Source organism: Lactuca serriola, chromosome 4 (genome assembly GCF_051521515.1).
Source record: "Lactuca serriola cultivar US96UC23 chromosome 4, Lser_US96UC23_V15, whole genome shotgun sequence".
In the NCBI taxonomy this organism is placed as follows: domain Eukaryota; kingdom Viridiplantae; phylum Streptophyta; class Magnoliopsida; order Asterales; family Asteraceae; genus Lactuca; species Lactuca serriola.
The window spans coordinates 242,176,170-242,464,527 of record NC_136411.1 but is presented as its reverse complement, the minus strand read 5'-3'; the positions used below and the strand labels follow the sequence as shown (position 1 = coordinate 242,464,527).

General features: G+C 39.2%; 1 long non-coding RNA gene across 1 annotated transcript; it reads left to right on the top strand.

The window, feature by feature from the left end:
* The first annotated feature begins 88,229 nt into the window (after positions 1-88,229).
* Positions 88,230-90,757, top strand: LOC145100572 (uncharacterized). Its single transcript, XR_013705134.1, has 3 exons — positions 88,230-88,626; positions 89,187-89,280; positions 90,581-90,757. It is a non-coding gene; the product is annotated as an uncharacterized LOC145100572 (long non-coding RNA).
* The last annotated feature ends 197,601 nt before the right edge of the window (positions 90,758-288,358 follow it).

The window sequence follows — 288,358 nt, the reverse complement described above, 5'->3', positions numbered from 1 at the left end:
CCTAACAGTAGGTCTCACATCATACCATACAAAAAAGTTTGACAGTTGCTAGATTCCTAGTTAGAGTACTGAAAGTTAGGAATATTTTAAAAACAAGTGCTACTTAGAGCATAATTACTAAAGGTTATTCCTTAATCAAAAGACAAATATGTACTAGACATCTTCTAACGGCGATGAAAATTCCTCGGGCGAACCCTGAGGTCTGCCACTTGACGAACCACCTCTTGAAGGTGTCGTTCATGAGCCCTCTGGCGAACTCGAAGTTCTAAGACTTTGGCTTGGTAGGAAGCCAGTTGTTGTTGTAGGGTCTCATTGGTTCTCCTGGTCCTTTCCATATCTTCCTCAAGACGTCAGATGCGGACTGTGTTGACACCAGAGTTGGCATCAATCTCCATGACCCGGTCGAGGGCTGCTCGACCTTGCTCGACATTACGAGAAATTCTACGGACCATGACGGGCAGATCTCGATCCGCAGAGCCACCTTCTCTAACGTGGTAAAAGGTTCAGTCTCCAAAGTAAGGTAAGGGTTGACCCTGTTCGTCACTCCAGCGATTCAGGTTGTTTACCCACAAGGTTGTGGGAACTAGAAAAGCTGGTCGGGGGTTGTTGTTTGGGGCTTGACCTACTGGAGGTAGGTTGTTGACTTCGGGCTCAGACTCAGATCCATCCGAGAAGCCTTCTGCTTGATGATCATCCAACGGGATTTGGTGCTCATCATCGGACTCTGCTTCGAGCCATCCTGCGTTGCCTTCATTTGGAAAGTACGGGTCGCCATGATGAAATCCAGCCATGATATCTACGCGAGAAAGGGGATACAACAATCTTATAAAATTAGACGTACTACTAAGATAATTATAAGATGATCTATATCAATTATGTCAATACTTGTGTACTGCACACCAATTATATGAAAGTAGAGTAGGATAGGCCTTCGAATAAGTAGCCCTAACTCCAAAACCACAACCAAACAAGGACAGGAGGTGAAGCAAAGGTCACAGATTCTCAGACTATAATACCTAATTTCATACAACCTTGGAGTATCCACTTAACGACTATTGACCTATTTGATAACAACCTTTTTAGTTCTCAGATAATTGATTGAAGTAACACGAAATACTCCTATGGTATTTTAACTTATGTTCTGATCTAATGTTCTTATTGTAGTAGTGTTGGTATGTTTTAGACTTGTTACCATATCACAACCATTCTAGGGCATATGCTAATCACTCCTCGAATCAGCATAGTTGATGAGACTATTCCATTCCCAGGACTTACAATACATCTTCGAGCTCACTTGTGATATCTAACAATCGTAATACTTTTGTTCTTGTCATTATGACACTGATTTTTGCATGAATGCAGACTTGTATACTTACTTAAATATTTTAGTATTTAAAGTATAGAATCTTGGTCAGAGTGTTTTAATCCCAATGGGTTTATAGTTAGTATATCTTTTATGGGTTGATATACTCAATTCACTATAAACAATGCTCTGATACCAATCTGTCACACCCCAAAACCGAGAACGGCGGAAATGTTCTGGGGCAGAGGACGTCATGTAAAGTATCACAACACAGTATAATAGCAAACAAGCAAACAACATCATCAACTGCATTAAATATATAATTTTAATACAAGCGGGTTTTGTACAGTTATAGACACCAAAAATGTAAATCAAAATAAAGAGATGAGTCTTGAATACGCTCCATCTTCTCAAAAGCAGGCCTCAATACCTGTCTACTGATGACCTGAGAATACAAGTTATTTTGAAAGAGTTTATCAGCATTAAAGCTGGAGAGTTCATAAGTATTTAGTGTCGGTGTTTGCATCAAACTGTTTGAACGTGTTTTGAAGTACAAGTTTGTAAACATTTGTAATAAAAGTATATGAATGTTTGTAAGTGTTTGTCAAAGTTTGTAACTCCTAGAAAATCCTATATTTCCTACTAAAAGTAGCCTTCTATTAAGGCATAACTTTTTTTGTAAGTTCGTTTCTTGTAAAAGTGTGTAATTTTCCCAAGTGTAACTATTATTATCAAAATATAGTTTGTACATTAATGTTTAAGTGAAATGATCTCTAAATATATGTAAAGGGTAAATTAATGTAGTACTGTAGTGTTGTATTATAGGAACTATTGATGTACTATCTACCTTAAACCGGATTTATATCAAGGTATTATGTGATTAATTGTACCATACTATCGACTATGAAACACGACAATGTAAGTCGTAAAAAGGTATGAGGTTTGGCACCCACAGACCTGCAGGTCAGGCTGTAGCTAGCATCAAGGTGTAGGATAGTCAATCCAGTATAGATCTACATGCAAACTCACGATCTCCCTCCAAGAGACTCTGGCTACAACTCGGGCCATGATGTCACACCCCGTTAAAGCGGAAACGCAAGATATGATAGCGATAACGGTTTCATCGCAAAAGATAAAGATACATCACCATAGCAGTATTTAAAAGTTTACAACCCATAGTTTAAAAGAAACAAGTACACGTTTTTCCCAAAATAACATTGTTGAAATATAACTTCATAAATAACTTCAACACGATGCAACATGCTCTATGATGATGAATCTTCATATCCACTTACTAATTATTTCCTGAAAAAGCATTTAAAACGAGCGTCAACTATGAAAATAGTTGGTGAGTTCACAAGTTTATAAAATCGAGCTTGAAATAAGGCTTTTCGTAATTACAAGTACATAGCTTTAATGAGAAACAAAGTTGATTGCTATTAATGAATACAAGTTTATTGCTATAACGACATACGAGTTTGTATGTATATGAGCAAACAATGAGTCTCAACCAAACCTATGACTGAAGCCCTATCGAGATCTATGCTTATCGTTCCATAGATGAATATGGTATCATGCACTCCAACAATAGGGCGAGTAAGGAGTTGTCAATTCCTAATTGCGCTATCCATAATGACCATTGGCTCAAAGAGTTAATGGTTAGAGATAAGGGAAGGGTCTTAGTACGATAAGTTCTCATGTTCCGTGTTGCATAGACATACATAAAGAAACATAGCAATACAATAGCAATCATGTTTGATAATAATCAATTTAAATACAACATCCAAACAGTAGTTTTTCTGGACATGCTTTTCCACCCCAAAGCATAAAAACTGAAAATAGTGGAGTGCGTGAATACTCACGATATGCAAAATATAGTAATCAAGTTCATACGAGTCAATTAAATATAACGAACATAAGTAGTTTAGGACATGCTTTTCCACCCCAAAACATTTAAAAACCGAAAATAGGGGAGTGGTGAATACTCACAATGTTTCGTGTAGGTACAAGTGGTGCCTCGGAATGCACCAATGTCTTACTACCGGGATCCTACGACATCATACACACACTACTGAGTTTCCATGTCGAAATCTAATGCTAATATACTAAATTCTACATATAGCGAAATGCCAATTTATGTTTTAGTATTGAATTTTATATTAATTGGTTACAATTTTTCTGAAATGATGAAATTCTACAAGTCGTGCGATTAATTACAACTTTGAAATATTTATTTTCCAGATTTAGTAATATAAATTAAAGGTATTTCTACACATTTAAAGGTGTTTTATATTCCTAAAAATGTAAAATATTATCAAACATTTTCCAAAAATTGCCAAACCTTGTATTTTCATTTTAAATACAATAGAGGTTTTCCAGAAAATTTTCCTTGAATTTTTGGTATGTTTAACTATTTTTCAAATTTTTAAGTTTTCATAACAACATAAATTCACGAAAAATAGCATTCAAGGGATAAAAATTCTCAAACTTTTTATTTAACTGGTAATAAACAATAATAAGCTGCAAAAAAATATAAAAGTGGGTTTCCAAGCTGTTTAATTATATTTTATGATTTTTGAGCATTTATTCCAATAAAAAATGAAATAAATAGAAAACAGTTTCCAAAATTACCCAAACTTTTTATTTAACTGTTATCATACATAACTGGCCTGGGAAAAATATAAAAGATATTTTTCAGTGGGTATTTCTATTTTTCTTTGTTTTATTCCTTTAAATAATCATTAATTGAAGAATAAATATTGAACAGTTAAAATAAATTACCAAAAAATTGTGTAACATCATTTACAGTGTAATTAATCTGGGAAAAATACCAAAAGTGGTTTTCATCTTGTATAATCCGGTTTTGGGTATTTATGTGTATTTAACTGTATTTAAGTTTATTTAACGTTAGAAAATAGGAGAAAAATAGTTTACGGTAGATACAAATCATCAAAATTTGTATGTAACCTCCTACTGTACAATATAATGTTCTGATAAATTTTCATAACTTTTGGATAATCAGAACTATTTTTCCTATTTTTAGGCCATTATAATTACCAAAAATCAGGAAAACCAGTATGGCATGATGAAAAATTCTGTAATTATTATTATGAGTCACCCACCACAGGCAAGGGCTGCGAAAATTGTTAGATATAATTTTTAGACTCTCTAAAGTGGTTTTGAGATTTATTATACCCAAACAAAAAGAAAATCGGAAATCCTACCAAACAGCAACCAAAATCGATGAAATTCAATGAGGTGTCATTATTCACCTTAAGGGTCACCCATGCATTGTTTCCGGATTTATATACCTCTGGAAGTATTTTATGTGATTTATGCCCTTGTTTTCTTGAAATAATTTTAATAAATCAAAGAAATGATAACAGCTCTTGAAATTTTCCAGATGTTCATATTTTCTTAATGGGAATATGGAAAAAATTTTCTTTGAACAGAAAATAATTTTAGATATTTTTATAGACAAAATCGTTTACATGCACTACTAACAATGTACTTTGATCATCAAGCTCATTAGCTTGGTGTTCATCACATGCATCACGGTTTGAAGACCATGCATGGACATATGTTAGTTATAGTGATGTTTTTAAAAGAAATACTTGAATACATAAGGTGTTTGAACCTTTAAAACTTGCAATGATCCGAATTTTTAGTGTTTGACATGGGTTTGGTCCTTGGATTTCACCATTAAACAACATGCATGTTGTTTTTGGGTGAAACCCTACCATCGTCATCATCAAACTCGACATTCATGAACATGTTCATGAATGTTCATAATGAATGGTGTAGAAAGAAGAGAAATACAAGAAAAACCTTTTAAAAACAAGAAGAAAAGTAAGGAAAGGTGAGTGATTTCCGTGTATACCTTGAAGAATAGCCTTAGAAGATGAAGATTTGAGTGTGGAGAGGTGTTCTTGGCTGATGATTTTCGTGAGTTAGAGAGAGAGAGTAAGAGATTTTGAGTGTTGGAAGGGTGGAGTGTGAGAGAGAGAGTGAAGAGAGAAGTGGAAGAGTGTAGGAAATGATCTTAATGATTGAGTTTTGGGAAGAGAGAGCATGGGGAGAGGGTGGCCGGATTTTTGAGTGGATTAATGGCCCTCTCTCTACAAAAATTCAAATTAAATAAATTCCCTCTTCATTTTTATAAAACCCAAGAATTTTTATAAAAATTCTTCTTTATGTAGTTCTTGATGTATTTAAAAAATTTTGTTTTTAACTAATAAATTATGATTAATGTATAATAATTTAAATTTCTATTTCATTGATATAATCCATAATTTGATTAATAAAAATTTGATATTAGGAAGTTTATAGCCAAATTTTATAAAGTTTTTAAGCTTTAAGATTTATAAATTTGGATTTTTGGCTCTTTAGGGTTTTTGGAATATTGTTTGATATTCACAATCATATTGAAATATAATTTGAATATTTTAATTTATTTTTAGGGTTATACACCCTTTTTCAATTGTAACAAAGGTTTAAGTTTCATTCTAATTATAGTATTGGCATTTCCTATTGTAGTTAAGCAACTTACTAGAATCGTAAGTGTCAAGTATACTAGTCTTAGATCTTAGTTGGATCCTAGTTTATGCAAGACTTTGACCTAATTTATACTACTAGGCCATAGCATGTTGTGCATGAATGGTTTTTATAAAGATGCATGAGTCCGAGAATGACCTGAATTTGACAGTTGTCACACATGACATTTAAGGCATGCTCTGATACAGTGGATCACATTTATGGTTAATGTATTCATGTGTGTGTAAATGTATTGTTACTCGTTCTAGTATCGTTGGATATGTTCGCTTTCTAGTATAGTTGAATATGTTCGCCTTTTAGTATAGATGTATAAGTTCTCCTTTTAGTATAGTTCTATATGCTCCCCTTCTAGTATAATGTATATGTTCTCATAGTAATAAGTACTGACTCATGAATGAACTAACTTCTTGTATGATTCGTGAAACATAAAAATAGTAAGTAGTATAACCCTAAACTATACCTATTATAGTTTATTAGTAAATCTGAGGAATGACTGAATGTACCGAACTGAGATATAAATCTTTATGTCTATACATATACACATAATATATAAGTAAGGATTCAACGACACTCGGACAAACAACAGGATACTTTAGGACCACAACCAAACGAGGACAGGAAGTAAAGTGGGTTATCTCTCCTAAGTCCTTCAAACCTTATTTATATAACTATATATGTAGTAGACATGGTAGTTAACAATATATAAGTTTGAAAACATGTAAAATAGTTTGATAACAGTTTAAAGTCATTTGCTTGATAAAACAGTTTAAAGTATGAAAAATCTATTTGCATGTTGGTTATTAATCACATATGATTGATCTAATAACTAACATGGTTCAACTTGTATTCCCCCCCATAAAACACTTAAAACATTTAAAAGTATTTCAAAGGTTAGTTAAAGGGGTATGAACTCACTTGAAGTGAGTGGATTGGATTGAAGTGTCGGATACGGTGCTAAGTGACAATTGGGGACTTGTACACACACCCGAGCCTAGTTATCATATAATAAACATATATGTAACTAATTAGCCATTTTATAACTAATAAATTATGTTGGGACACTCTAGAACATGAAAACACTTTGCTTCAAGTGTTAAAGATCACAAGGGTTGCATCCAAGTGTTTGTAGGGCAAGACTAGAGTGTTTGGGGTTTAAGGGTAAACTCCTTTGGAGTTTACGGTTTTCATGACCATCACCCAAGGAGTTTACGGCAGTAAACTCAAGGTTTTATGGTCGTGAACTCTAAACCTTATGACCATAAGTTGTTTTGAGGTTTAGCAAGTCCTTTGAAGTATTTCTACTTGGTAGTTAGGCCATTGGAAGGGATTAGGGCATCAATACACCTCTTTTGAGGAGTTTACGGCCTCATGGTCATTTCCCTTTGGGTTTACTACAGTAAACCCATATGGAAAATGGTATTGACATGTTTTCAAGTCCTTAGTTCATCAAGGTAATTTTCTAGGTTAGTTTTTAGGCCTACGGAAGGAATATGGTCCATATAAGCCCATATTAGGGTGTTTACGGTTTTGGGAGATCCCCAAACCGTAATCACATAAAAGTGGTGGAGTTTGGTGTTTTTCAAAGCTTCAACACATCAAGGGAAGGTTTAGACATCAAACTAGGGCTAGGTAAGGACTTAGGCACACTTTGGTGCCTTATTGGGTGTTTATGGCCCAAGAATCTTCTTGGACCATGAACACCTTGATCCTTGTGTTCTTCGCACATTTTCTTGTTGTGAACATGCAATACAAGCTTTATAAGACTCATGGTTGGGAGTACTTACTATAAGGAAGCTTAAAATGAGCTAAAAGTCCAAGAACACTTAGTGTGTGTTCTTGGTGTTTTTCGAAATCTAATCAAAACACAAAAATGGATGGATGAAAAGATGTACAATCACTAGATTAAGTGTTATACCAACTTAAAATGGCTAGAACGCTTACAAGTTTGAAGATCTTGAATTAAATCTTGGATGATACTTGAGAGAGTTTTTGAAGTGTTCTTGAGAGTAAATGTAAAAAGTGACTAGTTTGAGGAGTAAACTCATGCTTATGCATGAGTTCACGGTTTTTGGATGATTTTTCGACTCAAATATAAAAGTTTCGCTGTGAATTTCTAAGACACGAGGTGTTTGCGGTTTTGAAATTTCAAAACCCGAGACGGTACTTCTCTTCACCCATTCGTTTAAAGAATAGTATTAAAATAATCAAACGAACTTTATATTTGCTAAAAATAAGAAATAATGACATTGACTTATAATAAGAAGTGGTTGACTTTTAGGGTTTGACCGAATGAAAATTTCGTGTTGTCATAGTATTGTATATAGTACCTACCTTGGTTCTAATTACCTTAAACCAATTGTTTAATTAAGGTAAAATGTGAAGAGATTATAACCATGCTTGATTGACTAGTAAAACACGACAATCAAAGACGTTGAAATGGTATGACATTCGTCACCCGTAGACCTGTAGGCCCCACTGTACCTAGCAACAAGGTGTAGGATGGTCAATCCCGAATAGATCTATACACAAATTCACGCTCTCCCTCCAGCAAACTCTGGTTACAAAACGTGACGTAGTAGTATATTACCGTGCCATGAAGTAGTGGCTCACATTAATGTTATAGTATTCTTGTATTTGTATAGTAAGTTCTATCTTTTCTAGTGTATTGTATGTTCTCTTTCTATAGTATGTTCCTCCCTGTTTTTCATTGTAGTATGTTCTTTCTGTTTCTGGTTATAGTATGTCACACCCCCAAACCAGAATGGCGAAAACATTCGGGGGTGGATGACTTCACGTAGTATCACAACAATTGAATATTGTAAAGAAAGTAACACAACCATCATATATATAATGAAAACGTATATTGTTGCGTTATACATATTAGCAAAAGAATATTACAATATGATGATAAATGTTCAATAATAAAACATCCTTAGTGTTCCTCCTCCAAAAGCAGGTAGTTACCTGTACTACTGATTCCCTGAGAAATACAAGTGGTTTTGAAAAAGTGTCAACAATTAAGTTGGTGAGTTCATAAGCGTTTTGCATTGAAAAGTATATCCTTTCTTGTAGTAAATCGATGAACGAGGTTTTCAGAAAATCCAATATGTTCTATAAATGGTTTGAAAAGTTTCCAGAGTTGGAGTTCGTTAGTATATTCCATACTTGAATAAAAACGATAAACTTTGTGCCAAAATGATGTAGAAAACTGAATGCGTATATGAATCTCGTAAATCAAACTTGTTTTTATAGTTTTATGTGAGTTTTATAACCATACTATTGACAATTGACGGCCTGTAACAACATTCTTCAGGTGTTGTAGTGTTATGACATTTGTCACCCCAGACCTCCCGGTCTAACTATAGCTAATAGTTTAGGTGCGGGGTTGTCAATCCCGTATAGATCTATACACAAGTATCACGCTCTCCCTCCAAGAGATTATGGTTTATAATACAGGACTTGAAATGCATACATACGAGTACGTTGAAGTTTGAATGTCTCACATTACTTGGTATAAACAGATTTACGATAATAAAGACTTTACTTCTTTTGAAAGTATTTCATTTGTCAAGATATATATGTAAAATGCATGAATAACTTGATAACTATACTCATTATAGTTTCTCAAAAAGTATGTTTCCATTTAATAAGAACAACTTGGTGATATAATAGCCCTTTTAAACATAAAGATATTTTGTATCAAAACCCTATAAGAACGATATTATAATTATGTTTATAAAACGATACTTCGACTTGTAATGTACTTGTATTCCCCCCCTAAAACGTGAAAAGAATTGAAAAGTAGGGGTATGAACTCACTCGTTAAGTCTTGAAGAGAGAGGCTATAGTTGAGCAGAGTTTCGACCGCGGAAAGTTGCGTCTTCGGGCTCTCGGGAATCTCTGCAGCGTAGATCTTTCGTCGGGGGCTCGAGTGCGGAAACCGAGGTCATTGGGACAGCTTCTGGTGCTTGGAGGTGTGTGGGAGTAAGTGGAGATTTGATAAAGTGTGCCTAAAACTTGCAGCTTATGCCATCTATTTATAGTGCTGGAGGGGTGAGAACGCGGGGCGTACTCACGTATGCAGCGCGTACCTCGTTACGCTGGGCGTAAGAATGTGTCATGGCTTATGACTCCTGGCTAGATAAGCGTAGAGGGGGCAGCCGATGGGACTCGACTCTGGGCCTAGTACGCGGGGCGTACTCCCATATTACGCGATGCGTAATCCGGTCTGTCCTCTTCTATATTCCGTAACTTTCGCGTATGAGCTCCGTTTTTCGTGTTCTTTATATCCACGCGTAAGTGAGATTATGCTCTACAACTTTCATGTAGACTCCGTTGGCTAGTTTTGACTTTATTTTTAATGATATAATTTTAATAGGCCGGGCCTCCTGAAGTTCGTTAAAAATTTATAGTTTCATTATTCGACGTCGGTTTTCGTTTGTCTTTTTATCAATTTGCTCCTATTGTGGAGATCTTCAACTCTCATTTAGGTTGCGTTAGCTAATTAACACTCGATCTTCAATTCGAGTTTTTAGCCCTCTACTATTGTTACGAAACTTTGAAAATTCGTAACTTCTTCATACGAGGTCCAATTTGGACGATCTTTTTATGCACGCTCACCTTCCAACGAGATCAACGACTTTTGTTTAGATACTTAAGGCTAAAATGCCTTTTATTAAGATTTTACTTTTTACGTCAAATAATGTTTTAACGGCGTGTCGTAAATATACGAGTGGTTATAATTTCTTCAATATAACCCGGTTTTGAGCGTTCTTTATGTTTTTGGAAACCTTGGCATGATATCTAATATTTGATGCATCCCAACTTAGATATTTGAACACTTTATTTTCGAGGTTAATTTCGTTGTATTTGACTTTTGAGCGTTACAATGCTTTTGGAAAATTTAGGGTTGTCACATAGTATGTTTGAACTAATTCATGTATGAACTGACTCTTGTATGTTTCATTGTACTAGAAATATTGAGTAGTAGTCCTCTAAACTATACCTATTATAGTTTACTAGTAATGTTGTTTGAATGACTGGGTATGTTTGTACACGTTTACTACCGAAAGGCGTTGAAATGGTTTAAGAACTTTTATATCTATACACATATACATAATATATAACTTATATTCAAACGACTCTCGGACAAACAACCGCTACCCTAGGTCCACAACCAAACAAGGAACATGAAATAAAGTGAGTTATTATTCCTAAGACCTTTCAACCTTATTTATATAACTATATCTATATATACATGATTTCGACAATATAGAAGTTTAGAAGAGTTTGATAAAGAGTTTATCATATAAAAGAGTTTGATAAAATGTTTTAAAATAGTTTGTTTGATAACACAGTTTGAAGTATAAGAAATCCACTTGTTTGATAGTTATTAATCACATGTGATTGATACAATAACTATAATGTTTTCTACTTCTATTTCCCCTCGCCCCCCCCCCCCCCCCCATAAAAGCATTTAAAATCAATTAAAAGATAAGTCACGGATATGAACTCACCTGTAGTGAGTGATTCGAATGAAAGATCGATATAGGATGGTAAGTGTCAAGTGAAGCCTCGAGCACAAACAGATCCTATTAAGCATATAATGACACATATATGTATATAATTAGTGTATATAAGAACTAATCATTTAAGGGAACAACCTTAGGTAATAGGAAACACTTAGAATGAAGTGTTAAAATCAAAAATCATTGCACAAAAGGTGTTTACAGCCACACAAAAGTGTGTTTACGACCAAGATGGTGCTCACGTCCATGACATGAAGGGTTTACGGCCATATGAAGAGTTTATGGCCATAAACTCTTTATGATCATGCTAAAATGGGTGTTTCTTGGAAGCTAAACATGTACTTATAATGAATAACAAGTATATGAAAAGGATACTTACGATTTGGAAGCTAGAAAGGGTGTTTACGACCTAAAGAAATTAGTGTGTCTTCTTGGTGTTCTTGGTGTTCTTCTTGGTGTTCTTCGTGTTCTTGGTGTTCTTGATAATACTTGAGAGAGAATCGAGTTTTCTTGACTTAGAAGTGTGAGAAGTGAAGAAAGATTGAAGGAAAATGATACTTAAGGGAGGAGTTTACGGCCAAGCAAGAGATTGCAGCTGTAATCTCTAGTTTACGGCCATAAACTCAAGTGACGGAGGTTTCCGGCTTGAATGTTGCACATAAACTCTACTAGATACATCCTAACAGCCAATACTTGAATGTACTAGGCTTTGAACACTCAAATATACCCTTAACAAGGCTAAAAGATAGCAGAAACAAGTCTGACTTTTAATTGAATTGAATGGTTTTACAAGATAGAAATTTTGGGTTGTTACATCATCCCCTCATTAGAGAGAACTTTGTCCCAAAATTAGAGTTTAAGAAATTACAAATAACTAAGTTAAAAGATGAGGATATTTCAATTTCATTTGATCCTCGTGCTCCCAAGTGAATTTAGGTCCCCGCTTGGCATTCCAGCGAACCTTCACTATCGGGATACGACTTTGCTTCGTTTGCTTGATCTCTCGGTGCATGATCTCTACTAGTTCTTCCACGAAGTTGAGGCTCTTGTTGATCTCAATCTTGTCGAGTGGGATTACAAGAGTCTCGTCGGACAGACACTTTTTCAAGTTTGAAACGTGGAAAGTAGGGTGTACGTTACTAAGTTCGTTACGTAGTTTGAGTTTGTAAGCCACAGGGCTGATTCTAGCGAGAATGTCAAAAGGCCCTAAGTATCTTGGATTTACCTTTCCACACTTTCCGAAGCATATCAAGCCCTTCCAGGGTGAGACCTTCAAAAGCGACCAGTCACCAACCTGGAATTCCAAAGGGTTTTTTGTCTTGTCTGCGTAGCTTTTCTGTCGATCTCTCGAGGCTTTCAATCGTTCACGAATCGAAACGATCTTCACTTTCGTTTCCCGTATGATCTTCAGACCTATGAGAGTGCTGTTAGGAGCTCTTCCTTTAGCTTACTATGTGTCACCCACGTCAGCCCACCACAGAGGGGAGCTGCACTTTCGGCCATAGAGGGCTTCAAATGGAGTAGCTTTTATGCTCGTGTGATAACTATTATTGTAGGAAAATTCGACAAGGGGTAAATGAGTATCACATGCTTTCCCAAAGTCCATCACAGATGCTCACAACATATCTTCCAAAGTTTTAATAGTCCTCTCACTTTTCCCTTCGGTTTGCGGATGGTAGGTTGTACTCATGTCCAGCCTAGTTCCTAGGGAACTTTGTAGCGACTGTCAGAACCTTGAAGTGAATCTACTATCACTATCAGAGATAATGGATATAGTAACACCATATAGTCGTACGATCTCCCTAATGTAGGTTCTCGTTAGTTTCCCCATCTTCTCAGTTTCTTTGATAGGTAGGAAGTGTGCGGAGTTTGTTAACCTGTCTACGATCACCCATATGGTATCGAGACCATCCTTTGTCTTGGGCAACTTGGTTATGAACTCCATCGTAATCTGCTCTTACTTCCATTCTAGTATCTCCGGTTGTTGTAGTAATCCTGAGGGTTTCTGGTATTCGACTGTTACCTTGGTGCAACTAAGGGACTTACTCGCGAAGGTAGCAATCTCTGCTTTCATGTTAGGCCACGAGTATAGCTTTTTGAGATCCAGATACATCTTATCTGAACCTGGGTGGATGGAATATTGAGTGTTGTGCACTTTGGTCATGACCAAGTCTCTGATACCACCGTGCCTCGGTGTCCAGATCCGATCCATGAGATATAAGGATCTGCCACCCTTGACTTCCAAGTTTTTATCCATCCCTCTCAGGGATTCAACCATCACATGTTTAGGTTTCAAGGCTACAAGTTAAACCTCCTTAATTTATGTGGACAAATGTGAATGGATAGTCATAGTCAATGATTTGACTCTACGACCAGAGAATTCTTTCTGACTTAGGGCGTCAACTACTATGTTGGATTTACCGGGATGATAACGACGTTCTCATTCGTACTCATTGAGTAGCTCGACCCACTGTTGTTTTCTCATCCTGAGCTCCATTTAGTCGAATATATGTTGAAGGCTTTGTGGTCGGTAAAGATAGTGCTTTTTGTACCATACAAGTAGTGTCTCCAGATCTTCAGAGCAAATACCACTGCTCCTAGCTCAAGATCATGTGTGGTGTAGTTGACTTCATGTGTATTTACCTGTCTTGAGGCACAAGCGATGACCTTACCTCATTTCATAATAACACAGCCAAGCCCTTGGTTGGAAACATCGCAATAAACCACGAAGTCTTCTATCCTTATGTAACAACCCGAAATTTCGTTTCATTTCTTGTACCCCTTTTTGCGACTCATTTCGATCATCCAATCGCCGTTTCCGATTTCGTTTCTGATTTCATTTCCGATTTCCGTCAATTAATTAAGTCATTAATGTGGATTTTATTTTATGACTTAATGAGTGTCCTAATACCCTTAGAACTCATTCTAACGCCCAATATTAGCGATCGGAACATTTCTAGAATCAACCATAACGGGTAACAGCAACTTAATCGGGTGCGACCAAAAGCCCCGTTTAACGTCGGTATCGGGTAGAATTCCACCGTGTCCCGAACTTTGGACCTATTTAAACATGTTCAAGCTATCATTTGAAACTTTTTCTATCTCTCAATACTCTCTCTCTAACCTCTCTCCTGGATCCAAGTTTAAGGGTCAAAATCATCAACTTAAGGCTTCAAATCTTTGAGGTAACTTCCCTAACTTGCTATACAACCCCTCTAGCCTTCAAATCCGAGTTTAAACCATGGATTAGGACCATTATCATGGTTTTACGGCCCTATAACTATCCTAGGCTGTAAAATCCCTTAAAGGGGGTTTTTGAGCAACAAAACCCTTCCAAACCACAACTAGATTTTAGATATGGCTAAATGACTTCATGGATTGCACTTAGAACACTTTAGACATGGATTTTGAGGGATTTGAATGAGTTTACGGCCCAGGAAGGTGCCTAGGCCGTAAACACTAAGTTAAAAGGGTTTTAAGCCCTTAAGCCCTTCCTAGACTCAAACAAGGGTTAGATATGACATTTAGAATTTTGGTAATGGCCTTAGAACATCATAAAAATAATTTTTGAGGAGTAAATGGGAGTTTACGGCCAAGGCACATGCTTGGGCCGTAAACCCCTCAAACATGGAGAGTAAACTCCTTTTAACATGTCCAAAAGCCTTCAAACTCAACCAATAGCCTTGTGTTAAATCCTAGGACCATCTAAAAATACTTTGGGGACCTTAAACACATCAAACATCCTCTTAATAAGAGTTTACGGCCATAGATCATGCTCTTAGGCCGTAAACTCCTAAATGTGAGTTAAATGGTGCCCTAAATTCATAACAAGGCTTGGAAAATTAACTAGAATCACATGTGATTGTTCCTTGTGCCCCAAAATAATTATTCAAGACCATGGGAGAGTTTACGGCTGTAAACTCCAAGTTTACAGCCGTGAACTCCCTTAAACATGGTATAAGTCCCATAAATTTATTCCAAGGCATTTTAAAAGTCCATTCCAACAATTCCCAAGTCCAAACAAGCCATTAAGCACTCAAAATCACACCAACATGAGTTCATAGCCGTGAACTCATGTATGTATGTGTTTCATGGTTGTAAACTCCCTATAATGTTTACTCTTGGGGAGTAAACTCAAATCCCAAGTCCCTAGTACCATTACGCGTCTGTAGATATCACCCGGGTCACTCCAAACACTTCTTTTGAAGTGTTTTCGCTCATTGGAGTGTAATATCATATCTAATTAGAGTTTATAAATCTAATTAGATATATTTGTATATCATTTCGTATTACATAGGAACCTCACGTGTTATCAAACCTTGAATCGACACATAGCATCCGGAACGTCGCGTTTCTCAACCGGTGAGTTCATACCCCTACCCTTTTTCAACTGTTTTCAGGGGGGGAATACAAGCAAAAGTACAAGGAAATCTTGTACTCCAACTTATCATTTTCAATTCAATTGGTTTCTTTCTATATGTTTTAATATAAAAAATTGTGCTTATCAAATAGTTCGAATTACGAAGTTAGCTTTCAAACTAATCATAGATTACTTGATAAAATGTTACAATCTAAATTATGTTTCAGAATCTACGAATAATTCATACTAATCATCATTTAGAACAAATACGAAACTATAACTAGGAACAGAACGAATACGAAACTATAACTAGGAACAGAACGAATACGAAACTATAACTAGGAACAGAACGAATACGAAACTATAACTAGGAATAGAACGAATACAAAAGTATAATTGGACACAGAACGAATACGAAACTATAACTAGGAATAGAACGAATACGAAAGTACAATTGGAAACAGAACGAATACGAAACTATAACTAGGAACAGAAGGAATACGAAACTATAATTAGGAATACAACGAATACGAATAGTAATAGGAGTAGGATTAGGGAAATGAATACGACTACGAATACGAATACGAATACGAATACGAATAGTGTTAGGAGTAGGATTATGGATAGGAATACGACTGCGAATACGAATACGAATAAATATATGAATATGTTTAAGAATAGGAATACGAATACGAAGACATGTATCTAGGTACACTCTAGTGTAACACCATTAGGATATCAGAATACCTAGTTAATTCAATAGGTACGAATGGAAATCAATCATTACATCGAAATTTAATAACTAAACTTACTTTTAGGAAAGTATGGAACTTTCCTAGGGAACGTTACATAACTAGAAAAGTGTAATAAACCAGATAACTTTATATCTTTCACAATTGGTAACATACAATCAGGAAAGTATGGGACTTTTCTGGGATCATAGTTAAACATAACCAGAACCGTGTAACCTAACAATTAATCAAACATTACTTTTAAGAAAATATGGGATTTTCTTGGATAACGAACTTTTCGGTAAACCAAAGGAAACTTGTACATTTTCACAAAACAAATATCTTATGACCTCACCAGCTTTATGCTGATTTTCAAACTGCTTGTATTCTCAGGTCAACATTAGACAGGTACCCGACGATCACTTTTGGCGAAGACGGAGTGCATAGAAGACTCGTCTGATTTTGTTTATATATACTATGTATTACAAATGTACAACTTTACTTTTGAACAAATGTAAACTTTAATATGTAATGTAATGGTGGTTTACTTTGCTTACTATGTGCATTGGATTTGATACTCAACGTGGAGTCCGCCCCGAAAATGTTTCCGCCTTAGGTTTTCGGGGTGTGACACCTTAATTTATGGGAAGGATAGTATCAATGTGCTGCATAAGACTCGGTTCAGCGTTTGGAACACCTTCTCTTGTTTCTCTTCTGAGTCAAAGGTCACGCCTTTCTAGGTCAATGTAGTAAGTGGTTTCGCAATCCTAGAAAAGTTCGGAATGAACCTGCAATAGTAGCCAGCGAGACCTAGAAATTCATGAATTTCTGTAGGCATCTTTGGTGCTGACCAGTTCTCAATGGCCTTTATTTTGGAAGGGTCCACGTGAATCCCCTCTTCGCTAACCACATGACCCAAGAATTCAAGTCTACGAATCCAAAATTCGCACTTAGAGAACTTTGCGTAGAGCTTCTTTGATCGTAACGTTTCTAAGACCTGTCGTAGATATTGACTATGCTCCTTTTTACTTCGAGACTAGATAAGTATGTCATGAATGAATACAATGACGAACTGATCTAAGTAAGGACGACACACCCTATTCATTAAGTCCATGAATACTGCAAGTGCATTGGTCAATCCAAATGGCATCACTAGAAACTTATAGTATCCATAATGTGTTCGGAAGGCTGTCTTGGGAAAATCTTCCTTTAGCACTCGCAACTGGTGATACCCGGATGTCAGATCAATCGTCTATGCGAGGTAGAGGGTAAAAATTTTTGATGATAAACTTGTTTATTTCTCTGTAGTCGATGCACATACGAAACGATCCGTCTTTCTTCTTCACGAACAAGACCAGTGTTCCCTAGGGTGAGAAGCTTGGTCTAATAAATCCGTTGATGAGCAGTTCATTAATTTGATCGGATAGTTCATGCAAATCAGATGGTGCTAAATGATAGGACGATTTGGCTACAGGGGTAGCCCCTGGAACTAAGTCGATTCTGAACTCGACTTGACGTAGTGGTGGTAATCCTGGTAGTTCTTCTGGAAATATGTCAGGAAAATCGCGTAATTCTAGGATGTTCTTTATGTCTTTAGTCTCTTGGCTCGTATCAACAACATGAGCAAGGTATGCATGACATTGCTTTCGTAAGTACTTCTGGGCTTGTATACACGAGATGATACGAAGGTTCGTGTCAGGTTTGTCGCCATAGATAACTAGAGTTTCGTTAGACGGTAGATTAAGGTGAACGGCCTTCTCATAGCACATGATGTCAGCACGATGAAGACTCAACCAATCCATGCCGATAATGACATCGGAACTTTTAATTGAGACCGGCATGAGGTCAATAGGAGATGAATGTCTATCTAAAGTTAGGGTATAACCTATGTTTATGCAGCTAGTGCTCTCAGTCTTTCCATTAGCCATTTCCACAATGAATAGTTCTTTAAGTTCACGTCGTTTTTGTTTAAGTATGTGAGAAAAGTTCTAGTTCATGAAACTCCTCTCTGCTCCATTACCAAATAGTATGCATGCATAAGAGTTATTAAGGAGAAACTTACCATTGACCAATATAGGGTCGGCTACCGCTTCCTCATGGCTTATAGCCAAAACTCTTCCCACTCCTCCAGTGTTTCCTGCCTTCGGGCGGTTCCTCTTGTAGGTGACCCACCTCGCCACATCTATAGCAAGCCTAGCCCACACCAGCGTCGAGGACTTGGGTGATTGGCCATGCCGGAGACTTGCAGAAACGGGCAGTATGCCCCTTCCTGTTGCAGTTAGAGCACTGCAATTCCCGACAGGGTCCGTTGTGGTGGAAGCTGCACTTGTTGCACTTGGGCAAGCTTCTAGTATACTGATTCATATGTGTAGTAGTAGTACGTTGTAACATCCAAAATTTCAAAACAATTAAAACTTTTCAAAACCACTCATTTTAATAACGTTGTTACAAAAAGGTTTTCAATACATTATTTAACAGAGTATTTTCCCCAGGTTTATATCATAAAACACCAACGCGAGGAACGGTACGATCACGCCTTTGCCTTGCCACAGACTCTTGAGAACCTGAAACATAAAACCACAACTGTAAGCCCGAAAGCTTAGTGAGATACCCCCATAATACCAACCACATATACGCCTTTCCAGGCCCTGACCTTCCGGTCCATGTGCCTCAGGGGACTTCCGTCCCTGCTGGGTAAACCTTCCGGTCCTACCCACGCCGACCTTCCGGTCCATCACACAACATAATCGCCTTCCGGCCCATAACATATTGCCTTCCGGCCCATAACATATTGCCTTCCGGCCCATAAGCATAAAATGCATATACAACATAACGAATAATCATATAGCAGTTCATAGACAACAATCGATCAACAGATTACATATCATAGCATTACTCTAACAAGATACCGGTCTAGCCGGTCACTATCATAACATTACCCTATGAATCAGTCAACATACTAAATGCATACATACGCCTTTCCAGGCCATGACCTTCCGGTCCACATAGTAATGCCTTCCGGCCTGTAACATATAATGACAACTACCCGGATTTCCATCCGGTAAAAAGGGTCGGCCTTGGTGCCATAAACCCTAGCGATATAGTGAGGATAACTCACCTCGAAACTGCCGACTGAACAGATAGCTCAAGCTGCTCCGATCACTGATACGATCTCCACCTCTGGACAGTCACCAATGCACTGAACTCAAACAATAACAACAATTACCAAAATACCCCTGGAACCACTGGTAAATCCTTGGTCAAAGACAAGGTCAAAGTCAACCCCTGACTGACCCTACTCGCCGAGTCAACCCTATGACTCGCCGAGTCCCCATACTCAGAACTTCACTCAACCCGCGATCTAACTCGCCGAGTCACCCCAAGACTCGCCGAGTTCAACGACTCTGAGTCCACTCGCCCTTAACTCACCGATTCCTTAAGACACCCTTTCTACACGTCGAGTATCCCCTTTTTACTCGACGAGTTCCTCCTGGAAGAATCGCGGGGCCACCCCGACTCAACTCGCCGAGTCTGAAGAACAACTCGACGAGTCCCAGTAATCTTCAAGCTACTCGCCGAGTCTGTTCATCGGACTCGGCGAGTCCATGCCATGCAACCGCTCAAACTGCTTTCTAATGGCAGAATTGCTCCGACCATTCATAGGCCTGGCCTTCCCAGACTGGTCCATCACGTAAAGTCCTCATTTCAGTGCTCATGATACACCATATGATTCATAATTTACATTTTGACCTAAGGCATAAGGATTCCAATCCCAAGCCTTCATCAATTCCCAAAATGCACTGGCATGGGACATTCTGGACCTACAAGGGTCCCAATACAGGGTTACAATCGTTTGGGGAACTAGGGTAACATTCAATCTAGTCACAAAAGGGGTTCCATAAACCCTAATTCCATGACACATCAACATAGTAGAGCATAACTCGAATTCTTACCTGAATAATGTGCCCTCTGTGCCCCCAAATCCTCAGAACGTGACTCCCTTGCTGTTCCTTTTGCCAAGCCCTTCTCTTCCTTGCACAACAACTCTTCCAAGATCAACAATGGCCCTTAAACTTTGCTCCAGATGCACCCAATCGATTTAGGGTTCTTCTCAGAAGGCTAAAATGAACAATGACGGCCAATAAGTGCCTCTTATACGTCCCAAACTTGAACGGTTAGGGTTTTCGCCAAACAGCGCAGACTCGCCGAGTCCATATCTGGACTCGTCGAGTCCAGTCATGAACCCGCGACCCGGTCTGCGATCCTACTCGGCGAGTCTAGGCTCCAACTTGCCGAGTCCCCTCTTAAAACACCCCCAAAATCATAATTATATCAATATTTGGAATTCCGGGATGCTACAACTCTCCCCCATTAGAACTAGACTTTGCCCTCGAAGTCTCACTCTGAAAATAGTTTCGGATGCTGCTCCCGCATCTCACGTTCCGGCTCCCAAGTCGTTTCCGATCCCTTCCGATGTTGCCACTGAACCAATACCAGAGGTACCTCCTTGTTCCTCAGAACCTTGATCTTCCGATCCCTGATAGCTACTGGTCTCTCGGCGTAATTCAGGCTCGCATCCACCTGAATATCCTCTAGTGGAACCACTGCCGATTCATCGGCTATACACTTCCTCAACTGCGATACGTGAAAGGTATTGTGGATCTGTCCCAAGCCTGCTGGCAACTCCAACCGATAAGCTACCCGGCCTACCCTTGCAATCACACGAAATGGACCTATGAACCGGGGCCCCAACTTGCCCCTCTTCCTGAACCGGATCACTCCTTTCCAAGGAGATACCTTCAAGAGAACGAAGTCGCCGACCTGAAACTCAAGCTCGGACCGGCGTCTGTCTGCATAACTTTCCCTGTCGGCTCTGTCGAATCTGCTCTGTCGACTGAAGCACGATCTCTGTACTGCACATCACTCTCTGTAACCGAAAATAACCCAAGACGCAACTCTGCTCTAAATCTCAACGATCACTCGACCCATAAGGGTTAGGAAACCATGAACCACCGGATCCCCGATCCAAAGCCCACTTTGTCCATTCCGGACCGACTGAGAGATCCATTCTCACTCTCAGAGCAACTCTCACAAGTTCTCCTCTTGCCATTACATACACATGCTGAACTAGCCCCAACACCCGCAGGTTGGAAGACCTGATACACTGATGATATCCTCGAACACCTCCCAAGATGAACCACTACATCCACCCTACACTCTGATCAGAATCACACTGAGAATTTAAGATTCTCTCTCCCCCTGCATCCCTTCTGAGCCTCAGCAGACATCCCCAAACCGGATGGGTTCCTACTTCGCTGCCGCGAACACGATGCTCGAAGCCATACTCGAAATACTCTAACCATAACTCTGCTCTGCAGCTTTCATTCTCGTGAACTTGCACTCCCCTTCGGAGTTACACACCTTTCTCTTTTCCTTCCAAGGGACCCTCTTGGCCATAATGCCACTCCAACCGGTGCCATGGTGCTTGCCCCAAGCGACACCACCCTTTTTGCGTAACCACTATTCACATACTCTGGTTCTCATTGCAGGGGCTCTCAATCCCATGCACTCTCTCCACTCATCAAAATCACTGCCTCAGCTAAACAAGATCACTAACCCGGGGCCAGACCTTCCAATGCAATCACACTGCAACATACACAATCCGCAATCTCAAACTGATCCAGCAATACCAACAGAGTCTCCAGCATGACTGGACCGACTCTCATAACACATACTAGCCACTCGAGGCTATATCTCTGTGGGTCCGTACACCCAAACTCTGCGAACCCTCAGGTTCTAGCTCTGGGAACCTTCCGGTTCCAGCTCTAGAAACATGCACAACATAATCCCGGTTACTTACTCAAGCTTGATCCCGGCCTTCTCTTAGGCCTCCACAATCAAATGCCCTAGGTCTGTATCCCGCCCCGCATACCCGACACTCGCTCTCGTCGGCCTATACTCTGAGCTGACAAACACTGCTGAATCCCAACAGCTAAGCACCCTCACATACTCATCGATCTCCCGGAGAATTCTCCAATTCTCCCCCACTAAAGCACTGACTAACTGCCACCGATCGTCATTAACGACCTTTCAGAACAATCCTGCACAAAGAGAACATTTACACACTGACTGCTTCCCACAAGCATAAGCAACCCTCAGCAAAACACATCTCCTCCCTGATCAATCCACTCAAAAGAATCCGGTCTTTCAATTATCCACCCTACGACTGCAGATGCTACCCGACATTCAACCCAGTGCCGCATCTCCACTAACAACCCTCACGAACGATAACCAACGGAATTCCCAACAATAACCCGTAACCAAACCCACAACCTGCCAAAGGATGAATACCACATCGAAAACCGCACAAGGCTACCGGCACCAAAACAACAAACTATAACCATACCAAACCATCAGGGAACAACGAATGCCAAAGCGAAAACCTAAAGCACCAATCCATAACCATGCCAAACCCGCGAAACAACGAATACCGCATCGAAATCCACACAAGATACCAGCACAAACAATACGCCACAATCAATGCAAGACAATCAAGACATCAAGAAAGCATCATACCCGCAGCTGCCTCCGGCACTGCTCCGTCTCCCTCTGCCGCAAGCCGATAAGCACGACCCTGAGCCCTTGGGGCTCCGCTCCATCCTATCCTCCTCCTGAACTCCTCAAGGTGGCCGGTGCTAGAGCCTGTACCGGTCCTGCAGAAAGCTGTGGACAGTTGACCCTCAAATGTCCAACCTGCCGACACTGATAACAAATCCTCAAATCCCGAATTGGCACTGACTGCCGACAATCCTGTGCACCGTGCCCCTCCTTTCCGCACTTGCGGCATGCACCATCGGACCAGCAAGCTCCGGTGTAACCCCTCCCACACTTCCCACAAGTGTGGCCGCTCCGATCCCCCATTCTAACATCTACGGTCCTGGACCGTTTCGGCGCCGACTGCGACTGCATCGGGGCCTGCCTCAGCTCACGCAACTGCAACTCAACCTTTAACTCACGCCACATGGCGGCCTCCTGCAACTCCAACAAGGTCTCACACCTCTGCGCAGACACGGACTGTCTGATATCCCTCTTGAGCATACTCAGATATCAGGACATCTGAGCCTGCTCCGAAGCGAACGCAGGGCAAAACATCGCCCTCTCAATAACCATCCTGGTGATCTCAGTCACCGACTCCGAATCCTGCTTTAGCTCAAGGAACTCCCGAGCAATCTCTCCCTCTCATCTCGCGGAACATAGCGAGTACTGAACATCTCTCTAACTGATCCCCTGAAACCGCAGCCCTCTGCGCGTCGAAATATGACCCCGTGGTCAATCTCCACCAATCCTTCGCCCCGAGCCTCAATAGGTTCAGAGCACACCTCACCCTCTGATCAGCAGGGCATAAACTTGTGGAGAAACACCCCTCCATGTCTGATAACCATCTCATAGCAACAATCGGGTCCTGAACTCCATCGAATGTGGGAGGCTTCGTATAATAGAAGTTCCGATACTGAAACCCCGACTAGGTCTTTCCTTTGCCGCTGCTACAGCCGCTGTAACCGTCGCGGCAGCCGTCTCTGCAAGAGCCGCATATCGCTCATCAAACTACTCAACCATGGCGGTCCTGATCGACCCAAACCATTCTGGCAACTCAGCCTGTAACAATGCAACAACCTCATCACGCAGGATCTCGCGAATCCTCGCATCCCGCTCGCTCGTGCTCGTCCGATCGATAACCTCCGACGGCACCGATTCACCCGGAACTCGCTCTCCCGCTCCCGATCCTGATCCGGATCCACTATCATCATGCCTCGAAATCTCCATACTGAAGGCACCCTACCAATCTCAGACACTTCCCACAATCCTGGGATCCAACTCTCGCAACCCTACCCTAGAGATCATGGTTTCCCTGATACGCGTATGGGTCCTGTGCTTTCAGTAGTACGGGCCCATACTACCTTCCACACCTACCCATATTTGTATGAAGTACTACCACAATACCCTAGAGAACATGCATAACAACTATCAACCCTCACCACTAAAGGAACACTGAGAATATCCCATAAGGGACCCTAGGATACAGGCATCACAATCAGGCAACATTATCATGAATTCCTGAAGATCCCTAGCCTAACTCTAGCATGCTGATCTATCAAGCTCAATAAAACAAATATCATGTATGGTATCTTGGGGTTACTTACTGGCTCCGGCTGATCGTACCTCCGCGTCCTCCTTTTACTAAATTTGAAAACCATTTTAATTTCTCATTTTAATTTCTCTTTTTAAAATCCTCCTCGATTTGAGACTGGAGTCACACGAATGTTTCCCCAATTCACTCAAACCAAGGCTCTGATACCAACTTGTAACATCCAAAATTTCAAAACAATTAAAACTTTTCAAAACCACTCATTTTAATAACGTTGTTACAAAAAGGTTTTCAATACATTATTTAACAGAGTATTTTCCCCAGGTTTATATCATAAAACACCAACGCGAGGAACGGTACGATCACGCCTTTGCCTTGCCACAGACTCTTGAGAACCTGAAACATAAAACCACAACTGTAAGCCCGAAAGCTTAGTGAGATACCCCCAGAATACCAACCACATATACGCCTTTCCAGGCCCTGACCTTCCGGTCCATGTGCCTCAGGGGACTTCCGTCCCTGCTGGGTAAACCTTCCGGTCCTACCCACGCCGACCTTCCGGTCCATCACACAACATAATCGCCTTCCAGCCCATAACATATTGCCTTCCGGCCCATAACATATTGCCTTCCGGCCCATAACGTATATTGCCTTCCGGCCCATAAGCATAAAATGCATATACAACATAACGAATAATCATATAGCAGTTCATAGACAACAATCGATCAACAGATTACATATCATAGCATTACTCTAACAAGATACCAGTCTAGCCGGTCGAATCAGTCAACATACTAAATGCATACATACGCCTTTCCAGGCCATGACCTTCCGGTCCACATAGTAATGCCTTCCGGCCTGTAACATATAATGACAACTACCCGGATTTCCATCCGGTAAAAAGGGTCGGCCTTGGTGCCATAAACCCTAGCGATATAGTGAGGATAACTCACCTCGAAACTGCCGACTGAACAGATAGCTCAAGCTGCTCCGATCACTGATACGATCTCCACCTCTGGACAGTCACCAATGCACTGAACTCAAACAATAACAACAATTACCAAAATACCCCTGGAACCACTGGTAATTCCTTGGTCAAAGACAAGGTCAAAGTCAACCCCTGACTGACCCTACTCGCCGAGTCAACCCTATGACTCGCCGAGTCCCCATACTCAGAACTTCACTCAACCCGCGATCTAACTCGCCGAGTCACCCCAAGACTCGCCGAGTTCAACGACTCTGAGTCCACTCGCCCTTAACTCACCGATTCCTTAAGACACCCTTTCTACACGTCGAGTATCCCCTTTTTACTCGACGAGTTCCTCCTGGAAGAATCGCGGGGCCACCCCGACTCAACTCGCCGAGTCTGAAGAACAACTCGACGAGTCCCAGTAATCTTCAAGCTACTCTCCGAGTCTGTTCATCGGACTCGGCGAGTCCATGCCATGCAACCGCTCAAACTGCTTTCTAATGGCAGAATTGCTCCGACCATTCATAGGCCTGGCCTTCCCAGACTGGTCCATCACGTAAAGTCCTCATTTCAGTGCTCATGATACACCATATGATTCATAATTTACATTTTGACCTAAGGCATAAGGATTCCAATCCCAAGCCTTCATCAATTCCCAAAATGCACTGGCATGGGACATTCTGGACCTACAAGGGTCCCAATACAGGGTTACAATCGTTTGGGGAACTAGGGTAACATTCAATCTAGTCACAAAAGGGGTTCCATAAACCCTAATTCCATGACACATCAACATAGCAGAGCATAACTCGAATTCTTACCTGAATAATGTGCCCTCTGTGCCCCCAAATCCTCAGAACGTGACTCCCTTGCTGTTCCTTTTGCCAAGCCCTTCTCTTCCTTGCACAACAACTCTTCCAAGATCAACAATGGCCCTTAAACTTTGCTCCAGATGCACCCAATCGATTTAGGGTTCTTCTCAGAAGGCTAAAATGAACAATGACGGCCAATAAGTGCCTCTTATACGTCCCAAACTTGAACGGTTAGGGTTTTCGCCAAACAGCGCAGACTCGCCGAGTCCATATCTGGACTCGTCGATTCCAGTCGCGAACCCGCGACCCGGTCTGCGATCCTACTCGGCGAGTCTAGGCTCCAAATCGCCGAGTCCCCTCTTAAAACACCCCCAAAATCATAATTATATCAATATTTGGAATTCCGGGATGTTACATACGTGTTATCGTAGCATGAACAACCACAACCTGCTGCTTTTTGGAGGCACCAGCCCCCAAATATACCTCTCGACTTTCTTTCCCTCAGTAGGAACCATTCCCAGACGTAGTGCCACCAGATCGCTGAATCTGGCAGTGTAGGAAACTATGTCGAAGCCCTTGATGATTAGGCTCCAGAGTTCCTGTTCAACTTTCTGAACCTCACCCGTCGAGCAATACTCTTCAATCATGAGCTCCTTCAGTGCTTCCCACCCGATAGCATTAGCCACTATCAGGGTTAGTGACTTGACATGTCTATTCCACCATGTCAGGGCTCTATCCGCGAAGGTGCATGCAGAAAATTTAACTTTGTTCTCTTCCAGACAGGAACAAATCTCGAAGTTTGATTCCGTTTTCTCAAACCATTGCGAGAGGGAAATGATTCCACCAGTCCCATTAAAGGACCTGGGCTTGCAGTTGCTGAAGTCCTTATACGCGCACTCTCTAGAGCTCACTAGAGCATCACCTTGAGTGGAATGCACAGTTGTTCCACTACCACTACTACCACTAGCACTAAATTGAGCTAAGGCTGCCGAAACAGCCGCGACCACCGCAACTTGGATAGTTGCTGGATTGTATTATGGAAGAGGTGGTGGTTGAGTTGGAGTTATCGGAGGGCTATTTCTCAGAGAACGACATGGAGGCATCTTTCAAATAAAAGTTAACAAAGATGAAGATGATAGTAAGAAATTGATAGTAAGAATAATGAGATTGATCCATGAACTAACTCGCCATAGTTCAACAAATAAATGAGAGTATGATTGGAATAGACATCTAACGATAGAAGGATGAAAGCATTTGGATAAAGATTTCCCATTAGATTAGATGTCTGTCATTAACATTGGCATTAAAGATGTAACAAGTTCGGGAAAAATGACCTAGGAGTAGGTCTTACATCAAACCATAAAGAGAATGTTTTGACAACAAAGAGACTTTGTGAAACAGTACATGTAAGACAAGAATATTTACAGGGAAAACTGATACATAGAGCATTGATAAGAAGGCTATTCCTAAAACCAAACGAAAGGATGAGTAGAGCATCTTCTACCGGCAACGGATACCCCTCGGGTGAACCCTCAAACCTGCCAGCTGACGATCCATATCAAGAAGGCGTCGTTCATACACTGTCTGGCGTGCTCGGAATTCTATGTCTTCAGCTCGGGTTGCAGCTAGCTCTTGCTGCAGAGCTTCATAGCTCTCCAATGAGCAACTGCAAGGTGATGAATGTAATCCATAATTATGCTTGAATTCGCTTCATTTCCACAGTTCGCTGAATGGCTACCACACTTAGCTCAACATTACGAGCCACTCGACGAACCTGGATGGGAAGGGCCCTGTCTGCGGGGCCTATTTCATTCAGATTGTAGAAGTTGTTGTCTCCATTGTATGGGAGGTGTTGGCCTTGCTCGTGGCTCCACCTATTCAAACTCCCAACCCACATAGGCCTTGGACCATGGAATTCAAGCCGGTGGTTAAGATATGGTATTGGGGCCACTTGAGGTAGATTCTCGACTTCAGGCTCTGAGTCAGAATCCTTTGGAAAGTTTTCTGCGAAGTCATCGTCTAAAGGAATTTCATGATTTTCTTCTTACTCTGCATAGAGCCATCCATCATTTCCTTGGTTGGGAAAGTACGGGTCGTCGAGGAGATTGAATCCAACCATGTTATCTAAGCGAGAGTAGGGATAAAAGAGATAGTTATTAGACGTACTACTTAAGATAATTATAGGATGATCCTTACTAGTTACTTCAATACATGCGTAGTGTATACCAGTCATATGTAACCAAAACAGGATAGACCTTCGAATAAGTGATCCTAACTTTAAATCCATAACCAAACAAGGAACAGGAAGTACAACAAAGATCACAGATTCTAATTCTATGACAACCTAGTCACATATAACCTTAGTGTATCCACTCAGCAACTGTTGACCTACTAATAAAGACTTTTTAGTTCTCAAATAAGTAATTATAGTATCAGAAAATACTCCTATAGTATTTTAAGTTTATGTTCTGTACTAAAGTTTTCATTGTAGTGGTGTTGTTAAGTTTTTAGACTTGTTGCAACACCGCAACCATTCCTAGGAACATGTTAATCACTTCTCGGAAAGATATAGTTGATCAGGCTATATCACTCCCAGATCTGATTATATCTCCCCAAGCCTACTTGTGTTGTCCAACAACTACAATACTTTTGTTTTGTCCTAGTATGACATTGATTTTAGTATGAATGCATGTATGTATATTTTAGTTAAATCTTTTATTATTTAATAGTATAAACTCTTGGTCAGAGTATTTTAATCCTGATGTGTTTATAGTTGTATATGATTTATAGTTTGACATACTCAATTCACTATAAACAAAGCTATGATACCAATCTGTCACACCCCGAAACCGGAACGGCGGAAACGTTCGTGGGCGGAGGACGTCATGTTTAATATCATAACAATGCATAATAGTAAACAAGCAACAACATCATCCATTGCACTAATAATCTAATTTAATACAATTGTGTTCTGTGTATATTTTGAAAGACACCAACATATGAACCAAAATAAATGACGAGTCTCAAATGCGCTTTGTCTTCTCAAAACCTGGTCCAGTGTACCTGTTTATTGGTGACCTGAGAATACAAGTTATTTTGAAAAAGTAGATCAACATTTAAGCTGGTGAGTTCATAAGTATTTTAGTGTCAATGTTTGTATGAGTTTCATGAAATTGTTTGAAAATGTTTGTAAGTTATTTGATGTACTGTTTGTATCCCCTAGAAAATCCTTTATTTTCTACCTATAATGAAAAGCAGTCTTCTACCAAGACCCGACTGTTTTGTGTGTTTGTTCTATTCTAAAAGTGAGTGTTTTCCCAAATATGACTATCATTACCAAAAATATAGTTTACATTATCGTTTATGTGAGAAGATCACAATGTGAATGTAATGGGAAAATAAGGATGTACTGTAGTATTGTATATTGTAACTACAGTAGTACTTAGTACCTCAAACCAATTGTTTAATTAAGGTAAAATGTGATGAGATTATAACCATCCTTGATTGACTAGTAAAACACGACGATCAAAGACATCAAAATGGTATGACATTTGTCACCCGTAGATCTGCATGGTCCCACTATAGCTAGCAGCAAGGTGTAGGATGGTCAATCCCATATAGATCTATACACAAATTCGCACTCTCCCTCCAGGAGACTCTGGTTACAAAATGTGACACATCAGTATATTTCCATGCCATGAAGTAGTGGGTCACATTAATGTTATAGTATTCTTGTATTTATATAGTATGTTATATCTTTTCTAGTGTATTGTATGTTCTCGTTGTATAGTATATTCCACCCTGTTTCTCATTATAATACGTTCTTTCTGTTTCTCGTTATAGTATGTTTGAACTAACTCATGTATGAAGTGACTCTTGCATGTTTCATTGTACTAGAAATAGTGAGTAGTAGTCCTCTAAACTATACATATTATAGTCACTAGTAATGTTGTTTGAATGACTGAGTATGTTTGTACACCTTTACTACCCAAAGGTGTTGAACTGATGTAAGAACTTTTATATCTATAAACATATACATAATATATAACTAAGATTTAAACGACACTCGGACAAAGAACCGATACCCTAAGTCCACAACCAAACAAGGAAGAGGAAATAAAGTGAGTTATTAGTCCTAAGCCCTTTCAACCTTATTTATTTAACTATGTCTATACAGACAAGATTTTAACAATATATAAGTTTAAAAGAGTTTGATGAAGAGTTTAACATATAAAAGAGTTTGATAAAATGTTTTAAAATAGTTAGTTTGCTAACAGAGTTTGAAGTATAAGAAATCCACTTGTTTGATAGTTATTAATCACATGTGATCGATACAATAACTATAATATTTTCTACTCGTATTCCCCACCCCCCCCATAAAAGCATTTAAAATCATTTAAATGATAATTTAGGGGTTTGAACTCACCTGTAGTGAGAGATTCAACTGAAAGATCGATATAGGATGCTAAGTGTCAAGTGAAGCCTCAAGCACAAACAGATCGTATTAAGCATACAATGACACATATATGTATGTAATTAGTGTACATAACAACTAATCATTTAAGGGAACAACCTTAGGTACTAGAAAACACTTGGAATGAAGTGCTACAATCATAAATGATTGCACAAAAGGTGTTTACGGACACACAAAAGTGTGTTTGCGGCCAAGTTGGTGTTCACGGCTATGACATGAAGCGTTTACGACCATATGAAGAGTTTACGGTAGTAAAATCTTGATGATCATGCTAAAATGGGTGTTTCTTGGATGCTACAAATGTACTTCTAATGAATAACAAGCATATGGAAAGGATACCTACGATTTGGAAGCTAGAAAGGGTGTTTATAGCCCAAAGAAACTAGTGTCTATTCTTGGTGTTCTTGGTGTTCTTTTTGGTGTTCTTGGTGTTCTTCTTGGTGTTCTTGGTGTTCTTGATGATACTTGAGATAGAATCGAGTTTTCTTGACTTAGAAGTGTGAGAAGTGAAGAAAGATCGATGGATAATCATACTTAGGGGAGGAGTTCACCACCAAGCAAGAGATTACGACCGTAATCTCTAGTTTACGACCGTAAACTCCAAGTGATGGAGTTTTCCGGCTTGAATGATGCACATGAACTCAAGTAGATACTTCCTAACACCCAATACTTGAATGTATTAGGATTTGAACACCCAAATAGACCATTAACAATGCTAAAAGATAGCAGAAAGAAGTCTGACTTTTGATTGACTTGAATGACTTTACAAGATAGAAATTTCGGGTTGTCACAGCAAGTATTGAAATAATTGGTATGGATCATCCTATAATTATCTTAAGTAGTACGTCTATTAACTAACTCTTTTACCCTTATTCTCGCATAGATAACATGGTTGGATTCCATCTCCCTGGCGACCCGTACTTTCCCGACCAAGGAAATGGTGGATGGCTCGATGCAGAGCCAGAAGAGAATCATGAAATTCCCTTAGATGACGATTTTGCTGAAAATTTCATAGAGGATTCTGACTCCGAGCCAGAAGTTAATGATCTACCCTTAGTGGCTCCAAACCCTAATACTAAACCTCGTTCGGCTTTTCAAGGCCCGGCGCCTTTGTGGGCTGAGAACTTGGGTAGGTGGAGCCGTGATCAGGGTCAACCCTTACCCTACAACGAAGACCGAAGCTTCTACAACCTAAGTGATGGAGGATCTACACACAGAATTCTTCCCATCTTGGTTCGCCGAGTGGCTTGCAATGTTGAACTAGGAATGACAGCCATTCAACAAACCATGGAGCTTGATGTGGACACAAACGAAAATACAGATCGTATTCGAAATCTTGAATTTTCTCATGGGATAACTATGAGAGACAATGAGACTCTGTAGCAAGAGATAGATGCAACTCGAGCTGAAGTCATAGAGCTCCGAGCATCCCAGTTAGTGTATGAAAGACACCTTTTTAAGGTGGAGCGTCAGCTAGCCGATTTAAGGGTTCATCCGAGAGGTTCCCATTGCACTTTTCCGAGCACGCCGGTCAGTGTATGAAAGACACTTTCTTGGTTTAAGGAATAGCCTTCTTATCTATGCTTTCAGTAGCACTTTTTCCTATAAACATTCCTGTTTTGCAAGTACAGTTTCGCTAGGTCGCTTTGTTGTCAAAATTTTCTCATTTCTGGTTTAATGTAAGACCTCCTCTAAGGTCATTTTTCATGAACTTGTTACATTTAATGCCAATGTTATTCACATACATCTGAACTCATGGGAAATCTTTAACCAAATGCTTTCATCCTTCTATTGTTAGATCTCCAGTACAATCATACTCTTATCTATTTGTTTAACTATGGCGAGTTAGTTCACGGACCACTCAGATTATTCTTACTATAAAATTCTTACAATCGTGTTCATCTTTGTAAATTTTTAATTGAGCTATGCCTCCACGTAGAGTAACAAGAAGCAATCCTTCGATAAACCCAACTCAACCACCACCTCCTTCACAATATGATCCTGCAGTCTTTCAAGCTGCTGTCACTGCGGCTGTTACGATAGGCCTAACCCAAATAAATGCTAACGGTACTAGCGGAGATGGGACGGGTGTTAACTCGACTCAAGATGGCAGTTAATGAGACACCAGGGAGTGTTCATGGAAGGAATTCACCAACTGCAAACCTAGAGCCTTCAATAGCAGCCGTGGGATCATTGCTCTCTCGCAATGGTTCGAAAAGATAGAGTCGATCTTCGAGATCTGCTCCTGTCCAGAAGGAAACAAAGTAAAATTTGCTACCTGCACCTTCTCAGATAAAGCCCTAACAAGGTGGAACTGTTGGGTTTTGATCATTCTAACACTCCTATAGTGTACATGCAACCCTATAAACCTTGGATCTATATTTTCTCTATCATATATGCAGATAAGAACTTTCCAAGGCTTTAATCCTAACTAGCATATTATGAACTCCTATACTACAAAGTTCTAGTTAGATGACATACCTTTGATGTAGTTTGATGTCTTCAAGCTTTAAGAGCTTAGCCCCAATAGTGTAGAAGCCTCAAGTGGAATCACAAATCACCAAAACACCTTGGAAGACTTTGATAGAATATAATGCACACTTGAAATCGGCCCACTCTTATGTCCTCACACACTAGTGCCATTTCTTGTGCCAAAGGCCTCCTTATATAGTATGGAGGATTAGGGTTAAACCCTAATACCCATGACCTTTTATTTCCTTGGATCCATGGGTTAAAGCTCGAACTATCCATGAACACTTAGCCCAACCTAAGTGAACTTGGCCCATTCCATATATATATATATATATATATATATATATATATATATATATATATATATAAGAGTCCATATTTAATTAGTTGCTTTTAATCACTTAATTAATTCTTGATCAATACTAATTAAATAATATGATTTACATATTAATATATTAGAACTTATAATATATTAATATAAATCATAAATATACTGTTCTCAAAAGACTATCCATATAAATTGTGTCGGTGAAGTGCAACCCAAATGGACCATGCCGGGTCGGGTCAAGTACATACCAAATATAGTTATGGACTTATGTAAGGTCCTAAAACGGATCTTACCAGTGATCAAACAGCAAATACAATCGGCTACCAATAAAGATCAAGTATAATAGAGAATCAACAAGCTTGCACACGCTTTTCTATTTAGAACAACGTCAGGTACAACTTGTGGTTACAACAGCCGTGAACTCTGAGGTATCAATAACCGACAAAAGACCTAGAACACCTCTATATATACTGGACCTGGGCCGGCCTTGGGTTTACAGCCGTAAACAGGCTTACGGCCATAAACTCACTGTCGGGCCTTAAACTACATAAAGACTACCAAAAGATATAAATTGACCAAAAGAACCTATTACATAGAAAGCCTAGACCAAACCACTAATTAGACCCTTCAATCTCCCCCTTGGTTTGGTTCTAGCTTTAAGTCAATCTTTGTCAACGATCATTACATCATCCAGCCCCATCGATCCATTCCACATCCTCTTGTTGATAATTTCAACAACCATCATGGTATATTCTTGGAAGCATGAGGATCAAACGAAACTGAAATATCCTCATCTTTTTCCTTAGTCTATCTTTATTTGCTTAAACTCTAATTTCGGGACGAAATTCCCTTTAACATGGGGATGATGTGACAACCCATATGTTTCTATCTTGTGAGTCAAGCAAATCAATCAAAAGTTAGACTTGTTTTTGTTACTTTTTATCCTTCCTAAGGGTTATTCTAAGAGTTTTAAGCCTTTTACACATAGGAATTGATGCTATGAATTATGAGTAATGAACCTATGATTTTCAAATTGAGCCATGATCATCTGTCAAAGGATGTTTACGTCCCAAACTAGGTTTACGGTCGTAAACCCCTCTCTATACATGAAGATTTCCTTCACTTTTCTTCATTTCTCACATCTTCCATCCAAGAACCATCAAACTCACTCAATTATCATCAAGAATACTCTCCTTTCTCTTCAAAATCGTAAGTGATTCTTTCTTATTTACTTGATATCCTTCTTATTCATGTGAAGCTCTTTGATTTCATCCATGAATTCCACACTTTTAGTTTAGATCTTCAAATCATCATCTTTCACCAAGAATACACACTTGTTCTTGGGCCGTAAACTCCCTAAAGGATTCCAAAACATAAGTATCGCTTCTATCATCTTGTTAACCATTAGAAGCACTTGAATCTAAACATGAAACAAGAACCAAATTGCATGATCTTCAAGAGTTCACAGCTGTGAACCCTTCATGTGGCTGTGAACCCTTCATAAGATCATGATAGGGTCGTGAACCATCCTTCTTCAGCTGTAAACCGTTCATAGATGCAAGATAGGACTGTAAATGTCACACCCCTAAACCAGAACGGCGGAATCGTTCGAGGGCGGATGACTTCATGTAGTATCGTAACAATTGGATACTTAGTAAAGAAAGTAATACAACCATCATATATATAATTTAAAAGTTTACATTGTTGAAAGGTACTTGTTTCAAAACAAATTACAATATGATGTCAAAATGAAACTAAACTGACGCCACATCGTCCCTTCTTCAAAAGCTATTTGTTTACCTATTTTACTGAATGCCTAAGAAATACAAGTAGTTTTGAAAGAGTAGATCAGCATTTAAGCTGGTGAGTTCATAAGTATTTACTGACAATGTTTTTATGAAATAGAATGAAACGATTTGTACATGTTTGAATGTTCCTAGAAAATCCCATATTTTCTACTATACTAGATGGTAGTTTAATTGTTCCAAAACTGTAATGCAATAGTGCTTTTCATGCCTAAAATAATAGATTTATGTATAAATCACTAAGTCATTTGAAAAACCCCATAAATCAATGAGTTTTTAAATACTCCATGTGAGTCTTATAACCATGCTATTTGACCGGGATGCCTATAACAACGTTCTTCAGACGTTGGAAGGTTATGACGTTTGTCACCCCAGACCTGCGGGTCTAGCTGTAGCTAACAACTTAGGTGTGGGATTGTCCATCCCGTATAGATCTATACTGTACCAACCCGAAATTCATATCCCAAAATGTAACCCTTCTCGTGACTCGTTCCGTTCATCCAATCGTCGTTTCTGATTTCGTTTCCAATTCCGTCATTTTATTAAGTCATTAATGTATATTTTATTTTATGACTTAATAAGTGTCTTAATACCCTTAGAACTCATTCTAACTTCTCATATTAATGATCGGAACATTTCTAGAATCAACCATATCGGGTTACGACAAATTGGCCGGGTGCGACCAAAAGCCCCGTCTAACGCCGGTATCGGGTAGAATTCTACCGTGTCCCGAACTTGGACACTATTTAAAGTGATCCAAGTCTTCATTTTGAAGCTTTTCCTCCATTCTACAACTTTCACTCCAACCTCTCTCCTCAAACTAGAATTAAAGGTCCAAATCTCAAGTTTAAGGTCTCAAATCACCAAGGTACCTTCCCTAGCTTGTTATGTAACCTCTTTAGCTTTCAAATTCGAGATTAATCCATGGATTAGGACCATTACCATGAGTTTACAGCCCTAGAACAGTCTTAGGCCGTAAACTCATATAAATGGGGTTTTTGGAGCAACAAAACCCTTCCAAACCACAATTAGACCTTAGATATCGCTAGATGACTTTATGGAATGGGTTTAGAATGCCTTGAAACATAATTTAGAGCTTTGTTTATGAGTTTACGGCCCAGGAAGGTGCCTAGGCCATAAACACTAAATTATAAGGGTTTTAAGCCCTTAAACCCTTCCATGGCTCAAACAAGACTTAGATACGACTTTTAGAATATTGGTTATGGACCTAGAACACTTTAAACATGAATTTTGAGGGGTTTGTATGAGTTTATGGCCAAGGCATATGCTTGGGCTGTAAACTCCTCAAACATGGGTGTAAACTCACTTCTAAGGTGTTAGAAAGCCATCCAACACCACCAAAAGCCTTGGAATAAATCATAGAACCAACCAAAAATAGTTTAAGGACCTTAAACACATCAAAAATCTTCATTTGAGAGTTTACGGCCATAGAAGGTGCTCCATGGCCGTAAACTCCAAAAAGCATGTCTTATTGTGCCCAAAAATCCATATAAACTTAGGAAAAATCATTAGAATCACATGTGATTGATTTAGGACCAAAACATCAAGGATCTTGTGTGAGGGGGGAGTTTATGGCTGTAAACTCCATGTTTACAGCCGTCAACTCCAATAAATGGTACCTTTGTGAGTTTTAATCCATTCCAAAGCCAAAAACCCAAGTCTAGCAATTATTCTCGAGTGTTATGAAGCCATTTAGCATCCAAAAACACCACTTATGAGTTCACGGCCGTGAACTCATGTGGGTGTGGTGTTTAGGGCCGTAAACTCCCTAAGTAGTTTACTCTTGAAGTCCCAATTCAATATCCAAACCAAACAAGTCCTTAAACGCCACCCGGGTCACTCCAAACACCCGTTTTGAGGTGTTTTCGTTCGTTGGAGTGTAACTTGATATATAATTAGAGTTTTTGAATCTAATTAGATATATTTTTATGACATTTCATTTTACATAGGAACCTCGCGTGTTATCAGGCCTCGATCCGACGTTTAGTGTCCGAAATCATCACATTTCCGAGTCCGGTGAGTTCATACCCCTACCTTTTTTCCGTGTTTTCAATGGTTTTACCAATGTTTTCAGGGGGGGAATACAAGCAAAACTACAAGTGAATTTTGTACTTAAACTGATTTTCAACTCAATGGTTTTACTTACTAAATGTTTTGATTTCCAAAGATTTGTGATAACTGACGTTTCGAATTGCAGGTTAAACATAGATTTCTTTTAAGAGTGTTATAACTATATTCTCTTTGAATAAGAAATCATACTAATCATATTTAAGATCAACGAATGTAATCGAATACGAATACGAATACGAATACGAATACGAATACGAATACGAATACGAATATGAATACGAATACGAATACGAATACAAATACGATTATGAATACGAATACGAATATGAATACGAATACGAATACGACTACGAATGCGAATACGACTACGAATGCGAAATGATGCCTTTGGTTGACACTAAGACTTCAAATATACAGTTAGTGTACTCCTTGAGTGTCACCAGAGTTTCGAATCTAATACGAAAATACGCCTCTGGACCTCTTCTGAGTTTCAAATATATCCGCCTCAGAATGTCGATAGAGCTTCGAATACATAACTACTATACTCTTTTGGACCTCAGCAGAACTTCGAAAATACTGTAATGTACGCTTCTGTGTGATTCCAAATATTCAACAATACAACTAAGTTAGTAGATTATAGTCATCCGAATGTAGAATAATTAAAGATTTAGAACACATAACTAATACTACTCACATGGTAATTACTAGTACATTGAAATCAGACTTAAGAACCAAACACCACACATAGGAAAACATGGGATTTTCCTGGGATAACATTACAATCAGTAACGAACCTAGATACAAATAGACAACTAAAACTATAAGGAAAATATGGGATTTTCCTGGAACGACATAATCAACTATTTTCGAAATTGTAACAAAGGATAACCAAACCGTTTTCATAAGAAAATATGGGATTTTCTTGATCAACAACTTTTCCAGAAAGTAAAGGAACTCGTTCCTTTCAAAACTAAACCGCTTATAAACTCACCAGCTTTATGTTGATTTTCAAACCGCTTGTATTCTCAGGTTAGCGTTAGACAGGTACACCGCAACCTTTTGGAGAAGACGGAGCGTCCTGAAGACTTGTCTTTACTTTTGCTTATATTACATATGTAAAACACTTGTACAACTTTACTTTCAAACAGATGTAAACAATATTATGTAATGTAATGTTTTGTGTTTACTGTTTTACTATGTGCATTGGATTTGATACTCAACATGGTGTCAGCCCCAGAAATGTTTCCGCCTTCAGTTTTCGGGGTGTGACATATACACAAGTATCATGCTCCCCCTAGAAGGGATTAATGTATATAATACAGGACTTAAAATGCATACTTGAAAGTACGTGAAATGTCTAACAAAACTTAGTATAAAACAGATTTACGTATGAAAATGTCCATTTTTGTTGTGTATGAAAGTATCTCTTTGATATAGTGTTTCTAGTATGTAAATGTTCATGATTTTCTTGTAAACTATACCTATTATAGTTTTTCAAAATTTGTGTTTCATCTGTATAGTAAACCCTAGTGTAATGCTCACTTGTTATGTAAGTATAGCATTTATAGTGACATAAATGATCAAATATACTTAAAGTGTAAATAAAGTGTTTTATTCATATATATATATATATATATATATATATATATATATATATATAAACATGTTTTATTTCCAAAAGACAAGATGTTATCGGGAATATAGATTGCATACGAATGTTCCCATGTAGTAGTTATGAATCACATATGATTCACTTGATAAAAAAAAGAGTATATAATGAAACTTTATGTTACACACGATAATAATCGTGTGTTTACTTGTATCCCCCCCTTAAAAATGTATAAAAACCATTGATAAAACATTTGAAAGTGTAGTTGATAGGGGTATGAAATCACTTGATTGATTAGAGAAAGCGAGATGAAAATCGAGCAGAACTTCGACTTGGAAAGGTTGATTTTTCTCGGGATTCTTGGGAATCTCGGAAGTATCGGGAGTGTAGAACCTTCCTTTGGAACTTAAGTGTGAAAACCAGGGCTTCGGGAGCTTAACCGCAGAGTTTCAGCATGAGAGAGAGAAGAATGGAGCACCTAAACCCAACACCCCAAGAGTTCTATTTATAGGGGTAGATTTTGGGTGCCACGTCGTGGCAATGGGTGTGCCACGTCGTGGTGAGTCATTCTTATCATCTTCCATTGATTGGACGCTCTCAGTCACTTGCCGGGTCGAGGCCAACATGATAGCCTCAGATTTTGGGTCTCGAACTTGTTAAATCCATAACTTTCGTGTACAAGCTCAGGTTTCGACGTTGTTTATATGCACGAGTAGGTGAAAATATGCTCTACAACTCTCGTTTAGACTTTGTCGGCTAATTTTGAATTTATTTTTAATTAATTATTTTTAACAGGTCGGGACTGGAAAAGTCCGTTAAAAATTCATAAGTTCTTCATCTGATGTCCGTTTTTGTCAGACTTTTCACCGTTACACTACTATCATTGATGCCTTTGATTTTCATTCAGGTTGTTTTGGCCAAAAACCTCTCGATCTCTATTTCGAGTTTTTAGCTGTCTACTGCTATATCCAAATCTTGGAAAAATCATAACTTCCTCATACGAAGTCAGATTTGGTTGTTCTTTTTGTGTACGCTCATGGTTTAATGATATCTACAACTTTCATTTACATACATAATGCTAAAATCTATTGTATTGAAACTTCGCGTTTTGCGTTTAACTGAATTGCCGGTTTTGTCGGAAACCTTAGAATGGTTATTAGTTATTCATTATAACTCGGATTTTAGTGTTCTTAGTATTTCTGTAAACCTTGACTCAATATCTAGCATAGTAGGTAACCCAATAGATACTTTTGCACATTTTATTTTCGAAGTTAATTTCATTATATGAAAGTGGTTACAATACTTGACTTTTTAGGTCATTACGTAGAGTCGAAATATCAGGTTGTCACATCATTCCCCCGTTAGAGGGAATTTCGTCCCAAAATTTAATGTAAGAAAAACACTTGTGGATTAGGGAAAAAATGTGTGTACTTGTGTTTCATCTGATCTTCACGTTCCCAAGTGAATTCAGGTCCTCGCTTTGCATTCCAGCGGACCTTCATGATGGGTATGTGACTTTGTTTTGTTCTTTTAATTTCTCTATCCATGATTTCAATTGGTTCTTCTATAAAGCGGAGACTCTCGTTGATTTCGATTTCGTCTAGAGGGACGACGAGGGTCTCATCAGAAAAACATTTCTTCAAGTTTGACACATGAAATGTAGGATGTATGTTATTGAGTTCCTGCGGTAGATGAAGTTTGTAGGCTACCGGGCCCTTCCTAGCAAGGATCTCTAATGGTCCGATATACCTTGGGTTTAGTTTCCCTCATTTTCCAAAATGTATTAGTCCCTTCCAAGGTGAGACCTTTAATAGTACTCGGTCTCCAACCTGAAATTCCAAGGGCTTCTGTCTTTTGTCCGCAAAACTCTTTTGTCTGTCTCGTGAAGCCTTTAGTCGTTCTTGGATTTAAACAATCTTTTCAGTTGTTTCTCTTATGATTTCTGGGACTATGAGAGCGCTTTCGGGTACTTGTCCTTTAGCTAGTTGTGTGTCACCCACTTCAGCCCAGCACAGTGGTGATCTGCACTTGCGGCCATAGAGGGCTTTAAATGGAGCAGCTTTAATGCTGGAGTGATAGCTATTATTGTACGAGAACTCAATTAGCGGTAAATGGGTATCCCATGCTTTACCGAAATCAATTACACAAGCTCTCAGCATATCTTCCAAGGTTTGTATTGTCCTCTCACTTTGACCGTCGGTTAGTGGATGGTAAGCTGTACTCATATCGAGCCTCGTTCCTAGATATTTTTTTAGTGACTGCCAAAATCACGAGGTGAATCTACTATCTCTGTAAGAGATAATGGATATTGGTACACCATGCAGTCATACTATCTCTCGGATGTATGTTCGAGCTAGCTTCTCCATCTTGTCGGTTTCCTTTATTGGTAAGAAGTGCGCGGATTTGGCTAACCTGTCGACGATTACCCAGATGGTGTTAAGTCCACCTATTGTCTTGGGTAACTTTGTTATGAAATCCATGGTTATCCGCTCCCACTTCCACTCGGGTATTTCAGGCTGTTGTAGTAGTCCTGATGGTTTTTGGTACTCTACCTTGACTTTGGCGCAAGTCAGACACTTGCCCACATAGGTAGTGATCTCCACTTTGATGTTTGGCCACCAATACAGTTTCTTGAGGTCTAAATACATCTTGTCTGAAACTGGATGGACGGAGTATCGAGTCTTATGCGCCTCGTTCATGACAACGTCTCTGAATCCACCAAACTTCGGTGTCCAGATCCGATTCACGAAGTAACGAACCCCGTCACCCTTGACTTAAAGATTCTTGTCCATTCCTCTTAGGGCTTCACCTGCCACGTTCTCGAGTTTCAAGGCTTCCCTCTGAGCTTCCTTGATTTGTGTGGACAGATAAGAATCGATCGTCATGGTTAAGGATTTCACTCAGCGACCCGAGTATTCCTTTCGACTAAGAGCATCAGCTACTACATTCGCTTTTCCAGGGTGATAACGAATTTCGCATTCGTAGTCACTCAATAGTTCAACCCATCGTATCTGCCTCATGTTGATTTCTTTTTGGTTGCGAAAATGTGCTGAAGGCTCTTATGATCTGTGAATATCGTGCATTTCGTGCCATAAAGATAGTGTCTCCAGATCTTTACCATGAAAACGACTGCTCCTAGTTCAAGATTGTGTGTAGTGTAGTTGACTTCGTGCGTCTTGAGTTGTCTTGAGGCGTAAGCGATGACCTTTCCTCGTTGCATTAGCACGCATCCAAGACCTTGATTAGAGGCATCACAATAGACCACGAAGTATTCTGTTCCTTCTGGCAAAGACAATATAGGTGCGCTGCATAGTGCTTCCTTCAGTGTTCTGAATGCAGCGTCTTGTTTTCCTTCCCAATTGAAAGCTACACCCTTCTATGTCAGGGTGGTAAGGGTTTTAGCAATCTTCGAGAAGTTTTGTATAAATCTTCGGTAATAGCCAGCAAGGCCCAAGAATTGTTGAATTTCCGTTGGGGTTCTTGGAGCTGACCATTTATCCATTGCTTTGATTTTGGAAGGGTCCACGTGTATTCCATTTTTGCTAACCACGTGACCTGGGAAAGCTACCTTCCAAATCCAAAATTGGCACTTGGAGAATTTTGCGTATATCTTCTCTTTTCTTAGCGTTTCCAAGACTTTTCGGAGGTGTTGACTGTGATCCTCTTTAGTCTTCGAATAGATGAGTATGTCATCTATGAATAGGATCACAAACTTGTCTAGAAACGAACGACACACCCGGTTCATTAAGTCCATGAACACCGTTGGTGCGTTTGTTAATCCAAAGGGAATCACTACAAACTCGTAGTGACCATAACGAGTTTGAAAAGCTGTTTTGGGAACATCTCCTTCCAGGACTCGTAGTTGGTGATACCAGGATCTTAAGTCGATCTTTGAGAAATAACTCGCTCCCTGGAGTTGGTCGAATAATTCGTCGATGTGTGGTAGTGGGTATCGGTTCTTGATAGTAATCTTGTTAAGTTCCCGGTAATCAATGCACATGCGGAAAGATCCATCCTTCTTCTTTACGAACGAGACTGGTGCTCCCCAAGGTGAGAAGCCCGGCCTGATGAATCCTTTGTTGAGTAGTTCGTTTAATTGGCTGGAAAACTCTTGCATCTCTGCTGGTGCTAGACGGTATGGCGACTTAGCTACTGGTGTAGCTCCGGGAATTAAGTCGATTCTGAACTCAACTTGACGTTCCGGTGGAATTCCGAGAAGATCTTCAGGGAAAACATCGACAAAGTCGCAGACTTCCGGAATGTCTTTGTAACGACCCGTGTCCGGTATGGTAATTCCTTGGTATTTATTTTGAAGTTTTGCAAGAGGGACTCGGCGAGTTCATAGCCTGACTCGCCGAGTAGGGTCGCGATTTCGAGCACGTGTGAGCCGGGGACTCGGCGAGTCCATATCCCTGACTCGGCGAGTCCATCCGTCTGGGTGAAACCCTAAATCCCCGGGTTGCCCACTATTTAAGTCACATTATAGCCCCATTCTCGCCTCCCTCACGCTGAGAACACTGTGAGAAAGAACCCTAATCCTCCCTTGTGTGAGCTAAGTGTTTTGTGCCATTTTGTGAAGGTTTGAAGAAGGAGAAGAAGCAAGGAGCAAGGAGAAGAGGTGTAGTGCAAAGATCCAAGGGCAAATCTGAGTTATTTGAGGTATTTTCGGATTTTCCCTCTTGTTATATGCTTTAAACCTCCATTAGAGCCCTCCTAGGATCTAGTTGATGCTTGTTCCAAGCCTTATGTTTGCATGGATGCTTTAATAAGTCGAGATATCTATAGATTTGAATGATTGGGTGTTGTAGAGCCCAGATCTACTGCCTTTTTGGAGTTACTTTGCATATTAACCATAGATCTACCCATTTTGTGCATCTTTTAGCCTTATTTCCCTTATTCATGAGGTTGTACACGTAAAGTTGGAAACTTTACGTGGTAAATCAGCTTATTGGACTCAGATCTATCAATTGTATGTGTTGGATTCAAACAAAATCGAGTAAAAATCAGTTGCATGGCGGCAACTCGGGGAGTCGGGAAGAACGACTCGGCGAGTTGGGTCGCGAGTCCCCGATTCCTTCATTTTTATCAGTGTCGAGTGGATCCAGTGAGTTAGAGAGTGGACTCAGCGAGTTGAGAGTAGACTCAGTGATGGAGGGACTCGGCGAGTTGTTCATACAACTCGGCGAGTCCAAGGCAATCTTCTTAAGCTCAAGAACAACTCGTCGAGTTGTTCATAGGACTCGGCGAGTCGGATGAAGATTGTCTGAGTTCTTAGATCGGGAGAGTACTCGTCGAGTCGATGCCATACTCGACGAGTAGCAGCGAGTTAAGTCGAGGAGTGAGAATAGGGACTCGGCGAGTTGGCGGCCCAACTTGGCGAGTCAGGTCAACTATGGGTTGACTTTGACCGAGAGTTGACTTTGTCTGAGAGTTGACTTTGACCTGGGGTAAAAGAGTCATTTTACCCAGTGTAGTGTTTAGTATTTGATTGAGTATGTTTATGGTCTTGTAGCCGGGGAGATACCGGAGCAGCAGCAGTTAGCCCTCAGAGCTATTCACTCAGCAGCCAGTTCACGAGGTGAGTCTCCCTTCAGTAGGATCGGGTCTACGGCCACAATGTCGGCCCGTGTAATTATCAGTAGTCCGGTCTTTAGTTTGATGTAGTAGCTAGCTGGCTTGACGTCTTTGTGATTCAAGCATATTTGTGTTATGTGTTCCGGACTTCGGTCCGATGCAGTCAGTTCCGGACTTCGGTCCGATGCAGTCAGTTCCGGACTTCGGTCCGATGCAGTTAGTTCCGGACTCTGGTCCGATGCAGGGGACAAGGTCCCGGTCAGTTCCGGACTTCGGTCCGATGCAGCTAGTTCCAGACCTCGGTCTGATGTAGTGGGCAAGGCCCAGTATGTGATTTATATGTATTGTATGGTATGTGGTAGTTTGGGGGAGCTCACTAAGCTTCGTGCTTACAGTTTCAGTTTTGTTTCAGGTACTTCCGCTTGTAGAGAGAGGAGCTCGGGATGATGGCATCGCACACACCACAGCTTCAGCTTTTATCCTGGGAGTTGATTTGTTCTTGATTTTATATAACATGGATATGATACAGTTTTTCGCATAGTGTTTTATTATTATTTTGAGATACATCATGTATGGTTTATGATATGACACTCAGATTATGGTTTTGGTTATGCTGAAAAACGAAATTTTTGGGTCGTATTTTTGGGTCGTTTCAGTCTTTGATTTCTTTCATTTATTTTTCCTTATCTACCACGTGAGCTATGAAGCCATGGTACTCCTTACGCATATATATCTAGTCTTTGACAAAAGAGATGATTTGTAAATTTGTATTTGGTTTGTTACCATAAATGATAAGAGTTTCGCCATTTGGCAGATTAAGGCGAACGGCCCTTACATGACAAAGTAAATCGGCATGGTGCAGGCTTAACCAATCCATACCAATGATAACATCAAAGCTTCTTATAGTGATCGACATCAAATTGATTTTGAAAGAATGTTCATTTAGAGCTACTGTGCATCCTACGTACATATCGTTTGTGCTTTCTGTTTTACCATTTGCCATTTCTCATGTAAATATCATGTTGAGTGATTGTGGATTTTGTTTAAGTAAGTGTTTGAATTCATGGCTCACAAAACTCCCTTCCGCACCACAATCAAAGAGTATGCATGCATAAACGTTATTGAGGAGAAACGTACTTGTAACCACCGTGAGATCAGCTATTGCTTCGTTCTGCCCTATTGCCAGCACTCGTCCCGTGCCATCGTCATTCCTTGCCTTAGGGCAGTCTTTCTTGTAATGCCCAGCTTCACCGCACCCGTAACATAATTGACCCACACCGACTCCTTGGACTTGGGTGATCGGTTGCGTTGGTGCTCTACAGAATCGGGCTGTTACACCCCCAAACCGCAACGGCAGAAACGTTCGAGGGCGGATGACATCATGTAGTACCGTAACAATTGAATACATAGTAAAGAAAGCAATATAACCATCATATATATAATTGAAACTTAACATTGTTGAAAGGTACATGTTCAAAACCAATTACAATATGATGTCAAAATATGAATTTAAACTAGCGCCGCAGCGTCCCTTTTTCAAAAGTTGTTTGTTACCTGTAATTACTGATTCCCTGGGACATACAAGTAGTTTTGAAAGAGTAGATCAGCATTTAAGCTGGTGAGTTTCATAAGTATTTAATGACAATGTTTGTATGAACTAAAATGAAATGGTTTGTTTTTGTGTGTTTGTTCCTAGAAAATCCCATATTTTCTACTGGTATAGATGTAGCCTTCTACGAAGACCAATGTTTGTTTCAAAAAAGGTTGATGTTTTTCCGTATGTGGGTGGCAGTCTAGAAGTTTCAGAACTGTAATACAATAATGTTTTTCGTGACTACAGTAGTAAATTTATGTACGTATAAAAGTTCCAAGACGTCTGAAAACCCCATAAATCAATATGTTTTTAATACTCCATGTGAGTTTTATAACCATGTTATTGACTGGGACGGCCTATATACAACGTTCTTCAAGCGTTGGAATGTTCTGACGTTTGTCACCCCAAATGGTGTACTGTAGCTAACAGTCAGGGTGCGGGGTTGTCAATCTCGTATTGATCTATACACAAACATCATGCTCCCCCTCCAAGGGATTCTGGTATATAATATAGGAATTTAAATGTGTACTCGAACGTACGTGAAGTTTAATGTCTCACAAAACTTAGTATAAAACGTATTTACGTATGAAAATGTTCGTTTGTTCTTGTATATGAATGTATCTCCTTGTGATAGTGTTTATATTATGTAAAATTTCATGATGTTCTCGTAAAACTATACCTATTATAGTTTTCCAAAAGTGTTTTTCGTTTGTATAGTAAACCTAGTTGTATATGAAAAGTATAACATTTGTAGTGTCAAAGTTGGACACATATACATAAAATATAACAAAGTGCTTGATTTGTATATACATAATAACATATTTCATTTCAAAAGACAAGATGTTATCGTGATATATTTTGCATATGAAAGTTTCCATATAGTAGTCATAAATCACATATGATTCACTTGATAAAAAGTGTATAATGAAACTTTATGTAACACACGATAGTAACCGTGTGTTTACTTGTATTCCCCCCCCCCCCCAGTAAAAGCGTATAAAAGCATTTATAAAACATTTAAAAGTGTAGATTATAGGGGTATGGACTCACTTGATAAATCGAAGAAGGTGAGAGGAAACCGAGTAGAACTTTGACTAGAGAAAGCGGATTTTTTCAGGATTCTCGGGAACGTAAACTTCCTTTGGGACTTGGGTATGGAAACCGGAGCTTCGGGATATTTATTGCATGGAAAACGAGGCAAAAACGCAAGAAATGTGAGAGGAATTGAGCCATTTCCCCGGAACCCTTGCACCCCTTTTATAGGGGTGGGAACTGCCTCGGTACGCTGGGCGTACGCGGTTACGACGGGCGTACACGTGCGTCATGCGTGACTGCATCCTCGACTACCTCGGAGTTCGGATGGGACGGGGGCCTAGCCTCGCATAGGGGGCGACGTGGACGATCCGAGGCCTAGTCCTCGAGTACGCTGGGCGACAATCCGCAAATGTATTCTTGCTCTCAGGAGCAATCATATCTGGGCAAAGGATTGCCAGATCACAGAATCTCTTTGTATAAGTCGATATATCAATACCAATCATCCTAAGAGTCCAGAGTTCGTGCTCGAGCTTTTGAACCTCTCCTCGTGGACAGTACTCTCTCATTAGCATGATTTTTAGATTCTCCCAGGTTATTGAATTTGCCACTATTAGGGTAAGTGCCTTAACATGGCCATTCTACCAAGTTAAAGCCATGTCAGTAAGTGTGTAAGTGGTAAACTTGACTTTGCTGTGCTCGGGACAAGAGCAAATTTCAAAGACTGATTCGGTCCTTTCAATCCATTGTCTCAAAATCATCACACCACCAGATCCATTAAACATTCAGGGTTTGGCATTTGTAAAGTCTTTATAGGTGCACTCTCGGGAGTGCCCATGACTCTCTCCATGGTTGTACGGAATTGTGCCAGTTCCCGAACCATCAGTAATAGGAGTATTGATCTGTGACAAGGCAGCTGCCACAGCTGTTGTGACTGCTGCTTGAAATATAACAGCATCGAACCGAGGAGGTGGAGGCGGTGGTGGTGTCGGTGCTTCCCCACCGTTGTTTCGTCTCGGGTTTCTACGTGGAGGCATCCTTCAACTATAGGTTGAAAAGATAAAGATAAGAATTCTATTACATAGAAAATGAATGTGTCTCATGAACTAAATCGCCAGAGTTCAACAACAGATGATAGTATGAGTCTTAATGATAAAAGAATGAAAGTTATTCGCAAATCTGGATATATGAAACAAGCATATCGGTTCTCCTTAACATTACAAGGATTGAACAAAATACTCAATGTACTAATAATAGCATGCCAATTATATTAATATAATAGTTGATAAAACGATCAAGAAAATTTGACCCCTCTAAGGTTCTCCAGTTTATAATGTTCAAGAAAAATTAAAGCTTTTAGCCGAGGTCCTAACTTATAACAAAATTTGGGAGCCGGGGAAGTACTACTTGCGCCGTAAGTTGCGTTTGGAGTTTGACTATGTGTCCGACTGTTTCGACCCCATAAGGCGTCTATCAAAAGCGGCCTGTTGCTCCCTTATTTCTAGCATTTCTGTGATGGCTGTATTTAGTTGTACTTGAAGGGTGTTGATGCGGTCTTGGTCATCCCCTTGCAATTTGTCTAGACGGCGGATGTCGGAAGTGTGTACCTGAACTTCCACATTGACCTCGCGGATCCGGGCCGCTTGCACTCCTGATTGATAACTCTGGTTGGCTAGCTTGCCAATCATCACTGGGAGTGCTCGATCGGCTGAACATCCACCTCTAACATCGTAAAAGTCTGTACACATGCCGTAGGGAGGGCGTAGACCTTGTTGTTGGCTCCAATGGTGAAGATGGCTCCCCCACATGGGAGTTGGTCCTTGAAAGTTTCTTACGGAGACGGGAAGTTGTGCGGGCAGTGGGTTGATTATTTCCGGCTCTGACTCAGTACCGGAGTCTTCCCCTTCATCCAATTCTATGGGTTCTTCGTCTTCCTCGGGATCCTCTTCGATCCATCCCCCGTTGCCTTGGTTGGGATAGTAGGGGTCTCCGAATGGATAAAGTCTAGCCATTTGACTATACGAGAATAGGGTTATAAGAATTGAACAAAATTTGGAACATGTAAGACTAAACATGTAGGTTAACTATTGTACCAAATACTCCTATCGTATTTAAATTCGTGCGTTTGATCCTCGTGATGGTTTGGTAAGTTTCGACTTGTTGCTCACTACGACCATTCCTCGATATATATTAGTCCGATCTCGGATGAATATAGTTGATCAGGCTATATTCGTCCCAAATCCAATTACATATATCGAGGCTTAATCGTAGTATCCAACTTGTCTAAATAGTTCTTGTATAGCTATGATCATGAAAATAAGTTGTTGTACGCATGTATTTGTACTTAAATGAACTAACAATTTAAGTTAAACGAAACGCGGCTTAGGCGTAAAAAAAATGTTTTGTCAGAGAGTGTTAGTCCCTTAAGAAATTATAGTTTGTATATCTTATGTGGTTCGATATACTTAGTTCACTATAAACAATTCTCTGATACCAATCTGTCACACCCCCAAACCAGAACGGCGGAAACATTTGAGGGCAGATGACTTCATGTATGTAACACTGTAAAAATTTAAAACAATTTTTCGCATTTTCCAAAAAAAAAATTACAACTTATTCATTCATAAAATGTCATAGCATCATGTCTTTGTTCACAAAACATCTCCCAAGATCGAAATACATAAAATCCCATGTGTGTGTGCGAATCAAGCCGGCGCCTTCCCGCGGTCATCACTGGTACCTAAAACACATAACACGTAACATTGTAAGCATAAGCTTAGTGAGTTCCCCAAAATACCACTCTAACATATATTAGCCGCTCAAGGCTATAACTCTGTTGACCCTCTGGTCAATGTGTCTCAGTGGGACCCTCCAACCCCAACTCTCTGTGGGCCCTCTGGCCCTAACTCTATGGACCCGAAGGTCCTAACTCTATGGACCCACTGGTCCTACTCTGTAAACTCTGAATCATGCATATCACATACAATAAATCACAACACATAAATAACATGCAAATACACTAGCACATAACCCTAAAATACACTGTCACATAACTCTGTTACCACACTAGGTAAAGAATAATGAGAAGACTCACCTCAGGCGTCTCGGTAAATCTCTGACTCAGTAGAAATATTGCCTAGTCTCCGCCTATTCACATAAAGTAAATACTCTTATAAATATAACTCTCGAGACTAGACTCAACCTGCCATTGGCACCCTTAGAAGGGTAAAAGACTATTTTACCCCCCTCTCGACACAAGTACTCCATTGTTGACCAAACCCCTAAAGTCAATAAAAGCCAACGGTCACACTTTGACCCTACTCGCCGAGTGCACCCTGGTGACTCGGCGAGTTCACACATGTTCTCTAACACTTGTCCCGCTTGGCACGCCGAGTCCCTCCCTATGCTCGACGAGTCATACCAGGCATGAATCGCGGGGCCACCCCGAATCAACTCGGCGAGTACCGCCTTGAACTCTAGTCCTCTAACCCCTTCTGACTCACTGAGTCATTCGCCAACTCGGCAAGTCTACTCACTGTGCAATTTACGTGAAACCCTAACCCTACTCGCCAAGTCCCAAGAACAATTCGGCGAGTTCATGCCATGCACAAACTCTACTGGCCTCCTGAGGTCAAATTTGTTTCCCTAAACCATAGATCTGGCCTTCCCAAGCATGAATGTCACGTAAAGTCCGAAGCTTGATGCTTGTATAACAACAACAAGGCATCAAAAGGAGATTTTGTCCCAAAAATGGCAACCTAAGTCCAATAACCCCAAACTGATCCTAAAGCTCCCAGGGTTAAGGTCTCTGGACCTCTTTGAGTCCAGATCCAAGGCACAAACTCGAAGAGGGACCATTTGCTCCACATAATCACTCTCCAAAGGGGTTAGAAAACCCTAACTCTAATGATCAACACCAAAACTGAAGGAGGTTCGAACTATTACCTCAAAATGAAGTCTCTGAACTCTGGAACCGCTAGAATCGCACCTCCTCTTGCTCTTGGTCACCTTCTTCTTGCTAAACCAAAGGTACAAGGATCAAAAGTGACTTCTTCTTCCTCACAGCGATTTGGCTCACTTAAGGTTCTCTCAAGGGACTGGTAGCCGCAATGGGAGGCTATAAGTGCCCTTAAATAGGCTCCAAACCCAGTGGATTAGGGTTTCATTAAACAGCGTGGACTCGCCGAGTCCGGACGTGAACCCGGATTAACATCCGCGACCCTACTTGGCGAGTCTTGGCTCCAACTCGCCGAGTTCCTCCACAAACTCCAAAATAATTAAATAAAAGAATATACCTAGAAATCCGGATGTCACAATGTAGTACCGTAACAATTGAATACATAGTAAAGAAAGCAATATAACCATCATATATATAATTGAAACTTAACATTGTTGAAAGGTACATGTTCAAAACCAATTACAATATGATGTCAAAATATGAATTTAAACTAGCGCCGCAGCGTCCTTTCTTCAAAAGTTGTTTGTTACCTGTAATTACTGATTCCCTGGGACATACAAGTAGTTTTGAAAGAGTAGATCAGCATTTAAGTTGGTGAGTTTCATAAGTATTTAATGACAATGTTTGGATGAACTAAAATGTTTGTTTTTGTGTGTTTGTTCCTAGTAAATCCCATATTTTCTACTGGTATAGATGTAGCCTTCTACCAAGACCAATGTTTGTTTCAAAAAAGGTTGATGTTTTTCCGTATGTGGGTGGCAGTCTAGAAGTTTCAGAACTGTAACACAATAATGTTTTTCGTGACTTCAGTAGTAAATTTATGTACATATAAAAGTTCCGAGACGTCTGAAAACCCCGTAAATCAATGTGTTTTTAATACTCTGTGTGAGTTTTATAACCATGCTATTGACTGGGACGGCCTATATACAACGTTCTTCAAGCGTTGGAATGTTCTGACGTTTGTCACCCCAAATGGTGTACTGTAGCTAACAGTCAGGGTGCGGGGTTTTCAATCTCGTATAGATCTATACACAAACACCATGCTCCCCCTCCAAGGGATTCTAGTATATAATATAGGAATTTAAATGTGTACTCAAACGTACGTGAAGTTTAATGTCTCACAAAACTTAGTATAAAACAGATTTACGTATGAAAATCTTCGTTTGTTCTTGTATATGATAGTATCTCCTTGTGATAGTGTTTCTAGTATGTAAAATTTCGTGATGTTCTCGTAAAACTATACCTATTATAGTTTTCCAAAAGTGTTTTTCGTTTGTATAGTAAACCCTAGTTGTATATGAAAAGTATAACATTTGTAGTGTCAACGGTGGACACATATACATAAAATATTACAAAGTGTTTGATTTGTATATACATAATAACATATTTCATTTCAAAATACAAGATGTTATCGTGATATATTTTGCATACAAAAGTTTCCATATAGTAGTTATAAATCACATATGATTCACTTGATAAAAAGTGTATAATGAAACTTTATGTAACACACGATAATAACCGTGTGTTTACTTGTATCCCCCCCCCCCTTAAAGGCGTATAAAAGCATTTATAAAACATTTAAATGTGTAGATTATAGGGGTATGAACTCACTGGATAGATCGAAGAAGGTGAGACGAAAACCGAGCAGAACTTTCACTAGAGAAAGCGGATTTTCTCGGGAATCTCGGGAATGTAAACTTGCTTCGGGACTTGGGTATGGAAACCAAGGCTTCGGGATAGTTATTGCATGGAAAACGAGGCAAAAACTCAGGAAAGATGAGAGGAATTGAGCCATTTCCCTGGATCCCTCGCATCCCTTTTTATAGGGGTGGGAACTGCCTCGGTACGCTGGGCGTACGCGGTTATGCTGGGCGTACGCGTGCGTCATGTGCGACCGCATCCTTGACTGCCTCGGAGTTCAGATGGGACGGGGGCCTAGCCTCGCATAGGGGGCGACTTGGACGATCCGAGGCCTAGTCCTCGAGTACGCTGGGCATACGAGGGTACGCTGGGCGTAACTCGGACTGGCCCGGTGACTCCTCCTTCGGATAATACCGAAATTTGATTTAAATTTATATTTTTATTATTTAGTAAAGTTCAAAAATTCATATCTTCTTCATACGAACTCCGTTTTCGACGTTCTTTATATCCACGCGTAGGTGAGACTACTTTCTACAACTTTCATTTAGACTCAGTCTGCAAATTTTGAAATTATTTTTATTATTTATTTTTAAAAGGTCGGGGTAAGAAAAGTTCGTTAGAAATTCATAACTTTATTATCTGACGTCTGTTTTTGCGAGACTTTTTACCGTTGGAAAACAATTGTTGAGACCTTCGATTCTCAATTAGGTTATTCCGGCCAAAAGTCGCTCGATCTCTGCTTCGAGTTTTTAGTTGTCTATCGCTATGCCGAACTTGGAAAAATCATAACTTCCCTATACGAAGTCAGATTTGGACGTTCTTTTTATGTACGGTCACAGTTTAATGATATCTAACATAGTAGGTAACCAAATAGAGACTTTTGAACATTTTATTTTCGAAGTTAATTTCATTACATCAAAAGAGGTTACAATATTTGTCCTTTCAGGTGATTACATAGATTCGAAATATCGGGTTGTCACACGGGCTGTATGCCCTTTCTTGTTGCAATTGTTAGAGTGCATCTCCCGACAATTTCCATTGTGGTGGAAATTGCATTTGGCGCACTTCGGCAGGTTTCCAGCATATTGCTTTGCTAGTGTAGTGGTAATTTGAGCGGCAGTGGGGGTAGTAGCGGCATGGACCGCCACAATCTGTTGTTTCTTGGAAGGTTCCTGTGAAGTCTGACTCTTCCTTTTGTTCCATAACTTAATGTTGTTGTTTTTGTTGGTATTTTTTGTTGTTGTTGCTTCCTCTGGGTTGCTCCGGAGCGGTCGAAGCCTTAACAGACCCCATGGTCGACGAGGGCTTGTGGCAACTGTTTGGCACTATCGAAGGTGACTGGTTTGGAAGCTAGTGCACTTCCTTTAATCTGGGGGGACAGTCCCCAAATGCACCTCTCTATTTTCTTGCTCTCTAGAGCAACCATCCCCGTGCAAAGGATTGCCAAATCACTAAACCTGTTTGTATAGGTCGTGATGTCTGAGCCTACCATGGTAAGGCCCCAAAGTTCATGTTCGAGCTTTTGTAATTCGCCCCGCGGATAGTACTCTTGCAGTAATATTTGTTTTAGATTCTCCCAGCCCATAGAGTTAGCCACTACTAGCGTTAGTGACTTGACATGGCCATTCCACTACGTCAGATCTCTCTCAGAGAAAGTATAGGTAGCGAACTTCACTTTGTTCCCTTCCGGACAAGAACAAATCTCGAAAACTGCTTCTGTTTTCTCTATCCACTGTGATAGAGCCATTATCCCTCCGGTCCCATTAAAAGTAATGGGTTTGCTATTCATGAAATCCTTGTATGTACAATCCCATAAACGACCATGGTGTTGGCCGTTCGTAGATCTGTTTATGCCTCCTCTCGATCCATTGTTGCTCATTTTGAGCCATTGCTACCGTGACTGCAGCTGTCACAGCAGCTATTAATACATAATTGTCCGTCAATGGAGGAGGTGGTGGTGGAGGTGTTGGTGATGTTGGTGGTGCCCCTGTAGTGTTGATGCGTCGCGGGTTTCTTCTCGGTGGCATGATTTTGTCATAAATTATAAGACGAAGTCTTGGTAAGTTCCCAACAGTTATCTTGAGGTATCTTAGTTTTATATATTGTTATGTTCCGAACATTACTAAATCTTGAAAGTCATTTATGAATCGGAATATATGAAACGAGTGTATGGTTTTTCCTTAACAATTTAGGAATTGAATGAAATACTCAATGTAGTAGTAATAACGTGCCAATTATATTAATATAATACTTTATACAACGATCAAGAAAAATTGACCCCTCTAAGGGTCTTCGGTTACAAAAGTTAAGGAAAATAAAACTTTTAGCCGAGGTCCTAACATATAACAAAATTTGGGAGGCAGGTTGCGTTTGGAGCTTGACTCCGTGTCTGACTGCTTTGACTCCATAAGGCGCCTATCAAAGGCGGCTTGTTGTCCCCTCATTTCCGTTATTTCTACGATGGCTGCATTCAGTTGTTTTTGGAGAGCGTCGGTGTGGATCTGGCCATTCTCTTGCAACCTGTCTAGTCGGCGGATGTTGGAAGTGTGAACTTGCACTTCCACATTGACTTCTCAAATCCATTTTGCTTGATCTCCGGATTGATAGGACTTGTTGGCTAGCTTGCCAACCATGACTAGGAGTGCTCGATCGGATGAACCACCGTCGCTGACATCGTAGAAGTCTCGACACATGCCATAGGGAGGGCATAACCCTTGTTGCTGGCTCCAATGGTGGAGGTGACTTCCTCAAACAGGATTTGGTCCCTGAAAGTTTCTCACAAATACGGAAGGTTGGGCGGCCGGTGGGTTGATTACTTCCGGCTCTGAGTCTGTCCTAAAGTCTTCCCCTCCATCCAACTCTATGGGTTCCTTATCTTCTTCAGGATCTTCTTCGACCCATCACCTGTTACCTTGGTTGGGATAGTAGGGGTCTCCGTGTGGGTTGAATCCAACCATTTGACTATACGAGAATAGGGTTATAAGAATTGTACAAAACTTGAAACATGTAAAACTAAACATGTAGATTAAACTATTGTATGTACCAAATACTCCTATAGTATTTAAATTGGTATGTTTGATACTAGTGTTTATTTTGGTAAGTTTTGACTTGTTGCTCACTACGACCATTCCTCGACATATGTTAGTCCAATCTCGAATAAATATAGTTGATCAGGCCATATTCGTCCCAAATCTGATTACATATTTCGAGGCCTAATCATAGTGTCCAACTTGTCTTAATATTTCTTGTATAGTTCTAACCATGAAAATATATTGTTGTATGCATGTATTTATACTTTTACGACATAAAATAATCTAAGTTAAATGAAACGTGGTTTTAGGTGTAAAAACGTTTTGTAAGTGAGTTTTAGTCCCTTATGCATTTATAGTTTATATATTTTATGTGGTTCGATATACTTAGTTCACTATAAACAATGCTCTGATACCAATCTGTCACACCCCCAAACCAGAACAGCGGAATCGTTCGAGGGCGGATGACTTCATGTAGTATCGTAATAATTGGATACATAGTAAAGATAGTAATACAAACATCATATATATAATTTAAAATTTTACATTGTTGAAAGGTACTTGTTTCAAAACAAATTACAATATGATGTCAAAATGAAACAAAACTAAGTCCACAGCGTCCCTTCTTCAAAAGCTGTTTGTTTACCTGTTTTACTGAATTCCTGAGAAATACAAGTAGTTTTGAAAGAGTAGATCAGCATTTAAGCTGGTGAGTTCATAAGTATTTAGTGATAATGTTTGTATGAAATAGAATGAAATGGTTTGTACATGTTTGAATGTTCCTAGAAAATCCCATATTTTCTACTATAGTAGATGGTAGTTTAATTGTTCCAAAACTGTAATACAATAGTGCCTTTCATGCCTAAAATAGTAGATTTATGTATAAATCACTAAGGCATTTGAAAAACCCCGTAAATCAATGTGTTTGTAAATACTCCATGTGAGTCTTATAACCATGCTATTTGACCAGGATGCCTATAACAACGTTCTTCAGGTGTTGGAAGGTTATGACATTTGTCACCCCAGACCTGCGAGTCTAGCTATACCTAACAACTTAGGTGTGGGATTGTCAATCCCGTATAGATCTATACACAAGTATCATGCTCCCCCTAGAAGGGATTATGGTATATAATACAGGACTTATAATGCATACTCGAAAGTACGTGAAATGTCTCACAAAACTTAGTACAAAATAGATTTACATATGAAAATGTGCATTTGTTGTTGTGTGTCAAAGTATCTCTTTGATATAGTGTTTCTAGTATGTAAATGTTCCTGATTTTCATGTAAACTATACCTATTATAGTTTTTCAAAATTTGTGTTTCGTCTGTATAGTAAACCCTAGTGTAATGCTCACTTGTTATGTAAAGTAAACCCTAGTGTAATGCTCACTTATAGTGACATAAATGATCATATATACTTAAAGTATCAATAAAGTGTTTGATTCATATATATATATATATATATATATATATATATATATATATATATCATTATTATACATAAAAGCATTTTTAATCTCATCTCTTCTAGATCAAATTTACCCGCTTTTAACAATGACATGTATCTTACCTGCGACCGACACAACGTACCCTAACGTTCACCTTCCGAAAGTTCCCATGTAGTAGTAATGAGTCACATATGATTCACTTGATAAAAAAAAAGAGTATATAATGAAACTTTATGTTACACACGATAATAACTGTGTGTTTACTTGTATCCCCCCCCCTAAAAGTGTATAAAAAGCATTGATAAAACATTTGAAAGTGTAGTTTATAGGGGTTTGAACTCACTTGATTGATTGGAGAAAGCAAGATGAAAATCGAGCAGAACTTCGACTTGGAAAAGTTGATTTTTCTAAGGATTCTCGGGAATCTCGGGAGTCTCGGGAGTGTAGAACCTTCCTTCGGAACTTGACTGTGAAAACCGAGGCTTTAGGAGGGCTTCGGGAGCTTAACCGCAGAGTTTCGGCATGAGAGAGAGAAGAATGGAGCACCTAAACCCGGTACCCTAGGAGTTTTATTTACAGGGGTAGATTTTGGGTGCCACGTCGTGGCAAAGGGTGTGCCACGTCGTGGTGAGTGATTCTTATCATTGATTGGACGCACTCAGTCACTTGCCAGGTCGCGGCCAACTGTGCCACGTCGCGGCCAACCTGATAGCCTCGGATTTCGGGTCTCAAACTTGTAAAATCTGTAACTTTCGCGTACGAGCTCGGTTTTCGACGTTATTTATATGCACGCATAGGTGAAAATATTCTCTACAACTCTCGTCTAGACTTCGTCGGCTAATTTTGACTTTATTTTTAACAGGTCGGGACTGGAAAAGTCCGTTAAAAATTCATAAGTTCTTCATCGGATGTCCGTTTTCGTCAGACTTTTCACTGTTGCACTGTTATCATTGATGCCTTTGATTTTCATTCAGGTTGTTTTGGCCGAAAACCTCTCGATCTCAATTTCGAGTTTTTAGATGTCTACTGTTATATCCAGATCTTGGAAAAATCATAACTTCCTCATACGAGGTCAGATTTGGTCGTTCTTTTTATGTACGCTCACGGTTTAATGATATCTACAACATTCATTTAGATACTTAAGGTTAAAAACTATTGTGTTGAAACTTCGCGTTTTGCATTTAACTGTATTGTCGGTTTTGTCGGAAACCTTAGAATGGTCATAACTTCTTCGTTATAACTCATATTTTAGTGTTCTTAGTATTTCTGTAAACCTTGACTTAATATCTAGCATAGTAGGTAACCCAATAGAGACTTTTGCACATTTTATTTTTGAAGTTAATTTCATTATATCAAAAGTGGTTACAATACTTGATTTTTAGTTCGTTACATAGAGACGAAATATCAGGTTGTCACGGTAAACTCTTCATAGGATCAAGCCTTGGGTCGTAAACACTTCATTTGTGGTCGTGAACACCCTTTCATACAATCACATGTGATTGTAACAATTGATTCCAAGTGCTTTCTAGTCCCTATGGTTGTTCCCTTACATGATTAGTTGTTATATACACTAATTACATACATATATGTGTCATTATTTGCTTAATAGGATCCGTCTGTGCTCGAGACTTCACTTGACATACTTAGCATCCTATATCGATCTTTCATTCGAATCAATCACTACAGGTGAGTTCATACCCCTACAACTATGATTTTAAATACTTTTAAATAATTTTAGTGGGAGGGGAATACAAGTATAACACAATGTTATTGTGTTAATAATTTACATGTGAAAACAACATTCAAAAAGATTTCTTATAATCAAACTTGTTGAAACTCTTTTAAAACTTTTATAAACTTATTTTATATCAAATCATATTCTTCTATATATTTACGTATAAGTATGCTTTAATCGACTTAGGACTACTGCTAACCTTGACTCCTGTTCCTTGTTTGGTTGATGGCTCAGGTTAGGATCACTAGTCTGAGTGTCGGTTAAATCATAGTAATACTTATTGAATAGATATGTGAATATTAAACCCATTTTAAGCATTATACTTAACTTAGTTTCTTGGTAAGTAATTGAGCCTTTTCTATACATCAGTAACTGTCAAACAGTCACACTAGTAAACTATCATAGGTATAGTTTAGTGGATTACTACCTATCTCTAGAACAATGAAACTTACAAGAGTCAGTTCATACATGAGTCAGTTCAAACATACTATAACTAGAACAAGAAGGAACATACTATAACTAGAACAAGAATGAACATACTATAACAAGAGTAGAAGGAACATACTATACACTAGAACAGGAAGTAGCATACACACTAATACAAGAACAAGATAAGATTAATGTCAGCCACTACTTCACGGCATAGAAAAATACTTGTTATGTCGCATTTTGTAACCGTAGTCTCCCGGAGGGAGAGTATGCATTATGTGAATATATCTATACGGGACTAACAATCCCGCATCCAGAATGTTCGCTACAGTTTGGCCGGCAGGCCAAGGGGTGACAAATGTCACATATTCAGTTTCGATGCCAACAGGTCGTCGTGTTAAATACCCATCAATCAGTATGGTTATAACCACATCACATTTTAACCATAATAAACACATTGGTTTTAAGGTAATTAGTGCTTCCAAGACAGGTACAGATGGCTAGGTTTTGAGGAGATGGAGCTCTTCCAAGACTCGTCTTTTATCTTGATATATATATTTTTTGGATGATGTTATTTCTTGTTTTTAGTCAATCTCACTACAAATCTACAGAAGTCAGGGAGTTGATTGCCTTCGACCATACCGATTGAATTCCCCACTTTCTAATGCAATAGAATTGAGAACTCAAAGTACATTCCTATCCCTTAAGTTCCCTATTTGTGCATTGTTATCTCCCACTAAAAATTCCAAGGGTTTCCTATGCTTATCAACATAGCTATTCTTATGATTAGAATAACCTTCCAGTCTATCTTGTATTTTTGTGATCTTGTCAGTGCTCTCTTGATCTTTACCAAGCTCGTTAATTGCTATTTCCAATTTCCAGTCAACAAAGCGATGATCGACACCTAAGCCCCTACAGTGCTTCGTAGGGGAGCACATTTAACACAAGAATTATAGTAGTTGTTATATGAAAATTCAACTAACCATAACTTGGAGCTCTAAATATCTCCTAAACTGATCATATGGGCTCAAAGTATGTATTTCAAAGTGTAGATAGTTCATTCACTTTTTTCATACATCTGAGGATGGTAGGTAGTACTTATGTTTGATCGTGTACAAAGGCATTCTAAAGTGACTACCATATTTGTGACACAAGGAGAATCCCTATCCAAAATAATAGAAATCGGTACTCCATGATGTACTAGCATCTCGTCTATGCAAATCCAGGAATGATTTCCCATTCAATAATCTTCTCAAATGGGAAGAAAGTGTGCAGGTTATGACAATAGATCCACCTCTATCCAAATCGTATCATGCCCTTTACCAGGCCTTGTCAATCATCAATAAAATAAATTGTAGCTACCACTCAATGGTTTGAATACCTTATATATATCACAAGAGAATCAGAAGCATCGGGACCATCAAGCACTTGTAGTGCTAAAATAATTAATTGTTAAGGATGTGCATACATCCTTGTCGGTGTGGAGACAACTCACAATTTGATACGAGTGTTGTCCAGAATGCATGATACATCCTCTATTGCAAACAAGGTGCACTTGATTCGTTGGCTATAGAACATGAATGTGAAAGGATAGCTTAGTGACGATTCACTCGTGTCACACCCCAAAACCGGAACGGCGGAAACGTTCTGGGGTGGATGACGTCATGTCAAGTATCACAACACATGCATTATAGTAATCAAAGTACAACAAAACATTGCATTAATAGAATAGTTTTACATGGTTTACATTACAACATAATAAAGTGTACAAACAAATATAATAAGAACAGCATGGTACTAGGCTATCTTCATCAACAGCTCCGGGGATGTACCTGTCTAATTGCTGACCTGAGATTACAAGTTATTTGAAAAGCGAGTATCAACATTTTTACAAATGCTGGTGAGTTCATAAGCATTTAGTGACATTTCATTCAAATAACTTAATTAAGAAATAGTTTAAGAGGTTTCAGTGTATTAAAGTCCTTTCCCGAAAATCCTATATTTTCTTTAAATAAAGCAGCCTTCTACCAAGACTGGCAGTGATGTGTGGTAAAAAGTAGTTTTCCCTAAGCTGCTATCGTTATCAAAATACTGAATTTGATTATTGAGGAAAGCAAACGACATCAGGGGATATCATATGCCTCAGCAGTGAAGACTGCTAACTAAGGCAAGGAATCATAGACCACAGGAGAACGTCGAACTAACGACACACCTGGTTCAGTCTAACGAGTAGAGACTCAGACCCCAGAAGGTACCAAATGAAAGATACAGCTGGTAAGGTCTAAAACAGTGAAAGACAGACCCCAGACAGTATCAAATGAAAGATACGTCTTGTAAGGTCAAAACAAAGATAACAGACCCCAGACAGTATCAAATGAAAGATACGTCTTGTAAGGTCAAAACAACGATAACAGACCCCAGACAATATCAAATGAAAGATACGTCTTGTAAGGTTAAAACAAAGATAACAGACCCCAGACAGTATCAAATGAAAGATACGTCTTGTAAAGTCAAAACAGTGTGACTCTGAAAATGAGTTACCAGCATACAGTGTAAATTGCCGGTGAAATACCGTTACCTTAAAGCCATGAATTATAAGGTAACCCGGGATACTCGTAACCATACTATCCGACACTAGAGTACCAGACGCCCTACAAGCATCTATATAATGTGACATTTGTCACCCCTTGGCTTGGTGAGCCGTGGACTGTAGCTAGCAGTCAGGGTGCGGGGGTGTCAATCCCGTATAGATCTATACACACAATGTCTGCTCTCCCTACAGGAGACTCTGGTTACCAACTAGACGACGGAGAAGGCCGTGTCCTGAAGATGCATCCCAAATAGTGGGTTTCTAATGAAAGTGCTGAACTAGGGGTAGAGACTTCCCAATAGTGGGTTTCTAATGTAAGTATAGACTTGAGGTAGAGACTCTTAACTGAACTGACTGAAGTAACCCGTATGCCTAAGCTTGTATACATAGTATATAACTAATGAATCAAATGACCCTCGGATGGACATCCGATGCCACCAGACCACATCTCAACAAAGAAAAGGAAATAGGGCGGACAAACCTTCCTAAGTCCTTCAACCATTATTTATATGCATCTACACAAGCACAAACATACATCTAACTATGCTTGAATGGGTATTAAGTGGAATCATACAGTGAAGTATAAGTGTACAGTGAAATATCTGAGTCGTGAAGTATAAGCGTACAGTGAAATATCTGAGTCGTGAAGTATAAGCGTACAGTGGATCATCCGAGATGTGAAGTATAAGTGTACAGTGTGGGATAATCGAATCGTGAAGTATAAGTTTACCAAGTATAAGTGTATTACGAAGCAGAGATGACAATAAGTGAAGTAAGAACGTCTATCAAGTATAAGAGGCTACAAGTATAAGCGATATAGAGACAAAATCCGGTATAAGTGTATCGCGAAGTGAAAGCATTATCGAGTAGGAATTTAAAATAAGTAAAAGTGAAGCACCAGTAACTAACAAGTAAAAGCATTCATGAAGACCTTGGAAAACCTTATTACTCAGGAAAATCGCATTTGTATTCTTTGATAAAATAAGTGTGAAAACCTTTAGAAATCTTTGGGAATCTTTTATAAATCAGTTTGAAAATGGATCTTTGATAAGCAATAAAAGTAAGAACTTGCATAAGTGAAAAACCCTTTTTGAAAGCCATTTATAGTGTCCTACTCGGTAAAACAGTGTTCAGTGGTAAAATCTTGTGCATGCGGGTTATCAATCACATGTGATTGATATGATAACTGGCATGTTTAACTTGTAATCCCCCCCTATAAAAACATTTAAAAGCATTTAAAAAGGTTCATTCAGGGGTATGAACTCACCTGACGTAAGTAGGTCCGACGAAGGTGCCGTTTAGGCGTTCGGTGTCACGCAAGGACTTGAACACACACAATGACCTATTTAACATATGGTAACATATGTTCACATACAATTAGCATATAAAATACTAATTAAACAACTATACGCGCTCAAAGGAGCGGAAAACACTTTGGCCAAGTGTTTGGGTGTCCCGGGTAGCGTTTAAGGGTGTGTATGGCTAAGGAATGGAGTTTACCATCCAAGAATAAACCCTTACTTCATAGTTTACGGCCCAAGGACTACTCACCATGAGTTTATGGCCGTAAACTCATGGTGATGGGTTCTAGGGTGTTTTAAAAGGCATGAGTGGATTTGAGGCTTCTAAGGGCTTTATAATGGAGTTTACGGCCGTAAACTCTAAATCATTGAGTTAAGTGAAGTTTTAAGCCCCTATTACCTTTCTAGCAATTTCTAATGAAGTGTGATGCTATTTTGGGGGTTTAAATCTAACATTTGGATGTGTTTTGGGGAGTTTACGGCCTAGACACTAGCTTGGGCCGTAAACTCCTTTTTACCCCACCAATTCATGTGTTTAAGCCCTTAAATCCTTCCTAGTATTTTATGGTAAATGTCTAAGGTCATTTGGGGGACAAAAACCACATTTTTGGGCATGTTTTGGGGAGTTTACGGCCTTGGTATAGACCTGGGCCGTAAACTCCTTTTTATCCTTCATTTTTATGTGTTTAAGTGATCTAAAGCCAAAGAACTAAGCCCTTAATTTATATGCTAAGCCCTAGTGTGGTTTGGGAGTGTTTGGAGGCATTTTAACAAGGTTTTGAGGGGTTTACGACCTAAGCTTGTGCTTGGGCCGTAAACTCACTTTTATGCCCTAAATCATTGTATTTTGATGTTTAAACACTCCTAGGCTAGATCCCTAATTAGTTTCCAAGCTTAAGGGCAAGTTTAGAGGCATGTTTGGCACCATTTTAGGGGTTTACGGCCCTAGACTGTTCCTGGGCCGTAAACTCCTTATACCATGCCTTCTTGGATGGTTTTTGGGCTATAATTACAGTTAGTAATGTTTAGAACAAGCTAGGGTAAGCGGACTTACAATTTGGAAGCGTTTGGTTGCGGATTCTGGGAGAAAACGGGTCTAGAGAGAGAGTATAGAGAGAGAGTGTAAAAAGTCTCCAATGGACTCCACTCACCCTTATATAGGTTTCACAGTCGAGGCTCAGTGGAATTTTACCCGATACTGCCGTTAAACGGGGCTTTTGGTCGCACCCGATTTAGTGGTCGTAATAATAAAACTTGACATTTTCCGAATAAATGGAAATGTGTGTCCTGTTTTTTATTTCCTTTTATCACGACTTAACGGCATGCTAAATGTAACCCAATGGAATGTTTGTTAAATTGACGCCCTCTAATTTAACGGAACGTTTATACAGTGGAATATTCTGTTAACGGTAACGGGGAAATGTAACGGGACAACCTGGGTTGTCACAACTCGAGTCTGCAATCTTCCAATAAGCTATATTGCCTTTGTAAGTTGATCATTGTGTTTGCCTCGTGTTTGAGCATCCTCGCTCTGGGATAGGTTGAAGGCCTTTGTGGTCAATATAGATAGTGCATTTGGTTTCATAGAAGTATTGTCTCTAGATTTTAAGGGTGAATACTAATGTTCCAAACTCTAGGTCGTGTGTAGTATAGTTCTACTCACGGACCATCAATTGCCTCGAAGTATACGCAATGATCTCATCCTTTTGCATCAATGCACAATCCTAGGATTAGTGTGATGTGTCATAATTTTTTGTGGCATTGTCCATCCCTTTGGTGCAATCATGGCCGACATTTTTCACAACTTATGTTCTACCAATTTGGATACATCTTCTTATCGTTTTTACCAAAATAACTTCCTAACTTTTGGGTCACTCCATTTAGGGGTTGGGCAATCTTAAATAAGTACAAGGCATTTTATAGTTGGTCGAACAAATTGTTGATTTAGGGAAGAGAGTAGCAGTGTTTGAGAGGCAACTTATTCAGCTCTTCATTATCGATGTACATTTGATCATTCCATCTTTCTCTTTAACAGATATCGCCAGTGCACCCCATCATGATGAATTTGGATGAATAAACCCTTTTTCAATGGGATTATGGAGTTGAACAGATAGATTTTGTATTTTGGAATGGTGCTAAGTGGTATGACACTTTAGTCATATATGTTTCCCCATAAATTATGTCAATTCTTAACTTGACCTGTCTAGGCATGAAAAGTTTAGGTAATTCCAATGGAATTATTTTTGGTTGAGGAGATAGACCTAAGTATGGCTATGTTAATATTAAGAATGGGCATAGAGATAAATATAGTTGATGGTATTCTAAAACTTGCTCGAAAGAAGTATGTCCAAAAATTCCTAAGAAGTTATTATGGATAGGAGCAAACCCATACATATGCATTTGAGAAGTCATTTAAGAATTTCAAATAATCAATCTCCAAAGAGAGAATAACCTAAAAGGAGTGGCCAAGATTGCTTAGAATAACATATAATAGTGGCAACACATGCTCTGAATGTGGTTGTATGGGTGTCAAGCAAGGTTCTAATACGTCCCCGAAATGGGATAAGAATACTGCCATGGTGGTACCTTTCTTCATGATTTTGTTCTCTATAATGATGCCCCAAAGGTAGTATCTCCTCTAGATCTCGAATTATGTCGTAATGGGTGGATTTCCCACCACGTTACACCCATTGAACTCGAACAATGTTAGAAGGGATCCGACCTTAGGGGTTGAGGTAAAAAGCTCATGGAAATAAGAGATGTGGTGGTATATAGTTTGAAAATATTTTGTACTGAACTACAAAAGCTCACAAGGCATTCTCACCTTATGCATTACGTTATATTCCACATATCTCAAGGGTTCCTAAATTTAGGAGATACTTATTGTTACACTAGCTGCACACTACAAAACAACTGGAGTTTCGTCCTTATAGCATCCTATGGAGACTAGTGATATAACTTGCCCGTCGGTAAGGTATGTGGTGTAAGACGATGAAGATGTTGACCTACGGAGTCGATGAAACAGATGAATGGTGTGTGGGCTCCTGGGTAGGTTGTTGACTACTAACCTCCTCTCTGGACTCTGATACCATACATGGTTCCTTTTCTATCTCAGTACTAGGTTAGTTAACTAATGCACATCCGTTAATGAACTTCATGCGTTGCCCGATCCGGGAGCACAAGACACAGAGTTCGACCTAACTAAATTGTACATAAGGAATCCTAGCGTTTAGAAGCAATTCAGAAGCCTAATGTAACTTTGTAGCTATGTGTGCCTAAGGGTTTCTTATTTTTATTTAGTGTCTAAGAAGATCGTAGGTTATTCATACCACTCACTATAACCAATTCCGGTCTGGGACATGCTCTTCCTTAATTATACATCGGTGATCAGGCTATATATAATTAGGGTCTAGTAGTGCACTACCCGATTTAGTTATACTAGATGGTATAATTATTAACTCGTTGGTTATAGTTTAGGCTTTCCCAAGGGAAAGGGAAAACCAGTACTCTCTATAACCTTCAGCTCTGATACCAAATCTATCATACCCCATTAAAGCGGAACATGAAGGGTGACAGGCTAAGGTCTCATAACACATGGCAACCATAATCATTGAGCATTTTGTATTTACTTCATATTAAAAAAATACATTTTCGTTCCCTACTACAAACTCTAATACATAACAAAAGGAACATCAACTGAAAATTCATATTGACGTCTAACTTAAATCACTGATCGTTCCCTAAAAAGCATTTAAAAACGAGGGTCAACTATAAAATTGTTGGTGAGTTCATAGGTGTGTAAAGGTACATCGTTTCAGTATGAAAATATAGATTTGCTCAACGAAAGTTCTAACTCAATATGAGTGTTGAATGCCACGGCACTCATTTCACAATCAATCCTAACGACCGTTCTTGCCCCCATTCCATCATGTCCATGGTTCCCATGATGTCAGTTCATGGAAATATGCACTCACGATTTTGGGTGAGTGGGGGTTGTGTTGGGTTTTGAGCACTATAATACTCTTATGATGCACATGCAACCCTAAATGCTTTGGATCTATGTTTTCTCTAATTATAAATTCATTTTGCTTTTCCAAAGCATTCTCCCTATCTAGCATAAAATTGAAGCTATATAATATAAAACTTTAGTTTCGATGCTTACCACTTTAGTAGGGTAGAGTTCTTGACCTTTGAAAGCTTTAGCACCACAAATGTGATGACTCTATTGGTTCACAAACACCATATACAAGAGGAGGCTTGAGAGAATAGGTTAGCAAGCTCAAAATCGTGTCTCACTCTCTTGAATGATGGGGCAACTGATTTTGGCTCTAGGGGCTCTATTTAAAGCATTGCTCATGCTAGGGTTACACTTTTTAAACCCTAATAACCCATGACTTTCCACATTCTCATGCTCCATGGGTTTAACCTCCATGGGCTATCCATGGATTACTTTAGCCCATAATCATGGATCATTGGCCCACACTATTAGAATCATATATTTACATAATCGGTCCACATATATTTAATTAGTCTCTTTTGACCACAAAATTAACTGGAAACTAATTCTTGATCAATACTAATTAAATAATATGATTTCATTAATATATTATACTTGTAATATATTAATTAATCATAAATAACCTAATTCTCAAAAGTCCATCCTATCAAATTGCACTAGAGACGGCAACCTAAAAAGGACCATGCTACAATCAGGTCAAGTACATCCAGGGTTATAGTTATGGGCTTAGACACCAAATTCAATAGTCTCCCACTTGGATATGTCTAATAACTATTACTACCAATGTAACTCTAACTTAGTCAGTGACACATCCTTTAAATAAGGGATCATATAATCCTCTGTTCTCAAGATATCAGCTGGATGAATACATGGTACAATGTCATACTTATTGTCTAGCGGTTTGTTTCCTGATTTATGGTTCGTATAACAAAGAACACAATTGAACACATTAATTTAGTTCTGACCAGGTCCAGGACATAGTCAAAACAGAATCATCGAGGGGCCTAAGATATCGCTTTTAATCCTCTAAGGATAAAAGGTAACATATGCGTTTTCGTATCATCAATACACAACCAACTTGTAGTCAACAACTCATATATCTTGGTATGAAGACTTATATGATACTATTGTCTCACGATCACTCAAGATAAATTCGATGAAGCGATTCAAGTGAGCACGAGTTGATCGAATACTCAATATGGTCCATTCATAATTTTCATACGACTATCCATTCTTAACAGCATCCTATCTATTCAGAATTATATCAATATGGTCCATTCATTACTATACTTCTAAATATTCATAAGCAACCAATCCTTAGCGAACCTTAGATTGTCCTTGACATTTGTTTAACCACTTTAGTCATATTTATTTCTAGTCTTTTTTCCCTCTTAATGCCCTAGGCATTTGGAAAATTAAAACACATGAATATTATAGCATATGCAATCAACCCTATATCTGAAGCATATAGGACACGATTCATAATGTCTTACATAAAGACATGATACTTGATCAGTCTTTTGCTATAATATTTCTATTTTTCATGTTCTCACAATTCAGACTATGAATAGGGTTGCCGTAATCATGATCGAATTTTGAGAATGCAATTAACATTACCATATATAGAATTTCCTTATGTCGAATCTTTCAACATACCATTTATATATGATTTTGACTAAATTTGATTAAAACTCTCAATCTATGCTTTTAGAATTGAAAAATGAAGTATAAGTTACTCTCCCTTAATTATAGTAAAACAACTTTTCAACACTGCAACTTTGCGAATTGAAACTATGTTTTCTATAATTAACATTGCTAACTTGCAACACTTACCATAATAACTATGCTCCTTCTAGCATAATAATTATTATCTTACTGGCATAAAGTTTATGCTCCCACTAGCTTTGACATTTATCAAAAATCAGTTGGACTTTTGGAAATCAATGCCTATTGACTTTCTTACCAAAGCTCATATTTCTAATACGAGATGCTTCGATAAGTCTTTATCTAAGCTTCTCAAAGTCATACACATTTCCTTAGATAGCTCACATGTGTGTCAAAACTATTTTAGAACTTACGGCAATAAGTTCTGAATGTTTAGACCTTTTGCCATTTCTAACAATTCGAACTATGAAGAGGGATGTCGTAATCATAATCGAATTTGAGAATGCAAATATCACAAATGCTTTCTCCTTAAAAATTTACTTAGTGAAAGTGTTTCCTCACAATCATTTTCAAGAATTGGAGAGAAACCTTATGACACTTAGATTTTATGGTGAATGTGTTCCTATCCAAGTGAATTTGTCAAAACCATAATCACAAGACAAGGTTAGTGACAAATCTAAACTCATATGGACTGAACCTATCTAATCTTAATTCCTTGCCACTCTGTAGCACAAGGGCCTACCATGTCTTCCAAGTTGTTCAGCAGATCATCTTTATTGATCAATGAGCTTTCGCTGACTAAGATGGTTTACCCTATGCAAACAATTGAGAACTCACAGAACTCATGTGCATAGTCAACTTCAACTGGAATGAGCACAGAAACAAGAGTATGTCTATATGATAGGTTACAAACCTCAAGTCGTGTTCTAGTGATTAGCAATAGGTTTACTCTTGATTAGTTCTTAAAACTTTTCAAGATCCTTAAGACTCCTACTGACCTCTTGACATATAAGTTTCACTCTGTCAAGATACATTCTTTGACGAGTAAATATTCAAGACTTAGTGCAGATTCTCATCAAAATAAACACTATTGACAATTGGTATTAGTTGATCTTTGTTTTATCCAAAACATTACAACTTACCAATTTCAAATGTACAAGAGTAGAAAACATTTTACTCTACATTTTCTGATATGTCACTCAATATACAATCTTGGACGATGACTCTAAGATTTGATTTTGAAACGAAGTATGATTCATCTTAATTGATTTAACTATTTCAACAATCCCCGATTCCTCTTCTTGGCCATACAAGTTCACTTTAGAGAATCAATTGTGATATGGTTTTCATAATCATTAAGATGATCATGGAACACGATACTCATGAAGTTTTCCATCTTTTTAGATTGGAGAAACTTTTATCTTTCTACCTAATTTGATTCTTCTTATTCGTCCTGTTATACATTGAAACTTTTTCAATTATTTAAAATTATATTTAAACATGTAACCATAACCATATTTACTAAACTTTAGTAAATCATGATGAATAATCTTATTGTTCTCTGTGGTGGATCTTACAAGGGCACAACCAAGTGTACCCGATCCCCTAGTCCTTCACTTAACTCACATATGCATTCGAACAAGGAATTAGTCTTAATTTCCCAAAGATGAAGGTTCTCATTCATCATACAATACAAGTTACATGATTCAAAGTTTATTTCCAATTGAAACTTGGGTGATAAGAATCTTTCATTATTTGGTAAATTTAGACACTACCACAAACAAAAGAATCAAAAGCACATTGCTAAAAATACAAACATCAATTTTCCACAAATGCCATTGTAAAGAGATATAAGATAAGATATGATAAAAAAAAATTCATTATTTATAAAAAAAAATGTGAAGAAAAACTTTTTCCTTGCAATGCAATTACAAATGAAAACTATGTTATTACAAATTTCTAAGCAATCTATCATAACTCCTAAGCAGCAGCTCAAAAATCCGATCATCGAACCATGTGAACGAAATCCATCTCTTCACGATCAAACTCTGCATGCCCTTCCTTTAAGCTTCCCTTGATCCTACAAAACATCAAAATGTAATCTTATCACATCATGTATTAAGAATCTATAGATAGGAACTTAGTATAGTTAGATAGTGGACCTACCTAAAGCAGAGTTAAACTTTTTGACCTTACCATTCTTACGATCCTTTAGGTAAATACGGCAGTGTCGCAACCAATGCCCTCTCTTTTGGCAAGAGAAACATATGGAGTCTTTGGGAATGGTACACGGGACAATCCCAGGCGTAGCCTTTCCCTTTCCCTTGGAAAGAGAAATCTTTTCTGGACTTCCAATGTTTCCATTGTCAATGTCCATGGAAGTTTGTGAAGTAGATCTTCTAATCAAATTTGCATTATCAGTGCACCAAAACATTGTTGATTCAGCAGCAATTAGCAAATATGTAATATCGATAAGGGACATGTTGTGGTCTGTCATATGGTAGTCTTTGATAAACTGACTATACGACTATGGAAGTGACATAAGAACCAAGTCAACAACCAACTTTCTTGACACAACAACTCCTAACATTCCCAGCGTGTCAATGTGTGACTTCATCTCGAAGACATGTGCACACACAGACCTTTCATCTTTGTGTTTGCTAGCCAATAGGGCTTGAGTGACCTTGAACTTTTCAAGTCTTTGAACTTGTGGGTTAGGGAGAATAATTGGAGGAGGTGGAGGAAATGAATTATGATATTGTGGAATATCATCTTCATGTGGAAAGCCTTTTCCAATAGATTCGGAAAGACAATAGTTGTCTGACCTAGACATCTATAAAAGGAGAAATTCAAGTTAGTTGATTTAAGTCCTTAATATAACACCCAAAACGAAATATTAAGGCTAGGACTCTACACAATATTTTACAATTGCGAAGAGGGATGCCGTAATCCAATCGTAAAATATTTGAAGGTAAGTAATGACGATTTACCAATTTCCACCATGAAAAACAAAATAGTTAATTCAGTTTCAATTTGTTTGAAATTCCTAGATCTTTGAGATTCATTGAAATTTTCAACGGCATGTTTAAATCTTGGTGTTCCCTTCAAGTTTGTGACTGGGATGTTGAGGATCACAAACAAGGTGTGAATAACCATGCAAATTAGCTTGGTACACCCAATGCTATAGATCATCAAGTCAATGTGCCGGTTAACCACACACGCTCCATTGATCTATGATTAGCACCAAGTTACCCTTTGCCACACATCCTCAGTTCCGAATTAGTGTGTCGGTTAACCACACACGCTCCACTAACAACTTAACAAAGGTGCAAAGTGTAATTTCATGGATTAGCACCATTTTCATATTTTCCTAAAGTAACTAAGATTAGGAATTTAATAAAAGTTTAATTACTTTATTTTTTATCATTATACTTTTAATAAGGGAGAATTAATGCCCTATCCTACCCGTTCGACTAACGATCATCCACCAGTCAAGGAAGCGGTGGGTGAGAGTGGACACCCATTAAACCACCATTTTATAGGCAGTAACCTTATACCCCCATTATAGACTGGCTTCATGAATGAGACCAACTAATAGTAAGACTGACTTGTTCTTATACATACATACATACATACATACATACACACACACACACATATATATATATATATATATATATATATATATATCATTAAACTTATAATATTATAAAGTATATGGGTTGAATTTTAACTTTTACAACTGTAGGGTTTGGAATTAAGGTTTCATTTAATGAGAATTTGAAAATTCCAAAACTTGAGGGAAAATTCTGAAACTTCTCAAAACTCTTCAATTCTATAACTTATGAGTTAATATTAGTTTTATGAAAAACCTCTTGATAATCCATAACTATAGGACAAGTTATGGAGTTCATTAAAATCCTTTATGAAAAGACTTATCATGTTCCATAACTTGAGCACAAATTATGGAACTCATTAAAGAATATATAGATCAATTCTAGCAAGGAAAAATTATGATATAGTATTCTATTGATCTAATCTAACTCATGTAGCAAGGCAGTTCGTACCAAATAATACAAATAATTAATATATTACCTTAATATTTGACAATTGTCCTTTCATTTTCATAACATATGAGTTTAATGCCATTTTAATGTATGAGACATTTCATTTTCCATAACTTGAGTACAAGTTATGGAGGTCATTAAAATTCATTTAGATCATTTTTCTAACAACTAAAATTATCACATAATTTATGATCTAACAGAACTCATAATCAAGATAATTGCAAGTCAACAATTTGAAAGCAATTTTTTTCATCATATAAAAAACAACAATTATTTTAAAACTTTGACAATTATCTTTTGGTTGGATGAAAACAAGCACCACCATATCATAAAAAACATTTCCAATGATCTAAAATAGTTTGTGGTAGTTTTCCCAATCCAAACCAAGCCAAGAAACTCGAAAGTCTCTACACAGGGGCACCAACTCGTCGAGTGCATGAACTGGACTCACCGAGTTTGGCTGTTTCTGAGTGGATTCAACGAGTCAGCCAGTGGACTCGGCGAGTCCATCAGTCAGATGCAAAAAAAAAAATACATTTTTTTAGCTTTGAAAAACTAGTAAGCAGCAAATATAATAGAAAGCAATCCTAGGCTCTGATACCACTGTTGGGTTTTGAGCACTATAACACTCCTATGATGCACATGCAACCCTAAATGATTTGGATCTATGTTTTCTCTAATTATAATGAATTTTGTTTTTCCAAAGCATTATCCCTATCTAGCATACAATTGAAGCTATACAATATAAAACTTTAGTTTGGATGCTGACCTCTTGAGTAAGGTAGAGTTCTTGACCATTGAAAGCTTCAGCACCTCAACTGTGATGCCTCTATTGGTTCACAAACACAATATGCAAGAGGCGTCTTGAGAGAATAGGTTGGCAAACCCAAAATCATGCATCACTCTCTTGGAATGATGGGGAAACCGATTTTGTCTCTAGGGGGCTCTATTTATAGTGTTGCTCATGTTAGGGTTACACTTTGTAAACCCTAATAACCCATGACTTTCCACATTCTCATGCTCCATGGGTTTAACCTCCATGGATTAGTTTAACCAATAATCATGGATCATTGGCCTATACTATTAGAATCATTGATTTACATAATCAATCCTCATATATTTAATTAGTCTCTTTTGACCACAAAATTATTTCCAAATTAATTTTTGATCAATACTAATTAGATAATTTGATTTCATTTATATATTATACTTGTAATATATTAATAAATCATAAATAACCTAATTCTCAAAAGTCCATCCTATCAAAATTGCACTGGTGAAGGCAACCCAAAAAGGACCATGCTACAATCGAGTCAAGCACATCCCAGTTATAGTTATGGATTTAGACACCAAATCCAACAGGTTTTCTACCCAAAATAGCATTATCGATAAGTCCATCGACCCGAAATACGAGTTAATAGATTGTAGTTTAGTTCTTGGAGACTTAACATACAATGTTCATAACAGGTTCATGTCATAGAGTTCATATCAAGAGTTCATATCAAGAGTTCATAACATAAGTTCATAGCACAAGTTCATAACAGAAAGTTCATTAAAGAGTATCGTTCCAAGTTCATTTAGTTCATAGATCAATATCATTCCAAGTTCAATAAGTTCATAGATCAACATCGTTCCAAGTTCAATAAGTTCATAAACCAAGGCTCAACAAGTTCACAAAACAAAGTTCAGCAAGTTCATAAAACGAAGTTCCACAAGTTCATAAAATAAACTGAATGCTCATAAAATAGTAGCATGCTTTCCACCCCAAAACATGAAAACAGTAAAAAAGGGGCTGTGAATACTCACTAGGGAGAGTTTACGGTTCGAGCTTCGCGGTTCGGTGTTGTAGAGATCGATTTCTACTAGTTCCCTACGGAAAAAATTGTTTCTAGTGAGATACAATTCACTAAGCCATTATCTGAGAACTACCTATCCTACTAGTGGTGGCGTAAAGTGCCCAAAGTTTGTTCGGTTCATTATTGGTAATATTGAATTCACGGTGCCTTGTGTTCAAAAATCCATAAAGGCATTAAAATGAACTTCAAAAATTGAAAATATTTATATTCTGGTTCTAACAGAGGGTATAAGTGTTTAGAACTTCAAAAATTAAAATGACTACACCCAATGTACCACCTATGTACGCCTGATGTAATTCTTACTCAACGAGGAATGTCGAGGCTTCCGTCGCGTACGCTTATGTATGCTTGGTATATGATCCATCTAGACAAGGCTTCATCAAGCACTTAATGATTTAAGTCCAACATCTATTTTTTTCAGATCTAGCTCTTGTAGGATGTCTTAAACAATAAGGTTACCAAATTGGTACCTTTGCGTGGCTCAGGGAGACTCAAATCCTATATTTAGCATTATACTTCTATTAAATGATCAATAACCCATGCATGGTTGATCTACATCCATCAAGAAGCAAACTTTCTGAACTAGTGACCTCAAAAACGTCAAAAGGAACAACTCAAAGCTTTTAGAGTAGCAATTACTCACAAGAACTCATTCATGGGACCATAAGATGCTCAAATCTCAACTAATCCTAGACCCAAGCATAGAATAATCAAGGTCAAGACTTTATACCTCCAAGAACCTGGGAAGGATGAATAAACCTTGGATATACTATCTCTAACTTGATTAATGTTCCTTTACCAAGCTTACTATTCTTCAAGATGTTCCAAATACACCACAAAACACATATAAGGGTCATTCTCTCTAAAATGAGTTAGGGTTTTGAAATAATGCTTTTGGGGATAATGGAGGTTGGTAATGAGAGAACCTTGTGGCATAAGGTTGCTGAAATAGGGTCAAAACCCTAAAATTTAAGGTTTACATTCTGTGTAATTATGCCAAGTCGTAATATATGTACGCCCACAGTACTAAGATGAATCCTCATGATCACTTAAGCCCAGTAAGCCCTACATGCACCCTGTATGCCCCCACGTACTAGACTAAACCCATATTCTTCCTAACTTCTGATAATCATAACTCCTGCATGTCAAATCCCTTTTCGGCGTTCGTTAAATATGGCTTAACACAAGTCGATCTTAAAACCATAATCCTTGTAAGCAGTCCAACACCTATCCTTCCCCAGTTCACCCTTGGTTCCCACTCACGATTCGAGTTCTTAGATCTCACAACCAAACTTTTCGACCTTCAATAAGGCCTAAACTATACTTTCTCAAAGCCCCAAAGTATTTACATATTCGATTTACGGCCTACGAGTCCCAAATCACAAATTGATCCAAAATAGGGTGTTATAATGAGAAGTCAAAAAAAGAATGTTAGAATATGTAAATAATAAAAGATAAGAAAAAGAAGATGACTACATGAAAATAGATAGAGTATAGATCACCATACATGTAGTCTGATGTAGTAGATGTTTTTCATGTTTTTTAGGTTTATGTGTTAGCCGCTATACGATAGGAAGTAGAAGCACAAAGACTTAGATTAGGAATAGTTTTATTATTTGTATTTTTCGTTGGTGCTTTATTAGTGTTTTGAAATTTTAGAATTCCGCATTTGTTTAGCAAACTGTGATAATACTTAGTAATTAGATGAGAAAAGTTCAGGTCATTACAACAACGAACCACAATCTCACAACCTATTGACCACACCCACTCCTCTCCTGATCAAGCTACGACCTTGCTACAAACCTTTTAGATAATGAATCTTGATGACCCCATCAATTCAAGATGGTACATGGACACTCGTGCCATCAATCACCTTGATGTGGATTCGGGTAACCACAATTCCTTTTTTAATAAGCATAATGTGATGTTCATTTTTGTTGGTAACGGTAATTCAATTCACGACACCATCACCGATCATAGTATTTTGCCAACTCCATATCATACTCTTCACCTTAATAACACTCTTGTCACCCCCACACATAATTAAAAAACTATGTTTGTTCATCAACTTACTCATGAAAATAACTAAAATATAGAATTTGACGGATGTGATATTAAAGTCAAACCATGAAGATTCAAGGGATTATTTTTTAAGAGAACGATTCACAAAATTGACAAATTGTACACAATTTGATCGATTTTTGGTCTGTCTAATTTTTATAGAATCATGTTTTTAGTTGCGATTTATTGTTCATCATTTTTCTGATTGGATCTCGTTCTTTTAAGCCTGTTTGTTGATCCAATTAATTTTTGTTGTTTCAGCCGAATGCTTAGCCCAAAATTACTTTTCATATGATCCAGTCCAAATTTGTGATCGTTATTTATAATTCTTTACCGTTCATTAAAAAGCCCAATGCATTTGATCCAATTATTCTATGGTCCTAATCAAGATTCTTTACATCTTTTGTTGCTAGATTTCTACATTCGTTTGCACTTCTTCACGTCTTTTATTGAGTCTAAATTTCAAATCATTTGACTATGTTGATTGTAAATTTAGTATTGACTAATGATTCTTTTTCAATTTTATGGATTGACTTTTTCGAAGACTTAATCAGTTCATTTTTTTATTTCAATCTTTGATCCAAATTGACGTCATCTGAATCATTGATAGGAAAATAATGTAGTTTGATATTGAACTTCTATAATATTGATTTATTTGTTAAATATGTTTTTCATTGAGGTTCAAGCTAATCGTCGATTTATTTTTGTTTCTCTTTATGGATTCCCTTTCAAAATTCAATCTTAGTTTGCTTTTAATCTTTATGTGTTCTTCATATTATGACAACTGAATGGTGATTCATACAAGCAATTTTGACTCACATCGATTTCAAAAACTGATTCCATGAACAACAAGATGTTTTTTCTTGAATTTGTAAGTTTGATATGAAAAAGATGATGCGGTTTTATGAATGATTTGTCTTTGCTATATTGACGGGTAATTTATGATGTTCCGAAGCACAAGACGACTGAATTGATTTATAAGGCTAAAATGATGACAGGAGAAACCATACGAAGTTGGAAATTCTTCTGGTCCGATGCTAGTTTTTGCATGAAATTGATTTGAAGCCTGTTTGTGTATGACAAGTCAAAAAAGGTCAATGTTGAATATTGGTTCAGGTAGTATTTGTTCCGATAATGATCCGAATTGATAATTCTAATTTGTTCGCAGGGCCGGTCCTGAGAATTCAAATGCCCAGGACTCACCCGGAAAAAAAATGCCCTTATGCCCTAACATATAATGAATTAATTATATAAACTGAAGTTTTTTTTAAACGACGATAAACTTTATAGCAATAAACATAGAAAAATCATAGTATGTTAACGAGTAATAACATATCGTAACATCTAAACGACAACCAAAAATGAAAAAGGGGTCTAAATAACATATATATATATATATATATATATATATATATATATATAGAGAGAGAGAGAGAGAGAGAGAGAGAGAATTAGGTTCAAATGTTTTCAACAAATATTGTGTGCCTAAATGCACCAATGAGAATTCAGGAAATAATAAATAATTAAATAAATCAATAAAGGGTATTTTGGACCTTTTGTACTTTTAATTAAGGAAATCATTTAATTGAAATCTTACAATTATGGAAATAAAGTAAATATATTTGACCTAATAGCCTTATACAGCATATCACATACGCCTCCTCCAACGACGATCGTCTGCATCGAACGACCAATCTGTTTCAACCTAGGGCTTGTGTTCCTCTTTGCATCCTTTCTCCAATCGAAATAGCTCCTCCCCCTCCACAGTCTTTACTTGCTAGCTTCCATTTTTGATGAATCGTTTCAATCAAATCAGGACTTCAGCGACATCAGGTGGGGACGATTTGGCAGCAAGGATCGACGGAAGGAAAAGAAAGGTTGGAGGATAGATTGTTCGGAAAAGAGGTGGCGGTGTTGCATCCATGGCCAACAGGTGATCTTCTTCTTCATCTTATTTTGATTTGAATCCATGTAAATTTGGATGTTTGGGTTTTCCTGAAAAAATTTATGATAATGGACGGGATATAACTCTTGGTTGTTTGGGGTTGTTTCTTGAATTCAAGAAACTGAATTGGTAAGACTATCACTATTTTTTTTTTTTGAAGAAACTAAAGAAGCACACCACGTGTTTGATAAAATGCATAGTTGATATTCTCTTAGTTTTGGCCAACTCAGGTGTGTATGTGTGTGTGTGTGTGTGTGTTTCAACTGATCAAAATTTTCTTTTTTCCACCATTAACATATGCGGTTAACAGTTTCTGTCTCCTTTGTAGCTACATGTTTCGATGGGTCACAGTTTCGTCCATTGATACCCTTGTTAGAAGCCATGCCAAAGGAACATGGTGCTAGCCTGCATGATATGCTTAATCTGATCACAAATAATTTCTTGAAACAACATTCTGTCATGGCCTCCATGTGTTCGATAAAATGCCTCAATGAAAAATAGTTAAAAATCTTTAATGTTTTTACTTCAATTTGTTCCTTATTCTTTTCAGAACTATATAACTCAATTTAGATTGGGTTGGATGCCATTTTCATAACAATAGGTTGATGCTAGTTCCTTATTCTGTCAGAATTTGCAGGTAAATACATTGAGCATATCGAGAAGAAACACAGGGAACCCGAAAAATGTTAGTTCCTTATTCTGTCAGAATAGGTTGATGCTAGTTCCTTATTTTGTTTGTAGAGTATATTCTTGATAATACAAATTCTTAAAGAATATTCTTGCAGAATAGTTTATTTTGTAAGAATATTATTTGTTGTATTCTGATAGAATTGTAGTTAATTATTTGTATGTTTAATGTGCAGGTTTTACAAGTGTATCACTACAAATTACTTGGCAATGAATTTCTGGTAGAAATGGCTTCAAGAATGGCTTAAAGAGCTGATGGGAAAGGGTTGAAGAATGAATTAAAGAATGATCACATTCATTTTTTAAGAATGTTGTTATTTTTTAAGAATTATACTTGTTATTCTTCCAGAATGTTTGTTATTATTCATTGAATCACAATCATACAATGTAATTTTTTGATATATTATTAGTTCAAGAATTGATTTTGTGTATTCTTTCAGAATGTATTTACTAGTTTATGTTTGACATTCTGCCATTCTGATAGAATAAAATCGAAAAATACATTTACTAGTTTATGGTTAACATTATATCATTCTGACAGAATAAAATCGAATTTTTAAATTTGAATTAACTTAAAATATTCATATTTTAAAAAAATAAAGGAATTAATCATCCCTAAAAATCCGAAAATTTCCTTTTTTAATATAGGTTAATTGACTAAAATGCCCTTATGCTGAAATTTGTGTGATTATATGGTACATGTTATCCTATTCTACTACCATAGACCCTTAAATCATGACATTTGATTATATTCCATCCGATGGTCCAGATCTGTACATTCTGGCACATAATAGTTAGTAAAAACAAAATAACTTAACCCTATATATATATATATATATATATATATATGTATGTATATGTATGGAAAAGTTCAATAGAGAACCATTATTAATCAAGGAACCAACGAACCAATCCAAAGCGTCAGAATTTAAAGCGATCAACGGCAAAAGGAAGGGTTCTAAACTTTTATAATGGACGCACATGTATCGGGTTATAACAAAACCTACTTCTTCTTTTTTTTCATTTAAAATTTCTTTTAGGCCAAGTTTTTTATCGAAAAAAAATTGAATATACAGTTATTCACGTTTTTTCGTCCTCTTTCCATAGAGATACATGATAATATATAAAAAACGATTTTTTTTTCGAAAAAAAACCAACTTAATTTTCTTAGTTTTTTCAATATTTAAGTTCATTTTTATCAAAACCAAAAAACTAATTATACAAAAAATATTAATTTTTTGTACTCTATTAATAAACATCAACACCGATTAAAAATAAATAAATAAAAAAAATAAAAATAAAACCTCGAACAGTGTAGATTCACACTGTGAATCTAAGCTGTAAATATTTTAATTTTTAACATTCACAATATAAAAAATCTCGAATAGTTCAGATTCACATTGTGAATCTGAATTACTATTATGCACACTGTGAATATGAGATTGCTCATAAAAAAAACAAAAAAACCTCGATCAGTGTAGATTCACACTGTCAATCTAAACTGTAAATATTTCAAATTTTGATATTCACAATGTGAAAAAAGCTCCGATTAGTTCAGATTCACACTGTGAATCTGACTTATTATTATGTACATTGTGAATCTGAGGAGGTTCACAATGTAAATCCGAACAAGTTTACAATATGAATATGAACAAGTTCACAATATGAATCTGAACTGAAATATCGTTTTTTTTTTAAAACATGAATATGAGTCTATGTTTAAAAAGTACAAAAAATACGAATTTTCATATATTTATTAATTTTTTTTTCTATAAAAAAATAAACCTTAATTTTTTTAATCAAATAAATGAAGTGGGTTTTTTTTTCGAAAAAAGAAATTTGTTTTTTACATATATTATCATGGATCTCTATGGAAAGAGGACGAAAAATCGTGAACAACGGTATATTCGGATTTTTTTTTTTTGATAAAAAACATGGCCTAAAAAAAATTTAAACCAAAAAAATGGTGGGTTTTTTTGTAAATGGTAGATTTTTTGGTATAATCGGGTGTGTGTGCGTCCAATGTAAAAGTGTATATCTATTTCCTTGACGGTTGATCGTTATGATTTCCGACGCTTACGATTGGTTTCTTGATTAATTATGGTTTTCTATTGAACCTCACCCTATCAGTGTTGCAGAAATCGGCCTAATCCGTCGATTAATCGCCGATTAATGCTTGTTATATTTATTATAATTAGTTATTATTGTTTTTTAGAAATTTCAAAATATATTTATTATAATTAGTTATTATTGTCTTTTAGAAATTTCAAAATATTTTTCATTGTGTCAATTTATATCGTTAGTATACATTCATATATAAAGTAACAGATTGAGTTCAACTTACGTAAGCTGCTGAAAGTATGGGCCTCCAAGATAGAATTATTGTGGTCATTTCTTCATTAACCGTCTATGTATTATTGTCTATTTATCTAATCTAAAAAAAATATTGGTTAAATCAAAATTATCCTTTTCCGATAAAAAGTCACCAATAAATTACCATTTGATTTAAATTCTTAAATCTCAACAATAAATTATTAAATAGTCAAATTTAAGTGCTTTTTAAAAAATGTATTCAAGTAAGTATTGATTTATTTAAAAGTCATTTACAACAAAATGAAAATAATAATAATTGTTTGATGGTCGATGGTATTGATGTTTTTTATTTTCATTTATCACATATTAACACACTACTCAAGAGTTTTTACTCTAGGCCTTTGATTCACTAACCAAAAATAAAAGTTATGAATATGTTTTCTTTATTTATTTTTTTATTTTGGAGTTCTTCGATTCTAAAAAAACATATTTTGTATTTATGTATTCTCAGTAGCATGGAAATAATATAAATTCGAAGTTTAAAGATTATCTAGTACTATAGATTCCAATAAATATGCCAAAACAAAACTAAAAAACATAAATAGTTCACAAATATTACATAACAAAAATATTAATGGAACAGAAACGAAAAAAAGATTAACAGACAATATATCATCCCAACATAGTAATATTTTCCACTCAACCAATACAAAACCTTCACTGTTGATTTGGTAAACAGTTTTCATCCCAATCTAATTGGAACAAACAAAAAATCAAGGTTAAGAAGCCAAGGTAAGTGTGCTGCTAAAAGAAGATATAAGAAAAAAATTGAGGAAGTTCAGATTATATCCAAATTTGTCAATTTGAGTATAGTCCAGATTTTTCTATAGCATTTTCTTTGTTCCTTATTTTCCTTCTATATTCTCTTCATAGCAAAGCAAAATAAGAATATAATATGTTAACATACACACAAAAAGTAAGAGATGGTTTCAAGAGAGAATCATTGGCGGCGGTCGATTAGGACTTCTAGTTCGATGCAGTTTCAGAATTTACAAACAAATTATGAGCATGTATCAACTTCTTGTCTAGGACTGCTTCTTCTTCATCAAACCTGAAACCAAACCAAAAAGTAATAGGTGAAAAAATAAACAGAAAAGATATGGAGAAGAAAGATAATAAATATTTACTCATTTTCACTATGAATCAATCCAACAGATTTATGAGGAATATGGAGAGTGGTTGCACAAAACTCAATGAAAAAATATATATAAGTGAGATAAAGTTAGGGGTTTGTACCTTAAGATATAGGGTTGGTGAAGTTTACATGGTCATGTTCTCCTCATCAACATTGCAAATGTAATGTCAGAGCGTTCAAAATCCAAATCATCAAGCTCCATGGGAGTTTCACCATTCTTTGGGACAGAGCACAATACACAACAAACATTTTATAATAAAACTATCGTATTTTCAAGTAAAAATGTAACAATGTAAATTTTCAAACAAATTTTTCATTTTAAAATCATATAATTCTCGTAGCATATTTCACAAAAATCTCATTGATTTAATTTACAAAACACAACTCCATAATTGTTTGATTTGTACTCTAGGATCCTCAAAACATGGTGTGTACAATCAAGTCAGTGCCTTCCCGCGACCCTGAGAAAACTTGAAACACATATCACATAACATTGTAAGCACGAAGCTTAGTGAGTTCTCCAAAATACCACATACAACACATTAGCCACTCGAGGCTATAACTCTGTAAGACCCTCCGGTCTATGTGTCCTAGTGGGTCCTTCCAGTGCCATGGCTCGTTCGACCCTCTGGCCCGGTCTAAGTGAGGACCACCTGGTCTCACAGCTCGTTGGACCCTCCGGTCCGGTCTAACTGAGGAACCTCCAGTCTCACAACTCGTGGGACCCTCCGGTCCTGTCCACTTAGATGCCTTAAACTCCCCATTTGACTTGGAAAAATGCATAGGATTTTATTCTCTATCATTTAAGCCCTTAAAACACCAAAAGAATATGTACATAGGAGCTTACGGCCGTAAACTCCTTGTTTAGGGCCGTAAACTCCTATTTGGTCCACTTAGATGCCTTAAATCCACTTATGTGCTTTATATTTGGACTTAGCACAATTCTACAAGGGATATAAGACACTTTGGCATCCTAGAACACCCTCACCATGAGTTTATAACCGTAAACTCATGGGAGTTAGTCCCAGGGCCGGGAACTCTATAATGAGTTTACTCTTGGAGAGTAAACTCCCTATTTAAGCCATTCACACCCTTAAATGTTACCCGGGACACTCCAAGCACTTAACCAAAGTGTTTTCCGCACTTTAGGATGTGTATACTTGTTTAATTAGTATTATGTGTACTAATTGTATGTAAACATATGTTATCATATGTTAATAGGTCACTAAGTGTGTTCAAGTCCTTACTTGACACCGAGCACCCAACCGGCACCTTCGTCAGATCCACTTACATCAGGTGAGTTCATACCCCTGAATGAACCTTTTAAATGTTTTTACATGTTTTATGGGGGGGATACAAGTTAAACATGCCAGTTATCATATCAATCACATGTGATTGATAACCCGCATGCACAAGGATTTGTTACACTGTCAACTGTTTTGCCAAGAATGATACTGTAAAAGGGTTTTTCCAAAACGACTTTACTTGTTCAAATCTTTACTTATATTATTTTATCAAAATGTGCTTACGAAAGGTTTTCAATGGATTTCTAAAGGTTTTCAAACTTATTTTACAAAAGAATACAAAGTGATGATTTTCTTACGTATAAAGGTTTTCCAAAGTTTTCATCAAAGTTTTCTTCCATGTTTTTATACTCCTACTTGTTAGATACTATTGCTTCGTTATACTTCTACATAGTTAAATGCTACTACCTTGTTAACGCTTTTTCTTGTTAACGCTTCCATTTCACGATACACTTTTGCTTGACAACGCTTCTACTTCACTTATACTTGTTAACGCTTATACTTCACGATACGCTTCTACTTCACGATATGTTTCTACTTCACGATACACTTCTACTTCAAGATATGTTTCTACTTCACGATACGCTTCTACTTCACGATATGTTTCTACTTCACGATACGCTTCTACTTCATGATATGTTTTTACTTCATGATACGCTTCCACTTAGTTAAAGGTATGCCTGTACTTGTATAGTTATATAAATAATGATTAAAGCACTTAGGAAGGCTAGTTCGCCCTATTTCCTTTTCTTCGTTGAGATGTGGTCTGGTGGGATCGGATATCCATCCGAAGGTCGTTTGATCATCAGTTATATAACATGAGTACATGTATAGACATATGGGTTTTCACATCGGTCGGTTCAGTTATGAGTCTCTATTGTTAGTCCAACACTTTCATCAGAATTCACTATTTGGGATACATCTTCAGGACACGGCCTTCTCCGTTGTCTAGTTGGTAACCAGAGTCTCTTGTAGGGAGAGCGGACATTGTGTGTATAGATCTATACGGGATTGACACCCTCGCACCCTGACTGCTAGCTACAGTCCCCGGCCTACGAAGCCAAGGGGTGACAAATGTCATATTCACATCGACACTTGCAGGGCGTCAAGTACTCTAGTGTCGATTAGTATGGTTACGAGTATCTCCATGTTACCTTATAATTCATGGCCTTAAGGTAATGATGTTTAACACTATATGCTAGAAATACACACCTAGAAATACACACCTAGAAAATACACACCTCGAGTATACACACCTAGAATTACACTATTTTTAGACCTTACTAGACGTATCATTAAATTGATACTGTCTGGGGTCTGTATCCACTGTTTTAGACCTTGCTAGTTGTATCTTTCATTTGATATTGTCTGGGGTCTGTCTTCACTATTCTGGACCTTACTAGCTGTGTCTTTCATTTGATACTGTCTAGGGTCTGTATTCACTGTTTTAGACCGTGCTAGCTGTATCTTTCATTTGATACTGTCTAGGGTCTGTATTCACTGTTTTAGACCTTGCTAGCTGTATCTTTCATTTGATACAGTCTAGGGTCTGTGTCTCCTTTTGTTAGACTGAGCCAGGCGTGTCGTTCATTCGATACTCTCATGGAGTCTATGATTCCTTTTGCCTTAGTCAGCAGTCTTCACTGCTGAGGCATATGTTATTTTCCCTTATATTCTCGTACTTTCTTTAAAAATCAAATCCCGTATTTTGATAATGATAGTGTTTAAGGGAAAACTACTTTTTACAACATAACTCTGACGGGTCTTGGTAGAAGACTACTTTTATTTAAGAAAATATAGGATTTTCTGGAAAGGACTCTAATGCACCCTTGATTCTAAACTACTACTACTTATATAAAGTTATTTGGATAAAACGACACTAAATACTTATGAACTCACGAGCATTTGTAAAAATGCTGATACTCGCTTTCAAATAACTTGTATTCTCAGGTCAGCAATAGACAGGTACATCCCCGAAGCTTTTGATGAAGACGGTTTAGTACCAAGCTGCACCTATACTATTACTTGTATTACTTTGATGTTTCTATGTAATGTAAACCATGTAAAACTATTACTATTAATGCAATGATTGTTGTACTTTGATTACTATATTGCATATGTTGTGATACTTGACATGACGTCATCCACCCCAGAACGTTTTCGCCGTTCCGGTTTTGGGGTGTGACAAAACGAACTTGCACTGCAACTCCTTTGACCCACTCTGCTAATCCTACACGCCGATCCGACTGCTGATCTCCTAAGCAGAATACTCAATCTACATCTAAGCATGGCTCTTGGTATGTAAAATTGCATATAACAAGTCTTTGAACAATGACTTAAGCAATATTAAAGGAACCCAGAACCTTAGATGGGTTATCAAAAACTTTCCAACGTCACCGCTTCGAACTTAACAAGAGCAATATACACACCACTGATTTATGGGGTGCCCGGAGGACTGTACTCCACCCCAATAAATTTGTAGAATTTAAAATATAGTTCTTACAATTTTACCACACAAAAGATTTATGTCCCGTCAATACAATAATAGCCAAGAACATGTTTATTCTAGATGGAAATTGTTGGGTTTTCTGTACTCTAATATCCCTATGATGCACATATGACCCTAATGCTTTGGATCTATGTTTTCTCAAATTATACCGCAATAAAATTATCCAAAGCATGAAGCCTATAACTAGCATACAATTTGATATTTGCAACATAAAATCAAGTTAGATGAATACCTCTATATTGTAGCTTGTAAAATTCTGTGACAATCCGAAATTTAGGGCTACTATTATAACCGTCAATCTATCCGTGAATCTCTTGTTTATCCGAATTACTAATTTTTAATGCACCTAAAGTAAACCAAATAATTTTATTCCATTTATTATATGATGTCATATGATACATTGCTTCCGAGTGTGTAAATCGTCAACATAATCAAACCGCTTAAATGACAACGTTAATCAATGCGTTTGAAAAACTGAAATTTTGCATTAAGAAGTTTTGAGAAAAAAAAACATTAAAATATTATAGTAAATGTTCCCCTATTTACGAAAATATAAAGAATGTCTAAAACGGAGTTCGTATGCAAAAGATACGACCGTTTTAAGAAAACAGACAGTAAAACACTGGTTTTCTTTAATCGCGTAAAACCGATCGATCCGTTGAGGTACTTACGCTTTGCCGACGAGATTTCCGAGAGTGTTTTTGGACTCAGGTTATAGTCTATTATTTAATTTCACACTCGAAATAATTTTTACGAAAACATTTACAAAAGTCGCGAAAATGGACACCACGAGTCGTTTTGACGCAAATCTTTAAACGCAATTTCCCGGAGTTCCATAACTCCAAAAATTAATCCGTTTGGGTTTTTGGAATCCCTGAATTACCCTCTTTCATATGAAATTCTCGAAAACTCATTCCGATATCGGGATCTCGATTCATCGATTTATGAGTGTTTTGGGCAAGTTAAAGGATTAAACTATTTTGTGGGCCCCATAACTTGCATACAAGGAAATGGCCAGCTCATTTCCCCTCTTGCTTCCCCATTTGATCAAACCCACGGACTGAACTCCTATCTTCACCACCTTATCTTCTTTGTGTGCAAGTTTACACAAAATGCTACACATGAGTTGGAAGCATGGCCTTAAAAGGCTTGTGAGTGCCTTCCACGGCTATAAATAGAAGCCTTAATCCTTCACTTCAATCACCCAAATTCACAGCAACAATCTCTCTTCAATCTTCTCTTCATTCTTCTTCTTTTCTTGGGTTAAATCACCACCACCCATCACCATAACTTCACCACTCCCTGCCACCGTTGTTGTGATCAACCCACCAACACCACCTTCGGTTCTGCTACTGCTTAGCTTCCATCATCCATCCCTTCCTCCCCCTTTAGTCATTCATATCCAAACAGAAGAAACAGTGAAGGCTGCCACCCATTGCCGGCCACCTTCTGTCACCACCGAGGACCTCATCTGTTCCCTCCGATCACGACTGTAAGCACTCACCATTTCCACCTGCGTTTTTCCCTCTTCTCCATTTATTAATCCATTTTGCTGTGAACGAGCCTAGACCGAGAGACCGTGAATTGCAATCCTCGATTTTTTTTTTTTATGTTTCATTCATGCGTGAACGAAGAAGACACAGGAGGTTGATACCTCCTGTTTATCAAACTTAATTGCAAATTAAATAGTTTTAGTCCCCCAACTTTCGGACAGGTATGACTTTGGCCATTCCTTTGATTTAAATTAATTATTATAACCCAATATGAGAAATAGTGACAAATATGGTCCTAAAACATTAAACTATCATTTAAAATGTCCACAAATACCCCTTGGAAATTTCTTATAAAAACAAGTCCCAAACCTTAAGCTTGTATTTTGTTTATTTATAACCACTCTCTTGGGATTTATTGGCAAAATAAGTCCAAAGAGTAAACTTATAAATTAAATAAACAATTTTAGTCAATTATTTGAAAATTCTTAACTTAATCTATTTGATTTATTTAAATTAGTACATTAACCCTTCGCATATTAATTTTTGTTAAAATTTCTAGGAAACTAAATAAATCTCGACGGTCCGTTATCAAAGCGATACTTCTCGTTTTCTCGCGTCAAATACTCGAAACGACTCGACAACCACATATTAAGGTGAGTGTTACGGCCCCACTTTTACATATTTTCGGGGGGGGGGGGGGGGGGGGGGGAATACATGTAGTAGTTGTATATCTAGTATATATCTATTTTCTAAATACTTTGTTTAAACATACAACACTGCCGTTTTTATGCAATATAATTCACAAAAAATTATTATTTATCACGCTACTACTTACGGTACGTGTACTAAGTAATATTTACCATACAAAATACACAAAAAAAATATCATTGTTTTGTGTAAATATTTTACCAGTTTTAAAAATAATTGTTTAAACGCTTACATGTTAAGTAAACAAAATCGTTTTAAACCTCAATACTTTTATATGTTATTTTGGTAAGATAATACGATTAATAAAAATATCATATACGTTCCGACAAAAATTATGCTAAAACTGTATAGCCGGTTATCAACTTGGTAGTCTAATTATACCTCATACATACATAGAAACATATAAGTTTATATAGTTATAAAAGTATTGTACTCTTTAATGTGTACGCTTATCAAATATACTTGTCAATTACCTGTTTATCCGTATATGTGGTTGTTAAGTTCAACCTTGGCAGATAACTTCATCCGTATATCCATATGTCTGTTTATGACAAAAATATATAGGTTTATACGTTTATACAAGTTATAGAACTTGTATCTTAGGCTCATACATGTGCTTGTGTACACTATACTAAGTTTTGTCAACTGTTTAAACAAGTATCGTACACTTTATATGTATGATTATCAAATATATTTGTTGTTTATCCGTATCTGCGGTTGTTAAGTTCAACCTTGGCAGATAATTGTATCCGTATATCCGTATGTTTGTTTATCCGTATCTGCGGTTGTGAAGTACAACCTTGGCAGAAAACTTTCTTCGTTACCCGTACAACCATGGATTTGGTTGCTTTCAAACAAAATTTTAAGTATGGAATTACTTATGGAACATAACGTTTTGGCATCAAAGATTCATTTCAAACACAATTTTAAGTATGGGATTACTTATGGAACATAACGTTTTGGCTTCAAAGATTCATTACAAACACAGTTTTAAGTATGGAATTACTTATGAAACATAACGTTTTGGCTTTCAAAGATTCATTACAAACACAGTTTTACGTATGGGTTTACTTATAAAAACTATACATTTTGGCTTTTAAAGACTCATTGCAAACACTGTTTAACTGTTGTTATACATACAAAGATCATACTTTTTAGACTTACTAAAAGTATTACTGCGTTAGCAGAAAACCTGTGACACTCACCAACCTTTGTGTTGACTTTCAAACTTACATGTATTCTTAGGGGATCATCAGACAGGCTTTCAGGAAGAAGATTAGTCGTGGATTGTAGACGATCTAGCTAGCTTGTTCCTGTTATTTGCTTATCTGTTAAAGGCAACTACTGTACTATTATTATCTGTAAGAACCCTGTATTCAAACTTAATGATGGAATACAAATGCTATTTTGTTTATCGTTGTACTTGTGCTATATATTCAGTTTATCTGTGATCCATGAACTCAGTCCCGCTCCCGGCGTGTTCCGCCTTGGCCGGGGGTGTGACAAATTCGGCCTTTCAAGAGCTTAGAACCTCAAGGGTGATGCCTCTAATGGAATCACAAGACACCATGAACAAATTTATGATAATGAGAGAGAGGTCATGAGCACAAAATCGGCTAGGGTTCTACAAGGAACTCTTGGGTGCTAATTTTGGAGCTAAGGGGTTACACTTATAGTGTGGAATTCCTAGAGTTTAAACTTGTGAAACCTAATCCACTCACTTGGGCCTTTAATGCAATAATCCATATGATGAGCCCTTTGGACTAACTCTTAGTCCATTCTAATCAACATGGATCATTAGCCCAAACTATAAGTATCGCTGATTTTTGGCTGACACAACTCTAATGTCTCCAATGGGCTCCATGGGCTCCTTTATGGCTGGCACAACTCCAAGGTCTCCAATAAAGTTCTTCAACCACGTAGCCTCCTTTGACGCTTCGCTCACGGCTAATAATTTGAATCACACGTTGAATCAGCCATGGTCTCCTTGGAACTTTTCCAAGTTACTACTCATCCATTGAGTGTAAACACCCAACCAAACTAAGAACGGAAGTTGTCTCGGTCTGTCTGAAAATTGGCGTCATTATAACCAGTAACTCTGAAGTTATCACTACCACCAAGTACAAGGACCCAGTTGTTAGTCTTTTATAGATAGTTAATAATGCTCTTGACTGCTATCTAATGAACGTTACCCAGGTTCCCTTGATATCGGCTAACCATGCTTAAAGTAAAAGCTACATCAGGGCGAGTACATGTCATAGCATACATAATCGAGCCAACGGCGGAAGCATATGTAACACGACTCATTTCTACCATCTCAGCATCAGTACTCGAACTCTGAGTCTTACTCAACTTGGTATTGCTCTGGATAGGTAACTCTCCTTTATTGGAATTCTCCATGCTAAAACGCTTCAACACTTTATCCAAGTAAGTACTCTTACTAAGTCTATTTAGTTTTCTAATCCTATTTCTCAAAATCCTTATTCCCAGAATATAAACAGCCTCTCCTAGATCCTTCATAGCGAAACACTTTCCAAGCCAGGATTTAACTTCCTGCAAGGTTGGAACATCGTTTCCTATGAGAAGTATGTCATCAACATACAATACTAGAAAGCTAACTATACTCCCACTAGCTTTGACATATACACATGACTCATCCTCACTCCTAGAGAAGAAAAATATTTGACCTTCTCATCAAAGCAAAGATTCCATCTGCGAGAAGCTTGCTTAAGTCCGTAGATTGATTTCTCAATCTTACAAAATCTATTGGGGGTATTTAGTATCAACAAAACCCTCTAGCTGACACATGTAATCATCTTCAACTGACATCCCATTAAGGAAAGCGGTTTTCACATCCATATGCTAGATTTCATAATCATGAAACACAGCAATGGCTAACATAACCCTAATAGACTTGATCATGGCCACTGGTGAGAAGGTCTCATCATAGTCAACCCCTGGGGTTTGAGTAAAGCCATTTGTAACCAGTCGTGCCTTGAACGTGTGCACCTTTCAATCCATGTCGGTCTTGATGCATTTGCACCCAACTATCTTACGACCTAGTACATTGTCAACCAAGTTCCAAACTTGATTTTCATACATGGACTGTATCTTATTGTCCATTGCCTCATTCCATTTAGCAGACTTTGGGCCCGCCATGGCTTCCTTGTAGTTAGAAGGGTCATCTAAATTTACCAGTGTACTATCATTGATAAACATATCAGCATCCATAGTAATATGAAAACCTTAAAACTCTGGTTCCATTCTAACTCGAGTGGAAAGCCTAAGAGGTAACAACTCGTCAATTGGTTCAACATGAATTTCTTCCTTGGGTTGAGCGCCAGTGTTAGAGGTTTCTTCATCGGCTGACTCTTGGATTTCTTCAAGATCAATTATACTCCCACTATTATCTTTGCATATGAGTTCCCTCTTACTGAAAACTCCCCTTCATGTTGTGAAGACCACATTCTCACTAGGTCTGTAGAACAAGTATCTAAAGGACTTATGTGGGTAGCCGATGAAAATACATCGCTCACTTTGAGCTTCAAGATTGTCGTGAGTTTCTCGTCTAACGAAAGCTTCACAACCCCAAACCTTGATATGTGCCAACGAGGGAACCTTCCCTGTCTACATATCGTGAGGTGTTTTGGCAACCTTCTTTGTCGGGACTAGATTAAGGATATAAGTGGCAATCTCTAAAGCATCCCCCCAACACGATATCATAAGTAAAGCTCAACTCATCATAGAACGAACCATGTCCAACAAGGTTCGATTACGTCTCTCAGACAAACCATTAAGCTGTGGTTTCCTAGGAGGTGTTGATTGTGAAACAATTCCGCATTCCAACAGGTAGTCGTGGAACTCGATACTAAGATACTCACCACCCCTATCAGATATGAGCATCTTGATCTTCCTACCCAATTGATTTTCAACTTCATGTTTGAACTCTTTGAACTTTTCAAAGGTTTCTGACTTATGCTTGATTAAGTAGATATATCCATATTTTCTATAATCATTGGTAAAATTCATATAAAATCGATTCGCATCCCTTGTGGCAGATCCAAAGGGGCCACACATCGGTGTGTATGAGATCCAACAATCCCTCGCCTCTTTCACACGAACCTTTGAAAGGTGAATTAGTTATCTTTCCAAGCAAACAAGACTCGCATGTATTATCCGACCTTAGGTCAAATGATTCCAACACTGCATCCTTTTAGAGTTAGGCATTGCGTCTCTTGTTGACATGTACAAGATGACAATGCCACAAGCATGGTTTGTCTAAACCATTAGACGAATCAATGTGCAATACACTATTTCCTAAATTATCTACAACCATCACAGTTTCATATACACCAACACAAGGTAATGCTTCAAAATAAAATACACCATTATAATAAGCATTAATAGATCTATTCTCATTATTAAAAAAATATCTAAAATCTTTTCTGTACAAACGATGAAAAGAAATAATATTCCTCTTCATTTTTGATGAGTAGCAACAATTATTTAAATCTAAACATCATCCACTACTAAGCTTTAAATAATAAACGCCAATCTTGGTAACAGGTGACAATCTCCTATTGCCCATTATTATGTTCATCTTCCCAAGCTCCACATTCCTACTCTCTCTTAGTCCCTAAAAGTCATAGCAAATGTGAAAACCACATCCTGTAGAAAGGACCCAAGAATTAGAATGTGATGAATTTTTAGAAAAAATAGTGTGAATACCTGCCGAGGTAGGCGTGATCTTGCCATCGTTAATGTCATGCAGGTACTTGGGACAACTTCTCTTTTAATTCCCCTTGTCTTGGCAGTAGAAGCACGTTGCATCCTTTCGATCCGAGGCAGGGTTGATTTTTCCTTTGGATCCACTACTAGAAGACCCATCATGAGACTTTCCCTTCTAATTTTTCTTTGAAGGAGCTTTCCTCTTTTTCACTTTTGCTTGTCCAATAGCCAGGACTGGAGCAACAATAGTACGAGTGGATTCAACAACCTTTCCTTTCAATCCACTTTCAGCGGTTCCCAACATGCCTTGAAGTTTACTCAATGTGACTTCCTCATTGCTCAGATGATAAGTCATCTTGAATTGATCATAGCAAGGAGGCAATGAGTGCAAGACTATGTCAATAGCCTACACCTCATCGAAGTTCACATTCAACTTGAGTAAACGATTCACATATCTCTACATGTGTTGCAGGTGGATCGTAACAGACTCTCCATCCTTCATCTTGGTGGTTAATAGTGACCTGGCTATTTCATACCTTTCTTGATGCGCACTTTGATGGTAATTTTCCATCAAGTCCTGGCACATCTCGTAAGGCCAATAGTCCTCATAAAATTGTTGTAGCTCAGGAGTCATGGTCGCTACCATAATGCAAGACACTTTAGTAGCATCCTTGCATTGGGCCCGATACTCAGCTATTTCTTCAGGAGTAGCTTTAGTTCTGTCTATCTCGTTCAAATTTTTGTCAAGGACATATTCATTGTCCTCGTAACGCAAGGCCATTATGATGTTTCGAATCCAATCATTGAAATTGGAACCATCGAATGTGACCGTCGCACAAATGTTCAAGAGCAAGAAAGAATTTGACGAGTTGTTGTTGATGGAGGAACCATAAGCGTTGTGTGAGGTAGACATCTGAAAAAGAAGAAGAAAAAGTTTTAGATTAGATAGGAAATCCTTAATATAACACCCAAAATGAAATATCAAGGCTAGGACCCAACACAATAATTCACAATTCAGAAATAGGGATGTCGTAAGATATGTAAATAAGGATTTACAAATTCCACCATTAAAACAAAATTTTAAATGAATTAGGTTTTGAATGAAATGAAATTGGTAGATCTTTTGAGATTCATTAAACTATTCAATGGCATGTCTAATCTCGATTATGCCCTTCAAATTTGTAACTGGGATACCGAAGATCACAAACAAGGCATGCATAACCATGCAAATTAGCTTGGTACTCTCGATGTCATTTACCACCTAATCAATGTGCCGGTTAACCACACACGCTCCATTGATCAATTATAATTTATGAGCTACCCATTGCCACCCTTTCTTAGTCCAATTTAGTGTGTCGGTTAACCACACACGCTCCACTATCAACTTGACAAAGTGTAAATGTGCAATTTCATGGATTAGCATCAAATTCACATTTTCCTAAAGTAAGTAAGATTAGAATTTATAAAAAAAAATTTAGTTACTTTATATTTATCATTATAATTATTAATGAAAGTTTAATGTTCTATCCTATCCGCTTGACTAATGACCATCCACTAGTCAAGACTGCGGTGGGTAAGAATACATACCGAATGGTTGTCATTTTATAGGTCGCTTCCTTAAACACCCGTTATAGACCAGCTTCGTGAATGAATTTTCTTATATATATATATATATATATATATATATATATATATAAATTAAACGTTTAATTTTATAATAGTATAATGGTGTATTTTAAACTTTTAAGAATACTACGGTTGTATAATTTAAGATTTCACAATTAAACTTTTAATTAAATTTTAAATTCCGAAATCAAAGAGACATTTTTAAAACTTTTCAAAAATACTACATCAAATTTTGAATAATTAAATTAATCAAATAATTTTGTCTTTATCTTAAAATTTGACCAAATCTCTTAATTACATAAGGATATAAATTTACCATTCCAGAAAATTAATTTTTAAACATTAAAAATGAATTTGGAAATTATCCTAATCAAACAAAGATATCAAAATCGAAAAATCAGGGATCTGATAGCCCGACTCGTCGAGTTATTGTAATGAACTCATCAAGTAGGCTTAACTCCTCGAGTCCCATTTGAACTTGTCGAGTCTGATGAACAGATTAACGAATTTGTTCCCTCCTCCTTCGGACAATTCACATATGCATCAAATTCAACTGAAAAATATCCTTGTTCTGATACCATTGATGGGTTATGAGCATAACTACATCTTATGTGATAATGCAACCCTAATTGCTTTGGATCTAAATTTTTCACTAGTTGAATATGCAATTGAATACCAAAGCATTAAACCATATATCTAGCATAAAATTTCGAAAATTATATAGAAAAAATGGTTTGATGTTTACCTTACTTGTTATGTTGTAACAACAAGAACTCCTTATAGATCCTTGACTCTTGAAAGCTTAGTGCCTCAAATGTTGCCCCTCTAATGGCTCACAAACACCACGAGCATGAAGATGAGAGGAAAGAGGAGGGAAGCGCTTTGAATTTCGGCTAGGGTTTCTTCTTGGCATTCATTGTCCCAAAATCCTAAGCATATGGAGTCTTTATATAGCTGAGGGCTGCTAGGGTTTCTAGAGGAAACCCTAATTTCCTGCTTAAGGCTTAAGCAACCCATGGACTCTAACTAAGAAGCCTTGCATGAAATCTATAGGGCCTCCCTATAGATTTTTGTCCACTCATAATTAAGGATTCCATAAGCCCAGTTTCACAACTATCAATGATTTGCAAAATATCACATGTTCTTTTAATTAGTTCATTTCATCCCAAAATTAATTCCAAATTAATTTCTGATTAAATACTAATTAAATAACATGATTTCTAATTAGTATATTATTTTCATAATACATTAATAAATCAATTTATTATTCCAAATAATAAATTCAACTTCTCTCTCCAAAAGTCATCCTGTCAAGTTGCTAGGGTGAAGGTAACCAAAAAGACCATGCTACTATCAAATCAAGTACATACCAATTATAGTTATAGGCTTAGACACCTAATCCAACAATTCTATCATACATTCCTGAACATATCCTTAGCCCTAATCTAGCATGCAATTCTCATAACTTATAACATATCATCATGTATGGGTATTCTAGGAATCACTTACTTGAGCTCAATAGAGTGTACACATTGCACGACTTTTATTCATCAAAAAAAAAAATTTAAAATTTATTTTTCTTTCAGAAAATTTACCAATTCATCAGTTTGAGTTGAGACACACCTGAGAATGTACTCGAATCCCTCAAACCAAGGCACTGATACCAACTAGTAACGTCCCAAAAATCTAAAGTACAATTTTTGTTTTTAAAAAATTAAATCATACAACAGTTTGTTCTCAAAACAAATCAAGATGAAAATAGTATTTAAACATCAGAGCAAAAATCATGAATGCAGAATAGACTCTGGGGGATGCAGTTCGATCATGCCGGGTACTTCCCTTTCATCCTGGAAGTACCTAAAACCATAAACCTAAACTATAAGCACAACGCTTAGTGAGTTACCGTAAAATATCACATACCATACATATGCATATCAATCAAACATAACTAGGTGTATTTCACCCCATTCGGTCTCTTTCAACTAGTACAGGGTCTATTTCACCCCATGTAGTCTCTTTCAACTGATATTGGGTCTATTTCACTCCCTTTGGTCTCTTTCAACGGGTATTGGGTCTATTTCAGCCCATTTGGTCTCTTTCAACCGGTATCAGGTCTGTTTCACCCCTATAACTTGCATATAATCATATCAGAAAGAGTCACAAAGACACTTATCATCCTGCGAATATCATGCAGTAGGCTGACATTGGTACCTTCTGTCACACCCCCAAACTAGAATGGAGGAAACGTTCGGGGGCAGAGGACGTCATGTACAGTATCACAACAATTGTATAATGGTAATCAAAGAGAAAACAACCGTTACTTTGATAAAGTATAGTTTTTACATCTGTTCATAACATAGTTTGTATAACATCAAAAGTGTATAGCAAAAGTATACGTGACTCTATAAAGCTCCGTCTTCTCAAAGTCCTGCGGGTGTACCTGTCTACTCATTCCCTGAGAATACAAGTGATATTGAAAGTGTATCAACATTTATGTTGGTCAGTTCATAAGTATGTTTTTGAGATGGAAAGCTTGTTCTTGTTCTTTCAAAATGTTATAGTATACTTCAAGAAAATCCAATATTTTATTTAGAAATGAAATGTAGTCTAGGCCTTAAGACCAAAATGTATATTTGTAACTGCACTCTGAAATAGAATATTGTAGTCTTATTAATAAATAAAACTATATCGTGAATGTTCTTGAAATTGTATGTTGTACTAGTGTACTCTGTACTTGAAATACTAGTGTATCGTAGTAGTGTTTGTATGAAAACCCTTTTGTATGAATGCCTAGAATCCACCAGCTATAATGTAAAATAATGTACTGTAGTTTTATTATTTAAAATAAAACCTTTGAAGTAGTGTTAATTCCATAAACAAATGTTTTCGTTGATGTCACAACTAGAAATTTTTGTGCCTTGTAACTACAACACTTAAGCCAAATTATGAATCAAAGACATGAGAGCATGTATGATGCATACTCTATAACAACAGAATTTCAATCAAACACCTCATACAAGCATTTCAAGTAGTCAATAAGCAATTGGAAACCCTAGAAGTTCTTGTTTAAGTCCATTTATTTCAATATTTTGGGCCATATTGGGCCTAAAATGAAATAAATTAATTAAGTGAACCATATTGGGCCATAATTAACCCAATTTAGCCCCAATAGGTCATAAAAATCCCATTTATATTTATTAGGACCAAAAATCACTCAACATAACTATGAAATTGGGCTTAAGCCTTTAAGGCCCAAAAACTCCCTCTTCTCTCTCCATTCTCGGCCCAAGCCCAAAGGAAGGAAGAGTTGACTTTGTGTGTGCCACCTCACAATTATTCAAGGGATTTCCATGCAAGAGGACCCATACATCCATGCATTTCCCATACTTCCATGCAAGCCCTCTCTTCTTCTCCCTCTCTTTCTTGCTCTCGGCCGAATCCAAGCACACACACACACATACATTTCACTCTCAATTCTCTCAAGAAACTCTCTCATATCTCCTCCATATTTTCGAGATCTAAGAAGTGTTCAAGGGGATTCTTACATAAAAATCATCATCTAAGGTAAGATGTTGCTTAGATCCATAAGCTAGTTATTTTATTCCATTCAAGAATCACCTCTTAATCCATTCAAACTTATGATTTAGCACCTTAGAAGCATCTAAGTTTGAGATCTTCCAAGGAAGGTTGCTAAGGCCGAATTTTCTTCTCATTTTCCTTCCAAAACCGAAACCACACCCAAGGTGAGCTTCATACCCCTCTTTTTCGGTTTTTATAAGTTTTTGTGGGGGAGAAAAGAAGCAAATGTGTAGATCTATGAGTAAATGTATGCCTTGTGTGATTTTTATGCTTATATGTATGATCTTATGTGATTTGTGATGAATATGTTAGCCAAAAGAACCTAAAAACCAAGATCTACAATATGAGGAATGAAATAAACATGACTTATACTATTTCACACTAATCAAGTCTAGAAAAATAGTTTAGTTGGTTAGAATGAACATTTTTGGACTTAAAACCCATTTTTGGGCTCAAATTGTCAAAAATACAAAACTAAGGGGCCCAAAACGACAAATGATAATTTCTTAAGGTTGAAAAGAGTCCAAAAAGTTTCTAATATAAATTTTCTGAATATCAACACTTTTGAAGGGCTAAAAATGTAAATTTTGAACATAATGGGTTAAAATGGGCTTTTCGGCCCAATAAAGCCCCAATTTGCGAGATTTTTGAAATTTTGGGGCTAAAAATGCACATTTCTGTAAAACAGGGGATTACAAGTATACTAAAACCATTTCAAAGGCCAAAAATGCTTTTCAAATTCAAAAGGGACAAAAAATGCAAAAATTTTCCATTTTGGGCCAAAATTGTAAAAGTTGCGAAAATAGGGGTTTCAACCGAGAAAATTTCATTTTTGAAGGACTTAAGCTGTTTATCAAGTAAATTTGGGCTGAAAATGTCTTTTCAAAAAGTTTTGATACTAAAGTGTCAAGAAAAACGGTTTAAGGACTACAATGGAAATTCTTTTATATAAAGGGTTAAAAGTGTAAATTTTATCCAAGAAGGGGCATAAAAAGGTAAACTCTAATTTTTAAAACAATAAATCCCTTAAGATAAAATACGAGTACGACGGCTACCGGCGAAACGTAATAACAAATACACTTTCAACACCAATATCGTTACCAAACGAATTGATTCGGTCTCGAATCAATAACGAACCAAAAATCAATAAACAATCGTACTTCAATGAACACGCGAAATTTACAAGAAGTTAATATTCAATCTTTGGGCTTGAAAGTTTCAAATTGTGCTTGTTGGGGCTAGCTAGCCCAATGACATGATCTTTAGGCCCGAAGGGAACGTGCTTACATGTTATTGGGCCTTCTATGACCTAATTCCATGTAAAAGGAATTCCAATAGCTTTATTGTGTTGTTGGACCCCAAGGGTCCTTTGGTACTTCTAGCAAAGTCGAGAAGTCAAATGCGAGTCGGGCCATGTGCCTTTCGCATTCACGATAGCCTTGAACGACTTATGGAAATAACGGGGGCTTCGTACCCTCCTTTCTCCTCGGTTGTGGGGCTATGAGAAGTCAGGGTGGTTGGATTAAGTGAGTAGTACGGACGACGCCTAAGGGATCTTTGTATTTGGTAGTTATAAACTAGTCATTTTCATTGATGCGTGATTATAATGACTCACAACCCATAATTAATCCAATGTCACATGGAATTATCGAAAACAATCGTCGTATTGGTATAACAATAAATAAGACATGTAATTGGATGTATTAGGAAAACATCGGGTTTTCCTGGGGAGTTCAACACTTTTACCTATGTGATGTATACAAAGTCTAACAATTATTCACATTTACAAAAATCAACAAGCATACTTACGGATCTTCACACTTTTTCTTATATACAATACTCTTTTCAGAAAATATCGGATTTTCTGGGTTTTCAAACTTCAAAAAAATCATTTTTGTTTCAAACATTACTTATGAACTCACCAACATTTCATATGTTGAAGTTTTTCCAAAATACTTGTATTCTCAGGTAACAGGTAAATCGAAGAATATGTATCCAGTGATGTCATGATGTTTTGTTTAAATTAGTATCGAACGGTTTATGTTTTGGAAGTGTAATGTTTAAAACAATGTACTGAATGTAAACAATATCAGTTGTAATATTTCAATGCATGGTGATGAATGATGTTATGATTCATGTATAATCATAGTGATGGTATTCAATTAAGTCACAATAGCCCTCGGACGTTTCTGCCGTCGGGTTCGGGGGTGTGACAGGTTGGTATCAGAGCTCTGTTGATAGTGAACTAGCATATCTAACCACACATTGATATGCAACTATAAACCAAAAGAGGGACTAACACAACTCTGAACAAAACAAGTAAAACATAACAATAAAACACCCTTGCTTGTATTAGGAACAAGAACCTAACACCGAACCAAACATGATAATGCTAGTATCTCGGTTAATCCAGGACTGTTCGTAGTTGTATCAAGGAGCGGATGTAGCCTGATCAACTACATTCCTTCCAAGGTATAACTATCACACGTCCTGAGGAGATCGTGATAGCTAGGGAACCTAAAAAAATACCCCTTTATCACAAAAAAAAAGAGAACATCCGTTTAATCTGTACAATAGTTGTAGCATCCTAGGAATAATGTTAGCATATTTACACACTCTCGCAGATAGCATGGCTGGTTTCTATCACCCCGGAGATCCTTACTTCCCGAACCAGGGAAATAACGGATGGATAGACGAAGAGCCTGAAGAAGAGCCTGAGGAAGACCCCGAGGAGAATCTGACGGGGAACCGGAGGCAGGAGTCGAGGGCGAGCCTGCCGAACCAGAAGGAGAACAGGAGGAGGAAGAAGATGAAGGAAACTTTGAGGAGGAACCCGACGACAGTTGTCACACCCCCAAACCAGAACGGCGGAAACATTCGGGGGCGGAGGACGTCATATTCAGTATCATAACAGTTCATAGAAAGGAAAGTACACCCCACCATATATATAAAGGTTTTCAAAATGTCTACATAATTGTATTCGTTACATGTTCAAAAGATAAATACATAGACATCTTTCAAAAGAAGTAATTAACGTCAGCGCGTTAATCCCCAAAAGTTTATTTCCAAACCTGCTTAGCGGTTCCCTGAGAATACAAGTTATTTCAAAGAAAAAGTGTCAACAATTAAGTTGGTGAGTTCATAAGCAGTTTTGAGAAATTGTAGGACATTCCAAAGTTCGTGCGTTTTCCAAGAAAATCCCTTATTTTCTTATAAAAGTAAGAAATGATTGAGAATATTTGTGTTGTAAAATGTACATAGTTAAATCAAGAAAATCCCTTATTTTCCTATTAGTTGATTGTTTTGTATACAGGAAAATCCCTTATTTTCCAAAAGTAACAAGCAGTCTAATGTCCAAGACCGAAAACCGGAAGCAACTGACATGCTTTAAAAGATTGGGGCATAGTTTGATATAGTAAAACTATAAGAAGATCGTAGTTGTTAGATGAAGAATAGTTTTAATAGCTACTCGTTCATAATTCAGAAGTACTATAATAATTGTATATCTGATGAGTTTTATAACCATACTAAACATAATATGCCTGTAGCGACGTTCTTCAAGCGTCGTAGCGTTATGACAAACTGTCACCCCAAAGGACGGACTGTAGCTAACAGTCAGGGCGCGGGATCATGACTTCCCGTATAGATCTATACACATTTGACACGTTCTCCCTACGGGAGACTCTGGTTATAGACAAGACTTGAAGTGGTACCTTTTAGCAAAAAGGTAGTATTTGAAGATGTAAACATCTCATGGATTCTCAACTAAGTCTGTATTAAAGTAGTAGTTTTGTATGCAAAGTTTATTCTTCTTCAAAATGTTTGACAAAGCATAAGTCATAAGTTCTTTGAATGCATAAAATGGTTTAACAATGATGGCTACTTCGGATAATATGTACCTTGTATAAATCTAGTGCATGCAAAGTATAACAAGAGTTTTCATATAGTAGTTATGAATCGCATATGATTCATTTGATAAAAATGAGCAAGGTGAAACATTATGTAACACATGATAATAGCCGTGTGTTTACTTGTATTCTCCCCCAAAATGTATTAAAAGTACATTATAAAGTATTTGAAAGTGTATGACAGGGGGGTATGAACTCACTTGATTGAAGTGGTTCATTTGAAGTAGTCGAGAGAAGAATCGAGCAGAGCTTCGACAGGAATAGTTGAAAACGGGGGAAAATCTCGGGATTCTTGGGAATCTCGGGAATCTCGGGAACACAAAACCTTCCTTCGGTACTTGAAGGTGAAAACCAGGGCTTCGGGAGGGCTTTGGGAGCTTACCCGCAGAGTTTCAGCACGAGAGATGGAAGAATGGAGCACTTAAACCCGACACCCCAAGAGTTCTATTTATATGGGCATTTCTGGTGTGCCACGTCGTGGTTAAGGTTGGCCACGTCGTGGGGAGCAAGCCTTATCCTCTTCTGTTGATTGGACGCCCTCAGTCACTTGCCGGGTCGCGGCCAAGCTGTGCCACGTCGTGGGGGCCTGACAGCCTCGGATTTTGGACCCCGAACTTGTAAAATCCGTAACATTCGCATTCGAGCTCCGTTTTCGACGTTCTTTATATGCTTGCGTAGCTGAAAATGTTATCTACAACTCTCATTTAGACTTCATCGGCAAATTTTGAATTTATTTTGAATTATTTATTTTTAACGGGCCGGGACACGAAAAGTCCGTTAAAAATCCATAACTTCTTCATCCGATGTCCGTTTTCGTCATACTTTTCGCCGTTGCGCTACTAATGTTGAGACCTTCGATTCTCATTTAGGTTGTTTTGGTCAAAAGTATCTCGAGCTCTATTTTGAGTTTTTAGCTGTCTACTGCTATACCCGAATTTTGGAAAAATCATAACTTCCTCATACGAAGTCAGATTTGTACGTTCTTTTTATGTATGCTCACGGTTTGATGTTATCTATAACTTTCATTTAGATACTTAAGGCTAAGAACTATTGTATTGAAACTTCGCGTTTTTCGTTTAATCGGTGTCGCCAGTTTTGTCAGAAATCTTAGAACGGTCATAACTTCTTCGTTATAACTCGGATTTTAGGGTTCTTTATATGTACGAAAACCTTGATACGTTTCCTACTACTTTATTTAACCCAAATAAGATTTTAGGAAAGTTATATTTTGACCTAAATTTGACTGGTGTTACATTTTATTGTCTTAAATTATCGGGTTGTCACAACAGTGAAGGGGGTGATTCGGACGCGGAGTCCGAAGTCATCAACCCCCCTTACCCGATTAGGGTGCCTGCTTACCGGGTGGGCCCCACTGGTCCTACACCCCCCTGGGGAATTGATCTTTGGAGATGCAGTAGACAGCAGGGACAGCGAGCCCCGTTCGGCATGTCACGCGAGTTCTTTGACCTGAGGGACGGAGGACCGGCCAATCGAGCCCTTCCGGTCATGGTGAGACGGTTACGGAACACCGGCGACCTCACTCAGAGCACTGCCGACCAGGTACGCCAGCTGTGGACTAGGGTCGAGCGTGCAAAGCAGGAGACACGGGTCGTTCTTCGAGAGTTCCATATGAGGCAGGTGAGGTTGGAGTCTCGACTCCAAGACGCAGAACGACAGGTGGTTCGTCTTCAGGGAGCATCCCCTTCCTCAGCATCACCCCCGAGCACAACTCATTGCGACTAGAGATAGACTTATCTTACTAGGTCATTAGGATCTATGCTATGTACCCCGACTCTATCTTTAAGTGACTACACTACTCATAGAGTCGTCATACTGTCGAACTAATATCACTTATGCATGCATCCTATTTGACACCGAAGCAGAGCGAAGCTTTGTGAGCAATAAGTTTAAACATTATTTAAAACAACAACCCGAGAAGCTCAATGAAACCTTTATGGTAGAAATGGCCAACGGGAAAACCGAATCCGCAAGGGAAATCTACATCGGATGTACCCTAACCCTGAACCGACACGTCTTTCGAATAGACTTAATGCCTGTTTACATTAGGAGTTTCGATGTGATTATTGGCATGGACTGGTTAAGCCCCTACCATGCTGAAATTATGTGTCACGAAAAGGCTGTTCGCCTTCGCCTTCCCAATCACGAAACCCTAGTTATTTACGGAGACAAACCTAGCACGAGCCTTCGTCTCATCTCGCGCGTCCAGGCACAGAAGCATCTACAAAAGAAAGATTTGACGTTTTTGGCTCACATAGTGGATAAAACCAAGGAGGAGGTTAAAATTCAAGACATTCCAGTAGCACGTGAATTCCCAGACGTATTTCCTGAAGAGCTTCCTGGAGTACCCCCAGAGAGACAAGTTGAGTTCCAAATCGTCCTCGTTCCAGGAGCAACTCCTCTCGCTAAATCGCCCTACCGGCTAGCTCCTGCTGAGATGCAGGAATTGTCCAGCTAACTCAGTGAACTCATGGACAAAGGATTCATCCGACCCAACTACTCGCCATGGCGAGCTTCGGTCCTCTTTGTCAAAAAGAAGGACGAATCTTTTTGAATGTGCATCGATTACAGGGAGTTAAATAAACTCACTGTCAAAAATCGCTATCCACTCCCACGAATCGACGATCTATTTGACCAGCTCCAAGGAGATAGTTACTTCTCTAAGATAGATCTACGGTCCGGGTAGCATCAACTCAAGGTCCGGGAAGAGGATATTCCTAAAACCGCTTTCCGAACTCGTTACGGACATTATGAATTTGTCGTAATGCCCTTGGGTCTAACGAATGCCCCTGCCGCATTTATGGACCTGATGAACCGAATCTGTCGGCCATTCCTCGACAACTTTGTTATCGTCTTCATTGACAACATTCTAGTCTATTCCCGAAGCGAAAAAGAGCATGGCCAACATCTCCGACAAATCCTAGAAACCCTGCGAATGGAAAAGCTATACGCAAAACTCTCCAAGTGTGAGTTCTAGCTCTGTAGCATGAGCTTCCTAGGTCATGTTGTTAGTCAAGAAGGAATTCATGTGGATCCTTCCAAGGTCAAAGCCGTCGAAGGATGGGCAGTCCCGACAACACCCACATAAATTCGTCAATTCTTAGGCCTAGCAGGCTACTACAGGAGGTTCATTCAAAACTTCTCTAAGATCGCCAAGCCACTTACCTCGCTTACACAAAAGGGCGTACCATTCAAATGGACGGACAAACAAGAAGTTGCATTCCGAACCCTGAAGCAAATGCTCTGCAGTGCCGCGGTACTATCTCTACTAGTGGGAACGGAAGATTTCGTGGTCTACTGTGACGCATCAAATCAGGGTTTAGGTTGCGTTCTCATGCAGCGTGGAAGAGTGATAGCTTACGCATCCTGCCAACTAAAGACACACGAAGTGAATTATACAACCCATGATCTGGAATTGGGAGCGGTGGTCTTTGCTCTGAAAATTTGGAGGCATTACCTTTATGGTACGAAGTGCACCATCTTCACGGACCATAAAATTCTCCAGCACATCTTGAATCAGAAAGAGCTGAATATGAGGCAACGAAGATGGGTTGAACTATTAAACGATTACGAGTGTGAAATCAAGTACCACCCGGGCAAGGCCAATGTGGTAGCTATTGCATTGAGCCGGAAGGAGTACTCTAATCGTCGTGCAAAAACTCTCTTAATAACCATCCAATCTCACCTAACCACTCAGATCGGGGTAGCCCAGTCAGAGGCCATAAAGACGGAAAACAGAGCAAGCGAAGCATTACGTGGAATGGAGAAGAATCTAGAGGTAAGAGAGGACGAAGTATACTATTTCATGAACCGTATTTGGGTCCCTAAACTCGGAGGATTTAGGGAGGTAGTCATGAATGAAGCCTACAAGACGCAATACTCCATCCATCCCGGTTCAGACAAGATGTATTTGGATATTAAACAACATTATTGGTGGCCTAACATGAAGGCAGAAATTGCCACCTATGTCAGTAAATGCCTTACTTGCCAAAGTAAAGGTGGAGTACCAAAAGCCCTCGGGGTTATTACAGCAACCGGTGATCCCCGAGTGGAAATGGGAAGGGATTTCTATGGATTTTGTAACCAAGCTACCCAAGAAGTCAGATGGATTAGACACCATATGGGTAATAGTTGACCGACTGATGAAATCCGCTCATTTCCTGCCAATAAAAGAATCCTACAAGATGGAGAGACTGACACGATTATACATTCGAGAAATCGTGAGACTTCATGGAGTACCAGTGTCTATTATCTCGGATAGAGACAGCAGATTCACTTCACGTTTTTGGCAATCACTTCAGAAAGCACTTGGAACCCATCTCGACATGAGTACCGCTTATCACCCACAAACGGACGGTTAAAGCGAACGAACCATTCAGACGCTTGAAGACTTGCTTCGCGCATGTGTGATAGACTTTGGGAAGTCTTGGGACACCCACTTACCTTTAGTTGAATTCTCGTATAACAACAGTTACCATTCGAGCATCAAAGTCGCTCCTTTCGAAGCACTATATGGACGTAAGTGTAGATCACCGTTGTGTTGGGCTGAGGTGGGCGAGACCCAACTAGCAAAGAAACTGGCATCGGACAAGGCGTTAACGGGACCAGAGATCATTCGTGAAACCAAGGAAAAGATAGTTCAAATCAGAGCTCGATTACAAGCATCGCGCGACCAACAAAAGAGCTACGCTGATAAACGGCGAAAGCCGTTAGAGTTTCAGGTCGGGGATCGAGTGCTGTTAAAAGTTTCACCTTGGAAAGGGGTCATTCGTTTCGGAAAACGGGGAAAACTGAACCCACGATACATTGGACCCTTCAAGATCGTTGCCTGAATAGGTCCAGTGGCGTACAAACTGCAACTACCCGCGGAGCTAAACAGTGTACACCCCGTGTTCCATGTCTCCAATCTAAAGAAGTGCCTATCAGATGAAACACTCGTCATTCCCCTTGACGAGATTGAAATCAACAAGAATCTCCTGTTCGTTGAAGAACCGGTTGAAATCATGGACAGGGAGGTGAAGCGTACTAAGCAAAGTCACATCCCGATCGTGAAAGTACAGTGGAACACGAAGCGTGGGCCTGAATTCACGTGGGAACGCAAAGACCAAATGAAGCAAAAGTACCCTCATCTATTCTAGCATTCTCAAATCTAGCTTTCAAAAGAATTTCAGGACGAAATTCCCTCTAACGGGGGGATGATATCACGACTAAAAATTTTTGTGCCTTATAACTACAACAGTTAAGCCAAATTATGAATCAAAGACACGAGAGCATGTATGATGCATACTCTATAACAACATAATTTCAATCAAACACCTCATACAAGCATTTCAAGTAGTCAATAAGCAATTGGAAACCCTAGAAGTTCTTGTTTAAGTCCATTTTGGACCAGGACTTCCTTATTGGGCCCAATGGACCAGTAAGCTTCCAATTTGACCATATTGGGCTTAGAACTCTTAAATGGGCTCTAATTGGACCCACTTCCATTTATTTCAATATTTTGGGCCATATTGGGCCTAGAATGAAATAAATTAATTAAGTGAACCATATTGGGCCATAATTAACCCAATTTAGCCCCAATAGGTCATAAAAATCCCATTTATATTTATTAGGACCAAAAATCACTCAACATAACTATGAAATTGGGCTTAAGCCTTTAAGGCCCAAAAACTCTCTCTTCTCTCTCCATTCTCGGCCCAAGCCCAAAGGAAGGAAGAGTTGACTTTGTGTGTGCCACCTCACAATTATTCAAGGGATTTGCATGCAAGAGGACCCATACATCCATGCATTTCCCATACTTCCATGCAAGCCCTCTCTTCTTCTCCCTCTCTCTCTTGCTCTCAGCCGAATCCAAGCACACACACACACACACACACATTTCACTCTCATTTCTCTCAAGAAACTCTCTCATATCTCCTCCATATTTTCGAGATCTAAGAAGTGTTCAAGGGGATTCTTACATAAAAATCATCATCTAAGGTAAGTTGTTGCTTAGATCCGTAAGCTAATTATTTCGTTCCATTCAAGAATCACCTCTTAATCCATTCAAACTTATGATTTAGCACCTTAGAAGCATCTAAGTTCGAGATCTTCTAAGGAAGGTTTCTAAGGCCGAATTTTCTTCTCATTTTCCTTCCAAAACCAAAACCACACCCAAGGTGAGCTTCATACCCCCTCTTTTTCGGTTTTTATAAGTTTTTGTGGGGGAGAATACAAGCAAATGTGTAGATCTATGAGTAAATGTATTCCTTGTGTGATTTTTATGCTTATATGTATGATCTTATGTGATTTGTGATGAATATGTTAGCCAAAAGAACCTAAAAACCGAGATCTACAATATGAGGAATGAAATAAACATAACTTATACCATTTCACACTAATCAAGTCTAGAAAAATAGTTTAGTTGGTTAGAATGAACATTTTTGGACATAAAACCCATTTTTGGGCTCAAATTGTCAAAAATACAAAACTAAGGGGCCCAAAACGACAAATGATAATTTCTGAAGGTTGAAAAGAGTCCAAAAAGTTTCTAATATAAATTTTCGGAATATCAACACTTTTGAAGGGCTAAAAATGTAAATTTTGAACATAATGGGCTAAAATGGGCTTTTCGGCCCAATAAAGCCCTAATTTGCGAGATTTTTGAAATTGAGGGGCTAAAAATACACATTTCTGTAAAACAGGGGATTACAAGTATACTAAAACCATTTCAAAGGCCAAAAATGCTTTTCAAATTCAAAAGGGACCAAAAATGCAAAAATTTTCCATTTTGGGATAAAATTGTAAAAGTTGCGAAAATGGGGGTTTCAACCGAGAAAATTTCATTTTTGAAGGACTTAAGCTGGTTATCAAGTAAATTTGGGCTGAAAATGTCTTTTCAACAAGTTTTGATACTAAAGTGTCAAGAAAAACGGTTTAAGGACTAAAATGGAAATTCTTTTATATAAAGGGTTAAAAGTGTAAATTTTATCCAAGAAGGGGCATAAAAAGGTAAACTCTAATTTTGAAAACAATAAATCCCTTAAGATAAAATACGAGTACTACGGCTACCGGCGAAACGTAATAAAAAAATACACTTTCAACACCAATATCGTTACCAAACGAATTGATTCGGTCTCGAATCAATAACGAACCAAAAATCAATAAACAATCATACTTCAATGAACACGCGAAATTTACAAGAAGTTAATATTCAATCTTTGGGCTTGAAAGTTTCAAATTGTGCTTGTTGGGGCTAGCTAGCCCAATGACATGATCTTTAGGCCCGAAGGGAACGTGCTTACATGTTATTGGGCCTTCTATGACCTAATTCCATGTAAAAGGAATTCCAATAGCTTTATTGTGTTGTTGGACCCCAAGGGTCCTTTGGTACTGCTAGCAAAGTCGATAAGTCAAATGCGAGTCGGGCCAAGTGCCTTTCGCATTCACGATAGCCTTGAACGACTTATGGAAATAACGGGGGCTTCGTACCCTCCTTTCTCCTCGGTTGTGGGGCTATGAGAAGTAAGGGTGGTTGGATTAAGTGACTAGTACGGACGACGCCTAAGGGATCGTTGTATTTGGTAGTTATAAACTAGTCATTTTTATTAATGCGTGATTCTAACGACTCACAACCCATAATTAATCCAATGTCACCTGGAATTATCGAAAACAATCGTCGTATCGGTATAACAATAAATAAGACACGTAATTTGATGTATTAGGAAAACATCGGGTTTTCCTGGGGAGTTCAACACTTTTACCTATGTGATGTATACAAAGTCTAACAATTATTCACGTTTACAAAAATCAACAAGCATACGTACGGATCTTCACACTTTTTCTTATATACAATACTCTTTTCATTAAATATCGGATTTTCTGGGTTTTCAAACTTCACAAAAATCATTATTGTTTCAAACATTACTTATGAACTCACCAACATTTGATATGTTGACGTTTTTCCAAAATACTTGTATTCTTAGGTAATAGTTAAATCGAAGAATATGTATCCAGTGATGTCATGATGTTTTGTTTAAATTAGTATCGAACGGTTTATGTTTTGGAAATGTAATGTTTATAACAATGTACTGAATGTAAACAATATTAGTTGTAATATTTCAATGCATAGTGATGAATGATGTTATGATTCATGTATAATCATTGTGATGGTATTCAATTAGGTCACAATAGCCCTCGGACGTTTCCGCCGTCTGGTTTGGGGGTGTGACAGTTGATACTATTGTGAGTTTCATATAACCATGCTAAAATGACTAGTGTCCTCTACGCTATTCTTCAGGCATCAAAATTTTATGACTTTTGTCATCCCAGGCCTTCCGGCCTACTATAGCTAGCAATTCAGGTGCGGGATTGTCAGTCCCGTATAGATCTATACACAAATTCACGCTCTCCCTCCAGGATTCTCTGGTTTATAATTTATAGGACTTGAACTAGTACCCTGATGAATACAATGAAGTAGTGTCTCACAATCTTGTATTAACTATTTTACGTGTAGTGTTATAGTAGTATACTTGTAATGTAAAATAATTATACATAAATTATTATTTAGTGCGTATCCTTGAAGTAGTAAAATAGTGTAGTGTTTCATAAAGTATACCTATTATAATTTATATACTGTTATATATCCAAATCACATGCGATTTATAAACCTTTAAGGAACTTTCATATATATATAACATATGTTAAAATAGTATTCTATCTTTTGAAATATAAATTTGCTGTAATGCATGTATAAACTAAACTTTTCTTAGATTATTCTTGTCTATCTTAGACTCTACACCAAAAATCTATGCTTTCATAAACAAGTGATTCCTTTTCTAGGTATTTCTAAACAAAAAAGACACACTTTTAGAAAACTATAATAGGTATAGTTTTACGAACAAATTTCTAACTCTTATGTACTAGAAACCTGAATTTCAAGAAGTTTACTTTCGTATACAAGAACAAACGTAACATTTTAACAAGTAGATCTGTTTTTATGCCACGGTTTTGTGAGACACTAACTTCATGTATGTTCGAGTACACATTTCAAGTCCTGTATTATATACCCGAATCCCTTGGAGGGGGAGCGTGGTGTTTGTGTATAGATCTATACGGGCTTGACAACCCGCGCCCTGACTGTTAGCTGCAGTCCACCGTTTGGGGTGACAAACGTCATAACATTCCAACGCCTGAAGAACGTTGTGTATAGGCATTTCGAGTCGATAGTAGGGTTATAAAACTCACAAGGGGTATTAAAAATGCATTGATTTACAAGGTTTTCAAACTCATTGGTTATTTTACACTTATATACATTTTAGAAACAAACATTGGTCTTGAGTGAAGGCTACTTTTATACTAGTAGAAAATATAGGATTTTCTAAACACAAACAAACAAGGACAAAACATTTCATTTCATTCAAACATTGTCATTTAAATACTTATGAAACTCACCAGCTTAAATGCTGATCTACTCTTTCAAAATTACTTGTATGTCCCAGGAAATCAGTAAATTTCAGGTATTCATTTTGCTTTTGATGAAGGGATGCTGCGGCGCCAGTTAAATCTCGTATTTTGACATCATATTGTAATTGGTTTTGAACATGTAACTTTTGACAAATGTAAACTTTCAATTATATATATGATGGTTGTATTGCTTTCTTTACTATGTATTCATTTGTTACGTTACCACATGAAGTCATCCGCCCCCGAACGTTTCCGCCGTTCAGGTTTGGGGGTGTGACAGATTGGTATCAGAGCAATGTTTATAGTGAACTAAGTATATCGAACCACATAAGATATACAAACTATAAATGCTTAAGGGACTAATACTCTCTGACAAAACAAATTTTCTTTTTACGCTCAAGCAGCTTTGCGTTCAGCTTAAATTGATAGTTCATTTAAGTACAATTACATGCATACCACAAATTATTTTCATGTTATACAACTATACAAGTATATAGACAAGTTGACACTACGATTGAGACTCGATATATGTAATCAAATTTTGGACAAATATAGCGTGATCAACTATATTTGCCCGAGATTGGACCAACGTATATCGAGGAATGATCGTAGTAAGCAACAAGTCAAACCTTACCAAACCATTACTAGAATCAAACACAAGAATTTAAATACTATAGGAGTATTTGCTATCTAAAACTAGTTTAACTTACATGTTTTGCACGTTTCAACTTTATTCCATTCTTATAACCCTATTTTCCCGTACAGTCAAAATGGCTGGATTTCACCACCCTGGCGACCCCTACTTTCCCAACCAAGGCAACGGAGGATGGATCGAAGATGATCCCGAAGAGGACGAGGAACCCATAGAAGTGGGTGATGACTCCGGTACCGACTCAGAGCCGGAAGTTATCGATCCACCACCCATTCAACCTCTCGTCTTCGTAAGGAACTTTCAAGGACCGACTCCCGTCTGGGGAAGTCACCTCCACCATTGGAGCCAGCAGCAAAACCTACGCCCTCCCTACGACATGTGCCGGGACTTCTATGATGTCCGAGGCGGAGGTTCAGCTGAGAGCACTCCCGGTAATGGTGGGTAAGTTAGCCAATCAGTCCTATCAGTCTGGAGTTCAAGCTAGTCGACTCCGGGATGTCATCGTGGAAGTGCAGATTCACACTTTTGACATCCGTAGGCTGGACAAGATACAAGACAATGCTCAACTCCAAACCAAAGCATTTCAAGCGCAAATGATTGCAGCCCTCGCTGAACTGAGGGAACAACAAGCCGCTTTCGATAGGCATCTAATGGAGTCGAAGCAATCAGATGCGGAGTCAAGCTCCAAGCGCAACCTTCGACGCAAGTAGTGCTTGTCAAGGACTCAAATTTTGTTATAGTTTAGGACCTCGGCTAAAAGTCTTTAAATTTCTCGAACTTTGTAACCAGAGACCCTTATAAGGGTCAAATTTTCATGATCGTTGTAACAACTTTTATATTAATATAAGTGACACTATTACTACTATGTTAAGTATTTCGTTCAAACCTTGAATGGTCTTTGGGGAGCCAGATACTTGTTTCATACCTTCAGTCTTACAAATAACTTTCATTCTTCTATTTTAAGACTCATACTATCATCTGTTGTTGAACTATAGCGATTTAGTTCATGAGACACATACATTTTCTATTCTATAAAATTCTTATCCTTGTCTTTTCAACCTATAGTTGAAGGATGCCTCCACGTAGGAATCCAAGGCGAAACAACGGTGAGGAAGCACCTGTACCACCACCTCCACCACCTCAATTTGATGTTGTTATGTTTCAAGCAGCAGTCACCGCAGCGGTGGCAGCTGCCATGTCACAGATCAATAACTCGAGTACTAATGGCTCGGGATCTGGCACACACCTATCCAACCATGGCGAGAGTCATGGACCACCTCGAGAATGCACCTATAAGGACTTCACTAATGCCAAGCCCCGGATGTTTTATGGAACTGGTGGTGTAATGGCCCTGAGGCAGTGGATTGAAAGGATGGAGGCAGTCTTTGAAATCTGCTCCTGTCCCGAGCACATCAAAGTCAAATTTGCAACTTTCACCCTTCTTGATAAAGCTTTAACTTGGTGTAATCGCCACGTTAAAGTACTTACCCTAATCGTGGCAAACTCCATAAGCTGGGAGAGCCTGAAAGCCATGATGATGAGAGAATACTGCCCACGGGGAGAGATTCAAAAGCTTGAACACGAGCTATGGACTCTCGGAATGGTTGGTACCGACATCGCTACTTATACCAACAGATTCTGCGAGCTGGCAATCCTTTGTCCAGATATGATTGCTCCCGAGAGCAAGAAAATAGAAAGGTACATATGGGGACTGACGCCCCAAATGCAATCAAGCGTGTTAGCTTCTAAACCTGACACCTTTGAAAGTGCTAAGGAACTGGCACAATCTCTGATTGACTACGGAGGTCATCAGAACTCAACCACTTCTGCACCAGCACCACAGAAAGGAAACAACTACAACAACAACAACAACAACAATGGCAGAAAGAGAGTGTGGAATAAAAGGAAGGGTGGGTCTTCCCAAGAATCCGCAAAGAAACAACTGGTTTTAGTGAATGCTGCCACTGTACCTACTACAGCTCCTACAAATACCTACCCAACAAAGCCTTATGTAGGTAACCTCCCAAAGTGTACCAAATGCAATTACCACCACCATGGACCTTGTCGGGAAATGCAGTGCGCCAACTGCAACAGGAAGGGACACACAGCCCGTTTCTGCAAGGACCCTGCAAAACCTATCACTCAAGTTCCCGGTGCGGGTGTAGGGCAGACTTGCTACGGTTGTGGCGAGGTGGGCCACTACAAGAGGAACTGTCCTAAGGCAGTAGGCACCGGAGGTGTGGGACGAGTTTTGGCAATAGGCCACGACGAAGCTGTAGCTGACCCAACTATAGTTGCTGGTACGTTCCTTCTCGATAATTCATATGCATGCATATTATTCGATAGTGGAGCGGAGAGAAGCTTCGTGAGTCAAAACTTTATTCATTTACTTAAACCTAAACCTAGCAAGTTAGAAAAATCATTCACTGTAGAGATGGCCAATGGAAAAACCGAAAACACTAATTGCATATACATGGGCTGTATGTTAACTTTAGACGGCCATTCTTTCCCAATCAATCTCATGCCGGTCAAAGTTAAAAGTTTCGACGTCATAGTCGGCATGGATTGGTTGAGCCTTCTTCGCGCCGACATCATGTGCTTTGAGAAAGCAGTCCGTCTTAATCTCCCTAACAACGAAACCTTAGTTATCTACTGCGACAAATCTAGTACAAACCTTCGCATCATTTCGTGCATCCAAGCTCGAAAGTGCTTGCGGAAGGATTGTCGAGCATTCCTAGCGCACATCGTTGATACAAGTCAAGAACTGAAGGACATCAAGAGCATCTCGGTAGTACGCGACTTTCCCGATATCTTTCCAGAAGAACTACCAGGATTACCACCGCAACGCCAAGTCGAGTTCAGAATCGACTTAGTTCCAGGAGCTACCCCAGTAGCGAAGTCGCCTTACCGTCTCGCACCAGCAGAGATGTAGGAACTTTCCAGTCAACTTAATGAACTCCTTCAAAAAGGATTCATAAGACCAAGTTTCTCACCTTGGGGAGCACCGGTCTTGTTTGTAAAGAAGAAAGACGGATCGTTCCGTATGTGCATCGACTACAGAGAGCTGAACAAACTTACTGTCAAGAACCGCTATCCTCTACCCCACATTGACGACCTATTCGATCAACTTCAAGGAGCGAACTACTTCTCAAAGATAGACCTACGATCCGGATATCACCAATTATGAGTTCTAGAGGGGGACATTCCAAAGACAGCTTTCCGAACTCGTTATGGACACTACGAATTTGTAGTGATGCCGTTCGGATTAACCAATGCACCAGCAGTATTTATGGACCTAATGAATAGGGTATGCCGACCTTACTTGGATCAGTTCGTCATCGTCTTTATCGATGATATACTTATCTACTCTCGAAGTGAGGAAGAGCATAGTCAGCACCTACGAAAAGTCCTAGGAACACTGCGAACGGAGAAACTCTATGCGAAGTTCTCTAAATGCGAATTTTGGATTCGAAGAGTCGAATTTTTAGGCCACGTTGTTAGCGAGAAAGGTATACACGTGGACCCCTCCAAAATTAAGGCGATTGAGAACTGGTCGGCACCAAAGACACCTACATAAATTCGTCAATTTCTAGGTCTAGCTGGCTACTATCGCAGATTCATAAAGAACTTTTCGAGCATTGCGAAACCTCTTACTACATTAACCCAGAAAGGTGTGGCCTTTGACTGGGAAGCGAAACAAGAGAAGGCATTCCAGACACTAAAGCAGGCCTTGTGCACTGCACCGATACTATCCCTCCCCAATGGGATAGAAGACTTCGTAGTGTATTGCGATGCGTCAAATCAAGGACTTGGTTGTGTTCTTATGCAGAGAGGGAAGGTTATCGCCTATGCCTCCCGCCAGCTTAAGACACACGAAGTGAACTATACGACACACGATCTCGAGTTAGGAGCAGTGGTATTTGCTCTGAAGATCTGGAGGCACTACTTATACGGGACAAAGAGTACTATCTTCACCGATCACAAGAGCTTTCAACACATTTTTGATCAAAAGGAACTCAACATGCGACAACGACGATGGGTTGAGTTACTGAATGACTACGAATGCGAAATTCGTTATCATCCTGGCAAGGCCAACGTAGTAGCTGACGCCCTCAGTCGAAAGGAATACACTGGTCGGAGGGTCAAATCTCTGACCATGACTATCCATTCCCACTTATCCACACAAATTAAGGAGGCACAAATGGAAGCTTTGCAACCTGAAAATGTGGCAGGTGAATCCCTGCAAGGAATGGAGAAGAATCTAGAAGTCAAGGGTGGCGGAGCCTACTATCTCATGGACCGAATCTGGACCCCGAAACATGGTGGTTTCAGAAACGTAGTCATGACCGAGGCTCACAACTCAGGATATTCCGTTCACCGGGGTTCAGATAAAATGTATCTGGATCTTAAGAAGCTGTACTAGTGGCCTAACATGAAAGCAGAAATTGCTACCTTCGTGAGTAAATGTCTTACTTGTGCTAAGGTTAAGGTCGAGTATCAGAAACCGTCAGGATTACTACAACAACCAGAGATACCAGAATGGAAATGGGAGCGGATTACTATGGACTTCATAACCAAGTTACCCAAGACGACAAGTGGACTCGATACCATATGGGTCATTGTCGACAGATTGACCAAATCCGCGCATTTCCTACCCATCAAGGAGACTGACAAAATAGAGAAGCTTACAAGAACTTACTTAAGGGAAGTAGTGCGACTGCATGGTGTTCCGATATCCATTATCTCCGATCGAGATAGTAGATTCACTTCAAGATTCTGGCAGTCACTACAAAGTTCCCTGGGAACTAGGCTAGACATGAGTACAGCCTACCACCCACAAACAGACGGACAAAGTGAGAGAACAACACAAACTTTAGAAGATATGCTGATAGCCTGTGTGATTGACTTTGGGAAGGCATGGGATATTCATTTACCCCTTGTCGAATTTTCATACAACAATAGTTATCATACAAGCATAAAGGTTGCTCCGTTTGAAGCCCTCTATGGTCGGAAGTGCAGATCCCCTCTGTGCTGGACTGAAGTTGGCGATACCCAGTTAGCTAGAGGAAGAGTTCCTGAAAGCACTCTCACCGGTCCGGAAATCATACGAGAAACGACAGAGAAGATCGTTTAGATTCGTGAACAATTGAAAGCCTCTAGAGACCGACAGAAAAGCTACGCTGACCAAAGGAGGAAACCTTTGGAATTCCAGGTAGGAGACCACGTCTTATTAAAGGTCTCACCGTGGAAGGGTTTAATACGATTTGGAAAGCGTGGGAAACTAAATCCAAGATACATAGGGCCTTTCGAGATCCTTGCCAGAATCGGCCCTGTGGCTTACAAGCTTAACCTACCGCGCGAACTTAGTAACATCCATCCAACCTTCCACGTCTCAAACTTGAAAAAGTGTCTGTCCGACGAGACTCTTGTTATTCCACTCGACGAGATCGAAATCAACGAGAGCCTCAACTTTGTGGAAGAACCAGTAGAAATCATGGACCGAGAGGTCAAACAAACAAAACAAAGTCGCATACCCATCGTGAAGGTTCGCTGGAACGCCAAGCGGGGACCTGAATTCACATGGGAACGCGAAGATCAGATGAAACAAAAGTACCCTCATCTCTTTCATGTTCACTAGTATCTTTACTACTTTAAATTTCGGGACGAAATTCTCTCTAACGGGGGGATGATGTGACAACCCGATATTTCAACTCTTTGTAATGACCAAAAAGGGTCAAGTATTGTAACCACTTTTGTGTAATAAAATTTACTTTCATAATAAAATGTACAAATAGTTCTATTTAATTTCCTTCTATGTTTAAATGTCTTTGAACCATGATCGTACGTGAAAAGAACGCCCAAATCCGACTTCATATAGCGAAGTTATGATTTTTCCAAGTTCGGCTTAGCAACAGACATCTAAAAACTCGAATCGGAGATCGAGCGACTTTTGGCCGGAATGACCTAAACGAGAATCGAAGGTCTCGACAATGGTATTCCAGTGGTAAAAATTCTGGCAAAAACCGACATCAGATAAAGAAGTTATGAATTTTCAAAGAAATTCCTTAAACACGATGAGTTTAAAATATATAATAAAAAAATAAATTCGGAATTTGCCGACGGAGTCTAAACGAAAATTGTAGAGCATAGTCTCACCTACGTGTGGATATAAAGACCATCAAAAACGGAGTTCGTATGAAGAAGATATGAATTTTTGAAGTTTATTAAATAAATTATATATTTATTTAATTCAAAAATCGGACCTTATCCGAAGAGGGGTCAGCGTCCTCATCCGAGGTACGCGCTGCGTACCCCTGTACGCCCTGCGTACCCAAGAGACTTGGCCTCTGATCGTCCACGTCGCCCTATCCGAGGCGTCTGACCCGTCCGACCCGCCGTCCCATCCGACCCGCCTCCCCAGCAACCCGTCCCATCCGAAGCCGAGGCAGTCGAGGCTTCGGTCATGCATGACGTACGCGTACGCGCTGCGTACGAGCGTACGCCCCGCGTACCGAGGCAGTTCAGCCTTCCTATAAATAGGATGCGAGGGCTTCCGAGAAAAGGGCTCATTTCTCTCCTCTCTCTCACAATCTTGCCTCGTTTTCCGTGCCCGTTCAAACCCGAAGCTCTGGTCTTTTTGCTCAAGTCCCGAGGGTCGATTTTACTCCCGAGATTCCTAAGAATCCCGAGGAAAATCCGTTTCCCGAGACGAAACTCTGCCCGGTTTTCCATCTCGCTATCTTCAAACTTTCAAGTGAGTTCATACCCCGTAATTTACCTTTTAAATATTTTATAAATTCTTTTGTATGCTTTCAAGGGGGGGATTACAAGTAAACCACACGAGTATTATCGTGTGTTACATAAAGAAACTCTTTTATATGCTGTTATATATCCAAATCACATGCGATTTATAAACCTTTAAGGAACTTTCATATATATAACATATGTTAAAATAGTATTCTATCTTTTGAAATATAAATTTGCTGTAATGCATGTATAAACTAAACTTTTCTTAGATTATTCTTGTCTATCTTAGACTCTACACCAAAAATCTATGCTTTCATAAACAAGTGATTCCTTTTCTAGGTATTTCTAAACAAAAAAGACACACTTTTAGAAAACTATAATAGGTATAGTTTTACGAACAAATTTCTAACTCTTATGTACTAGAAACCTGAATTTCAAGAAGTTTACTTTCGTATACAAGAACAAACGTAACATTTTAACAAGTAGATCTGTTTTTATGCCACGGTTTTGTGAGACACTAACTTCATGTATGTTCGAGTACACATTTCAAGTCCTGTATTATATACTCGAATCCCTTGGAGGGGGAGCGTGGTGTTTGTGTATAGATCTATACGGGCTTGACAACCCGCGCCCTGACTGTTAGCTGCAGTCCACCGTTTGGGGTGACAAACGTCATAACATTCCAACGCCTGAAGAACGTTGTGTATAGGCATTTCGAGTCGATAGTAGGGTTATAAAACTCACAAGGGGTATTAAAAATGCATTGATTTACAAGGTTTTCAAACTCATTGGTTATTTTACTCTTATATACATTTTAGAAACAAACATTGGTCTTGAGTGAAGGCTACTTTTATACTAGTAGAAAATATAGGATTTTCTAAACACAAACAAACAAGGACAAAACATTTCATTTCATTCAAACATTGTCATTTAAATACTTATGAAACTCACCAGCTTAAATGCTGATCTACTCTTTCAAAATTACTTGTATGTCCCAGGAAATCAGTAAATTTCAGGTATTCATTTTGCTTTTGATGAAGGGATGCTGCGGCGCCAGTTAAATCTCGTATTTTGACATCATATTGTAATTGGTTTTGAACATGTAACTTTTGACAAATGTAAACTTTCAATTATATATATGATGGTTGTATTGCTTTCTTTACTATGTATTCATTTGTTACGTTACCACATGAAGTCATCCGCCCCCGAACGTTTCCGCCATTCAGGTTTGGGGGTGTGACAATCATGGACTAGGGAAAAGATGCGGGTACTTTTGTTTCATTTTGTCTTCTTGCTCCCAAGTGAATTCAGGTCCCCGCTTGGCATTCCAACAAACCTTCACAATTGGTATGTGACTTTGTTTCGTTCGTTTGACTTCCCTATCCGTAATTTCTACTAGTTCTTCCATAAAGTTAATACTCTCGTTTATCTCGATCTTGTCGAGTGGAATCACAGGAGTTTCATCGGATAAACACTTCTTTAGATTTGACACGTGGAAGACAGGGTGTACGCTGTTAAGTTCTTGTGGTGGGCGGAGTTTGTAAGCTAATGGGCCGATTCTAGAAAGGATCTCGAACGACCCTGTGTACCTTGGATTTAGTTTTCCATGCTTTCCAAAGCGTATCATGCCTTTCTAAGGTGAGACCTTCAACAGAACTCGGTTACCCACCTGGAATTCCAATGGTTTTTGTGTCTTGTTTGTGTGGCTCTTTTGTATGTCTCTAGAGGCTTTCAGTCGTTCTCGGATTTGGATGATCTTTGCTGTGGTTTTTTGAATGATTTCCAGGCCAGTGAGAGTGCTGTCAGGAACTTGGCCTCTAGCTAGTTGCGTGACGCCTACTTCAGCCCAACATAGAGGGGATTTTCACTTGCGGCCATAAAGGGCTTCTGGTAACTATTGTTGTATGAAAACTCGAAAAGTGGTAAATGGGTATCCCTTGCTTTACCGAAGTCAATCACACATGATCTCAACATGTCTTCTAGGGTTTGTATAGTTCTCTCACTTTTCCTGTCGGTTTGTGGATGGTAGGATGTACTCATATCAATCCTTGTTCCCATAGATTTCTGTAGTGATTGCCAGAATCTTGAGGTGAACCTACGGTCCCTATCAGAGATAATAGAGATTGGCAAACTGTGCAGTCGTACAATCTCTTTGATGTAAGTTCTGGTTAATTTTTCCATCTTGTCTGTTTCCTTTATTGGTAGGAAGTGTGCTGACTTGGTTAATCTGTCTATGATTACCCAAATGGTGTCATGACCACCCGAGGTCTTGGGCAGCTTGGTTATAAAATCCATTGTAATTCGCTCCTACTTCCACTCAGGTATCTCTAGCTGTTGAAGTAAACCTGAGGGCTTTTGATATTCCACCTTGACTTTGGCACAAGTTAGGCACTTGCCCACATAGGTAGCAATCTCGACATTCATGTTCGGCCACCAATAGAGTTTCTTAAGATCTAGATACATCTTATCTGAACCTAGATGAATGGAATATCGTGTCTTGTGGGCTTCATTCATGACAACTTCTCGGTAGCCACCAAACTTCGTTGTCCAGATCCGGTGCATGAAATAACGAACCCATTCATCATTGATTTCTAAGTTCTTCTGCATCCCTCTGAAGGCTTCATCCGCCATACTTTCAGGCTTCAAGGCTTCCAGCTGAGCCTCTTTGATTTTTGTGGATAGATGTGAATGGATTGTCATGGTTAGTGCCTTCACTCTACGACCTGAGTACTCCTTTTGAGTAAGGGCATCTGATACTACATTGGGTTTGCTCGGATGATAGCAAATTTGGCATTCGTAATCATTGAGTAGCTCTACCCATCGTGGCTGTCTCATGTTAAGTTCTTTCTAATCAAAGATGTGTTGAAGGATTTTGTGGTCGGTGAAGATAGTGCACTTGGTACCATAAAGGTAATGTCTCCAGATTTTTAGTGCAAAAACTACTGCTCCCAACTCAAGGTCATGAGTGGTGCAGTTGACCTCATGTGGCTTTATTTGTCTCGAGGCATAGGCGGTAACTTTTCCTTGCTGCATAAGCATACATCCTAGCCCCTTATTGGATGAATCACAGTAAACTACGAAATCTTCTATCCTTTCAGGAAGGGACAAGAGGGGTGCGCTAAACAAGTCTTGCTTCAGTGTTTGGAATGTAGTGTCTTGTTTCTCTCCCAAGCTAAAAGTTACACCCTTCCGAGTCAGGGCAGTAAGCGATTTAGCGATTCTGGAGAAATTATGTATGAACCTACAGTAGTAGCCAGCAAGTCCTAAAAGATGATGGATCTCTGAAGGTATTCTGGGTGCTGACTAGTTCTCGATTGTCTTTATTTTGGAAGGGTCCACATGTATTGCCTCTTTGCTGACCACGTGACCAAGGAAATTTACCTTCCTAATTAAAAACTCGCACTTTGAGAATTTCGCATAAAGCTTTTCCGCTCTTAATGTTTCTAAGACTTGTCTTAGGTGTTGGCTATGATCTTCCTTACTTCGTGAGTAGATGAGTATAACATCTATGAATACTATCACAAATTTTTGTAGGAAAGGACGACATACTCAATTCATTAGATCCATGAATACCGCGGGTGCATGTAACAGCCCGGAATCTCAGGTATTATTAAATTATGTTTTTGGGGGTGATTTGAGAGGGGACTCGGCGAGTTGGAGCCTAGACTCGCCGAGTAGGATCGCAGACTTGGTCGCGGGTTCGCGACTGGACTCGACGAGTCCAGATATGGACTCGGCGAGTCGACGCTGTTTAGCAGAAACCCTAACCGTTCGGTTTTGGATCGTATATAACGCCTCTTAGGCCGTCATTGCCCGTCTTTTGGTCGATTGAGAAGAACCCTAATCGTTGTGGACGTCTAGAGCAGGAGAGAAAGCTATTGGAACTTGGAGGAACTTGTTAGGCAAGAAGAAGAAGAATTTGGCCAAAGGAATATCAAGGAGGATCGAGTCCTGAGGTTTGGGGGACACAGAGAGTGCGTTTTCAGGTAATACTCGGACCATTTCTGTTATTTTGATGTGTATACGAATCTAGGGTTTATGAAACCCATTTAGTGATTAGATGGGTTATTATGTTATTACCCAGACGTTATACCCCAGTAATAAGATGTTTAGAAGTCCAGAAAGTTCCATGATTGTATATCTCGGGACCATACGTAATTTAGGAAGCAGTTGCCCGTCTGCATGGCATGGACTCGCCGAGTTGTTCTTCAGACTCGGCGAGTAGCTTGAAGATTCACTAGGACTCGCCGAGTTGTTCATCAGACTCGGCGAGTGGAGTCGGGGTGGCCCCGCGATTCTTCCAGGAGTAACTCGTCGGGTCGAGGAGGATACTCGACGAGTAGATAGGGAATCTCAAAGAGTTGGAGGACGTCTAGACTCGCCGAGTCGCCATGGCACTCGCCGAGTCCGGTCGAGTTGACCGTTGACCGTTGACCAGAGTTGACCTAAGTCTGACTTCTTAGGGATAGTCACACTTAGAAGAGATAAGTGTTAATGAGACATGTGATGTTATAGGGAGATTGTAGCTCGTCGGATTGTGCACGAGTCATTTCGGGAGTTGCTAGCTTTCAGCTTTTACGAGGTGAGTCTTCTCACTATACTGTACCCGGAAGGGTTTGACTGTGTGACCGGAAGGTCGGATATGATATGTGATATGTATGCTATATGTGGTAAGTTATTTGTTATATGTGCTATGTATGTCATGGGCCGGAAGGCGATTATATTATGGGCCGGAAGGCAATATGTTATGGGCCGGAAGGCGATATGTTGTGTGATGGACCGGAAGGTCGGCGTGGGTAGGACCGGAAGGTTTACCCAGCAGGGACGGAAGTCCCCTGAGACACATGGACCGGAAGGTCAGGGCCTGGAAAGGCGTATGTGCGTAAGTTGTATATTGGGGAACTCACTAAGCATTTATGCTTACAGTTGTTGTGCATGTATTTCAGGTACTAGCGAGGACCGTGGGAAGACGCCGGCGTGATCGATACACACTGAAGAATGCTTTTATGATCTTGGGATTTTGATTATTTGTATTTGACAGAATACCTAAACTATTTATGCCTTGTTTCGAATGGAAATAAATATATTTTTAAAATGAAAAATTTGTTTGAAATTTTGCGTTGTTACAATTGGTATCAGAGCCTTGGTTTGAGGGATTCGGGTGCACATTTGGGAGTAACTGAACTCAAACCGAGGATTTGAGGAAAACTTTTTAAATAAAGGCATAAACTTTTGTAAATGGTTTCGTGGTAAGCAAGAAAGAAGCAGTGTGTACGATCAGTCAGCGCCCGAACGGTAAAGATCCCCAAAATACCTTACAATATTATATGATATGAATTGTTATGCATGCTAGAAGACTAGGTATTCATGATAGGACTAGAGTGGCCTGATTTGTGATGCCTTAGTCTAGGGAAATTTGCCTATATGAGATGCGTTGCTAGTATGCGGGTAGATAGTGCATATCAGAAGTAGAGTACTCACTATCCGGAGTTTGGGGAGGAGGACTTGGGATGAACGCTGATGCGGTGTGGTCGGTAGTATTGGGCCCGTACTACCGAGGACACCGGGTCAGTGGGAGAACCAAGTAAGAATCCCTGGATATCGGGGACTGAGTAGGGTTGCGTATCGAGTACGATTATACTCGGTGGAGTCTCTGATAGTTTTATGTTGTATTTCAGAGGCATCATGGTTAGACCGCGCCCCGGAGCGAGTTCGAGCGGTGTGAGTGACGAGGAGATTCGTCAGATGATTCACGAGGAGGTAGCGGCGGCGATCCGGGCTGAGATCCCGGAGATGTTTGGGTCGATTAAGACCACACTGATGGAGACGTTCGATGAGTGGTACGCCGCATTGACTGAGGCTGCAACCGCTGCAGCTACCGCAGCTGTGGCCGCTGCTAGGCCACAGGGGGGTGATTCGTTGCTGTTCCGAGAGTTCAGCAACACGAAGCCACCAGAGTTCGATGGGACGCAGGATCCGATTGCTGCGATGAGGTGGATCGCGGATATAGAGGGGTGCTTCTACACTTGTTCATGCCCGGAGCACCTGAGGGTACGGTTCGCATTGAACCAGCTCCGTCTGGGAGCGAAGGACTGGTGGAAGTTCGTGACGGCGAACTTCACTTTGGCAGAGACTACAGCAGTAACATGGGAGGGGTTTACTGCCATGTTCAGAGATGAGTACGTTCCCCCGGTGGAGAGGGAACGATTGGTTCAGGAGTTCTTAACCCTCAAGCAGGGTACTGATTATGTCGCGGTGATCACGCGGAAGTTTCATGAGAGGGCGATGTTCTGCCCCGAGCTGGTGTCCACTGATCAGGCTCGGATGAGCCGGTATTTGGGAGTGTTGAGGAGGGATATCCGGGAGTTTGTGTCAAACTCCACTTACCATACTTTTGCTGAGCTTCAGGCGAATGCCAGGAAGCGCGAGATCGAGTTGGAGACCCAGGCCAGGGAGGAGGCCGAGTCTCAGCGGATGGACCGGCGACCGACTCAGTTCCAGCCGGCAGCCAAGCGGATAAAGTCCGTCGACGCGAGCAAAGGAGGTTCGAAGGGCCGCACTTGCGGAAAGTGCGGCAAGGGTCATGAGGGGGCGTGTCGATCTGGTGCTTGCTACAAGTGTGGCAAGGAGGGGCACATTACTAGGGAGTGTCCCAAGGGATTTACGGTCTGCTTTCATTGCAACCAGACAGGCCATAGGAAGGCCGAGTGCCCTCAGCTTCTTCAAGGATCTGCACCTGCTTCCGGAGCTACTGCGACTCGACCGGTGAAGGCCGAGGCCCCGAGGGCTCGGGGAAGAGCCTTTCAGCTGACTGCGGAGGAGGTCCGCGCTGCGCCCGATGTCGTGGCAGGTATGTTGTAATTCATGTATTTATTTTAAATGTCGAGATGTAATGCTTATGTTATTATATGCGTAGGTACTTTCCTTGTGAACTCTGTGCCTGCCTTAGTGTTATTTGACTCGGGTGCGAGTAGGTCCTTTGTGTCCTTAGCCTTTATTCAGCATATCAGCGTTAGTCGTGAGTCGTTGAGTCGACCTTTGAGAGTTTCTATAGCTGATGAGAAAGTGATTTGTGCCACGGAGGTTCTTCGGGGATGTGTACTAGAGATTTTCGGGGTTGAATTCCCGATTGACCTGATTCCTATTGCGATGGGTGATGTCTGTGTCATCGTGGGCATGGACTGGTTGAGCCGATTCGGCGCTGTCATCGACTGTGAGCGTCAGTTGGTGACTATACGAGACCATAGTGGGGGAGTTCTTTCGGTGTACGGCGAGGGTACCCGTTCGGGATCAGCTTTTTGTTCGGCCGCTAGGGCGAGGCAGTGTCTACAGCAGGGCTGTAAGGGTTTTGTGGCGTATGTGATGGATACGCGGGAGGTTTCCGAGAGACCGAAATCAGTCGAGGAGGTCCCTGTGGTGCGTGAGTTTCCAGATGTTTTCCCCGAGGAGCTGCCGGGAGTACCTCCTGTGAGGCAAGTAGAGTTTGGTATCGATCTGGTTCCGGGGGCCGCGCCTATTGCTAAGGTGCCTTATCGTCTTGCACCTCCAGAGATGCAAGAGTTGTCCTCGCAGCTCCAGGAGTTGCTGGGGAAGGGATTCATTCGGCCGAGCAGCTCGCCGTGGGGAGCACCTATTCTGTTCGTCAAGAAGAAGGATGGTTCACACCGGATGTGTATTGATTACCGGGAGTTGAACAAGTTGACGGTCAAGAACCGTTACCCGTTACCGAGGATCGATGATTTATTCGATCAGTTGCAGGGAGCGTCTTGGTTTTCCAAGATCGATCTGAGGTCAGGGTACCATCAGGTGAGAGTACGGGAAGGGGATGTCCAGAAGACAGCGTTTAGGACGCAATATGGGCATTATGAGTTTATGGTGATGCCTTTCGGGCTCACCAATGCCCCGGCTGTGTTCATGGATCTCATGAATAGAGTATGCAGACCGATGTTGGATCGGTCAGTGATTGTATTTATCGACGACATTCTGGTGTATTCTAGATCTAGAGAGCAGCATGAGGAGCATTTGAGGGAGGTCCTCGAGGTATTGAGGTCGGAGAAGCTTTATGCAAAGTTCTCCAAATGTGACTTCTGGCTGCGAGAGGTCCAATTTCTAGGACATGTTGTCAATCAGAAAGGGATATTGGTCGATCCGGCCAAGGTTGAGGCGGTGATGAGTTGGGAGGTGCCGAAGTCACCTTCTGAGATCAGGAGCTTCCTTGGGTTGGCAGGGTATTATCGGAGATTCATCAAGGATTTCTCCAAGATCGCAGTGCCACTCACCAGATTGACCCGGAAGGGTGTTGCATTCTCATGGGGGCCCGAGCAGCAGACCTCCTTTGAGACACTTCGCCAGAGGTTGTGCGAAGCCCCGATATTAGCTATCCCAGAAGGGATGGAAGATTTTGTGGTATACTGCGACGCATCGATTTCGGAACTGGGTGCAGTGTTGATGCAGAGGGGTCATGTGATAGCTTATGCGTTGAGGCAGCTGAAGTCTCATGAGGCGAGATACCCTACGCATGATTTAGAGTTGGGAGCAGTAGTGTTCGCTCTCAAGATTTGGCGTCACTACCTGTATGGGGTTCGATGTACGATATATACGGACCATAAGAGCTTGAAGTATTTGATGGATCAGCCCAATCTAAATATGCGTCAGAGGAGGTGGCTGGATGTGGTCAAGGATTATGATTGTGAGATCCTGTACCACCCAGGTAAGGCTAATGTGGTAGCCGACGCGTTGAGCCGCAAGGCGGAGAGCACTCCATTGCGAGATGTATGCTTGAGACTGACTGTGATGACTCTTGTGTTGGATGCTATTCGTGGGGCACAGGCCGAAGCGGTGCGACCAGAAATGCAGAAGAAAGAGCGGGTTGTGGGGCTAATTTCAGAGTTCGTTCAGGATGGTCGAGGGCTTATGACATTTCAGGGCCGGATTTGGGTACCGTTCGTGGGCGGTACACGTATTACTTTGATGGAAGAGGCTCATAGATCGAAATTCTCGATCCATCCCGGTGCTACGAAGATGTATTTGGACTTGAGGAAAGAGTATTGGTGGCCCTGTATGAAGAGGGACGTCGCATGGTTCGTTGAGAGGTGCTTGACCTGTCGTAGGGTTAACGCCGAGCACCAGAGACCGCATGGCAAGTTACAGCCATTGGAGATCCCCGAGTGGAAGTGGGAACAAATCGCTATGGATTTCATCACCAAATTGCCGAGGACTGCCAGGGGAGTTGATGCAATTTGGGTGATTGTGGATAGGTTGACGAAGAGTGCACACTTCCTTGCCATTAGTGAGAGTTCTTCAGCGGAGAAGTTGGCGGAGATATATGTGAGAGAGGTGGTATCTCGGCATGGGGTGCCGATCTCGATTGTTTCAGACCGTAATGTGCGTTTCACTTCCAGGTTCTGGAAGAAATTTCATGAGGAGCTGGGTACCAAATTGCATTTTAGTACCGCATACCATCCCCAGACAGATGGTCAGAGCGAGCGGACGATTCAGACACTGGAGGACATGCTTCGAGCGTGTGTGTTAGACTTCGGGGGTAGCTGGGATGCATATTTACCCTTAGCAGAGTTTTCCTACAACAACAGCCATCATTCGAGCATTGGTATGCCACCTTTTGAGCTGTTGTATGGTAGGAGGTGTCGGACCCCCATTTGCTGGGGAGAGGTGGGACAGAGAGTGATGGGCAGCACGGAGATCGTGCTCCAGACGACATAGCAGATTCAGCAAGTTAGACAGAGGTTATTGACCGCCCAGAGCCGGCAGAAGAGTTATGCAGACAGGCGCCGATCCGAGCTTGAATTTCAGGTCGGCGACTTCGTTCTCCTGAAGGTCTCTCCTTGGAAAGGAGTGATTCGATTCAGGAAGAGGGGCAAGTTGGGTCCCCGGTATATTGGTCCATTTCGTGTGAGTGCAAGGATAGGCCGGGTAGCCTATCGGTTGGAGTTGCCAGCGGAGTTGGGACAGATCCACGACACCTTTCATGTGTCGCAATTGAGGAAGTGCATGGCCGATGAGTCGGCGGTGGTTCCATTAGAGGATATTCAGGTGGATGCGAGCCTGAATTATGCGGAGAGACCAGTGGCTATCAGGGATCGGAAGATCAAGGTTCTGAGGAACAAGGAGGTACCTCTGGTGTTGGTTCAATGGCAACACCGTAAGGGATCGGAAATGACTTAGGAGCCGGAACGTGAGATGCGAGAGCAGCATCCGGAACTATTTTCAGAATGAGACTTCGAGGGCGAAGTCTAATCCTAGCGGGGGAGAGTTGTAACAGCCCGGAATCTCAGGTATTATTAAATTATGTTTTTGGGGGTGATTTGAGAGGGGACTCGGCGAGTTGGAGCCTAGACTCGCCGAGTAGGATCGCAGACTTGGTCGCGGGTTCGCGACTGGACTCGATGAGTCCAGATATGGACTCGGCGAGTCGACGCTGTTTAGCAGAAACCCTAACCGTTCGGTTTTGGATCGTATATAACGCCTCTTAGGCCGTCATTGCCCGTCTTTTGGTCGATTGAGAAGAACCCTAATCGTTGTGGACGTCTAAAGCAGGAGAGAAAGCTATTGGAAGTTGGAGGAACTTGTTAGGCAAGAAGAAGAAGAATTTGGCCAAAGGAATATCAAGGAGGATCGAGTCCTGAGGTTTGGGGGACACAGAGAGTGCGTTTTCAGGTAATACTCGGACCATTTCTGTTATTTTGATGTGTATACGAATCTAGGGTTTATGAAACCCATTTAGTGATTAGATGGGTTATTATGTTATTACCCAGACGTTATACCGCAGTAATAAGATGTTTAGAAGTCCAGAAATTTCCATGATTGTATATCTCGGGACCATACGTAATTTAGGAAGCAGTTGCCCGTCTGCATGGCATGGACTCGCCGAGTTGTTCTTCAGACTCGGCGAGTAGCTTGAAGATTCACTGGGACTCGCCGAGTTGTTCATCAGACTCGGCGAGTGGAGTCGGGGTGGCCCCGCGATTCTTCCAGGAGTAACTCGTCGGGTCGAGGAGGATACTCGACGAGTAGATAGGGAATCTCAGAGAGTTGGAGGACGTCTAGACTCGCCGAGTCGCCATGGCACTCGCCGAGTCCGGTCGAGTTGACCGTTGACCGTTGACCAGAGTTGACCTAAGTCTGACTTCTTAGGGATAGTCACACTTAGAAGAGATAAGTGTTAATGAGACATGTGATGTTATAGGGAGATTGTAGCTCGTCGGATTGTGCACGAGTCATTTCGGGAGTTGCTAGCTTTCAGCTTTTACGAGGTGAGTCTTCTCACTATACTGTACCCGGAAGGGTTTGACTGTGTGACCGGAAGGTCGGATATGATATGTGATATGTATGCTATATGTGGTAAGTTATTTGTTATATGTGCTATGTATGTCATGGGCCGGAAGGCGATTATATTATGGGCCGGAAGGCAATATGTTATGGGCCGGAAGGCGATATGTTGTGTGATGGACCGGAAGGTCGGCGTGGGTAGGACCGGAAGGTTTACCCAGCAGGGACGGAAGTCCCCTGAGACACATGGACCGGAAGGTCAGGGCCTGGAAAGGCGTATGTGCGTAAGTTGTATATTGGGGAACTCACTAAACATTTATGCTTACAGTTGTTGTGCATGTATTTCAGGTACTAGCGAGGACCGTGGGAAGGCGCCGGCGTGATCGATACTCACTGAAGAATGCTTTTATGATCTTGGGATTTTGATTATTTGTATTTGACAGAATACCTAAACTACTTATGCCTTGTTTCGAATGGATATAAATATATTTTTAAAATGAAAAATTTGTTTGAAATTTTGCGTTGTTACAGTGCATTTATTAGACCGAAGGGCATTACTACAAACTCGTAGTGACCATAAGTAGCTGGCTCCTTGGAGTTGATCGAAGAGGTCGTCTATTCGCGGAAAAGGGTATCGATTCTTAATAGTAAGCTTGTTTAGTTTGCGGTAATCTATGAACATGCAGAACGATCAATATTTCTTTTTCACGAATAGAATAGGTGCTCCCCAGGGTGAAGAGCTCGGTCTGATGAATCCCTTATTAAGTAGTTCGTTTAATTGGCTGGATAACTCCTGCATCTCTACTGGCGCTAGGCGATACGGGGATTTGGCTACGGGGGTAGCTCCAGGAATTAAGTCGATTCGGAACTTGACTTGGCGTTCAGGAGGAACTCCTGGAAGATCTTTGGGAAAGATGTTAGGAAAATCACAGACTTCGGGAAAGCTCTCGAGGTCTTTTACTTCTTGGTTTCGTTGACTACATGAGCTAGAAATGCGTGATACTCCTTGCGCAAGTATTTTTTGGCTATGATGCATGAAATGATGGGAAGGTTTGTACTGAGTTTGTCGCTGTAGATAACGAGGGTTTCGCCACTTGGAAGATTAAGGCGAATGGCTTTTTCGTAGCATAGAATATTAGCACGTTGAGGAGTTAACCAGTCCATGCCGATGATGATGTCGTAGCTTTATATGGAAATCGACATAAGGTCGATTGGGAAAGAATAGTCGTTTAGAGTGAGGGTACAAACTATGAATATGTAGCACCTGGTTTCTGGTACGTAAAATTTATCTTTGTGTTCTTCATTTTTAGCCTTGGACTCGGCGAGTTGCAGGTCTGACTCGCCGAGTAAGGACGGGATCCGGAACACGTTTAAGTTGGCGACTCCGCGAGTCCATATTCTGGACTCGGTGAGTCACAGCTGTCTGATGAAACCCTAAATTTCAAGGGTTTGCACCCTATTTAAACCCTCATTTCCGCCCCAAGCTCGCCCCCATTCACCCTCAGAGCTTCCAACATCATTTTGCCCTCATTCCTTGTGAGATTAAAGTGTTTTTGTGTGTTCTTGAAGTTTTTGGAGGAGGAAGAAGTGTAGATCAAGAAGAGGAGAAGGAGGCCAAGCATCTTTGTGACATCTCAACATTTTCCTTGAGGTATAGCTCGTTCCCCTCTGTTTTCAAGCTTGTAGTCTTTATTAGCTTCATGAAAGTCCCTCTTTAGCCATTCCCCAAGCTTGTTTGCGCATTGTGGGTTGTATTAAGTTGTTAGCCTTTAGATCTAGGTACTATTTAGTCCCTGGAGCTTGGATCTGCTGCCTTTATGGAGTCATATTGCATGAAAGTCCTAGATCTACCCCTTTTTATACACTTTGAGCCTTAAAACCTTTATTGGTGATTATTTACACGTAAAGTTGGAAACTTTACGTGTTATTCATGCCCTAGAAACCCAGATCTATGAATGGCATGAGCTGGATTCAAGCAGAATCGCGTGTATAGTTTTTGCATGAGGCCAACTCGGTGAGTCGTTTATCTGACTCGGCGAGTCGAGTCGCGAGTCCCCGAGTTTCCCCCTTGTTGCATTTGTGGGTTGGGAGTGATGAGTCATTGGGTGTGACTCAGTGGGTCGGAAGCTAGACTCACTCATGAAGTCACTCGGCGAGTCAATGCCATGACTCGGCGAGTTCAAGGCAATCTTCTTGTCTCAAGAACAACTCGGCGAGTTGTTCATACAACTCGGCGAGTCACAGTTTAGAGTGTTCTTCGGATGAAGATGAACTCGGCGAGTTGTTCATACGACTCGGCTAGTAGGATGAAGGACCATTGGACTTGGGTATAGAAGGAAAACTCGTCGACTCAACTCTTAACTCGACGAGTAGAGACGGATCTAAACTGTCGCTTGACTTGTTAAGGGTAAATGGTCAATTTACCCTAAAGGCGGTTAGCAGTATTTGACTGAGTTTTTGTGGGAATTATAGCCGGAGGAGTTCCGGAGCGGCAGCAACAGCAGGCAGTCAATTCGCACACCGATCAGCAGCTACTTTGAGGTGAGTTTCCTTCCAGTAGGAACGGGTCCAAGGCACCAAGGCCGGCCCGTATAGACGAGATGTTAGTACGAGAGTGTGGGCCGAGCCCGTATCTCTTGGTTGAGTTGATTATGATATGTGCCAGTATGATAGAGTTGTCTATACTTGTTGTCTGTGTGATACTTGTATATTATAGGTTAGCAGCTGAGTGTGGGCAAGGCCCGTATCTCTCCGAGAGTGGAGTGTGGGCGAGGCCCGTACCTCCCAGATATTGGAGTGTGGGCGTGGTCCGTATCTCTCGGCTAGCGGAGTGTAGGCAAGGCCCGTATCTTCATGAGTGTGGGCAAGGCCCGTATCTCCTATATGTATGTTGTATGCTTGCATGGTATGAGGTATTATGGGGAAACTCACTAAGCGTTGTGCTTACAGTTTTTAGTTTTGGTCTCAGGTACCTCTTCGTCGAAGGGGAAGGAGCTGGCGCGGTAGCGGTACATCACACACACACCTGCTTATATTCCGCATTATGACATCTACCTGGGAGATTGTACTCTGACATTTTGTGATTGTGACAATGTTTTCTGACATGCAACATGTTTTGTGAAATGAAATGGTTGTTGAATTTCTAAATGTTTTGCTAAGTACATGTTCAAAAACAAAATTTTTGGCTCGTATTTTTGGGACATTACAAGTTGGTATTAGAGCCCTAGTTTGAGGGATTCGAACACACCTTCGGGGGTGTTTGAACTCAAATCGAGGGATCAAAAGATTTTTGAAAAAGAAAATATTTTCTAAAAGCTAGTAAAGGGTTCTAAGAAAGAACGAAGTGTGTGATGTGCGCGACCGGCTAAGCTCAAGTAAGTATTCCCCAAAGTACCCATACAAGTTTATGTTATGCTTATCAGTTTCAGTAGGACAGCATGCTAGAATAGGACTAAGGATCTAGGAGTGATGTATTATGTGTCTGCTTCATGTGCTTTAGTGTGTGAAAAGTTGCATGCTAGAATTGAGTAGATAGCAGTAGGATGGCCTGTATAGGTTATGCCTGATAATGCGAGTTTAGCATTGCATGCTAGTACAATTTTTCCCTATGAGGATAGAGTTGCTCGAGATTGTTTTCTTTATGTCCAAATGATGTTTGCTTTGTGCTATGTGGGCCTTGAAGTGGTGGGAGTTAGCTGTTAGATGAATACGTTAAAGTCACATGTGATCAGGGTTGAATAAAATCAGAGTGTTGGATTTGACCCTATTGCGTAGCTCTTGTTTGAGTCCTAACCGTGGTAGGGATGAGTCCCTTACTCGAAGGATTATCCGAGCCTCGTCACATGTGATTGTATTCAGGTAATAGCTAATTGGCACCACCAAGAGGCCTTCAGCAGCTGAGGACTGGATTGGGTGGAGTCAGAGGTTTCCTAGGGTAAGCCTAGGATAGGAATAGCAGAGATCAGCGACAGTGAAAGGGACCTGGTGGAGTCAAGGCAGTCCTTGGAGAAGGTACGGATAGATGTGGAAGGTAGTATGGGCCCGTACTACTGAAAGCAGAGGATCCGTACCCGAATCGAGGGATGCCAAGATAAGACCAGGTAACTTGTAGTAATTGTGATCCCTCCAGAGGTATCAGTATCGCTAATAGTTGTCATTCCTTTTGTATTTCAGAATGGTGGTACTACGTTCGAGGCCAGCAGTTGGCAGTGCAGGAGAGGGATCAGGTTCCGAGCTAGTGGATGAGGGGCTATGCGAGTTCATCGCGTCTGAGATCACCAGAGGCATCCTTGAGTCGACCCCCATCATCTTCGGGTCGATCAAGGAAGGGATATTGGAGTTGATGGAGGATCGCCTCCGGGCATTCATGAGCGACATGGCATCTGGCCAGTCGGGATCTCGCACGCTATCCTTCAAGGACTTTCGGGGCAGTGGTGCACCGGATTTTCATGGGGCGAAGGACCCCATAGCTGCCAGACGATGGATTGCCGACATTGAGTCTGCACAGATGATTAGCTTCTGCCATGAGGGGTTGAAGGTGAGGTTCGCAGCAGGGTGTTTACGAGATCGAGCTAGGGATTGGTGGGAGTCCGTGGGGGACTCACTGGGAGCCTTGGCTGTCGAGGCTATGACTTGGTCGGACTTTGTGACTAGGTTCAGGGCGGGGTTCGCGCCAGCTGTCGAGCTTCAGCAGCTGGCCAGGGAGTTCTTGGACATGAGGCAGACGACGGAGACTGTGGCGGAGATCACCGCCAAGTTCCGGGAGAGGGCACTATTGGTACCCCAGTATGTGGGTGATGAGGATATGAGGAGGATCCGTTATCATGACATGCTACGGGCTGACATCCGAGAGCATGTTAGCTTTTCAGCTTGCCCTACCCTGGATTCCTTGATTGCCAGGGCAAGGGAAATGGAGATTTATTTGGAGCACATTCGGAAGAGGAAAGCAGAGGCGGGGCGGGTGGTTGGGGCTTCGGGGAAGAAGCCCAGGGGAACAGATGGGAGGCCAAAAGGCCAAGGAAGGCCTGGCCGCTGCGGGAAATGCGGCAGGACGCATGAGGGAGCATGTAGGATGGGATCAGAAGGCTGCTACAAGTGAGGCAAGACAGGGCACTTTAGCAGGGATTGTACTACTCCTGCTTCGGCTATTCAGACATTGGAGTTGCTGTGTTTTCACTGCAACCAGAGGGGCCACAAGAAGGCCAATTTCCCCCAGTTGACAGCATCAGCACCGGTTAGGGCGCCAGCTCCAGCCACCCTGCGGATTACGGATGGCCGGAAGGGAAAGGCAGAGGCTCCAGTGGTGAGGAGCCGGGCATTCCAGCTGACGGCAGAGGAGGCACGCGCATCACCCGATGTGGTGACGGGTATGGTTCTTTCCCTCTACCTTTTTCTTATGATGATATGTTATTGATATGTGCTCTGTGTATATGCGTTAGCATCGTTCCATGTGAACGATATTCCTGTCCAAGTGTTGTTTGACTCGGTGCCACCCGATCATTTGTTTCCCTTGCGCTTAGCAAGAGGTTTACTGAGCCTTCGGGCATACTGGATTGCCCTTTAGAGGTAGAGATCGCCGACGATCGATCGGTGCGAGCGTCATCAGTATTCAGGGATTGTGTCCTGAGGCTTTTCAAGGAGCGCTATTTGGTGGATTTAGTTCCCATCCCGTTGCGGCGGAACAAGGTAATTATAGGCATGGACTGGTTGAGCCCTTATGGGGCGATGATAGATTGCGCACAACAGCTAGTGCGGATCAGGACCCCGAGTGGGGGAGAGTTGGTGATCCATGGCGAGAGGCCACAGCGTGGACCTATAGTGTGTTCAACAGCGAGAGCTAGGCGCTACCTTCAGCAGGGATGCGCGGGGTATGTCGCGTATGTTATGGATACCCGGGAGACGGGTAAGGCGACGGTGAGCGAGGTTCCTGTGGTACGAGACTACGCTGATGTGTTCCCGGAGGAGCTTCCTGGAATACCTCCGGAGCGTCAGGTAGAGTTCAGGATTGACCTAGTTCCTGGTGCGGCTCTGATAGCCAAGGCACCCTATCGGTTGGCTCCTCCCGAGATGCAGGAGTTGTCTACGTAGGTGCAGGAGCTGCTAGACAAGGGATTTATTCGTCTGAACAGTTCACCCTGGGGAGCCCTGATCCTGTTTGTGAGGAAGAAGGATGGGTCGCACCGGATGTGTATAGATTACCGGGAGCTGAATAAGGTAACGGTGAAGAACCGTTACCCACTCCCGAGGATTGATGATCTCTTTGATCAGTTGCAGGGAGCATCTTGGTTCTCTAAGATCGATTTGCGTTCAGGCTATCATCAGATGAGGGTTAGGGAGGAGGATATACAGAAGACCGCGTTTGAGACACGTTATGGCCATTATGAGTTCGTGGTGATGCCGTTTGGGCTCACCAATGCCCCTGCCGTGTTCATGGACCTCATGAACCGCGTGTGTAGACCGATGTTGGATCGGTCTGTGATAGTTTTCATTGATGACATCTTGGTTTATTCCAAGATGCAGGAGGAGCATGAGGAGCACCTGAGAGAGGTATTGGAGACCCTGAGGAGGGAGAGCTTGTACGCCAAGTTCTCCAAATGTGAGTTTTGGTTGCGCGAGGTGCAGTTTCTTGGGCACCTCGTCAACCAGAACGGGATTTTAGTAGACCCGGCCAAGGTGGAGGCCGTGATGAGGTGGGAGGTTCCGAAGTCTCCATCCGAGATTCAGAGTTTCCTAGGATTGGCAGGCTACTATCGGAGATTCATTCGGGATTTCTCCAAGATAGCCGTACACCTGACACGGTTGACTAGGAAAGTCGTAGTCTTTCGATGGGGGCCTGAGCAGCAGGCAGCGTTCGAGATTCTGAGGCAGAGATTGTGCGAGGCGCCGATCTTAGCCCTACCCAAGGGCGTAGATGATTTTGTGGTGTATTGCGATGCATCGATCTCAGGATTAGGTGCAGTATTGATGTAGAGGGGGCATGTCATTGCTTATGCCTTGAGGCAGCTAAAGCCTCACGAGGCGAACTACCCGACATATGACTTGGAGTTGGGGGTTGTGGTTTTCGCCCTCAAGATTTGGCGACATTACCTCTACGCGGTCCGATGTACCATTTACACGGACCACAAGAGTTTGAGGTACCTCATGGATCAGCCGAATCTGAACATGAGGCAGCGTCGGTGGTTGGACGTGGTGAAGGATTATGATTGCGAGATCCTTTACCACCCAGGGAAGGCCAATGTAGTAGCCGATGCGCTTACCCGCAAGGCGGCACCGATCAGGGATATTTGTATGTGGATGACTGTGGTGACTCCCTTGTTGGAGCAGATCTAGGAGGCTCAACAGGAGACTATGAAGGAAGAGCATCGGAAGAGTGAGCGAATAGTGGGTCAAGTCACCTCTTTCGTTTATGATAGCTGGGGGTTATTGACACTACACCGTAGGGTGTGGGTGCCGTATCATGGAGGCGTGCACCAGATCTTTTGGAGGAGGCGCACAAATCCCGATTCTATATTCATCCAGGGGCGACGAAGATATATCGGGATCTTCGCCTAGACTATTGGTGGCCCTGCATGAAGCGGGATGTGGCGTGGTACGTCAAGCGGTGTTTGAACTGCAGGAAGGTCAAGGCCGAGCATCCGAGACCGCATGGCAAGATGCAGCCGTTGGACATCCCATTATGGAAATGGGAGGATATTACGATGGATTTTATCACCAAGCTTCTCCGGACGGCGCGAGGAGTAGATTCGATTTGGGTAATCGTGGATCGGTTGACCAAGAGCGCCTACTTTATTCCGATTCAGGAGAGTATCTTGGCCAAAACGTTGGCCGATATCTACATTAGGGAGATAGTGGCGCGACATGGGGTGCCAGTGTCAGTGATATCAGATCGAGATGTGCGGTTCACTTCCAGGTTTTGGAAGAGGTTTCATGATGAGTTGGGCACTCGTCTGCATTTTAGCACCGCCTTTCACCCACAGACGGATGGTCAGAGTGAGCGGACCATCCAGAATTTGGAGGATATGCTGCGGGCATGCGTGTTAGATTTCGGCGGTAGCTGGGATACCTATCTTCCCTTGGCTGAGTTCTCGTACAACAACAGCTACCACGCGAGTATTGACCGTCCCCCATTCGAGATGTTGTACGGTCGGAGGTACAGGACCCCGATATGCTGGGGTGAAGTTGGCCAGAGGGTTGTGGGGAGCACCGAGGTGGTGCTGAAGACGACCGAGAGGATCCAACAAGTTCGGAGCAGGCTTCAGACTGCACAGAGTCGGCAGAAAAGTTACGCCGACAAGCGTCGATCCGACCTGGAGTTCCAGGTCGGGGTTATGGTTCTCCTGAAGGTTTCGCCTTGGAAAGGCGTCATTCGATTCAGGAAGCGGGGCAAGTTGGGCCCGAGATTCATCGGACCGTTCAGGGTTGTGGTCTGGGTGGGCAAGGTGGCATATCGGCTGGATCTGCCAGCCGAGCTCAGCCAGATCCACAACACCTTCCATGTCTCCCAGCTGCGGAAGTGTCTCGTGGATGATTCAGCGGTGGTGCCATGCCATTAGAGGATACTCAGGTTGATGACAGCCTGAATTACATTGAGCGCCCAGTCGCATTCCTCGACCGGAAGTCAAAGGATCTAAGGAAAAAGAGGGTGGAGTTAGTGAAAGTTCAGTGGAAGCACCGAAAGGGGTCCGAGTGGACTTGGGAGTCGGTGGAAGAAATGATGGAGCATTACCCCGAGTTGTTTCAGGATCAAGCAGCAGACTTCGAGGACGAAGTCTAAAATAAGTGGGGGAGATTTGTAGCACCCGCTTTCTGGTACGTAAAATTTATCTTAGTGTTCTTCATTTTTAGCCTTGGACTCGGCGAGTTGCAGGTCTGACTCGCCGAGTAGGGATGGGATCCGGAACACGTTTAAGTTGGCGACTCGGTGAGTCACAGCTGTCTGTTGAAACCCTAAATTGCAAGGGTTTTCACCCTATTTAAACCCTCATTTCCGCCCCAAGCTCGCCCCCATTCATCCTCAGAGCTCCCAACATCGTTTTGCCCTCATTCCTTGTGAGATTAAAGTGTTTTTGTGTGTTCTTGAAGTTTTTGGAGGAGGAAGAAGTGTAGATCAAGAAGAGGAGAAGGAGGCCAAGCATCTTTGTGACATCTCAACATTTTCCTTGAGGTATAGCTTGTTTCCCCTCTGTTTTCAAGTTTCTAGTCTCTATTAGCTTCATGAAAGTCCCTCTTTAGCCATTCCCCAAGCTTGTTTATGCATTGTGGGTTGTATTAAGTTGTTAGCCTTTAGATCTAGGCACTATTTAGTCCCTGTAGCTTGGATCTACTGCCTTTATGGAGTCATATTGCATGAAAGTCCTAGATCTACCCCTTTTGGTACACTTTGATCCCTAAAACCTTTATTGGTGATTATTTACACGTAAAGTTGGAAACTTTACATGTTATTCATGCCCTAGAAACCCAGATCTATGAATGGCATGAGTTGGATTCAAGCATAATCGCGTGTTTAGTTTTTGCATGAGGCCGACTCGGCGAGTCGTTTATCTGACTCGGCGAGTCGAGTTGCGAGTCCCCGAGTTTCCCCCTTGTTGCATTTCCGGGTTGGGAGTGATGAGTCATTGGGTGTGACTCAGTGGGTCGGAAGCTAGACTCACTCATGAAGTCACTCGGCGAGTCAATGCCATGACTCGGCGAGTTCAAGGCAATCTTCTTGTCTCAAGAACAACTCGGCGAGTTGTTCATACAACTCGGCGAGTCACAGTTTAGAGTGTTCTTCGGATGAAGATGAACTCGGCGAGTTGTTCATAGGACTCGGCTAGTAGGATGAAGGACCATTGGACTTGGGTATAGAAGGAAAACTCGTCGACTCAACTCTAAACTCGACGAGTAGAGACGGATCTATGGTCAGACTAAGGGAAAGGGACTCGGGGAGTTGGCAAGCCAACTCGACGAGTCTGGTCAACTGGCAGTTGATTGTGACTTGACTTGTTAAGGGTAAATGGTCAATTTACCCTGAAGGCGGTTAGCAGTATTTGACTGAGTTTTTGTGGGAATTATAGCCGGAGGAGTTCCGGAGCGGCAGCAGCAGCAGGCAGTCAATTCCCACACCGATCAGCAACTACTTTGAGGTGAGTTTCCTTCCAGTAGGAACGGGTCTAAGGCACCAAGGTCAGCCCGTATAGACGGGATGTTAGTACGAGAGTGTGGTCCGAGCCCATATATATTAGTTGAGTTGATTATGATATGTGCCAGTATGATAGAGTTGTCTATACTTGTTGTCTGTGTGATACTTGCATATTATGGGTTAGCGGCTGAGTGTGGGCAAGGCCCATATCTCTCCGAGAGTGGAGTGTGGGCAAGGCCCGTACCTCCCAGATAGTGGAGTGTGGGTGAGGCCCATACCTCTCCGCTAGCGGAGTGTGGGCAAGGCTCGTATATTCATGAGTGTGGGCAAGGCCCGTATCTTCTAGCTGTATGTTGTATGCTTGCATGGTTTGAGGTGTTATGGAGGAACTCACTAAGCTTCGTGCTTACAGTTTTCAGTTTTGGTTTCGGGTACCTCTTCGTCGAAGGGGAAGGAGCTGGCGCAGTAGCGGTACATCACACACACACACACCTGCTTATATTCTGCATTATGACATCTATTTGGGAGATTGTACTCTGACATTTTGTGATTGTGACAATGTTTTCTGACATGCAACATCTTTTGTGAAATGAAATGGTTGTTGAATTTCTAAATGTTTTGCTAAGTGCATGTTCAAAAACGAAATTTTTGGCTCGTATTTTTAGGACGTTACAGAATATGTCGTTAGTGCTCTCTTGCTTCCCATTAGCCATCTCAACAATGAATGTTTCATTTTGTGGTTGCGGTTTTTGTTTGAGTAGATATTTAAGTTTATGGCTTACAGAGCTGCACTCAACATCACTATCAAAAAGCATGCATGCATAAGAGTAATCGAGAAGGAACGTACCCGTGACTACTGTGGGATCCGCTATTGCCTCCTCCTGACCCATTGCTAGCACCCTTCCTGCACTGCCCGTATTCCTTGCTTTCAGGCAATTCTTCTTGTAGTGCCCCGTTTCACCATACCCATAGCAAGCTTGGCTGACTCCCCTGCTAGGGGAGTCACATGCTACATGGTTTAAAGAATCTTAGGCTAACTCACATGCTACATGGTTTAAATAATCTTAAGCTAAGGGGTTTGCTCCTACTACACATCTGTTGTTTGATTCTAAACGTTGTGGGATTCAATCTTTTAGCCTAAGATTGTTTAAAGTGTGGGGCATGTGATTGTATTCATGCGATAGTCGCCTGACACCAATAGAGAGTCACATGGTAATTAGTGGTATGGTGAATAGTATGTGCTCAGCCGGCTAGTCGCATTATTAGATGAACGTGTGGTGGTTTCCTTAGATGGGGATCAATTCGTAGTAGGTTAGCGCTAGGAATGATCAGCCACTCTTGATAGAGTGGGAGCAGGGCGAAGGTGAACTGTGGTGTTGGGAGTTTGAGTTTGAGGATTTCCTAAGAGGATCCGTCAGATTTTATTACATTGTAGTGCCAATCGGCTCCTCTGCACGAAGGCTGCTTTCTTTGTGCTTTGTGGAGCTCATGAGTGATGTGAGTTATATATTAGATGATATGTCAAGTCACATGTGAGAAAGGTTGGATACTCTCAGAGTGACAAATTTGACCCTATTGTGTAGCTCTTGTCTGAGTCCAACCGTTGTAGGGATGAGTCTGTTACTCGAAGGATTATCTGAGCTTTGTTGCATGTGATTATATTCATGGAATAGCTAATTGACATTGTCAGAAGTTCTTCAGCAACTGATGGTAGAGAAGTGTGGAACCTTAGGATAGGGAGTATTCTAATGCAGTTGTGTTGTTAAGTAGGTTTCAGGAATATTTTGTGACTAGGTCTTAGAGGACCGAAGATGATTCTTGAGGAAAGTACGGATACGTCTGGAAGGTAGTATTGGGCCCGTACTACTGGAAACACATGATCCATACTCGATTCAAGGAAGATTTTGGGGATTCTAAGGATTTTTCATAAAAGATAGGATGGTTGGATACCATGGTTCGAGGTAGTGGTTCCGTATATGTCGCTCTTTTGGCTTCGGCTGCTCAGTTGAGGATAGGTTTTGTGTTTGTTCAAGCCCCTATGGCGATATTGATGTGGGTTGAGTGGTTCAGAATCATCTAGGTATGTTGGTTGGAAGTCTAGAGGGTTTTCTTAAAGGTCGTGCCTCGAACCTTGAGACACGAAGAGGAAGTCGTTGATATGATTGACTTGGAGATTGCATCTGGGATTTAAGTGACAGATTGTCAGATTAGATTGTCATTATTGGTGGAAAGGATCTTGCCCTTTAGATTTCTGAGTTCGAAGGAGTGGCCAAGCTTGTGACCCCCCAAGTTAGGTTGGATTCTCAGCTTTGAGGTCTATTGGTCGCGGTGGTTGGTAGATGTATGTCAGTGCCAGTGAGCGTACGTGGTTTGATGAGGCACAAGTACCTTAGCGATTTTGAGCAAGGGTCGTTTTCTTAGGATATGGGAAAGTCGGGTGCCAGATTATCGGCTGGGTTGCAAGAAAGGGGTGTATGTTTGGATTGTAAATATACAGTTACCTACACTTTGTTAGTTGTTATTTTTTGAAATTTAGAGCTTTCAGCTGAAATTCAGTTTTCTCTTAGGGTTATTTTGATCTGAAATTTAGTTGTTATTTTGAGGACCATTATGTGGATGATATTAATTTCCGGGTTAAGTATGGTTGTACCTGGTTGGGCTGTTTGGGTTATGTTTTGGTTTCACTAGTAGTGGGTGTTGTTTCGAGTTCTAAGTGGTGGAGAATTAGTATTATCAGGTTGAGTGTCAGTCATTGAGGGTTCTGTCAGTTTGCTGTTTGGTTTGTTGCTTTCAGATTTGTTGGGTAGAAGTTAATTAGTGAACACTCCTGTGCAGTTTGGTTGGCTGTTTGGTTTGCTGCTTTCAGATTTGTTGGGTAGAAGTCTTTCAGTGGGAATTCTCTGAAGGATTCAAGTGGTGACAGTTTAGAGCAAGAAATGCATCACCTACCCGCCTGTGCAGTGTTTTTGTGTTCCCTTGGTCCCTGGGTATGTTTACCCTCAATGGTGAAGTGGAATTCTAAATCATAGCAAACTCAGATTTTGGTACCCTGTAGGATCATCTTGGAGGACTTCTCGAGCTAGTGGTGTAATAATGGAATCCATTCAGTCTGAAACAAGTATGGGGTGTTGGTTCACCGATCATGAGGATATTTTTTGTTTTGAGTATGGTGGACTTTTCGATTATCTCTAGTGTTTCTTTTCTCTTTAGATGAGATTATTGGTTCTTAAACATGTGTATGGGGGTGCTCCTTGTGAGCTAGGCTAGAGGGCATTGGGGCTTTTGGTTCGAATTATGTGCATGGTTCTATTGGGTTTTAGCTTCCGATTTGGATCATGAGTACAACCGTTATCCTATCCGCGGATCGTGTGCGACTTTGTTTTCATGAAGTCTTGCTTGGTAGCTGTATTTGTTGTGCTTACTTGGCTTTGTAAAGGATTTGCTTAGGTCCCTTCAAAGTAATGGAAGGTGGGCATATCCAGGCCCAGAGTGTTGGGTGAATGATGCGATGACTACAATGTCGGTGGGTTATCGGGAGGATTCCAGTCCTAGGATGTGGGCCTACTGATCATGATGGTTTATATCTTTTACTTGTAGTGCTTTTGGTGTAGATGCACTGACGGGGGTTTGGGCGAGTCGTAAATCTATTGGTTGGATAAGGGAAACCATAAGGATTGAGTGAAGTATCAGTCAGGTATCATAAAGTCTCGGTAGGTTGTATGGAATATAATTTCAGTGTTTTGCAAGTTGATGTTAGATTTGTAATTCTCAACTTGTAAATTTCTTATGCAGTTGTAAGTCATGAAGTTCTTGGTGATTATATCGAGTGGATGCCCAGGTGGGGGTTCACTGGATCTGGTAAGGGTTGGATGTATCACATAAGATCATGGTTTGATTGTCGTTGCTCGTCAAAGTAGTGGTTGGTAATAGCATATCAAAGAGTCAAGGGTTGTTAAGATTTTGAGTTCATCATATGGGTTAGTTTTGGGTTATGTTCGCGGTCGGTCTGTTTCGACAATCATTCGTCTTGGTTCTGGTAATGCCCCAGTTAGGGTCTGGGGGTAGATTCAAATGGATATTAATCAGTTTTAGTGAAGGTTCAATGAGGAGGTATCATGGGTAGTCATTTTCGAGCAGGCTTTTTGTGGAAACTTGTGTTGGGAATCGCGAGTGGGTTCGTGCATGGTCCGTATCCAGGGCGGAGGGGGTTAAGAAACCTGATCATGATGGTTTATTTCTTTTACTTCTAGTGCTTTTGGTGTGGATGCATTGACGGGGGTCCGGGCGAGTCGTAAATCTATTGGTTGGATAAGGGAAACCGTAAGGATTGAGTGAAGTATCAGTCAGGTATCAGAAAGTCTCAGTAGGTTGTATGGAATATAATTTCAGTGTTTTGCAAGTTGATGTTATATTTGTAATTCTTAACTTGTAAATTTCTTATGCAGTTGTAAGTCATGAAGTTCTTGGTGATTATATCGAGTGGATGCCCAGGTGGGGGTTCACTGGAGCCGGTAAGGGTTGGATGCATCGCATAAGATCATGGTTTGATTGTCGTTGCTCGTCAAAGTAGTGGTTGGTAATAGCATATCAAAGAGTCAAGGGTTATTAAGATTTTGGGTTCATCATATGGTTTAGTTTTGGGTTAAGTTCGCGGTCAGTCTGTTTCAAGGATCATTCGTCTTGGTTCTGGTAATGCCCCAGTTAGGGTCTGGGGGTAGATTCAAATGGATATTCATTTGTTTTTGTGAAGGTTCCATGAGGAGGTATCATGGGTAGTCATTTTCGAGCAGGCTTTTGGTGGAAACTCGTGTTGGGAATCGCGAGTGGGTCCGTGCATGGTCTGTATCCAGGGCAGAGGGGGTTAAGAGTTTAGATTATGTGTATGCACTCAAGGATGGCTCCATCCTATGAATGAAGGGCAAGTGTTGAGGTTTTGGGCTCTTACCAGCAATGTATCAGCCCAACAGTAAAGGAAGTCTCTATTTTATATCTCTTGTGTGTTTATGGAATTGTTATCACCAAAGGTTGAATATATTTTTCGATGGATAAGTGTCATGGAAATCTTAGATGTTATTTTGTTGGGACTCAAAACTTTGAAGGATTACTATGGAGATGATGTCCATTTTCAAGATATGTTTGAAAAGTGTGCAGGTGGCGCCAATGACGAGTTCATGTTGTAAGATGGGTTCCGCTTCAAAGGTAATTGTCTTTGTGTTCCGAAACTTGCAATCTGTGAGCTACTTTTTCGTGAGGCTCATGGTGGAGGATTGGATGGCCACTTTAGAGTTGATAAGACATTGGAGGTGTCGAAAGGAGCATTTCTTTTGGCTATTTTAGATGGCTAAAAGTTCCTTCAAGCCTGGGTTGTACTCGCTATTTCTAGTTCCTGTTCATCCTCGGGAAGATGTGTCCATGGATTTTTTATTGCCATGCCTAACACTAAAAGGGGTAAAGGTGCTATCATGTGATGGTGAACATATTTTTCAAGATGGTGCATTTTGTTGCTTGCCACAAGAATAATGACCCAAGCAATGCTGCCGATTTGTACTTCAAGGAGATTGTATGATTGCATGGAATCCAAAAAACCATCGTTTCAGATCGGGACTCTAAGTTTTTGAGTTAATTCTGGAACACACTTTGGAGGAAGGTAGGGATGAAACTGTTGCTTAGCGCATCACATCACCCACAAGCTAATGATTAAACTAAAGTTACCAATAGGACCATAGGTATGCGGCTGTGAGGGTTGGTGAGAAAATGTGTATGTTGAATTTTTGTACAATCGTTTTCCTATTTTCGCTATTGCTTATTCTCCATTTGAGGTTGTTTATGGTGTTAATCAATACATTCCAGTAGACTTAATCATGTTTCCAAAGGAAGAGTTGGTTTACAAGGATGTTGAAGCAAAACCGAAGTCTATAATGAAGTTACACCAACAAGTTTGTGATCACATTGTGGCGGTTAACTCAACTTACCAATAGAAGTCCAACAAAAACATGAAGCCTCCACTGTTTCTTGAAGGTGATTTGGTGTGGATGCATTTGAGAAAGGAATGATTCCCAAGCAAGCACAAAAACAAGTTGATTCCAAGAGTTGAAGGTCTTTACAAAGCGGTGAAACGTGTGTGTGATAATGCTTATAAGGTTGAAATTCCAGGAGAATATCTTGTCCATGCAACGTTTAACATTGGAGATTTTTCATCGTATCTTACTGAATTGAGGTTAATTCCTTTCAAAGGGGGGATGCGTCAAATTTCAATATGGGTGTAATTGGTTGCGACGAGTTGTGACTGGATGAGAATGATTGCAAGACGTCGCAATCGCATTTGATCAGTACAATTGGTTGTGATCCTCAGAATGTGTTGCAATGTGATTCATGGAATGTGTTGCAATGCGATTCTTGAAATTCTATCGGATGCGAACAACCTCAAAAGACAACATACTCTTATGCACTCGAATCCGAACGAAGCATGCTTATTGTTGGATACAAAAGTAACTTGTTGGGATCAACGGCAGATGGGGTTTACATGGTAACATACATGGACTAAGGGTAGGAGCTTCTATTTACTAGTTTGCATATTTCACCGTAATTTTAGTTTCCAATAAGCCTATAGAGATAGTTTCTTCTAGTAGTGTAACGCCCCGATTCTGGTATGTTATTAAATATTCTTATTTCTTCAAGTTTCAAGAGGGACTCGACGAGTCAGTGGCCCGACTCGGCGAGTCCATATCCTGGACTCGGCGAGTCCATCGGTCTGAATGAAACCCTAAATCCCTGGGTTTTGCACCCTATTTAAACCATGTCATGAGCCCCAACCTCGTCCCCTTCACCCTCAGAGCATCATTTAGCAAACCCTAACCTTTCCTTGAGCATTTTGAGCATTTATTGTGTGATTCTTGAAGTTTTGGAAGAGAAGAAGGAAGCTAGATCCAAGGGAGTAGAAGGAGATCCAAGAACTTGCATCTATTGCAGAGTTATTGAGGTAAAAATCCGATTCCCTTGGTTTCTATGTTTGATTCTCCATTATTGGATCACATTTAGACCATTTAATCCATTCCTTAGCTTATTTATGGTAGAGAGATCACATTGGGGTGATTGGCCTTCGGTTCTAGCCATGTTTTAGTCCCTAAGTCGTGGATCTAACACCTTTATGAAGCCATTTTGCTTGAAAGCCATATATCTACTCCTTTAAGTGTGTTTTTAGCCTTTAAATCCCTTTTCATGCATATGTACACGTAAAGTTGGAAACTTTACGTGGTAACTAAGCTTTATGAACCTAGATCTATAAGTTGTATGCATTAGATTTGAGCAGAATCATCGGAGTAGTGTTGCATGCAACCGACTCGGCGAGTTGTTCTTCAGACTCGGTGAGTCGAGTCGCGAGTCCCCAATTTCTTCCCCTTTTATGTGTCATGCCGAGTGGAATCAGTGAGTCGGAGACCAGACTCATTCATGAAGGGACTCAGCGAGTCAATGCCCTGACTCGCCGAGTCCAAGGCAATCTTCATACCTCAAGAATAGACTCGATGAGTTGTTCAAACAACTTGGCGAGTCACAACCAGAGTGTTCATGTGCTGAAGGAGGACTCGGCGAGATGTTCATACAACTCGGCGAGTCGGATGCAGATTGACTGAATGTTAGTATCGAAGAGGAACTCGTTGAGTCTATGCCAAACTCGACGAGTAATAGCGAGCAGTAGCAAGAAAGTGAGAGTAAGGACTCGACGAGTTGGTAACCCAACTCGACGAGTCAGGTCAACTGAATGTTGACTCTCACCAATACGTTGACTTTGAGCATTGGTAAAATAGTCATTTTACCCTCAGTATAGTTATCAGTGATTGATTGAGTGTAGTTATGGAAATTGTAGTCGGGGAGATACCGGAGCAGCAGAAGACAGTTTCCCGAGCAGTTCTTTCAGCAGCCAGATTACGAGGTGAGTTTCCTTCCAGTAGGAAGGCGTCGACGGCCACAATGCCGGCCCGATTAGCTAGCAGTAGTTTCCAGACTTCGGTCTGATGCAGCAGATAGTGTGTTTGATGCCTTTGTGGATCAGACAGGATTTATGTGTTATGTGTTGTGGGCTACGGCCTGATGCAGTATGCAGTATATCTATTTATGCTAGATGATATGTGTTATGCTAGTTGATACGTGTTTATGCTATGCTATGATCATTCAGTTCTAGACTTTGGTCCGATGCAGTTAGTTTCGGACTTCGGTCCGATCCAGTTAGTTCCGCACTTCGATCCGATGCAGCTAGTTCCGGACTCCGGTCTGATGCAGGGGACAAGGTCCCAGTCAGTTCCGGAATTCGGTCCGATGTAGTGGGCAAGGCCCAGTATGTGATTTATATGTATTGTATGGTATGTGGTAGTTTGGGGGAGCTCACTAAGCGTCGTGCTTACAGTTTTAGTTTTGGTTTCAGGTACTTCCGCAAGTAAAGGGAAGAGCTCGAGATGATGGCATCGCACATACCACAACTTCAGTTTTTGTCCTGGGAGTTTGTTTTGATACTTAGTTTGATTTTATATAGTTTTTTCACGACATTTTATTATGGTTGCAGATATTTGACGTATGGTTTTATGATATGACATTCAGTATATGATTTTTATTATTATTAAAACAAAAATTTTTGGGTCGTATTTTGGGATGTTATAAGTGGTATCAGAGCCTTGGTTTGAGGGATTCGGATACACTCTTGGGCGTGTCTGAACTCAAACTAAGGAAACGGTAAAAGGTTTTAAAAGAAAAGCATTTTGAAAAAGAACTTAGAAAGAAAAGAGTTTTGATAAAGAGAAAAGGGTGCGGTGCATGCGATCAGCCAAGCTCAAGTAAGTACTCCCAAATTACTCATACAAGTTTATATTATGATTATCTGTTTTAGTTTCAGTAGAACAACATGCTAGTATTAGACTAAGGATCTAGGAGGATGCCTTATGTGTCTGCTTTATGTATTTCAGCTTTATGAGAATTGCATGCTAGTATTGAGTAGACAGCAGTTGGATAGCCTTTTTAGGTTATGCCTGATAGCATGAGCTTAGCATAGTCTGCTAGTACAGTTTCTCATTATGAGGATATAATTGCTTGAGTAGTTTTCTATGTCCGAATGTTGTTTGCTTCGTGCTTTGTGGGACTCTGAGTGAGGGAAGTTAGCCATTAGGTGAATATGCCACATCACATATGAACAAGGTTGAATAATATATCAGAGTGTTGGAGTTGTCCCAGCTGCGCAACTCTTGTTTGAGTCTAACCGTTGTGGGGACGAGTCTCTTACTCAAAGGATTATCTGAGCCTCGCCACATTTGATGGTATTTAGGTAATGGTTAATTGGCATTACAAGGAGGCCTTCAGCAGCTGAGGACTGTTTGAGTCAGAGATTTCCCTAGGGAAAGCCAAGGATGAGAGTAGTAGAGATCAACAGCAGTAGTAGTGGCTTGGTGGAGTCGAGGCAGTTCTTGAGGAAAGTATGGATAGATGTGGAAAGTAGTAGGAGCCCTCACTACTAGAAGCAGAGGATCTGTACTTGAATCAAGGAAGGCTGAGATGAGATTGAAAATCCGGTAGTAGTAATGATCCCTCGAGTCATATCAGTGCTCTGACGTTTATTGTGATGTGTTTTTAGAATGGTGGTTTGACGCCCTAGACCAGCATGCAGTAGTTTAGGTGTCGGAGAGGGATCGGGATCAGGCTCGGGAGCCGAGAAGTTGGATGATCAGACTAGAGAGTTCTTCACTTCAGAGGTTACTCGCATCATTCTTGAGCAGACTCAAGTGATCTTTGGTTCGATCAAGGAGGGTATACTAGAGTTGATGGAGGAGAAGCTAGGCACCTTTCGTGCTGATGTGGCGGCCATGATGGGGTCGCACACGCTTACTTTCAGGGAGTTCTGGGCATGTGGAGCTCCAGATTAGCACGGGGTGCGGGACCCCACATCGAGTACCAGATGGTTGGCGGACATGGCCAACGCATTCTGCACAACTAGGTGTCCCGAGGGGGACAAGGTCAGATTGGCATCCTCTCTTCTGAAGGATAGGGCACGGGTTTGGTGGGAGGAGGTTGGTCATGCCATCAGGAATGACGCAGCTTTGGAAGCCATGACCTGGGCGGACTTTACCACCAGGTTCAGAGCTGAGTTCACACCCGTTATCGAGGTGCAGCAGTTACCACGTGAGTTCCAGGATTTGACCCAGACTACAGAGACAGTGGCAGAAATTACCGCCGAGTTTAGGGAGAGGGCACTTCTCGTTCCTCAATACGCAGCTGATGAGGCGATGAAGAAGGCCCGTTATCATGAGATGCTGCGGAGTGATATCCACCAGTTTGTGAGCCGGTGCAGCTGTAAAACGCTAGATGACATGATTGCTAGGGCGAGAGAGAGAGAGAGAGAGAGAGAGAGAGAGTGAGAGATTGACCTTGAGATGGAGAGGAAGAGGAAGCCGGAGGAGGCTTCAAGTACAGGGAGTTCGGGCAAAAAGCCCAAGGTTTCAGATCATAGATCCAGGAGTCAGCAGAGCCACAGTCTATGTGGCAAGTGTGGGAGATTGCATGACAGGGTGTGCAAGGTAGGGAGTTCCGGCTGCTACAAGTGCGGCCGGACTGGGCACATGAGCAAAGATTGTACAGCCACTACCACCGCCATTCCGGCGTCAGAACTGATTTGCTTTCAGTACAATCAGAGGGGACATAAAATGTCCCAGTGTCTGAGTTTAGTAGCTACAGGGAAGGTGTCGGCACCTGCCCCTGCTACATTGAGGATTACAGATGGCCGACAGGGTCTAGTTGAGACGCCGGTGGCGAAGAGTAGGGCTTTTCAGCTGACAGTAGAGGAGGCGCGAGCGACTCCTGATGTGGTGATGGGTATGTATTTCTCCCTTATCTCTGCATTTATTATTGATTGTTTCTTATGGTTATATGTTTTGTATAGGGTCGATCTCAGTGAACGGCATTTCACCTACAATATTGTTTGATTCGGGGGCAACCCGACCATTCGTCTCTCTTGCGCTTAGCAAGAGGTTTAGCAGAGCTCCAGGGGAGCTAGATTGTCCACTTGAGGTTGAGATAGCAGCTGATAGGACCGTTAGGGTTGCAAGGGTACACAGAGGATGTTCTCTACAGTTATTCGATGAGCAGTTTTCGATGGACTTGGTCCCTATTCCCCTGCGAGGGAATAAGGTTATAGTAGGAATGAATTGGCTGAGCCCCAATGGGGCGGCGATAGATTGTGACCTACACTTAGTGAGGGTTCGCACTCCCAGTGGGGGAGATTTAGTAATTCAGGGCGAGAGGCCACAGCGCGGACTAGTTCTATGTTCAGCGGCGAGAGCGAGGCGCTATTCTCAGCAGGGTTGCATCGGTTATGTTGCCTATGTTTTAGATGCCCGGGAGAAGGGCATGATGATAGTTGAAGATGTTCTGGTAGTGCGAGACTACCGGGATGTATTTCCAGAGGATTTGCCTGGAATACCTCACGAGAGGTAGGTCGAGTTCGGGATTGACCTAATCCCTGGTGCGGCTCGAATAGCCAAGGCACCGTATAGGTTGGCTCCCCCAGAGATGCAGGAGTTATCTACAGAGCTGCAAGAGCTGCTAGAAAAGGGTTTTATCTGGCCGAGCAGTTCGCCCTGGGGTGCACCGATTTTGTTTGTAAAGCAAAAGGACGGGTCGCACCATATGTGTATAGATTATCGGGAGCTGAATAAGGTAACGGTGAAGAACCGTTACCCACTTCTGAGGATACATGATTTGTTTGATCAGCTGCAGGGAGCGTCTTGGTTTTCCAAGATCGATTTACGCTCCGGGTATCATTAGATGTGAGTCAGAGGCGGGGATGTGTAGAAGACTACTTTCAGGACCAACTACGATCATTATGAGGTCGTGGTGATGCCATTTGGGCTCACCAACGCCCTAGCCGCGTTCTTGGATCTCATGAACCGCATGTGCAGGACGATGTTGGATCGGTATGTGATAGTATTTATTGATGACATCTTGGTTTATTCCAAGACTCAGGAGCAGCACGAGGAGCACCTGAGAGAGGTTCTGAAGATTTTGAGGAAGGAGAAACTTTTCGCAAATTCTCCAAGTGCGAGTTCTGGTTGTGCGAGGTGCAGTTCCTTGGACACCTCGTCAACCAGAAGGGTATTTTAGTAGATCCGGCCAAGATAGAGGCCGTGATGCAGTGGGAGGTCCCGAAGTCTCCATCCGAGATTCGGATCATCCTAGGTTTGGAAGGGTATTACAGGAGATTCATCCAGGATTTCTCCAAGATAGTAGTACCGCTCACCCGACTGACCAAGAAGTCGGTGGCGTTTCGTTGGGGGCCTGAGCAGCAGGTAGCATTTGCACCCTCAGGCAGAGATTGTGTGAGGCACTGATTCTTACCTTGCCGGAAGGAATAGAAAATTTTGTAGTGTACTCTGATGCCTCGATCACAGGAATGGGAGCAGTGTTGATGCAGCGAGGCCGTGTGATAGCTTACGCCTCGAGACAGTTGAAGCCTCACGAGGCTAACTATCCTAATTTTGATTTAGAGTTGGGGGCAGTGGTGTTTTGCCTCAAGATTTGGAGACATTACCTCTATGGGGTCAGTTGTACCATTTACATGGATCAGAAGAGTCTGAGGTACCTCATGGATCAGCCGAATCTGACATTGAGGCAGACGCGATGGTTGGATGTGTTGAAGGATTATGACTGTGAGATCCTTTATCACCCAGGGAAGGCCAATGTTGTGGCCGACGCCCTGAGACGCAAGGCAGCAGCGGCCCCGATCAGAGATATTTGTTTGAGGATGACAATGATTACTCCATTGTTGGAGCAAATCAAAGTGGCGCAGGTCGAGGGCCTCAAGGAGGAGAGACAGAAGTGTGAGAGGATTGTGGTCCGAGTAGCTTCTTTTGCCTACGACAACCGAGGATTGTTGACCCTTCATGGGAGAGTATGGGTACCGTACTGGGGCGGAGTACAACAGGTGTTGATGGATGAGGCTCATAAGTCTTGATTTTCCATCCATCTAGGGGCAACGAAGATGTATAGGGATGTTCGACCCGACTATTGGTGGCCCTGCATGAAGCGGGATGCGCCTGGTATGTGGAGAGATGCCTGACCTGCAGGAAGGTTAAGGCGGAGCACCAGAGGCCTCACGGCAAGATGCAGCCGTTGGACATTCCAGTGTGGAAATGGGAGGATATCACTATGGATTTTATCACTAAGATTTCCAAGACCACACGTGGAGTGGATTCGATTTGGGTTATAGTGGATCGGTTGACGAAGAGTGCTCATTTTATACCGATCCAGGAGAGCATATCGGCTGAGAAGCTAGCCGATATATATGTGTGAGAGGTTGTGGCACGACATGGAGTGCCTGTATCAGTGGTGTTAGACAGAGATGTCCGTTTTACTTCCAGATGGGTACTCGTCTCTATTTAAGCACCACTTTCCACCCTCAAACGGACTAGCAGAGCGAGAGGACGATTCAGACTCTTGAGGACATTCTCCGGGCATGCGTCTTAGATTTCAGTGGCAGCTGGGATACGTATCTTCCATTTGCAGAATTCTCATTTAACAACAATTATCATGCGAGTATTGACCGCCCTCCTTTCGAGATGCTTTATGGGAGGAAGTGCAGGACCCCGATTTGTTGGTGCGAGGTCGGTCAGCGCATCATTGGGAGCACCGAAGTGGTGCTCAAGACGATAAAGTTGATCCAACAGGTTCGTAGTAGACTACAGACTGCGCAGTGTCGGCAGAAGAGTTACGCCGATAGGAGGCATTCATACTTGGAGTTTTAGGTGGGCGACATGGTCCTCCTGAAAGTATCACCCTGGAAGGGTGTCATCAGGTTTCGGAAGAGGGGCAAGCTGGGCATCAGGTTCATCGGTCCTTTTAGGGTTTTGGCCCGGGTGGGTCGGGTTGCTTCTCGGTTGGATCATCCGACAGAGCTTAGCCAGATCCACAACACTTTCCATGTTTCCCAATTGCGGAAGTGTTTGGTGGACGAGTCAGCAGTCATACCCTTAGAGGACATTCAGGTTGATGGTGGCCTGAAATATATTGAGAGACCGGTTGCGATCTTAGATCGAAAGACAAAGACCTTCAGGAACAAGGTCTTGAGGGAGGAAGAGGAGGACTTGAGGGAGCACTACCCAGAGTTATTTTCAGATGCAGCAGTAGCAGACTTCGAGCACAAAGTCTGAGACAAGTGGGGTAGAGTTGTAACGCCCCGATTCTGGTAAGTTATTTAATATTGTTATTTCTTCAAGTTTAAAGAGGGACTCGATGAGTCAGTGGCCCGACTCGTCGAGTAGAGACTGGATTTCGAGCACGTTTAAGTTGGCGACTCGGCGAGTCCATATCCTGGACTCGGCGAGTCCATCAGTCTGAATGAAACCCTAAATCCCCGGTTTTTGCACCCTATTTAAACCATGTTACGAGCCCCAACCTCCTCCCCTTCACCCTCAAAGCATCATTTAGAAAAACCTAACCTTTCCTTGAGCATTTTGAGCATTTATTGTGTGAATCTTGAAGTTTTGGAAGAGAAGAAAGAAGCTAGATCCAAGGGAGTAGAAGGAGATCCAAGATCTTGCATCTATTGCAGAGTTATTGAGGTAAAAATCGGATTCCCTTGGTTTCTATGTTTGATTCTCCATTATTGAATCACATTTAGACCATTTAATCAATTCCTTAGCTTATTTATGGTAGAGAGAGATGACATTGGGGTGACTGGCCTTCGGGTCTAGCCATGTTTCATTCCCTAAGTCGTGGATCTAACACCTTTATGAAGCCATTTTGCTTGAAAGCCCTATATCTACTCCTTTAAGTGTCTTTTTAGCCTTTAAATCCCTTTTCATGAATATGTACACGTAAAGTTGGAAACTTTAAGTGGTAACTAAGCTTTATGAACCCAGATGTATAAGTTGTATCCATTAGATTTGAGCAGAATCATCAGATTAGTGTTGCATGCAACCGACTCGGCGAGTTGTTCTTCAGACTCGGCGAGTTGAGTCGCGAGTCCCCGATTTCTTCCGCTTTTATGTGTCATGCCGATTGGAATCAGTTATTTATAGGTGGACTCAGTGAGTCGGAGACCAGACTCATTCATGAAGGGACTCGGCGAGTCAATTCCCTGACTCGGCGAGTCCAAGGCAATCTTCATACCTCACGAACAGACTCAATGAGTTGTTCAAACAACTCGGCGAGTCACAGCCAGAGTGTTCATGTGTTGAAGGAGGACTCAACGAGTTGTTCATACAACTCGACCAGTCGGATGCAGATTGACTGAGTGTTAGTATCGAAGAGGAACTCGTCGAGTCTATGCCAAACTCGACGAGTAGTAGGGAGCAGAAGCAAGAAAGTGAGAGGCTAGGGATCCTTAAAAATGTCATGATAGAATTTATTGATTATTCTGATTCTTGGTAGGCTAGGGATTTCTTAATGGTGCTATTTGGGACTAACATTGTTGTTGTTAGTAGTTTGGTGTATGCCTCATAGTTGTACATAATTACGATTTTATAGACTTAGAAGGCTTGATTTAGTCTTATTTCATGTTCATTGTATCGTTGTGGGTTTTAGTTAGACCTATTTACTCGAGTGACTTTGGGATTATGTATTATGTACTATTAGACCAACAATGACAATGGAGGTTCCTTGTGGCACAAGAGGGTGGCTGAGAGAGTTCTAGGATGAGGAAGTAGGATTTATTGCTCGAATCTTCAGAGTGTATGAGCATGTGATAGTATGCCTAGCTATAGTTGAGTTTAGTGACATATGATTAGGGCTGATTCTCGAGACAAATACGGATTAGGGATAATTCGATTTTTAACCCACTTCCTATATGTTTTCAGCATGGTGATGAGAAGAGGATCCAGTTCAGGAACAGGTGACCTAAGAGGCCGGGGATGAGTGATGATGTGATCTAGAATTTGATCTCCACTCAGGTGACCATATTAGTTGGAGAGGTGATTCTAGAGATCTTCAGTTTTATTAAGACGATATTCATTAACATATTGGACGAGCGATATGTCGTCGCCACTAAGTCTGCCGCTGCTACGACCGCTGCAACTATTGTTGTAGTAGAACCTTAGGGGGTGGATCGATGTAGTATTTGGAATTCAATAACATGAAGCCTCTGGAATTTGATGCGGTAAAGGAACTAATCATTCCCTCGTGGTGGATTTCCGAGTTGAGGGATGTTTCTATACGTGTTGTTGCCTAGAGAACCTAAAGGTTAGATTTTTGATAAAACTTCATCACTTGGGGACAACGGACAGGTGGAAGTTCGCAACCTATATATATATTTTTTCGAGTAGCGGGTCATAGTGACCTTGGAGCAGTTCTCGAAGATGTTTTGGACCGAGTATATCCCACTGATATATATATATATATATATATATATATATATATATATAGATATAGAGAGAGAGAGAGAGAGAGTTCGTAACTATGTATATATTTATATTCATGTTGTTTAAATTTGCATGTGTATGTTCATGTTTTTGTATATGCATATTTCTATTGAATTCTTTGATTTATTTAGTGTTATTTGACTCATGTGCGAGTTCGTAATTTGTATTGATGTCATTCCGTTGGGGCTTTGATGTAGCTCTTAGGGAATTAGAGTTTACATTTTAGATCTCCGTCATAGACGAAAGAAAGGTTTTTGCTACAAGTGTCTTTCACGGTTGTGTTATGTAGATATTTAGGGTGCCTTTTCCAATCGATCTGGTCCCCATTCCGATGGCGGATGTTTTCATGATAACAGACATGGATTAGTTGAGCCAGTTTCGGGCTCTGGTCGACTATGAGTGATAGTTAGTGGTGGCGTCTAACCCAATTGGGGGAGAGTTGTCTATCTAAATCGAGGGTACCAGAGTTGATTTAGATTTCTATTCTGATGCGATAGTTAGGAGATATCTATAGTAGGGTTGTGCTAGATACCTTTCTTATGTGGTTGATACTAGAGAAGAGAAAAGCGTTTGATTTTTGATTTACCAGTAGACCAGGAGTCCCTAATGTCTTCCCGAAGGATTAGCCTGGTGCACCTTCGAAGAGGCATGTTGAGTTCATTGTTGTTTTGATCCCTGGGGATGCCCCTATTGCTAAGGTGGCATATTGCTTCGCACCTGCTGAGATACAAGATTTGTCCTTACATGATTAGGAGCTTTTGGGCAACGATTTTATTTGACAGAGTAGCTTACCCTGCAGAACATCGATTTCGTTTGTGAAGAAGAATGATGGTTCTCATCGTATGTGTATAGTCTAAATATACACTCTAGATATTTTATGACCTCTTCAATAAGTTTCAGGGTGCATATTGGTTTTCCAGACCAATTTGAGGTCAAGGTATCACTAGATGAGGGTCAGGTAGGATGACGTGGAGAAGATGGTCTTTAGAAATTGTTATGACCATTCTGAGTTCATGGTGATGCCATTTTTGCTCACAGATGCACGGAAAATTTTCATGGACCTAATGAACCAGATTTGTAGAAGATTGCTTGACCAGTCAGTTACTGTGTTTATTGATGATATATTGGTCTATTCCAAGACTAGAGAGTAGCATGATGAGCACTTGCGAGAGACTCTTGGAGTTTTATGGAAGGGGAGGTTGTATGTTATGTTTTCTAAAAGCGATATTTTTTTGCATGAGGCTTAATTTTTGGGACACCTCGTCAATCAGAACAAAATTTTGGTTGAAACAACCACAATTGTAACGACGTAATTTTTCAAAACAAATTTTCATTTTAAAATGTAACTTCATTCAAGACAAAACCATAAAAATCCAATGAAACATTATCATCATACAAAACATATCAACTCCCAAGATCAAAACATATCCAAATCCATCTGTGTGTGCACAAGTCAAGCCGGCGCCTTCCCGCGATCATCACTGGTAACTGAAATAGATTACACATAAACACTGTAAGCATAAAGCTTAGTGAGTTCCCCAAAATACCACATACCACACATACGCATTTCTAGGCTGAACTCTATGGGATCTTCCGATCCAGTTGTCTCAGGGGACTTCCGTCCCGGGTCCCGGTAGACCTTTCGGTTCTACCCGTATCGACCTTCCGGTCCGTACCCTCTTGACCTTCCATTCCTTACCATACATATCATACATAGCACATACATATCATATAACAACATATAACACATATATCATATCATACAAAACCATCCGGTCACACATAAGTACCCTTCCAGGTACAGTATAGTGAGAAGACTCACCTCGGGTATCTCGGATAGTGTCTCGCTCGCGTATACACTGATCTAGCCTCAGCCTAAAACATAACAATCATCTCAATTAATAACAATTCTCCCGGCTAGACTAGATTCTCACATGTTCTCTAAGAAGGCTAAAAGACCATTTTACCCTTCAATCAGTCCACTAGTCCAAATGTTGACCAAACACTAAAAGTCAACAAAGTCAACGGTCAAACTTTGACCAGACTCGTCGAGTGCACCAATGTGACTCGATGAGTCCATGCGTTTCCATCATAACCCTGACACTTACTTGACTCACTGAGTCAATGCCCCACTCTTCAACTCGTCAAGGATCGTGAATCGTTGGACAACCCGTCCCAACTCGTCGAGTCCGGCTCTTGACTCGGTGAGTTCAGTCGCGCACTCAAGTACCCTAAATCCCCTCTGACTCACCGAGTCATTCTCTCAACTCAGCGAGTCATCAACTTTGTGATCCTCGGGTAAACCCGCTCCTACTCGTCGAGTGTGTTCCTGGACTCGGCGAGTTCATGCCATGCTCATACCCGAGAGACTTCTTGAGGTCAGATCTGTTCCTCTAACCCTTAGATCTAACCTCCATAGCTCAATAATCACGTAAAGTCTCTATCTTGATGCACATACAACATCTATATGACCATATATGATGATTTAGCCCTAATTACTTCAACCCACGGTCCTAATCTTCATTGCTCTTCATAAAGCTTGATGAGTAAGGCTCTCTGGACCTCTATGGATCCAAATATAAAGCCTCCTCTCCATAAGGGACTATTTGGACATCAATTCCACCCAACAAAGGGCATAAGAAACCCTAAGTCTATATAAACAACATGAATCAGCAGATGGATCAAAATGGTACCTCTAATGTGATGATCTTAGCTTCAAATCCACATAATAGCAACCTTCTTTGCTTCCTCTTGGCTAGAACCTCCGTCTTCTTGCTAAACAACACCACAAAGGTGATGGGTTTTGAGCATTCCAACACTTCCTAAGTGTACATGCAACCCTAATAACCTTGAATATATGTTTTCTCTATATACATGCAAATTTCTTTTCAAGGTTATTTCCTAACTAGCATGGCATCGGGATTTCATAAAATAAAAAAACTAGTAGAAATACATACCTTGTTGTTGCTTGGATTCCTTCAAGACTTTGTGAGCCTAGCACCCCAAATGTTGTGCCTCAAATGCTTCACACAACACCACAAAACTTGGAATAACTTGAGAGAATACTCCTTACACTTTAAAAATCAGCTATGCCCTCACAAGAATACTCTAGGTTGCCGATTTTGCTAGTCAAAGGGTTCCTTTTATAGTGTTGTCACAATTAGGGCTTTCACATGAATACTCTTAATTGTTATGACTCTTCATTTCTCATGAACTATCCATGGAGCTCTATATGGTTATAACCAAACCCATAAACCATGGATCATTAATCCACCATAAAAGAATTGATGATTGTCATAATCAACCCTATATATTAATTAGTCTCATTTTGATCACCAAATTAATATTAGATTAACACTTTGTGACATCCCCAAAATCTCAGCCAGAAAAGACCGATTTCATTTATGCTTTTTAAAATAATTTAAGAGTAAATCCTTTTGATTTAAAAGTGTTGCGGAATTTGTTCCCAAAACAAAACATGATAAAATAATATTTATCAAATCATTTCATCAAGAGATGCATTTTCATTATATAATCAAAACTCGGGATTTCATGTTCCGATACAGACCATAAAACATAAACGATAACATTACAAGTCAGTCAACAAATATATACATATACAGACTTGTAAACAAAAAAACTCGATGATCCATCCATCTTATGCCCTTGTGCCACTTCCTTTAATACAAATAAAATTGAGTGGGTCAGGCTTGGGAGCCTGGTGAGCATATAGGGTTTTTAACCCACAATAAATTAATTATATTTAATTTCACCAACCAATCACTATCCCGATTACCCATTCCCGTTATCCTCAATTTACGTCCCTAAAATAACATCTATCTCAAGGGACCTAATCTAGGATTTTCATCGGGACGGACATTACTGCTAAGGGGTTTCCTCAACAATAGATGTCCTAAAGGCAACCATGAGGGGGATAGAGTACACCGGTGAACACATCGTTCACAACACCTATAGGTTATGAACCTGCTAGCGTTCCACTGGACTGTCTAGAAAGAGTCCGTGGTCGTTATCCATACTCCGCTGAATAACTAGATCAACAACAACAACATCGAGGCCTCTCATCTGTTTATTACACACCAACTATCTACCCATGTTCTACCCAACATATTAGTAGATAAAAATATATATTTTCATACATAGTTTAAAACCTGTATATCATTTTCATTCAATACATATTCCACATAAAAGATGAGGCACACCCACATAACACGTATTTCATAGAAAGTAAATCAGATCTATGAGATAAAAGAGAATGAATATACATTCACACATATAACAACAAAATTATACACATAAACAACAATATACTTAATACACTCAAACCATACTTGTATTGTTATCGTGTTTATGAAAGGTAGTATACACTCACTTGATCAGAAGATGATCAGAAAGCACTACGACTTGCAGAAGTAGTAATCCTCAGCAGATCTGGAAGATCTCTACAAAAATCGAACTTCTCGCGGGCAGAGCTTTGGCTCGGGAACCGCACTTCTCGGGATCTTTGGGATCTCGGGACTTGCTTCGGGGCTCGAGAATGATACCGGGGCTTCGGGGTATTTCTGGCACGCAAATCGAGGCAAAACGGGAGAGAAAAGAGAGAAAATAGCAAAAGAACTCGGCTGCCCTCGCATCCTATTTATAGGACGCTGGAGCCTCGGAGTACGCGGGGCGTACAGGTCCGAAATTGTCACTGCTTACGTATCTGAATACTTGAGTGCGAATGTCGACATCCCTCGGTGTACGCGAGGCGTACACGAGTACGCGGGGCGTACTTCGGATCAGATCGGTGACTCCTTCGGATAATCATCCGAATTAAAGATTAAATTTAAATACAAAATATTTAATAAACTTCGGAAATTCATATCTTCTTCATACGAACAACGTTTTCGACGTTCTTTATATCCACGCGAAGGTGAGACTACGCTCTACAACTTTCGTTTAGACTCCGTCCGCTAATTTTGAATTTATTTTTATTATTTATTTTTAATAGGTCGGGACAAAAAAACTTCGTTATAAATTCATAACTTCTTCGTTTGACGTCCGCTCTCGCCTAAATTTTTATCGCTTCGATACCAACAACGAGACCTTCGATCCTCGTTTAGATTGCTTCGGCTAAAAACCGCTCGATCTCAAATCGAGTATTTTAGGTTGCATACCGCTAAGTCGAAACTTCAGAAAATCGTAACTTCCTCATACGAAGTCAGATTTGGGCGTTCTTTATATATTCGGAAACCTCGTTTCAACTACTACAACATTAACCAAAGATATCAAGTTTATTTTACACTTTAATTTTGACGCTTATTTTTATTCTTAATTAATCAAACCACATAATTAAGCAATTAAACACAAAACACATAATACTCAAATAATACACTTCTATTATTTCAAAACGGGTTAGAAAGGTTAACCTAGACTATTACATTGCTAAAAATGGCAAGCCCGGAAACACAGGCGTTACAATTCTCTCCACCTTAGAATGATTCCGTCCTCGGAATCACACATCAACAAACAACTGCGGATAGCGACCCATCATGGCACTCTCCGTCTCCCAGGTGAGATTCGGCCCATTCGTGTGTTTCCATCGGACAAGCACTAACTCGACCATCTTGCGTCGCAACTTCTTAGTCTTTCGGTCAACAATTGCCTCTGGTTCTTCAATCAACCTTTTGTTCTCATCAATTCTCAATTCAGAAATTGGAATTATGTCGGGAACTTCTCCCGTGAACTTCCTCAAATAACACACATGAAAAGTGTTATGAATTCCATTCAGTTCTTCTGGTAGTTCGAGCTTGTAAGCTTGGTTCCCAATCCTCTAAAGAACTTTAAATGGTCCAATAAACCTTGGACTCAACTTTCCCCTTTTACCAAATCTTATAAGTCCCTTCCACGGCGAGACTTTAAGCAAAACTGAATCCCCAACCTCAAAAGTCATCGGTCTTCGCTTCTTGTCAGCATAGCTCTTTTGAAAATCCTGAGCTGCTAACATTCTTTCCCTAATTATTTTCAACTTTTCAGCAGTTTGATGGACTATCTCCGGTCCCATAAACTGCTTTTCCGTAGCCTCAAGCCAAGAAGACAGCGTACGACACTTCTGTCCATACAAAGCATGGTAAGGTGCCATTTTAATGCTCGAGTGGAAACTACTATTGTAGGAAAATTCTACCAAAGGTAAATGTTCATCCCAATCACCTAGGAATTCCAAGGTACATGCTCTCAGCATATCTTCAAGTGTTTGTATCGTTCTTTCACTTTGATCATCAGTCTGCGGATGGTAAGCTGTACTTAAACATAACTTGGTACCCAATTCCTCTTGTAGACTTTTCCAAAACCTCGAGGTGAAACAGCTATCACGATCCGACACAATCGTTAGCGGAACACCGTGAAGCCTCACAATTTCCTTCACGTAAGAATTTGCAAGCTTCTCCATAGACCATTTCTCCTTGGCTGATATGAAATGCGCACTCTTAGTGAATCGATCAACGACCACCCAAATCATGTCGTGACCATTCTTTGTTCTAGGCAGTTTAGTGACAAAATCCATAGCAACGTCTTCCCACTTACTGTGACAAACTGAAATTTCCATTCTGAACAAACGACACAAAGACAATAGAAGTAGAGCAGTTACAGTGAAAATTCAGACTTCGAGTATAAGTTTGGCAGCTTTCAGGATTTTACACCTAAGAAGTTATTAGGATAATGGATGCACTAGGGTTTTGTGCAACACTGTCATTCTAATACTCTAGGACATTAGAATTCATTCCGAGAATAGAAATATTTTCTGCCAAAAATCTCAGGACTATAAATAGAATTCTGAACCAAATTGGTTCATTAGTTGAATTCCAATTAGAGAAAAGCCAAATTCTCTCTCACGGATCTTCGGGTTTTCATCCCAAATCGTGAGTACACTTCTCTAGTTGTGTTATAATGCTTGTTTTATTCTTATTAACATAGATTGTATGTCAAATACATGAGATCCGGGAGTTTACCGCCCAAGAATGTTCTTGGGGAGTAAACTCCAAAATCAAGCTTAAAGGCCACCTAGTCCCATTTCCTTGTTAGACAACTAGTTAAGGATAATATGTATGTACATTTGAGACTAGAAATCAATCAAGAACACCTAGTTTTAGGAGTTTACGGCCCAAGAGATTCTTGGACCGTAAACACCAATTTCAAGGGCTTAAATGTGCCCTAATTATCCCAAAGGTTTAGGCTTCATTATAGACATGTACACTAATGTGTTTAGAACCTAGAAAACATAAGAAAAACACAAGTATTGAAGAGTTTACGGCCAAGAGTGGTTCTTGGGCCGTAAACTCCTATTAAGGGGTCAAAGGACACCCTAAATCCTTCCTTGAGCCAAGAAACAATTTGGGCATGTACCTAAATGTATTATGGACTAGCTAAAACACTTAGAACCCCATGAGTAAGGGAGTTTATAAGAAATGTTTAGTGTTTATGTACCTATATGTATTATGGGCCGTAAACTCCTATTAAGGGGTCAAAGGACACCCTAAATCATTTTGATTTATGCTTTAGTGTTTATCATTATTTGACAGAACACAATTGTATAAAATTATATTATTAAAGCAATGGATGATGTTGTTGCTTGTTTACTACTTTACATTATTGTTGATATTATACATGACGTCCTCCGCCCCAGAACATTTCCGCCGTTCTCGGTTTTGGGGTGTGACAGATTGGTATCAGAGCATTGTTTATAGTGAATTAAGTATATCAACCCATAAAAGATATACTAACTATAAATACATAAGGGATTAAAAATACTCTGACCTAGAGTTTATACTGTAAATAAAAAAATATTTAAGTAAGTATACGTGCTGCATTCATACTAAAATCAATGTCACTAGGACAATACAAAAGAATTACGATTGTTGGACAACACAAGTGGGCTTAGAGACATATGGTCAAAACTGGGAAGATATAGCCTGATCGCCTATATTATCCGAGGGTTGACTAGCATGTGCCTAAGTTTAATTGTGTGGTTGCAACAATGCTAAAATTTTACCAACCCTACCACAATGAGAACAATAGAACATAACATTAAAATTAAAATACTATAGGAGTATTTGGTGTTACTATAAGTACTTTATACTTGAGAATTAAAACGGGATCTTCATTAATAAGTTGATAGTTGCTAAGTGGATACACTAAAGCCACATGTAATTAGGATGTTATAGACTTGGAATTTGTGGAAATTTTGCCTTACCCCTATTCTGTGTGAATTTGGAATTAAGGTCATTTATTCGAAGGTTTATCCTATTTAGATTACACATAGCTGGTATGCACTTCACAAATAGCGATGTAACTAATGAAGTTTTTCTAAATAATTGTCTAGATAGTACATCTAATAATTATTCTCTTACCCTAAATTCTCGCATAGAAAACATAGCTAGACTCCATCCCCTCAGCAACCAGTATCTTCCAAACGAAGTCATAGCTGGGTGGTTTGGAGGAGAACCAGAGAATGATCATCCTATCCCCTTGAATGATCACCTTGATGAAGACCTTTTGTATGATGCTAACTCCGAATAAGAGGTTGAGAACCTACCCCGAGCAGCTCCCTTTCAAATTCCTAACCCTCTTCCGGCTTTTCATGGCCCGACCCCCTGAGTGAGTGGAATGCTTGGAAACATGGAGCCAAGGACAAGATCAGCCCATGCCTTTTAATGGCGACCGAAGCTTTGACGACTTGAGCAATGGGGACTCAGTAGGTAGGGTCTTGCCAATCTTGGTCCGCAGAGTGGCCCGAAATGAGATTCAAGGCAGGACAACCTTACATCAGATTACCGAAGTTGTCACTGATGCGAGAATGCATACCCTCCGCACCATTCGTCTAGAAGATGCTCGCGAGAGATCAGAGAGAAACCATGAAACCCTGCTGCAAGCACTGGCTGAATTACGAGCCGAAGTCATAGAACTCCGAGTATGGCAGATGGTGTGTGAAAGACACCTACTTGACATGGAACGTCAATTGGCTGAACTAAGAGTACACCAGAGGGATGACCGTCGCCAGTAGTAGACGTTTTACTTTATTTCTTTATTAAAAAGGAATCGTGTTTTTCTGTCTATGCCTGATGTGGCATTTTCTATGAAATTATCTTGTACCGTAAGTACTTTAGTTAGGTCTTTATGCTGTCAGGAACTATCTCCTATGGATATGATGTAAGACCTTTACAAGGTCATTTTTCCCCGAATCTTTACGTCGTGAATATCAAAGATATTGACAGTCGGCTAACTTCTGTGTCATTCTTCATTCGAGTGCTTTCATCATACTTTCATTAGAGTCTATCTAAATCATGCTTTAGTCAAGTCATTTGACTATAGTAATTTAGCTCCGGAGACACTTCCAAGTGTCTTTCAGTGGTTGGATCCTGCTATTCACCAACCCACGATACCTCGGCTTGAACAACAAACGTCTTGAGACCACTCTACGAACTTACTTTTACTCCTTGCTAGGACTGCATCATGGGGATGTAGGTCAAACCTTCGTAATCATATCTTCAATCTGTACTAGGACTGCGTCATAGGGATGTAGGTCAAACTCACGAGAACATACTTATATTCCTTTCATAAACAGTCAAATTAAGTCTGGGTTCAACCATGCTCGCTCACAAATTCATTTTCTTTCCGTGAAACAGAATCTTGTCGCCAAAGAAAAACGATCAACACATCAACCAAGCACCAACCCTTCAGATTGATGCGGCTACCTTTCAAGTTGCAGTCTCGGCTGCCGTGTCAGCTATTCTAACCCACCTTCACGCTAACGATGCGAATGTTAGCGAAGCTGTTAACAACAATGCCAATCCAGGCGACAATCCAGTACCTCGACGAGCAACAAACTACCACGACACCCCGAGTTCCGAGACGAAGAGTAACAAACGGAAGTTTTGGGATAGAAAGAAGGACAAATCACGTAGAGGAACGAACAAGAAACAACCACCAGTAATGACCTTCACAGCTACTACATCTGCACCTCCTACTACCATTCCTTCTGGTGTCCCAATTGTCGCTACACCAGCCAGGCAATATGCCGGAAACCTACCAAAATGCTATGAGTGTAGCTTTCATCATCTGGGTAGTTGCCGTCCGTTACACTGTTTTAAGTGCAACAGGAATGGACATACTACTAGCTGCTGCAGGATCCAGATTCTACACATTACATCAACCACCAATGTCCAAACCTCTCAGATATGCCATCTATGTGGTGTCATGGGACACTTCAAGAGGGACTGCCCAGCAGAGAAGGACAACAACGAACCCGAAGGAGTTTGATCGCAGAATGGAAAGAGACGGTTAAGGACCCTAATATAGTATAGGTTCCCTCCAAATCGTCAGTATTTGTATGATCAAAAACATGTTTAAAACTAGTGCAACTAGAGTCTTATCTTTTGCAGGATCCTGTCGGTATAAGGATGCTTGTGCTGCGTATACTTGTCTTTTGTAGTATATCTTATTCGTAGCAATAGTCTGGTAGTAAATCTAAAGTACTGTAACTCTGTTCATGGTCGCACGGTTGTTTTTGTCTGTAAACGTTTTATGTTCAAATCTAACGTCGTTAAGTTTCTGTATGATTTCGACATTATCATACGACTCGATTAAATTTGCCTCTCACAAAAATAGCTTCATACGTACGTCTCCTTATCAGTAAACGTCATTTTAGCGAAACCGTCACTTGAGAACACCGTAGTACTCATGCCAGGAGTACCTCTTAGTTATTTTCTTTCTGAAGAAATCCCCGAAGTACCACTCGTGCAGTACGTCAAGTTCAATCCAAGGATTCATACGATTGATCTATCACTGAGAATGGTATACATAAGAGTGATATATAATCAAGCTTCTATAGGTTTAGAATTGATGATTCCACTTTAACTTCTTTTTCCCCGATGGGATGTGAGCTTAAAGAAGAATCAGTTATTCGACTACCTTTTCAACCTTAATTATATGCGACTCGTATACCCAAAATTGTGATTGTGAAACCATGTATGAATTCTAATATGAACTTCAGGACGGAGAACTGCTTAAGCCTACGAGAAATCACATCGTCATGTGAACAAACTTAGAACCTAGTACGACTCCCGTAAACAGATCGCCCTATTGTTTAACACCTACGGAGATACAAGAACAGTCCGGACAACTTAGCAAACTACACAGAAATAGAATTAGAAGACTAGGTTTCTCACCCTAGAGAACCCCGGTCATATTCTTCCAGAGATCGACGGATTGCATCGTATGTGCCTCGGATTTCGAGGACTCCATCAAGATTTTTCATTAGAAATCGCTATCTATGCCTCGCGTAGACGAAATGGTTGAGCAAACGCAAGGACAAAATTACTTTCAGAAATGGGCCTGAGATCCGAATATCACCAGTTCGAGTGTTAGGGAAAGATGTCCGGAAGACTATCTCCTGTACTCGATGTGGACACTTCGAGTCCGTAGTAATACCCTGCGGATAGGACCAATACGCCCATAGTTTTCATGAGCTAAATGAATAGGGTTACGTCTTTCTTACTAGGATCAATTCGTCATTTCTCCATGTAATGACTTACTTATCTACCCTCGTAGTAAGAAGAAAACCCATGGAAACATTTCCTACAGAGGAACTTTAGAGAAGTTCTCTAAACACGAGTTTTGAAATTGAAGAGTCAAATTTCTATGACACACTGTTAGTAATGTGAGAAATTATGAGCACTGTTTCAATTTGTCAAAACCACTGAGCATTTATCGACACCAGAGAGCCGACAGTCTTTCGCCAAATTCTAGGTCTTACCGACCTACCGTCTTAGTTCATTCAGAACTCCTCGCAAGCTATAGAAACCCGTACTACTTTGACCCAGCAAGGGGTGGTCTTTGACTGGGAAGTTACGCAAGAAAATGAACCTTTGAAATTCCAAGTGAGTGACCAAGTTCTTTAGGATAACTCACTTTGGGAATGGCTTAATACGTTTCGTAAAGCATGGAAAGCTAAATCCAATATAGTTAGGACCTCCGAGATTCTTATCAGAATCGGTCCTGTGCCTCGCACAAACTAGACCTACTCCGCGAACTCAGTAACATACATCCTACTCTTCGCGTCTCGATCGTGGAACCATATCTTTCCGCTAGGACTCTTGTAAGTCCACTCGTCGAGATCCTCGCCTTCGTATTAGAACCGTAGTGACCCTCGACCGAGAGGTTAAACGGACGAAGCATCGCCATCGCCCGATAGGGAAGGTTTGTTGGGATTCCAACCGAGAACCCGATTTCATTAGGTGCGCTAGAACAAGTCGATTAGGAAGTTTCCTCCTCACGACTCGATCATTCGTGCGTACTTCCTTGACTCAATTCTAATTTCGGGACGAAATTCCCTTCAACAGGGGGATGATGTGACAACCCGAAATTTCCATTCTGAACAAACCACACAAAGCTAATAGAAGTAGAGCAGTTACAGTGAAAATTCAGACTTCGAGTATAAGTTTGGCAGCTTTCAGGATTTTACACCTAAGGAGTTATTAGGAGAGTGGATGCACTAGGGTTTTGTGCAACACTGTCATTCCAATACTCTAGGACATTAGAATTCATTCCGAGAATAGAAATATTTTCTGCCAAAAATCTCAGGACTATAAATAGAATTATGAACCAAATTGGTTCATTAGTTGAATTCCAATTAGAGAAAAGCCAAATTCTCTCTCACGGATCTTCGGGTTTTCATCCCAAATCATGAGTACACTTCTTTAGTTGTGTTATAATGCTTGTTTTATGCTTATTAACATAGATTGGATGTCAAATACATGAGATCCGGGAGTTTACCGCCCAAGAACGTTCTTGGGGAGTAAACTCCAGAATCAAGCTTAAAGGCCACCTAGTCCCATTTCCTTGTTAGACAACTAGTTAAGGATAATATGTATGTACATTTGAGACTAGAAATCAACCAAGAACACCTAGTTTTAGGAGTTTACGGCCCAAGAGATTCTTGGACCGTAAACACCAAAAGATTTGGCTACTCATTAGCCATTTACCGAACAATTTCCTTCAAATGATTTTTATAAACATTTTATATGTTTTAAACTACTTATTACCCTGTTCATCTTATTCTGTACATTACCTTTCAATCTTATTTACAACTGTGTTTCAAACAAATGTTTCCTTACACTTAAACTGTTTTATCAAACTTATGCCTTCAAATTGTTTTATGGATTGACACCAAGTCAATCTTTTCTTAAAATAATATTTATGTTTCAAATGTTTTTACAAAACTTATTTATTCTTTTATATTATAAATTGCATGCCTCTATATGTATAGTTATATAAGAAATGTTTAAAAGACTTAGGAAGGTTATCCACCCTATTTCCTTTTCGCGCTTGAGATGTGGTCTGGTGGGATATCGGGTACTCATCCGAAAGTCGTTTACATATTAGTTATATATCATGTGTACATATATAGTCATAAAAGGTCCTTCCAATTCATCCCATGCCCTTGGGTAGCAAGGGTATACATCCATGACCATACGTACCAGTTAGATTACTAGTAAGCTACCATTTGGGTAGTTTAGGAAGATACTAGAACTATTACCAGAACGCGATATCATAAAATGAGTCAGTTCATTCATGAGTCAATACTTGCTAGAGAGAGAGAGAACACATGGTATAGCTAGTGCATTTACAGGATTATTTTTACATGAGTACAATTACATAGGTACATTTACATGATTATATTTACATGATTACGTTTACATAGTTTATATATGGCGAGTTATCATTAAATTTTATACGTATAGATTACGTTATATATTCCTCAATCTTATCTTTACCTTGTGATACAATCACATAATTGACGAGATAGATTGGATTTAATATCCTAGTACCAAAGGATACATTGCGGGATTGACCATTCCTAGAATCTCTGTTAGCTACAGAGGTAAAAGCACATCCACGGATGTCAACGGTTTATACCATTAAAGGTATACTTTAAGGGACTGACTATTCCTATACCCAGCTGTTAGCAACAAAGGTAAATGTACATCTACGGATGTCATCAGTTAACATCGTTAGTTACCCTAGTACCAAAGGATAATACTTAGGTCGGTTGTATTGTTACCTTTATTTTGTGACTCATTCACATAACCAATGAGGTGAATTATATTTGAGTATCCTAGTACCAAAGGATACAATTTCTTATAATAATAATAATAGTAACCCAGTCGGGTCTTGGTAGAAGGCTAAAATCTGAACAGTTAGGTCTTAGTAGAAGACTCCATTTTATAATAGTAGGAATTATAGGGATTCCTAGGGCTTTTCAAACATTTACAGTTGTTCTACAAACATTTTCATACTTATACGAGCTTTCGTTCAAAACAATGTCAAGTCTAAAATTACAAGTTTTACAAATTAAGACACATTAATACTTATGATCTCACCAACTTTAAAGCTGATACTCTCTTTTAAAATTACTTCTATCCTCAAGTTATCATAGACAGGTACCGATGCAAGGAGAAAGGAAGATGGAGCTTGTTCAAGACTTATCTTTCATTTTGATTTATGCTTTAGTGTTTATCAAAATTTGACAGAACACAATTGTATAAAATTATATTATTAATGCAATGGATGATGATGTTGCTTGTTTACTACTTTACATTGTTGTTGATATTATACATGACGTCCTCCGCCCCAGAACGTTTCCGCCGTTCTCGGTTTTGGGGTGTGACACTTACCCATAGGCACATGCAATGGTTCTAAACTCCCGTACGGTTTCTGATGTTGTGTCTTTACTCTCGCACAAGTCACACACTCAGCCACATACTTTGCAACATCAAGCTTCATCGCCGGCCACCAGTGGTAGGGTTTTAGGTTCCTATACATTTTAGTGCTACCGGGATGAATTGAGTACATGGTCTTGTGAGCTTCTTCCTTCAGAAGATCTCTAATTCCTCCGGACTTAGGTACCCAAATCCGATCTTGGAACACCTTTAGTCCGTGACTGTTTACACCGAACACCAACGTTTTGCCCAAACGTTCCTCCTTTCGGTCATTCTTCTCAGAAGCTTCGCTTTGAGCTTTATTTATACTTTCCACAATTGTTGAGACAACTTCAATTCTCAACGCTCTTGGCCTTTTCCTTTCAAGATTGACTTTCCGACTGAGAACATCAGCAACAACATTAGCTTTACCAGGGTGGTAATATATCTCACAGTCGTAGTCTTTAAGTAATTTTAGCCAGCGTCGTTGCCTCATATTCAGTTCCTTCTGATTAAAGAGATATTGGAGACTCTTATTATCAGTGAAAAGTTTGCACTTCGTGCCATAGAGGTAATGCCTCCATATTTTCAAAGCGAAAACTACCGCTGCCAACTCCAAATCATGAGTCGGTAATTCTTTTCATGCTCTTTCAGCTATCGAGACGCATATGCTATCACCTTTTCTCTTTGAGTTAAAACACAACCCAATCCAACCCCAGACGCATCGCTATAAACAGCGAAGTCTTCAACTCCATCGGGTAGAGAAAGTATCGGTGCCTCGCATAGCTTCTTCTTTAGCTTCTCGAATGCTTCTTTATGCTTATCACTCCAAGCATAAGTAGCTCCTTTGTGGGTCAAAGCTGTTAATGGAGTAGCGATTGAATAAAAGCCTTGGATAAACCTTCGGTAATATCCGGCTAATCCCAAAAAGCTTTGGATCTCCGTGGGACTCTTCGGTTGCTCCCACTTTGTCACAGCTTCAATCATTGCCAGATCAACCATTATCCCTTCTTGGTTGACCACGTGACCCAAGAATTGGACTTCACGAATCCAAAAATCACATTTGGAGAACATTGCATACAGCTTCTCCTGCTTCAAAACTTCTAACACTTCTTTCAAGTGTCTGCCATGCTCCTCCTGGCTTTTCAAGTAAATCAGAATGTCATCTATGAACACTATCACAGATTTATCTAGTAACGGATTACAAACTCTGTTCATTAAATCCATGAATGTTGCGGGAGCATTGGTTAGTCCAAACGACATAACCAAAAACTCGTAGTGTCCATATCGTGTTCTGAATGCAGTCTTCTCTATATCCTGCTCTCTTACTTTCAGCTGATGATATCCTGACCTTAGATCGATCTTCGAGAAATAGCTCGAACCTTGCAATTGATCAAACAGGTCATCAATCCTTGGCAACGGATATCTATTCTTTATTGTTGCCTTGTTCAGCTCTCTGTAATCAATGCACATTCTCATACTTCCATCTTTCTTCTTCATAAATAACACCGGAGCTCCCCAGGGCGATGAACTAGGTCTAATGAAACCTTTGTCGAATAACTCCTGAAGTTGCATCATCAGCTCCTTCATCTCCGTCGGTGCTAATCGATAAGGTGCTTTTGCTATTGGCGTTGTCCCTGGCAACAAGTCTATTCTAAACTCCAGTTGTCTATCGGGCGGTAATCCAGGAAGATCTTCGGGAAATACTTCTGGATAATCACACACCACTGGAATACTCTGCATCGCCTTCTTTTCCTTGTTAGCATCGATCACGAATGCTAAGTATGATGTACACCCCTTGGTGAAACATTTTCTGGCTTTCATCAATGAAATGATTCCAGAATTTACTTTGCGTTTATCTCAATACACCATAAACGACTCTTTCCCAGGCGGGTTTACTTTAACTATCTTCTTCTTGCATAAAATTTCGGCATTATTGGCGCTAAGCCAATCCATTCCTAGAACGATGTCGAAACCGTTAAGTTCGATAGGCAATAATTCCTCATGGAACTTATTCCCATTCAGATCAATTAAGATGTTTTTCATGCGATAGCTAACAGGTACAAACTTGCCACTAGCAACTTCGACTAATAAAGAATTATCTAGTCTATCAACAGGCAAAGCTAGTTTTCTACCAAATTCATGCGATATAAAGGAGTAGTTCGCTCCAGAATCAAATAAAATTTGGGCAGGCAATTCGTTAACGAGAAAGGTACCTGAAGCGACATCAGCTTCATCTTTAGCAACTTCCAGTGTCATCTAGAATGCTCTCGCCTTTGGCTTTGGCGGAATGTTGGGTCTAGCTGCCTCTTTCTTCTTCGGGCAGTCCCTCGACATGTGTCCCTCCTCACCACAACCATAGCAAACCTTCTTAGAGAGGGTGCATTCATTTGCATAGTGACCTGGCTTTCCACACTTGTAGCATGTGGCCACTACCTCACATTTTCCATGATGCTTCTTCTTACATTTGTCGCACCATTTCGCTTCGCCTCCTCCTCCTCTCGAACCAGACTTCGAGAACTTGTTTTTCTTATTGGACCCTGAAGTTCCATCGAACTTCCTTTTTTCACCAACTTCTATCCTTTCCAGACCCTTTTCCTTCTGCTGGGCCTCCACATTCTTAGCTGCACGAACAGCTGTTTTCAGAGTAGTTGCCATCTTGACTGTCGGACCAAAGTCGGCAGGCAGTCCATTAGCAAACCTCTCAATCTTGGAGAGTTCCGTTGGCACTAGGTACGGAAATAACTTCATTTTCTCAGTGAATGCAGTAGCATAGTCGTCTATGCTCATCCTCCCCTTCTTCAAGTTTTGGAACTCATTGTTCAGATCAATCAGATCTATCTCTGAACAATACTGCACCCTTAGTTGTTCCAAGAACTCCTCCCATGACATTTTCAGGGCTTCCCCTCGTGGCATAGTATCTGCCAACAACTTCCACCAACTCAAGACTCCAGTCTTCAGTTGTCTGACTGTAAAGACAGTTTTTTGTTTGTTGCTACAGTCGCAACTTTCAAACACCATCTCCATTTCGGAGATCCAATCCATTATCTCAACAGGCTTTGGGCTCCCAGAAAGACTTGGCGGCTTGGCGCCCAAGAATTTCTTGTACATTCGCCCATCCTTGTTGTTTCTCCTTTCCGGATCGTTCCTTCGTTCTCCTTGAGTCCCAACTTGACTCATAATGCGACTATTGTTCCCTTCCTCTGATTGCTCGGGAATCAATTCGGGTTCCTCAATAGGTATGATAGGTTCGTCCCTATTATCATGCAACATATGTCGCATCTCATCCCTTTGTTCGGCTAACATAGCCCGAATCATGGCTTGCACCCCAGCCATTGTTATTGGTTCTGGTGCTGCTGCTACAACAAGTATTTGTTCAATCACTGGCGGTTGATTCCTGTTTTGATCTACGTTTCCAACGCCACTCCTTGTTCTCACCATTTTTGATCTACACACCGAATAAGTTGAAATTAGATCCTCATTCACGATAGATATTCAAATCATCCTTATTACTCCGAAACGTTTATAGGCTAGTTCTAATACCGTAGGCATACGCTTAGAATCCTACGCACATAAGGTTTCCAGATCCGGTCGGCGACAGACCGTAGATCCGAACAATTAATATCATATATGGCAACATATAACATTTAGCACATAAAAGCATTTTAGGCAACTTTCCTAAAATAAACTAGTGCTCGTGTCTAGAATCCAACAGACACACATCTCAAAATTCCACTTAGCATTCTAAGTTTAAGTCTAGAAATCCTACAAATTCCTAGTTAGCTTAAACTAATGCTCTGATACCAACTGTGACATCCCCAAAATCTCGGCCAGAAAAGATCGATTTCATTTATGCTTTTTAAAATAATTTCAGAGTAAATCCTTTTGATTTAAAAGTGTTGCGGAATTTGTTCCCAAAACAAAACATGATAAAATAATATTTATCAAAGCATTTCATCAAGAGATGCATTTTCATTATATAATCAAAACTCGGGATGTCATGTTCCGATACAGACCATAAAGCATAAACGATAACATTACAAGTCATTCAACAAATATATACATATACAAACTTGTAAACAAAACAACTCGATGATCCATCCATCTTACGCCCTTGCGCCACTTCCTGTAATACAAATAAAACTGAGTGGGTCAGGCTTGGGAGCCTGGTGAGCATATAGGGTTTTCAACCCACAATAAATTAATTATATTTAATTTCACCAACCAATCACTATCCCGATTACCCATTCCCGTTATCCTCACTTTACGTCCCTAAAATAACATCTATCTCAAGGGACCTAATCTAGGATTTTCATCGGGACGGACATTACTGCTAAGGGGTTTCCTCAACAATAGATGTCCTAAAGGCAACCATGAGGGGGATAGAGTACACCGGTGAACACATCGTTCACAACACCTACAGGTTATGAACCTGCTAGCGTTCCACTGGACTGTCTAGAAAGAGTCCATGGTCGTTATCCATACTCCGCTGAATAACTAGATCAACAACAACAACAACATCGAGGCCTCTCATCTGTTTATTACACACCAACTATCTACCCATGTTCTACCCAACATATTAGTAGATAAAAATATATATTTTCATACATAGTTTAAAACCTGTATATCATTTTCATTCAATACATATTCCACATAACAGATGAGGCAAACCCACATAACACGTATTTCATAGAAAGTAAATCAGATCTATGAGATAGAAGAGAATGAATATACATTCACACATATAACAACAAAATTATACACATAAACAACAATATACTTAATACACCCAAACCATACTTGTATTATTATCGTGTTTATGAAAGGTAGTATACACTCACTTGATCAGAAGATGATCAGAAAGCACTACGACTTGTAGAAGTAGTAATCCTCAGCAGATCTGGAAGATCTCTACAAAAATCGAACTTCTCGCGGGCAGAGCTTCGGCTCGGGAACCGCACTTCTCGGGATCTTCGGGATCTCGGGACTTGCTTCGGGGCTCGAGAATGATACCGGGGCTTCGGGGTATTTCTGGCATGCAAATCGAGGCAAAACGGGAGAGAGAAGAGAGAAAATAGCAACAGAACTCGGCTGCCCTCGCATCCTATTTACAGGAGGCTGGAGCCTCAGAGTACGCGGGGCGTACGCCGTACAGGTCCGAAATCGTCACTGCTTATGTATCTGAATACTCGAGTGCGAATGTCGACATCCCTCGGTGTACGCAAGGCGTACATGAGTACGCGGGGCGTACTTCGGATCAGATCGGTGACTCCTTCGGATAATCATCCGAATTAAAGATTAAGTTTAAATACAAAATATTTAATAAACTTCGGAAATTCATATCTTCTTCATATGAACTCCGTTTTCGACGTTGTTTATATCCACGCGAAGGTGAGACTATGCTCTACAACTTTCGTTTAGACTCCGTCGGCTAATTTTGAATTTATTTTTATTATTTATTTTTAATAGGCCGGGACAGAAAAACTTCGTTATAAATTCATAACTTCTTCGTTTGACGTCCGTTCTCGCTTAACTTTTTATCGCTTCGATACCAACAACGAGACCTTCGATCCTCGTTTAGATTGCTTCGGCGAAAAACCGTTCGATCTCAAATCGAGTATTTCAGGCTACATACCGCTAAGTCGAAACTACAGAAAATCGTAACTTCCTCATACGAAGTCAGATTTGGGCGTTCTTTATATATTCGGAAACCTCATTTCAACTACTACAACATTAACCAAAGATATCAAGTTTATTTTACACTTTAATTTTGACGCTTATTTTTATTCTTAATTAATCAAACCACATAATTAAGCAATTAAGCACAAAACACATAATACTCAAATAATACACTTCTATTATTTCAAAACGGGTTATAAAGGTTAACCTAGACTATTACATTGCTAAAAATGGCAAGCCCAGAAACACCGGCATTACACACTTGATCAATACTAATTAAATAATAATATTATTAATATATTAGAACTTATAATATATTAATAATCATAAGTGCTTTATTCTCTCATCTAGTCTATACAAGTATTGCAATTCCATGCAACCCAAATGGACCATGTTGGGTCGGGTCAAGTACATAGCAAATAAAGTTATGGACTTAGAAACTATATCCAACAAAAGGTCAAGAATGGCTTCCTTTCTCTCTCAAAACGTTCACACACTCTATGGTTTCTCTCTATGAACTGGTAGCCGCAAATGAAGGCCATAAGGGCCTTTAAATAGGTCCCAAACCTGAGAAATTAGGGTTTCTTCCGTCAGCTCTGACTCGGAGAGTCGCTCCCCTGACTCGTCGAGTCCCCTCATCAACCATGTTATCCAGTCGCGACTAGACTCGACGAGTCTAAGCACCAACTCGTAGAGTCACCTCACATAATTATACAAATATAACATAAATCAATATACTTGGAAAACCGGATGTTACAATTCTCCCCCACTAAAATCAGACTTCGCCCTTGAAGTCTCGCTCAGCAAATTACTTTGGATATTGCTCACACATCTCTAACTCCGGCTCCCAAGTCAGCTCGGACCCCTTCCGATGTTGCCACTGAACCTGTACTAATGACACTTCCTTGTTCCTCAAAACCTTGATCCTCTTATCCCGAATCGCGATTGGCTTCTCAACATAGTTCAGGCTCGCATCCACCTGAATATTCTCTAGTGGTACTATTGCCGACTCATCGGCTATACACTTCCTCAGTTGTGACACCTGGAATATATCATGAATCTGATCCAACTCCATAGGTAGCTCCAAGCGATACGCTACCCTGCCCACCCTCGAGATCACTCTAAACGGCCCAATATATCTGGGCCCCAGCTTGCCCCTCTTCCTGAATCGGATCAATCCTTTCCAAGGAGATACCTTCAGGAGCACGAAATCACCGACCTGAAACTCGAGCTCGGATCGTCGCCTATCTGCATAACTCTTCTGGCGACTCTGAGCGGTCAACAACCTCTGTCTGACCTGCTGAATCTGCTCGGTCGTCTGAAGCACAATCTCTGTACTACCTATCACCCGCTGCCCTACCTCTCCCCAGCAAATGGGTGTCCGACACCTCTTCCCATACAACAGCTCAAAGGGTGGCATACCAATGCTTGAATGATGGTTGTTGTTATAGGAAAACTCAGCCAAGGGTAAGTACGTGTCCCAACTCCCTCCAAAGTCCAATACACAAGCCCGAAGCATGTCCTCGAGCGTCTGAATCGTCCGCTCGCTCTATCCGTCAGTCTGTGGGTGGTAGGCGGTACTAAAATTGTCACAACTAGAAATTTTTGTGCCTTGTAACTACAACACTTAAGCCAAATTATGAATCAAAGACATGAGAGCATCTATGATGCATACTCTATAACAACAGAATTTCAATCAAACACCTCATAAAAGCATTTCAAGTAGTCAATAAGCAATTGGAAACCCTAGAAGTTTTTGTTTAAGTCCATTTTGGACTAGGACTTCCTTATTGGGGCCAATGGACCAATAAGCTTCCAATTTGACCATATTGGGCTTAGAACTCTTACATGGGCTCTAATTGGACCCACTTCCATTTATTTCAATATTTTGGGCCATATTGGGCCTAGAATGAAATAAATTAATTAAGTGAACCATATTGGGCCATAATTAACCCAATTTAGCCCCAATAGGTCATAAAAATCCCATTTATATTTATTAGGACCAAAAATCACTCAACATAACTATGAAATTGGGCTTAAGCCTTTAAGGCCCAAAAAAACTCTCTCTTCTCTCTCCATTCTTGGCCCAAGCCCAAAGGAAGGAAGAGTTGACTTTGTGTGTGCCACCTCACAATTATTCAAGGGATTTCCCATTCTTCCATGCAAGCCCTCTCTTCTTCTCCCTCTCTCTCTTGCTCTCGGCCGAATCCAAGCATACACACACACACACATTTCACTCTCAATTCTCTCAAGAAACTCTCTGATATCTCCTCCATATTTTCGAGATCTAAGAAGTGTTCAAGGGGATTCTTACATAAAAATCATCATCTAAGGTAAGATGTTGCTTAGATCCATAAGCTAGTTATTTCATTCCATTCAAGAATCACCTGTTAATCCATTCAAACTTATGATTTAGCACCTTAGAAGCATCTAAGTTCAAGATCTTCCAAGGAAGGTTGCTAAGGCCGAATTTTCTTCTCATTTCGTTCCAAAACCGAAACCACACCCAAGGTGAGCTTCATACCCCCTATTTTTCGGTTTTTATATGTTTTTCTGGGGGAGAATACAAGAAAATGTGTAAGAGCTATGAGTAAATGTATGCCTTGTGTGATTTTTATGCTTATATGTATGATCTTATGTGATTTGTGATGAATATGTTAGCCAAAAGAACCTAAAAATCGAGATCTAGAATATGAGGAATGAAATAAACATAACTTATACCATTTCACACTAATCAAGTCTCGAAAAATAGTTTAGTTGGTTAGAATGAACATTTTTGGACTTAAAACCCATTTTTGGGCTCAAATTGTCAAAAATACAAAACTAAGGGGCCCTGTCACACCCCAAAACCAAGAACGGCGGAAACGTTCTGGGGCAGAGGACGTCATGTACAGTATCACAACACAGTAAATGTAAATAAACAAACAACATCATCCATTGCATGAAATATAAAATTTTAATACAAGCGTGTTCCGTACAGTTTTAAACACCAAAAATATAATGTAAATAAAAATAATATGAAGAGTCTTCAATGCGCTCCATCTTCTCAAAAGCTGGCATCGGTACCTGTCTACTGATGACCTGAGAATACAAGTTATTTTGAAAGAGTTTATCAGCATTAAGTTGGTGAGTTCATAAGTATTTTAGTGTCGATGTTTGTTACCAAAACGTTTGAACGTGTCTCACGTATAAGTTTGTAAAATGTATGTAAGTGTTTGTAAAAGTTTGAATCTCTCAGAAAAACCTATATTTTCTATTAAAGTAGCCTTCTACCAAGGCTTAACTGTTTTGTATGCTCGTTTGTTGTAAAAGTGTGTAATTTCCCAAGTGTAACTATCATTTAACAAAATATAGTTTGTACATTAAAGTTTAAGTGAAATAATCACTAAAAATATGTAATGGGTAAATCATTGTAGTACTGTAGTGTTGTATTATAGGAACTACTGCTGTACTAACTACCTTAAACCGGATTTATATTAAGGTACTATGTGATAAATTGCACCATGCTATAGATTGGTAACAACGACAACGTATAGTCGAAAATAAGGTATGACGTTTGGCACCCGCAGACCTGCCCGTCCTGCTGTAGCTAGCAGCAAGGTGTAGGATATTCAATCCAGTATAGATCTATACGCAAACTGATGCTCTTCCTCCAAGAGACTCTGGCTACAACTCGGTTCATGACAATTAAGGCATGATCCCATACAGTGGATCACAATTGTTAACGTATTCATGTATATGTAATGTAATGTTACTTGTTCTAGTATCGTTGTATATGTTCTAGTCCTATTACAATTGTATATGTACTCTTAGTAATAAGTATTGACTCATGAATGAACTGACTCGTTGATCTAGAAATTGTAGTAGTATGATCTTGTGTTACCCCGATGGTAACTTACTAATGATGTACTGATACGTATGAATAAAGGAGTACTTTTATGTCTATATATGTACATTTGATATATAATTAATATTTAAACGACCCTCGGAGGGCTACCCGAAATCCCACCAGACCACATCTCAAGCGCGAAAAGGAAATAGGGCGGGTGGCCTTCCTAAGCCCTTTAAACATTTCTTATATATCTATACATATATGGGCATGCAATTTATAAGAAGTATAATAAAGTTTAAATAAGAGTATTTAATAAGAAAGGAGTTTGTAAAACAGTTTGAAGTAAAACAGTTTGATAAACAGTTTGAATAGTGATAAAATCATTGGTTTTCTAGTTATTAATCACATGTGATTGAAGCAATAGCTATAAGTATTTAACTTGTATTCCCCCCCCCCCCCATAAATTATTTAAAACATTTAAAATCATTTCAAAGGTTAATTAAAGGGGTATGAACTCACCTGTGGTGAGTGGTTTGGATTGTAGTGGCGGATACCATGCTAGGTGGCAAACAGAGACTTGTTCACATGCACGAGCCTAGTTATCATATAATGAGCATATATATAACTAATTAGCCAAATAATAACTTAATGAAATAATTTGGGACACTTAGGAACATGTAAACACTTTGTATAAGTGTTATAGGTCCTAATGGTTGCATCTAAGTGTTACGGGACAAGGCTAAATGGGTTTAATGTACCAAATGACCTTGAATAAGAGTTTACTACCCAATAAACCCCACACAAGGAGTTTACGGTCATAAACCCTTGAGTTTACGGCCGTGAACTCCAATCTTGGTGGTTCTTGGTGTTTTGAAGTGCTAAATGAATTCTAGAATAAGCCTAGCTTGGTGGTTTAATCATTTGGGTAGTTTAGGGCATAGATAACCCTCCTTTGAGGAGTTTACGGCCTAAAGTCCATACCCCTTAGAGTCTACGGCCGTAAACTCTCATGGGGTGGATGTTTTAATTCTTTTAAGGCTCTTGCACATGTAGGATAATTTCTAGGCTTTCGATTTAGGCTAAGGGGGACTTTAGGCACACTTTGGTGCCTTTACTTGGAGTTTACGGCCCAAGAGCATTTCTTGTCCGTAAACTCCCTTTTAAGGGTGTTTTTGATGTGTTGTTGTCCCCATTTTAGATACAAGTAATTGAGGGTAAATGTCTAAAGCCTTAGGGGGTGTTTAGGGCACCTTAAGCCCTTGAAAATGGTGTTTACGGTCCAAGAAACTCTTGGGCCGTAAACTCCTAATACTTTGTGTTCTTGATTGATTTCTAGCCTCAAATGATCCTACATATTATGCTAAACTAGTTGCCTAACAAGGAATTGGGACTAGATAGCCTTAAAGCTCCATTTTGGAGTTTACTCCCCAAGAACGTTCTTGGGCAGTAAACTCCCGGATCTCACATATTAGACATGTAATCTATGTTAATAAGCATAAAACAAACATTATAACACAACTAGAGAAGTGTACTCACAATTTGGGATGAAAACCCGAAGATTCGTGAGAGAGAATATGGCTTTTCTCTAGTTGGAAATGTGAATAATGAGTGAATTTAGTTCAGAAATCTATTTATAGTCCTGAAATATTTTGGCAGAAAATATTTTTATTCTGGAATTGGACTCTAATATTATGAAGTGTTGATATGCTCAAGTTTCACAAACCCAAGAGCATCCACTCTCTTGATACCTCCTTAAATGTAAACCCTAGTGTACACAAACTTATTCGGAAAAGTCTGAACTTCAATGAAAACTGGACTAGCTTCTATTGAATAGTTAATGTTCGTACAGAATGGAAATTTCGGGTTGTCACATCATCCCCCCGTTAGAAGGAATTTCGTCCCGAAATTAGAATTTAAGCAAATAAGAAGTTACAAACAATTAAGCGAAAAGATGAGGGTATTTCAATTTCATCTGATCCTCGCGTTCCCATGTGAATTCCGGTCCTCGCTTGGCGTTCCAGCAAACCTTCACGATAGGGATACGGCTTTTCTTTGTCTGCTTGACCTCACAGTCCATGATCTCTACCGGTTCTTCCACGAAGTTGAGGCTCTCGTTGATATCGATCTCGTCGAGTGGGATTACAAGAGTCTCGTCGGACAGACACTTTTTCAAGTTAGATACGTGGAATGTAGAATGTGCGTTACGAAGTGCGTCGGGTAGGTCGAGTTTGTAAGCTACGGGGATGACTCTTGCAAGAATCTCGAAAGGCCCTATGTACCTCGGATTAAGCTTCCCATGCTTTCCGAAGCGTATCAAGCCCTTCTAGGATGAGACTTTGAGAAGGACTCGGTCTCCCACCTGAAATTCCAAAGGTTTTCTTCGTTTATCAGCGTAGCTCTTCTATCGGTATCTAGAGGCTTTCAATCGTTCACGAATCTGAACGATTTTCTCTGTCGTTTCCCGAATGATCTCCGGACCGGTGAGAGTACTATCGGAAGCTTGCCCCCTGGCTAATTGGGTATCACCCACCTCAGCCCAGCATAGAGGGGATCTGCACTTTCGGCCATAGAGGGCTTCGAATGGAGCAGCCTTGATGCTCGTGTGATAACTGTTGTTATAGGAAAACTCGAAAAGGGGTAAATGAGTATCCCATGCCTTCCCAAAGTCAATCACGCAGGCTCGCAACATATCTTCCAGTGTTTGGATGGTCCTCTCACTCTGTCCATCGGTCTGTGGATGATAGGTTGTGCTCATGTCCAGCCTTGTTCCTAGGGAATGTTGTAGTGATTGCCAGAATCTTGAAATGAACCTACTATCTCTATCAGAGATAATGGACATAGGTACACCATGTAGCCGTACGATTTCCCTAATGTATGTTCTCGTAAGTTTCTCCATTTTGTCAGTTTCTTTGATAGGCAGGAAGTGTGCAGACTTGGTCAATCTATCGATGATGGCCCATATGGTATCAAGTCCACCCGTTGTCTTGGGCAACTTGGTTATGAAATCCATAGTGATCAGCTCCCACTTCCATTCTAGAATCTCTGGTTGTTGCAGTAAACCAGAGGGCTTCTGGTACTCGACCTTAACCTTTGCGCAAGTAAGACATTTACTTATGAAGGTAGCAATCTCTGCTTTCATGTTAGGCCACCAGTATAGCTTTTTAAGATCCAAATACATCTTATCTGAACCTGGGTGGACGGAATACCGAGTGGTGTGCGCCTCGGTCATGACCAAGTCTCGAAAACCACCGTGCTTCGGTGTCCAGATCCGGTTCATGAAATATAAGGCTCTGTCACCCTTGGCTTCTAAATTCTTGTCCATTCCTCTAAGGGATTAACCTGTCACATTTTCAGGTTTCATGGCTTCAAGTTGAGCCGCCTGAATTTGCTTAGACAAGTGTGAATGGATGGTTATTGACAATGACTTGACTTTGCGACCAAAATATTCCTTTCGACTTAGGGCGTCTGCTACTACGTTGGCTTTACCCGGATGATAACGAATATCACATTCGTAGTCACTGAGTAGCTCGACCCACCGTCGTTGTCTCATGTTGAGCTCCTTCTGATCGAAAATGTGTTTGTAAACTCTTGTGGTCGGTAAAAATAGTGCTTTTCGATCCGTACAAGTAATGTCTCCAGATCTTCAGAGCAAACACCACTGCTCCCAGTTCAAGATCGTGGGTCGTGTATTTAACCTCGTGTGTCTTCAACTGTCTCGAGGCGTAGGCGATGACCTTACCTCGCTGCATCAGAACACACCCGAGCGCTTAATAGGATGCATCGCAATAGACTACGAAGTCTTCTATCCCTTCGGGGAGGGATAGTATTGGCGCGGTGCACAAGGCTCGTTTGAGCGTTTGAAACGCTCTCTCTTGTTTCTCTTCCTAGTCAAAGGCCACGCCTTTCTGGGTCAAGGTTGTAAGGGGTTTTGCTATTCGGGAGAAGTTCTGAATGAATCTGCGGTAGTAGCCAGCGAGACCTCGAAATTGACGAATTTCTATAGGCATCTTGGGTGCTGACCAGTTCTCAATGGCTTTAATTTTGGATGGGTCCATGTGGATTCCCTCTTCGCTTACCACGTGTCCTAAGAATTCGACTCTTCGGATGAAAAATTCACATTTCGAGAACTTCGCATAAAGTTTCTCCTTTCGTAATGTACCTAGAACTTGTCGCAGGTGATCGCCATGCTCTTCCTTACTTCGGGAGTAGATCAGGATGTCGTCAATGAAAACGATGACGAACTGATCCAAGTAAGGTCGGCATACTCTATTCATCAGATCCATGAAGACTGCAGGCGCATTGGTCAATCCGAATGGCATCACCACGAACTCGTAATGTCCGTAACGAGTTCGGAAGGCTGTCTTCGGCACATCCTCCTCTAGTACTCGTAACTGGTGATATCCGGATCTCAGATCAATTTTGGAAAAATAATTCGCCCCTTGCAGTTGGTCAAATAGATCATCTATGCAAGGCAGAGGGTAACGATTTTTGACCGTCAGTTTGTTGAGTTCTCTGTATTCGATACACATACGGAATGATCCGTCTTTCTTCTTAACGAACAAGACCGGTGCTCCCCAAGGTGAGAAACTTGGTCTTATAAAGCCCTTACTGAGCAGTTCGTCAAGTTGACCAGAGAGTTCCTGCATCTCAGCTGGTGCTAAGCGGTAGGGCGACTTGGCTACTGGGGTAGCTCCTGGGACTAAGTCGATTCTGAACTCGACCTGTCGTTGCGGAGGTAATCCAGGTAGCTCTTCTGGGAAAATGTCGGGGAAGTCGCTCGCTACTGGGATGTTCTTTAGTTCTTTCGTTTCGAGGCTCGTGTCGACGACGTGAGCAAGGAATGCATGGTATTCTTTACGTAGATACTTCTGTGCTTAAATACTTGATATAATACGAAGACTTGCACCAGGTTTGTCGCCGTAGACTATAAGAGTTTCGTTAGACGGAAGGTTTAGACGGACTACTTTCTCGTAGCACATGATATCGGCGCGATGAAGACTTAACCAATCCATGCCGATGATAACGTCAAAGCTTTTAATTGAGACAGGCATGAGGTTGATTGGGAATGAATGGTTATCTAGAGTTAGGGTACAACCTAAGTATACGCTATTCGTACTTTCTGTTTTTCCATTAGCCATTTCTACTGTGAATTGTTCCTTAAGTGTGTGAGGTTGTTGTTTAAGCATGCGAGCAAATTTATGGTTTACGAAGCTTCGCTCCGCTCCACTATCAAACAGAATGCATGCATAGGAGTTATCGAGGAGGAACGTACCAGTCACCAATGTCGGGTCAGCAACTGCTTCCCCGTGGCCTATAGCTAGTACCCTCCCTGCTCCACCAACATTCTTTGCTTTGGGGCAGTCCCTCTTATAGTGGCCTGCTTCGCCACATCCATAGCAGGTCGGGCTTGCGCCAGAGCCGGAGACTTGGGTGATCGGTTTCGCCGGGAACTTACAGAAACGGACGGTGTGTCCTTTCCTGTGGCAGTTAGAGCACTGCATTTCATGGTAGGGGCCATTGTGGTGGTAGTTGCATTTGTTGCACTTGGGCAAACTTCCAGCATACTGACCCACCGGAGCAGTAGTTGCAGCAGCAGGGGTTATTGCGGCATGCACTGCCACAATTTGCTGCTTTTTGGCAGCTCGTTTTGTCTTCTTCCTTTCCTCCCAGAGTTTCCGCTTTGTATCAGCGGGTTTGGAGGGTTCTGAGAAGGCTAGGGTTGTTGTGGTTCCAGGGGTTTTGACTCCATGGTCAATGAGTTGCTGTGCCAATCGCTTGGCACTGTCAAAGGTACCAGGGTTAGATGATAGGACATTCCCTTGATACGGAGGCACTAGCCCCCTTATGTACCTTTCGATCTTTTTCCCTTCAGTGGGAACCATATTGGGACAGAGGGCCACCAGTTCGCTGAATCTGGCGGGATAAGAGACTACGTCGGAGCCCTTCTTGGTTAGGCTCCATAGCTCCTATTCTAATTTCTGGATCTCGCTCCTCGGACAGTATTCCTCGATCATGAGGTCCTTCATGGTTTCCCAACCCATGTCATTCGCCACCACTAGAGTTTGTGCCTTAAAATGGCCGTTCCACCATGTCAGGGCCTTTCCTTCAAATGTGCATGCGGCATATTTTACTTTGCTCGCAGCAGAGCATGAACAGATTTCGAAGACCGCTTCAGTCTTCTCGAACCATTGCGAGAGGGCAATGACTCCGCCGGTTCCATGAAAGGACTTCGGCTTGTAGTTGGTGAAATCCTTGTAAGAGCACTCTCTCGAGCGCACAGGGGTTTCAACCGGAATTGATTCAACAAGGGTTCCACCTCTGCTGGCATCAGATGAGTGATACTGAGCCATGGCAGTTGCCAGTGCTGCAGCTACGGCAGCATTCAGGGCTACAGTATCGATGACCGGAGGCGGAGGAGGTGGTGGAGGTGCAGGGTTATTCCTGGGAGACTTGCGAGGAGGCATCTTTCAGCTATAAGTTTATAAAGATAAGAAAAATGGTAAGAATCAATTTGTAAGCAACGTGAGAGTGACACATGGAATAACTAACCATAGACCAACAGTTGAATGAGTGTTTGAGATCACATCAAGGAATATTAGTAGGAAAACACAAATGTACAGATTTTTCCCACAGATTAGATAGATGTCAATAATACTGGTATTACTGATGTAATTAAGTTAAGGGAAAATCGACCTAACAGTAGGTCTTACATCATACCATACAGAAAAGTTTGACAGTTCTTAGATTCCTAATTAGAGTACTGAAAGTTAGGAATATTTTACAGACAAGTGCTACTTAGAGCACAGATGTTAAAGGCTATTCCTTAACCAAAAGACAGAGATGTACTAGACATCATCTAACGGCGATGGGAATTTCTCGGGCGAGCCCTGAGGTTGGACACTTGACGAAACACCTCTTGAAGGTGTCGCTCCTGAGCCCTCTGACGGGCTCGAAGTTTCAAGACTTCAGCTCGGGATGCAGCCAGCTGTTGCTGCAGGGTTTCATTGGTTCTCTGGGTCCGTTCCATGTCTTCTTCAAGACGGCAGATGCGGACTGTGTTGACACCAGAGTTGGCATCAATCTCCATGACCCGGTCGATGGATGCTCGACCTTGCTCAACATTACGAGCTATTCTGCGGATAATGACGGGTAGAGCTCGGTCAGCAGAACCACCTTCACTGACGTTGTAAAAACTTCGGTCCCCAAAGTATGGTAAGGGTTGACCCTGTTCATCACTCCAGTGATTCAAGTTGGTTGCCCACAAGGGAGTAGGACCTGGAAAAGCTGGTCGGGGGTTGTTGTTCGGGGCTTGACCTACTAGCGGTAGGTTGTTGACTTCAGGCTCGGAGTCAGATCCATCAGAAAAGCCTTCTGCGAGGTGATCATCCAAAGGGATTGGATGCTCATCTTCGGGCTCTTCTTCGATCCACCCGGCATTGCCTTCATTTGGAAAGTACGGGTCGCCGTGATGGAATGCAGCCGTTTAAATCTACGCGAGAAGAGAGGTATAAGAATATATTATACATGTAATTAGTAGTACAAAATGCACCTATAGTATTTTAAGTTTAAGTTCTACTGATCTTCTTGTGGTATTGTTGGTAAGTTTTTAGACTTGTTAACACATCACAACCATTCTAGGGCATATGCTAATCACTCCTCGGACTAGCATAGTTGATCAGGCTATGCCATTCCCCGGACTGACCATACATCCCCGAGCTCACTTGTGATATTTAACAATCGTAATACTTTTGTTCTTGTCATTGTGACACTGATTTTAGTATGAATGCAGACTAGTATACTTAATTAAATATTTTAGTATTTAAAGTATAGACTCTGGGTCAGAGTGCTTTAATCCCTAATGGGTTTATAGTTTAGTATATCTTTTATGGGTTGATATATTTGATTCACTATAAACAATGCTCTGATACCAATCTGTCACACCCCAAAACCAAGAACGGCGGAAACATTCTGGGGCGGAGGACGTCATGTATAGTATCACAACACAGTAAATGTAAATAATCAAACAACATCATCCATTGCATTAAATATAAAATTTTAATACAAGCGTGTTCCGTACAGTTTTAGACACCAAAAATATAATGTAAATCAAAATAATATGAAGAGTCTTGAATGCACTCCATCTTCTCAAAAGCTAGCATCGGTACCTGTCTACTGATGACCTGAGAATACAAGTTATTTTGAAAGAGTTTATCAGCATTAAGCTGGTGAGTTCATAAGTATTTTAGTGTCGATGTTTGTTACCAAAACGTTTGAACGTGTCTCACATATAAGTTTGTAAAATGTATGTAAGTGTTTGTAAAAGTTTGAATCTCTCAGAAATACCTATATTTTCTATTAAAGTAGCCTTCTACCAAGGCTTAACTGTTTTGTATGCTCGTTTTGTAACAGCCCGGACTTCCAGGTATCTTTATTGTTTTTGATTTTGGTGTTTTGAGAGGGGACTCGGCGAGTTGGAGCTCAGACTCGCCGAGTAGGGTCGCGATTCTGGACGAGGGATTCGCCCGGACTCGGCGAGTCCAGGATATGGACTCGGCGAGTCCGTGTTGTTTAATGAAACCCTAATTTCTCGGGTTTGGGACCTATTTAAAGGGCCTTATGGCCGTCATTTGTGCTCACCAGTCCCTTGAGTGAAACCCTAATCGAGTGTTAGCGTTTGGAGCAAAGTAGGAGGCCATTATTGATCTTGGAGGTGTCATCTTGCAAGGAAAGGGAAAATCAGCTAAGGGGAAAGCAAGGGGATCCATCTTCTGAGGGTTTGGAGTCCAGAGCATCACTATTGTGGTAATACCTTCGAGATATCCTCTTCTATGTTGATGTTTACATTGATTTAGGGTTTATTGAACCCTTTTGTGGCTAGATCTTGTGCTCCCTTGGTCCCTTAAGCGATTTAGACCATAGATCTGGACCCTTGGGGGTCCAGAGTGTCCCTTTGCCCAAGCTTTTTGGGAATTAATGGAGGTTTTGGATTGGAATCCTTATACCTTAGGTCAAAATGCTACTTATGAGCCATGGGGTGTGTTATGGACACCAAGTTAGGGGCTTTACGTGATGAATTAGTCTAGGAAGGCCAGATCTATGAATTGTTGGAGCAGATCTGACCTTAGAAGCGAGTTTGAGTGATTGCATGGTATGGACTCGCCGAGTCCGATGAGCAGACTCGGCGAGTAGCTTGAAGTTTGCCTTGAGTTCGCTCAGTGAGTGGTTCAGTCGAGTCATAGGTTGACTCAGTGAGTCAGGGTGAGTTAGAGAGGGTTGGCAGGAGGACTGAGTCGAGCTGGGACTCGCCGAGTCGTTCTTGAGACTCGGCGAGTTGAGTCGGGGTGGCCCCGCGATTCTTCCAGGTGGAACTCTTCGAGTCAGGGGGAGTACTCGACGTGTAAGAAGGGAATCCTAGAGAGTTGGCGAAAACGTCTAGACTCGCCGAGTTGCCCTTGTGCACTCGCCGAGTCCGGTCAAAGTTGACCGTTGACCGTTGACCAGAGTTGACCTGTGTTGACTTCTTAGGGATAGTCAACCTTAGAGATAAAAAGTGTTAATAAGAGATGTATGATGTTATAGGGAGATTGTAGCCCGGAGGATCGAGCACGAGTGATTTCGGGATTTGCTAGCTATCGATATTCACGAGGTGAGTCTTCTCACTATACTGTACCCGGAAGGGTTTGATTGTGTGACCGGAAGGTCGGATATGATATGAGACATATGTGTTATATGTGACAAGTTAATTTTTATATGTGCTATGTATGATATGTTTAATGTGGGCCGGAAGGCGAATATGTTATGGGCCAGAAGGCGTTGTAATGTGGACCGAAGGGTTGGCGTGGGTAGGACCAGAAGGTTTACCCAGCAGGGACGGAAGTCCCCTGAGACACATGGACCGGAAGGTCAGGGCCTGGAAAGGCGTATGTGCGTAAGTTGTATTTTGGGGAACTCACTAAGCGATTATGCTTACAGTTGTTGTGTATGTGTTTCAGGTACTAGCGAGGACCGTGGAAAGGCGCCGGCGTGATCTGTACACACTGATAGATGATTTATGACCTTGGGATTCATATGATTTGTATTATGATATGACACGTTGAATGTTTATGCCTTGTTTCGGATGAAAATACTTCCTTTTGAAATGAAAAATTTGTTAAAAAAAAATTTCCGTTGTTACACGTTTGTTGTAAAAGTGTGTAATTTCCCAAGTGTAACTATCATTTAACAAAATATAGTTTGTACATTAAAGTTTAAGTGAAATAATCACTAAAAATATGTAATGGGTAAATCATTGTAGTACTGTAGTGTTGTATTATAGGAACTACTGCTGTACTAACTACCTTAAACCGGATTTATATTAAGGTATTATGTGATAAATTGCACCATACTATAGACTGGTAACAACGACAACGTATATTCGAAAATAAGGTATGACGTTTGGCACCCGCAGACCTGCCGGTCCTGTTGTAGCTAGCAGCAAGGTGTAGGATAGTCAATCCAATATAGATCTATACGCAAACTCACGCTCTCCCTCCAAGAGACTCTGGCTACAACTCGGGTCATGACAATTAAGGCATAATCCCATATAGTGGATCACAATTGTTAACGTATTCATGTATATGTAATGTAATGTTACTTGTTCTAGTATCGTTGTATATGTTCTAGTCCTAGTACAGTTGTATATGTACTCTTAATAATAAGTATTGACTCATGAATGAACTGACTCGTTGATCTAGAAATTGTAGTAGTATGATCCTGTGTTACCCCGATGGTAACTTACTAATGATGTACTGATACGTATGAATAAAGGAGTACTTTTATATCTATATATGTACATTTGATATATAATTAATATTTAAACGACCCTCGAAGGGCTACCCGAAATCCCACCAGACCACATCTCAAGCGCGAAAAGGAAATAGGGCGGATGGCCTTCGTAAGCCCTTTAAACATTTCTTATATATCTATACATATATGGGATGCAATTTATAAGAAGTATAATAAAGTTTAAATAAGATTATTTAATAAGAAAGGAGTTTGTAAAACAGTTTGATAAACAGTTTGAACAGTGATAAAATCATTGGTTTTCTAGTTATTAATCACATGTGATTAATGCAATCACATGTGATTGAAGCAATAATTATAAGTATTTAACTTGTATTCCCCCCCCCCCCACCATAAAGTATTTAAAACATTTAAAATCATTTGAAAGGTTAATTAAAGGGGTATGAACTCACATGTGGTGAGTGGTTTGGATTGTAGTGTCGGATACCGTGCTAGGTGGCAAACGGAGACTTGTTCACACGCACGAGCCTAGTTATCATATAATGAGCATATATATAACTAATTATCCAAATAATAACTTAATGAAATAATTTGGGACACTTAGGAACATGTAAACACTTTGTATAAGTGTTATAGGTCCTAATGGTTGCATCTAAGTGTTACGGGACAAGGCTAAAGGGATTTAATGTACCAAATGACCTTGAATAAGAGTTTACTACCTAATAAACCCCACACAAGGCGTTTACGGTCGTAAACCCTTGAGTTTACGGCCGTGAACTCCAATCTTGGTTTGTTCTTGGTGTTTTGAAGTGCTAAATGAATTCTAGAATAGGCCTAGCTTGGTGGTTTAATCATTTGGGTAGTTTAGGGCATAGATAACCCTCCTTTGAGGAGTTTACGGCCTAAAGACCATACCCCTTAGAGTTTATGGCCATAAACTCTCATGGGGTGGATGATTTAATTCTTTTAAGGCTCTTGCACATGTAGGATAATTTCTAGGCTTTCGATTTAGGCTAAGGGGGACTTTAGGCACACTTTGGTGCCTTTACTTGGAGTTTACGGCCCAAGAGCATTTCTTGTCTGTAAACTCCCTTTTAAGGGTGTTTTTGATGTGTTGTTGTCCCCATTTTAGATACAAGTAATTGAGGGTAAATGTCTAAAGCCTTAGGGGGTGTTTAGGGCACCTTAAGCCCTTGAAAATGGTGTTTACGGTCCAAGAAACTCTTGGGCCGTAAACTCCTAATACTTTGTGTTCTTGATTGATTTCTAGCCTCAAATGATCCTACATATTATGCTAAACTAGTTGCCTAACAAGGAATTGGGACTAGATAGCCTTAAAGCTCCATTTTGGAGTTTACTCCCTAAGAACGTTCTTGGGCGGTAAACTCCCGGATCTCACATATTAGACATGTAATCTATGTTAATAAGCATAAAACAAACATTATAACACAACTAGAGAAGTGTACTCACGATTTGGTATGAAAACCTGAAGATCCGTGAGAGAGAATATGGCTTTTCTCTAGTTGGAAATGTGAGTAATGAGTGAATTTAGTTCAAAAATCTATTTATAGTCCTGAAATATTTTGGCAGGAAATATTTTTATTCTGGAATTGGACTCTAATATTATGAAGTGTTGATATGCTCAAGTTTCACAAACCCAAGAGCATCCACTCTCCTGATACCTCCTTAAATGTAAACCCTAGTGTACACAAACTTATTCGGAAAAGTCTGAAGTTCATTGAAAACTGGACTAGCTACTATTGAATAGTTAATGTTCGTACATAATGGAAATTTCGGGTTGTCACAGGCCCAAAACGACAAATGATAATTTCTGAAGGTTGAAAAGAGTCCAAACTGTTTCTAATATAAATTTTCTGAATATCAACACTTTTGAAGGGCTAAAAATGTAAATTTTGAACATAATGGGCTAAAATGGGCTTTTCGGCCCAATAAAGCCCCAATTTGCGATACTTTTGAAATTAAGGGGCTAAAAATGCACATTTCTGTAAAACAAGGGATTACAAGTATACTAAAACCATTTCAAAGGCCAATAATGCTTTTCAAATTCAAAAGGGACCAAAAATGCAAAAAAAATCCATTTTGGGCCAAAATTGTAAAAGTAGCGAAAATGGGGGTTTCAACCGAGAAAATTTCATTTTTGAAGGGCTTAAGCTGCTTATCAAGTAAATTTGGGCTGAAAATGTCTTTTCAACAAGTTTTGATACTAAAGTGTTAAGAAAAATGGTTTAAGGACTAAAATGCAAATTCTTTTATATAAAGGGTTAAAAGTGTAAATTTTATCCAAGAAGGGGCATAAAAAGGTAATCTCTAATTTTTAAAACAATAAATCCCTTAAGATAAAATACGAGTACCACGGCTACCGGCGAAAACGTAATAACAAATACACTTTCAACACCAATATCGTTACCAAACGAATTGATTCGGTCTCGAATCAATAACAAACCAAAAATCAATAACCAATCGTACTTCAATGAACACGCGAAACTTATGAGAAGTCAATATTCAATCTTTGGGCTTGAAAGTTTCAAATCGTTCTTGTTGGGCCTAGCTAACCCAATGACTTGATCTTTAGGCCCGAAGGGAACGCGCTTACATGTTATTGGGCCTTCTATGACCTAATTCCATGTAAAAGGACTTTCAATAGCTTTATTGTGTTATTGGGCCCCAAGGGTCCTTTGGTAATGCTAGAAAAGTCGAGATGTCAAATGCGAGTCGGGCCAAGTGCCTTTCGCATTCACGATAGCCTTGAAGGACTAATGGAAATAACGGGGGCTTCGTACCCTCCTTTCTCCTCGGTTGTGGGGCTATGAGAAGTCAGGGTGGTTGGATTAAGTGAGTAGTACGGACGACGCCTAAGGGATCGTTGTATTTGGTAGTTATAAACTAGTCATTTTCATTAATGCGTGATTATAACGATTCACAACCCATAATTAATCCAATGTCACCTGGAATTATCTAAAACAATCGTCGTATCGGTATAACAATAAATAAGACACATAATTTGATGTATTAGGAAAACATCGGGTTTTCCTGGGGGGTTCAACACTTTTACCTATGTGATGTATACAAAGTCTAACAATTATTCACGTTTACAAAAATCAACAAGCATACTTACGGATCTTCACACTTTTTCTTATATACAATACTCTTTTCAGAAAATATCGGATTTTCTGGGTTTTCAAACTTCACAAAAATCATTTTCGTTTCAAACATTACCTATGAACTCACCAACATTTCATATGTTGACGTTTTTCCAAAATACTTGTATTCTCAGGTAACAGGTAAACCGAAGAATATGTATCCAGTGATGTCATGATGTTTTGTTTAAATTAGTATCGAACGGTTTATGTTTTGGAAATGTAATGTTTAAAACAATGTATTGAATGTAAACAATATCAGTTGTAATATTTCAATGCATGGTGATGAATGATGTTATGATTCATGTATAATCATTGTGATGGTATTCAATTAAGTCACAATAGCCCTCGGACGACGTTTCCGCCGTCTGGTTCGGAGGTGTGACAAAAATGCAACCTCATGCCCAACTCCTCATGGAATTTCTTCCAGAATCTAGAAGTGAAGCCTACATCTCGATCTCAGACAATCGAGATTGGTACTCCATCTCGCGATACCACCTCCCTCATGTACAACTCTGCCAGCCTCTCCACAAAAGAGCTCTCACTGACGGCAAGGAAGTGAGCGCTCTTCATCAACCTGTCCACAATCACCCAAATTGCATTGACACCTCTAGCAGTCCTCGGCAATTTGGTGATGAAATCCGTAGTAATATATTCCCACTTCCACTCGGGAATCTCTAATGGCTGCAACTTACCATGCGGATGCTGGTGCTCAGCCTTAACTTTGCGACAGGTCAAGCACCCCTCTACGAACCATGCAACATCCCTCTTCATACAGGGCCACCAATACTCCCTCTTCAGGTCCAAATACATCTTAGTGCCCCCGGGGTGGGTCCAGAACTTTGATCTATGCGCCTCCTCCATCAAGATTGTACGCATTCCGCCCACAAACGGTACCCAAACCCGACCCTGAAGGTTCATAAGTCCTCGACTATCGGTAACGAACTCTGATACCTACCTGATCACTCGCTCCCTTTTGCGGTTATCCGGTCTCACGGCCTCCGCCTGAGCCCCTCGAATGGCCTCCGCCCTACGGCTCAGGGCATCGACTACAACATTAGCTTTGCCTGGGTGGTACAGGATCTCGCAGTCGTAATCCTTTACCACATCCAACCATCTCCTCTGGCGCATATTCAGGTTGGGCTGATCCATCAGGTACTTCAAGCTCTTATGGTCTGTGTATATGGTACACCAAACCCCGTACAGATAGTGACGCCAGATCCTGAGGGCAAACACCACTGCCCCCAATTCCAGATCGTGGGTGGGATACCTTAACTCATGAGGTTTCAGCTACATCGATGCATATGCTATCACATGCCCCCTCTGCATAAGCACCGCTCCCGACCCTGATATCGATGTGTCACAGTACACCACAAAATCCTCCATCTCTTCCAGGAGTGCGAGCACTGGAGCTTTGCACAATCTCTGGCGAAGTGTCTAAGATGAGATCTGCTGCTCTGGACCCCATGAAAAAGCAACACCCTTCCGGGTCAACTTGGTGAGTGGCACGTCGATCTTAGAGAAATCCCTGATAAATCTCAGATAATAGCCAGCCAACCCTAGGAAACTCCTGATCTCGGTACATGACCTCGACACTTCCCAACTCATCACTGCCTCGATCTTTGCAGGATCGACCAATATCCCCTTCTGGTTAACGAGTTGCCCTAGGAACTGGACCTCTCGTAACCAGAAATCACACTTGGAGAATTTGGCATAAAGCCTCTCTGATCTCAGTACTCCGAGAATCTCTCTCAGATGCTCCTTATGCTGCTCTCTAGATCTCGAATAGACCAATATGACGTCGATGAACACGATCACCGAGCGATCTAACATCGGTCTGCACACTCTGTTCATGAGATCCATGAACACCTCCGGTGCATTAGTGAGCCCGAAAGGCATCACCACGAACTCGTAATGCTTGTCACGAGTCATGAACGCTGTCTTCTGGATATCCTCATCTTGCACCCTCACCTGATGATATCCAGACCTCAAATCAATCTTGGAGAACCAAGATGCTCCCTGTAACTGATCGAACAAATCGTCGATCCTCAACAACGAGTAATGGTTCTTGACCGTCAACTTGATCAACTCCCGGTAATCAATGCACATCCGGTGTGAACCATCCTTTTTCTTGACAAAAAGGATAGGCGCTCCCCACGGCGAGCTACTTGGCCGAATAAACCCCTTCCCCAGCAGCTCCTGAAGCTGCGAGGATAACTCCTGCATCTCTGGAGGCGCGAGGCGATAGGGCGCCTTGGCGATAGACGCAGCCCCCAGAGCCAAATCGATACAGAAATCTACCTGCCTCTCGGGAGGCACACCCGGCAACTCCTCCGGAAACACATTCGAGAACTCACGCAATATCGAAACCTCATCGACTGACCTCGGTTTCTCTGTATCAACCCTCGTATCCATCACGTACGCTACAAACCTTTTACAGCCCTGTTGTAGACTCTGTCTCGCTCTAGCCGACGAATACACCGCTCATCCAGAACAGGTACCCTCACCGTACATCGTAAGTACTCCCCCACTAGGGTCTTGTATCGTCACCAACTGACAGTCGCACTCTGTAACAGCCCCAAAGCGGTCCAACCAATCCATGCCCACTATGACGCAAACGTCCCCCATCACAATCGGGACTAAATCTATCGGAAACTCAACACTAAAGATCTTTAGTATACATCATCTAATCATGTTTGTAGCATACACCGCTCGCTCGTCAGCTGTGGAAACTCGTAGAGGTCGACTCAACGCCTCTCGCTGGATACTGATGTGCCGGCTACAAGCTAAAGACACAAATGATCGACTCGAACCCGCGTGAAACAACACCAAAACAGGTACAAAACTCACAAAAAAGTACCTATGCGTAACATAATGTAAACACAAAATCTTATTACAGCAAAATAAATATGAACATAATAAATACCAGCCACAACGTCGGGCGTTGCACGGACCTCTTCCGCTATCAGTTGAACGCTCTCCCTCACGCCTTTGGTGCTTCGTCCTTCACCGACCGACCCTCAATAGCTCGCATAGCAGCAGGGGCAGATCCCTGTGGCGTCCCCTGTGTCGTCCCCTTCAACTGCGTACACTCGGCCCTCCGATGTCAGGTTTGGTTGCATTGAAAGCAAACCATGAACCCCTTGGGGCAATCCTTGGCGATATGCTCTTCCTTTCCACACTTGTAGCAAGCACCATATCTACAAACCCCATCATGACCCTTTCCGCACTTTCTGTAAGTGTGACCATTCTGACCCCTAGATCTCAAATCGGCAGGCTTGGCCCGCTTGGCTGCCGGCTGAGACTGTGTCGGCCACCAATCCATCCTCTGAGACTTGGCCTCCTCCCTGGCCTGCGTCTCCAACTCAATCTCCCTCTTCTGGGCATTTTCCTGAAGCTCAGAAAATGTACGGTAAGTCGAGTTTTCCATGAACTCACGGATATCCCTCCTCAGAATACTCAGATACCGGCTCATGCGAGCCTGCTCGGTAGACACCTGCTCATGGCAAAACATCGCCCTCTCATGACACATCCTGGTAATCACAGTAACTGACTCAGTACCATGCTTGAGGGTCAAGAACTCCTAAGCCAACCGTTTCCTTTCCACGAGGGGAACATACTCGTCTCTGAACATGGTGGTGAACCTCTCCCAGGTCACCGTTGAAATCTCTGCAGAACTAAGATGCGCAGTCACAAACTTCCACCAGTCCTTCGCTCCCAAGCGAAGCTGGTTCAGCACAAACTGAACCCTCAGATGCACTGGACACGAACATGTGTAGAAGCATCCCTCAATGTCAGATATCCATCTCATTGCAGCAATCGGGTCCTGCGTCCCATCAAAATCTAGAGGCTTCGTGTTGCTGAACTCCCGATAGAGCAACGAGTCTCCCCCCTGCGGCCTGGCAGCTACGACGGCTGCAGTGGCTACAGCAACAGCAACATCAGTAAGAGCGGCATACTGCTCATCAAAAGTGTTAACCAGTGTGGTCTTCATAGACCCAAACATCTCCGGAATCTCGACCGGTATGGCTGCAGCCACCTCCTCATGAATCATCCAACGAATCGCCTCGTCGTGGCACCGCTGCTCTCTGGTGTGTGTCGTGTCCCAACCATGATGTCTCTGAAATACAACATAAAATATCAGAGACTCGATCGAGCATACTCGCACTCGATAACACAACCCTACTCGTTCCCCAGTATCCTAAGGATTACAAGGACTGCTCTCTGATCAGGTGTCTTCAATAGTATGAGCCCTATACTACCGACCACACCGCATTAGCATTCACACCAAGTCCTCCTCCTTTGATCCTAGCTCACAAGTACTTTACATCTCGCTAGCATAGGCTACCCTTCGGTAAGCCTCTCCTAAGCTCCTCACCACTATATACTCACTCTCAAGCATCTCATAAGAGCAGCAATCTCCTAGGCTAAGGCATCACAAATCAGACCACTCTAGTCATATCATGAATACCTAGCCTACTGTAGCATGCATAACATAACCCAACTAATATCATAGTATATCACATATCAAAACACTTAATGTAAGGGTATTTTGGGAAATCGCCGTTCGGGGGCTGATCGTACACACGGCTCTGCTCTACTTGTTTCCAAACCTCTTTTTCTTTTTGAAAATTTTTTTATTACTAAAAAAATTCCTCAAATCCTCATTTTGAGTCAAGATACGATAGGGGTGCATCCGAATCCCTCAAACCAAGGCTCTGATACCAACTTGTAACGACACAATTTTTCATTTTAAAATGTAACTTCATTCAAGACAAAACCATAAAAATCCAATGTAAGATTATCATTATACAAAACATATCAACTCCCAAGATTAAAACATATTCAAATCCATCTGTGTGTGTACGAGTCAAGCCGACGCCTTCCCGTGATCATCACTGGTAACTGAAACACATTACACGTAAACACTATAAGCATAAAGCTTAGTGAGTTCCCTAAAATACCACATACCACACATACGCCTTTCTAGGCTGAACTCTATGGGATCTTCCGATCCAGTTGTCTCAGGGGACTTCCATCCCGGGTCCCGGTAGACCTTTCGGTTCTACCCGTATCGACCTTCCGCTCTGTACCCTCTTGACCTTCCATTCCTTACCATACATATCATACATAGCACATACATATCATATAACAACATATAACACATATATCATATCATACAAAACCATCCGGTCACACATAAGTACCCTTCCAGGTACAGTATAGTGAGAAGACTCACCTCGGGTATCTCGGATAGTGTCTCGCTCGCGTATACACTGATCTAGCCTCAGCCTAAAACATAACAATCATCTCAATTAATAACAATTCTCCCGGCTAGACTAGATTCTCACATGTTCTCTAAGAAGGCTAAAAGACCATTTTACGCTTCAATCAGTCCACTAGTCCAAATGTTGACCAAACCCTAAAAGTCAACAAAGTTAACGGTCAAACTTTGACCAGACTCGTCGAGTGCACCAATGTGACTCGACGAGTCCATGCGTTTCCATCATAACCCTGACACTTACTTGACTCACTGAGTCAATGCCCCACTCTTCAACTCGTCAAGGATCGTGAATCGTTGGACAACCCGTCCCAACTCGTCGAGTCCGGCTCTTGACTCGGCGAGTTCAGTCGCGCACTCAAGTACCCTAAATCCCCTCTGACTCACCGAGTCATTCTCTCAACTCAGCGAGTCATCAACTTTGTGATCCTCGGGTAAACCCACTCCTACTTGTCGAGTCTGTTCCTCGACTCGGCGTGTTCATGCCATGCTCATACCTGAGAGACTTCCTGAGGTCAGATTTGTTCCTCTAACCCTTAGATCTAACCTCCCCTAGCTCAATAATCCTGTAAAGTCTCTATCTTGATGCACATGCAACGTCTATATGACCATATATGATGATTTAGCCCCAATTACTTCAACCCAAGATCCTAATCTTCATTGCTCTTCATAAAGCTTGATGAGTAAGGCTCTCTGGACCTCTATGGATCTAGATCTAAAGCCTCCTCTCCATAAGGGACTATTTGGACATAAATTCCACCCAACAAAGGGCATAAGAAACCCTAAATCCATATATACATCATGAATCAGCAGATGGATCGAAATGGTACCCCTAATGTGTCACAACTAGAAATTTTTGTGCCTTGTAACTACAACACTTATGCCAATTATGAATCAAAGACATGAAAGCATGTATAATGCTTACTCTATTACAACAAAATTTCAATTAAACACTTCATACATGCATTGCAAATAGTCAACAAGCAATTGGAAACCCTAGAAAATCCTTGTTTAAGTCCATTATGGATTAGGATTTCCTTATTGGGCCCAATGGGCCAATAAGCTTCCAATTGGACTATCGTGGGCTTAGAACTCTTAAATGGTCTCTAATTGGACCCACTTCCATTTGTTTCAATATTTTGGGCCATATTGGGCCTAGAATGAAATAAATTAATTTAATGAACCATATTGAGCCATAATTAACTTAATTTAGCCTTCATGGGTCATAAAAATCACATTTATAATTATTTGGACCAAAAATCACTCAACATAACCATGAAAAATTGGGCTTTAGCATACAAGGGCCAATCCTCATCTTTTCTCCCCAAATCTCGGCCCAAGCCCAACCAATGAAGGAGAGTTGACTTTCCTATGCCACCTCATATTTGTCCATAGGATTCACATGCACCATCTCATGTTTTCATGCAAATCAATTCAGGAACCTCTCTTCTCTCCTCTCTCTTCTTGCTCTCGGCCGAAACCAAACACACACACACACACACTATTCATTCAAAATTCTCTCAAAGAAACTCTCTCTCCATTCTCTCCAAATTTTCGAGATCTAAGGGGTGTTCAAGGGATTTCTTCCATAAAAATCATCATTTAAGTAAGTTGGTGCTTAAATCTATGATCTAACTCACTTCTTTTCATCAAAAATCATCTCTTAATCCATTCAAGTTCATGATCTTGCATCTTAGAACCCACTAAGTCGAGATCCATCCAAGGAACTTGCTAGGCCCGAAAATAGCACCAAACTTCTCCAAATCTTCTTCAAAACCGATCCACAACTCAAGGTGAGCTTCATACCCCTTTCTTTTCGGTTTTTATGAGTTTCTATGGGGGAGAATACAATTAAATTTGTAGATCTATGTGTAAATGTATTCTATGTGTGATTTGATGCATGTTTGTGTGTGATATCATGTGTTGAGATGAAAATGTTATCTGAAAAGTATGTAAAAACCGAGATCTAAAACATAGGGAAGGAAATAAACATAACATAAACTATTTTACCCTAATCAAGTCAAGAAAAATAACTCATATGGTTAGGATCAACATGCTTGAACATAAAACCCATTTTTTGGCTTAAATTGTTAAAAATGCAAAACTAAGGGCCCAAACCGACAAATTATAGTTTCTGGAGGGTCAAAAGAGTCCAAACAGTTTCTATAATAATTTTTCTGAAACAAAACATTTTTGAAGGACTAAAAATGTAAATTTTACACTTAATGGGCTAAACTTACGCTTTTCGGCCCAATAAGCCTCAATATGCGAGATTTTCAAGTTTGAGGGGCTGAAAAGGAAGTTTTTTGTAAAACAGGGGACTTGAAGTGTATTAAAACTATTTCAATGTTCAAAAATGCTTTTCAAATTCAAAAAGGACCAAAAATGTAAAAAATTTCTCTTTTGGGCCAAAACTGTAAGATTTGCGAAATTGAGGGTTTTAACCAAGAAAACATTATTCTGAAAGGACTAAAGCTATTTACAAAACAAAATTTGGTTAAAAATGTCTTTTCAACAAGTTATGATACCAAAGTGTCAAGAAAAATTGTTTAAGGACTAAAATGGAAATTCTTTTATTTAAAGGACTAAAAGTGATAACTTTATAAAAGAAGGGTTGTGAAAAGGTAAAAATCTTACTTTTAAACAAATAAATCCTTAAGACAAAATACGAGATCCACGACTACCGGCGAAACGTAATAACGAATACACATTCAACAACCAATATCGTTACCAAACGAATTGATTCGGTCTCGAATCAATAACAAAACAAAAATCAAATAACCGTAGTACTTCAATAAACATGCGATAGCTACGAGGAGTCAATATTCAATCTTTGGGTTTGAAAGTTTCAAATCGTGCTTGTTGGTCCTTGCTAGCCCAATAACATCATCTTTGGGCCCGAAGGGGACGCGCTTACATGTTAATGGGCCTTCTATGACCTAATTCCATGTAAAAGGACTTTCAATAGCTCTATTGTGTTGTTGGGCCCCAAGGGTCCATTAGCACTGCTAGCGAAGTCGAGAAGTCAAAAGCAAGTCGGGCCAAGTGTCGTTCGCATTCCCGATAGACTTGAATGACTTATGGAAACAAAGGAAGCTTCTTACCCTCCTTTCTCCTCGGTTGTGGGGCTATGAGAAACCAAGTAAGCAGATTCATGACGTTAAATAAGAGAAGTCAGGGTGGTTCGATTATGTGAGTAGTATGGACGACGCCTCAAGGATCGTTCATAATTTGTAGTTACAAACTAGTCATTTTCAATAATGCGTGATTGTAACAACTCACAACCCTTAATTAATCCAATGTCACCTGGGTAATCAAAAACAATTGTCGTATCGGTATAACAATAAAAAAGTCGTGTAATTTACGCATTGGCAAAACATCGGATTTTCCCGGGGAGTTCAACATTTTAACCTACGTGATGTATACAAAGTTCAACAATTATTCATGTTTTCAAAATCGACAAGCATACTTACGGATCTTCACACTTTTTATAAACAATACTCTTTTCAGAAAATATCGGATTTTCTGGGTTTTCAAACTTCACAAAAATCATTTTCCATAACATTACTTATGAACACACCAACATTTCATATGTTGACATTTTTCAAAATAACTTGTATTCTCAGGTAACAGGTAAACAGAAGAATATGTATCAAGTTATATCATGGTGTTTTGCTTAGATTAATGATCAAACGGTTTATGTTATGAAATTGTAATGTTTAAAACAATGTATTGAATGTAAACAATATTGGTTGTAATATTTCAATGCATGGTGATGAATGATGTTATGATTCATGTATAATCATTGTGATGGTATTCAATTAAGTCACAAGAGCCCTCGGACGTTACCGTCGTCTGGTTCGGGGGTGTGACAGGTTGGTATCAAAGCTCTGTTTATAGTGAACTAGCATATCTAACCACACATTGATATGCAATTATAAACCAAAAGAGGGATTAACACAACTCTGAACAAAACAAGTAAAACATAACAATAAAAACATCCTTGATTGTATTAGGAAAAAGAACATAAGACCGAACCAAACAAGATAATGTTAGTATCTCGGTTAAGCCAGGACTGTTCTAGTCATATCAAGGAGTAGATGTAGCCTGATCAACTACATTCCCTCCAAGGTATGACTATCACATGTCCTGAGGAGATCGTGATAGCTAGGGAACCTAAAAACATACCCCTTTACCTCCAAGAAGAGCACATCCGTTCAATCTATGCAATAGTTGTAGAGTCATAGGAGTAACGATTGTTTATTCATATACCTTCTCCCAGTCTTCATGGAGGGAGAGCAGCAGGGTATTCAGTTCCATCAAGTCTTAGTGGCTCACGGGATGCTTGAAGATGGACCTGAAGGGAATCAAGGGGAAGCACACGACGTCGGTCCTAACGAATACACGGACACCAACTATGAGTTCGAGGAGGTTGATGATGACGTGGAGGAAGGACAAGACTCGGGCAAAGATCACGCCACGTCGTTTGTTAGCGAGGCGCAGCAGGACCAGCCCGCCCCACCAGTGAACCCCGCAAGGGAGAATCGCTCCCCCGAAGCTGAGATTTCCGTCCTGTGGCAACAACTATTCACCATGGAAGCACGTGCAGTGCGAGCTAAGCATGAGAGGGATGAGGTCATTGGTGACATGATGGAGATGGCTCAATTGTTGGGTCAACACTTCGACATATGATCTCACCCCCTATCTTAGGATACTCCGTGGAGTACTAGGGATAGTAGTATCAGTCTTTAGTACTATGTCATTAGGATCTATGATATGTTCCCCGACTCTATGTTTAAGTGACTACACTACTCATAGAGTCGTTATGCTGTCGAACTAGTATCACTTAAGTATGCTCTTACTAGCAAAATTTTCATGTATCAAATACGGATAATATTAGTAAAATTTTCTTTTATGTTTTACTTTGACGTTGTAATCTACTATGTGTTACATATCCATGATTGTGTGCCAAATTGTGGAAGTACCTAAGTTCGTGCCCCACACCTAGCTTATAGGATCACACTCTCACAAAAAGCATAGATACTCAACATCTTTCTGTTCTATGACAGAAAGATGCCTCGACGACCCACCCGCAGAAACCCTGAGCCAAACCCTCCCGAGTTCAACTCTGTTGCTTTTCAGGCAGCGGCGTCGGCTGCGTTTACCGCGGCTATGGCCCAAATTCACCAAGGAACATCGGAGGAGTCAACGGACTAGGCGCCGGAAGTTCAAACAACGGGACGAATCAAGGACCTACCAAAACATGTTCCTACAAAGACTTCACCAACGCCAACCACGAACCTTTAACGGCACTGGAGGAATGATCACCTTGAAACGTTGGATCGAGAAGGTGGAATCGGTATTCGAGATATGCGATTTCCCTGAAGAGATGAAGGTGAAGTTTGCCGCATGCACTTTCGTTGACCAAGCGCTCACTTGGTGGAACGGATAGGTGGAAGCCATGACACTCCCCGTAGCCAATTCCATGCCATGGGCAGAAATGAAAGAAATGCTGACGGCCGAATACTGCCCTCATGGTGAAATTCAGAAAATGGAACAAGAGATGTGGAATCTCACTGTCCGGAATGCTGATATAGATGCCTACATATCAAGGTTTAGCGAACTGTCTATGTTATGCCCTGGCATGATTACCTCAGAGGGTAAGAAGATCGAGCGATTCGTCTGGGGAGTAACCTCCCCGATCCAAGGAAACGTGATAGCTGCAAATCCCGAAACTTTCGACAGTGCTAAGAGATTGGCTAAGAAGCTGTATGACCACAACAACAAGAAGGGTGAGAAACCAGTGGAGACTGAAGTTAAGAAGGAAAATGATAGCAAGAAGGGGAAGAACAACAAGAGAAAGGGGCGTAAAGGCTCTAAATCATCCAAGAAGCAGCGAACAGTGGCAGTTAATGCTGCGACCGCACAAGTTCCGTCCACACCACATGCTCCAGCCTCAGCTGCTCCGAGTGCTCCTAGACCTTATTCCGGTAATCTTCCCAAGTGCAACAAGTGCGGTCTCCATCACAATGGAGAATGCAGAGAGATGCAGTGCACCAGCTGCAATCGGAAGGGGAACACGGCAAGGTACTACAGGACTTACCCTCCTCATAATCAACAACAGGGAAGCAACAACAACAATAACCGCAACAACAACATCACCAACACCGACGGCAACAATGCAGGACCTAGCCACACCTTCTATGGATGTGGAAGGACTTGGCATTTCCGCCGAAATTGCCCTAACAACAATAATCCCGGAAATTGAGGAATAGGAAGGGTGCTGACCATGGGTCAGGGGGAGGCGAATCAGGATCCCGCTATTGTTACCTGTACGTTTCCCCTAAACCACACATATGTATGCATCCTATTTGACACCGGAGCGGAGCGAAGTTTTGTGAGCAGTAAGTTTAAACATTTGTTAAAACAACAACCCCATAAGCTCAAGGAAACCTTTACGGTGGAAATGGCCAATGGGAAAACCGAATCCACTAGGGAAATCTACATCGGATGTACCCTAACTCTAAATCAACACGTCTTTCGAATAGACTTAAGGCCTGTTTCCATTAGGTGTTTTGATGTGACTATTGGCATGGACTGCTTAAGCCCCCACCATGCTGAAATTATGTGTCACGAGAAGGCCGTTCGCCTTCACCTTCCCAATCACGAAACCCTAGTTATTTACGGAGACAAACCTAGCATGAACCTTCGCCTCATCTCGTGCATCCAGGCACAGAAGCATCTGCGAAAGAACGATTTGCCGTTCCTGGCTCACATAGTGGATAAATACAACGAAGAGGTTAGCATTCAAGACATTCCAGTAGCACGTGAATTCCCAGACATATTTCCTGAAGATCTTCCTGGAGTACCCGCAGAGAGACAAGTTGAATGCCAAATTGATCTTGTTCCAGGAGCAACTCCCCTCGCTAAATCGCCTTACCGACTAGCTCCTACTGAGATGCAGGAACTGTCCAGCCAACTCAGCGAACTCCTGGGCAAAGGATTCATCCGACCTAGCTACCTGCCATGGGGAGCTCCAGTACTCTTTGTCAAAAATATGGATGGATATTTTAGGATGTGCATCAATTACAGGGAGCTAAACAAACTCACTGTCAAAAATTGCTATCCACTCCCACGAATCGACGATCTATTCGACCAGCTCCAAGGAGCTAGTTACTTCTCTAAGATAGATCTACAATCTGGATACCATCAACTCAAGGTCCGGGAAGAGGATATAACCAAAACCACTTTCCGAACTCGTTACGGACATTATGAATTTGTCGTAATGCCCTTCAGTCTAACGAATGCCCCTGCTGCATTTATGGACCTAATGAACCGAATCTGTCGACCATTCCTCGACAACTTTGTTATTGTTTTCATTGACGACATTCTATTCTATTCCCGAAGCGAAGAAGAGCATGGCCAACATCTCCGACAAATCCTGGAAACCCTGCAGACGGAGAAAGTATACGCAAAACTCTCCAAGTGTGAGTTCTGGCTTCATAGCATGAACTTCTTAGGTCATGTTGTTAGTCAGGAAGGAATACATGTGGATCCTTCTAAGGTCAAAGTCGTTGAAGGATGGGCAGTTCCGATGACACACACAGAAATTCGCCAATTCTTAGGCCTAGCAGGCTACTATAGGAGGTTCATTCAGAACTTCTCTAAGATCGCCAAGCCACTTACCTCGCTAACACAAAAGGGCATACCATTCAAATGGACGGACAAACAAGAAGTTGAATTCCAAACTCTCAAGCAAGCACTCTGCAGTGCCCCGGTACTATCTCTACCAGAGGGAACAGAAGATTTCGTGGTCTACTGTGACGCGTCAAATCAGGGTTTAGGTTGCGTTCTCATGCAGCACGGAAAGGTGATAGCTTACGCCTCCCGCCAACTAAAGACACACGAAGTGAACTATACAACCCACGATCTGGAATTAGGAGCAGTGGTCTTCGCTCTGAAGATTTGGAGGCATTACCTCTATGGTACGAAGTGCACCATCTTCACGGACCACAAGAGTCTCCAACACATCCTGAATCAAAAAGAGTTGAATATGAGACAAAGAAGATGGGTTGAACTATTAAACGATTATGAGTGCGAAATCAAGTACCACCCAGGCAAGGCTAATGTGGTAGCCGATGCCTTGAGCCGTAAAGAGTACTCTAATCGTCGTGTAAAAACTCTCTCAATAACCATCCAATCTCACCTAGCCACTCAGATCAGGGTAGCCCAGTCAGATGCCATGAAGACGGAAAACAGAGCAAGTGAAGCATTACGCGGAATGGAGAAGAATCTAGAGGTAAAAGAGGACGGAGTATACTATTTCATGAACCATATTTGGGTCCCTAAACTTGGAGGATTTAGGGAGGTAGTCATGAATGAAGCTCACAAGACGCGATACTCCATCCATCCAGGTTCGGACAAAATGTACTTAGATATGAAACAACATTATTGGTGGCCTAACATGAAGGCAGAAATTGCCACATATGTCAGATGGATTAGACACTATATGGGTAATAGTTGACCGACTGACGAAATCCGCCCATTTCCTGCCAATAAAAGAATCCTACAAGATGGAGAGACTAACACGAATATACATCCGAGAAATCGTGAGGCTTCACGGAGTACCAATGTCTATCATCTCAGATAGATATAGTAGGTTCACTTCACATTTTTGGCAGTCACTTCAGAAAGCACTTGGAACCCATCTCGACATGAGCACCGCTTATCACCCACAAACGGACGGTCAAAGCGAACGAACCATCCAGACGCTCGAAGACATGCTTCGAGCATGTGTGATAGAATTTGGGAAGTCTTAGGATACCCACTTACCCTTAGTTGAATTCTCGTAGAACAACAGTTACCATTCGAGCATCAAAGTTGCTCCTTTCGAAGCGCTATATGGACGTAAGTGTAGATCACCGTTGTGTTGGGCTGAGGTGGGCGACACTCAGCTAGCAAAGGAACTAGCATCGGACAAGGAGTTAACGGGACCGGAGATCATACGTGAAACAACAGAAAAGATAGTTCAAATCAGAGCTCGACTACAAGCCTCGCGCGACCGACAAAAGAGCTACGCTGATAAACGGCGAAAGCCCTTAGAGTTTCAGGTCGGGGATCGAGTACTGTTAAAATTTTCACCTTGGAAAGGGGTCCTTCGTTTCGGAAAATGGGGAAAACTGAAACCACGATACATTGGACCTTTCGAGATCGTTGCCCGAATAGGTCCAGTGGCGTACAAACTGCAGCTACCTGCTGAGCTCAGCAGTGTACACCCCGTGTTCCATGTTTCCAATCTAAAGAAGTGCCTATCATATGAAACTCTCGTCATTCCCCTTGACGAAATTGAAATCAATGAGAATCTCCTGTTCATGGAAGAACCAGTTGAAATCATGTACAGGGAGGTGAAGTGTACTAAGCAAAGTCGCATCCCGATCGTGAAAGTACGGTGGAACGCGAAGCGTGGGCCAGAATTCACGTGGGAATGCGAAGACCAAATGAAGCAAAAGTACCCTCATCTATTCTAGCATTCTCAGATCTAGCTTTCAAAAGAATTTCGGGACGAAATTCCCTTTAACGGGGGGATGATGTCACAACTAGAAATTTTTGTGCCTTGTAACCACAACACTTATGCCAATTATGAATCAAAGACATGAAAGCATGTATGATGCTTACTCTATGACAACAAAATTTCAATCAAACACTTCATACAAGCATTGCAAATAGTCAACAAGCAATTGGAAACCTTAGAAAATCCTTGCTTAAGTCCATTATGGATTAGGATTTCCTTATTGGGCCCAATGGGCCAATAAGCTTTCAATTGGACTATCTTGGGCTTAGAACTCTTAAATGGGCTCTAATTGGACCCACTTCCATTTGTTTCAATATTTTGGGCCATATTGGGCCTAGAATGAAATAAATTAATTTAATGAACCATATTGAGCCATAATTAACTTAATTTAGCCTTCATGGGTCATAAAAATTACATTTATAATTATTTGGACCAAAAATCACTCAACATAACCATGAAAAATTGGGCTTTAGCATACAAGGAGAGTTGACTTTCCTATGCCACCTCATATTTGTCCATAGGATTCCCATACACCATCTCATGTTTTCATGCAAATCAATCCAAGAACCTCTCTTCTCTCCACTCTCTCTTCTTGCTCTCGGCCGAAACCAAACACACACACACACAATTCATTCAAAATTCTCTAAAAGAAACTCTCTCTCCATTCTCTCCAAATTTTCGAGATCTAAGGGGTGTTCAAGGGATTTCTTCCATAAAAATCATCATTCAAGTAAGTTGGTGCTTAAATCTATGATCTAACTCACTTCTTTTCATCAAAAATCATCTCTTAATCCATTCAAGTTCATGATCTTGCATCTTAGAACCGATTAAGTCGAGATCCATCCAAGGAACTTGCTAGGGCCGAAAATAGCACCAAACTTCTCCAAATCTTCTTCAAAACCGATCCACAACTCAAGGTGAGCTTCATACCCCTTTCTTTTCGGTTTTTATGAGTTTTTATGGGGGAGAATACTAGTAAATGTGTAGATCTATGTGTAAATGTATGTTATGTGTGATTTGATGCATGTTTGTGTGTGATATCATGTGTTGTGATGAAAATGTTATCCAAAAAGTATGTAAAAACCGAGATCTAAAACATAGGGAAGGAAATAAACATAACTTAAACTATTTTACCCTAATCAACTCAAGAAAAATAACTCATATGGTTAGGATGAACATGCTTGAACATAAAACCCATTTTTGGGCTTCAATTGTTAAAAATGCAAAACTAAGGGCCCAAACCGACAAATTATAGTTTCTGGAGGGTCAAAAGAGTCCCAACAGTTTCTATAATAATTTTTCTGAAACAAAACATTTTTGAAGGACTAAAAATGTAAATTTTACACTTAATGGGCTAAACTTGGGCTTTTGTGCCCAATAAGCCTCAATATGCGAGATTTTCAAGTTTGAGGGGCTGAAAAGGAAGTTTTCTGTAAAACAGGGGACTTGAAGTGTATTAAAACTATTTCAATGGTCAAAAATGCTTTTCAAATTCAAAAAGGACCAAAAATGTAAAACTTTTCTCTTTTGGGCCAAAACTGTAAGATTTGCGAAATTGAGGGTTTTAACCGAGAAAACATTATTCTGAAAGGACTATAGCTGTTTACAAAACAAAATTTGGTTAAAAATGTCTTTTCAACAAGTTATGATACCAAAGTGTCAAGAAAAATGGTTTAAGGACTAAAATGGAAATTCTTTTATATAAAGGACTAAAAGTGCTAACTTTATAAAAGAAGGGTTGTGAAAAGGTAAAAATGTTACTTTTAAACAAATAAATCCCTAAGACAAAATACGAGATCCACGACTACCGGCGAAACATAATAACGAATACACATTCAACAACCAATATCGTTACCAAACGAATTGATTCGGTCTCGAATCAATAACCAAACAAAAATCAAATAACCGTAGTACTTCAAAAAACACGCGACAGCTACGAGGAGTCAATATTCAATCTTTGGGCTTGAAAGTTTCAAATCGTGCTTGTTGGTCCTTGCTAGCCCAATAACATGATCTTTGGTCCCGAAGGGGACGTGCTTACATGTTAATGGGCCTTCTATGACCTAATTCCATGTAAAAGGACTTTCAATAGCTCTATTATGTTGTTGGGACCCAAGGGTCCATTAGTACTTCTAGCAAAGTCGAGAAGTCAAATGCGAGTCGGGCCAAGTGCCTTTCGCATTCCCGATAGCCTTGAATGACTTATGGAAACAAAGGAGGCTTCTTACCCTCCTTTCTCCTCGGTTGTGGGGCTATGAGAAACCGAGTAAGTATATTCATGATGTTAAACAGAAGAAGTCAAGGTGGTTGGATTATGTGAGTAGTATGGATGACGCCTCAGGGATCGTTCATAATTTGTAGTTATAAACTAGTCATTTTCAATAATGTGTGATTGTAACAACTCACAACCCTTAATTAATCCAATGTCACCTGTGTAATCAAAAACAATCGTCGTAGCGGTATAATAATAAACAAGTCGTGTAATTTACGCATTGGCAAAACATCGGGTTTTCCCGGGGAGCTCAACATTTTAACCTACATGATGTATACAAAGTTCAACAATTATTCATGTTTTCAAAATCGAAAAGCATACTTACGGATCTTCACACTTTTTATAAACAATACTATTTTCAGAAAATATCAGATTTTATGGGTTTTCAAACTTCACAAAAATCATTTTCCATAACATTACTTATGAACTCACCAACATTTCATATGTTGACCGTTTTCAAAATAACTTGTATTCTCAGGTAACAGGTAAACAGAAGAATATGTATCAAGTTATATCATGGTGTTTTGCATAGATTAATGATCAAACGGTTTATGTTATGAAATTGTAATGTTTAAAACAATGTACTGAATGTAAACAATATCGGTTGTAATATTTCAATGCATGGTGATGAATGATGTTATGATTCATGTATAATCATTGTGATGGTATTCAATTAAGTCACAAGAGCCCTCGGACGTTTCTGCCATCTGCTTCGGGGGGTGTGACATAATGTGATGATCTTAGCTTCAAATCCACAGAATAGCAACCTTCTTTGCTTCCTCTTGGCTAGAACCTCCTTCTTCTTGCTAAACAACACCATAAAGGTCAAGAATGGCTTCCTTTCTCTCTCAAAATGTTCACACACTCTAGGGTTTCTCTCTATGAACTTGTAGCCACAAATGAAGGGCATGAGGGCCTTTAAATTGGTCCCAAACCCGAGAAATTAGGGTTTCTTCCGTCAACTCTGACTCGGCGAGTCGCTCCCCTGACTCGTCGAGTTCCCTCATTAACCATGTCATCCAGTCGCGACCAGACTTGACGAATCTAAGCACCAACTCGTCGAGTCACCTCACATAATTAAAGAAATATAACATAAATCAATATACCTGGAATACCAGATGTTACAACAATTAAGGCGGTGATGAAGTGGGAGGTCAGAAAGTCACCATATGAGATCTAGAGTATTCATAGGTTGGCTAGTTACTATAGGGGCCTTGGTTAATATTTCTCCTAGATTTTTATTCCTCACACTCTCCTGAAGAAGAAGAGTGTAGATGCCTGTTAGGGGTTTCATTAGCAGGTGACATATAAGATCCTAATACAGAAGTAATGCGAGGCTCTAATGTTGCACTTTCCTTTGGGCATCGAGGATTTCATGGTATATTTTGATACTTCGATCACAGGATTAGGAGCGATACCCATGCATCAATGTAGGTTTATTGCATATGCATCCAGATAGTTGAAGCCTCATAAGGCTAATTATCGTAAGCATGATTTAGAGACGGGGGTGGTGGTGTTTTCCCTCAAGATTTGGAGACATTATCTATGTGGGAGTTGTTGTACAATCTACAAGAATCAAAGAGTCTAAGTTACCTTATGGATCAACCAAATCTAAACATGTGGCTAGATGTGGCGAAGGATTACAACTGTCAGATCTGGTCTCTCTCAAGAAAGGCCAATGTGGTGGCTAGTGCCTTGAGCTGCAAGATGGTTAATACTCCTATGAGAGATGAGCATCACTTCACCATTGTTGTATTTGATTAGAGAGGCACAAATAGAAGTAATTAAGAATGAGAAATAGAAGAAATAGAAGATCATGGTTAGATTGATATTTTTATTACTGACAGGTGCAGGTTTTTGACTCAGTGTGGTAAGGTTTCGCTTCTAGTTTCTGGTGGGGTTCTTTTGACATTGTTATAGGAAGCACACAAGTGTAAGTTCTCAATACATCCTTGTGTGAGAAAAATGTATTGGGACATGAGACTCAGTTATTAGTGGCAATGCATGAAGAGGGAGATAGCTTGGTATGTTGGGAGGTGTTTGATAGATCGGAAGGTCAAGACCGAACATCAGAAGCCTCATGGAAAGTTACAACCTCTAGATATTCTCAGGTGGAAATGGGAGAAAATAACCATGGATTTTATCATAAAGTGGCCAAGGTCAACCAAAAGGTTTGATGTTATTTGGTTGATCATGGACCGTCTGACCAAGATCATCCTCTTGCTTTCCATTAAAAAGAGTTCATTGGATGAGAATTGGCCGACATCTATGTTCGTTAGATTGTAACTCGTCATGGTGTGACTATCTCTATAGTCTCAGATCAAGATGTTAAATTTATTTCGAGGTTTTGGAAATGGTTTGATGGTGATTTGGGTAATCAGTTGCATTTTCGTACGACATATCATCTGCAGACAAATGGGAAGAGTGAGCAGACTATTCTAACACTTAGGGATGTGTTGAGAGTGTGTATTATAAATTTTGGTGGTAGCTAGGATTCCTACCTTCACTTGGCCGAGCTTTCATATAAAAACAACTATCATTACATCATTGGTGTCCCTTTATGAGGTTCTTTATGGAAGGAAGTGTTGGACCCCAATTTATTGGGGAGAACTTAGGAGACAGTCAAGGGGGGCACTGAGGAGGTGCTCAATATGATGGAGCTCATACAACAGGTCAGACATAGGTTGTTGACAACACAAGGCCGCCAGAAGAGTTATGCCGACATATACCATTTTGAGTTGGAGTTTTAGGTCGGGGATATGGTATTGTAGAAGGTTTCACCCTGGAAGGGTGTCATTCGTTTAAATAAGTGGTGCAAGCTACGCCCCACAACATCAGACCACTCTGAGTAATATCTAGGGTGGGTAAGGTGACCTACCGATTGGACTTATTGAAGGAGCTTAGTCAGAACCATAACAATTTTTGTGTCTCTCAACTTCAAAAGTTGTTATTGGATGATTCATTAGCAATGGCTTTCGATAACATTCAGGTTGATGAGCGCCTGAATTATGTAGAGAGACTGATAGCCATTTTGGATAAGAAGATGAAGACATTATACAAAAAGGTGATACCCTTGGTTAAAGTGTAGTGGCGACCCCATAAGGGCTCATAGTGGACTTGGTATCCCGAGAAAGATATGTGCGAGCATTTCCCATATTTACTTACTACTGCCGATTTCGAGGAGGAAATATGATTCAATTGAGGGACAATTATAACACCTAAATCCTAGTATGAACTAATATCTGAGTAGTAAGTCAAAGGGTTGAATTTGGACCTTTAGCCCAATGTATGGTATGGTTATAGGCTTACCACTACATGGTGATTTCCTTGTCACCATGGCGTAGTGTGGATTTGTATCATGACGTGGCGTCGTAGTAGGCTCAAAAACCTATGCTCATATCTTGAGCACTAATTTAAGAATGATGGGACTAGGGTTTACGTCAACCCCAACCTCCATCCCTCTAGAAGTGTTCTTCCAAAAACCCTAGCCTCCCTTCTTCCACTCTAAGACTTTGTGTGTTTGGTTGCATTGTTGAAGAAATAGTATACTCCTTTGGAGCTTGAATGTGATTATTCAAGAAGTCCAACACCTTTTGTGTCTCCAGGAACCTTGTGAATATTCAAGTTTCTATCTTCATGGTTTAACTTCATGTATCTTGTGTATTTTAGCTTTTTGGTCCCTTTTATGGTTTTAGTGGATATGGAGAACGTAACTTTAGATAAAGTTTTCAACTTTGTCAATTGTATTAGTCCTTGGAGTGTTTTGTATTTTGGATCTAAAGCCTAAGTATGTTTTAGTGCCCTGCATTAAATCAAGGGCACAATTTTCCCTTTTTGACCTAAAATGGAGTAGAACTTGGATGGAGTGTGTAAGCTCATAAATGTATGATGTTTACATCTTATCTTAGTGAGATTTGGCTTTCTCGAAATTTTAAGGACTGGTCTTAATGGATTAAGGGCTCATTAGAAAGTTGAACGTTACAAGCACACCAGGGTGTGACCAGGGGTAGCTCACGACATCATAAGCTTTTGAATTGCGACTGACCAACCCCTTACCATGACATGACAATTAATTAATGTGATGCTCGCAATTGATTTCTCTTAGACTAGGACATGGCAAGGGTTTTGCCATGACATGGTGGTCTATTGATTTAACTATTGACCATTGAATTTTGACTATGTTTAACATTGAGAAAAATTAGGGTGTTGAGGGCATAAGTTGAAGTTCAAATTTTCTCAACTTGATTAGGTGACTATTGTACCTCTCGGTACCTGTACTGAGCTAGAGAGATTTTTTCTTTCGTCTGTGAGGTGAGTTTTCTCAGCTTTTTATATATATCATGGTAATTACGCTATGATGTTACAATAAACTAGTTTCGTCTTAGCGGATACTTTTATGTATTCATGTTTTGTTGAGTCATTACAAAATAAGGGTTGATGTGCATCCGAGGTTGATACGGACCATGTCAGATGAAAGACATCGTTAAGTCGATACGAGCTCAAATTCGATGTGGACTCGGGGTGATACAGACCAAGGGTTGTTACAAACTCGTGCTTGTATTAAATGGTTATCAATATGTGAGGCTTTGGGAACTCATTAAGCTTTGGCTTACAGTTGTGGATTTAAATGTTTCAGGTACTTCTGAGGATCATTGCAAGGTGAAAGCATGACTATACATACTATCCGGTAGATTCCATGATTTGTGAGATGATATGATTTGATACTCAAATTTTGATTCCGCTTTCTAAAACTACTATTTATATGATGTTAGAATTTTATTAAATAGTTTTGAATTAAGTTACTAATTTTAAAAAATTTACCTTGGTTTTTGGGACGTAACCACTTGGTTTGCTTCGAAGCAGTGGCGAACGCAGAACATATTCGTAGGGGTGGCACTAAAAACAATTCCAAATAAATCTATATTAGTAGTGTCACTCGTGTTTTAAGCCGGTGCACCCAATAGAAAAAACATTAAAAAAACATTATTTTTTTACACTACGTGCCGGTGTCGGAGCAGTGGCCCGGGACCCTTGGGGCACCACTAAGGTCCGCCACTACTTCCAAGTTTATATGATAACTTTATCATGATTTATAATTTGAATAGTGTGGACAAGATACTCATGAAACTATACAATCTCCTCCAGACAGTTGAAGCTGACATAAAGAAAGCTCATGTTATGCCAACCAATCAAGTCATTGCCATCCAGAGTGGTGGTGGACACAAAAGAAAGCTTTCCAATACCATGTCGAAAGGGAATGCAGTGGCTTGGCATTCCGAAAATGGAAATAAAGCTAAACGAGATAGGACATACCCACCTCTGAGAGATCCCAAAAAGGCATTGTGCTTTACTTTGGCATGAAGGGGCATTAGAAACGAAGCTGCCCCAGTTACCTAAAAACTCTCAAGGATGGAAAACCCAACAACACGCCATTACATACCCTTTCATCTAGTGTATCATCTAAACCTGCTTCCACACCAATGTTAGTTAACATCTTGAGCATAATGTTGGTGTTCAAAAAGGTTATACACTTGGATCTACTGGAATGAACTTAATCATATAATTATGTTGCTAATAATTTTATTTTGTAGGTTATTATCGTCATGTCTTCGCGAAAAAGTAGATCTAGACAAGTATAATTAGGCAAGTTTAAGTAAAGAGACAAAACTATTATATTGGGATGAGTTTTAGGTAACTATATAGTTTTATGCAATTATTAGGTAATAATTAAAATTTAAACTCATGTATATATTTTTGTAATGTAGAAAAATTATAGTGTAATAATGCAATAACCTCTAACATGAAGACTTACTCGAAAACACTAGAAATAAAATTACATTTAATGGTACAATTTTTAATGTTTTTTTTGCCGTCATATTATCTTGTTAATGGAACATATTTTTAGTGTAATATTTTATATTTTTGGTAGCCCATAATTTTTAATGCCACTATATCATATATCATTGTAGATTTTTTGATACTTTGATTGGTTATATAGACTTGTAATAGGTTTACTGATACATATACCCCATCACATACCCTATCATCTATCTCATTATCTATACTTGCTTCCATGCTAAATGTTCATACCCTATCATCTATCTCATTATCTATACTTGCTTATGTGCTAAATGTTAGTTAACATGGTGAGCATAGTGTTGGTTTTTCAAGAAGGTTATATACTTTGTTCTACCGGAATGGATTGACGTTTATATATTGGAGACTTGCAAAAGTAGTAAGTTAAAATTCATACATTTTTATCTACATTGAACTTAATTTTATAACTATGTTGCTAATATTTTTTATTTCACAGGTTATTATCATCAGGTCGTTGTCTTACCATTATTCATTGATCATTTACTGAAAAAGTAAATCCAAATGGATATAATTCATCAAGTTTAAGCAATAAGACAAAACTATTATATTGGGATGAGTTTTAGGTAGCTATGTGGTTAATGTATTTATTAGGGAAGCATTAGCATTTAAACTCATGTATTTATTTTTTAATGTAGAAACAGTGATATTGTGATAATGCAATTGTTGGATTAGTGTGTAAGCCCGTAACTATATTTGGTAAGTACTTGACCTGCTTGTGCATGGTCATTTTGGGGTTGCCTTCACCAAAGCAACATGATATGATGATTTATGAATAAAGAGGTTATTACGATTTATTAATATGTTATATGAATAATATATTAATAGAGAAATCATATAATTAAATTAATATTCGACAAGGATTAATTAAGAAATTAATTATGTGGCTAAAAGAGATTAATTTAATAATAGGGATTTAAATTGTCAAATGTCTGATAGTTAAGTATTAGGCTGAGGAGCCTGTTGGACTAGGCATGGAAGAAATGAGGACATTTCCATCCTTAATTTCGGCCATAAGGCCCTATTCCAGAAGCTTCCTTGGATAGCTTAAGGCCTAAGCTGTCCATTAGGGTTTTGACTAAAACCCTAGCAGCTCCAATATAAATAGGTTAGGCTCCAGAAATCGGCTACCCTATTCCTAAGAGTGCAAGAGTCGAATTCAAGAGCCTCCAACCTTTCTCCAAGACCATTATTTTTGTTGTTGGTGTTTGTAATCCATTAGAGGGGTGACTCTTGTGACTCTAAGCTTCAAAGACAAGAAGATTCAAGGAAACAACAAAAGGTAATCATCTTGATCTGATTTATCTCATTAATTTCGAATTCTTCTCATTATATCTAGGGTTTGAAAGTCTTGGATGAATGCATGTACAGTTAGAGAAACCTAGATCCAAGCATTAGGGTTTGCATGAGCACATAGGATGTTCTTTTGGCTCAAACCCATCAGGGTATCAGAGCTTTTTTCGCTTTCTATTGTATTGATGCCTTGAATGTTCGTCATGCTTTAAAATCGATTTTTGGGCTAACTGTCTGATGAACTCGACGAGTTGCATGAGGAACTCAACGAGTTGGATGAACTCGATGAGTTCCAATGTGGACTCAACGAGTTTAGCTATTAGACAGAGAGATTTTCGGGATTTCTGGCTATTTTGCTTAAGGATAATTGCCTAAATCGTTTTTGACTAATAAAATCCGAATTTCATTACTGTTTTGTGAATATCCTTAACAAATCAAAAGATAATTACCAGATGTTTGAATAATAAATTCCTTATTTGATAATATTTGATTATTTAAATTAATTGTGGAATTATCTTTTAAACTAATTGATTAGGTCAAATTTAGATAATCATTAATAAATTGTTTGATTTAAAATTATTTGATTGATATGTTCATATTTACACATATATTTTACATCATATCATAATATTTTTTGCTATATTTATGCTTATTATAGAATAAAAGGTACTTATTATGTTTAATATCTATTATGTAGCATAAAATACATGCTCGAAAGCAATATGGAAGCTGGAAGCAGAAAAATACGAGCTTAGACAAGAAGAAGACACAAGAAGGATGTTGCTAGACAGCTTGACCCCTTGTTAGTATTTTGACCATATCTCATGACTCATAACTCAGATTAAGGTGATCCAAAATGATCTGAAAAGTAGACACAATTTCGGACGACTTTCGTGTTTTGAGAAAAGTCGGATTTCCAACCACCACGACGCGGTGATCCCACCATGACGTGGTGAATGGAATCTTCGTGATTTTTGACACTGGCTTGGAGAATACGAGATAAACACGAGGACCACGATGTGGTGCCATTACCACGTCGTGGTGGCCAATTTTTTGGCAAGTATATATATCCAAACATTATGATGAATTATGGGACTTGGAGGTGACTTTCTGGAGAAGCATTATGAAAAATAACCTCTGGAAAACCCTTATAAGAGGAGGAAACAATTGGAGCTCAAGATTTGAAGAGACGTAGATGAAAACATCAATTTATTCGGTTTGATCATGTTTAGATTTATCTCTATTGAGTTTATGTGTTTGAGTTTTACCATGAGTAACTGAATTTAGCTACTCCTGTTTAGCTAGATGAAGCTTCAACTTATGAATTAGTTTAATTAATTATGGATTTGACTTGTTGGTATTGTGCTTGTGTTTGATTGTTAATACCTAGCATGCTAATATTTGGTTGTTTAGTTGCTTGAATTCATGTTCTGCGTAGCTTAGTGATTACTAAATTACATGAACTTGACACCTAGTGATTTAGTGAATATTGAATTGCTAGAGCTAGGATCGACACAATCTTAGATAAGTGATTGAAGTAATTGAATTTAGCTGTGCTGGAGAACTTAAATTATGACCATAATTATGTTTGCATAATAAATCTTACATAGCCTATTGATAATCCATAACTGATTTTGTGTTTGATTGTGTGTGACCATGCATAGTTTTACATGAATTAGTTAAATATTAGTAAATTTGGACTTAAATTACTAATAATATAATATTAGATAACCAACTTTGATAATCCATAATTGTTAGCTAACTATAAAGAAGAAGTGGATTCGAACTAAATGGGAGTGTTTTTAGTAATTGATTGAACCTTTGTTTAGTAATTAAGTTTGTCTGAACTTGCAAAATCAGATAAAAACCTTTTAAAGTATTGTTTGATTTTAGATTAATTTAGAGTAATTATTTTAGTTAATTAAATCCATTCCCTATGTTCGACCCTAACTTACCTTATTACATTATAATCTGAGTAGGTACAATGCCTAGGTGCATATTAGTTAGTTAAGTTAGTTAGGTTATAAATTTAAAACTAGTAGGTACTTTTGTGCACAACATTGCTATTTGGTCCTTTATGTTTTGAAAAGTTCAAAACATGTCCTCAAGTTTTGAAATTTAAATTTTATATTTAAAAGTTTAATTTAGACTATTTAAATTTCAAACCCTAGAATTTTACAAGTTTAAAATTCAACCTTATATTTTATAATATTATAAGAATTATATATATATATATATATATATATATATATATATATATATATATATATATATATATATATATATAACTTAAATGCTAGTCTTACCGTTAATAGGCCTCATTCACGAAGTCGATCTAGAAGGGGGGTATAAGGTGATGGCCTATAAATGGCCATCTAATGGGTGTCCACTTTCACCCACCGCTTCCTTGATTGCTAGAGGGTCGTTAGCCGAAAGGGTAGGATAGGGAAACACTTTCTCATTAATAAGTAACTAAATGGTTTTATAAAAAAATTCCCACTCTTAGTTACTTTAGGCAAAAGTGAATTGATGCAATTCCATGAAATTACACTTTGTACCCTTGCTAAGACATTAGTGGAGCGTGTGTGGTTAACTGACACCCTAATTGGGTTCTAAGTAAAGGTGGCAAAGAGTGACTCATTTTTTGTCGTAGTTTGATGGAGCGTGTGTGGTTAACCGACACATCGAATAGGTGACTGTAACAATGAGGGCACCATGTATATTTGCACAGTTATTCACACCCGCTTTATGATCCTCGGCATCCCAGTTACAAACTAGAGGGGCATATCGAGATTTAAACATGCTATTGAAAAGTTCAATGAATCTCAAAAGTTCTAGGAGTTTTCAATACATTTAAAACTTAATCTCTTTTTCGTTTTCCATGATGGAGAATTAGTGAATTGTGATTCACTTACCTTCAAATTATTTGCATGTTAGATTGCGACATCCCTTTTCTAACATAAAAATAATGTTGTTGGATCCTAGCTCTAATTTCTCATTTGGGTGTTTAATTGGGGATTCATTTCTAATCAAACTTTTTTCTTTTTCCTTTTCAGATGTCGAACAACAACAATGCTTCCAGCTCGAATTCCTCCGACTCGTTCTCACTCATGAACTTGTATGGGAGAGTGATCTTTGATGGGTCTAATTTCAATGATTGGATCCGCAACATCCGAATAGTCACTCTTTACGAGGAGTATGTCCTCAATGATAAGCTAAAGGAAATCAACCTCAACACTACCTCTGCTGATGAAATCGTTGCCTTTGAGGCCCATGAGCGTGATGCCATGAAAGTCCATTGCATCATGCTAGCGAAAATGACTTCCGAACTCCAAAAGTCCTATGAGGACATGTATCCCTTATGAGATGCATCAAGACTTGCTGGACTGGTACCACCAGAGCGCGAGGCAAGAAAGGTACGAGATCATCACTTCGATGATCACTACTAGAATGTGTAATGTAGAGTACCTTACCGCCCATCTGCAAAATATACAGAGATATGTTGATTGCCTGCTAAATTTGAATGTTAACTTTGATGAAGATCTGATGATTGACATCATCCTTCACTCCTTGCCTCCCTGCCAGAACCAGTTCTGCATGACCTACCATATAAACAAGGAACATGTCACTTTGAGCAAGCTTCAAGGCTTGCTAAGGACTGATGTGAGCAATCTCAAGGATAATTCTGTTGCATCAACTCCTGCTCCAATTGTTTCCCCTGTTTTGGCTATTAGGCAAGGGATGGGTAAGAAGAGAAAGGCTTCTTCAATTTCTGGGGTTCTTGATACAGGATGTGGTTTTCACATCTGTTCTGATTTTTAGGGCCTAAGAAGAGATAGGGACATGGAACATGGGAAGATATATTTGATCATGGGGAACAGAAGATCATCGCTTGTTACCAAGATCAGAGTTTACTCTTTAATGCTCAGTAGTGGATTAAGATTAGATTTAAACAATTATTGCTATTCACCAGATATGGCAAGAAACATCATTTCATTTCATGGTTTATATATACAAGGTTTTAGATATTCATTTGATAGTGAAAAGGGTTCTATAATTACTTATGTTAATGGTGTCTTTTATTTTGAAGCATTGCCTTATAATGGAATATATGTAACTGTGATGGGTGTAGATAACTTAGGAAATGATGTGTTGTGTATTGATTCATTCAATGGTTTGGATAAAGCATGTTTGTGGCATTGTCGTCTTGGACATGTCAACAAGAAACACATAGTCCTACTCCCAAAGGATGGAGTGTTGGAGTCATTCGACCTTAGGGACGATGACGTGTGCGAGTCTTGATTACTTGGAAAGATGACCAAGTCACCCATTACCGGCACTTGTGAAAGGGGTGAGGATTTATTGGATCTCATACATACCGATGTATGTGGGCCCTTTAGATCCACCACAAAGGATGCGAGTCGCTTCTACGTGACTTTTATCGATGATTATAGCAGATATGATTATATCTACTTAATCAAGCACAGGTCAGAAACCTTTGTGTTGGGTCAAAAATATGGTTTATACTTTGCTTTTGTAGGAAAAAAATATTTTTCTATAATATAATATGTAATTTTGTGGCTGTGTACGGCTGCACATGTGTGTGCGGCCGCACACACGTGTGCAGCTGTACACTTGTGTGCTGCTGGTGGCCCATGTCTCATATATATAGGGTGAGGAGTGAAAGGCTAGAAGAGAGAGTGAAGGAGGAGCATATTATAGAGAGAGAAACTTAGAGAGAAAAAGTGTGTGTGAGAGAGAATCTTATGTGTTGGAGCATCATTCATATTATTGAATACATCACAAGATTCATATTCTTCTTCTTCTCTTTCTCTTCTAATTTTGATCTGACATCATCCAATTGACCGGGATCCCGCACGATCAATTGGATCCGATTGATACTTAAGCAATTTTGGGACTTACAAAATTAAACTACTTGAAGTTATTTATGTATTCGTACGCTAATCGTATTGTCTAATACCAAATTGTGAGCTATTATAACCATGCCTGATGACCTAAGATGTCCTAATACAACGTTCTTCAGGCATTGAAATTTGTACGACATTTGTCACCCCAGGCCTATTGTAGCTAATAGTTTAGGTGCGGGATTGTCAGTTCTACATAGACCTATACACAAGTGTCACACTCTCTTTCTAGGATACTCTAGTTCAAAATTTAAGACTTTGGTTGGTATTTAGATAAGTACATGAAGTGTGTCTCACAAAGCTCTATTGATGGTTACGTGTAGAATAAGAGATAATCCATTTTTGTAATGAATAAATTGTATGTATGTCTCCTTTCTTAGTGTAATCATAGTCTAAATAATTATATTTTTAGATAATTCTTTTTGTATTGTATCCCGGACAAGTAAAATGATTTGTATGTTCCATAAACTATACATATTATAGTTTAAAGTGTATGTTCTACTGAAAATGGAAACCTTTGTATTCTTAACAATTTTGTATGTTTATAAACGTAAATATGAGATACAGATATTTAATGAAATTTAACATTTTGTACAAACGGTAATAAAATAAGTTGCGAAAATATTCTTTTTGTTTAACGTGTTGATATAATATATATATATATATATATATATATATAAAATAAAGATTGAAAAGACAGTCGAGTAAATGATTCAACCCTGAGCCCACAACCAAACAATGAACAGGAGTTAAGGCGAAATAACCAATTCTAAGGCTGTAGAATCTTAATGTTATATATATATATATATATATATATATATATATATATATATATATATATATATATATATATATATATATATATATATATATATATATATATATATATAAACGACAGTTGAAATAATTTGAAATAGTTTAGATATTGACATAAGATTTCTTATGTTTTACTTGTATCCCCCCCTGCTTAAAACATGAAAAAATTGTGAAAACGTAGGGGTATGAACTCACCTCGAGTGTGCATTCTAGGTTAAATACTATGTGATAGCGATGATCCTCGGGTTAGAACACACGAATATAGTCGTATCCTAATTTATTTTAACACACGATATCGTGTATAAATTAGATAAACTATTAATAAAGTGTTATATAACTACTAGATGATATAAGAAACTTACGAAATAAATTCCTAAGAATTAATTTGAAGGTTGCTTCATGGGTAAGTGTTGAAGTTATGAATATTGTTTCTTAGGATGTTTGAAGGTATACTGGGAATGCATGAAGATTTGAAGATTGAAGGATAATAGTGTATGAATGTTGAGAGAAAATTAACGCGTTTTGAAGATGGAATTTTGAGTTTTGAGGATTGATTAATATATATATATATATATATATATATATATATATATATATATATATATATATACACACACTAGTTTATAACCCGTGGGAACCACGGTTATAAAGTTAATTAAACTTTTATAATAAAAATTTAAAATTATTAATCAATTATTTTAAATTAATTATTAATTAGGAAATTTTTTAGTTATATAAAATTATAATCATTGATTTAAATACATATGTGAAATTATATCATTTTATAATTTGTATTAATTTTATATTAATGTTATTAATTTAATTTACTTAGAGAGAGAAATTTGAAATTTAAAATGAAAATTTCATAGGTTGACAAGTGGTATGTATTAATTAGGAGACATAATAGGGTGCCACATGGCAAAAGAATAATAGAATATACATTAATTAAGATGTCTAATAGGGTGACAGATATATATATATATATATATATATATATATATATATATATATATATATATATATATATATATATATATTTGGTAAAAATTGACTTGACATATAAGCCTTGGGATGTCAAATTATCTAATTGGAATTGTGTCACCGCTTGAAAATGGAGTTTTCGGCCTATCTTCCAAACTGAAATCATTGATTTCGGTCTATTGTCCAACCGAAAGCACCTTGATTTCGGTCCAAGCTCCAATTGAAATCAAGGTTATCGGTCTAGTGCTTGCAGTCTGAAGGGTTTACGGTCTATGATGGTTTTCGGTGGGGTCGTTCTCGGTCACAAAGGGTTCTCGGTTCTCAAATAAAATCACCAAAAGGTGATTTCGGTCCATTCTTGGGATTTGATTCCCAAAACCGAAATCATCAAAGCCAAATGAATTTTTGTTATTTACATATTAAAAAATTTAATTATTTGACCTATGTTTGAATTCTTTTGACTTTTATTGAGTTTCTTTGACTTTTGTCGACTCAAAATAACTGGTTGTTATAGAACACGTGCAACACTTGATCTTTCACAGTTGTTTGCTTTTTAAGAGACTTATGACTTCAAAATTGTTGTGTGTATGTTGTACGACATAATATTAGGCCCTCCTCTTCTTACCTTCCTTTAAGTTATATTATTTAATAATATTATGAAGCATATTATAAACAATTTAAATAAATTTTATATAATTTTAAAATTTTTTGGTAAAATTCATATAAATACTTTATTGTGTTACATTGACTGTAATCAAATATTAATAAATTATAAAGTTAATCACTAAAATTATAAAATCTATTAAAGCGAACAAAATAAATAGTCATCGTCTTTGAAAATTTAACAAAATGAACATGTTTTTTGCCAAGTTAACAATTTTATTTATTGTTATTTACCAATTATCATGTTTAATTATTTTATGTAAACATCTTTAAAAATCATATCATCGCAATAATCTTTATATTCGATTGACAAATGATTAAAACTAAATAAAATTCTGATCTAGAATTATTTTTAACGAAGGAATCTTTTGTAGGACTTTATTTTGTATCAGATTTAAAAGTAAATGATTGAAAAGTGAAATCAAGTAAGAAACATTTGAATCAGTATTAGTCCATGTGGTGTAGATAAATTGTGTCAATAAAGTGAATATATGGATTAGTTAAACAACAATTTGGTTGAGGAAGACATGGTACTGCAATGAACCATAGATTTATGGCTCCTTTAGGCGATTAAATTGTTAAATTGTTGATGCAAAATATCAAACTAATTATTTTAAATAAAATTGTTATTGTAAGACAAAACTTATTATTGTAAGACTAATTTCGTTGTATGAATTTTATTTCAATGTTATAGGACTAGAAATATTTAAATTTCGGTTTTTAAAATATCTACATTTCGCTATTGAAAAATATTTAGGTTAGTAACTATCTGCAAACATTAAAAAACATATAGCTTCTTATTATTACAGGTTGCAGTCGTTTAGTCCATCTCTTCTGATGTGGGAGTTGCAGATGTTGCCCGCATACTTCAGACATTTTTTCTTAAAGAAAAACAAAAAACGCCTAAATATAAACATTTGTCACCGGTTTTTACCGGTCACTATAACTATTTTATGGTGAAAATTAAAATTTTGATTTGTTTATAAATACAACAATAGTCAAGATAAAACAATAAGCATGTGACTACAAGTTCTTAATAGCCATAATAAAAAATAAAATAATGAGTAAATGTATGTAATTTTCTTAATATAAGAATATACTTGTGACTAAACTATTTTAATGTAACTATTGTTACCTTCATTGAGTGGGTTACTGAATTAAATTTATGATTTGTTTCTAAACCTGACGATAGTCACGATAAAACATGTGACTACAAGATCTCAATAATAAGAAGAAAAAACTAACACATGATTATAGTTATTTTATTGTCCCCGCGTTTAACTTATTGAAAATGACTAAACAATGACTAAACGTAAAAAATAGTGTTAATGTTAGAATATATTCGTGACTAAAAGTATTTTATGGTAACAGTTAAATTTGTGATATATTTGTAAACCTAAGAACAGTCAAGATAGAAAATAAAATCAGTAGCTACAAGAGTTTTTGGTATTGATTTGACTTGTAATAAATGAATACATCAACGGTTTTTCATGGATTATAGTCAGTAGAAGTAAACGTCACCGTAACTTATTAATAATCATAAAACCTATGATAACACTTTTGATGAAAGAAATAACATTCACTAATTGTCTATGGTCACAATTTTTTGGCGCCATCAAAAGCAATCTTTGTACTAGTTTACCCTCATCGACTAAACACATACAGGTTTATGGACTACTTTAAAATGAAATCCTTATATTGCAAATTGTTTAAAAACATATATTTTGATTTTAGTGTCATTTATTTCAATCAAAGAACACACATGAGGTTGCTGGTTTTTTCAATGAAACACAAAATTAAAGCGGCTTAGACATGTGTAAGGGATCTTCCTAAAATCGTTAATATACAAATTCATTTCTAAAAAATTAGTCAGTATGCCTATTAATATATCCAATCTTTTAATCTAGATTTAATTTTAATAAAGAAACGACGTTCTGGTAGGACAAGAATCTTTTAAACATCAACTTCTTCAGTTTGCCTAAAGGAAGTTTCTTCAGTTTGCCTAAAAGAAGTATTTTTCTTGATATAAATGATCTCTGTGTGGAAGTGGGAAAGGAATACATTCTCTTATTGGATAATGATGTTTTGATTTAACTAATTTTATGCCAACATAAAAATATATGTTCCATGTAAAACCCACTTATGGTAATGCCGGGCGAATCAATACTCGTGAATTCTAAATGGATGTCTTTAAATTTAATAACCTCCAAAGTATTTCCTTTTACTATTGCGACGGGGTTCTTTCTCATGACTGGGGTCAACAATATGCTGATACGGCTCCAAATCTTCATCTGATTTTAGTCGATAAATAGGTATAACTAAAAAAAGAAAATTTTAGCATCTTCAAACATCAAAGTCATGTTTTATAAGAAGAAAAATTAAATATTCTGCTATTTTTTGTTCATATCAATCCTTTCAGGCCGGTCTAGATGGTAGGCCATCCGGACGGCCGCTCAGGGCTTATGTTTCTAAATGGTCCAAAATTCCTAAAATATATTGTATATGTTGACAGAAAAAAATAAACTTATCTAAAATGTTAGGAAAAAATATTTTTTCTTTAAATTAATTGTTTTTGTAATGTTGTGACGAAATTTTTGCTTTTTAAGATTAATAATGAATTTTATAACGGTTTGTCTATTTTTAATTTTAAGGACCAATTTTTTCTTTTTGTCCTATGCGTACTATATTTTTGGACCAGCCCTAAATCCTCATATCCATTTAAATAATGAGATATGTCATATTGCTATATTAAAATATCATTAAATTTCATTAAATGTTACACATGTCACCATTTAATTGAGTAGAAAAATTTATAGAAACAAAAAGTTTGAAAAGATTTAATGTCACAAGAAGAAAAATACAAGAATATAAATCTAACAATTGAGTCCGCCCAAGCATCGGGCTCTACTATTGGAATAATAAGCCACTTTGGACCCCAAACTTTTAGTACACAGGAGATGTTGTTACTACCATCAAGGTGGTATAATAGTGATTATTTTATATGAAACGCTCCAACTCCAATTTGATATGAAACATTCCAAAACAGGGTTAGACCCACTGCCACTTGCTTCACCCTGTTATGAAAAATAAACAAAATAGATCCTATTTTTTAGCATTATATATGTCAATAATGAATGGTTCTTGTTTCCAAACCGGTTGTAATTGCACCTTTTGGTGTATACTTGTTATAAGGTCAATGATGCACACAAGCTTTTTTAAATGATCGACAGAATAAAGATATGGTAACCTTAAAAAAGAAAAAGGAACGTTGTGTCCAAACAATCAACAACATTTTTACCTTTTTGTTTTTTTTTTTTTCTAATTTAATACTTATCGTTTGGCTGTTGCTATTGTTCTCACCCATGGTTTAGATTTGTGTCGTTGCACATTTTAATGAAATCCTTTTTGTGTGTTTCTTTTTTTTTTGAAAATAAAACTTCCCTAACGAAGGTTTCAGACCAACTTTCACATACCTACTAATTTCCCCAACAAACATACGATTATGCACTCACTGCAGCAGCTGAACCGTCATGGCCAAATTAGGTGTTCTTGAAAAGCAATCAAATTTTTATTTGAACAACAAAAAGGAGAACTAAATGAAACACAAACCATCAAGAACCTAACACTACAAGGAGTTGGTATATTCCTTTAAGGATCATGACACAATCCCTCCGGTTTACATTTATACCGTTTTTAGTTCTTGTCTTGATCTAGCTGATAGACCGTTGATCTAATGACGCAAGCCAAACCTATAGTCTTACAGACTTTTGGATTGAAGACCACCATGCTCTCCTTTTAATTCCATATCTCCCACGCAACAAGGAGGATAATCACAATGATCTTGTCCCATTTGGTAATATCCAATTGATTCGTGGCGTGTGTAGCAAAGAAATTCTCATTAGAAGACATGGTATCAAATGATACATATTCTAAAAGAACACAAAGATATTGACAAGTTTTTCTAACATAAATTACACAATCTGCTCACCCTAGCTTTTAGGTACAAAACTGAGCAAATTAAACACCATATATAAATAATGTTTTTACTAAAAACTGCTACGTGTCTTGTGTTTCTGGTGATCTGGCTTTGAACTTGCACATGATAAAGGATTATTTGCACTTACCCCTTCACCACAGGAAATGCGTCTATAGCGGTCATGCTATTAGTGCCGACACTACTATTAGCACGGACATTTAATATACGTGTTTTTTGTCGTCGTTAATAGCGTCGCCGCTATTGCTTCCAAATCACAATTTGTTTACCACCTAGTTATCATGTCCATTGATAGTGAGATAGATCCCATAGCTAGTATGACTGTAAATTAACCGAACGTTCAGCGGACTCTTTATGAATCGTTCGGCAGGAAATTCGTGTATGTTCGTTTATTTAATAAATGAACGAACATGAACAAATTATCGTTTGTTAAGTTAAATGAACAAACATGAACAACAGTCTTGTTCATTTAATTATGTCTGTGAACGTCCGTTCGTTTATGTTTGTTCATTTAAGTTACTTTTATGTTAATATATGTTCAATTATGTTTGATTACATAAACATATTTTATGTTTTTATGGTTATATATATATATATATATATATATATATATATATATATATATATATATATAATGTTTGTTTATGTGCGTTCAACATTTTCACTAACATGAATAACATAATTTGTTAAACGAACGAATATGAATAAGAAAAGTCGTTCGTTTATCCATTAGTGTTCGTTCATTTCTTGGGCTAGCTTAAGCAAATGGACATGAATAACCCTCTTCAGTGTTGGTTCGATTCATTTATAGCACTCATCATGTATGTACCAAGCACTCATCGTGTATGTAACATATATTTAGTGGTGACACATTATCGCTGCTAAAAGCCTACAATGTGCCCCTAGATATTTCCCTCCATAGATTTTGTTAGTCGTCGTTATTGTCAATTAAATGTCTCGCTTAATCCCATTTGTTGCTGTTAGTCATCGTTATTGTCAATTAAATGTCTCGCTTAATCCCATTTGTTGCCACTAATACCTTGGCCGCCAATGGCTTTTTCCGGTTAGAGCCCTTTCGACACCATCGACAATACTATCTATGATATCTCCAAAATTACTCCTATGATCGTATTCGTTTTTCACCTGGTAGCGACCACCGCCACACCACCACCACCACACCAACGACGTTGCTCACAAGTAGAGTGTGTAAAAATTTCGTCTGTCCATTTTTTAGGCTTTATCTTGATACTGAAAGTTTTTCCACATGCATGTTCATTAGCTGTCGAGAAAGAGCACCACGACCGAACCACACCCCATCTGTCCTGATACCTCTGGTTTCAAGCACCAAATTGTTTTTCAACAACCACCACTAGCTAGCTCCCATCACCTTCATACCGCCGTCTACTATATAACTATCATCACCTTAAGGTTCTAATTTTATTAATAGCTATTGTTTTATATTGATTAGTGTTATAATGATAAGTGGTTAATATGCTTATATTATCATGATAATATGCTTCTAAGGTGAACGCGTAGTGAAGAGTTGCTATTGGATTGTATTGATAGGTGCTTAATTGATAAGTGCTTAGTATGCTTAATTGATAAGTGCTTAATTGATAAGTGCTTAGTATGCTTAATTGATAAGTGCTTAGTATGCTTCTATATTATGATAATATTCTTCGATAATGCTTAATGAAGAGTTTGTATTGATTTAATGTGTTAATATGCATGGTATATGGTAATGATTTGTTAAGGACTTAATAAATAAGTACTTATTTGTCAAGACTTAATTGTTAAGTACTTAATGGAGTTAAATAATAATGGATTGATGATTTATTAATCTATTTATGTTTTGATTTTTTTAATGAACTAATTGTTATGCCTAAAAGTTGGTTCTATTTATTAGTTAACCATTTAGGAGTTTTGATGAGTTAATTAGGTAATATGATGGCTTAAAGTGCATTGTTATAAGAGAAAAAACATTGAAAAAGTAAAATCTTATAAATAATAAAAATATGAAAAAGTCTAACGCTATAACAAAAGAAACAACATAATATTTAAAGTACAATGTAATAATAAAAAAAAGTAAGATTGTATAAATAACAAAAATTATGAAAAACATCACTGCTATAGTTCAAAAAATACATATATATTTTAAAATCATGTTATAATAGAAAAAAACTAAAGTAAGATGTTATAAATTACAAAAACATGAAAAAATTTCACTCAACTACTATTTGTTTACGTGTACTCATTTTATTCATCATGAGCATAAAAATAACCATTTGAAATTGATTTAGAAAATAAATTCAGAGTTATCCCGGATTTTGGATTTCATTTTAAAATACATTATCTCATTTTGGATATATATATATATATATATATATATATATATATATATATATATATATATATATATATATATATATATATATGAGTGTAAAAGAAAATGCATAACTAGGATAATATATGTTGACAGCAATCAACAAGTGACACGTGTCATTTCTTTACTCATAAGTAATTAGTTGTGAGACCAAGGTACCACACAGGTTTATTCTAAAAAAAGTTAACTATGAAAATCTAAAAGTTTAGGAATTTTAAAATTATAAGGAAAAAAAGAAAAATACTGAATTATTGAAATGTAATGTTTAATTTTTTTTAACTCTTTTATCTCTTTTAAATTTAAACAAATAATTTAAATAAATAATAAAATAAAATAATTGGATTCAATTTAAAAATTTAGAAATTAAAAGGTAAGTTACATTAATGAAATTGATATGTATTTATTATTATATTTATTACAATAATTACATTTGAATATTATGTGGAATTTAATAAAATGAAAAAAAAAAAACATAAAATGACAAGTGGAAAAAAATAAACCAAAAAACTTAAGAAAATTACATGTGTCAAATGCAATGAGAGCATGACATGTGCAAAAAGATCTTTATTTATTAGGTTATTAGGTGAATTTCCGCACGTTGTGTAGAAACACCTATATAGTTAAAGTCATTACAAATATATGTTTATGAAAATATAAAAATAACTTTGTTGTTAAATTTGATATAATAATATGTATACTAAATTGAGATAATATATTCATTATTTTGAATTATATGATAATATATACAACTATTATAACTGCATAATCTTAATCATTTGAATAACATCTATCTACGAGTTACATATGAATAAAATTAAATATAATATATAGTTTAATGTTATTTATAGTTGTTGTTATTATTAATTAAGTTTTTAAAATTTATTTGCTTAATGTTTTAATTTCTATCATTATAATTATTTAAAACATCAAACATTTTTTTTATTTTAAATGTAGCAATATAATCATTAATGTAGAATTATTTTTAACTATTATTATTATAAGTTATTTTAAGCTACTTATTTGAAAACTTTTAAAGACTATAAAAATCTTTAGAAAATATTTTAGTTAACTTGAGATTGCAGTTTAGTTTTTGTATTTATCACTATAATTTATCAGTTTTAACTATTTACAAAATATTCTTTGGTTTTATAAGTGGAACTGAAATTTATATTTACTGTAATATTATATTTAAATTAACAATTTAAGTATTTTTTGTCCAAACTATTTAAAAATTGTAGCTTTAAAATGATAATGGTCTACATACAACAACATTTTAAATATAATAAATTAAGTATAATATGTTAAAACTTAAAGATATAGCGTTAAAAGTAGAAATAAACATATTATTTTAAAATTAAAATTTAGTTTATTTATGATTACACTTTAGGTTGATATTTATTTAACCTTATTAACCAATTTATAATTATTATTAGAATGACACTACAATTTACCACTTTTAAATATTTAAAAAATAGTTTTTAGGTTGTATAAGCTAAACTAAAATTTATATTTGAGTTGACCATGTAATGTTATATTTAAATTAATAATTTGAAGTATTTTATACAAATTGTTTCAAAATTATATCTTTAAAATGATAATGGTTTACATCCAACAATATATTAAAACTAATAAATTAAGTATAATATGTTAAAAGTTAAAAAACATAACTTTATAAGTAAAAGTAAATATATTTTTTTAATATTGAAATTTAGTTTGTATATGATTATACTTTATGTTTGATATTTATTTAATCTTACTAACCAACTTATAACCATTATTAAGAAGAAATTGAAAAGTCATGGAAGTTTCAAATGAATGTGGTGAAAGAAAAAATGCATGAGAGTTTCAAATGAATGTGGTGAAAGAAAAAATGCTAGCTTTATAAGATACTAGGCTAACCTCACGCGTTGTGCAATAACACATTTCAGTGGTTGAAATAATTATAGGAAAAAATAGGAATATGTTGAAATTTACGTTTGTTAGTCATGTTTTGGGCATTAACCGAATTATCAAATAACATAAAAATTGTCACACCCCAAAACCGAGAACGACAGAATACGTTCTGGGGTGGAGGACGTCATTTACAGTATCATAACAATGCATAATAGTAAAAACAAGCAACAACATCCACATCATTAATATAGTAATTGTAAATACAAGCGTGTTCTGTACAGTTTGATAGACACCAAAAGTATAAACAAAATAAAGATGGGTCTTGTATATGCTCCATCTTCTCAAAAGGCTGCATCAGTACCTGTCTATTTTTGACCTGAGAATACAAGTTAATTTGAAAACGAGCATCAGCATATAGTTGGTGAGTTCATAAGAATTTAGTGTCGTTGCTTGTATAAAAAGTATTTACAAACATGTAATGTAAGAGCTGTGATTAACGTTTTGAAAATAGTAAATCCCTAGAAAATCCTATATTTTCTTGAATTGCATATTTGTAAGTTTAATCCTTATAGTGTGTAAAAGTATTCCCCATTGAGAGTGTCAATCATGAAAACAAGAGTATAGATTTCATTTATGTAAAGTAAATGAAGAAAGATAATATCTTATTTCAGCAGTTTTACCGCCGTTTGGATATAGTAGTGTTGCAAACTTCGGTTAGTAATATATGTATATATATATTTTCACTTCGGGAAGTTAGTTTAGTCTTTAATTCTTAGTGTATTAATTTGGTATGGATGTGATTGCTCATGTAACCAATCTTAGTGATAGTAGAGTATTCGATGACCTTCCCGGTCATTCGTAGTGTAGTGATGTTCGTCACCCCTGGGCCTAGTCGGCTCGGACTATAATTAGCATTCGGGATGTAATAGTGTCCGTCCTATATAGATCTATACATGTAGTGGTTGCTTTCCTTCCGGGAAGTTCTGGTTACACGGTGATTGCACAGTAGAGTGCCATATAAAGGAATAGAGTATCGTATTCTTGATTAGTGTGTTCTATTATATCATAGTGTAGTGAACTTTATAGTATAATGTATAGAGTATTCCTTTTTACATTTATTATCCCATGATAGTAGTAACTATAGAGAACATCAGAGTGATAGAGGTAATGAACAGTAGTCTTAACTATACCTATTATAGTTAACTAGGGTGTGGAGTTGCAGTCCTCAGATTTACAAAGTTATTGAATTAAGTGAAGACTTTCATATCTAACACAAATATATATGATATATAACTAAGAATTCAACGACATTCAGACAGATAACAGTATACCCTAAGACCACAAATAAACAAGAACATGAAGTAAGGCGAGCTATCAGTCCTAAGTCCTTGAAGTCTTACTTATATAAATATATTTGTGTAGATATAATTTTTAATAGAAAAGAGGTTTAAAAACAATTTGATAATAGTTTAATAACTGTTTAACATGAAGATGCGTTTGAATGTTATTTAAAAATAGTTTTGTTTACAAGGCAATTAAAAATATAGAAAATCCTTTTTAATAGCAGGTTATAAATCACATGTGATTGATACTATAACTTGTTGTGTTCAACTTGTATTCCCCCCTATAAAACATTGTAAAAACATTTGAAAGGTTAATTAAGGGGTATGAACTCACCTGCAGCGAGTGGATCGGATGGAAGTCTCGGTTGAGTGTTTGGTGTCAAGTGAAGACTTGAACACACTTTATGACCCTAGTAACATATGAAGACATATGTTTACATATAATTAGTGAGTATAACACTAATTTAACACGTATAGACATCCTAATGTGAAGAAAAATGTTTTGGTCAAGTGCTAGGAGGCTATTAGGTTGAAATGAAGGAGTGTAAGGCCTCACTATGGAGTTTACTCCTCTAATACTCACCTTAAGTGAGTTTACCGTTGAAGGGCGAATTTCCCCATGAGTTTACGGCCGTAAACTCATGGGAGGAGTGTATTTGTGTGCTTAAGGGTTTCTTACATCATTAGGAAGAGTTCTAGGGTTTAATCCATGGCTTGAGGGGTGTTTAGGGTTAAAAGGGGGCATTCCCTTGGCGTTTGCGGTCCTAGGACCACTCCTTGGGAGTTTATGGTCGTGAACCCGATGGTTTACGGCCGTAAACTCTTGGACACCCCTTATACTTCGATTTTTAGGTCCTTAGCTCACTCTTAAAAGTTTCTAAGTGAAGGTCCAAGGCTAAATAAGTGGTTTGGGGCTCAATTTGCATCATTTGAGGGAGTTTACAGCCTAAGAATGTTCTTGGGCTGTAAACCCTCATTCAAGCCTCCAATCTTGATGTTTAAGGTCTGAAACACTTCAAGGTTAAGTTCTAAGCTAGTCTCTAAACCTAAGGAAGGGATGTGGGGGCATTTTGGCACATTCTTAGGGTTTACAGCCTAAGAGGGTTCTTAGGCCGTAAACTCCTTGTTCTTGCCCTTCTTGGATGATTTTCAAGCTATAAGACATGTAATAAGCTTTAGAACAATATAGGGTAAGAGGACTTACAGTTTGGGGACGAAAACTCGCGGATTTTTGGAAGAATCAGTCCTTGAGGAGAGAGAGTAGAGAGAGAGTGACTAGAGTGGTAAAAAGTTTCAAATGAAGTCTACTCACCCTTATATAGGGTTCGAGTTTGTGGCCCGGTGGGAATCTACCCGATACCTATGTTAAACGAAGTTTAAAATTTTACCCGATTAAATGGTCGTAACCCGGTTTAGTCGTAAACTAAAATTTTCTCAAATAAATTCGAGGTGTTACATGTGTTTTTATTTCATTTCAATACTTATGAAAATAAAATAAAAACATTAATTTATTTTTCTAACCCAAATATTAATTGAAATAATAATAATAAAAATTATTTTATTAGCAGAAATGGGTTACAACGGCGGAATAAATTTCGGGTTGTCACATCATCCGTCTGTTAGAGGAAATTTCGTCCTGAAATTTAGAATTCAAGTTGCTAAGTTATTACAATACAACTAAGTAAAAAGTTGAGGATATTTGAGTTTCATTTAATCCTCGCGCTCCCAAGTGAACTCCGGTCCTCTCTTGGCCTTCCAGCGAACCTTTACAATTGGGATGCAGCTCTGCTTCGTTCGCTTGACTTCTCGATCCATAATGTCCACAGGTTCTTCCACGAAGTTGAGGCTCTTGTTGATCTCGATCTCGTCAAGTGGGATTACGAGAGTCTCATCGGATAGGCACTTTTTCAAGTTCGAGACGTGGAAGGTAGGATGTATGTTACTGAGTTCGTGGGGTAGGTTAAGTTTGTAAGCTACAGGGCCGATTCTAGCGAGAATCTCGAAAGGCCCTATGTACCTTGGATTTAGCTTTCAACGCTTTCCAAAGCGTATCGTGCCCTTCCAGGGAGAGACTTTCAAAAGGACTCGGTCTCCCACCTGGAATTCCAAGGGTTTTCTTCGTTTGCCTGCATAGCTTTTCTGTCGATCTCTAGCGGCCTTTAGTCACTCCCGTATCTGCATGATCTTCTCGGTTGTTTCTCAAATGATCTATGGACCCGTGAGAGTGCTGTCAAGAACACGTCCTTTAGCTAAATGGGTGTCACCCACCTCAGCCCAGCACAGAGGGGATCTGCACTTCCGACCGTAAAGGGCTTCGAATGGAGCTGCCTTGATGCTTGTGTGATAATTGTTGTTGTAGGAAAACTCGACAAGGGATAAGTGGGTATCCCATGCCTTACCAAAGTCGATCACACAGGCTCGCAACATATCTTCTAGGGTTTGGATAGTCCTCTCACTTTGTCCGTCGGTCTGCGGATGGTAGGTTGTGCTCATGTCCAGCCTCATTCCTAATGCGTTTTGCAGTGAATGCCAAAATCTCGAAGTAAATCTACTATCTCTATCGGATATAATAGATATAGGGACACCATGCAAGCGTACGTTCTCCCTAATGTATGTTCTTGTGAGTTTCTCCATCTTGTCTGTTTCTTTGATGGGCAGGAAGTGTGCAGACTTGGTCAATCGGTCGACGATAACCCATATGGTATCAAGCCCACCCGCTGTCTTGGGTAGCTTAGTTATAAAGTCCATAGTGATCCACTCCCACTTCCATTAGGGTATTTCCGGCTGTTGTAGTAGACCTGATGGTTTCTGGTATTCGACCTTGACCTTGGCGCAAGTAAGACATTTACTCACAAAGGTAGAAATCTCTACTTTCATGTTAGGCCACCAGTATGAATTTTTAAGATCTAGATACATCTTATCTGAACCTGGGTGAACGGAATATCGAGTGTTGTGGGCTTCCTTCATGACCAGGTCTCTGAAGCCACTGTGTCTCGGTGTCCAGGTTCGCTCCATGAAATATAAGGCTCTGTTACCCTTGACCTCCAAGTTCTTATCCATTCCTCGTAGGGATTTGTCCGCCACGTTTTCATGCTTCAACGCTTCAAGCTGAGCTTCCTTAATCTGTGCGGAGAGATGCGAATGGATAGTCATTGTTAATGACTTGACTCTTCAACCAGAATGTTCTTTCCGACTTAGGGCGTCTGCTACTACATTGGCTTTACCCGGATGATAACGAATTTCGCATTCGTAATCATTGAGTAGCACGACCCACCGTCGTTGTCTCATATTGAGCTCCTTCTGGTTGAATATGTGTTGTAGACTTTTGTGGTCGGTGTATATCGTGCTCTTTGTACCGTACAGGTAGTGTCTCCAAATCTTTAGGGCGAACACAGCCACTCCTAATTTGAGGTCGTGTGTGGTGTAGTTGACCTCGTGGGTCTTCAGCTGTCTTGAGGCGTAAGCGATGACCTTACCTCGTTGCATCAGAACACAACCAAGCCCCTGATTTGATGCATCGCAGTACACCACGAAATCTTCTGTCCCTTCAGGGAGGGATAGTATTGGTACGATGCATAAGGCTCGTTTCAGGGTTTGGAATGCCTTCTCTTGTTTCTCTCCCCAGTCAAATGTCATGCCTTTCTGGGTCAATGTGGTAAGGGGTTTTGCGATCCTAGAGAAGTTCTGAATGAATCTGCGGTAGTAGCCGACGAGGCCTAGAAATTGACGAATTTCTGTAGGCGTCTTCAGTGCTGACCAGTTCTCGATAGCTTTAATCTTGGATGGGTCCACCTGGATTCCCTCTTCGCTAACCACGTGTCCTAAGAATTCGACTCTTCGGATCCAGAATTCGCACTTCGAGAACTTCGCATATAGCTTCTCTGATCGTAGGGTTTCTAGGACTTGTCGTAGGTGATCGCTATGTTCCTCTTTACTTCGAGAGTAGATGAGTATGTCATCAATGAAGACGATGATGAACTGATCCAAGTAAGGATGACACACCCTATTCATTAAATCCATGAATACTGCGGGCGCGTTGGTCAGTCCGAACGGCATTACTACGAACTCGAAGTGTTCGTAACGAGTTCGGAAGGCTGTTTTCAAGACATCCTCCTCAAGCACTCGTAACTGATGATATCCGGATCTGAGATCAATATTGGAGAAGTAACTAGCCCCTTGCAGTTGGTCAAATAGGTCGTCTATACGGTGAAGAGGGTAGCGATTTTTGACCGTCAGCTTGTTGAGTTCTATGTAATCGATGCACATATGGAATGATCCGTCCTTTTTCTTTACGAACAAGACCAGTGCTCCCCAGGGTGAGAAACTTGGCCTTATAAAGCCCTTGCTGAGCAGCTCATTAAGTTGACCGGACAGTTCTTGCATTTCGGCAGGCGCTAGACGATAGGGCGATTTAGCTACGGGGGTAGCTCCTGGGATTAGATCGATTGTGAACTCAACTTGAAGTTTGGGAGGTAAACCTCGTAGCTCCTCTGGAAAGACGTCGGGGAAGTCGCATACCACAGGGAAATCTTTTAGATCTTTCATTTTCTGGATCGTGTCGACGATGTGTGCATGGAATGCGCGATATTCGTTATGTAAGTACTTCTGAGCTTGAATACTCAAGATGATGTGAAGGCTCGTACTGGGTTTGTCTCCGTAGATTAACAGGGTCTCGTTATTCGGTAGATTTAGACGGATTGCTTTGTCGAAGCACAGGATATCGGCACGATGGAGACTCAACTAGTCCATGCCCATAATGACATCAAAACTCTTGATCGATACTGGTATGAGGTCGATTGGGAATGAATGATCATCTAGCGTGAGGGTGCAACCTATGTAGATTTCGTTAGAGCTCTCTGTCTTTCCGTTAGCCATTTCTACGACGAATGTTTCTTTTATTGGTTGTGGGGATTGCTTTAGTAAGTGTTTAAAGTTTTGGTTTATGAAACTTCTTTTTGCTCCACTATCGAATAAGATACAAGCATAAGAGTTATCGAGAAGGAACATACCCGTGACTACTATGGGGTCCGCTACCGCTTTGTTGTGGCCAATAGCGAGTAGTCTTCCTGTTCCTTTCGTATTTCCGGCCTTCGGACAGTTTTTCTTGAAATGACCTACCTCACTGCAGCCATAGCAGGCCTGAATCACTCCCGAGCTGGGGACTTGTGAGATCGGTTTTGGGTTGGGATCTCCAAAACCGGACGGTATAGCCCTTCTGGTCGCAGTTAGTGCAGTGCAATTCACGGCAGGGACCATTATGATAGAAGGGGCACTTGGGGCACTTGGGTAAGTTTCTAGCATATGATTTGGCTGGTACAGGGGTAGCAGGAGTGATGGCAGCATGGAATGCCACAATTTGTTGGTTTTTGGAGGAGGATTGAGTTTTCTTGCCCTTCTTCTGATCCCAACGCTTCCTCTTGTTTTCGGTTGATTTGGGTGGTGCGGTGGTATTTTCCATGGTTGTTGATGGGGTGGAAGGAACTTCATGATCAATCAACCTTTGGGCCAATTCCTTGGCGTTGTCAAAGGTCGTAGGGCGTGATGCTAAAACGTTTCCTCGATACGGGGGCATTAAACCCCAGATGTATTGTTCAATGTTCTTGCTCTCAGAAGGGATCATGTTAGGACACATAGTTCCCAAGTCGCAGAACCTGGTTGTATAAGCTATTATGTCGGTCCCGTTCATATTGAAGTTCCAGAGTTCCTCCTCAAGTTTCTGAATTTCACCCCTAGGGCATTATTCCCTTCTCAGAAGGTCCTTAAGTGTGTCCCAGCCCATGGCGTTGGCTGTTACTAAAGAGAGTGAATTGACATGGCCGTTCCACCATGTCAGGGCCCTTTTAGTGAAGGTGGCAGCAACAAACTTTATTTTGCTCTCCTCGGGGCATGAGCACATTTCAAAGACTGCCTCCGTTCTTTCAAACCACTAAGACAATGCAAGGATTCCTCCGGTCCCATTGAAGAAGGTGGGTTTATAGTTCATGAAGTCCTTATAGGTACACCCCTGTGTCCTTTGGTGAACTTCACCATATCTAGAGTTGTCGCCACTTGCATCACCGGAATTCATCTGAGCTATAGCTGCTGTTACAGCCGCAGTTACGGCTGCTTGAAACACCACCGGGTCGAACTGTGGGGGAGGTGGTGGTGGAGGTGGAGTTTGAGCCACAGGTCTGCCTTTGTTCGGACGCTTGCGTGGAGGCATCTTTTACTGGAAATTTATAATGATGAAGATAATAGTAAGAATCGATTGTAAATAAGTTGCAAGAGTTTCACAAACTAAATTGACATAGTCTAATTATCAGATAGAATCATAGAAACCGAGTAGGAAAACACAAATTACAGATTTTTACACAAAGTAGATAACTGCCAATATTACTGGTATTAAAGATGTAAAATGAATTCGGGAAAAACAACCTAACAGTAGGTCTTACATCAAACCATAAGGGAAAATGTTAGCAGCCTAAAGACCTAATTAGAGTACTTTTAGAGTTAGGAATGTTTACAGACAAGTGCTCTGCCGATCATAGAAACAGAAAAGGCTATTCCTTGAAGAAAAGGCAAGGATAAGTAGATATCTTCTACTGGCGACGGGTATTCATTGGGCGAACCCAAAGATCAGCCAGTCGGCATAGAACTTCCTGAAGATGTATTTCCTGAACCCTCTAATGCACTTGGAGTTCCCTAACTTTGGCTCGGGATGTAGCTAGCTGTTGCTGCAGAGCCTCATTGGTCCTCCTCGTCCTATCCATGGCTTCTTCTAGTTGGCGGATGCGAACAGTGTTAAGGTTGGAGTTGGCATCAACTTCCACAACTCTGCCAATGGCTGCTTGACCTTGTTCGACGTTCCTGGCAATCCTACGGACCATGATGGGAAAGACTCGGTCTGTTGAACCTCCCTCTGTTATGTTGTAGAAGCTTCGGTCTCCGTTAAAGGGTAAAGGCTGACCCTGTTCGTCGCTCCATCGGTTCAAGGTTATGGCCCACATGGGAGTGGGACCCTGAAATGCTGGACGGAGGTTAGGGTTTGGAGCTACTGGGGGCAGGTTGTTGACTTCTGGTTCGGAGTCGGAGCTATCCAAGAAAACCTCTGCACGGTGATCATCCAAAGGAATCGGGTGATCATCTTCTGGCTCCTCATCAAGCCATCCTCCACTGCCTTGGTTTGGATAGTACGGATCGCTGGGAAGCTGGAAGCCAGCCATGCTATCTACGGGAGAATAGGGAAAGAAAGGTTAATAGACATACTAATCTAAGATAATTATAAAATGATCGTTACTAGTAGACCCAATACTTGCATAGTGCATACCAATTACATATAACCGTAGTAGGATAGACCTTCGAATAAGTGACCCCAACTCTAAGTCCACAATCAAACAAGAACAGGAAATGAAGCAAAGGTCACAGATTCTAAGTCTATAGCGCCTTAACCACATGTAACCATGGTGTATCCACTTAGCAACTATTGCCCTACTAGTAACGACCCTTTTTAGTTATAACATATGCAGTTAGTAGAATGCAGAATACTCCTATAGTATTCTTGTTTTAACGTTCTTGTGGAAGTGTTGGTAAGTTTTAGACTTGTTGCAACACCACAATCACTCTTAGACATACAAGTCACTCCTGGAAAAATGTAGTTGATCAGGCTACATCCAACCAGATTTGACTATATGTCTCTAAGTCCAATTATGCCGTTCAACAATCTTAATACTTTTGTTCTATTCTAGTATGACACTGACTCTTTGTATTTTATAGATGTGTATATATATACTTAGTTAAATATTTTAGTATTTAAAAGTATATATTCTTGGTTAGAGTGTTTTAGCCCCAAAGTGTTTATAGTTCTTATATCTTTTATGGGTTGATATACTTGATTTACTATAAACAATGCTTTGATACGTTATGGGGTGGAGGACGTCATGTACAATATCATAAAAATGCATAATAGTAAAAACAAGCAACAACATCCACATCATTAATATAGTAATTGTAAATACAAGTGTGTTCTGTACAGTTTGATAGACACCAAAAGTATAAACAAAAATAAAGATAGGTCTTGTATATGCTCCATCTTCTCAAAAGGCTGCATCAGTACCTGTCTATTTTTGACCTGAGAATACAAGTTAATTTGAAAACGAGTATCATCATAAAGCTGATGAGTTCATAAGAATTTAGTGTCGTTGCTTGTATAAAAAGTATTTACAAACTTGTAATGTAAAAGCTATGATTAACGTTTTGAAAATAGTAAAATCCCTAGAAAATCCTATATTTTCCAGAATTGCATATTTGTAAGTTTAATCCTTATAGTGTGTAAAAGTTTTCCCCATTGAGACTGTCAATCATGAAAACAAGAATATAGATTTCATTCATGTAAAGTAAATGAAGAAAGATAATATCTTATTTCAGCAGTTTTACTGCCGTATGGATATAGTAGTGTTGCAAACATCAGTTAGTAATATATGTATATATATTTTCACTTCGGGAAGTTAGTTTAGTCTTTAATTCTTAGTGTATTAATTTGGTATGGATGTGATTTCTCATGTAACCAATCTTAGTGATAGTAGAGTGTCCGATGACCTTCTCGCTCATTCGTAGTGTAGTGATGTTCGTCACCCCTGGGCCTAGTCGGCTCGGACTGTAATTAGCAGTCGGGATGTAATAGTGTCCATCCTGTATAGATCTATACATGTAGTGGTTGCTTTCCTTCCGGGAAGCTCTGGTTACACTTTGATTGCACAGTAGAGTGTCGTATAGAGGAATAGAGTATCGTATTCTGGATTAGTGTGTTCTATTATACCATAGTGTAGTGATCTTTATAGTATAATGTATAGAGTATTCCTTTTTAAATGTATTATTCCATGATAGTAGTAAGTATAGAGAACCTCATAGTGATAGAGGTAATGAACAGTAGTCTTAACTATACCTATTATATTTAACTAGGGTGTGGAGTTGTAGTCCTCTGATTTACAAAGGTATTGAATTAAGTGAAGACTTTCATATCTAACACAAATATATATGATATATAACTAAGAATTTAGCGACAGTCGGACAGATAACAGTATACCCTAAGACCACAATCAAACAAGAACAGGAAGTAAGGCGAGCTATCAGTCCTAAGTCCTTGAAGTCTTACTTTTATAAATATATTTGTGTAGATATAATTTTTAATAGAACAGAGGTTTAAAAGAAATTTGATAATAGTTTAATACCAGTTTAACATGAAGATGCGTTTGAATGTTATTTAAAAATAGTTTTGTTTACAAGGCAATTAAAAATATAGAAAATCCTTTTTAATAGCAGGTTATAAATCACATGTGATTGATACTATAACTTGTTGTGTTCAACTTGTATTCCCCCCTATAAAACATTGTAAAAACATTTGAAAGGTTAATTAAGGGGTATGAACTCACCTGCAGCGAGTGGATCGGATGGAAGTCTCGGTTGAGTGTTTAGTGTAAAGTGAAGACTTGAACACACTTTATGACCCTAGTAACATATGAAGACATATGTTTACAAATTATTAGTGAGTATAACACTAATTTAACACGTATAGACATCCTAATGTGAAGAAAAACCCTTTGGTCAAGTGCTATGAGGCTATTAGGTTGAAATGAAGGAGTGTAAGGCCTCACTATGGAGTTTACTCCTCTAATACTCACCTTAAGTGAGTTTACATTTGAGGGACCAATTCCCCCATGAGTTTACGGCCGTAAACTCATGGGAGGAGTGTATTTTTGTGCTTAAGGGTTTCTTACATCACTATGAAGAGTTCTAGGGTTTAATCCATGGCTTGAGGGGTGTTTAGGGTTAAAAGGGGGCACTCCCTTGGAGTTTGCAGTCCTAGGACCACTCCTTGGGAGTTTACGGTCTTGAACCCGATGGTTTACGGCTGTAAACTCTTCGACACCCCTTATACTTCGATTTTTAGGTCCTGAGCTCACTCCTAAAAGTTTCTAAGTGAAGGTCCAAGGCTAAATAGGGGGTTTAGGGCTCAATTTGCATCATTTGAGGGAGTTTACGGCCGAAGAATGTTCTTGGGCCGTAAGCCCTCATTCAAGCCTCCAATCTTGATGTTTAAGGTCTAAAACACTTCAAGGTTAAGTTCTAAGCTAGTCTGTAAGCCTAAGGAAGGGATTTGGGGGCATTTTGGCACATTCTTAGGGGTTTACGACCTAAGAGGGTTCTTAGGCCGTAAACTCCTTGTTCTTGGCCTTCTTGGATGATTTTCAAGCTATATATCATGTAATGAGCTTTAGAACAATCTAGGGTAAGAGGACTTACAGTTTGGGGACGAAAACTCGCAGATTTTTGGTAGAATCGGGTGTTGAGGAGAGAGAGTAGAGAGAGAGAGAGAGTGACTAGAGTGGTAAAAAGGTTCAAATGAATTCTAGTCACCCTTATAGAGGGTTCGAGTTTGTGGCCCGGTGGGAATCTACCCGATACCTATGTTAAACGAAGTTTAAAATTTTACCCGATTAAATGGTCGTAACCCGGCTTAGTCGTAAACTAAAATTTTCTCAAATAAATTCGAGGTGTTACATGTGTTTTTATTTAGTTTCAATACTTATGAAAATAAAATAAAAATATTAATTTATTTTTCTAACCCAAATATTAACTGAAATAATAATAATAAAAATTATTTTATTAGCGAAAATAGGTTACAACGACGGAATAAATTTCGGGTTGTCACAAAAATTGATCAACTTATATTTTGATACTATCTAATATATTTCATACCTTATAAACTTTACTTTTACTTTTATAATATCCAATATATATTATAAGTTTTTGTATAACATTAATATACTCTACTTTTCTCATGTCCGATAATATTTTTTGGATAAAATAATAAATAAGTTGTTTTGAATGAGCTATTAATAAACAATATTTAACTAATAAAATTTATATTACACTATTTATATTATACCAAAACATCCAAGGTTTCATATATGAACTTTCAAATATTAAACATTGAAATTAAGAATGAAGTAATACAAAATATATCATTATACATAAATGTCATCAAGAGTTTTAAAATAAGCTGATTAGTAAATATCATATTTAATTTTAATTACATATTTTGCAAGGCATACGTTTGACTTTATGTTGGTGCGCCGAGAATCATCTTCCTTAATTTGTACCTAAAAAATTAAGATGAATAAGAATATAAAATAGATATTAGTAAGCACTAATATAAATAATTAAAAAGGGTATGTGGATCTCCTACCACCGGTTAAAGACAACATACCTCTCTAGTGGTATCGATTCCTATGTGAAATTGAAGTAGTCATTCTATGTACACCTTGTTTTCTAATTACATAAACAAATATAAGTAACCAAACATAAAAGTATTATATTTATGTAGAAAAAATATTTTAGCTAACTAACAAATTAAACAATATAAGTTTAAGAGTTAGAAGTTTCAAAACATTAATATTTTTATTAATCAATCAATCAAGTAACACATGTTGAAATTTTTACAATCATTATTAAAAAGCATTTGAAATATTATATTTTAAATGAATTTTCGTTGAAGTGTTTTGACCTCTATTATAATATATATATATATATATATATATATATATATATATATATATATAGAGAGAGAGAGAGAGAGAGAGAGCGAGAGAGAGAGAGATGGAAAATGTAACAAATGTATGAGTTTTAATTAATTATCTTTTTTGAAACGACACAATTACAAAAAAAAAAAAAAAAAACATATTTCAAATATTTAATTAAATATTTTCGACATCACCCTATATAATATATGATCAATATATTAACGATTAAACCACAATATACAACGACTGTATTACAATAATCCGAAAACGAGGAAAATATAAAAACGATTTAATATAACAAACTTACAAATTAAAAGCTCTAATATAATAGCATATCTCCAAAAGTGGTCATAAGGCCGCAACCCAACACAAAAACCTTTAAGTTTGTTTTTTTTCTGAAATTTGTATATGATTTGTATGCATGTCTTCCCAAAAGATTGACATTTTTATATTAAAATTTTCACTAAATGCTAACTAAACATAATATAAGTTATAAAACTTGAGAGTGTTAAATCATAAATAAGAAAATTTTTGAGTTGCATTAGTTAAAAAATGGGGTTTCAAATGAATGTGGTTTGAGGAAGTTAAAAAAGGGGATTATCTCTCTCTCTCTCTCTCTCTCTCTATATATATATATATATATATATATATATATATATATATATATATAGAGAGAGAGAGAGAGAGAGAGATGAAAGTATAGCATATGTATGAATTTTAACTAATTATCTTTTTGAAATGATACAATTACCAAACAAAAAAAACATATTTAAAATATTTTCAACATCACCCTATATAACATATGATCAATATATTAACGGTTAAACCACAATATACAACTACTGTATTACAATAATCCAAAAACGAAGAAAATATAAACAAATTAGTATAACAAACTTACAAATTAAAAGCTCTAATATAATAACATATCTCTAAAAGTGGTCATAAGACCTAAACCCAACACAAAAACCTTTAAGTTTGTTTCTTTCTGAAATTTATATATGATTTGTATGCATGTCTTCCCAAAGATTGACCTTTTTATATTAATCTTTTCACTTAAATGCTAATTAAACATAATATAAGTTATAAAACTTTTGAGTGTTAAATCATAATTAAGAAAACTTTTGAGTTGCATTAGCTAAAAAAAAGGGGGTTTCAAATGCATGAAATTCAAGAAAAAATGCTAGCTTTATAAGTATGTATGATATATATATATATATATATATATATATATATATATATATATATATATATATATATATATATAAATAGATAGATAGACTAGGCGTATTCCCGCGTGTTGGGCAGTAAAACAAACATACAGTAAAAATATGTTGAAATTTATAATTTTATCCATGCTCTTTGGTCATTTTTTTTATATATTGGCCTATTAAAATTGGAACCTACAACCCTAGAATATTGGAACCGATCATGGAACATGTTATGTCAGTTTTTAATATTCCAAAGTTGCTCCTAAAATTGTCGATATTGGGGTTCTAATTTTTTGTTACGGAATAAATTTATTGACTATTGCAACATATGAAAAATTAATTAACCATATAAATTATTGATAACTTAAATAGAACGAATTAAAGGAAAAGTTAAAATTATAAATAAAAGATGTTTATAATTAATGTCAAAATATTCTCTAATTGATTCTAATCATACTAATGATAATTATAAAACCGAAAATGAGTTTTAGCCCTCATATGTTATTAGAAAACATAAGGTAAAAACAATTAAACAATTTGTATTTTATGAGAGTCTCGTGTCACTATGCTTTTCACTAGCATAACATAAAATTAGAGGTGCAAATTCAAATGGTTAAATCTTTTTTCACTTTTAATTACCTTATAGTTAAATAATAAACGTCTTATTTAAAAAATCATGAATGATTAAACGATTTATAATCAAATAATAGCTTGTAATAATATATCAACAACTTAAATTTATCATTTTATGAAATACACCAAAATAAATTTTAATAAGCTTTATCAATTAAATAATTGTCATCTATAGGACCATTTCCATGTAAATGATTGTTAACATCCAACACAACATGAAGACCTATCAAATTAAACGCGGAGATTCACTCCATAGCATCATCCTAGAAATTACACCCATTGACTCTTTTTAAAATTCTAGTTATACAATTTGAAGTGGAATGAACATTAGCATGCACCATCTTGAAAATTCCATTATAATTTATACAACATGGACCGTTGGGTTTATAATTTAGACGGTTAGTAGCATGACTTCCTTTTGGACCCCGTCGAACATGATGATAACTTTCATGAAAAAAATGCAAAACTTTAAAATAAATTGAACCAACAAAATTTTAAAACCAAGAAGCATGAACTATGCTACTTGTATCCATTCTTGTTTTGTATTGTTGTTCAGTAGTCTTGCTTTTCTGATGTGAATCTAGAGGCAATAATTAGAGCATCTTCATATATATATATATATATATATATATATATATATATATATATATATATATATTTCATTCCAACCAAAATCATAATTATACAGTATAAATTTAGATAATAAGAAAAAAGAAAATGAAGCAATATTTCTTACCATAAACTTTCATATTTCCTTGTCATCATCATCTTCCTCATTATTATTATTTATTCTCTCCATCGATAATCTTTTTGTGTGGAATATCTAATATACCTCTCAACCACTCACACAAATCTTTAAACATTTCTAATAAAAATCTATGATTGTGAACAATATAATTCTCAAAGTTAATCAATTGGTGTCATAAGAACCATTAAGTATCATAAATTAAAAACTATTGAGTGGTAGTTATTAATTCGATTACAGTGAAAAGTTATGTAGGATTAAATAGATATTATGGAATCGTTATTATAAAGAAATATGAAAAGACATGAAAGTTTCAAATGATTGCGGTGATACAAAAAAATGCCTCATTTATAAATATAACTAGGCGAATCCCCGCGCGTTGCGCGGAAATACAATTATATAGTTAAAATAATAACTTTTACCAAATTATTATTTAATATTTCTACATTGAAACAAAATGTTAGGTGTAAAGCAAACATATGGTTAACATACTAGTTTTATTAAACATTATAGTTTAATTTTTAAGTCATTGTGATATATACACTTATTTGATAATTTTATAAACCATTTAAAATTGTGTAAATTATATATCGAATGAATGATAATATAACGGGTAACAAAACATATGAACAAAAATATGAACTGCAACTTTTAGTAACATAAAGATAGAAAACATCTATTATAACATTTGTATTAAAAAAAATATATATATACAACGAACAATAAAAAAATATGAAAAATAAACACTATAACATTTAATAATATAAAAATACTAAAACATCTATTATAACATTTATATTAACTCTTCATATTTAAATCACAAATCTCTTTAAATACATTAATGTCTTTAATGAGCAAAACTTTACAACCTTATAAAAGAAAGGAAAATAAAAGCTATTAGTGATTACTAATTGATAATCATAAGTTAAAAACCCTTGAGTTGTAACTAATAAATATACATAAATTAGAAAACTCTTGAGTTGTAGTTTGAGTTTCAAATGAATGTGGTACTTGGAAATGTATTATTATTATTATTATTATTATTATTATTATTATTATTATTATTATTATTATTATTATTATTATATTCGTCTAAATAATTGGTTTTGATGCATCATTTTAATCCCTTCAATTATTAAACATAAAGATATTTAATTAGAAATTTATAACATACATAGGTGCATATAGATGTTAACCAAATCACATATAATATATATAATTTCGTAAATGTCATATATAATTATTGTCGTATTAATATGGATAAATTACTTACATATGAAGAACATATCATGATAAGTCTATCATAATTACATATCAAATGTTCAAAATAATATTATCTTTTAAATATTGTTTTTTAAATATGTTTTGTAAGATAACCTAACAAAAAAACAATAGAAAATAATCATAATCAAAATAGAAAAACTACAATCAAATAAGTAAGTGCATTGGGTGGTTGATTATATAAATAAATTACATAAACATACATTTAAATCAAAAGAAAAAACTAACATTCGTAAACTTTGCTCAAACAAGAAAACCTATATCCATTTTATGAATATTTTTTTCTTCATTTAACACCATTAAACCATAGAAACTTGATGACAATTCTTCACTAACCTGCAATCAAAATATTTTCCGTGAATAAGAAGAATCATACAGATATTCCAGGCAAAACATTGATGTTTGGAGAGTCACATTCAAGATTGAGTAATACACACAAATCACATATAAAGATCAAATGAGAAACTGAATATAAAGAAAGAATAGAAAAGCTTCATTTGTTTTGGTTGAAAGAAAAAATCATATTACAATTACCATCAATGCAACATAACCCATTTCTTCAAATCATCATATTTGGATCGTGAATGCTTCAACTATATGAAAACTTTTGAATCACAATATCTTCAAATCCTTCTTACATGTAAGATTTGATATAACACAAAATACACAAAAGATTGGCCTTTTGTAGTAAACTTTTCACTAAATGCTAATTAAACATAATATAAGTTATAAAACTTTTGAGTGTTAAATCATAATGAAGAAAACTTTTGAGTTGCATTAAATAAAAAAGGGGGTTTCAAATGAATGTGGTTTGAGGAAGTTAAAAAAGAGGGTTTCAAATGCATGAGATTCAAGAAAAAATTATAGATTTATAAGTATGTATGATGTATGATATGATATAGATAGATAGATATGTAGTGTGGAAGTTATTTATATAGTTACTCTAAAGCGATGTGTTGCCTTAATTATATATTTTCTATAAAACTCTCTCTCTCTCTCTCTCTCTCTATATATATATATATATATATATATATATATATATATATATTGATGGGTTTTGATAACTAAAAACGATTTTTTTTTATAAAAGATTTTTAAGAACGACAAACGAAAGACTTGTAAAATAACTAGTTTTTGTAAGGTCACACCTTGTGATCTGATGAGTCAAACACGGGACACGTTGATCTGTCAGCCTGAACATCTACACATTGAGATCGTCAACATATAATAGCTACCATCATCTGCTTACAATTCAGTTATCGGATTGTAATTTTTTGTATATGAGGTAATGATATAGATAACTATAGAATAGATCATAGAACTGATATCTTTGTGATAAGAGCGGTTATCAATATAGATCAGACGCAATCCCTACAATAAAAGTATTCTCATTTATAGATTAGCATATATACAACATTAGGGCATACCCTAATGTTGTGATTGTGGCTTTGTGTCAATCGTCTTTGTGACAAACCTGTCTTCTTGGTAAGGAAAAAAATCTTTCTTGGTGAAAGAACAATTTGGAAAACTTCTTTGTTATTTACTGTCTTTTTATTATTTTGGTTAGATTAGTTTTATGTTTGTTATTCATACTTGAAGTGTATCCGATCGATACAAACCTTCAATTGGTATCAGAGCAGGTTTTAGATACACTCAAGTAACCATGTCGACTTCAAGCAATTCTAAATCCTTTGATCTCAACAAAATTCCTCCCTTCGATGAACACGACTTCACCATATGGAAAACCAAGGCCATGGTGGTTTTTGAAACCAACGAAGATGCTAAATCTTGTTGAGAAAGGTCCCCATGTTCTTATTGATGGGTTTTGAGCATTCTAACACTCCTAAGGTGTTCATGCAACCCTAGAAACCTTGGATCTCTGTTTGTCTAAGATACATGCAAAATTTGATTTCCAAGGTTCTTATTCCTATCTAGCATACATGGGGAACTTTAAACATAAAAGATAGCTAGAAATACATACCTTGTAGTAATTTGGATTCCTTGAAAACCTTGTGAGCCTAGCACCCCAAGTATGATGCCTCAAATATCTCACACAGTACCAAATGCACTTGGAATAAACTTGAGAGAAATGTAGAACACTTAGAAATCGACTTGCCCTCCTTTGTACTCGTAGGTGCCGATTTTGGTGTGTAACATGAAGCTTATATAGTGTGTTACAATTAGGGTTACATCATGTAATGTGACAACCCGAAGTTTGTTCCATCGCCGTAACCCGTTCCGTCCGTAAAACTTGTCTTTAGCAAATTTTTCCGATTTCGATTTCGGGTTAAGTTATCTAAATTGATATTTTTATTATGATCTCGTGAGTGTCCAAACCCTTTGGAAACTCATGTAAACATCCCAAATTATTATTTAGAAAATTTTTATTTACGACCACGTTGAGTTACGAAAAATTAATCGGGTACGACCAAAAGCACCGTTTAACGTCGGTATCGGGTAGAATTCCACCGGGCCACAAACTCAACCCCTATATAAGCGATTGAGTGACACCATTTTGAAGCTTTTTCCTCTCTTTTAAAACACTTTCTCTCACTACTCTTGTCACACCCCCGAACCAGACGGCGGAAACGTCCGAGGGCTATTGTGACTCAATTGAATACCATCACAATGAATATACATGAAACATAACATCATTCATCACCAAGAATTGAGTTAATACAACTGGTAGCGTTTACATTTAGTACATTGTTTCATAACATTACATTCCCAAAAAGTAGATTGTTCGATACTAGTTAAACAAATAACAAGACATCACTGGGTACATTTTTCCTTCGATTTACCTGTTACCTGAGAATACAAGTATTTTGAAAAACGTCAACATATGAAATGTTGGTGAGTTCAAAAGTAATGTTTGAAACATAATGTTCTGTATTATTTTGAAAAACCACCAGAAAATCCGATATTTTCTGAAAAGATTATTGTAAGTAAGAAAAAGTGTGAAGATCCGTTAGTATGCTTGTTTATTTCTATAGGTATGCATCACGTAGGTGTAAGTGTTGAAATCCCTAGGAAAACCCGATGTTTTCCTAATACTTTAAATTACGCGTTTTAAATTTGGTTATACCGTTGCGACGTGTGTATTCGATAATTCCAGATGACATTGGATTAATTAAGGGTGGTGAGTTGTTGTAATCAAGCCTTAATGAAAAATGGCTAGCTTACGACTATACAAACGAACCCTTAGGCGTCGTCTGTACTACCCACCTAATCCAACCACCCTAACTTAATGTAGATCTCGGATTTAAGGTCTTTTTTACTAGATCCAACACCACAATTACTTAAGAACATATATATAAACATAGAAATCACAGAAAGCATACATATACTCATAGATCTACACATTTGCTTGTACTCTCCCCCCACAAAACTTATAAAAACCGAAAAATAGGGGGTATGAAGCTCACCTTGAGTTGTGGTTTCGACTTGAAGAAGAAAAAGGAAGAAAGTGAGGTGATTTTCGGCCCTAGCCACACCTTGATGAGCATCTCGAATTTGAGGTGATTCTAGATGATGATTTTTGTGAAGAATCCTCCTTGCAAAGCCCTTGAAGCTCGAAATTTTTGAAGGGAAAGTGAAGGGATTTTTGGTGTGTTCTTGAGAGAATGAAGAATGAAATGTGGGTGTGTGTGTGTTCTTGGATTCGGCCGAGAGAAGAAAGAGAGAGGAGAAGAGAGAGGTTTGACAAGATAGTTGCATGGAAGTATTTGTGTTGCATGGAGATCCTTGGTGCAAAATTGAGGTGGCACCCAACAAAGTCCACCCTTCCTCTTTGTGGGCTTGGGCCGAGAATGGAGAGGGGAAAGAGGATATTTTTGGGCTTTTTGCCCTTAAGCCCATATTATAGTTAGGTTGAATGATTGTTGGCCCAAAAAAATATAAATGTGATTTTTATGCTTTATTAGGCTAGATTAGGTAAATTATGGTCCAAAATGGTTCTTAATATTACTTTATTTCATTCTAGGCCCAATATGGCCCAAAATATTGAATTAAATGAAAATGGGTCCAATTAGAGCCCATTTAAGAGTTCTAAACCCAAGATGGTCAAATTGGAAGCTTATTGGTCCATTGGGCCCAATAAGGAAGTCCTAGTCCAAAAGTGGACTTAAACAAGAACTTCTAGGGTTTCCAATTGCCTATTGACTACTTGAAATGCTTGCATGGTGTATTTGATTGAATTTTCGTTGTCATAAAGTAAGCATCATACATGTTCTTTAGTTTTTGATTCATAATTTTACTTAAGTGTTGTAGTTACAAGGCATAAAATTTCTAGTTGTGACATCATCCCCCCGTTAGAGGGAATTTCGTCCCGAAATTCTGTTTGAAAGCTATATTTGAGAATCCTAGAATAGGTGAGGGTACTTTTGCTTCATTTAATCTTCGCATTCCCACATGAATTCTGGCCCACGCTTCGCATTTCACCGTACTTTCACGATCGGGATGCGACTTTGCTTAGTACGCTTCACCTCCCTGTCCATGATTTCAACCGGTTCTTCAACGAACATGAGATTCTCGTTGATTTCAATCTCGTCAAGGGGAATGAAAAGTGTTTCATCTGATAGGCACTTCTTTAGATTAGAGACATGGAATACGGGGTGCACACTGTTTAGCTCTGCGGGTAGTTGCAGTTTATACGCCACTAGACCTATTCGGGCGACGATCTCGAAAGGTCCAATGTATCGTGGGTTCAGTTTTCCCCGTTTTCCGAAACGAATGACTCCTTTCCAAGGTGAGACTTTTAACAGTACTCGATCTCTGACCTGAAATTCCAAGGGCTTTCGCCGTTTATCAGCGTAGCTCTTTTGTCGGTCACGCGATGCCCGTAATTGAGCTCTGATTTGAACTATCTTTTCCGTGGTTTCACGAATGATCTCCGGTCTCGTTAGCGCCTTGTCCGATGTGAGTGCCTTTGCTAGTTGGGTGTCGCCCACCTCAGCCCAACATAACGGTGATCTACACTTACGCCCGTATAGTGCTTCGAAAGGGGCGACCTTGATGCTCGAGTGGTAACTGTTGTTATACGAGAATTCGACTAAAGGTAAGTGGGTATACCAAGACTTCCCAAAGTCTATCACACATGCGCGAAGCATGTCTTCGAGCGTTTGAATGGTTTGTTCGCTTTGACCATCCCTTTGTGGGTGGTAAGCGGTGCTCATGTCGAGATGGGTTCCAAGTGCTTTCTGGAGTGATTTCAAAAAACGTGAAGTGAACCTACTGTCTCTATTCGAGATAATAGACATTGGTACTCCGTGGAGTCTCACGATTTCTCGAATGTATAATCGCATCAGTTTCTCCATCTTGTAGGATTCCTTTATTGGCAGAAAATGAGTGGATTTCGTCAGTCGGTCCACTATTACCCATATGGTGTCTAATCCGTCCGATGTCTTGGGCAGCTTGGTCACAAAATCCATAGAAATCCTTTCCCATTTCCACTCGGGAATCACCGGTTGCTGTAATAACCCCGAGGGCTTCTGGTACTCCACCTTTACCTTGGCACAAGTAAGGCACTTACCAACATAGGTGGCAATCTCTGCCTTCATGTTAGGCCACCAATAGTATTGTCTAATATCTAAATACATCTTGTCCAAACCGGGATGGATGGAGTATCCCGTCTTGTGGGCTTCCTTCATGACTACCTCCCTAAATCCTCCGAGTTTAGGGACCCAAATACGGTTCATGAAGTAGTATACTACGTTCTCTCTCACCTCTAGATTCTTTTCCATTCCGCGTAGAGCTTTGCTTTCTCTGTTTTCCATCTTCATGGCATTTGACTGGGCTACTCCGATCTGGGTGGTTAGGTGAGATTGGATGGTTATCGAGAGGGTTTTTGCATGACGATTAGAGTACTCCTTCCGGCTCAATGCATCGGCTACTACGTTGGCCTTGCCCGGGTGATACTTGATTTCACACTCGTAATCGTTTAATAACTCAACCCATCTTCGTTGCCTCATATTCAGCTCCTTCTGACTCAAGATGTGCTAGAGACTCTTGTGGTCTGTGAAGATGGTGCACTTTGTACCATAAAGGTAATGCCTCCAAATCTTCAGAGCAAAGACCATGGCTCCCAATTCTAGGTCATGGGTCGTATAATTCATTTCGTGCGTCTTTAGTTGGCGGGATGCGTAAGCTATCACTCTTCCATGCTGCATGAGAACACAACCCAAGCCCTGATTTGACGTGTCACAGTAGACCACGGAATCTTCTGTACCCTCCGGTAGAGATAGTAGCAGGGCACTACAGAGGGCTTGCTTCAGGGTTCGGAATGCAACCTCTTGTTTGTTCGTCCATTTGAATGGTACTCCCTTTTGTGTAAGTGAGGTAAGTGGCTTGGCGATCTTAGAGAAGTTTTGAATGAATCTCCTATAGTAGCCTGCTAGACCTAAGAATTGACGGATTTCCGTGGGTGTTGTCGGGACTGCCCATCCTTCAACAGCTTTGACCTTAGAGGGATCCACATGAATTCCATCTTGGCTAACAACATGACCTAGGAAGTTCACACTACGGAGCCAGAACTCACACTTGGAGAGTTTTGCGTATAGCTTTTCCGATCGCAGAGTTTCTAGAATTTGTCGGAGATGTTGTCCATGCTCTTCCTCGCTTCGGGAATAGACGAGAATGTCATCAATGAAGACAATGACAAAGTTGTCGAGGAATGGTCGACAGATTCGGTTCATCAGATCCATAAATGCGACAGGGGCATTTGTTAGACCGAAGGGCATTACGAAAAATTCATAATGTCCGTAACGAGTTCAGAAAGCGGTTTTAGGAATATCCTCTTCCCGGACCTTCAGTTGATGGTATCCAGACCGTAGATCTATCTTAGAGAAGTAACTAGCTCCTTGGAGCTGGTCAAATAGATCGTCGATTCACGGGAGTGGATAACGATTTTTGATAGTGAGTTTATTTAACTCTCTGTAGTCGATACGCATTCTAAAAGATCTGTCCTTCTTTTTGACAAAGAGGACTGGAGCTCTCCATGGCGAGTAACTAGGTCAGATGAATCCCTTGTCCAGGAGTTCGCTGAGTTGGCTGGACAATTCCTGCCTTTCAGCAGGAGCTAGCCGGTAGGGTGACTTAGCGAGAGGAGTTGCTCTTGGAACGAGGTCAATTCGGAACTCCACTTGTCTCTCTGGGGGTACTCCAGGAAGATCTTCAGGAAATACGTCTGGGAATTCACGTGCTATGGGAATGTCTTGAATGTTAATCTCTTCCTTGGTTTAGTCCACTATGTGAGCCAGGAACACCAAATTGTTCTTTCGTAGATGTTTCTGTTCCTGGATGCACGAGATGAGGTGAAGGTTCGGGCTAGGTTTGTCTCCGTAAATAACTAGGGTTTCGTGATTGGGAAGGTGAAGGCGAACGGCCTTCTCATGACACATAATTTCAACATGGTGGGGGCTTAACCAGTCCATGCCAATAATCACATCAAAACTCCTAATGGAAACAGGCATTAAGTCTATTCGAAAAACGTGTTGATTCAAGGTTAGGGTACATCCGGTGTAGATTTCCCCAGTGGATTTGGTTTTTCCATTAGCCATTTCCACCGTAAAGGTTTCATTGAGCTTCTGGGGTTGTTGTTTTAATAAATACTTAAACTTATTGCTCACGAAACTTCGCTCCTGCTCCGGTGTCAAATAGGATGCATGCATAAGTGGGTTTAGGGGAAACGTACCGGTAACAACAGCGGGGTCCTGAATCGCCTCTCCCTGACCCATGGTCAACATCCTTCCTGTTCCTCCATTTCTGGGATTTTTGTTGTTAGGGCAATCTCGGCGGAAATGCCCAGTCCTCCCACACCCGTAGCAGGTGTGGCTAGGCCCTGCATTGTTGCCGCTGGTGTTGATGTTGTTGTTGTTGTTGCTGTTGTTGTTGTCGTTGTTGTTTCCCTATTGTTGGTTCTGAGGAGGGTAAGCCCTGCAATACCTTGCCGTATGTCCCTTCCGATTGCAGCTGGTGCACTGCAACTCCTTGCACTCTCCATTGTGATGGAAACCGCACTTGTTGCAATTGGGAAGATTCCCGGAATAAGGTCTAGGAGCATTCGAAGCAGCTGAGGCTGGAGCATGTGGTGTGGCTGGAACTTGTGCGGTGGCAGCATTAACTGCCACTGTCTGCTACTTCTTAGAAGTTTCGGGGCCCTGACACCCCTTCCTCTTGTTGTTCTTCCCCTTCTTGCCGTCACCTTCTTTCTTGCCTTCAGCCTCCGTTGGCTTCTCACCCTTCTTGTTGTTGTGGTCATACAACTTCTTCGCCAATCTTTTAGCACTGTCAAAAGTTTCGGGGTTTGCAGCTATCACATTTCCTTAGATCGGAGAGGTTAGTCCCCAGATGAATCGCTCAATCTTCTTTCCTTCCGAGGTGATCATGCCCGGACATAATAGAGATAGTTCACTAAATCTTGGTATGTAGGCATCGATATCAGCATTCCGTGCAGTGAGGTTCCATAGTTCTTGCTCCATTTTTTGAATCTCACCACGAGGGCAGTATTCAGCCATCAGCAGTTCTTTCATTTCTGTCCACGGCATGGAGTTGGCTATAGGGAGTGTCATGGCTTCCACATGACCGTTCCACCAAGTGAGCGCTTGGTCAACAAAAGTGCAGGCTGCAAACTTCACCTTCATCTCCTCAGGACAATCGCATATCTCAAATACCGATTCCACCTTCTCGATCCATCGCTTCAGGGTGATCACTCCTCCAGTACCGTTAAAGGTTCGTGGTTTGGCGTTTGTGAAGTCCTTGTAGGTACACGTTTTGGTGGGTCCTTGATTCATTCCGTTGTTCGAACTCCCGGCCCCTTGCCCGTTGCCTCCTCTGTTGTTCCCTTGGTGAATTTGTGCCATAGCTGCGGTGACCGCAGCAGATACGGCCGCCTGGAATGCAGTGGAGTCAACTTCGGGTGGGGTTGGTCCAGGGTTTCCGCGGGTACGTCGGCGAGGCATCTTTCTGTCAGGAAACGGAAAGATGTTGAGTGTTTGTGGGTTCTGTGAGGTTGTGATCCTACTGACTAGGTGCATAGTACGAATTTAAGTACTTATACAAATTAGCATACAATCATGGATTCGCAACACATAGCAATTTGTAATGTCATAATAAAACACGTAAAAGTTCACTAATATTATCCGCATTTGATACATTAAAATTTTGCTCGAAAGAGCATACATAAGTGATATTAATTCGGCAGCATAACGGCTCTATGAGTAGTGTAGTCACTTAAACATAGAGTCGGGGTACATAGCATAGATCCTAATAGTCTAGTAAGATAAGCCTATCCCTAATCGCGATGAGCTGTACCCGGGGGTGGTGCTGAGGAAGTGGATTGTAACACCCCAAAGTTTGGAAAGTCAAGAAAAGAAAGAAGACCTCAATTTTAAGGGGAGACTCGGCGAGTCCATGGAGAGACTCGGCGAGTCCGAGCGGGGTCCGGGTTGAGGTGTAAGCGACCGACTCGGCGAGTCGGCCAAGGAGACTCGGCGAGTTGGGTCTGAACGAGGAAAACCCTAAATCCGGGACTTGGAGCCTATTTAAGCGTCTCATTCTCCTTCCTAGGGTTCCTTTACTGCCTCTCTACCCCAGAACACCAAACCCTAGCCACCATATCCGTTTTTGAGCTAGATCTTGCTTTGAAGAGTGCACTAAATCTTGGAGAAGGAAGAAAGGCCTTGGAGGTGCAAGAAGGGACTGTAGATCCGGGATTGAGAAGTCATTTCAGACCAATTGGAGGTAATAAGCTGTTGCTTGGACTCCCTTTGCACCTAGATCTATTCTTATGTGTGAGTTTTGGACATTTTGGCATGATAAGTAACCATTTCGAGTTAGAGGTCCAGGTCTGAGGTTGCTACCTCAGATCCATGGTTGTTTTGGTCTAGAATCCCCTAAAGTATCAGCCCCTGGTATGTTGAAGAAGTATGTTGCCATAAACCCTAGTTTGAATGTGTTTTAAGCCTAGATCTCTTGATCTACACGTAAAGTTTGCCACTTTACGTGGGGGATAGGCCTTAGAAGTATGGATCTATGAGTTGAAAGCCCTGCTTGGCTCGAAAAGCCACTGCATGGATTAAGGATTGAATAGACTCGGCAAGTCCTTCGAGTGGACTCGGCGAGTATCTTGAAGATGAGGAGGAACTCGACGAGTGGGATGAACAGCTCGTCGAGTCGGAAGAAGTTAGGCATCAACTCGGCGAGTTGGAAGAACAACTCGACGAGTTGGTTGAAGATTGCCTTGGACTCGGCAAGTCTATTAGTGGACTCGGTGAGTCAGGTCACGAAACCCCAAACCCTTCGAGTTGAGACTCGAATCAGTGAGTCGGGTGGTGACTCAGCGAGTTGGACAGGACAGGACTTGGAACTAGTTGGACTCGGCGAGTCATAGGCTGACTCGGCGTGTCGAGTCGCGAATAAGAAAGACCCTGAGCATATGAACTCGGCGAGTCCTTAGGAAGACTCGGCGAGTAGGGTTGACCTGGAAGGATGACTTTGATCAGGATTTTGGACTTTGACCAGAGTTGACTTAGTTGGCTGTCAGACTAAGTGTCATATTGATATTGATAGCTCGGAGAACTAGACGAGCAGCAGCTCAGTGGATTGACGAGTAGTAGCCAGAGGTTTATCAGCAGAGCTCAGCAGTTCAGGTGAGTTTCCTTCCAGTAGGAACGGGTCTAAGGCCACAATGCCGGCCCGTTTAGCTAGCAGTAGTATTCAGATTTTGATCCGATGCAGTAGTTAGCATGTTTGATGCCTTCGTGGCTCAGACAGGATTTATGTGTTTATGCCAGTAGATATGTTTATGATATGTTTAGTCAGCTTCGGACTTCGGTCCGATGTAGGGGACAGAGGTCCCAGTCAGCCTTGGACTTCGGTTCGATGTAGTAGTTAGTATGTTTAATGCCTTCGTGGCTCAGACCGGATTTATGTGTTTATGCTAGTTGATATGTTTATGCTATGTTCAGTCAGCTTCGGACTTTGGTCCGATGTAGGGGACAAGGTCCCAGTCAGCTTCGGAATTTGGTCCGATGTAGGGGACAAGGTCCCAGTCAGCTTCGGACATCGGTCCGATGTAGGGGACAAGGTCCCAGTCAGCTTCGGACTTCGGTCCGATGTAGGGGACAAGGTCCCAGTCAGCTTTGGACTTCGGTCCAATGTAGGGGAAAAGGTCCCAGTAAGCTTCAGACTTCGGTCCGATGTAGGGGGCAAGGCCCCAGTTAGTCCGGACTTCGGTCCGATGCAGTGGGCAAGGCACAGTATGTGCTTTATATCTTATTGTGTGGTATGTGGTAGATTGGGGGAGCTCACTAAGCTTCCTGCTTACGACTTGATTCAATTTGATCCTCACAAAAACAGCTTCATACGTACATCTCTTTCTTCGAAATCGCCTTTTCAGCGAAGCCGTCATTCCAGAACACCGAAGTACCCATATATAGAATACCACATAGTTCTTTTCTTTTCCAAAGAAATCCCCGAAGTACCACTTGTACCGTACGTCAAGTTCAAATCCAAAGGTCCATACGGTTGATCTTCGCTGATGAACGTATACATAGGGATAATATATAATCAAGGTTCTACCAATTTGGAATTGACAATTCCACTTAACTTCTTTTCCCTCGATGAGATGAGAGCTTAAAAGGAGAATCATTTATTCGACTACCTTCTCAACCTTAATTATATACGACTTGTATAGCCGAGACTGTGATAGATGAACCAGGTATGAGTTCTACTATGAACTTCTGGACGAAGACTTCCCAAGACTACGAATGATCGTGCTTCCGTGAGAATAAAATACCTATCCTTTTCTCTACTTCATGAGTAGTCATACTATCTTTTAGACCTTCACGAAAGCTAATCCACCCCCAGATTTTGACATCATAATCAGTAGTAGTTGATTCAATCTACATCGAGCCAACATCAGGTGCTTTGATAAAGCAGTTCGTCCTAACCTCCCTAAACAACGAAGCTCTGGTTATTTACAGCCACGAACCAAGTACGAACCCTCTCATCATTTCCTGTATGCAAGCTCAAAAATGCTTACGAAAGGAATATCATGTATTCCTTGCACACATCGCCGAGACGTGCCGAGAAGTGAAGGACATTCAGAACATCCAAGAGGTACGTGGCTCTTCCCAACACCTTTCCGGAAGGACAACCGAGACTACCAACACGGCGTCAAGTCAAATTCAGAATCGACTTAGTTCTAGTAGCCAAATCACCTTATTGTCTAGCTCCAACCGAGGTGCGAGAACTTCCTAGAGAGCTTAACAAACTCCTCAGAAGGGGATTCTTTAGGACCAGTTTCTCACTTGGAAGAGCACCATAATTGTCTGTAAACAAGAAAGAGTGTTCCGAACGCTAAAGTAAGTCTGATGCATCACACCAATATTATCCCTCCCAAAAAGGGGATAGAGTATTGCATGGTGTAATGCGATACATCTAACCAAGGGCTTGGTTGTGTTCTTATGCAAGAGGAAAAGATCACTACCTCTACCTCAAGACAGCTTAAGACACAAGAATTTGACTGTTCAACACATGACCCTAATTCAGGAGCAGCGGGGATTGCTCTGAAGATCTAGAGACACTATTTGTAGAGTACAAGGTATACTATGTTCACGGACCACAAAAACATTCAACATACATTCAACCAAGAAGAGTTATCACCCCAGAAAAGTGAAATGACAGAAGCAAAGTCGTATCCCGATAGTAAAAGGTTCGCTGGAATGCTAAGCGTGGACCAGAGTTCACCTGAGAACACGAGTAGCAAATGAAACTTCTGTCCGTAGCATGATTATTAATACTGCTTAAACTCGAATTTCGGGACGAAATTCCCTCTAACAGGGGGATGATGTGACAACCCATCATTTTGAGTCAATATAACAAAACACCAGTCAAACTTAAGCCAAATTTTAACTTTCCTAAAATTGTATTTGGGTTAAATAAAGTGGTAGCAATCGTATCAAGGTTTTCGTACATATAAAGAACACTAAAATCCGAGTTATAACGGAGAAGTTATGACCAACCGAAGATTCTCGGCAAAACCAGGCAACACCGATTAAGCGAAAAACGCAAAATTTCGATACAATAATTTTTAGCCTTAGGTATCTAAACGAAAGTCATAGATTACGTTAAACCGTGATCATGCATAAAAAGAATGCCCAAATCTGACTTCGTATGAGGAAGTTATGATTTTTCGAAGTTTCTAACCTAGCAGTAGACAACTAAAAACTCGAAATAGAGATCGAGCGATCTTTAGCCGACACAACCTAAACAAAAGTTGGAGAGCCCGACAATAGGAGCATAACAATAAAACGTCTGACGAAAACGGACGTCGGATGAAGAAATTATGAATTTTTAACGAGAATATCGTGTCCCGACCTATTAATTAAAATATAATTAAAAATAAAGTCAAAATTAGCCGATGAAGTCTAAACGAAAGTTGTTGAGTATTTTCTCACCTTCGCGTGGATAGAAAGAATGTCAAAAACGGAGCTCGTATGCGAAAGTTATGCATTTTAGAAGTTCTTGGCACGCACTTCAAAGTCTTATCCGAAGTAGTACACCCTGCGTACCCTCGTACGCCCCGCGTACTCGGATACAAGGCTCCAGATCAACCACGTCGACCAGACTCTTCGCCCGAAGATGCGGTAAGCAGTGACGCAAACGAACGCCCCGCGTACCTTCGGAGTACCCCTCGCGTACGAGGAACGCCCCGCGTAAGTCCGAAGTACGCCCTGCGTACCGAGGACCTCCAGCTCCTATAAATAGGCTGCGAAGGTGCCGGCTGTTTTCACAAAAATACTTCAATTCTCTCTCATTTTCGCCTCGTTTTTCGTGCCGATAACATCCCGACTTCCCGGTTTCATATCCAAGCCCCGACGAAAGTCCGAAGCCCCGAGATTCCCGAAAATCTCGTCACTTTCCGGTCAAGGTGTCGCCCGGGAAAATCTCGTTTTCTTCAAATCACGCGCCTTCTTCGGTGAGTTCATACCCCTATAATCTACATTTTTAAATGTGTTATCAATATTTTTTTATATACACTTTTAAGGGGGGGGGAATACAAGTAAACACACGATTATTATCGTGTGTAACTCAAAGATTTTACTAAATACTCATTTTTATCAAGTAAATCATATGTGATTCACAACCATTATATGGAATCCTTCGTACGGAAAATATAACACGATATCGTCTTATTTATTGAAATTGAATATGTAGTTATACGTACACGAATCAAACAGTTTATTTATACCTTGAGTACATGTGTTCATTTATGTCACCACAAAAAGTTACACATTTCATAACAAGTGAGCATTACACTAGGGTTACTATACAAACGAAACGAACTTTTGGAAAAACTATAATAGTTTACGACAAACATTTTTACATGTTAAAAACTCTTTATCAAACTGTCTTACATACTTTATGTTTCCTTTCAAACACCGTTAGAATCGTATTTCAAACAAAGGTCTTCTTATACTTAAAATTGTTCTTCTCAAACAAACTACTTTCAAACCGTTTTATAACTGACATCAATTCATCACTTCTTATTATTTATTAAACTTCTCAATGATTATACAAAACTTCTTTTATATTTTATTTGTCAAATGCACGCCTAAACACACATGGTTACGTATATGTATATATATATATATATATATATATATATATATATATATATATACACACAAATATAGACATAAAAGTTTTCTATTCAGTTGGTTCAGTACCTTTGGGTAGCAAAGGTATATTTCGATTATACACACACACTACTAGTAACTATAATAGGTATAGTTAAGATATACTATTTACCATTCGAAGTACTAGGATTCATACAAGATTCAGTCTATTCAAGAGTCTATATAAATACATTACATACTGTGCGAAGAGATACAATCATATACAATTAAAAGTCATACAATTTTAAGACATACAATTACAAAAGCATACAACTTCAAGACATACCATTTCAAGGAATACAATTACATGAGATAGTATACTAGATATTCATAACGTTTTATATACTACAAGTACCATATCAAGAAGGTATTTTCATATAAAAACGAATGGACATTTTTCATACGTAAATCTGTTTTATACTAGGTTGTGAGACACTTCACGTACGTTCGAGTATGCATTATTAAGTCCTGTATTATATACCATAATCCCTTGTAGGGGGAGCGTGATACTTGTGTATAGATCTATACGGGATTGACAATCCCGCACCTAAACTGTTAGCTACAGTTAGACCGGCAGGTCTGGGGTGACAAATGTCATAACATTCCAACGCCTGAAGAACGTTGTTACAGGCCGTCAGTGTCAATAGTATGGTTATAAAACTCACATGGAGTATTAAAAACACGTTGATTTACGGAGTTTTCATATATCTTAGCGATTATAACTGTACACAAATCTACTATTTTATGACATGAAAAACATTCACGGTGGTTCATTTTTGGGACTTTTAAACTACCACCCACTTATAAACAAATATTGGATTTCTGAAACAAACATGCAAAACAGTCGAGTCTTGGTAGAAGGCTACAATTTATACTAGTAGAAAATATGGGATTTTCTAGGGTTTTCAAATGTTTACAATTATTTACAAACATGTTCGTTGGTACAAACTTTCCTTCAAAAACATTTACAGGTCTTTCTTTACAGCTTTATAAATCAAAGTCAAATAAATACTTATGAACTCACCAGCATTATTGCTGATACTCGCTTTCAAAATAACTTGTATTCCCAGGATACGGATAGACAGGTACGACTACCAGGTTCTGTGAAGACGGATCAATCAAGACTCGTCTTTTATTTTTGATTATTCATTTTTGTAGAATTTTACTATGAAAGAACTCAAATGTAATTAAGATTATACTATTAATGCAATGGATGATGTTGTTGCTTGTTTACTACTTTGCATTGTTGTGATACATTACATGACGTCCTCCGCCCCAGAACGTTTCCGCCGTTCTCGGTTTTGGGGTGTGACAGTTTGTTTCTCGATCTCCGATTTGTTTGACAAAGAACTTAATTGAACACATCAACTTAGTTCTGACTGGGCCTGGTACATGGTTCAAAAGAAAATCATCGAGGGTCCCAGATATCACTTCTAACCCAATAAGGCAAAGATAAACTTCAATTTATATGCTTGTTCTACTACATGTTGAATCACACACAAAAGTACATTTTATAACATCGAGATATCAAAGCGTTTTCGCACAATAATGTATAACCAACTCATAGGCAACAAATCATATCTCTAGGTTAGAAGACTTATATGATATTACCGTCTCACAATCACTCGATATAAATTCCATGAAGTGATACCAATGAGCGTGGATCGAATCTAATAAACAGAACTTAAGAGCACTCATGAGTGTTGTAGCCATGTATAACATCTTAGACCTCTACAACCAACTCATGAAAGTCTTGGTTCATACCTACTTCCAACATATGACCGGCTGTGAGGAATTTGAATAATATGTAATACATAACATAAATATTCTGGAAGTCAAAACATGCAAAATAAATATAGTAACCGATTGACAAAAGATAGCAAAACTTTACTCATAAATAAACACAACTTTTATTCATCATCAAATGTCAATTACACTTTACAAATTGCAGAGATATCTAACTACTAAAACTAATATCATCCTTCAGCCCTATGCGCCTCGCATGCTAGAGATGCTTAACCCTACCGAGTCCCTTCATGAGGGGATCTGTCGGGTTCTCATCCGATGATACCTTCTTTGCCATGAGGAGGCCTTCTTCTATTCGATGTCTGATGAAATGGTATTTTCTGTTGATGTTTCTAGATTTCCCATGATCCCTTGGTTCTTTCGCTAAGGCAACTGCACTTTCACTATGAAAGAAAATTTCCATAGGCTCCGTTATAGATGGTACAACTCCAAGGTATCCAATGAAGTTCTTTATCCATATAGCCTCCTTTGATGCCTCGCTTGCCGCTATATACTCTGATTCGCAAGTTGAATCAACCACTGTCTCCTGCTTGGAGCTTTTTAAAGTCATTGCTCCCCCGTTTAAGGTAAAGACCCAGCCTGACTGAGAGTAGAAATTGACCCTATCAGTTTCGAAGGTAGCATCACTATACCCTACAACTCTCAAGTCATCACTCCCACTGAGGGTAAGGACCCAGTCCTTAGTCCTCTGCAGGTACATGAGGATATTCTTTACCGTGGTCCAATGATCCTAGCCAGGATTCCCCTGATATCTGCTAACCATGCTCAAAGCAAAGGCTACAATAGGACGAGTACAAGTCATATCATACATGATCGAGCCTACAGCAGAAGCATAAGGTACTCGACTCATTTCTACTATCTCATCCCTGGTACCTGGGCTTTGAGTCTTACTCAGTCTAGCGATACTTTGGATGGGTAACTCTCCTTTCTTGGAATCCTGCATGCTAAACGTCTTCAATACCTTATGCAAGTAGGTACTATGACTAAGTCTAATTAGTCTGTTACTCCGGTCTCTCAGAATCCTTATCCCTAGAATATAGGCAGCTTCTCTTAGGTCTTTCATAGCGAAACACCTCCCAAGCCAGGAGTTCACTTCCTGCAAGGTTAGGATGTCATTTCCTATGAGTAGTATGTCATCCACAAACAGTACCAAAAAGCTAACACAAAATACACAAAAGATTGGCCTTTTATCGTAAACTTTACACTAAATGCTAATTAAAGATAATATAAGTTATAAAACTTTTGAGTGTTAAATCATAACTAAGAAAACTTTTGAGTTGCATTAGTTAAAAAAGGGAGTTCCAAATGAATGTGGTTTGAGGAAGTTAAAAAAGGGGGTTTCAAATGCATGAGATTCAAGAAAAAATGCTAGATTTATAAGTATGTATGATGTATGATATGATATAGATAGATAGATATGTAGTGTGGAAGTTATTTATATAGTTACTCTAAAGTGATGTGTTGCCTTAATTATACATTTTCTGTAAAACTCTCTCTTACTCTCTCTCTCTTTATATATATATATATATATATATATATATATATATATATTGATGGGTTTTGATAACTAAAAACGATTTTTTTTATAAAAGATTTTTAAGAACGGCAAACAAAAGACTTGTAAAATAACTAGTTTTTGTAAGGTCACACCTTGTGATCTGACGAGTCAAACACGGGACACGTTGATCTGTCAGCGTCAACATCTACACATTGACATCATCAACATATCATAGCTACCATCGTTAGCTTACAGTTCAGTTATCGGATTGTAATTTTTTTGTATATGAGGTAATAATATAGATAACTATAGAATAGATCATGGAACTGATATCTTTGTGATAAGAGCAGTTATCAATATAGACCAGATGCAATCCCTACAAGAAAGGGATTCTCATTTATAGATTAGCATATATACAACATTAGGGTATACCCTAATGTTGTGATTGTGGCTTTGTGACAAACCTGTCTTCTTGGTAAGGAAAAAAACTCTTTCTTGCTGAAAGAACAATTTGGAAAACTTCTTTGTTATTTACTTTCTATTTATTATTTTGGTCAGATTAGTTTTACGTTTGTTATTCATACTTGAAGTGTATCCGATCGATACAAACCTTCAATTGGTATCAGAGCAGGTTTTAGATACACTCAAGTAATCATGTCGACTTCAAGCAATTCCAAATCCTTTAGTCTGAATAAAATTCCTCCCTTTGATGAACACAACATCACCATATGGAAAACCAAGGCCATGGTGGTTTTTGAAACCAATGAAGATGCGAAATATTGTTGAGAAAGGTCCCCATGTTCCTATTGATGGCTTTTGAGCATTTTAACACTCCTAAGGTTTTTATGCAACCCTAGAAACCTTGGATCTATGTTTGTCTAAAATACATGCAAAATTTGATTTCCAAGGTTCTTATTCCTATCTAGCATACATGGGGAGCTTTAAACATAAAAGATAGCTAGAAATACATACCTTGTAGTAATTTGGATTCCTTGAAAACCTTGTGAGCCTAGCACCCTAAGTGTGATGCCTCAAATGTCTCACACAACACCAAATGCACTTTGAATAAACTTAAGAGAAATGTAGAACACTTAGAAATCGACTTGCCCTCCTTTGTACTCTTAGGTGTCGATTTTGGTGTGTAACATGAAGCTTACATAGTGTGTTACAATTAGTGTTACATCATGTAAACCCCAATTATCACGGCCTTTCATTTCCATGACCCATGGGTTATATAACCACCATGGAGCATCCATGGAGCATCCTATGGGTTTTAACCCAACTTGATAATCGATGGAGCAACTAGTCCACTATAAAAGTGTCGATGATTTACACAATCAACCCATTTATTTAATTAGTTACCTTTTGATCACTTAATTAATTCTAAATTAATTCTTGATCAATACTAATTAAATACTATTATTAATGTATTAGAACTTATAATATATTAATAAACCATAAGTGTTATTTTCCTCATTATTGTCTATCCAAATGCATGATGTCATGCAACCCAAATGGACCATGCCAAACCAGGTGAAGTACATACCAGAAATAGTTATGGACTTAGACACGTTATCCAACAGTCTCCCACTTGGATAAGTCTAATAACTATAACTACAAGTATGACTTCAGGAATCGATCAACAATTGTAGCTCTTTCAAGGTCTCTCGGAACTGAGATGATGATGATAGGCCATTTAAGATAAGTGATCATATAATCATCTGTTCTATATATCAACCTGACAAATACATGGAACAAAGTCTTACTTATTATCTAGCAGTTTGCTTCTCGATGTCCGATTTGTTTGACGAAGAACTTAATTGAACACATCAACTTAGTTCTGATTGTGCTCGGTACATGGTTCAAAACAAAATCATCGAGGGGCCCATATATCGCTTTTAATCCAATAAGGAATAGATAAACTTCAATTCATATGATTGGTATGCTACTTGTTGAATCACACACAAAAGTACATTTTATAACATCGAGATATTATTGCGATTTCGCACAGTAAATGTATAACCAACTCATAGGCAACAAGTCATATCTCTAGGTTAGAAGACTTATATGATATTACCGTCTCACAATCACTCGATATAAATTCCATGAAGTGATACCAGTGAGCGTGGGTTGAATCCAATACTCAGAACTTAAGAGCACTCATGAGTGTTGTAGCCATGTATAACATCTTAGACCTCTACAACCAACTCATGAAACTCTTGATTCATACCTACTTCCACCATATGACCGACTGTGGAGGAGTTGAATAATATGTAATACATAACATAAATATTCTGGAAGTCAAAACATGCAAAAGAAATATAGTAATCAATTGACAAAATATAGCAACACTTTAATCATAAATAAACACAACTTTTATTCATCATCAAATGTCAATTACACTTTACAAATTTCAGAGATATCTAACTACTAAAACTAATATCATCCTTCAGCCCTATGCGCCTCGCATGCTAGATATGCTTAACCATACCAAGTCCCTTCATGAGGGGATCTGTTGGGTTCTCATCCGATGATACCTTCTTTGCCATGAGGAGTCCTTCTTCTATTCGATGTCTGATGAAATGGTACTTTCTGTTGATGTTTCTAGATCTCCCATGATCCCTTGGTTCTTTCGCTAAGGCAAATTCACTTTCACTATCACAGAAAATTTCCATAGGCTCCATTATAGATGGTACAACTCCAAGGTATCCAATGAAGTTCTTTACCCCTATAGCCTCCTTTGCTGCCTCGCTTGCCACTGCATAATATGATTCGCAAGTTGAATCAACCAATGTCTCCTGCTTGGAACTTTTCCAAGTAATTTCTCCTCCGTTTAAGGTAAAGACCCAGCCTGACTGAGAGCAGAAATTATCCTATCAATCTGGAAGGTAGCATCACTATACCATACAACTCTCAAGTCATCACTCCCACCGAGGGTAAGGACCTAGTGCTTTGTCCTCCACAGGTACTTGAGGATATTCTTTACTGTGGTCCAGTGAGCCTTGCCAGGATTCCCCTGATATCTGCTAACCATGCTCAAAGCAAAGGCTACATCAGGACGAGTACAAGTCATAGCATACATGATCGAGCCTATAACAGATGCATAAGGTACTTGACTCATTTCTGCTATCTCAGCGTCGGTACCCGGGCTTTAAGTCTTACTCAATCTAGCGTTACTATGGATGGGCAACTCTCCTTTCTTGGAATCCTGCATGCTGAACCTCTTCAACACCTTATGCATGTAGGTACTTTGACTAAGTCCAATTAGTCTTTTACTCCGGTCTCTCAGAATCCTTATCCCTAGAATATAGGCAACTTCTCCTAGGTCTTTCATAGCGAAACACTTCCCAAGCTAGGAGTTCACTTCCTGCAAGGTTGGGATGTCATTGCCTATGAGTAGTATGTCATCTACAAACAAGACCAAAAAGCTAACTATACTCCCACTAGCCTTGACAAATACACAAGATTCATCTTCACTCTTCGAAAAACCGAACTCTTTGATTTTCTCATCGAAAAAAAGATTCCATATGTGAGGTGCTTGTTTCAATCCATAAATGGATTTCTCAAGCTTACACACTCAATTAGGGTATTCTGAGCTGAGAAAACCCTCTGGATGACACATGTAAACATCGTTAGCAAAACTTCCATTAAGGAAGGCGGTTTTGACCTCCATTTGCCATATTTCACAATCATGAAATGCAACAATGGCTAACAGGACCCTAATGGACTTAATCTTTGCTACTGTTGAAAAGGTCTCATCATAATCAATTCCCGAAGTTTGAGAAAAGCCCTTTACAACCAGCCGCTCCTTATAAGTGTGTACATTACCATCCATGCCAGTCTTCTTCTTGAAGATCCATTTGCTCCCAACTGTCTTGCGACCTGGTACAATGTCAACCAAGTTACAAACTTGATTGTCATACATGGACTGTATCTCGCTGCCCATTACCTCTTTCCATTTAGCAGACTCGGGGCTTGCCATGGCTTCGACGTGGCTGTTAGGTTCATCCAGACATACCAATGTCTCATCACTAATAAGTGTCTCACCTTCTGCAGTAATATGGAAACCATAGTAATGCTCAGGAGCATTCCTAACTCTCGTGGAACGCCTCAGAGGTACAAACTCGTCAATTGGATCAACAGGAGTTTCCTCCTCAGGTTAACTGCTAGGGTTTGAAGTTCCTTCACCACTTGACTCTTTAATATCTTCAAGGTAAATTTTCCTCCCAGTATTTCCTTGGCTTATGAACTCTCTCTCTCTCTCTCTCTCTCTCTCTCTCAAGACACCCCTCCTTGCTACAAAGACCACATTCTCACTGGGTCTGTAGAAGAGGCAACCAAAGGATTTATGTGGGTAGCCGATGAAAATACACCTCTCACTTCGAGGTTCGAGCTTATCGTGAGTCTCACGCCTCACGAAATCCTTGCGACCCCAAATATTGATGTGGTGTAGACTAGGAGCTTTTCCAGTCCACATCTCATGAGGAGTTTTGGAAACTTTCTTTGTAGGGACTAGATTAAGGATATGTGCAGCAATCTCTAAGGCATACCCCTAGAATGACCTTGGTAGCGAAGCTCGACTCATCATGGAACGAACCATGTCCAACAAGGTTCGATTATGCCTCTCAGCCACACCATTCAACTGTGGTTTCCTAGGAGGTGTCAATTGTGAGACAATCCCACATCCCCTAAGATAGTCGAGGACTCTATACTAAGATACCCACCACCATGATCGGATCGAAGCATCTTAATGCTGCTGCCCAATTGATTCTCAACTTCCTGTTTAAACTCTTTAAACCTCTCAAAAGTCTGTGACTTATGCTTGATTAAGTAGACATAACGATATCTACTAAAATCATTTGTAAAAGTCACATCATAATGATTAGCATCCCTTGTAGTAGTTTTGAAGGGTCCACACACATCTGTGTGCACTAGATCCAACAAACCTTCACCCGTTGCACAAGAGCCAGTAAAGGGTGACTTTGTCATTTTTCCAAGTAAGCATGATTCACAACTATCATCTGACTTTAGGTCAAATGACTCTAATACTCCATCCTTTTGGAGTTGGCCTATGCATTTCTTTCTTACATGTCCTAGAATACAATGCCTTAGGTGCTGTTTGTTTTTTTGGAAAAAACCTCTTCAAACCTCTTACTGCTGCGCGACGCAGCACACGCACAACACTTTTCATCTCCCAGCTGTTTGTTTTTTAGAAGTCTTCTGAGTCAGAAACCTCTGCGCGTGCTCTGTTTGGCGCATCACTTGTACTGCCTCTTCCAACCTCTTCCAACCTCTTCTTCTTGTTTTTTTTATTGCTGAAATTTTGATTATATGTGATTAAAATTTTATTTTACATTTTTTTTGTTTATTCTTATTGAATTTATTTTCATTTTTTTTATATTCAGTAATAATAATTTCTTGATGAAATATCATTATTTTTTACTAAAATATCTTTATTTTTTAGTTCAAATATCATTCTTTTTTAATGAAATATCATTAATTTTTACCGAAATGTTATACATTATTAAATTTTACGTATTAAAAAGCTATTTTCGGTTTATAAAATTAGTTTATTTTAACTTTTTAATCTATGCAGCAGTATGCAGATGTTAAAAAAACAAACACGCTTCATATTATAGTTTGCAGCCGTTTGGTCCACCTCTTCTACTGTAGAGGGTTGTAGAGGTGGTCTGCAGACTTCATGAATTTTTGCTTTAGAAAATCAAACAACACCTTAATGATGCTCTATCCAAGTTATTATTATTAGAAGAATCAATACACAATACATTATTTCCTAGAGTATCTACAACAGACACAGCTTCATACACACCATCACAAGGTAATGCTTTAAAATAAATAACATTATTAAAGAAAGCATTTATTCCACCAATTTCATTATCAAAAGAAAAGGTAAACCCTTGTTTGAACAAAGCATGAAAGGAAATAATATTTCTTGCCATTTTAGGCGAGTAACAACATTTATTCAAATCTAATGTAAACCCACTACTTAGTGACAAAGAATAAGCTCCAATCTTGGTGACATGTGAAGCTTTCCTACTCCCCATGATCAAGTTTATCTTTCCATGTTCCACATTCTCACTTCTTCTTAGTCCCTGCAAATCAGAACATATGTGAATTCTATAACCTGTATCAAGGACCTAAGAGTTAGAATAGGTGAGTTATTAGACAATATTGTGTAAATACCTGCATGAGTGGGTTTCACTTTCCCATCCTTAATTTATTGCTTGTACTTTGGGCAGTTCCGCTTCCAATGCGACTTTTCATGGCAATAGAAGCATTCAGCCTCTTTTGGGTTAGAAGAAAGAGTGACGAAACATTTCTTGGTTCCACTTGAAGAGGAGCCATCAACGGTCTTACCCTTGGTACCCTTCAAAGGGCCCTTCTTGTTCTCCTGTCTACCTTTCCCGATTGCCAGGACAAGGGCGGAGTTTGGAGTAGGAGTAGGAGTGGTAACAACTGACTTACCTTTAAGACCTGATTCAGCGGTCTTTAGGAGTCCTTGAAGCATGTTGAGGGTAACTTCCTCCTTGTTCATTTGGTATGTCATGCGGAATTGATCATAACACGAGGGTAAGGAGTGAAAAATGATATCTAGTGTCAATTCCTTGGGGAGGTTCACATTATGTTTCAGAAAACAGTCCACATACCTTTGCATTTTCTACATGTGGCCCGTGATGGGTTCACCATCCTTCATCCGGGTTGTTACCATAGAGGAGATGATTTCATATCGTTCTTGATGAGCACTCTGATGGTAGTGGTCCATCAAAGATGACTCTCCCACAAAGGTTCATGAGAGAGAAGGAGCCGGTAGGGTTTGACCCAGAAGCAGCATTGCTGGTTGACATCTGAAAAGAAGAAAACAAGTTTAGATTAGATGTAAAGATAGTCCTTAATAAAACACACAAATGTAATATTAAGGCTACGACCCAATCACAATATTATGACTTAGAAGTGGGATGCCGTAATCTAAGCTATAACATATTTGAAAGGTAGGTGAATGACAATTCACCAATTTCCACCATGAAAATGAAATATAAATTATTAGGTTATTAAAATGCAGACTCTTCATTTTTTGTAACTTATATGTTCTTCTAATGCATTTAATACTAACTGACTTTTGGTTATACATAACATGAGGACAAGTTATGGACTCCATTAAAACACATAAAGATCATGAATTAAGAATTAAACAAGTAATTTCTATGATCTAACAAGGACTCATAAGAGCATGAATATTCATATAAAAATTTCAAGAACATATGAAAACATATAATCATGGAATTTTGATATTAGCCATTGTAAATGGATTAGAACAACCATTACGCCATTTAAACAAGTTTTAATACACCAAAACTGTTTAGGGTAATGTTTCTAGTCCATTTCCAGCAACAAAAATTGAAAATTTGTACTCTGCATACCCAACTCGTCGAGTGGAAGAACTGACTCGCCGAGTTGGTTAAAGAATCACCTGGATTCGTCGAGTCCCCCATACACTCGGCAGGTCCCCTATGCAGATAGCAAGAAATTCGACTTTTTTCACTATTTTGCATCAAGTATCAAACAATCAAAACCAGGCTCTGATACCATTGATGTTTTTTAAGCATTATAACACTCCTAAGGTGTTCATGCAACCCTAGAAACCTTTGATCTATGTTTGTCTAAAATACATGCAAAATTTGATTTCCAAGGTTCTTATTCTTATCTAGCATACATGGGGAACTTTAAACATAAAAGATAGCTAGAAATACATACCTTATAGTAATTTAGATTCCTTGAAAACTTTGTGAGCCTAGCACCCCAAGTGTGATCCCTCAAATGTCTCACACAACACCAAATGCACTTGGAATAAACTTGAGAGAAATGTAGAACACTTAGAAATTGACTTGCCCTCCTTTGTACTCTTAGGTTCCGATTTTGGTGTGTAACATGAAGCTTATATGGTGTGTTACAATTAGGGTTACACCATGTAAACCGTAATTGTCATGACCTTTCATTTCCATGACCCATGGGTTCTATAACCACTATGGAGCATCCTATGGGTTTTAACCCATCTTTATAATTCATGGAGCAACTAGTCCACTATACAAGTATGGATGATTTACACAATCAACCCATATATTTAATTAGTCAACTTTTGATCACTTAATTAATTCTAAATTAATTCTTGATCAATACTAGTTAAATAATATTATTAATATATTAGAAATTATTATATATTAATAAACCATAAGTGTTATTTCTCTCATTTTAGTCTATCCAAATGCATGATGCCATGCAACCCAAATGAACCATGCCAAATCGGGTCAAGTACATACCAAAAATAGTTATGGACTTAGACACCTTATCCAACACCTATGTACCAACCCATGGTCAATAATGCTCTGGTTGGTCCTTTGAAGCAAAAACCGGATACCAACTATGACGACGATGACCAGAGTCTGATAAATCTTGATGTTAATGCTAGGGTTACAATAGGAAACTCTCTTCCCTATCATGTGCACCATCTAGTGTAGAACTATCACTCAGCCCAAGTGATGATGGAAACACTGACTGCAGCCTATGAAGGTACCGTGAAAGTCCAGGCCATAACCATCAATAATCTGATTCGAGGATATGAGCACTTATTTGCTTAACAAGGTGGGTGTTTAACCCAAACATTTAATAGGCTTAACGGTTTATTTAATGATACGCACAGACTCGGAATCATGAAGCATTCCTCTCAATTGGTTTTAAAGTTTATGGACTCTCTCAGAAAAAGCAGTGAACATCATGCTGATGTCCTCAAGAATGGTTAAAAGATCAATAACATGGATATGAATTCCTTGTTTGGTAACTTACAAAACTACAAAGAGACCAAATCTCTTCAAAAAGAAATCATGAAAGACTAAAGCAAGGAGAAGTCTGTTGTTCTGGTATATCGAATGGAAGCAATAAAGCAAATCAGCAACTCAGATAACTCAACACAGGGTGAAAAGTGTGATGAAGATCTCACAGACGAGCTTTTTGTCAGTGTTGCACTTATCGTTAAGCCCTACGAAGAAAGAAGAGTGAACATGGTTAGAAGAGCTCAGTTCAAGGGAAGCAGTTCAGCAAGGAGATCCACTTCTAAGAAGAGAAACTCATGTAATTGCTTTAATTGTGGAAGCCTTGATCATTTTTCTACGGTTTGCAAGAAGAAGAAAGAAGCCAAGATCCTTGAAAACTATAAAGTCTTGTACAAAAAGCTGGTATCATGTAGAAAGAAAACATCTCTTTGCCTAAGGCCTTCATTGCAAAACAAGAGGATCTTGAAGAATGGGTAGTATAAGAGGAGAATTCTAAAGATGAGGGGCTGAATGTCACACCCCGAAACCGACGGCGGAAACGTTCCGGGGTGGAGGACTGTTGGATTAGTGTCAAAGTCCATAACTATTTTGGTATGTACTTGACCCGATGGTGCATGGTCCTTTTGGGTTGCCTTCACCAAAGCAACTTGATTGGAGAAATAAATAGAGAGAGAGGTTATTATTATTTATTAACATGTTATAAGAATAATATATTAAAGGAGAAATCATATTTGTTTAATTAATATTGGTCAATAATTAATTAAGAATTAATTTTGTGATCAAATGTAATTAATTAAACTAGAGGGGCTGAATTGTAATTATGTGATAGTTACAAAATAAGGTAAGGATTATCTTATTAATAGTTTGGACGAATTTAAGGTGATAAGGCCTTAGAATTCGACTAGGATAAGGGTTTTCAAGGCTTATCTTATGGTTACTTGGTGGGCAAGTAACTAAATAAGGATAAGGACTAAAACCCTAATCTCTACACCTATATAAAGACCCCAAGGCTCATGAATTCGTCCATGCCTTCCCAAGAGGTCCTAGAGACGAATTCTTATACCTCTCCTCTCTCTTTATACCTTCTCCATTTGCTCTTGGTGTTTGTAAGCCATTAGAGGAGAAACACTTGTGACTCTAAGCCTTCCAAAGTCAATTCAAGGAGGAATTGGGATTGTTATTGCTACATAACAATCAAGGTAATATCTTAAACCTAATTATATGTTATATCGATTTCCATATGCTAGAATTAGGTTTTATAGTCTTGGATTCAAAGCTTGTACAATAGAGAAACCTAGATCCAAGCATTAGTGTTTGTATGAGCACATAGGATGTCTTATGACCAATACCCATCAGTGGTATCAGAGCCTAGATTGGTTTCAATTGTATTGATGCATTACATGTTCAAAAAAAAATTCGATTTTTGATGTTCTGGAGGCTGGACTCGCCGAGTCCATGCAGACTCGACGAGTCCAAGCCTGACTAGACGAGTCAACTCACAGACAGAGGTATATCCGGGATTTCTTGCTGTTTTGATTAAGGATAGTTACCTTATCATATTAGATCAATATTAATCTGATTTTATGATATATTTGACTATATTCTTGATCTAATTGAAGATATTTATCAATTAATAAGATAATTGTTTCCTTATGTGATAATTAATTAATTATTTTGACTTAATTGGTAAATTGTTATGCAAGAAATCATTAAATAAATCAAATATGGATAATTATGTGATTCATTGTTAATTTAGATTATTTGTAATTTGATCCTTGTTGTTATGAAAAGTTTCATATTTTCCCCTTATGTTTTATAGTTTAAATTTGAACCCAAAAGTTTTGTTGTTTTGAAATTTAAATAGTTAAAACCCTAATGTTTTTGAAAAAGGTTTCAAAAACTTGCCCTCAAGTTTTGGAATTTAAATTTTGATTAAATGGTTTAATTTTGATGTATATTTAAATCCTAAACCCTAATGTGTTGAAATGTTTCAAAACTTGCCCTCAAGTTTTGGAATTTAAAAGTTGATTAAAGGTTTAATTAGGAATGTTAAATTCTAAAACTCTAGTATAGTTTTGAAAAAGTTCAAATCACACCCTTATGGTTTTATTAATTTATTAAGGTGTATAATTAAAAGAGGTTTAATAAATCCATAAAAGCTTAGGTTAACAATTTAATTGAATTAAAAGTATAATTGTTAAATTAAACCACCTAGTATTTTAAAAGTGTAAAATACACCCTATACTATATATATAACATTACAAGTCTAACACTATATATTTGTATGAGTAAAAGTCAGTTTTACCGTTAGTAGGCCTCATTCAGAAAGCTGGTCTATAAGGGGTGTTTAAGGAAATTACCTTTAAAATGGCGATTGAATGGGTATCCACTCTTACCCAGCGCACTCTTGAGTAGTGGAGGGTCGTTAGCCGAACGGGTAGGATAGGATGAAACCTTCCATTATAAGTATAATGAATTATTAAAGTAACTAAATGTTTTCATAAAATTCCCAATCTTAGTTACTTAGGCAAAAGTGAATTGATGCAATTCCATGAAATTACACTTTGTGCCCTTGCGAAGACGTTAGTGGAGCGTGTGTGGTTAACCGGCACACTAAATGGTTCTAAGCAAAGGTAGCAAAGGGTGACTCAATGTTTGTCATAGTTCGGTGGAGCGTGTGTGGTTTACCGGCACATCGAATAGGTGACTGTAACATGTGAGGGTACCATGTAAGTTTGCATGGTTATTCACACACGCTTTGTGATCCTCGGCATCCCAGTCACAAACAAGAGGGGCATATTGAGATTTAAACATGCCATTGAAATTTCAATGAATCTCAAAGGATCTAGGAGTTTTCATCGATTTAAAACTTAAATTTCTTTTTCGTTTATCGTGGTGGAAATTACTGAATCGTCATTCACTTACCTTCGAACATTCTTCAATTAGGGTTACGGCATCCCTCTCCCGAGTTGTAGAATATTGTGTTGGGTCCTAGCCTTAGTATCTCATTTGGGTGATTTACTAAGGAGTCAATCATTTAACTAACTTGAATTTGTTTTTCTCCCGTTTTGTAGATGTAAAAGTTCGACAACTATGGTCTTCCCAAATCCCGTGGAACAAGCATTCCACATGAAGATAGTATTCCGCGGTTCAATCGAGGAACGAGAAATCATGCTTCACTTCCTCCTCCTCCTCCTTTTGTTCTCCCCAACCCACTAGATCGAAGAATTGAAAGGTTCAATATCACTAAGGCCCTATTGGAAATGAAACATGAAGATGGTAAACCCGTGTGTGCCCACGTTCTAGGAATGAAATCACACATTGATAGGTTGATAATGTTGGGTGTGTCATTCCCAGATGAGTTGGCTGTAAATTGGGTTTTGCAGTCACTTCCTAAATCATATAATGAGTTCAAAAGAAAATATTAGATGATGGATCATGACGACAACCGCATTGACCTAACTTACATGCTCATTGCTGCTGAATCAGAAATGATTTGGCGAAGCAATGGAGCGTATTTGTTGGAAAAGTCAACCGACCATGCTTCCGAGGATGTTCTAGGAGAACCGACCTGCGTTTACTGCCAAAAGAAAGGGCGTTGGATACAAGTCTGCCCAAAGAGCCTGAAGAGTCCAGAAGATGGGAGAGTCAAAGAGTATGGCTGCGCTTCAGGTAAAATCCACTATCTAACTCCATTAAGTTCCTATTCATTAATTCTTAATACATAATGTAATAAGATTGCATTTGAATGTTTTACAGGATCGGTGAAAAGAAAGGAAGCTTGGTTTAAGAGCAAGATGAATCTAATCACAAGGAATGGATCTTGATCGCATGGACTTGAAGATTAGATTTTGAGCTTAGATTGTTATGATAGAGTTGTTAGGAATTTTTCTTTTGAAATACATAGTTTTCAATGGATTTTGCATTGTAAGGACAAATGTTTTCCGCTGCTTTTATAAATAAAATAAATTTTCGTTTGACTTATTTATTTATTTGTTTATTTCCTTGCAATGAAATCGTTATGAAAATTGGTGTTTGCATATTTCTACAACAAATGGATATGATTCTTATTTATGGTGTTTATGGAAAGGTCGAGAATTTACCAAATAGGGAGAGTTTCTCATCGCCCAAGTTTCAGTTGGACAGAAATTTGGAATCATGCAACTTGGTTACACGATGAATGAGAAATTTCATATTTTGAAATTAGACTAATTCGTTGACAAAGTGTCAAGTGAAGGACTAGGAGATCGAGTACACAAAGTTGAGTGTTGATCAAGTCCACCGTAAGAGTAACAATGATATTCGTCATGATTTACTAAAGGTTTAGTAAATATGATTATACTTATAAGATTAAGTGTAATTCTGAATTGATTGAAAAAGTTTAAATCAATAGCAAAACGAATAAGAAGAATCGAGTAGGCAGAAAGATAAAAGTTTCTCCATTCTAAGAAGAAGGGAGAGTACCTTTTATGCTTTATGATAGGTCTTAATGATTAAAAACCATATCTCAATTGATCCTCTAAGTGAGTCTTAGCATAATTTTATGTCTAACAAGTGGAATCAAGAACTGAAGAAATGGTTAAATCAAAAGGTCAATCGTACTTCATTCCAATAACAAGTCTTAGAGTTAAGATTGTGACATTGAGTGGATAAGTATTAAGAAGGTTTTTAACATTCATCAAATGTGGAAAGTTGTGATGTCTTGGATAAGGAAAAGACCAACTAGGACCAATTTATGAAGTGTTTTGATAAAAGCTACACTAACTCTTGAATGTTTGGTTGTCAAGAAATGGTTATTGACAAGAGAATCTTATATGTCAAGGAGTCAGTGGGAGTCTTAATGGTCTTGAAAGGTTTCAAGAAAAAATCAAATAAACCTTATCGATCATCACTAGCACACGAGTTGAGGCTTATAACCTATCGTGTTGACATTATTTTGTTTCTGTGCCATTCCACTTGAGTTAATTATGCATGTGAGTTCTATGAGTTCTCATTTTAAATGCATAAAAGGCAAGGACCTTGATCAATGGAAAGTAGATTGATAAGAAAAGGTGATCTGCTTAACTACTTGGAAGACATAGTGGGCAGCTGTGCTACCATAAGGGCAAGAAATCGAGATCAAGAAAGTTCGATCCTTATGAGTTTGAATTTGTCGTAAACCTTGGTTTTAACAAATTCACATGGATAGGAACAAATACACCGTTTAAATCTAAGTGTCATAAGATTTCCTCCTTCATTAAAATGATTGTGAGGAAATGCTTTCACTAAGAAAGATTTAAGAAGATAGTGATAGTAAAATTGCGTTCTCGAATTCGATTATGGTTACGGTATCCCTTTCCATAATTTGAATTGTGAGGTTTGGCAATGAGTCTTAAGTGTTTAGACACACATATGAACTATTCAAGGCAAAGGTGTATAAGTTCAAGAAACCTAGATAAAAGATTATCAAAGCACTAAGTATTAGAAACATGAACTTAAGAAATTCAATAAGTATTGTTTTTCTAAAAGTTAAGCAGTTTCTGAATACATGTCGAAGCTAGTGGGAGCATAAGCATTATGTTTATAATAATCATCATGATAGTGGGAGCATAAAAGTTATGATTATATGATTATTAAGGCACGTATTGCAAGTTGGCAATATTAATTATAGAAAACAAGAGTCATTCTGTACAAAGTCGTAAGGATGGAATAGTTGTTTTGCTATAATTAAGGGAGAGAGAATATTATGCTTCATTTCAAATATAAAGGATTAGGTTGAGAAATGTTACTAAATTTAGTCAAGGGTACATAGTGTGTTCTTAAAATTTCGATTATGATTACGGCATTCCTCTTCACAATTCGAATTTTGAGAACACAGCAAATAAAACATTATGCGTCGTGTCCCATACGCTTCGGGTATAGGATCGATTGCAAATGCTTTAATGATTGACCGTTATAAAATTTTTCAAATGTCTAGCGCATTTAGAGGGAAAAGGGACTAGAATTGGTTTTGACTAAAACAATTAAACAACTATCAAAGGACAACCCAAAGTTCGACGAGGATTGGTCGCTTGTGAGTAGTTGGAAGCATAGTATTGGAAAATATGGAAATGTTTCCATATTGGATGGACCATATCGACTCTATTATGAATAGAAAAGATTCTATTAAGAATGAGTTGTCATATGGAACATATGGAAGTGTGTCCATATTGGGAATTGAATATTGAGAAATCTAATGACTAGATTAGAAACTTCTATGCAAAAGGATGTTCAAAGGAATGTACTTTGAGTGAGAGACATCACGTCTATGGAATTGTCTTGTAACAATCTCCGATAGAGGACTTTGTAATATCATTTGCAATAGTCTTTCTGACTTTGGTGTAGTGACATTACGAAAGGATAGTTGCATAGAATGTTAGAATCTAGCATATTCTATAAGTAGCAAGAATTTGATATTCTTTAACTTATGAAAAACAGATTTGGAGTTGTGAAATGAGAATGATTGGAAATGTGTTCAATTAAGTAAGAACCATAGGTTAACATTGTGTGCATGCTAAGAGCATGGGACAAGTGTAATAATTCAAGTAAGAAGCTGATTAACCGAAACGACAAATAATGAGTAATCGATATGGTGATAAATAAAAGATGTTTTATTTATGCTCAAAGGATTGAGGCCATATGGGATTAGTATTATTCTTGTGTTTCACATTTGCATGTTTTGACTTCCAGAATAATTGAGTTTATTAAGAATAATCGAATTATTCAAACGAGCCACGGTCGTTCATATTTTGGAAGTAGATATGAATGACGACTGTCGTGAATTGGTGTGTGGATTGTCTAAAAGAGTATTAGACATAAGCAAATGTTTGCTGCAACATTCATGAGTGCTTATGAATATGAATTTGAGCATTAGATTAAACTCACACTCACATGGATCACTCCATGAATTGTATCACGAGTGATTGGTGAGACGATAACATCTTATATTCTTGAAACCGAGATGTGTCAGTTGTATCTTGCGAATCGGTTGCACATTGATAATATGTAAACGCACTAGTAACTTGGTGTTATAAAACATATTGTTGTGTGTGATTTGGTGAGTGAGTGCAAGCAAGCATTGTATCAAAGTTTATCCGTTCCTTTTATTCAAAGAAGAATAAAAGCGATATCTTTGGGCCCCTCGATGACTTAGTGATGACAAACGTAAATGCTCGGCCGGGCTAGGGCTAATTTGATTTGTTCAATTAGTCAGTCGTCATTAATCGGAATCGAGATATAGTACAAAGAGAATGATTTGAAATCATATCTCATATGATATCTAGAATGGAGGAATATATGATCCCTTATCTAAGGACACACATATTTGATATGATCAGAGTTGACAGCGGCTTTGGAAAGCTACGATTGCAGATCAGGATCTGAAGTCATACGCAAAATAGTTGTTAGACTTATCCAAGTGGGAGACTGTTGGATCGGTGTCTAAGTCCATAACTATATTAGTATGTACTTGACCCGATGGTGCATGGTCCTTTTAGGTTGCCTTCACCAAAGCAACTTGATTGGAGAAATAAATAGAGAGAGAGGTTATTATGATTTATTAATATGTTATAAGAATAATATATTAAAGCAGAAATCATATTTGTTTAATTAATATTGATCAATAATTAATTAAGAATTAATTTTGTGATCAAATGTAATTAATTAAACTATAGGGGCTGAATTGTAATTATGTGGTAGCTACAAAATAAGGTAAGGATTATCTTATTAATAGGTTGGACGAATTTAAGGTGATAAGGCCTTAGAATTCGACTAGGATAAGGGTTTTCAAGGCTTATCTTATGGTTACTTGGTGGGCAAGTAACTAGATAAGGATAAGGACTAAAACCCTAATCTCTACACCTATATAAAGACCCCAAGGCTCATGAATTCGTCCATGCCTTCCCAAGAGGTCCTAGAGACGAATTCTTATACCTCTCCTCTCTCTTTATACCTTCTCCATTTGGTCTTGGTGTTTGTAAGCCATTAGAGGAGAAACACTTGTGACTCTAAGCCTTCCAAAGTCAATTCAAGGAGGAATTGGGATTGTTATTGCTACATAAAAATCAAGGTAATATCTTAAACGTAATTATATGTTAATATCGGTTTCCATATGCTAGAATTAGGGTTTATAGTCTTGGATTCAAAGCATGTACAATAGAGAAACCTAGATCCAAGCATTAGGGTTTGTATGAGCACATAGGATGTCTTATGACCAAAACCCATCAAGGACGTCATGTAAAGTATCACAACCAATGTACATAGCAAGCATAGTAAACACAACCATTACATTACATAGGAATATTTACATTTGTTTGAAAACGATGTAATACATGTTTTATACATATACATCAGATAAACAAACGAACAGACGAGACTTCTATACGCTCCGTCTTCTCTAAAAGTATGCGGGATACCTGTCTAACGAGAACCTAAGAATACAAGAAATTTTAGAAATATCAGCATAAAGCTGGTGAGTTCATAAGCGGTTTGTTTCTGGTGAAAGAAAACATTCCTTTGATTTTATGAAAAGTTGTTTCCCAAGAAAATCTCATATTTTCTTATGAAAGGAGTTTAGTTAACCATTTGTTAAACAACCTGTTTATGAAAGGTAAAGTTATCCCAGGAAAAAACCTTATTTTCCTTAAAAGTTGGTGTTTGGTTATCGATCCGGAATGAAGTGTACAAGTATCTACCATACTTGCATCGTTAAGTGAAGTTTTCCTGAAAGTTTGGTTATCCTTGAAAAGTACATTAGTA